The sequence below is a fragment of the Vespula pensylvanica genome, chromosome 8 (assembly GCF_014466175.1).
Source record: "Vespula pensylvanica isolate Volc-1 chromosome 8, ASM1446617v1, whole genome shotgun sequence".
NCBI classification, from domain to species: Eukaryota; Metazoa; Arthropoda; class Insecta; order Hymenoptera; family Vespidae; genus Vespula; species Vespula pensylvanica.
The window spans coordinates 6,955,809-7,224,470 of NC_057692.1; the positions used below are offsets into that span (position 1 = coordinate 6,955,809).

The 268,662-nt window shown below is 33.8% G+C and overlaps 7 protein-coding genes across 9 annotated transcripts; 2 read left to right on the forward strand and 5 right to left on the reverse strand.

Moving 5' to 3' along the window:
• Positions 1-15,624: 15,624 nt before the first annotated feature.
• On the reverse strand, positions 15,625-17,373 carry LOC122630991 (trypsin-7-like). The gene is made up of 7 exons (XM_043816123.1): positions 17,285-17,373; positions 16,833-16,921; positions 16,654-16,763; positions 16,418-16,556; positions 16,222-16,335; positions 15,962-16,142; positions 15,625-15,865 (listed from the first exon to the last, which is right to left on the reverse strand). The coding sequence occupies exons 1-7, from the start codon at positions 17,349-17,351 to the stop codon at positions 15,762-15,764; spliced, it is 804 nt and encodes a 267-aa protein (XP_043672058.1). The 5' UTR covers positions 17,352-17,373; the 3' UTR covers positions 15,625-15,761.
• Positions 17,374-20,278: 2,905 nt separating this feature from the next.
• On the forward strand, positions 20,279-26,857 carry LOC122631158 (serine protease hepsin-like). Its single transcript, XM_043816481.1, has 12 exons — positions 20,279-20,442; positions 20,691-20,779; positions 21,016-21,157; positions 21,346-21,456; positions 21,857-22,009; positions 22,713-22,856; positions 24,807-24,918; positions 25,110-25,168; positions 25,635-25,723; positions 25,799-25,937; positions 26,213-26,476; positions 26,711-26,857. Exons 1-12 carry the CDS (start codon positions 20,335-20,337, stop codon positions 26,855-26,857), a joined length of 1,557 nt encoding a protein of 518 aa, XP_043672416.1. The 5' UTR covers positions 20,279-20,334.
• Positions 26,858-26,886: 29 nt separating this feature from the next.
• Positions 26,887-31,247, reverse strand: LOC122630993 (trypsin-3-like). 2 transcript variants are annotated; one of them, XM_043816126.1, is made up of 7 exons: positions 30,671-31,247; positions 30,509-30,561; positions 30,054-30,142; positions 29,760-29,898; positions 29,557-29,670; positions 29,223-29,369; positions 26,887-27,208 (listed from the first exon to the last, which is right to left on the reverse strand). In XM_043816126.1, the coding sequence occupies exons 1-7, from the start codon at positions 30,714-30,716 to the stop codon at positions 27,056-27,058; spliced, it is 741 nt and encodes a 246-aa protein (XP_043672061.1). In that variant the 5' UTR covers positions 30,717-31,247; the 3' UTR covers positions 26,887-27,055. The 2 variants fall into 2 exon arrangements, with proteins under 2 accessions (XP_043672061.1, XP_043672060.1); XM_043816125.1 differs by having other exon boundaries at positions 29,223-29,375.
• A 17-nt stretch (positions 31,248-31,264) lies between these two features.
• Positions 31,265-32,657, reverse strand: LOC122630992 (trypsin-2-like). The gene is made up of 5 exons (XM_043816124.1): positions 32,533-32,657; positions 32,205-32,373; positions 31,996-32,131; positions 31,805-31,909; positions 31,265-31,695 (listed from the first exon to the last, which is right to left on the reverse strand). The coding sequence occupies exons 1-5, from the start codon at positions 32,582-32,584 to the stop codon at positions 31,399-31,401; spliced, it is 759 nt and encodes a 252-aa protein (XP_043672059.1). The 5' UTR covers positions 32,585-32,657; the 3' UTR covers positions 31,265-31,398.
• Positions 32,658-45,368: 12,711 nt separating this feature from the next.
• Positions 45,369-47,555, reverse strand: LOC122631159 (UDP-glycosyltransferase UGT5-like). The gene is made up of 5 exons (XM_043816482.1): positions 47,017-47,555; positions 46,569-46,936; positions 46,109-46,343; positions 45,731-45,953; positions 45,369-45,654 (listed from the first exon to the last, which is right to left on the reverse strand). The coding sequence occupies exons 1-5, from the start codon at positions 47,489-47,491 to the stop codon at positions 45,369-45,371; spliced, it is 1,587 nt and encodes a 528-aa protein (XP_043672417.1). The 5' UTR covers positions 47,492-47,555.
• Positions 47,556-76,477: 28,922 nt separating this feature from the next.
• LOC122631200 (protein O-mannosyl-transferase TMTC1-like) lies at positions 76,478-223,581 on the forward strand. 2 transcript variants are annotated; one of them, XM_043816593.1, is made up of 15 exons: positions 76,478-79,047; positions 135,546-135,723; positions 153,554-153,627; positions 157,299-157,430; positions 158,272-158,344; positions 167,364-167,467; positions 189,693-189,882; positions 200,045-200,166; positions 200,425-200,589; positions 200,999-201,112; positions 211,939-212,079; positions 213,600-213,799; positions 214,194-214,329; positions 220,896-221,025; positions 222,674-223,581. In XM_043816593.1, exons 1-15 carry the CDS (start codon positions 78,692-78,694, stop codon positions 222,857-222,859), a joined length of 2,301 nt encoding a protein of 766 aa, XP_043672528.1. In that variant the 5' UTR covers positions 76,478-78,691; the 3' UTR covers positions 222,860-223,581. The 2 variants fall into 2 exon arrangements, with proteins under 2 accessions (XP_043672528.1, XP_043672529.1); XM_043816594.1 differs by lacking the exon at positions 76,478-79,047 and adding an exon at positions 110,685-110,717.
• LOC122631199 (extracellular matrix-binding protein ebh-like) lies at positions 191,455-199,660 on the reverse strand. The gene is made up of 4 exons (XM_043816592.1): positions 199,285-199,660; positions 198,951-199,182; positions 192,747-198,838; positions 191,455-192,485 (listed from the first exon to the last, which is right to left on the reverse strand). The coding sequence occupies exons 1-4, from the start codon at positions 199,609-199,611 to the stop codon at positions 192,267-192,269; spliced, it is 6,870 nt and encodes a 2,289-aa protein (XP_043672527.1). The 5' UTR covers positions 199,612-199,660; the 3' UTR covers positions 191,455-192,266.
• Positions 223,582-268,662: the final 45,081 nt, after the last annotated feature.

Here is a 268,662-nt window from a genome sequence, read left to right on the forward strand (position 1 = left end):
TTATCGTGTTCAAATTTTTCTATTAGAGCTTGAAAGTGTCTATTGAAAAGATTTACGAAAAAAGATTAGATCGAGCGAAAGTGAGAGTAACGTGAAGGAGAAAAAATGTTAAAACCTGATACGGTAAATAAGACTTTATGCGAGGTGAGAGTAATTTTGGAAAATTGACTCGTTCTTTTTTGGAAAGTAATCTGCATTACGTTTCACAGACCAAGAGTTTTTTAAGCATGTCGGTCCGTATTCAAGTTCATATATGTTACATAAAGCACTATTGTATATTCATTCATTCATTAAATTTTAAAAGGACGTAATAAAGAAATATGATATTTTTCATTATTCGATGAGTCAATCGTAATTCCTTTTATACTTAGAGCTTTCTAGTCTGGTTAACGATGAATTGAGGGTTGGCAAGCACAGTAGCTGATGCCCTATTTCGTATCGCCTAATACGAAGACTAGACTAATCCTGTCTAATCTTGAATAATCTGAATTAATCTCGTGCAATCTAACGACAGCTTTCTCAACATCCACGGGACATCCACTGTAATAGATTTGCTTTCAATTAGAATCAGTATTTCGCTGATAGTGTTCTCTTCCTTCTCGACTGGATATCGCGAAACTTTGTCTTTTCATATCCCTTACAGATTTCTCCGTCAATCTCTAAAATAATTCTGTCTTAAGTTATTCATTTCGTAATGTCATATTTAAGACTCTCATTAATTCATTTTATAATTACCTACATCGATTTATTAACCAGCTTCATTGATCTATCATTGAATTATTCGAAATGAATAGATGAGTTAGGAACGTCAAACTCGAACAATCATTTTGATTTACATTTGTTAAACTTTGTTAAAATAATATTGGAAAAAGAATTAAAGTAGAAAAGAGTAAAGTGATCTAATTTATAGAGGACTTTGAACTATTAGACAAATGTATGGAGGTCTCGCAAAGGTCATTACTCGGTAATGCTATCATAACGTTGTCCTTCGCCCTCTGGATTTCAATCGTTAAACCTCTAGAGAAGATGTGGTAGTAATGACGAACTCGTAGTATAATACTACGTTCTGTCATTCGAAGTTGATTCAATAGTGGTTCACTTTAGCTAGGCTATCATACTAGATCAAATCGTGTCTTTTCCGACGTAATACGGGTATGCTTATATTCATGAATAACATTTAAACATGTATAACGAAAGATGTTACTTTTAAAGTAAAATTTAGATCTTGAAATTAGAAATAATCTTTGATTAGTCTTCTAATGAAAATATTATAATATAGGTATATTTTGAACACGAACGAGTTAGCATTTAACATTTCTAATGCACTGAACAAAAGATTAGGGCAATAATAATATTTTTCTACGAAAAACGTTAGACAATTTGACAAAGAATATCTCGACGAAAGAAAAATATCTTACTGTTATAAGCTGTATTGATCTTTCGAAGAGACGAAAGAATTTCCCATTGGATATTTCTTACGAGAACATCGAGATTCTTTTCGTCTCGACGATTCCTTGGAAGGTATACATCCACCAGTCCATTTCCGCTTCGTGTAGGATCAGTGGATACTCAAAAGCCGTTTTTCCAACATTTAGTAAAACGTTAAGTCTTTGCACCTCGAGAGACCTCCAAAACCATACTACGAAAGGGATTGTAGGACTGCTTTTAAGCTATTTCCACATTCATGCCCTTATCCTTTGGGAAGGGGAAATTTCAAGAAATCCAGAACGAGCCTCCTTTTCCTTAGATTTCAAGTATCAAATATTTACCAAAGCACAGAGACTATACTTCACCATACGATCCTCCTAGAGATTACACAACGATGCGGGTAATCAAAAGTTTCTCTTCGTCTCGGTAAGGGAAACGAGTGGGCTTTGAAAAGGGGGTTGAATAGAAGGAGGTTGAGGGGTTAGGTGAACCCAAGGCAAGGACTGTCAGAGTCTCGACTTGCAGGCCTCGCAAAGGCGTCCAAGTACAAGGAGAATCGTTTTGTAATTGATAGGAGTGTTTGTTCGCGTTTGTAAATACCATTCCATTAGTGCGCCACCGAACACGAACTACTGCACGAACTTTGGCTACGCGTGCCAAAGTTTTGGAGTTCTAGCGAACCAACGTCGACGTGACTACGATCACTTTCAGAAGAACGACCGGGAGAAGGATGAGAAGCACTAGAAATCATTCCTTCTGTAGCTTCCATGGACCTTTTCAAACTACGAACAAATAATGTTCATACATATCTAGTAAGATGGCTTCTCGTAACATTATACCTTGCGGTATGTGGTGTATCTTTATCGGTTAAGGATCGTTAATTATAAGCGTTAAGAAGTGGATGCAAAAAATTCTGATATCCGTTGTTTTACTTTTTATTTATTTATCACTGGGTTATCTCTTCTCTTCTTGTCTTAGTTAAAGTATTATCGTTTTTATTTGTAATACAAAATCGATTCACAGTAAAGAAAAATTTTATTTCGATTGTGTAAATTAAGATCGGTTAAATAATCGTATAGGGTTAATTTTATTATCCTTGAGCTTTTGCTATAACGCAATATTGTTCTCTTTAAAAGATAATGGAATATTCTGGGGAATACATTTATTATCGAATGGAAAAAGGAAACTGTTTTATTTGTTTATTGATTTTACCAATTTTTGGGAGAAAGGAAATAACTTTCAATATGATTTTCTGGTAGGGTCAAATCATTGTTCTCAATGATGAAGATTACAACGAATCAGACGATGCAATTTGACAATTTATGTGCTCGTATTCTGGAAGACGTTTCATCGTTTAGTAGTTACGGTTTAGAGACATTTTGAGGAGGGACGGTACGGAAATATGGTCGGTTACGATCGCAATGAACTTCTTAACCGGCTTTCCTACGGACGAATGTTAGAAGGAAAATGTGATTGAACAGAGATTTCTGATCACTTAGCTTAATGATTCGAATAAATATATTCTGAGGATTGGAACAGAATATATTTAAACGAATTAATTTACACCGTGTATCCCTTTAAACTGTTATAGAATAATTTCTTTTTCTTTCGACAATAACTTCCACTTATCCTGAATTATTCTATAGTAGCGATATAATCTATTGTAGATATAATCGATGGTAGACGAGTTAGATGAGAAAAAATTTAAGATTGATCTCGTTGGAATGGGGATGATAGAAGTGAAGATTCGATTGCGAGATATTAGTGTGTTGCTTTAGATACAAAAAATGTATTAACAGATAAGCGGGTAAAGTAGTCATAAACAAGAGGAACACATTTTCGTTGACGTTCTTTCTACTCACGTATAAGACGTTGACTCTCATAGAACCCAAAATATGTGCAATTTTATTCACGCAATTTCGGACGAGCTCGACCGAGAAACGTTGCCGTCACTATAACGTTGTCGTCGCTCTCTCTCTTTCTTTCCCTTCTCCACTCTCTTTATATATCTTTCTCCCTCTCTCTTTCTTCTTTCCTTTTCCCTACCTACTCTTTTTATATCTCTATCTTTATCTCTCTTTTCCTGTCTCTCTCGTCTTCAAATTTTACGATCGCTCGTAGCTTCGCGAAAGAGTCGGCTTCACTCGCCACATTCCTTGTAGATATGTATGTGGTGGTTTTTCGCGAGTAGGGGCAACGAAACTTTTAGGTGAACATTTCACCAAGACGGAGATGAGAAGGAAATACCGTGCCATTCTTAGCCGATCTCGACAGATCCTTTTCGTTCTCGTCTCTTCGCGAACGGAGGAAAATGTTTCTCCTTTTCGTCGACTATTAAGTCGACTCTCGTAAGAACAATGAAAGTTACAACGAACTCGTAAAAATGGAAAATAACAAGGAAATCGAATGATTTTGTATCTATTGTCATCCCTCGATTTATTCATTTCTTTTTCTAATGATTTTCACAGATCGATATTAGATGGTACGTAATGAATAGATCGATTTTGATAGTTTATTGTAAAATGAAAGAATAACAGTTAGTGTAATGCTGTGAGAAACACAATGTAACACACAATATAAGTTGCACAACGAAATTCCTCAACTGAAACTTAAAAAAATTTATTAAATGAGTAAGCACAGTTATTATTCAAAGTACATTCAACAAATTATTAAGTTATTATTAAGTTCCACTTAACAAAGGATTTAATTTTTATTTAATAAAGTTTGCTGCAGGTATAAAAGAAACTGTAACGTCGAGTTTTAAAAAGTTCTAAGGTCTTTATGTCTACGATATTTCGCTGAACAATCTCATAGTAACTTGAATATTGTTTTTCCTATCTTTCTTTTCTTTTTTGTCAGCGTTTGTAGAGCAACTAAACAAACACTCATCAATGCACGTGTATACGCATGCCGACGATACGATTTATCGTTGATGCCAAAACTGTCTTACATTTGTTTAAAGATTTTTGCCGACGAACGATATTTCCATATACATATACACGATATATATGCAAGTATAATATTTTGCAAAAAAATTGTGTCGAAAATGGAATAAAAAATAAAGCTGAATTGAATGTAAATGCATTGAATATGCGCGTAGAATTAAATCGCTTGCGATTTCTTTCCATCGGTTCACACGAAATTTAAAGGTTTGAAATTCGAACAGAGAGATAGAGATAGAAAGAGATAGAAAGAGAGAGAGAGAAAGAGAGAGAGAGAGAGAGAGAGAGAGAGAGAGAAAGAAAGAGAGAAGAGAGAATTGGTAGAAAGATAAGTGTGCGACCGAGAAAAGAGTCGAAGCGTGGAAGGTCGATGGAGGATAGGATGGAGAATGGAAGAAGCGAGTAGAGGTAAGTAAATAGAAATTTGTTCTTTCGTTCTATCGTGTCCGGCTTTCTTGCTCGGTGGCAGGACTGTTAGACAGTAGGGGATTGCCTCTCTGCGTCACAATGTAAATCGTGTGGGATACGCGGAGGCTAGCTGAATTTACCAAATCGAAAGACTATCTTGTGGCTACCGTCTAACCTGAATACTGACTTGTAACTTTCTTTTCTACCTTTTTGCCTATTACGAAATAGACGTGACGGGATAGTAATTGTTTTCGATACGAATCGTCCTCGTGGAAAATTGAGAAATCGATACGAAAAACGTAAGATCTCTGAATGCAACGTATATTCATCCGATTCTCTGTTTGTCTTTCATTCAATTTAGAATCTGAGTAATGTTTTACGAAATTTACGATCGTTAAACAATGAAGTATTCAAATACGTACTTTGTGTATGAGTCGAGTATATATGTATGACATTCAAATTTTGAAAATTCATGAAAATTGTTTCATACGAGATAGACAAGTCGACTTATTCGTTTCTACGGAAAATGAAAGGAAAGTAAGGGCAAGTGTATATTTTGATTTAGCAATTATAAAGTAAGCACACGTTCGTTACCGAAATGTTAAGGAAACCTAAATGACAAGTCAACAAACAAAGAAGGAAAACGGTTCTATACTATGAGCATACTCGAAAGAGCAAATTGTACGAGTAGTACGGGGGTTATACACATTTCAGTGGAGGCTCGTCGCAGGAAAGCGACGCCAATTTCGCCAGAGGCCATGTCCTGACCACGTAACGAGGATTGCAATATTTGCACTGGCAATGAGTAATTAAAATGCAAATTGCGCGTCGTCGGTAAATATGTTCGTACGAGTCGTGCCAAATGCAGGCGCGATCATGGGGATTATCTCTCTAACGAGACTCGATAATGTTCACGCATGCGAGTGTCATGCGTCGTTTCTCGTCACGAAACTTTCTCCACTGGCCCGTAAAAATAAGTGGAGAAACATACGATCCTGAGAAGGTTGTAACAGAGAGAAAAATAATTCAAGAACGAATTGTTTCACTATTCACGATTATTTTAAAATGATCAAAGAAGAGTCAATCGATGAAAAAAAAGATCAAACGAAAAGAAAATTTATGAGGTATATGTTTGATCAAAGTTAATGTTAACAATGTAAGTGCTATAGAATTTATACTCTAAAATAGACTTTTTGAGTGGCGTATGATTTGAGAACAGTACCAGAGGGGTTGGTCGAAAAGCTCCGTAGGAAGTGAAAACATCATGACAGAGATTTACGTTCCAGTCAGTAGTTTCTATTCACTTTAGCGGACGTTTTCGTCGAGTGCCGCTGATGTGGCTATTTTAACCCTCCAGAGAGAATAGTATATGAGAATTCTTGCATTTTTGATTTATTACGAATATCGTAAGATCAATTTTCTACCGTACTCAAAGTTATCTAAATGGTTGAAAATTTTTTCTATTATTATTATAACTGTAGTTCATGTATGATAACGTATTAAATGATTAATAGAAAGAAAATGAATAAGATTTTACGATATTATTAATTAGCAGTCAATTTTATATTTCCTTTTTTTAATTTTTTTTCTCGACCTTTTCCTTAAGAGAAAGTACTAAGAAAGAACTTGTTATATGATCTTCAACCATTGGCACAACTCTCGGTATTACTTGGCATGGTAATTATGTACTATAGTTCTGATTACTCTGAAAGTCGAAGGTAGATAACTGTGTAGGATACATTTGCCGGTACGACATAGGAAACGCGTCTAAGTAAACCTCTTTCTCTCTATCTCGCTCTTTGCTCCGTTCTACACTCTTCTCTTTTCTTGGTCTTGATGTCTCTGTGATGATTTATGTTAGAACACCTTTAGGTGGCAACGCTAACGTCTGTAAACTCACCTAAAAGTTTATTCTCCTACGTATCTCTTATTTGATAACATCAGAGAAAAGCTAGACTTAAAGAAATTTCTTTGATATTATAATCTTAGGCTTACGATTTCATTCACACGATTTCATTCACACAGCCGACTACAGCCAAATAAACACAAATTCTTCGTTCATTTAATCTTTCTTTTCCATTATACTTCTTGTCTACTTGCTAGTTTGACTATAACATTATATCTTTCTTATACGAGGATAATTATAGAGATAAAAATTAATTAAACATCTATCTCACTGACGTGACAATCTTTCTAGCTCTTTTTCTTTTTCTTTCTATCTCTTTTTCTGGCAAATCTATGTTAAAATTCATTTGAATAGTAACTAATTAGAAAACGGGAAGTGGTAAGTTCGAAGTGTTAGCTTATCGTACAAAAGCCAGAGCTAGCTTGCGAGTCGAATGGAAAGATAGGGATGAGGGTTCGTAGGTACCGACCATCCGGTTTTGGAGGGTTAGCCTCGACCAAGCGGTCATCTCCCAAAGGCCTTGTACTAGGAAATGGAGTGAGATTATATAGGTCGTGCGCCATAAGTCTAACAGCGGAATATCCGGTTAGTATTGATAATGCACATTGCCATACCCTCTTTACATTTATGTCCTGGGACCAGTGACCCTTCCTTCGCTATTCTTTATAACTTGCTATTGATCGAAATTCTCATGATTTGGGAATTCGTTCGTATCGAATAAATTCGTTTCGAATAGGTATGTCTCGTACAAACATTTAAAACCTTTTTCTATCGAAATTATGAAAAAGATTTTTATTTCTTTCAGAATCGAATGTAGTATTATATTATAACATTTTAATAGAATAATTTTGAGGATAGATATATGTAGGTAAATAATTGTGCCGAATAATGGTCAAGTATATAAAATCTAAAGAAAAATATCGAGGATGTACGTAGGTGGCAATATTAATTATCACGTTACAATGAGCAACGAGGTTTGTACGAAGTACAGAAAAGTATAGGTCAATTTTACAAACATGATTAAAAATTGAAGTTGAGTTTGCTCGCACTAACGATCAATCAAAGATGGGAATTTTGTAGTTTAAACGTCGTTTAAATTTTCAACTCCTCTCGGCGAAGCGATCCGACTTAATTGGCTTAAATTCTACCGCGAACGTTCCGCATGTTCCAGAATAACGCACAGACTGGTATTATATATATATATATATTTTTTATTTCGAACTTTCCTCTTTCGCTTATTTAAATGCTTCAACGATCTCATACTTGATCTTTTACTAATATCGTACATGAATTTTATTTTAATTTTATTTTATAGCGATTTATTTCGAACGATTAAAGAAAATTTTCACAAATTATTACTAGATCGAAATTATTTTTATATTAATGTCTATGATCATGTATTTTCTTATATTCGAAACATCGAATGGAAAATCACAGAGAAACTTGAGCATGAGGGATTTACTTCTCTTATCCCTGTTGAATCATGCAATTAAACGGTACCTACGAGCTAATTTAAGGTTTATGTTTATTCCATCGTAGTAATTCCGGCGGTCAACCGCGTTGCGAGCAAAGTTAATTCCATGTCCATTTGCATCGAGGGTAAGAATTTCATTCACCTAGGTTCTTCCCTTACGTCCCTTCAACCAAACCTTCTCCAACGCGCCTTTTACGCTATCGGCAAACGATGTCGACGTCGCGTGAGGAATTCCGTATTAAAAGTTTACCTCCACGTTGGCACGCTTACGGGAAAGGGCTCGGAATTCCGCTACACGAGCACGGCCACTAGACATTCTCGTAGTTACCCACGTTGGCCTGACTCATGAGAGGAAAAAGAGTGAAAGAGAGAGAGAGGGAGAGAGAGAGAGAGAGAGAGAGAGAGAAAGCAGGAGAAAGAGCCTTGTTGTCACCGTAATATACATCGGACCTTTGCCTTCCATCTACTCTACTGAAAATCGAGAGAAAAGATCCTTTGTCATCCTCCGTTCTGGTAGGTGAACTATACTTCTTTTTTTTTCTTTTTTTTTCCTTCTCTTGTCCTCGTTTTTTTTTTTAAACGTTTCACTCGCGTTATTTTACACATTCTCGCTGAACTTTAGCTTTCTCTCTTTCTTTACCATGCTTGTCACGTACCTGGGTAACTACTGCACGAAATAATAGTCCATTTTAGATTCCTATTTTCTTTGCCGTTCGTTTCTTGTATTCGGAAGGAGGAAATGTTTTTTGTGAGATACATAGAATGTACAAAAGAGAATCGGAATGTTATTTTTTTCTTAGAGAATGAGAGAGAGAGAGAGAGATCTTTTAGAGGGATCAGGATCGACTTTGATAACATTTAACCGATGGGCAGATCGTATTCTATATTTTCTGTCGTCTCTGTTGTTGATTGCACTTATTTTTTCTTTATTTTCTTTCCTACTTTTTCTTTTTTTCATTCTCATTAAACTTCACAATCGTTCATTCGAGAAAAAAGTTTGAGAAAGAATCTCTGAATATTTCTATGATTCACTTTATATACTCTGAAATTTTTAATATGTTTCTAAGTATATAAAGTAACGGGAGAATCGATTGACAGAGGAGAAACGCATGGAAGAAAATACTTTACTAGGTGAGGCGCGTTCGTCGCGCGGAAAATTTGGGGTGAGATGGGGGTGGTAGAATCTAGTAGTTTACGGTTGGCGTGCAATGCTGGCACGAGAGAGCGAGAACGAGAGCGAGCAAGAGAAAGGGAGAGGGAGAGAGAAAGAGAGGGAGAGAGAGATAAAGATAGAGATAGAGATAGAGATAGAGATAGAGAGAAATGGGCGAAAACTTGGAGGAAAACAATGACGGGATAAAAGACCGTAACGTATACACGTTACATAGAGCCTCCAGCAGTCGTTCTTCGTCTCTACCCTCGTATAAAAATTTTCCGCTAGCTCGAGTATCCGGCCATCGTATAACGCATACGAGATGGTTATACCGGTAAAAGTATAACACCGAGATGTAACTCGAATATAGTCCGAGTATGTAACGTAATGGTAGATGTTTTAGGTATAGGGTTACGGACGTTGATGTGTTCGATGTGGAAGCAAACATTGACTTGCTGTGAGAATATACGTAAATAAGGCTCGCAAAATCGAGGCGACAGCCTCGCTATATTTTTCCCGAGACTCGGGTAGACGTATTTATCGTTCTTTTCATTCCTTTGATCTCACTTCTCTTATCCTCCTTTCTTTTTTTTTCTCCTTCCTACTCTCGAAGCTTCATCGTTCTTTTCCGTTGGTATACGGGAAAGGTAAACTTCGTATAAGGGAAAACAAATACGTGATCCGAACGAGAGGCTCACTATCGTAATAAACGGCATATCGAGTGGTTTACTCAGGGACGATAATTGACATTCGTCGAGAAAACGAATTCTAGTACTACTATACTTCGTTGTACCGAGGATCTATCAAGAACGGTGATAACATTATATTTAATTGTTGACACTGTTTCTTTACCTTCTCTTTATTTTCTTCTTTTCCTTTTTCCTTTTTTCTTTTCATTTCGATATATTAATAATTCGAAAATATATCGTTGTCCTATTAAAGATAATAGGAAATGATTATTAAGGTTTTCTGTCTCCATGGATATAATTTTATGATATATATCCATGAAATGAGCTTCGACGATAATTATAAACCACGAACGATCGATAATTAAATTCTATTAGCTCGTGTCGGTTTTCATATTGTTTCTGGGCTTCAATATCTATCGAATATATTTGACCAGTAAGAGCAATTCTTTGTTGAAGAATTTCTTTTTTTTTGTAGTATATAAATGTGTAACAGTGATAGTGTAGTTTACTGAATTTATTTTGGAAAACCAATAACAAACTTACAATGTGTCGTGATCCAACGTGTGTTTGTTTGTAATTCGTTATTCAAGTTCGTCAAAGATTGACACGGAGAGAATTTCGATCGACTTTCACGATGCGTCAATGAAATCTACGAAGTCCATCGTTGGTTAACTTCGTTTGGACGAGACTTTATATTTTCGCGAATGAGTGCGAGCGCCGAGTGGCGTCATATATCCAGTAACGCACCAGGAAAAGCACGACAGGATGAAATGGAATCCTATCCCGTGGACTCGTCACGCCCGACAGGTACGAAACGATCGGATTTTGGAAAGAGCGATGAGGGATGGAGGGAGCAAAGGCTCTGGAATTATTTGCACGTCGCGCCGCTGGAAACCTTTGACAAGATTTGCACGAACGTATGTGTCGATCGTGAAATCATGGATTGCGCTCTTGGTTATTCTCGTTTTCAGTATTTGAATCTCTATTTCTGCCCTCTTTTTTGAAATATTTTTAACGATCTCTCTCTTTTTCTTTCTCTCTCTTTTTCTCATTTTAGTCGAGATCTTAATAATGAGAGTAAATATCATTGTATATATTATTTTAATGATGCTATATCCGGTGGCATATATTATTACAATAATTGACATATATTATTACAAATTTTTAGTTACTCTTGCAATTTTTTCTTTTTCTTTTTTCTTTTTCTTTTCAAGCGTAATGTTAAAGTATATATATATATATATCATATATATATAAATATATATATAAATATATATATGCAGTCATATATAATCTAAATATTTCACGTAAAGTATTTGAAAATGTGTTGGACGAAACCATCCGGTGGTTTCTTCGTTTTCATAAAATATCGGAATAGGAATTTTTTGTGATTTTTTCGCATAACGTACGGGTAAAACCGACTGACGTTACGCGGCATATGCTACGTCGTTTTAATACCGCACTTATGATTTATGTATTAAGATACATATTCCATCGGTAGCCAAAGGTTCTTTTTCCGCATTAATGCTGACGTTGATTTTAGAATTGAAGTGTTTCTGGTATTCTCGATATCGTAATTCTCTCAATATCGAACAAATTCTGATATTACGTGTTCCGAAGGTGCATTGAAAATAACCGGAGAAATCCGTCAAGTTAAGTTTTACTTACCCATATAACTTAACGTAATACGTATTATTTTTTGTGAAAATTTTCCCCTTCATAACTTTATTTTAACGTTATATTTTTATATTCGTCGACGATTTTCATTTTCTTTTTTCTTTTTTTCTTTCTTTTCTGTTTTTTTTTCTATTTTACATAAAAAAGCATACAGAAAGCGGTAACGAGCGGACGAATTTGAAATTTTCGTTCGCGTCCATCCGCTGTAACAGAAATCGATGGGTGATACGAATAGAGTTCGATGCGATAACAGCAACTAAACCACGCGAACAACGCGAGGTCATAAAGGAACGTTCTAACGATGAAAGCTTTTAAAATAGGTTCTGATAGGCAGAGGTTCACGAATACAAAACGAGTCTTCGATAAAAGCCATAATCTTAACCAATGCCAAGGATTATTATTCGTTGTTCATTAAACTCTCTCGTATTGATAAGCGAAATGAATGACGCTGGACCATCAAGTTGTGAATTTCGAATTTTTTTTCTTTTTCTTTTTTTTTTCTTTTTTTAAAGAAGCGTTCCCACTCGCTCCTCTTTCGCGAAAATCGTTGTAATGCCTTTAAATTTTCGTTAATGTTCAAGAATGAAGTGTAGTCAGGCCAGTCCCTGTCTGAACGCCACCTTGTAAACGACTTAAATTAAGAAAAACGTTCATACCAAGAAGTACTCTCGGAAAGATGGTTTGCCGTTGCGTTTCCAACTTAGTGCTTCTTTCACATCGTACTTCCTTATCCTCATGGAAGCTACGACTTCATTCTTTACCTTTCTGACTTTAAAAAGGGTTTCTTTCCTTGATTACTCTATATCTTTTCTTTTTTTCTGAACGTCTACATTGAGCAACGTTTAGAAAGAGAACATTGAGAAGAATTTATAATCGACATGCGTGAATAAAAAGTCTATATCTAAAAAAGATGTGCTTCACTTTATTCGATTTTTCTCTTCAGTTTTTTCTATTCAAACTTGTAGTTTTAGTCTATATATATATGTGTGTGTGTGTGTATGTGTGTCTCTCGAGTAGTATAAAAAAGAAATTAAGAGAAGATATGAATTTAATGAAAGAAAAATCCGTATTATTTTCACGCAGATAAATTTATATGTGGTGTGTGTATGAATATGTGTGTATATATATATATATATATATATATATATATATATATACATAAGTATATATACGCACATAGTAATTGGACTCAAGTATTTAAATTGGTACTTGAGAAAATAGTAATACACTCGAAAAAAAGAAGAGGAAGAAGAAGAATAAGCGATAGATAGGATAGAAGGGAAGGGAAAGAAATTCTCGTAGGACCGAGATTCTTTTATTTTTTAGTCCAGTGAGAAAAAATATGGTATATAACACGAGTAATGACACTGCGTCTACCAAAGGGCGTTGCGTATTTGTCGGTTTTATGTTATTAAGTTTCTAACGTACTGAAAAAAAACGAAGGTAAAAAGTGAGAACTAGAGGGAGAGAGAGGGAGGAGGAGAAAGTGGTATGGAGAGAGAGAAGGGTGCGTTTCATGTAGGGGATAACTGTGGTTTCGTAGCGGTGCTAATATCGTCGAGGATCTTGCCAAATTGTCGCAATAAGCGCCTCGACTATGGCATTTTCCGTACATACTAAGCTTTTGCTTTTCTGCAGAGCGATTCTACAGAAAATGCCATCTCTCTTTTTTCTATCTCTCTCTTACTTTGAAACCACATTTTCCGTTATCCCCTCTCTCGTCCATCGTTTTCTACACGTTACCACTCTCCCATTCTCTCCCACCTAGCGGGTTATTAACGTTTCCATTTACTCCACTCATTGCGGGGTTAATTGACGGTGTACAAGAAGATATTTTTCGTGGAATCGTTATGGGACATTCGTTTGAAAAAAATGTTCACTATTCTCTCACGAAATTTCTTGTTCGTTAGTGACAACGTCAATAACAATGTTACGTCGTTTATTCTTTATCGCGCTTCTTTATTTACAAATTTTTGTTTATTTTCGTTCGTCCCTCGTTTTGTTTTCATTAATTTCCTTGTTGTAAGGCGAAAATACGCTTTTATTTTTTTTAAAGGATAATATTTACATTTGATTTACGTATTTTCGCTTGGAACGCTTCGCTGAAAACAGCTTCGGATGATATTAAACGTTATATCACTGGCCTCTTTGTAATATTCGTATAGTATAATGTATATTTCGAAGGATACGATACCCGTCATGTAATGGCTCTACGTGTAGTTAGTATTCACTGTATTTTACCGTCCAGTCTGACGCAAATTACTGAATTATGATTCATAGTCGCTTGATATAGTATAGAGAGCGTCATATAATCCACCAAAGAATCCCTTTTATCACGATTATGGATATCAAAGCGTTATAACTATATTGTTTTATATCTTCATCCTGTCCTCTTTTATCTTTCTACATACATATTTCCTATCTCGTTAATAATAATCATTGCTCGTTCGATTATGTCGTTAACAGTTACGCATATTAATGAAGAGGACGAGGATTCTTGTATGAGAATTATAGCGAAAAGCTTTCAGAACGATCGTAATAATATCCTAACGAAAACAATTTTTTCTCATCGAGTGACTGTGATTCGCAACTTTTATTTACCTTGAACTTTTATTTTTGTACATATTGTCTAACAGCTATTTAGTTTTTAAGTAAAATTTCTATATAATATTGTTTTTCTAAAAATATCTATCTAATATTTTATGTAATATTGTTGTTTTAAAAAGTATTTTAAATAATGTATCTCAACTGTTTTGTATTTTATGTTTTTGAAAAGTAAATACTTTTTAAATCATATATCTCTTCATTGAAAAGTTTAATAGATTATAGAACGTTTCAACAATACTTTATTATTTAGTAATCATGGAACATGTTTTATTAGTTTGGACGTATTATTACTAATAAACAAGTAAAATGGATAGCCATCGTAGAAGTGAAATTAGCGAGGAAATGCGAGACGCCGCATAATCACATTAATAATAATTGCTGTGGTTAATGACGTAATATCTTGTCGTGTTATTAACGATGCTTTGAGTTTAGTAAGCTATAAGCGATAATGAGAACACCTGAATCGCTTTGAATCCCGAGAAACGATTTAAAGCAAAAGGAATTACTTCTCCTTTGAAGATTGAGAAGTAATCGCTTAGCAATCGATGGATTATTAAGATTCAGTCACAAAGAATTAATTCTATCAATAATATCGAAGCACTATGATTGAAACATTTTACTGAATACTTTTAAATTATTTTTAGTTGTAACGAATGATAGCCTTTGTTAAAAGATAATAATATCGCAAAAACATTTATATAATTTTCTAGTTTAAAGTCGCTCATAATTTTTTCAATTGAACGATACGATAACATTTCAAAAGCATCAAATAAGTATAATACTTTCTAAGTAAAAATGATGTTTTTTCGTATGATTTATCGATTGACCTCAAAACCTCGAATCAAGACTAATACATTTCGTAGAGTAAGATGTCATTTTTAGTCTATCAATGATATTTTTCTTTTTTTATTTTCTTTCTTTTTTTTCTCATGTCACAGAAAGTAGTTTTCTCAACAGCATGAAGAAGTAGCGTCACGACGCGGAAAATAAGAGTGAAAGATGAACCAATGAGTGGACTCGACGAACACGGATCGATGTTGTGAACCATCGATGGATATCGGCGTAGCTTGCGGATCTTGTGTCCGACTTAATGGGATCATCGCATTACCTCAGACCTATTAGATCTTAGCATTGCTGTTTCGATAAGACTAGACACCTACTACTTGGAAAGCATATTCTTTGCTCATCTTTCATATTGACATTCTTTCCATTTATAAGTACAATAGAAATTTTATTTCATTTTGCCTTAATCTTTAAACTTCATTATTTTAATATTAATAATGTTTCGTTTCTTTCAGGAAGTACAATAATATGGAAAATACATTGATAATCTGATAGACTTTGCATTTCTTTTCCTTTTAATTTTATTAAAAAATGAAGTACATATATGTGTAATTTAAAAACTACAATTAATCGCGAGTATGAATATCATACAAATTTTAAATAAATTTCAGAGAAATCGAATATTTATCATCGATTAAGATATTGCAGTTTCTTCTTTAATCCAATCTATCACATAAGATAGGCTCGCATAGGCAGTTGGGTATGAAAATCCACAAGCTTCGCTCCACGATGCCACACCTATATTAAAGAATATTTTAGATTATTGTTTTTAAATTGTTTATTAATACTTAGTCAATGGTTTATACTCAAATGGAATAAAAAGTCTTAGTTTACCAATTAGTGTATTGTTTATTATAGCCGGAGCACCGGAATCACCGACGCATGGTTTATGATTGTTGGCGATAACGCAAAACATTCGATTAGTTAATTGATATCCGTACGTCGATGTACATTCTTCGTTACTAATTTTTTGTAGATCAGTTTTTTTCAAGTTCTCGGAAAATGGACCAACATTCTGAAAGGAGATATTCAACCGGAAAAAGTATTTTAACTTAGTCGTTAAAAAAATATTCATTATCTTTTATTTCTCTTACCCGTGTTGCTCCCCAACCAACGACAATAATTTCAATATCATTTTTGATTATCTGATCTTTTTCAGATAATTTAATTGGTTGCTTAAATTTATCAAACACTATCTTCTTCTTTAGCTGAAATATAAAGAATTTTTTTGTAAGACATTTTAGTCAAATAGCTAAGATAGTTGATTGGTCGCTGTTAAAATATCGTTACCTTTACAAGTCCAATGTCGAAATCATTATTTTGATAATTGAAAGCAGGGTGGATAACGATCTTTTCAACATTGTATATTGTACCGTCTTTATAATAATACGTGCTACCCGCTCTAATATGAAATTCCCTAACGTTTATACTGCAAGAAGAGAAATATTCGAATTTATAGGAGAGAACTTGTCAATAGATATAACTATACGAGTATACTATGTCGAATGAGTTCGAACTGGTCTTGCCTGAGAGCACACTGAGCCGATGTTATTATCCACGTATCACTGATAATACTACCGCCGCAAAAATGTACGACATCGTGGCCAAAAATCGTGACATTGTTCTGTAGGGAAACCTGCAAGAAAAGAATAATTTTCTAAATGTCAAATGGCCCGTAAAGTTCGATTGCACGACGTATACTAACTGCAAATGGATATTCTTCTATAACGGCATTCTCTCCTCCGATAATTCTTTGTCCCACTGACTTCAGGCTTATTCTTTTCCGATAATAGTCTGTATGACATTCAAATAAGACGGTGATATCAGCGTATCATTTACAATTATCTTTACATCGAAATATTTCAACTCAATCCTACGTTATAATTCTTTCGTTTTATTTTTATCGTTTTTCTTTTCTCGATTATATCGTCGTAATAATTGAATCTTTAATAAGTATTATCGATTGTTTCTTTACATTCTGTTGGATTATTTTTATATCTAACGCGTTTAAATATTATTATTTTATTGATGGTTCTAATATTTTGTAACATATTGTACGAATTATATGTGAAATTTTGTTTGTTGTGAAAAAGAAAGGAATTGTTTTATATTGTTTTTATGATTGATTGAATAGATGTATGAAAATATTAGGTATACCTGAACCAAAAATGTCAGACATCACCGAAGAACTAAGAAAGGAAATCAGTACTAACAGCTTGATCATTTTAGTATTGTTTGAAGGAATAATGGCTCTCATCGTACTATATAAAGCTTTTGAAATTCATATATATATATATACGATTATATTCTTGCGTATATCATAAAATTGCTAATTCTTGTAATAATATGATTGGGACAGTTTACTCATCGTCACGATGGGAAATTTTTAAATATTCGCACGCAAGATGACTCAAACAGTTATGTAGATAATTTTGAGCTGCATCGTTGTTGCGCCATCAATTCAAAACATCCTGTTTACATTCCAGTCTTCGTCTTTAAGGGAATTAAACTTGGCTGCAGTCATAGAATTTCTAATATAAATATTCAAGTATTTTCATGTTTTGTAATTAACAATCTTGCTTTGTTAATTTTCATGGAATATATATAAAATCTAATTTTGTTCTAGATTGCGTATACTTTGTCCAATCTGTTTATGCATTTTTTCTCTCTATTTAACGAGTAATTTGCTTGATTAGATGAAATTTATTTTCAAACGAGTGAAAACTATTTTATTTCTCTTTGCGTAACATTTTTGAACGCGTACTTACAGGCAGAATGAAAAGGCATCGTCAGTGACGTAAAAAAATATGTTGATTACTTAATTATAACGGCAGGGTTTTATCTAGGATGTTACTAGCGAGTAATTAGTAAGAATTCTAAATTAAAGTAAAAATGCACTTGTACATAGGTGCACCATATGGCGAAGCTTGAATGATAATGTACATAAGCTCGGAGTAGTCCGAATTTCGTAATAAAAACTGAAGAGAAAACACGTTGTAATTGCAATTACGTATGCAGACTTTTGTTGATTTTATGTAGAAACGAGTACGTAGATTTTCTCTGCCTGACAAAGTAGATACTGTACATATATATGTGCGTACGCAATGATGAAATATTTTTCTTGAAAATGTGACAAAGTTCTTCCGAATTGTTGTTTATTTTTCTTTTATTTCTTTATTTTTTCCTCACATAATACATATGTAATTTTTCTTATTATCTTCTGCTGTATGATATCGTAGAATAAACAAATTTTTTCTTGCATACGAAACATTTACGAAACGGAAAAAAGCCGAACGTGAGCTTTACAAATTCGTAAGCATATCAGCATGGTTAAGCTGTTTTCCATTCGATCATTAGACTTTTAATATACGCCATTGCCATTGACCTGGCAATTTCTTATCGATATTGACGTTGTTGATGCATGCGCACCAATTAAAAAGCCATTTCGGACGATAAAGTCGAACTGTATTGGTTTTCACGCTCAACGTATAGCCGTGAGCGAGGTTTATTGATCTTTTGATAAATTTTATCGATGCTACGAATTCATAATACTTTCCTAACATTGGAATATCTATGACTTTGTGAAAAAAATAATAAAAAGATATTCCTTTTGTTTTTACGAATAAATCAAGGAAAAGTTCTTTTTTCTTTTTTCTTTTTTTTCAATAATAATAGTATCACTAAATTTTCATTACAATATATACTGTCGTTTAGCCGTAGAACTATTATAATTTCTATTTCGACTATATGGTACATTCATTATACGCCGTATCATTAATAATAATAGATGGCTTATTTCATGCGGGTTAGCCCATCTAATATTTACGTTGCACTCGAGTTCTCGCATTTCCGAAATAGTTTATTCAGCTACATAAATTATTACATAGCTTTAACGTTACGCTGATGTATATCCGTCCACGTAAAAACGAAATAGTTCTTTTAGAAATTATCGTCTAAGCAATAATGTTTGATAGTTAATGTAACCAAGTTCAATTAAGAGAGAGTTTTAATGAGATTTAATGAAAGTAAACGAAAAAGAAAAATTATTCGCGTTTCATTGAAATTAAAGTACGATATTAAAAAAAAAAAAAAGAGAAAATACAAAAAATATAAAAAAGTATCGCGCGTACGGACGAATATTTTACGGAACATTTATTAAACTCTTTCGTAACGCTTAACGGAATACGTTAGCTAATGGAAGAAGATAGACGAAGGTAGATTTAAAGGCGTATAATTCGATGTGCTATAACGATTAACTATAACTTTCCTGTTCGCTGAAAGTAAAATCGAAAAATAGCTATACGGACGACGGAAATGATAAAATCGTAAATTTCTTTAACGGTGCATTCGAATGAACTAAATATTCGTCAGGTGAAGTATATAGCGAAGCATTAACCGCTTCCCTTTTGGCGAACTATCGTAAAATTCATTTCCATATATTCTCATTGGATAATACATAGATACAAGATATATACACGTATACTATGTGCGCATCTAAGCATTAGAGCATGTGTATCGGTATGTAGGAAGTGAGAGTTTAGCTCGTTAAATACGATGTCTTCTAATCCGGTAGAGTCCTATCGTAAGATTAAGACGTTTTGGCTGGAAGCATTATCTACTTCCGTTAACGTTCAACATTAATTCAGCTCAACCCGTTAAACTCAGTACCGTTCTTCGTCTCACTGTCTTCCTTCTCTTATCGTTGATTTCCTCCCAAATTCGCCGTGACGTTAGCCGTTTCGCAAAATTTTCTAATCTCTCCGGTATTGCTTCGGTAATTCTAGCGAATCGAAAATGTAATTAAATACGGTTACTAATTGTTCATATTACGAGAACAATTTACGATTAGAAATTAATCGATATTTGAATAATCTGCCATTGGATTATTTTAATTAAACAAGACTTATATAAAATTAAAAGAATTAAATATTTTATTTAGAGTTAAAAGAATTAAACAACTTATTTTAGAAATATCTTCTTACTTATTTATATTAATTATATATTAGCAAATTAGTTTAAAAGGAATATTTGAAGATATTTTTAGACGAGATGTATCTTACTTGGAAACACTTCGAGTGAATCAATTCGCGCTATCGATATCGAAGAGTGCTGCCTGTTATCAGTATAGCGATTCGAATCGTACTGAGTTAATTTAACATTCTTAGCGATGTTAAATCAGTGTACGGATTATACTTTAATCAGAAAAGATGTTATACATTCTTTTCTTCATTTTTTTCGCTTCTTTCTCTGCAGCAGATATAAATTCTAGAATCATAGGAGGAAAGTCTACCACGATAACTGCACATCCATATCAAGTAAATATAATTTATTTTTTCTTTTTACTTTAATACTTGCTTCAAATATTTTTCGAAAGTAAGAATTATTATATTTATAAAAGGAATATTTATTTTAAAAATATTTATTAAATAGAAGGCATTTAATTAACAAATTATTATGCGTGAATATTATACTACAATAGCTTGGATATTCTCAAGTACTAGTAGATGTATTTAATTTATTCAAATATCAAAAATATTAATTTGGATTGTTTATTTCATTTAAGGTATCTCTCCTTTATAAAAATAAACTTCTCTGTGGCGGTTCGATAATAAGTAAATTATGGATACTAACCGCTGCACATTGCATTGATAGGTTCGTACAAATTTTATCTCTTTGATTAATTTTATTCATGTTATCATATTTTCCTTTTAATTGTATTTCGTAAATAATATCATTTATAGTCGCTCAATATTCGAAATGTTGTCGATTTGTTTGAATCTTTAGCAGACACGTAGTCGTTTAAATTTCGAAATTGTTCATTTCGAAGATCAGACAACTCGGAGATGTTGTTCTTTCTTTTTTTTTTATTTTCCTTTTTCTTTTTAAAGGATAACAGTCAAAGGACTTTCCGTTCGTGTTGGAAGTACTTATTATGCTAAAGATGGTACGCTCATCGAGAATATAGCTCAACTTATTCCGCACAATCTTTATGACGATCATACTCTTGATTATGACGTTGGCTTGATAAAGGTGAGCGGCAGAGAGCGAAGGCTTTTGAAAGTTTTTTTTTTTATTATTTTATTACGTTACTTTGCTCTGACCGTTCGTCGAAGTTCTAGCTTAAATTTTATCTTATGCGTTATCCATCATTCTTAGCAAGATGCAAAGAAACGTACCATTTCTACAAAAAAGTTCTTAAATTGTATATTCTTTGTTAGTTAGCTTCAGAACTGAAGTTTAGTTCGACAGTGAATATAGTGAAATTACCCTCGGTGAACTCAATCGTGCCAGGTGGACTCAATGCTGTCATCACGGGATGGGGAAAGACGGTAAGAATTTTTTTTTTCTCTGAGGGGATATATCATTCCGATGAACGCGTACACATTCCTCACGTGTTGAGTTAGTTTTGGACATTGACGCTCGTCGAGACTGATTACCGGCGATTTGTGCAAATAGCAGGGGTTTGTCGATCGGTCGACATTGTCCGGTTGTCACAACAAACATTCCTCCTGGCTGGTCGAACGTTTGCTGGATTTCGATTGGCAAACTGTGAGTCGTTGGAAAAGGGTTACTTCTCTCGTTGATGCCAGCTTCAAATTTCAATCGTATTTTCCTTCTCTTCGGCAAATCTCGGAACAAAAGCCAGAGGAAATCGAAATTATTCAACGAGAAAAGGGACATAAAAATAACAGCTGTTTAATTCATAAAACGTATATTTTGAAATTTCAGGCAACGACGGATACATCTAACATGTTGCAAGCTCTGACAGTACCCACCGTTGATCAACAAAAATGCATTGAAATCTTTCGTAAGAGCCCGTATCAAATCACGCAACGAATGATATGTGCCGGTTATCTCTCCGGTGATAAGGACGCCTGTCAGGTAAAGTAAATTGTTAAAGTGAGTGACAGAATTTTCTAGACATTTTTTTCAAAATGGATAACTGTTTTTAGATTTAAAAAGTTGCTTTAATATCTATGTGGTAGTAAATGCATAAAAAGAAATTGATACGCTTAAATAAAGTAGGTCAACGATTGAAAAAAGAACAATAGTACTTTATTCATTCTTATTCGCAAATTTAGAATTAGAATTAGATATTATTCTATTTAAAAATATATCAGAATATTTCTATAATCAAATAACAATATGACACGAATGTCATACTCGCAGATCTAGAATTAAATTTTGTTCAGCTTTTACTCGGTTTGTAAAAATATATGTGTAATTAAATAACGAAGAATCGCGCGTACGAAAGAAATGGCCAAAGTATCTATCCGATAAATTCTTCAAGCGAAATATTATTTTCTATTTTGGAAGGAATAAAGAGAAATGTAGTATATTTTAAAATTAGATCAACCAGTGAATATTTTCCATGTCGTATCAAATTTTACTCGCGATGGTTTATACATCAAGAAAATAGAGTTCTCAAATCATAAGATATTCTTGGCTATTTTACTTTTTATCGATCGATTTAATCGAGATATTTCGTTGTTTAGTTTTCATGTATTACTTTAATATAAAATAAGTATAATAATAATTTCTAATCAAGATATTTTTAATAAATTTTTCATTATTATGATCACAGAGAGATTCCGGTGGGCCTCTCGTGTATAATGGCAAACAGATAGGTATCGTATCTTGGGGTCTAAAGTGTGCAACCAAGGGTTATCCTGGAATATATACAAGAACGTCTGCCATACGTGCTTGGATAACAACTATGACGAAGATATAAAAAAATTCATTGTTTTGTTGAATTAAAATCGATAATTTCCAAATGCTAATTAAGTGAAATGCTATTTTGGAAAATGGGACGTTTATTTTTTAGTATCTTGAAATTCTCTTTTGATAAATTTTTTATCCTACTGCCGAAGTAAAAAACAAAAACTATAATTGCAGTTTTAAGTGTGCCTCTTATCATTAGTGGACTCTTTCGTAGAATGAACTTCAAATTAACAATGATTCGTAGTCGTTATACGGTAGGTACGAGGATGATTACATAATACATCCCCGATATCGTCGAAGCGTATCGAGAAATATCGGAGCCTGGCTTGCAGGCAGTTTAAATGGCTTTCGAGGAAACAATGAAAGTCGATTATCCTAAGAACGGATTTCCGGTTGGCATTCTTTCATCGAGAGAATGACATTACGTCGTCGACAATCGTTGAAATTCATTCGCGTTATTTGCCAGAACGAAACTAACAACGGTGTCGATGATGAATTCCTCGACTATAGTTTGGTAGTCGATAATTGTTCACGTTTTTTGAATCGGTTTTGTAAAAGCAAATGTTTCAATTTTGAATTTAAAAAAAAGAGGAATTAAATATGTGCATATATTATATAATGAATATACTCAATGATGCATCGAGGGTTATGATATTATTATATAAAAATAAATTCAAAAAATAATATTTGTTGAAGACATCGATGTTCAGTAAACTTGTCGAGCTTTTTCACATTTATAAAATTCTAAATGCGAAGTGTGACCTTTCCTACGATCGTCTTAAAAATATTATATATGGGTAAATCAGATATGTACGTATATCGATGACGTCGAATACGTGCTTTCATTCTTTGAATCAAATCGGGTTATCTTTACATAATAAAAGTATAGGGTTTCAACGTGTGCGCCCTTTAAGCAGGGACTCTCTAGCATCGAAATTTCGAGCGGGGAAAAGTACTCACGAAGTGGCAGTAAAATTTTCGAAGAAAAAAATCCGTTCGACCTTAAACGCTTATCCTTGTCGTCATTCGGAATTATTAATTCTCGAGCTGACGCGAACGTGCTCTGAATTTTGTCGCGGTGTGACCTTGCATAAACGGTTTTCTAAGTTCGCACAGATGGCTGACTCGTAAAGGGCAGCACGAAATGGCCATGCTTACCTTCGGTCCTAGAATGCTGGCACATAAAGAGCATTGCTATTGTACGTGATACGGTGATCGTCGTCTTCTTCCGAGGGTAATACACGGAAGGAAAGGCTAAGGTTCAACCACCTTCTCTGTTCTTGCTTTGGCTCACCTTGCGCCCTTCGAGTCGTTAAGAATCATACCGACCGTGGCATACTAATACAATGCGCATTATGGTTGGTAAGCAATCGATATTACCTGGATATCTAGCCAGTTTCCTACTAGTTCAGCAGCTTGCATGCACTACTTCCGTATATCCACTCTCACTGAGATAACAATGAGATATAACACGAGCACGGAAGCGTTTTGTTAGACTTTACGCTGTCCTCGCATCTAGGCGAGCACACGTGCACCGATTTCTAATTTTACCTTCACCTTTCCTCTTGTATAGCCCCACGATATTTCTCACCGAGAAGGAAGTTCCTAGATGTTAAATACCTTGGAACTTCGGCGGTCTATGGGAATATACGTATAATTACGTTATTGGATTTCTCAGATATTTGTACGATAGAGTTGCTGAGCACTCCACGTACGAGATTGGTATCATCGTTCGCGATGTCATTAGATGTCTCTAAGTAGAACAGCGCATGGTTGTTATTCGAGAATGAACTTTTCTTTAACTATCGTATAAATCGATTATCGACTATCATTAGGTATTCTGATACAAAGGTTGCGAGAAGACCGATTCATCGTTCAAAATTGATACAGACGTCTATTAACCTAGATTCCTAAATATCGAAATAAAAGAGAATCAAGCCGAACGACCGACAGGTAGTTCTTTCCTGGCTTTTGTCTCGACTCGTCTCTCATCATGCGTACTCGACTCTTCCTATCGTTTCTTTTTCTCTTCGCACAGCTGGTTCTCTCCCAGGATTTTAATTGGGATTGTACGTATCGTTACTTTACATTCTTTTTCTTTTATTCTTTGAACGTCTTCAAAACGATCAAGTAATGGACAAATGTCGTTACTTTGTTCGTCGAAACGAGATTGGAAGTCGAGCGATTCGTTGGTAATAGACGACAATTGCTCGGCAACAATTCCTGGCGAAATATTGATCTGGATAATTCGGCATTTTAGACGACGAGGGTCGCATTGTTGGTGGCCAACAGACCAGCATTCATCAGCACCCCTACCAAGTGAGTGTTTCGGACAATTATTAACTAGTTAAGCGACGATCGTCGAATCGAAGTCCTCGGGGCGTAACCAGTGAGACAAATATTGTACCTATGTTACTATGTAGTTTCTCTAAACCGGATTAGAAACGCGAATATACGTTATATATTACGTTGCGTTGTTTTATTGTATTCGATATATCTACACAGATCAATTGAATTATCATACTTGATTTATACGAAGATTTTTTTAATAATTCTTTTAGATTTGATCTTAGTTACAAGTAATTTAATTAAAAATAAAGTAATTTTAGTAAAAAGTATTTTGTTATTTTAGTTAAACAGTTTCGGTTGAATAACCAATGAAATTTGTACTTCGAAGAAGAGTTCTATGTTGACATATAATCGATTTTTGCTATGAGTATATTTATAAATTAGCATAATCAAATAGAATGAATAGAATGATATACTCATATGATCGAATTCATAGGTTTCTGTTCGATTTAATACTCGTCATATCTGCGGTGGTGCTATCATTAGTAAGGAATGGATTATCACTGCAGCTCACTGCGTAAAAGAGTGCGTAGAATATTTTATTTTTGAGAATAAATTATATGTACAAATTTGTATTCTAACTTATATCTTTTCTTTTAGCACATTTGTAAGATACGTTTCGATAAAGGCAGGAATATCGGATTTAAGAATGAGAGGTATAATGATTCGTGCTAAGGAAATTATTATTCATGAGAATTATAATCATCAGACTTCGGATTATGATATCGCGTTGATTCGAGTAAGTACTAATCCTATAAAATCTATTTCTACGAGGTTCATGATAATTTTTAATTGAAGCTTTCCTTTTATGAAAAATCTTCAAATATCCTTTCCTTCGAAATAAAAGCTATTAATAGAAATGAGGGTAATATTATTTACGATTAACAGTAAAATTTAAATCGATTCTTCAAATATTATATTTAATACGTAAAAATGATTCTTTTTTGATCTTTATTTCGTTTATGTGATATGAACATTTGATTTAATTATATTCTAATATAATTACAATTATAGTTAGAGAAGTCATTTCATTTTGGACAAAATATGAGACCCATCTCTTTAGCGAAAACTACGGATCAGTATACGACAGGTTCTAAGGCTGTTGTGACAGGTTGGGGCGTTTTAAGAAAGAACGGGGTGTTGTCCGATAAATTACGCGAAGTAAGAGTGCCGGTTCTCTCGAATAGAAATTGTTCATACTTGTATATGGGTCGTGAGATCACGTCAAGAATGCTGTGCGCTGGTTATTTAAATGTTGGTGGGAGAGATGCTTGTCAGGTAAATAACGATTGATTTCGATTCATCGAACAAGTATACAAGTTTATTAATCATTTATTTTTCCTTGTACATTATTTGATACAATTTTAATGCACTTCTGTAAATTCTTTTCGTTTTTTATATGTTATAATGTTTCTTGATGTATTTTCATAATAATTTTAATACTGATGTGTTTACGTAATAACTTACGAAAGAAACGAAAATAAGCGATTGCTTTTTAATTGCTTCTTTTAGGGTGATAGCGGAGGACCATTAGTACAACACGGAAAACTAATTGGCCTTGTATCTTGGGGTTATGGATGTGCAGAACCAGCATATCCTGGGGTTTATACGCGAGTAGCAGCTCTTAGATCTTGGATAACTGAACATGCTGGTGTATGAGAAGTAAAATAGGCAATTTTTAACAATAATGTTTCGGAACGTAAGAAAAGTATTTTTGTATATTTTTATTACTACATAAATATCCATTGATTACAATATTTTAGGTAGACATTGTTATCGAATATGGATGGCTGCGCGATCATTTCTGATATATACTTTCTAATTTTCTAAATTTTTCTAATTTTCTTAATTAATAGTTTAGTAGTGGATACCCGAATTCGATGCAATCCACTCAAGGTAATTACTGATACGGGTATAGACACCCGGATGTAGCATAGTTTCACATCCTAATCCATAGGATAGAATCCCAATCAGCATCTGGTCTACCGTGAGAGGTGCTCCTAGATCTCCCTACAAACATACGTGAGACGATTTCGGTAAATGATCAAGATCGTGTTCAGATTAATTCTCCTTGCTCGTCCATTGTTTGCAAATAACTCGAACGTCGCTCTTCAATTTTGGCCATAACTCTTGAGTAAATACTTGCAACGAGATCGAATCGATTTCAACGTTTACACTGACGTTCTCGTATTGACTTGGTATTATTGTTTAACAATAATAGAAAGATCAATAAAACGTGACGTTCGGTAGAATCGACATTGGAATTCCTTATCGCATATAGAGATAGAGAGAGAGAGAGAGAGAGGGAGAGAGAAAGGAAGAGAGAAGATTCACGAATGTATTCGTAAAATTTGAAGCGAAGAGAATGAATGCGAGTCTGTTGAGGCATTTGGGTGACGATTTTATTAAGAAAAGAAGTTTCGGCATTTTATCGGCAGACCGGCACCATTATATTCTTTCAATAATATTCAATTTCGATTCCGTAGTTCGTATTCTGTATTCAAGAAGGTTCTCTTAAGCATTCCCAAAGCTCTTCTCGTCGAAGAGTACTTTTCAAGAGGACGCTGGAGTATCGTTAGAGGTTCAACCTGCATGAATCGAGCACAAAGAGTCCATTTACGGATATATCGCCGAGATACTTTCGAAATTAACGTTATCACCGCGCCATTTCAAATGCCGGGGCTTTCGAATACAGAGGACTCGAAGAGGTCTCTCCACGACGATGCGAGTGGTGCTTGCGCGTGCTTTCGTTTAAATCCTTTGAAAACGTGTCGATCGAATAAAAACCGATTTTCATGGAATAAAAAGCGCGAGTCTCCCGGACAGACGTGCGACGCCTTTCATTTTTATCATAGCTATGCGTTGAAGTGCGATCACGGAGATGCGATATAGGAAGTGCTTTTTATTATTTTTTTATTCTCTTTTTTTTTTATTATCATTATTATTTTTATTTTTTATGATCAACAAATAGTGGAAAAGTAGTCGATAATAAATTTTTCGCGCCCCTTTTATCGGATTTCATCGTGATTTTATATTTGATTACATTTTTCCACGGTAGTTTTTTTTTTTCAAGTGCTTCAATAAAATCACCGTCGCTCGTGTTAACTTGTAAAATAGTAATTAAATTGCGAGTTTCTAGCGGGAATTCGCGGTGGTGCGTTAGGAACAATCGTATAAATCGTTTGCCGCTGACAAATGACAGTAGTTATCTAATACGTCACTGTAACAATCACAGAGAACAAAATCGTTGTATGTATTAGTTGATTCTGTAGTACATCGATCATGACCCAGAGATACGTGCATCCATTTTTGAGAGACATATTCGAGATAAAATGATAACATCTAAAGGAAATTACTTTTATCTGAGACTAGTCGTTGCTTCATTTTTTGATCGAACGGGTACTTTTCTATCTTTGATTTTTTTATCTATTTAGAAATAATACCTACTTATCGCGGTATATATAAATACTTGAGATATGTCTCTAGTAGATACAATGTTACATTTACCATAACATTTATAATCAGATAAGATATTCTGTCATAATTATTTTTCTGTTTAAATACGATCAGAAATAAAATAATATCAATGATGTGTAAGGCTTTTAAATATTTAGACAAAAATTATTAACCTCGATTTTATTCAAGCAATAAAGTGTAAAGCGTTGAAAAGGCTTTCTTATCAGACGAAGATAAAGAGAAAGAAAAAATGAGAAAGAAGAAAAGCAAAAGGCGTGCTTTCCATAGTAAGGTCTCCCATTGTTCCTTAACCTCTGCCTCTGACACCCGAACGTGCTTCGTAACGGAAAGTATATAGATATACATACATAAGTACTTATGTACGTGCCTTAGCTTATACATATGTATTATACGCCGTGATCATACATGCGTTTATCGTTCAGACATTTGGATGAGGTGAGAAAACTTTTTGAAAATGTTTACTTATGGATATTCCGCGATCATCAATTATTTTCATTTTTTTTTAAATCTCTTTTAATCATCTACATTCTTAAATAAATTTCCTTACCTGACACGTTTCCACTCCTTTAGTCATGTTACCAGCACAAAGCATTTTCTCGGAGAGTGGTTTGTAGCTTGGCATCAGGGATGCGCATCTCTTCTGATTTACGGTCATCACACTTATTACCGATAACTCAGGTTCAATAGATGTTTTCTGAAACTGAGAATCAATCCATTGTGTACTTGGATATTAAAGATAGAATCCAAAGTTTTAGGACTGATAGCTAGGAAAGAATTGACTCATCGAATTTTAATTATATTTGTCATGTAAATGATTGATTAATAATCGTTATTTAGATAATATGAAAAGTAGTTGAACATAATCAATGAGTTTTACATACCGATTTTCGTTGCCAGCCAGTAACGAAAGATATGGTATTATCTTTAATGATATCCGCATTTTCTGGCAAACCAATCGGTTGCAATTTTTGCCCAAACATTACTGGCATTTTCAACTAAATAGGAGATTTATCTCAAGTATATTTTTTTTTATTAACATCAAGAAAATTATCATTTAAAATGTTTTTGTATTGATAATACAAACCCTTATCAATGCTATGTCGTTGATATTAATATATTTGTCAAATTTATTGTGGATAACGATGTTACTCACATCCAAATTATCTCCTTTGCTTACTAAAGATTCAGAACGAACACGTATCTTAACATCGGATGTCTTCGAGCTAAGAATAATTTAGAATTATATGATACGAGATTTTTCTATTAAAATTGAATTAATTAGGAATTTTAGACATATTTTTCTCTGAGTATTAAATTGAATAAATAATAATATTCATTAGCGAAAAATGTAATATAGGAGAAAAGCATATGTATATACTTGAATACGCAGGATGCTGCGGTTAAAATCCAGGATTCGTATATCAAAGCACCACTGCATATGTGCTTTCCGAATTTTTGAACAGACACCTAAAAGAGGAAACAATACTTTCTAATTAATTAAAGAAAAATACAAATGATACAAATTTAATTTTGTTTTTAATTATTTATCATGCTTAATAAAATATATTTAATGTCCTGTTTTCGTATTTTTTAAAATTAGAATTACTTTACCTTTAAAGGTTTATTATCTTTAAAGCTAAGAAAAGAACCAAAATTATTTAATAACGATACCATGTAAATAAGTATTCTCTCTCTTCTTCTCTCTCTCTCTCCTTCTCTCTTTCTCTTCCTTTCTTTCTCATTATAGATTATATAGGTGTAGGTTATTTTACTCACGTTATCGAGAGTGATTTGCACGATATAAATCGGTAAAAAATTATTTCATAGACTTACGTGATAGGGATACTCTTTGATAGACACCTTTTTGGCCTCTCTAAGAACGAAAACTATATATACATAGACACGCCTCGATATACATAATCATATTTTGTAGAAATATTTTTTTGAAATTATCAGTATTGATTTGGGAAAAAGAGAAGAAAAAATAAGACTTACTCTCAATGAAGATAGCACAAATCAAGAGAATATTCTTTAACGCCATTTTGTTGATGATCGATCACACCTCGATGACAGTATACGTAGAAATATCTCGTGTCTCTTTAACGGAACTGAATATAACATCGTAGATAAAATTTATTTCGGGCATTATCGATTCTTAAGAATAACGAAAAACGTTTTACGTGTAAATCAGAAAGATTGTCGTTATTTCGATCTCCTCTTGTAACTTTTTCGACATTTTAACATCGTAATAATGTCTATAGATAAAATTTGATTTTTCTTATGTTATTTTATTTCATAGCTTCATAAACAAGTCGAACGTTCGAAGAGATATCGTATCATCTCGAAATGTAGCGATAATATATCGTAATAATCAATAGATTAGGTACTACGTATAGTCGTCGTCGACAAAGTATAATTATGACGAGACTTTATAGTTTTATTATAGTTGAGATTATAGTATCAATAGTAGTCCATAGTTAGTAATTAACAACGGCATTACAATTTTATTGTTACGTTAAACTATTATCATAATTTATTTGTCCTAAGACAATGAAATTTTTTATGTTTAAATGTGCGAGTCTTGTAGTATCGAATTTAATATATATAATATATTTCCATAATCTATGTTAAATTTTTTTACGTTAAATTTTTTTTTCATTAAAGTTTTTGTGATATTAGCATAGAGTCAATACATTCAATTACACTTTTTCATTTAAATCATATTAAACACCACTCATTTTCAAAATCCAGAAGCGTAAAGATGCAATGTTAGTATATACACCGGGATAATTTGGTTGGGCACATCCATGTCCCCATGAAACGATTCCATAAAGTGTACCATTTGCTGAAAGTGGTCCTCCGGAATCACCTTGACAGGCATCCCTACCACCTTTCTCCATACCAGCGCAAATCATATGTTCAGTTATATTAGCAATGTCTCTGTAAGTTGCTTGACAGTTTTCTCTGCTAATAATGGGCACATTTACTCCTTGCAAAGAGTATGGATCATCACCTGATTCCTATAATTAACGAATTATTCAGCTTTACATAGAAGAAATCAATAACGAAAAAGTCGTGATATATTATTTATACAAAATATTATGGTAAAGTCGAAGATTTATTGTATACCTTTAATTTTCCCCATCCAGTGACATTCATAAAACCATATGTTGGTTCTGAGAAAGTAAGTTTTATCGGCTTTACTTCGTTATTCAAAAATATTTTCCCTTCGACCTAAAATCAAACACACGGAAAATATAATAAGTCTAATACTTAAAATTACATCTACGATACAATTTTCATGTTTCATTCATACATACTTGAATAAGACTGACGTCGTAATCTAAAGTTGCAAAATCGAACATTGGATGGGATATAACTCTGCTGACCCCATATCTTATACCGCTTTTCGTAGCATTACTACCTACCGATACTAAATAAAAATACTGTGGAAACCTGAGATTAATATAATAGTATTAATATACTTGAAATTTAATTTCATTTCATTTCTGAAATATGAAAAAATTACCTCATGCAATGAGCAGCGGTTATAACCCATTTTTCGCTAATTACAGAAGCACCACAGTGGTGTTCATATTGAAATAATAAACTCGCTTGATGAGGATGATCCAGAATGTCAACTGATTTTCCACCTACGATACGATGATCCAAAAGCGGCGGATGCTTCAAATAAAAGCCTACAATGTTATTGATTTAATTAAAAAATTGAAAATACATATATTTTTAATAGTTATTTAAAAGATATCATTCGTACGAAGTTATCATGTTTTGGATGAATCAATTTTATAATATTTGATAATTCGTTTTCATTTTATTAATTTTGTTATAAAGCTCACCGAAACATCCCGTAAAGAGGGCTGCGAAAATAATAAGGAAATTCCGCGACATTTTGCAAGAATCAAATCAGTCGTTGCATTGAAGCTTTTATACGATCAACACCAACAATTAATGAAGTTGAATCTTATCTTATATACAATGGTTTGTTGACCTTCCACTTAATAGTTTTCATTTTTACGCGGAGTAATAACAATTAACGTTGCAAAAAAATTTTCTAAAAAGAAAAAAGAAAAGCTACGATTATAATCTTCGATAGTGATTCGTATTTTTACTCATTCAACTTCCTATACGGATCTTTCATGTTATCTTATCTTTTAATTATATCGTCATGTTTCGCAAAAATGAGACTTTTTTTTTCGAAAACTTCAATGTTTGTTATTGTTTCTTATTCTGTTTTTTTATTCAAGTAAATCGAGCATTAAATAAATTAATTTTGTTTATTGTAATTAATCAATTCATATCTATCGATTCATATCGAGTCGATTTCTTTCAATTTAAAGTTTTTCTATCCAATATCGTTTCATTATCATGATTACTTGTACGTCGTATTTGTCGGACAGTTACAACCAGATAAAGTTATGTCAGGGTAGTTTATATCAAGCAAGCAACCGAGCTCATGACCATGGTTTGGCCATTAACATATAAATCAAATCTTCGGGACGACAGGCTGTTTCCCGCTTTCCTTGTTTTCTTCTCTTCTCTTCCTCTCTCATCCAGACACTCGACTCTCCTCGTCCTTCTCAAAATTCTCTTCCTGTTACCGTGTAGGATACGTGTCCTTGGCAGCTGTCTTTGACTCGTACTTGAGAATATCATCGTTCAGTGTCAATGGAGGCGTGAAATTCATTTAAAGAGGAGTACCGTGACTCTGTGAAAATGATTTGAATTATGATCTTTTTGCTTTATGCGGTGTAGTTTTGAAGAGAAAATAATAAAAAAGAAAACACTTTGAATAAAGCAATATCTAATATGATTGAATCTAAAGTTTCAATTTTTCAAGATCATTCAAATTTAGTTTTAATTGGAATAATAATTTATATTTTAAAAAAGGACGGATAATCATTGGGAGATAAAATGATAAGAATTTGTTGACGTTAGAGATCTCTCTTTAGGGATTTCATTGGATAGTGAGAAAGAGAAACGGTTTTATTTCTTATTTCTCGACAGGAAGACGTTTCGAAATTTCTGGAGCAATGAAAAAGAAAGTCTGATCGGTGAAGACGCTGCTGATGCAATTTGAACGGAAGGAAGTGAAGATCCTTGCCGGAGTTTGGCTGGGACGGTGTAACTTCTGTGAACGGGAACGGTCTTGGGTGCCATAAGTCTGTCGTGAAAGGACTAACGAGTTCTATCCTAGGAGGATTCTCCGACTGGACATTCGAGCGACCACCTTGCATCCTTCCTGCATCCCTTCTATTCGTTTCTTTTTCTCTCTTTCTCTCTCTTTCTCTTCCGGTTACACAAAGGATTTCAAGAGTGATTACTGCACACCGGGGACACACGTTATCTAGCGTATGCAATTTTTATTCCATCTTTCTTTTTTATACAATTTATTGGAAAAAGAGATTTCACAAAATTATATTGATAACGTTAGAGAAATTTCTTGGGACGTTTTCAACTTATATTTATATTTATTTATTTTCCTTTTTCACGGAATACATTTCTCCTCCATTTTCGTTATATATCACGATGCTATTTTACATGTATATACGTATATAATATTTCTAAAGTATTGTTCAATTCATACTTTTTCGATCAACTTATCAAAGTGAAATATATCCTTCATAATTATTTTATTTCTTTTGCCGGTATATATCCTTTTCATTAAACGTTCCCTAAAGATTTCGATCTTAGTAAAATCTAACAATACGCTTTGCTTCGTCCCTTTCTTGCATCCTTCACCCTCTCGATTCTCTTTCTGTGATCTCGAATGTCCGCATCGCAGTAAAACGAAACACAAGTACATCGGTAGATTCTACAGGAAAACGACGAAGGGGTTGGACTGGTGTCGGGGGTCATGAATATTACATATTCGGCCGGTATTAATATTTTATCTCGGGCATTGTCCGTTGATGAGACGCAATGGGCCTCCAGAGTTCACGTTGGCTCTGAAGAGAAAAAGCTAGAAAGAGAGAGAGAAAGAGAGAAAGAGAGAGAGAGAGAGACAGAGACAGAGAGAGAGAGAGAGAGGGGGGGGGTGTAGAGAGAAAGGGACACGAAAACGTGAGAGAGAAGAATTAAAAAGAACCAGTGAAAGGTTTAAATTCGTGAGCATCTAACATTTTACTGAGAAAAGGGAATAAGGGCATTGTGAAAGATTCAAAGTTCCGTAATTAAACTGCGTACGCACTGTTTTTGTTGTATTATACAAGATGATGAATTAGAAATATATTAACAGAGGGTAAAGGGAGAGAAAAATGTAGAAAGAAAGAAAGTGAGTTAAATTTTATAGAAATTATAATGTCAATGTTTTGTAACTACGCAACTAGCAATGTTCAAAAAATGAAGAAGAAAATTTTTTTTACTCTGTCATGGACTGCATTATTTTTTAATGGATACTAGTTTTTTCAAGATGGCTTCTTGTCTCTCTCTCTCTCTCTCTCTCTCTCTCTCTCTCTCTCTCTCTCTCTCTCACCGTGCGTCTATTCCTAAAGTTATTTCGTAAATTCTTTTTCTCTTCTTTTTCTGTACGACTTCGTTGCGAGCACGTTTAACATCGAGAAGCCAAAATCACTCGGAAGAATAGATATGGTATTCGTTTCGTTACATGAATTTCATCCTTCGTGGAAAATTGCCAGCTTAAATTTACAATGAGATGAATAACAAGCGATCTCTTCCGGCGAACGCATTCAGTTTTCATTATCCATTGAAATATTTCGAAATATTCGCAATGCGTTCGAGTATCAAAACCTATCGAAATGATTTATACTTCAGAGATCTATTCAACGATCTATTCAGAGATCAGATTCAGCATCTAATTGTTATCGTGGTAATTGATATGAATACGATCTTAAAATATATATAAAAATTAAGGCAATCGTAATCCAATTTACCAGTAACTATCGTGAAGGCTTTCATAAAATAATTATTTCTCCTTCAATAGACATTTTTTTTCAGAAGGATCGTTCCTATCTATTAGCAATACATATATTGATTGTCGATAATAAAAGTATACGATAACGATCGCGTCGAAAGGAACGAAGGTATATCGTAAAAAAAAAGAAAAAGCTGAAAAAATAAAAAAGAGGAAGAATTCATCTTCTTTTTTTCTTTTTCCAAGAGAAGCATCGATGATAAAATCCCAACGTGCGCGAGCGTTAACGTGGAATGTCACGTAACGCAAAGAACTCGTGTCAACGTCGTTACAAGGTAACATCGAGGATTTGCAAGAGTTAACGGACCTCTGTTATGTCGTCGAAATATTTTTTGTATGGAAAATTTTGCATCTTCGACGTTGTGACATCGCATCGAGCGTTAAAACAAATTGACGATCTCGTCCGATAAAGTGGCGAATTTTTTTTACGATGAAATTCAAGAGAACTTAAAAGAAATATAAAAGTTCATCCATTTGAAATGAAATATCCGTAGATAGACACGTGAGAATCATTCTCCGAGAAGTCTCGTATAGCTACTCATTGAAATACATATATCTTCGTTAATACTATCATAATATTATTTGGAATAAAATTAATTAATCTCGCTCATGCGACGACCATTAGTGCCATGGAGCTTGCATAATACAAGAGGAAACCATATTACGCTTGGTGCACTCGACAAGAACCTACCGCAGCTCGATTTTCGCGCATCGTAAAGGTTATGAGAATGAATGTAGTGAAAATCGACGAATCGATGCTTTGCATCGATATTATCTCCTCTATCCTCTCCCTTTCTATTTCTCCCTTCCTAACTCTCAATCCGTATGTGGCTCGTATTTTTCGAAAATTTTTCTACCGAATTCGAAACTCCAATTCGATTACATACACGCACGTGGACGAGCATTTCACCAAAATCGAGCCGGCTCTGTGCCGCCACATACCGCATAGGTTTTGGATCGGTTGTGCTAACAAGAGCAACGCTTCGCCCGAATTGCGAAGCGCCAAATGCTGCTTGTTATTATCCTTCGAATTAATTTGTACGTACGTTTGGCGCATGAAACAAGAGAAATTAAAAGAGAGGGAAAGAGAGGAAGAAAGGGAGAGAGAATAATGTTGGAAAAAGCTCGTTTATGAATGTACGTCATCAGGGTATATATGCTATTTAGAAAAAAGGATGATTTCGAAGGGACACGACACGGCGATGAATAATGAGCATAAAACGATATAAACGATCTCGGTCGATGTAAACGTCGTAACTTTATCCTCCTTCCACCTCTCCCTTTCTCTCTCTCTCTCTCTCTCTCTCACCCTGTCTCTCTCTCTCCATCTCGGTGTTACTCTGTCATCGACGTAATTAACGTTTACACTCGTTCGACCGTGTATCTCGTGGGACGCGAATTTTGCACCTATATTACGTTAAATTACTAGACCAGACGATAACGCGTATCCGACAAACTGATAACTGCATCGATACGTCGACATACATTATTTTCAGTTGATTTTACTAACGATGACTATCACTTTTTGATCACGATGATCCAACAAACTCGGAAAACATTGATCGTATGGTAAGTTAAATATTTTAATCGGTAAATAATTTCTTTCTTTTTTTCTTTTAATATTTAAGGCTCCGAGTTTTAGAAGAAAATATGTATTTACGATGTTTTCATGGGAATTCTTTATGAAAAATTTAAAGTCGAAATAGGACGATTATAGTGTAAAAAAATAAAGTCAATTCTGTTTTCTCCCCATAATGAAAGAGAACGTACGCGTGATAGCTTATGATCGGATATAAATTTGTCACTGAAAGAATTTCCAATTGTTTTTAATTTGGCGTTATGCGAGGCGTATCGTTCTGTGGTTCACGCTCCTATTTGTTTCGCATGAGTGCGCGTAATTTATGGAAAATCACGTGGTAATTTGGAGAGAATCGATCGATTCGCTTTGCAATGGTATGGATGGTAGTTTCTAGATATATATGTATGACCAAATGGTGACGAAATGGTGCCTCTCGGAACACGACTCGAGAGTATACGACGTTTAATTGGGGTTCGTGATAATTGACCGAACGATCGTTCACTGACCAACGATTAATCAAAGATTTATTACACTCATTTACGTATGTATTTACTTACTTAACGTTAGAAAATACATGAATAGATATTTACAAGAGAAATTTTCAGAAAAACTCATCAATGTATAATTGATTAAAATTAAATATATAATCTTATAGAATAAGATTTATTGATCGAGATCGTAAAGTGAAAATTGATTGGGGTTGAATTTAAAAGTATTAAATTCGTTCGATTGTTTCAGAAATTTGACGATTCTCTTTGAATATATAGAAATGATTGAGAAAACGCATTCGGTTGTGAAGTAATACATCAGAATAGAGAACGTGACCGGTTACTCGGCTGGCCATAAAGCAGAATGCATAATTGAGCTTTACGAATGATTAGAAAGCACGAGCGAGGACCACCGGAATAATTAGCATTCGCGTTTCGAGGATCGATCACTGCGGTCGATTCGGTGTAACGTATCAGCTGTGGATAGAAAACAAGGGGTCGAGAGCGCATTGTTGGCTAGGAAATTCCACGGGGTTATACGTTCGTGAGAATACGTGTGAGTGAATCGGTAGCAAACTCCGGAACATCAGGTGCCGTACTGACCTCACGATAGCTTCCGCAGCACGAATTGTCTTGTTCCTTCGTCTTGTCCTGTTCATTGTTCGAGCTGAGAATTAATTGAGCGTTCCGCCATCTTGGAGATTGAACTTGTAGGATGTAGGATCGTTTTTGAGCGATCCACTTTGAAGTGTTTCGCAAGAAGTGGTTGAAAAAACGAGTTAAATTATTATCACGATGGAAAACTATTTAAATACATTATAGACTTTTATGAAGATTTTAATACGAAATGAAAGTTAAAAAAGAAACGAAGAAAAGTAAAATGTACACAATATAATTACGATGCATGAAGTTTCAAGGATATTCCGCTTACATTTCGAAAAGCCTTTGTGCCAAGTACGAATCGTATTTCATCCTGCGAGTTTAAACGCATTAAACGTCGCATTTTTCTTTTATAACTCTCTCTTTCTCTTTCTTGTTCTCTTTATCTTTTTCTCTCTTTCTATCTCTCTATCTCTATCTCCCCTTCTCTCTTTTCTATCCTGAATCACTTAACGCTACACAAAAGATAATCCTTCGACTGTTTTCTTATTACCAGTTTTACATTGTATATATGTACTACATAATACAGGTAGGTTCCGAATAATCCATCGTTTTGTTTACCGTCTAAAGTCTCAAGCAGGGATCTCGTATTCGAAGAAATTGTTCTGGAGAAGTGTAATCCTCTGTTTCTGTTTTTGCAATATTCTAACTTGCGGATTATATTGTTTCACGAAAGAGATAGAATTTTAGAAAACAGAAGTAGAAATGCTTCTTGCCTAGAAAATTTTAACGGATCAAAAATATTTTCTCTTACGTCTGTAAGAAAGAAAGAAAGGAAGAAAGGAAGAAAGGAAAAAAGAAAGAAAGAAAGAAGGAAAGAAAGAGAAAGAAAGGGAAATGGCATGTAAGGGGTTTCTTCCTTACGTATACCTATATTTTTGAATACTTATCCTGTCTAGTGTTATTCAGGATCTTTCAAAATGTAAAAGTAATGGCAAAGAGAGAACGAAAATCGAAACGGGGGAAAGACGAGTGTCATTCGGTAAATATTTATAGTTCTGCGATGCGAAGCCTTGTCGAAATGTTTTTTTTTCTTTTCCTTTTTTCTTATTTTTGACAGCATTTATTACTTTTCGAGTTCTTCGATTTATTACTCGTATATTTTTGCAATACGCGAAAACAGCTTTTTTAAGGAAAGATATCGTTTTATTGAATTCAACTTGAAAAATGGAATTTAAAAGATTCGTGAATTTCACTTTTATAGTAATACGATAAAAGGGGGAATACAATTTTGATCTTCTAGTTTTATTGCAGTCATGAATTTGTTTTATTTATATTTATAACAATTTTTCGAACGAATTGGGTATTCCGTAAGAAAAGAAACGTAACAAGTTAATTAAAATATTTATTTATAAAATGAATCGTAATATGACGTAATATTCGGTCTCGCATAAAAAAAAAAATGTATTAAATATACTCGTCGCCATGAAAACTTATGTTCTGTGTACGGTCATATACGTCACGAGAGATACGTGGTACGTTTAAGTGAGACCGCCACTGAATAATGAACGTCGCAAAACGTCCCAAATTCCAGAAGCAAGACGAACGCTATTTCCGTCAAGGGAGCAACAATTTCGTGCGGTTTTATATTTTCCTCGTGGCATCACGTGCGTGTACTTACCATCTTCAACGTGTGGAACATGTTAAAAGTACGAAAGGAACGAAGGAACGTTTTCTTCGTCGTATGAAGTAACACGTACGATTTACGTGACACCTGCTAGTTGGTCCTACGCCTTTTATCATTCTGCTTCACCCGCGAATCCTTCCTTTCGATCTTCAATTCAAGTTCTCTTGTTATTTTGCAATGGTTGTCCCTTTCGTAGGATGTCCATATGAAAAACAAATGATATTTTTATATGTTTTTCTAGGGAATGTTTTCGAATATGATATCACACATGAGAAATAAGATGTTCATTTTTGTTTAATCATTTTGAAGGCATTACATCGAAGATCTACATATTTTGTGTGCATAGATATACCTGTTATCGATTTTAATAACGTGAAATTATTTCTTATTGCTGTATTACTTTCTTTTTCCCATGTAATATATTTATTCGATCGTTTCGAAATATTTCATTTGATTTTCTCTTTCACATATTGTATAGAGTAACGCAAATCGTCCGAATAAAGAAACGTTAATAAAGGACATCGAAATTCGGAACTTCATTCACGTATTTTGAGTATTGTTAGATGATATGGGATAGTCGAGTTTTCGAAGGCAAGTTTGCTTCGCTCTTGATTTTGAGGATCGTTTGAAAATTTTATTTTCCACGGGAAGTGTGTTTTCCTCGGTTCGTTTCAATGACAAGAAAAGCAGAGTACGTAGAAATTAAAAGCATTACGCGGATCGTGCGAAGCATAGCCGCGAACAAACTGTTTGCTCTGGTCATGCACCGAAACATTTGCTTCCTCATGAACAAACTCGGCCGATCCAATTTCGAGGAAAATACATTCGGCTCTCGTTCGAACGTGCTGCTGGCTATGAGGATAATTCGATCGAAAGATAAAAGAAAAAAATAGGCAGAGATGGAAAAAAACAGATAGAGGAAAAAATGAGAAAGAGAGCAAGAGAGAGAGAGAGAGAGAGAGAGAGAGAGAGAGAGAGAGAGAGAGAGAGAGAGAGAGATGTAATACATAGTTATATAACTATAAATATACAATTATATATAAATTATCAATGATTTTATGTGAATATATTAGCGATATTAACGAATCATTAAAGATGTTGGAAAATTTTAATAACGTAAAACACATGGCACGATCGAACAGTTATCAAGATAACAGGAGAATTATTATCAGGAAAAATTTGTTTGATATTTTTTTTTTTCACAACGAACAGACAGAATTTCTCGATAAATTTTTTTATAAAAGATCTCTCATCGAAGTGAACCGAGAAGATATAATAAAAGAGTATCATAAAATTGTGAAATATGTATCCGGTAACAAACATTTTATCCAAGCACATAAAAATTACCGAAGAGAGTTTTATGCGATACGCGAGGCGACGATTATGTTAGGATCGTGCTTTCACCAGATTACACTGAAAAAACCTTTCCGTTTATTTTTAGAGGATATCGTTGGCGTCGTTAAATATACGCTTAGGAGATGGCTTTTGATTGTTCACAAAACGTTTTCATTTGCTAGTTCTCTTGTAGATGATGTAGTTTTTTGGAATTTTATTTTATTTTCAGATGAATTTTTACCACAAAGTACGTAAATATTTTTCCTTTCGTTGTTGTAAGATGCAAATTATATAAAAGAAAGAACAAAAATCGGTAGTATAATAAACGATAAAAATCAGAAAAAGTTATGCTAGTATCTGAAGTATTATTAAATTGAAAGTGTATAAAGATGCCGTTCATTCTTCTTACGATTGAAGAGTACTTATTTGATTGGATTTGATTGTATTGGATTTGCTTCTAGGGTACTATCGTGAGAATCCAACCGTAAGATGTCTGGCATGGATTCTGTAAAAAATATACATTGGCATGGTACACCAAGTCGAAGGTTTGTCGAGCCAGTTGCAAGTTATACAATAGACCATACTGTATCGAATGCCTGCATAACATACACCTAGAGTGTTATGAAACACGTCTTGCACGTGTGGAAGCTCGCACTAAGGTGCTTCATCGGCACGCCGATCGGCTCGAACAGAAGCGTGCTGATCGCTCCGTAGACTCCATCTCTTCATGTTTGACATGTCTATCTTAGATGTTATGAAATTTGGAAGGAGTTGTAAATAAATAAAAATGTTTATTCCTATAATGATATTTTTACTTTGTACTTACTAACTTTATTTACAACATTCATAAAGTTTTTTGAATATATTATTATATTATATTAAATAAAATTAATTAGCTAATAAGAGCGTTTAATTTTTTATTTTACATTGGACTAAAATTCATTGAATCAATGAGATAAATTTATTTGTATTTCTAACAGGATAATTATCGATTTTTTAGATAGAATAACACAATTATAGAGCAAGTATCAATCTAGAGAATTTTCATTAAATTTCAATGTAATTCGAGAAAAAGAGAAAAACTTTACTGTAACTAGTTACCAAAGCAGTCGATAAATAGATGCTATGTTACAAGCAATTTTCCATGGTGTTACGTTTCCAATTTCTCCGTTTGGTTGTGCGTTTTACATATTATATGTGGTATACGTACATTGCGTATACAATTTTCGATATTTGTCGAATTAATTTGCAAATTAAATAAATTTAATTTAGTTAATTAAACTTTTGAAATATCAAGGGAATTTATTATATAATAAAAGGAAGAAGGGAAGAAAACATGAGAAAACTGAATACGATAAAATAGCCGAATATTACATTTGGGACGAAACATTCGTCGTATTGCCATGAGACGACGCTATATGGTTTAGTCATCAAGATGAGAACGTGTCGTGACGCTACATCGGACAAACAGAGAGACAGCTAGGCGCCAACCTTCCCTTCAAATCTTACATAATGCATTACGCATCGCATGCTAAGGCAAAGGAGAAACTTTGCCGACATAGAATGCCACGAACACGCCTTTCCTTTCTATATGTATAACCGATATCTCCTGTTAATTCTCTCCCTATTATTTTCACTCTTTGATTAGCTCTTCATAAATTTGATCTTTATTATTTTCCCTTATCGAACTTCCTTCGAATACTTCGTAGGATCTTCGATCCTTATTGCTTGCCATATGATTTCAATTTATATGCGTGATCCGACTTTTAGACACGACCCAAGAGAGTTTATTATGATCACGATATCGTGAAAAGTGAAATATAAAATTCTCATGAAATATGAAACTTTTCGTGAGGTTAGATGTTTCGCATTTACATTTTATGTATTTTAAAGAAAAGGAAAATATTATAAAAATTATTATTCCTAGAATCATGTATGAGATTATTTCGTTAGTTTCCACTTCATAGATTGTACACGCGTATACATATATACGTGCATAGAAATATTGCAATTTGAATAACGATCTCTATCTAGAAATGGAACGAAAGAGACAGAGGTAAAGGAGATAGGAGAAAGAGGAGGAGGAAGAGGAGTTGTACGTCGGTAGATTTGAAGACAGGCTCTGCTAGAGTACGTGCACCTTGGATAGGTATCGCGGGTAATCTACTTCGTGAAAGTTTCCTCGAGATTCTAGAGAAGCTCGGGTTAAGTCAGGCGCTACGTGTAAGCTGGGTGTTACCCTAGCTGATGAGTCCAGAACACTTTGAGAGTACGGTTACCGAAAGACGACGCGTTTTCACGTTGCAATATAGACCTGTTCACTCTCACTATCTCTATTTCCTTTACACATAGACACACACAACAATCATCTTCTTTCCTCGCTATCTCTCTTCTTCAGCATCTCTATCTCCCACACTCTCGTTGCTTGGGTGAACGTGATCGAAGGATGATGTTTTTCCTTGGAACTATCGATGTTTTCTCTACACTGTCGATAGCAAATTCTCTTTCCACCAGTCATTGTTATTTTTATCCTCCTATCACACCGCGTAGATGAAATCTCTCGTCTCGTGACCACCTGCTTCGAAAATTTCTATTTCAAGATCCCTCATCGAATTTCAATTGGATCAATCGGTTATCGATTTTTCTGCGTTAAAATTTATCTTTCACTTCGTAAAATTAATTTGGTTAGATCGTGGTTGAATCTATACTATCGAGTAAAATGGATTCATTCGTAGTTTTTATATCTCATTTGTAACATTTAATAATGTTGGTGGTAACTACATACGTATCTATGAAAAGATATATGTTTGCTCGCGTTATTTGGGATGAAGAAAAGAAGCGAAACGTTACCGCTAAGCACGAAAAGGAAAGGAATCTGCTTTCTGACTAGTAGCGGTTAAAGGATACCACGTTGCGGAAGTAACGTTTCGCATCCTCCTGGATAGTATTACCGCAAAGCTCTAAAGAATTCGTAGAATTTCCTCAAAGCTCCCGTCTACATTCTTTCCTATGGGAATGACTAAGTCGAAACTCGAAGTCTAACAAAAATTGCCCAAGGAGTAAACCTGTTAGAATTTATCTTTTGTTTTCCCCTTCGGTAGAGATTTTGGAGAAAAATGTTTTTTTTTTCTTTCTCATATATATATATATATATATTATTTTTATTTATATAGGATTATTTTTATTTCGTATAGAAAGTTCGTGGAAGATTGTAATCGCAGTAAAATTTATCGAACAATTGCATTTAATGCCATACACGTTGAGATAAAATTAAATTAAGGATAATGACTTTTTAATTGCACCATAGTTTTATGTCATTTTATCATTATCGTCACGTACGAAATTCTCATCGTGGATAGCTTCGAGATAGGAAATAGACCATGCATTTGCAGGTAGAATAGTAATAACGATATAACGTAGACTGGCAAGGGGATAGACAGAAGCCCAATCATGAATTGAATTCCTCGTGAGATACATCGAATAAAGTTCTCTGTATTACCGTATCTACGATGTAATTTTCCTTCGATTGTTTAGAATAATCTACCACATCACAGGGCATTTGTATGTGCTTGGTAGAGGTAAATTCAAGAACCTGTTATTAACTTCACGATTACAACGTCGAATTCTCTCTATGGTCTTTCAATTTTAGATATCCGATGATATTCTGTTTCGCCAATTTTGCTCGTCATAAATCGTAGTGCATTAAAAAATCGATATATAAGATATCTTCAAAATTATCGTTCGCTGTTGTTTCGATAAAAAATAACTTTTTTATTTTCATTTTTATCGACTTAAAGGAAAGATTTTTTTAATTTTCAATTAGAACTGGAAAATCTAAATTAAATAATTATCTGGTCAGTAATTTGCATTAATTAGTAATTTGCAAAGACTTAGTCAAGTAAAAATAAAAACATTAACAGAAAAATTAATAATATTTCAAGATGAGTAAGAATCTATTAAAATATACATATTAATACAAAATTAAGTCATAATATAATATAACGTTTATATTGATTATAGATTATATTTTTTAAATTATATTAGTTGTTACATTAAGAAAGTTTCTCTTTTATGAATGTATTGTGCTTTATTATATACGAGAAGATTTTTAATGTAATATATAATAAAAGAATGATTAAAAGAGTAATGAATATTGATAAGAATATGATAATATCTATATCATATCGTTGGTAGTACGATATATATTTTTCGTTAAGTTGTAAATATGGAGTTCCTTTATTACGTATAACATATTCGATCCACCACACAGCATTTTCCACTGAATTGTAAGGAACGTCCTTGACGATGCGCTGAAGCTCCAACATTTTTTCTTTGTATCTAAAATAACAATTTTTTTGTTTAAGTTTCTCTATAAAAATATTTACATATGAGTTTAAATGATATTAATAGTTACTTTTCGATATTATTAAACATATCATAAATTGAATCGTGAAATATTTCTTCGGTCATATTAGCCAGATGAAGATATTTCGCAACACCGAAAGTTACTATTTTTTTTACGTTATAATGTTGGTCGAATACTATTGGTATTCCTATTAGTGGGACACCATAGTGTATAGCTTCTTCGGTACTTTGAAGGCCACCTTGATATATAAATAATTTAATATTGGGGTGAGCTACAAGAGAAGGAAAAATGAATTATTACATACTTTTTTTACCATTTACTATGTAGAGAATCCACATAAAAATTCTTGTGATATTATTGTTTTATTTTTTATTATTCTCGTGTCTCTACAATATTTTTTCTTATTGTATACCACGTTTATTTTACCCAAAATGCCTTGCTGAGGAACCCACTTTGAAATGAATATTTTACCGAGGTGATACGAGAAATTTTTAATGCTATCTGCATCACTTCGCGACCATACTATTGGCCAAGGTAACTTAGAAAGTACATTCGTAAGTAGTGTTTTTGTATTTTCTTTTAAATAGTTATATTTTATTGTTGAACCAAAGCTTATGTATATAAATCCGTTTGTAGCATTGTCAAGAAATTCACGTAAATCCTAAAAGCAAATATGCATTTTCAATTAGTAAATAAAAAGTAATTGAGTAGTATTAAATAGTAATAGTAATATTAATATTAATGCTAATAAAACGTACAAAATAAATTCACCAGACAAAGTGAAAAGTCTTGATCGATCTATTTGTTTCGAATTTCTTTAATTGTAAATAATATATTTTCAAATAATGCAAAGATATTTTTTATAAATTTTATATCAGATTCGTACCGTGGGCAAACTTGGCGGTATTTTGGAAATATGACCACCATTATAATAAACAACATTGGGTATCTCTGGTCGGGAATATAAATTTATCATGTGAGAACTGGCGAGGACAAGGCTCATATTTTGTCCAGCCTCGATGATACTGGGTACATTATCTCCTAAATATTTGCGCGCTATCATTTGTTGAATAGGAACGAAGGTATAAAACCAATAATACATGTAATAATAGGTGTCTATGAAATTTTTCAGTCTTTGCAAGAACTGTGCATTAGTTGAGATATTCTCTATTTCCCAATTCGAAAGATGCGATGGCAATATTGGACTTCCCAACAAATATCGTTCAAGATTACGTAACTGTGTTGACGTAATACCTATGAAAATTATGATTATATAATTATTTTATAAATTAATTAAAACAATTCATTGGCCGATATTATATTCAACGTCTTACCTATCAAAGGAGCACTGAATTTTTGAGCAAGTAAATAGAAAATCGGAGATGATATAGTCTCCACAATAACTGCATCGAATTTCTCATTGCTCGTAGATACAAATAATTGTTGAATATTTGGAAGCTTTAATAGTTCTTCTGTAATATTATGACGGATATTATCTAGAAGCTCACTCAATTCCATTTCTGTAAATCTTCTGTTTAGTTTCATATCTAATATTTTCTCTAACTGTCCATAATTAACATTATAATTGATTTCTGTGTAATTCGTCAAGTTTGGATCTTTAATCGCATTTAGAGTTAGAATCACAAGCTCGTGTCCACGTTCGTGAAGTTTCCTCCATAAAGATTGATATGCAATTTGATGACTATAAAGTGGTGAAGGCACAATGATAAGTAATTTTTTACTATTTACCAAGGTGCGTTGCGTTGTCCAAACGATGAAGAATAACGTCAAACCAATGATCAAATTCATTCTTACAGCTATCGAACTTCTTTTCCGTTTAGTCACAATATACTTAATAAAATATTTCCGCAAGTCTGTGTCATAGTCTTTTCTAACGAATATTATCTAATGTACTTATATATATATATATATATATATATATATATATATATATATATCAGGTGTTGAATATTTCATTATTTAGTTTCATATTCATTAGCCTATACTTTTATTTTAACTTTTTGATAACTCTTATCCATTAATTCTTGATAGATATACAATGCAAATGAGAACTACAAATATTTTATGTAATTCTACTGTATAATGCAATGTTGTACTATAATGTTGAAATATCTTTATTGGCTATCGCAAGTATTTATCAATAGATATTGTTTTTCATTCAATAAAATATGATAATAAAACATTAATCTAATTGAATTTATAATCTGAAAGAAAAACAATCGAGATTCATTGAATGGAACAAGAAAGAAGTAGAAATGTTATCGTTGATATAGATGAAGTTCAGAGTCTAGCTGAGTTACATTGTCGAAAGAAGCGAAGAAATAAATTCTCTATTTTTAGAATTCATTCGTCTTGCCATCTCTTATTTTCGTATCAACTAAGAATAGGCAGTGCATCTTCATCAATCGCACGTTAGTTTTCGGCGTCCTTCTTTTTCTTTCCCACTTAAATCCTGTCTTTCTCTTAACGTCAGTATACGGCGATGTCGTAATTTGAAAAGTTTCTCCGCTTTTCTGAACGTTATTTATGCGTGTTGGATACGTGTAGCCTGGTCAAAACTTATCGAAAGTTTACTAGATAAAGTCTGTATCCAGGTTATTTGTCAATTATCTATGTCCAACGTCAGAATTACGTCATGGTAATACTTTTGGCACGAATAAAATCTTCGATGGTTGCGTTTTTCAAATTTTCCAAACGTTCTGAAAATAAGAAATATGATTCCAGCCATTTAATATTATGTATAAGAACGTATTTTTCTGATGTCATTCCGAAATCATTTATTCAATATATTTTTAATATTCTTTAGATCAAAATATATTATTTGCGTTATATGTAAATATTTATTTTTACATTCATCGAAATTGATTATAAAGTATGATTACGAATAAAGAAAATATTAATTATCAATTATTGATAATTGTATCGCTTAGATTTATATGATTTAATTTATCAATAGTTTATTATTATATTTAATTATATTTAATTACTATCATAATCTCTAAGTCAGAAATTTCGTAATGCCAGAATATTAATTAACAATACTATTTTGTTCTGATTTTTATTTTATATAAACTGTTGTTTCATCCGCTGTTAAAGTGAGACTGTAATACATTTCAATAGGATATACAGTTTCTATCAGGAACTACGTAATTATGTGTACGTGAGAAACGACAATTAAATATGTACAATTTAAGTGTATAATTGTTAATCGAACTTGCTTCGAAATCCCATTGTGCATTGTATTATCATAATTTTATCGGGAACATGGACGGATGGCCTTGTGTCGCGTGAGAATAACTGCGAAATGTATGTGAAGAAATTACATTGGTGCAAAAAGCATGAAATACCCGATCGAGAAATTGCTGCCATTCGTCTGGCAGAGTGGATTACTACCGATGTTGGGTTGAAATGGACCGATGTCATAACTCATGGAACCCGTTAATGTTCGTATCTGGTTCGTGAAAATGTGAATTAATAAACCGTTGGTACATATAAAATGGTATTACTCTATATTTTTACATGGAGAGATTTGTGAATTTTATATTTTTTTTCCAGCGCATTTTGTTAACGAAAAAAGAAAAAAATATTGAGAATAATACAAGGACTTCGTTCTTTTTATGTTACGTTAATGCTTTGACTATGTTTATACGATGAAAATATTGTTGAATATCAGTAATGATTAATGTTTCGCTTGGGAAATTTTATTTTTCTTTAAAATTGGCAGCTGCTTTGCAGTTTCGCACTTTCTCTCTCTCTCTCTCTCTCTCTCTCTCTCTCTCTCTCCCTCTCTCTTTCCTTCATACCTTTCTTTCTCTTAAATTCAAAGCATAGGAGTAAACGTGAGGTAAAATGCAGTTTAGAGGAGGCAATCGGTCGGGCAGATCCGTCGTAAGCGTGTATTGCCTGTATACTGCTCGGCTAGAAACTTTGCAGTAATATTAAACATCTGTCAAACGCGAGGAAGTGAGCGAGAAAGAGAGAGAGAGAGAAAGAGAGTGAGTGAATGAGAGAGAGAGGGAGAGAGAGAGAGAGAGAGAGAGAATGAAAGGGTGAGAGAGGTGGTGCAAAACATCCACGGTGGATTATGTACGAGCTACACTCGTGGCGCACCCACGAAATGGAGTTACGAGTGCTTTTCAGGATATTATGTTTGAGTTCGCCGCGTAATATACGAGGGCATTGCAAGTCTACTGTTAGCGGTGCTGCCCCGACAGACACAGAACTCGTGCAAACTCTTTTTACTCGACGAACAGACGATTGTTTGATATCGCCGTCATTGTTCTCCATCCCTTATCGGTTTTCCTTTTCGATCATTTCGCCATCGTTTAACAGTCCTTTTAATAATTAACAACAGGTTCTTTTGTGTAAAAAAATCTTTATGTCCATCTAACGTTTCTCTTTCTTTAGACATGAACTTTTTTGATAGACGATTATATTTTTTCTTCGGGATAGAACGATAATATTTATGATAAACTGTTAATACACGACAAATTATTTGTCCTCAATACATAGATAAACATTTTACTTAAAAAATTGTTTTTTAGATATGCTTTTAAAGATTATTTTGTAAAAAATTGTTTGATAATTATTATAAATATTGTAAAAAGATAAATAAAAATCTGTCCTTTACAACAAGATTTACTTAAAGTTTTTATTCTTTTTAGTTTCAGGAATATTTGTATTTAAATATGAAACGTTTATGTGTCAAACTTTTTTCAAGAAATATTGATACAAATTTCAGTGATTTGCATTTGTTCGTGAATGCAACATAGTTTTCTTTTACAACTACTATAAATATATGATAATGCATTATGAATAACGATATTTCAAAAATAATATATTCGAAAGATAAAAATGTAGAAACGTTCTTGAAAAAACCATTTTCATTGAAAAATTATTCTCTTTTTATCTACAAACTTTTGTATAAACTTTAATACTATCTATATAATAAAAATAATTTCATCGATATATCGTAGATATAACCACGTGTTCTATGAATTTTCAAAATCGATTATCTTGAAAAAGACGTTTCATAGACGCTTTAACTATAATAGTGTAATCTCGAAAGTCCTGGCAATTCACTCAACGTAATTTAACAATCAGAGGAACTTTCTTTTTTCAACTATTAAAGAAATCTAACGTAACATATAAAGATAGTCTCGGTACGGATCATCGAGCTTAGGTGGGTAATGGCTTTCCGATCGCACGAAATCCTTTCCAGGACTTATTTTTATAGTACATCGAGTCGGTCCGAATGGAATCACGCTTTAACGGTGCGTTACATAAGGGTGCTTTGCGTTTAGATTCCTCATGGTAACATGCTCGAAGAGCTAGGGCAATTTATCTTTGTCAACCGATGTCGAGCAACGTCAGTGATTCAAGTGTGGGGACGGAGGACCGTTTGTACCTTCGATTCCGTCATTAAGGCAGCACTCATGGTTTATTCAGATGACCACACCGTGAATAGGGATGGAAAGAGAGGGAGAGAGAGAGAGAGAGAGAGAGAGAGAAAGAGAGAGAGAGGATAAGGAAAGGGAAAGGACAGGTCAAACCGTAGTTACTGCCGCGGGGTTTGTACCTACCTACCGTTCTCCGGAGTCACTTGCTCATTCCGTTGATTACATACATTGGATCGCAGATCCTCTATATCTCGAAATCCTCTAATCTCGTGATCTAAGGTTAAAATATTCTTAACCTGTTTGCATCGCCACATCCTCCTTTTTGGGTATTGATATTTGTATACTTGATAATTCATTGAAATATCTCCTATGTAGTATTCTATGTAGCATTCGTGGTATAATGAAGAAGGAAGTTATTATAATTGGATTGAATGGATCGAAAGCCAATTGTGATTTTCCACCTTTCAATATGTTTTTGTTGAGTGTATTCACACATATTGTATCAATACACACACATACTTTTACTTTTAAAATCCATCAAATTGTATTTCATTAAAACAAACAAGAATAATAGAGAGAGAGAGAGAGAGAGAGAGAGAGAGAGAGAGAGAGAGAGAGAGAGAGAGAGAGAGAGAGAGAGAGAGAGAGAGAGAGAGAGAGAGAGAGAAATAAAATAGAATGATTTCGATAAATGTCGTAATACATTACAAATGGGGTAATACGTTAATAATCACATGATCATTTGCTATGTTTTAATTAGATTATCGAATCTGCCAATAATCGCATAAAACAGGTTTAACGTCGGAATTCACGGTAATGCTTTACGTACGTTATTCATATACATATACATATACATATATATATATATATATATATATATATATATATATATATATAGATATAAATACACACACACACACACACGTATATGTCTTCGTGTATGTTTGTATGCGATATGATTTTGTGAAGCGCAAGGGATTGGAGATCGAGGGAGACAAGGGAAAAATAAAAATTGGTACGCGTGCATTCGATTGAGAATATTATGCTGCCAATTACTAGAAAGCCAGGTGGTACGCTTCGTTAGTCATCGAAATAATTGATTCTCACTCCCGCAATTCCACTATCGTACACGTCGATTCCCTCCGATATCCTTACCGACCCTCTGCTTCACAGTTCTGTCAGCGTTTAATTATCATTGCATTTTCGATGTAACGGTAATTGCGAAACAATCGGCCAGTAATATTGATCGGTGCATCGATGAGTTCACATCAACTCCTCGATATTTTGTTTCAATCCATCGACATACGTTTTATGTCATACAACGTAAAGCAAAATATTCTCTCTAACGAAGTTTTAACATTTCATTATTTTTTCGATCCAGATCAATATCTGTAATACGTGATTACGAGAAAATATGAAGTATCATTTTTTTTTCCATTATCCATTGTTAACATTATTCGTTGTTATTTTGAACATTGATGATATTTTCTTTCTACGTATCTACGTTTCTCCTGACGAAATAAAAAGTATTTCAAAACTTATATTTCTTCTTTGTTATCTTCTTCTGTGCAATTAGTTGGAATTACTATAGAGTTTGTTCTTTTCTTCTCCAGAATTTATTTCTAGCTTTTTTAGATCTATATTTTATATACGTAATAATTATTTATTTAAATAAATTTATTATCTGTGTAATGTTCATGTCCAATAGATTTTTAGAGACATAACAAAGTAGAATTTGACACTCTTAAATTCAAGGAATACTCGTACCTTTAAATAAATACTTTCGATTTAAAAGCCACCTTAAAGAAGGCTTTCTTCTGCAGTTCTACGGCGAATAATGCGCTAAAAAATCAGTCCGTAGATGGAATACTTTTTCTCTTTGTGTTTAAAAGTTGAAACGGAATTTTTACAGTGGACATTGAAAGTTTTGCTTTCGTAGGTTGAAATGTCGCTTGTCCGCCGCGAGCAACGTCTGTGTTTTTCTTTCATATGAATTTTCGATGACGTTGTGCCATGGTTTTAGAACAATGTTTATGTGGCACGATCTTCCGATATGAACAATTGTGTATGTGAAATGCCATTTCTGTCCCTCCAACGAACTTTTAATACACTCTACAGTAAGATCAATATCTACCATTCTTCGATACATATACATAAGTTTATAATACATAAAAGAAATGAAGTGAAAACAACGATTTCCGGTTTATCTTCATTATCTTACTGTGTATTTATATAACTTAATCGATTTTACGACGTACTCATCATTATATAATAGGGTTTAAACATAATATTAAATTATATATACATTTAGGATGATGATTGCAATAACTGCATTAATCACTCATCGAAAACCACCTTGTTTCTATCCTCCAAATATATTTCAATATGTAAAATAAAGAAAACATTCCAATCACTATCTTGACCGTTATATTCTTACACATTCAAGAATTTATATTGTCCAAATTCTATATATATATATATATATATATATATATATATATATATATATATTATAATTTTATAATAAAATTGATCCGTTGAATAATGATGTTATTTTAGTGCATAGTTAATTGTATAATATTGGCGTTTAGTTAAGTAAATATATGACTTATGATTTGAACTTTATCAATTCCATGTTATTAAAAGCTTTAAATTGGTTTTTTCTTTCTTTTCTATAAAACAGATCATATTAATTTGTCATTAATATTTTCTTAGCTAGATATATTTTTATATTCGAGAAAAAGAATCAAATATTGAACGGATAAATAATGTCTAAAAAGGGAAAGAATAGCATTGTAGATTTCATTGAAGAAATTATTTCTTGTTTCGGAGCTCGCAGCACGATGAAAAGAAAAGGATAAGAAAGGAGTTAGTTCGAGAATACAATGAGAATGGCGTTTTTCGATTCATCGCGTGAAACCGATGCCGTAGCATCTGCTCGATAAAGAAGAGAAAAGAGAAAAAAAGAAAAAGAAAGATAATCTTTATCCCACGACGAGATCCGCAGATTACGAAGATTATGCCGTCCTAGTATGGGTAACCGTTCGACGGGAATAATTTTTATCATCCCCACAGACATTTGAATATTCAGAGTGGACCGATTTGATTCATCTGCCGCGTGAATATTCAGCGATTTCGTTCATTCTCTTCAGAGCATGACCCTTCTCTTCTTCACCCTTCGTCATGCCTTATCACGTCCCCAGCGTTTCTTTCTTTCCGAGTTTATTCGCATCTACGAGTTCATGGATCTTCAACATTTATAAGTACCGTTTTAACTGAGGTTTTAATTTTTTTATTATTCTCCATTTTCTCTGAACTTTTGCTCTTTCCAATAAAAAACGTGGAGTTTTTTTCCAATAAATTTGTAAAATCCTTTAAAATCCTTCAATGATAATTTTTAGCATAATTTTATTAATCGTACTCAAATACATATATGTATTTGCAAATGATAATAAAAAAGAAGCAATGGATATAAATAGTATCGTTCGATTACGATTTTATTATTTCCAATTACGTGGCGAAATGTAAAATCTCCAGCAGATTGCGATTGACATTAGGCACTTCCATGTTCTGTGGTCTCGTAATTTCACGCCTGGTCAAGCGAAACATTTCTGGTAAGTGCGAATAGGTGACACCATCGAATCGGTTCAACGGAATCAAACCGCATAGACTATTAGATCTTACCGACGATTCACTGAACCCAAATAATTATTTTCTATCGACTATTGTCCATAATAAAGTAAAGAATTTAACGATGATAATGATTATATTTCATACGATTCTTATTCACAATTAATTATAAAATAAAATAATTATATTAAGCTGTTTTGTAATATTTATCATTGCATCGAAAGAGTATGTGTTATACAACTTGAAATTAGTATTTTTTTAAATTATTAACGAGCCCGTTATAGATATCTAGAATTTTATTTATTTATTCATGAAATATCGATTATAACAGATGAAAAAATATTTTAACGAATGGTCGATCACGCTTAAAAGTACATACAAGGCGATCAATCGAATTTTCTGCGTGATCGTTACTTTAGTAATTTCAAAATGTAACATTTCACATTATATATAGCTATAAACGTTTACTTTACTTAGATTCATATAATGATAATATATTGTTGTGTAATTATATATATATACACTATGTACTATATTATGTGTAATGATACGAATCATGGATTTATGTGTTCGTGTACGTATGAAAACACGAATCGAACTTTTACTATCTGTTTCTCTCTTTATTTTGCAGTCAGAATTTTATGGTGACACGCACGGAACAAATAAGCGTTTGAATCTGGCAGGTTTGTTGGCCGTCGAGGGAAAAAGAGAAAGAGAAAGAGAGAGAAGTACAAACAAAATACCTCGTGCTATCGTTGACGTTTATGAACGTGAAACAATCAGTACCACAAAAGGTATTTTGAGAGAACATCTTCCATTCGGGCGATTCTCACTCTCACTTTCTCTCGTTTTCTTTCTTTTTCTCTTGATTTCACTTCCATTTGTTTATGTGACCCTCACACACACTGTTTATAGGGTTATACTAACGCGTACATGGACAAAAAGGGTGAGAGATTCGAACAAAAGAGGTAGAAACGCGAAATGTCGCGACATGTAGCCCTCGAGTTCAAACGTTTCTGACTCGGAAACCGTTTCACACCCCAGCATAGTAGCCACTGCGGTCTCTTTGATTTCTTGAGTACCGAAATTGCGCGACAAGAGAGACTATTTTTTACGGATTTTTAAATTCCTTCGAATGATTTGAATGACCTTTCTTTTTTCCTTGTATTTTTCTGCCTTTTCTTATCATTCACGAGAGTTTTCGTTTTTTTCAAATGTTTTTAAAATATTTTCATTGCGAGGGAGTTAAGAAAGCTGTATATACACATACACACACACATATATATATAAGTGAGTCGTGTAAAATAGCTTTAATATATCGCCAGAGTGTTCGGGTGGTCGACGTAAATGGGGATCAAAATAGGATCTTAGGATATCAGCGGTCCTTTTAAAGTAAATTGCCTTGCGGTTTAATGAGAAACCATAGTTCGGTTAACGTATTTGAGGTATATTGGGCTATGAATAAGCACCATTAGTCTTGTTACCGATAGTGCTTCAGTCTCGTTGAGCTTCATCGAAGTCTCATATGTCAAGCAGTCAGTAATCTAGGCTTATGCAGATAGGAGGATCAGTTGAGATTAATTACTCGTTCGGTTCATAGCTAGGCCTATTGACTAAGGGTCAAGGTTCTATACACTGTGTTTATTCTAAACATTATTTACTCTTGTCAACCCAGAGGTCGAACGTTTCCCAAGAAACGTCACTTTCGCCAGCTTCTCTCTGAAAGCTTTAAAGTGCAATATCTTTCATTAATTTACTTTTATTGTGGAATTAAAAGTATAATAAAAACACAAAAATGTAATAGATATGAGTAATATATTATTGAAATTATCAGAATATATTTAAGTATAGATCTTTTACAACTTCCTGTGCAAGCTTATATGGATACTATGCAAACATATGGTGGGATAAGAAAATGTTCTTATAAGTGAGAGTAATGTTCATATAGCCGCTATGTAAATTTATTTGCCCGATGTATAATGGGAGTGCGATCTAGTAAAAACAAGTACGATACTTATATAGTACGAAAAGAGCGTCGAAGAAAGGAAAACTCTGTCGCATCGTTGATATTAAAGAAATATTTTAAAAGCCATTCACACACAAAGGGATCGATATCGTCCTTCGTATGATAGATATACATGTGAGAATAAACTGGTTTCATTCAAAATGGTCATAGAATATTTCAAATGGTCATACAAATTTTTCTATGTTTTTATAAAAAAATTAGTAATATGTAGTAGTGCCAATTCAAGATAACCAATTCGTTGTTACGTGTTTGCTTCAATGAAATGAATCATCTTCCTGTCAATGAAAATTCAATAAGTTATACTTCTCTTATTTCAGACAAGTCCGATTTTATAAAAATATACTAGATTCTTTAGCTTAGTGGATATTTGAAAGGAAAAACATGCAAATGGAAAGATATACGTATAGGAAATAGTATAGGACGGATTTCGGAATAAATCATATCGCCTTTTGAATGGCGCAACGAATACGTAGTTACGATATATCATTGAAACGACGTGTTGTATAGAATATACAACTTTTGTTCGATGGATCTACAAGGTATTTTCGTTACTATACCCTATAAAAGAAATCAAATTTCTCATAGCATAATAACGTCGAAGATATTCGTTGCCAAATATTTTACGTTCAACTTTAGACGATTTATATTTAAATCAATTTTTCTTTTATCGAAGAAAACTTACGCGATATTTTCAAATCCTTTTAAGCTTCCAATCACGAGCATGATCATGCATTGTGATTATTAAGATGTTCATTTCGTGCGTGTTAGCTATTTTACTTATTAAAACAAAATATGCTTCGCTAAACAACATACTTTAATTGAAAATATTGTTTCAAAAGTTAAAATGATTAAAAGAAACCATAGCTAAGTTATACTTCTTGATTAAAAAGAATGGTATTATCGAAAGGCATCTAGAAAAGTCCGATCTACTACTTTTCAAGAAAAACTTGACGATATCACTTTGTAGATACTTTTTATCAACTTGGATGTTAACGTACCTAATTAAACTCTGCTAGTAACTTTATCCTGCTATCGCTTTACGCGCGCCTTGCTTATCGAGTTCTCATCCTATGCGCCATATTCACAAAGCTCTTATCATTGAGCGTGGAAACTCCCAACAACTATAATTAACTATAATTAACTATTAATAATTATAATTAACTATAGACATGATATCTTTTTATAATCCGACAAGTATCTACGAAACTCTTTTACGTATCGAATAAAAATCTCTTTTGAGAAGTTATCACGATGATTCCCTTTTACTCCGTTCGAAATGAATTATTTTTCATCTGCCTGATGAAAATTTCATAAAGCGGATAACCATCATTCAGATATTCTACTCTCTGAACAGTTTCCATTTTATTTCAAAAGTATTAATATTAATAATTTTCTTAAAGAAGATTTATAAATTATAAATATATTACGATTTACGATTCTTGAGTGTCTATTTTCATTTTTAAATATTGGACCGGATTAGATAATTTGGACATAAGAAAGAAATAGAATTTTAAGTAGGCAATATCGATTCTTTCATATAACGGATATTAAAAAAAATACAATTATAACTTATAAAATCAAATAATTTGCAGTATTTTTTCGTTTCGAAGTTTTGAAAATTCCTTGAAGAATGTCGAGATAATGGAAAAGTAAAGAGAGGAAGAGAGGAAGAGGAAGGATCGTTAATAATAATTTTTTAGTAATATGTGTCTCTATTAATTCGAAATTCTCCTTTCTCTTAGGTGTTCCAAATTGTTGGTAAAGCCTAGCACATAACGTTCCTTTATCCTTCGTACCAGAATCTTGCTAACCACTGTTACTACCACTGCTACCTTTCATCCCGGATTACTCATACGCATATATTTTCCTTATATCGTGTCTGTTTTCGTAGACCCGCGTACCGGCACTAAATTATCCACTGTAATAAGTGTTGCTTTAACAATAAAAGGAAAGATAAAAAGAGAAATTTAAAAATAATAGATATCAAAATTATATAATTGGAACAAGGAATACTTTTATGGAATTATAATTCCATTTTGTCATCTTATTATTACATAATGATACCTACAGTTATCGGATATAGATCTAACTTATATTATAGTAGTAAAAGTCAAGTATATATATATATATATATATATATATATATATTCAAGTATGACCATTTTAAAATTGAATTAGCCTTCACAATAATTGAGCTTCCGTTTAAGTGCTTGATGTACTTTCTCAACGGTGAAGGCTTTGCATTAATTAAGGTGAGTTGCTCATCAATCTTATTTTCTCTCACACCGTTCGCGGTAGAAGGGAAGATTAATGTAGGTAAGTCAGAAAAATCGCAGAGAGAGAGAGAGAGAGAGAGAGAGAGAGAGAGAGAGTAAAAGAAAGAGATAGAAAAAGAGAGGGAGAGAGAGAAAAAGAAAGGAAAGGAGTAAGAAAGTAAAGAAGAAGATAAAAAGAGAAAGAGAACGAAGAAAGTAAAAGGGATGAGTGACGCATCCGTTCGTAATTTACAACGTTTGAAAGGTCGTCGAAATTTTTCTGTTTCTTCTTCAATGAGAGAAAAAGTTTCGGCCTTGTTTCAAGAATTTCAGAAGAATAATGAAGCTCGCAGAGATTTTATCAAACTTATGAATCTTTAACGATTCGTCTCGTTCGCTAGTATTTAGTATTTATAGTAGTGATTTTATATTCGTTAGATAATTGTTCTTTATCTTTTTTTATTCAAATATTTCCCGAGGGTATATTTCGGATGAGATAGAAATCGCATCACTTTCTGTATCCGACGCTCAACTATCGATACCCGAACGAACGAGACCAAAATTCAGTACTTTAAAAGTGGTCTTTTTATCACGACCATATACTTCTTTTTTTTTATCGATATGGACATTCATCAAGCAAGAGCGTATTATGACACGATACAAAAGAAAAAAATGAACACTATCGCTGTCCAACATTATTTTAGTCAAAAGGCTGTAGTATTAACTTAATACATGTATTAAAATGTGTAATATAAAGATAATCCATTATCTTTCAGAAAGGTTTAGGGAAGGGAAGATGCACAGAGAATGAAAGTTAAGTCAGAGCGTTAGGGATAAAAGTATGGAATAGTAATTTTATTTAAGCATTTTCTAGATTAAAACTATGTTTTCTCTTGTCTCTTTAATGTTTATTATGTTTTATGTTTAAAATTGAATTTTTAAAAGAATATGTAATAAAATGATTGTACCAAGTAGATTTAAATCACTTTTTTAAATCATTTTTTTGTTAATTTATTTTTACATATAGACATAACAATATACATTTCATCAAGTTAGTGTTTCAAGCATGGTCAAGCTTGGCATCAATTAGCTTTCCTTATATGTACATACATATATAAATATACATATACATAGTATCCTAAAGTACCTTGCATATGAAATATAATAGCTTAAATAATTGTAAACGCGTCGAGAGTTCATGTCGGAAAAATAGATATAGATTTGACATATGATAAAATAACATTCGTAAAAGGAATAGTGGTAAATACGTTTATTGTTTAAAATCGTAGAAAATAAATTTTTTAGGTCTTTAATAGAATGGTTTTACTTTACTTAGATCATTTTATCATTATTTTTATCGATTAAACGAAATTCGATTTGTATGAATCGAAATATTTTCAATGTACTGTGCCTTAAATATAGTTTTATTTTATTTTTTCGTACGCCTTTTAACTCATAAGAATCAATTTATAGGAGTGTTTAAGTTTAAATCCATAATATGTTCGTAACATCGCTAGAAGGTCCAGACGTTAGATCGATCCATATTAGGCAGTTGTTGTTACAGCTATTGGATAACTACCATTACCGAGTTGATTCTCCAGTGTTAAGCACGATACAGATTCATAATTCATACGCGATATTAGCTGGATTTGATCCTTGCTGTACCTCGTATGTACAACGTAGATACGTAATCCTGTCACGGCACTGACCGGTCAATCCGGTGAGAATGAGCTTTTGCTGGCTGGTAATTAACGCATGTATCATTGATCAGTTTCAAATCAACAAACGGAGGATCTCTCATCAAATTTTCGACTTGTATCCTTCATTGACTGGATTTAACATTACTCCACGTCATCGTAATTCGAATCTTCATGAGGTAGGTAATACTTGAACGTGACATGTCATAAATGAGTTCCGTTATTGATTCTACGTGACGTTAGTTGATTATATAACAATATTGAATATAGACGTATCCACTATTTTGTCGTAATATTATTTTATTTCTTCTTCGAGATAGATTACACTCAGTCAACGTTCACATAGATGGGTTTCTAAGTAGTTATTAACATTGTTTCTATTTCTATCTTTGTACTTAGTATTCCTCGATCGATTCTTATAAGTATTAAATCCTATTTCTTTTCCTATGTCGTTCTCATCTTGTATGTATAGCATAGTATAGTGTAATATTTTATTTATGCATCAAATTCAAATATCTGCGAATATTTCTTGCATATACAAAATATTATTCTGATTTGAATTACTCGAGATGAAAATCGTGCTGAAAATGGCAGGCGATAAAATGACTTTGACCTCCCCTTTAAAACCGTTCTTCCATCAAGGACAAGGCAGTCGGACGTTCCCGTCCACTTCTTCCGGTTTTTGAATCGGACAAATGTAAATAAAACTGTCATCTCTCGCTAGGTGTGAGTAAAAGTAACGTTACGCAATGACGTATGTACATGTATACACACACACACACACAAATGTATATATATACATATACATATATGTATATGTATTTAGATATCTATGTATATATCGCAAAGTCATGTTGCGCCGACGTGAGTAAAATATATTTTTGCTCCGAGCTGGACCTTCACGTCAGTTACAGACGTACTCCGTTAGTATTGTAGCGCTTTTATACTGCACTTTTTACAAGGTAACCCGCTCTTCTTCTTATCTTGTGCGCAGCTGCTTTTTCATCGTAAAAATCTTAGCTTAGCTCGCCTTTATTTCTTTATTTCATCAACTACACTTAACAATGCCCAAGTAAAGATGAATCATTAAACGTATGAAAATAGAAACGCAAAAGATGTTTGGTTAATCATTGACAATTAAACTTTAAAGTTCTACTTCATGAATACTTTGTAAATAGATAAGTAAATAACTCGAAGAATTTTTTGCGAGTATAAACACAATGTTTTTGATTTGTCGAACGTCACCAATCTCGAATTTATGGAATCCTGAAAAAGACATACGTATGATGACGTAAACGAAAGAGTAAAACGGAAATAGAGAAACTTTGACGACTGCAGATACGTATGTACTTACATATATCGAGATTGGGTAAGGTATAGGAGAAAATGGGCACAAGGTCGTTCGGTTAGCCATTTCAACGAAAGCAACATCCCTATCCAAAGGGACATCGAAATGCGTTTCGACGTTAGAGCGGACGAAAACCGCGAGAAACTACTGTGCGAACGTCGTTTCCCTGGGCTTACGATCATCCGCATCGTGTACGTATGTATGAGAATACATATTCGAGGAGAACCGCGTTCAAAACATATATCCGGTGTAGCAAAACGCGTAAGAGGCAGATACACGTGCGCGTAACCACGTACCGGCGTTATGTTTATGTGTAGGAGAGAAATGGAGCGAGGGAAAGAGAAATTTGGTCCTTTCTATCTCTCTCTTTCTCTCTCTCTCTCTCTCTCTCTCTCTCTCTCTCTCTCTTTCTCTCTCGCTCTCTCTTTCTCTCTCTCGATTTCTCTACATTGTTGTTGTAAGGTTGTGTAACACATCCTGACTCTTGCGGTACGACCTACGTCATATTGGAGAGTTACGAGATCGCGACGGTACTTGTAAGGGTGACATTTCGTGTATATCAGCGGATTGTTGGCTTGGCGCACGTGCGTGCTAACGTAGTGCATACGTAGTAGGTGCAAAGTTAGGTAGAAGAGTAGTGAAAGGTTACGTTTGCCTTGTCTATCTTTTATTACCGCGATGAAAGCGTCAAGTTTAATGGCTACGAATAACATTGAATGAGGAGAGAGAGGAAGAGAGAAAGGGAGAGAAAGAAAGAGAGAGAGAGAGAGAGAGAGAATCTTTTATATAGATAAAGGGATAGAGAAAAGGATTCAACATGAATGCACGTTCACGTTACATCAATTCCAGGATAATAAAATAGCGACAAACTGATTTCAATCAAACCATGGACACGGCTTTAAACCTTTAAAATCCTCTCAAGCGAGCCTGACCGATTCCAATCCCGTTGCGTACTTTCCTAGATAAAAATGTCGTAGGAAGAGAACGATACGCTTGTATACATGTACGAACGAACAATTTCCTTCACTTTCTAGTGTATCTATGCGTTTGTGATCGAAGAAAGAAACTCCCTTCGAGTTTTACCTAGCCCGTTTCAAATTGAGGGATTTAGTGAGTTTTCTTCTTAGATCGGATGGTTTTTCTTGGTTCGCGCATTAGTCTCGAATGTATTGAATGTGCTTGCCTTACGAACGTTACGCGTAATCCCGGTATCTTTTAAAAAAATTGATAACTGAAAGGAATATGAAATATTGGAAAAATAAATCGAAGTCTATTTGTAATATGATTTAAATAAATTTAAAAAGTATCAAAATATGAATATGAAAATATGAAATATGAAAATATGAATCCCACGTTCATCGAATTTACGACGATTAAGAAACTATTAAAAAAAAGTATAGAATAATCTCAATGACTATATAACAATGATAATATAATAACGACGAGAAGAAAACTTTGACGATCTTTTACATTATTATACGGTGCCAAAACGTGTAGAATTTTTATTTTAGACGTAATAAAAAGTTTTCACGTTACGCTAGGAGAATATAGGTGTAACGATATGAGATTGGTTGCCAAAAACGTCTTCTCTAATTGCTAACCTTGCATGAGATTATAGTTACTGTCGTTGAAACGTTCGAAATGATATAATAACCATAAGTGCCTGCTCCATTAGCTGCTCGAGTTGCTCATTGAACTTGCTCCCGCTTCATATCCCGATCCAGTTAAATTCTGCCTTAAGAAACGTCCTATTAGTTTCACCACCTGCCGAGTGCACCTTCCTTTCCCTTCCCTCCTTTCATCCATTTCTCCTTCCTTGTTTCCTACTGCTTCCTACTGCTTTCTACCCTCGCATCATTGTGTCGGACGCGTCTGGCTTACGTCAGTCTCGAAGGATATGCCGTATTGCGAGCATCTTAAGTGAGTTATGTCGACAACTCGACTACTAGCGAATTAAATGGCATCTGTTTGGTACAAATTAATAGACAAATCGATTTTCTGTCTTACTGTAATATATTAAGATACGATCGATACAATTACTCGATTATAATCTTTGTCCGTTGAAAAATGAAATCATATATACGTAATTCATTTAATAGATTATTATTGTAGTTAAATTTAAAACATAAGTGAAGTTTAAAAGTTTAAGATACTAAATTATTTCTTGGGCTGTATACATACACTTATATATTTATCTTTTATCTTTATATATATATATACATATATATATCTTTTATCTTTTGTATATATATATATATATATATATATATATATATATATATATATACACATACACATAAAGAAAGAAGAAATTTAATTTCAATACGTCATCAATGACTTCAACAGCACTATTCATTTATATCATTATTACAGAAATGGAGAATATTTAAATAATAACAAGAGATTTTTCATCTATCGAAGAATACTTTGCCAGATAGAAAATCTGATTTTAATTTTCCGATCAGTAATTTCACGTGTTGAGTATCGGTGATGTTCGATATACACGCTGTACTTAATTAAAACGCTTCCCTACGGCTCTCATTTTCGCGACCGCGTGGAATTAATAACTCATACAGCAACGTGTTGCAATTTGTTTTCCATTGTGCACTCGATCGCATGATGCGATCCTAAAGTAATCGTCGCTTGTTTAGAACGATGTTATATTTTTCTGAAGGATTGTAATTAGTTTATGTGGAAAATAGGAGTACAAATTTTTCGAAAGAGTCTGAAATTACCCTCTTTATTTATTTCTATAGTTCACAATCAATCATGTTTATGAAAAGTTTATATATACGCCTATATAAACATATTTTAAAAATAAATAAGAGGATTTTGATGCGAATCCTCATTTGTCGCAGATTTAATCGCTTTCGAATGAGTTTTAGCGCTTCACTGACGAGCGAAATAGATATTCCTGTAATCTTTGGTAATCCTGTACGTTAAAACGAATAATGCCATGGATTAAGATAATTATTACGCGTTAGATGACGAGAGAAAGGGAGTTTATATATTATTATTTAATCGCTAATGATATCGCTGATGAAGTATTTACTTCTCTTGAAATAATTTATGCGTACTTTTGATATTACTCATTATATCACTTAGCCATTTCTTAACATACTACGTTTTGTTGTAGCATTTTGAAAAACTATTAATGTTTACATATTACTTTCGACATTATTCCATTACTGTATGAGTCACGAGCCACAAACTGTTTACGTTCTTCTATTTTCTTTTTATAGATCGTTTATCAATAGGTCTATTAGAGGACGTGTGTGTAGGTCGTTATCGATATCAGTACGAGCGAAGACATCACGCAGTTCAGTTCGCCTTCGATTATTCGACAAATTTATATACTTTTAAATGCGAAATTTATATTCACAACGTAATTTAATTATTACTCGTATATTTTCTACCGCGATCGTCTATCGAATAATACACACATAAAAATTCATTTTTCCGAATTCTTAGAATACATTGTCGTATTAATTTGGAGGATAGAGGTGATTCTATTGTATTACGATAAAACGAGGGAATGTAGATTTGTAGACAACCACGTATCACGCGATGACTGATATATGAACATCCAGTGTGCAGAAGGTAAAGAACGAAAAAGTGTGTGTGTGAAAGAGAGAGATAAAAGGAGAGAGATATAGGTAGATAGATAGATAGATAGAGAGAAAGAGAGAGAGAGAGAGAGACAGAGACGACAACAACGACGAGGAATGCACGGCCATTTCCCACGCGCGGAATTAATTTCGAATAATGTCCTGCAAGCCGCGTAACACGCGGGTCGTAGAAAATAAAATAGCACCGCGAGGCGCGTCGGTGAATCGGATGGTCTCTCTTTGTACGCGCACGTCCCGGATATTTTTATGGGGTGTACACTGAGTTTTATGGCTCGTGCACCGCGAATCACTGATTTCCAACCATCCAAATGTCCGAAAGCATCGCGTCCTTTCTCTCTCTCTCTTTCTTTCTCTCTCGATCTTTCTATCTTTCTTTCTCTATTTCTCTTTCTCTTTCTCTTTCTCTTTCTCTTTCTCTTTCTCTTTCTCGCACAATTCTACCATAGAAACGAACGAACCGTTAACCCGATAGTATCCCCTTAAACGCTATTCCCTCGAGGCTTTCTAATGAATTCTCGCTTACAAGCGAGAGAAAGACTCGGGGAATTGCGCAGATGGAAGCGAAAATCATCGTGCGCGTTCGTTAAAATTCCACGGATTTGGATTTTGCTCGGTCATTAAAAGAGTTATCCAATGAAAATCGGATAGTCTCTGGTACTTTCGTTGAATTTGTTTTATTTCGAGAAGATTAACTCGACTAACTAAAAGAATGAATTATGTAAGTAAATTCGTGCATTTTTAAGAATTTCTATTTCTGTTTTATCTACGCTCACAGTAAGCATCTCCGTATCTCAAATTATTATTTATTTTTTTATTATTACAATAATTACAACGGCGACGTGTACATTTTACATCGTTATTATACATCATCATCATATAATATGTACGTAATAAGAGAACTCGTAATATTTTTATATATTTTTGGTGATGTGTATTTTCTTCCATAAACTTTTTTTAACAAACATTTCTAAGATTTACGTTTCTTGTTATATATATATTTTTTTTTAATTTTTAATGGCAATGCAAAAATAAGATTAGAAACTTTGCAACAGTCGTGATAGCTACGCCGCTATCACCGTTAGCTTGACACATGGGTAAATCTATTACGAAGATATGTTTGCTGGTGTTACGAAGCAAGTTAGCGAACTGGGTCATCAGATATACGTATGTTGAAAGAGAGAGAGAGAAAGAGAGAGAGAGAGAGAGAGAGAGAGAGAGAGAAGAGAGAAGAGGACGAAGAGCATCACGAAGAGAAGCTTAGGTTTATAATAAGATAAGTTAGATCATTGTTTTCCTTTATTCATTGAATACATATTCAATCGATGTTCGACTAATTGGAAATATAAGTGCTTTTCACGAATCAAATATCATGTTTTCGTTGGAGAAATCGATGTTTCTTGTATTTATACGGAAAGTACATACCAGTGTAGTTGTGTTAAAGGATAAAGTATACCTCGCTGAAGAGACCGTTGTCACTCTATACCTTATACGAGTAAATGAATAGAGTCGTAAGACAAAGAGAGACTACGCGATACGTTCTCGTTGCCGTGATTAATGCCGATCGCAATCTTAACGCTCGCTGTTACTCGATATACGACTTCTTCCTTTCTCTTCTTACTTTTTTTCGAATTACGATACTTTGTTTAAAATCTTGATACCATCATTAAATAGATCAAGTATATCGAGGTTACTGCTAAGGTGGAATTCCGATATATATAGACAATCTTACTTTTAGATCGTAGATCAGTTCATTCGAAAAATCGATTATAACGAGAAGAATTATCCTTTAAAGGAAGAAAGATTAAATTCCATTCTGAATGTAATTTATATTGTAAGATTTAAGGTATAAAATACCAGGAAATTTTTGTTTTTATTATGATATATCGTAAGATGATAAATTTCTTGGACATATAAAAAGAAGTCATCATATTTCAATTTAGAGAAAAACGAACGACAAAGTAGAAAGGCAAAGGAACATATTTTAACTATTGCAGGATTAGGGACATAGCGTCATAATTCCAAATAACGTGGGAGTGGTTGTGCTTCGAAAATGCAGAGACACGGTATATTCGTGCAATTTGGTGTCTCGCGTAACTTAGAAGATAAACATCCGAGATGTTTTTAGCCCTTTTCGCTAGTCGACTCGTCGCTTCGTTGCATCCGTTACGGTGAAATCTCCTGCGCTCATTGCCTCCTTCCTTAACGTTCTCGTGACTCGAGGGAAGAGATAAAAGAGCGAAGGAAATGTTGGAGGAGGAAGGACAGTAGAAGACAGTACGCTCCTCTTTGAGGACTTCTTTTTATTCTTTTGCAATGTAAATTACGCGATTACGCGATGCAGTTCGTAGTCAGCACGTTTACAGATTTGCGACCAAGGATTTCGACACAGCTTTTTCTTGAAACAGCTTTTACTTGCCAAACGCAAAGTTAAGTTGTTCTCTCTCTCTCTCTCTCTCTCTCTCTCTCTCTCTCTCTCTCTCTCTCTCTCTTTTCCTCTCTGTCCCTTTGCTATCTTCAAAACTCTCTCATTCTTCGCATCGAGATCGTTTGGATGGTCCTTCTCTTCTTCTTTTTCTTCTTTTTTTCTTCCTCCTTCTTTTCCTTTTCTCCGTCATAGTTGCACGATTAAAAATTCAATATAGTACGTCTGTAAGACAGCGTAATGAGTGTCTTGGCGTGGCTCGCGACCGTCCATGGTATTCGCTTTATTTACCAGCGGCTCTCTCTTGACTTATTCATGCGACCTTTCGAGTATATCGCTCGTCCTCGTCCTATCTAAGCGACAAAAAGCTCGAAGAGAAGTCTCCGGAATTTCTTGGAATTCTCTTACATTCCGCGACAACGAGGAGGCCGAACGATGACGACGTTATTTCGTATCTATTCCATCACTTTTGCGGACTCATCGGACAGCTTAGATTTAAATGATTTGTTAAATCTCTTTTCTCGATTATTTTCTCTAGATCGCTCGAAATTTTTTAGAATAAGATTTTGGAATGAGTTTCCTTCTATTTTCTCATTCTTCGGGAATTTATTTCTTGGATTTTTATAAAAAAAGAAAAAGAAAAACAATGTAATTTTTGTGATAATATTTTTGAAAACGTTTCTTTCGATGTTATTTACGATCTGTTGTCCTTTATTCGAAATGAAAGTTAAGGAGATTTATAACTAGTATTTGTTTTGGTATTCATAAAAAATAAAAATAGGAGAAAAAAGGAAGATATAAGATGAAGAAAAAAAAAGAAAAAAAGGCCGCATAGTTTAAATTCTCCCGTACGATCGTAAATTCTGGTTTTCCGAGAGAGAAGTTAAGAGGATTTGTATTTCACGTTTGTTAGTTTGTAAAGGATAGACTTAACAAGACCGTTTCGTAAGTAGGTACCAGTAAACGAACTCGTTAGATCGAAAAGGACATTAGTAATTTTCCGTTCGTGTTACAATTTTCATAGATTCTTTTATTATTTACAGGTATAAATTATATAATATAATATTTAGAACAACGTATATATGATATTAATTATAAAAAATAGATAATTAAAGAATCGTTAGATATATTTCACAATATAAAACAATGTAGGCAGGTATTTTATAAGTTTTCTGAGCGATTTGACACCTAACTATAAAAAAAACAACAATGTTCATCTCTAGTATCAATTGATATTAACGTATAGAATAGCAAACCGATCTGATTTGAAGTAAATGAAAAAAATGTAGAGTGAAAGAGGAGTACAAATAAAAATACGAGATAATATAAAAGAGAAATCTGGCGTTACTTGATATGTAACAATGCGCTTTGTGGAAAATCCTTTGTAGTTTATCATTACATACGTATGCGTTACATCGTACATTCCAGCTTTTTTACATTCGGTTGATTTCGCAGCTGACAGAAAAGAGACAAGGGTCGAAGGAGAAACAGAAGAGCAAGAGTAAAGGTTGGAAATAGGGATGAGAGGTTGAGAGTGAGAAAGTGGAGGGTGGAGCTCGGTGCTAGGCATCCATGGCACTTATTCAACTTTTCAAGGATACCGAACATTCAGTAATTGCGAAAGTTTTACGCCTTAAATTCTCTCTACCGCAGCTCGCCGCCTCTTCTACATATCCCCACTATCATCGCCATAGTCATCACGGCTTTCGACGCGCGCGAGTAATAGGAAAAGGGTGAATTCCTGACGATAACTACGAAGTCAAGTCGTACGAATTCTACGATCTATATTTTCAATAAGTCAATAAATATTATATTATACTATTCATAATGATATTGAATTAATGAAACACAGAAGCAGTTTCATATTCCAGATTATTCCTTTGTAACGTGGTCACTTTTTTCAACGATCACTTTTATCTTTATTATAAATTCATCTCGATAGAATTTATAATGTGTTATAGCTACATTCTGTGAAATTATTAACACTCTGTACGAAGCTTTTAACTCGATTTTATCGAACGTTCCTTTGTTCGAGAATTATTGTACTCTTCTATTCTATCACTCCCACTATTGCCACTATCACCATCACATACCGCACTGTTAGGACGTTCGTTACAATCGATTGAATTGATTTCGATCTCGTCGCGAGATTTGAAGCGATAGCCCGTGACAGGTGTAGGCGTCGAATCGGGACTACAATGGACGTATTTATGGATAAATTATAGGAATATTTTATATATATGTATATTTCTACGTACATACACGCAATAATCTACCTAGAAAACCACGGTGATCGCAAACTGTCGGTCTTTGTCCGAATCACGAAAACGATTTTCTCTGATGCCGAATAACGATAGTAATCATCGTTGTGAGATATTTTATTATGTATGATTATTCGAGTAGGCACGCCAATACGTAGCACGATGGAAATGAATTCTCGCTTTGTTTTCGTGATAATTATTTATGTATGAACGTACATAGGTATGTACGTAATTGTGAATACATATTCCACATTCTTCAGATGTTAAATGAAAATTAAAAAAGAATAGTACAAATTGAGAACACCCAATGAAATTCGAAATATAGATAATATAGTATTTACGTTATGTAAGGAATATTTTCGAATTCGACGTCTAGTTCGAAAATGAAATGGTATATAGGCCGTGTAAAATTCATGAATCAAACGTAATGCATTTAATCTGTAGAAAATTCGACGAAGTTCAACAATTCGAGGCGAATGGTGCTCACAATCAATAGAATTTAACCACATTATTTAATTAAGGAAAATGATACTCGTAACAATTCGCGAAGATTGTAAAGGCTTTTCAAAAATTACAAATTGTTGAATGAAAATAATGTTTGTTTAGAATAAGTAATTAATCAAAATGTTTTGAATTATGATCAGATTAGGGAAGATTAAATATTGTCTATTTATCTGAGTTATTATTTTATTCAAAATCATGATCATGAACGATCTCTATTAGTTATAGTAATTATGTGTCTACAGTTTTACCGTAATATAAGAAAATTATTTTACCTTCTACAATGATTAGATCATCCGAGTTGATAGTACACTTTATTCAGCCATTCGACACCAATACCGAATGCTGAAGAAATCGAAATGCTCGAACTCGAGAGTTTCTGCCTGTTTAGAGGTTTACGAGTATTTGCTTGCATCAAAATCATTCTTCGCATACTGGCCGATGTAAATTAATTTCTCTGGATTCGCCATCGTGCAGAAATCAATTGATACGGTATTTCGAGATTCGATAGAAGATACGATATACGAATGCATAAATTAGTCCTAATCTATTTACTCTAAGTGTCGAATGCATTATATTTTTTGCTAAGATTATTATTGTTTTCAAAATATTTTTATCAAGTTCGATAGCAATTTCGTCCTCGTAAATATGGGTTTTAACAGAAAATATACTTCTTTTATAAAAGAGAAATCATGTCGAAGTTTGCAGCACATTCATTGAGTATTGATCGATAAAATTTCATTTGTGGTATGTTGAGTGTAAATGCCGTAAAATGGCACTTTACAAAATTCCGGCCCGAGATGATTCCCGTTTCCGTTCAATTTTAGTTTCAACGCGCGTAATTGTGAATTAACAAGATTGATTCTGACTCGAGCTTATCTTCGTAACGAATAAACCATTATATTTTCTGATTGAGGCAGTATTAAGAACTTTTACGAACATTCTCTAAGACTTTTTAAAATCCTGAAATCCTCTTAGTACTTACGCCAGATCGATAATGACCATTGGATCAGAGTTTTAGTTCGCAATCGACGAAACGCTTCTTCGTATGAAGCTAAATTCGCTACTTTTTCCTTAAGATCGTAAAGAAACATCGATGGAAAGAGTCGGGGTTAGCTTCTCGGGATACATTTTTAGCGTTCGAAAGTCTGCTTTGGAACTTGTGTTACTACGAGGAATCGTACATCAAGCGCGCGAAAGTACGACTATGACTAGGGTGGGGGGTGAGTAGTAGACTAAGAGTACGAGAATCTGCGAAAAAGAAAGGAAGGGCATGCGAACTTATAAATACGAAGTCCTGGAAATTGGAAAAGTTTCGATTTAGACCTGGCGCATCGACGGTTTTCCTTGGATATCGTTCATTTTTTCCGATACTTGGCATTTACTGGTATCACATTAAGCACTAGTCGTTGCAAAACAAATTCTTTTTCCTTTTTTTTTCTATCATACCGTATATATCTCACTATCAATAGTTTTTAATGAATATTTTTTTCATCTTTCTCGCTAGTGTCGTAGCTACGAACGAACGGGGCTGTAAACTCATGCAAATTTTTGCGTATCTTGAAACTGTAATAATATTCGATAGAAATTGTTTCCCTATAAATAATTGCGATGAGTTAGATGGACGCAAAAGAAAGGAATAAGAGGGTGAAAATGGAAGAAGCATGAGAATGATCCCACCGGAAGATGCTATAATGCGTACTGCCAGTATAAATGTCGATTCTTGTTTCCTCTGTTTTACCATTCAATTTATTGAAATGTTTATTTACAGAGCGAGTCTACGTATACGCGATATATGTATTTTCACTCTCTCTGTCTTTCGGCATTGATGCGTATATCAATAATGGAAATAACGCGCTTTGGACAAAATGTTTATAGTAAACGAATAGGAATTTACAAAATACGGTTCGCATATCGCTTTGTATTTTTTATCAATCATGTTCGAAGCTAACGAAAGTTTATAACGAAAGTTTAATAATGAAAAATAGAGGAATTTATTGGTTTATAATCATGTTATAATTTATTGTGTTATAATTTTTGTTGATTTCATATAAAAAGGAAATAAATAATAATTATAAAGTAAAAGTTTCTAACGTTTAATAAAATTCGTGTAATAATTCAATTCGGTTATGTTATTTTTTTTTCATTTTTATCATGCTCTGGGTTTCGAACGATATGAGATTTAAGTTATTGGGAAATTGCAACGGTTGCTCCAACATTGAGTCAATCGCAAGGAAAGCGTGAATTTATTATATTGGAATCCACGTATCGCTGTTTGGTCAGCTCTCGAGAAGTCGAGATCATTCGCCGTCTCGTTCCATCTTGTATGATCACGTAAACTTTCGAGTCGAAAGTTGCTTTCTGCTGAACGTCGGTCAGTATTAGCGTCTAAACGAACTTTGAAATTGATCGAACTGAAAGAACTCGTCGCCAGGTGAAAAACAATTTTGAAATAAAACGAAACGAGTAATTGCAGTGGAAATCGAGTAATTTTTTCTTATTTCTTTGACTTCGATTATCTTCCATTAGTTATCGACGAACGATTTTCCTTTTGAATTCATTGTATTTTTCTTTCCCTTTTTATTTGTTATTTCATCGAAAGTATTTGATATACTTGAAAAATATTTCATTTTTTTTAGATTTATCCTATTCGAAGAAGTGTCAGCGTTTTAGTTGAGAAGCAATAACACTCTTGGACGATTTCTTTTCTGTCGAACAAAATCATTTGGTATCCTTGGCGACATGGTCTAAGTCGGTCTTGTTACGTCGTGACAGATCTCTTAAGAAATTTCTTCTTTCTCCTATCACAATGTCTACGCCCTTCGCTTGTACGCTGCAAAGCGAAAGTGTGGGAAACCTATTTGTTCGCACCATTCAAGGATTTCCGAGTGCCTGTGGTGTACAAGCTCTACGGTACTGGTTTATTGCCCGAGGGGAATCAGCAACTTAGAAACGTGTCATAAGGAAATACTTGCCATTGGATAAGACAGTCAGGAAACAGAACTAATAGCTGATTCATCGTACTGAACCGCGATACAAGTAAAGATTTCTGCTATTACCATGATTTCTCATAGTTAAGGTCAGACTAAAAGTATTGATTCCTCTCTCGAAATATCAATACGAGTTTTATAACGTCAGAAATATCGTAAATATTTCTAAAATATGACTTTTTAAAGAGAGGGAAAGAGAGAGAGGGGGGGAGAGAAAAGGATGTAAGTAAATATATTTATGTCGGAACATTGAAATGATTTTATTCGGCTACAGTACGATCGTCATCGATTTTACGTTCAATTGGAATAATTTGGAAACATTTGAACGTAAAGGAAGCATTAACGATTCGAAAATTTCCTAGAAAAATCCAACTAAATTTCTTTCTCTCTTTCTCGAGAAAAGGAAAGTACAATGAACGATCTAACATGAAGCAATCAGAAATGTCACGGACGATGATGAAAGATAATCAGGTGGATCTCGATTACGTCGGTGATCTTAGGAACAAGGAATTCTCGATTTTCTCTTATCCGCACGAACGTTTACGCCCTTCTCTCGTAAGCCTAGAACTCCGCCTACGGTGGTCGACAAAGGGGTGGAAGCTACTTCCTAGAGAAACTCTGGAGATGTAGATAGAAAGAGATAGGTAGTTTGAGAGTAGAAGAGCATAGAAACAGTAGATGGGTAGCGAATTTTCATTGGATTTCGTGAACACGAGTTTCGATGTTGGCCGCGGCCGCGTCAAAGCGTTCTCGTGCGACATTACCGGAAATTGCGGCTGGTGTCTTTCCTGAATTCTCTTTCTCTGTCTCTCTCTCTCTCTCTTTCTCTCTTTATCTATCTTTCTATCTCTCTCTCTGTCTTTTCGAGGTGTAGTCCCACCACGAAATGCATGAGTTTTGCGGTAAATTCGATGGTTTGTATATGTACACACACATTCAGATGAACGACGTAGGTACACACATAGATAGGCGTTTATATACATACGCCCACACAAAATGAGGAAGTCCAGAGTGGATAGCTTGGTTGGTAGGACCTGTGTACTCTGTGCTCACTGCTGTTCGGGTACATTAATTAAATACATTCTGTCTTCTGTCGCTCACTCTCTTTCTCTCTCTCTCCCTCTTTCTCTCTCCCTCTTTCTCTTTCCCTCTCTATCTATCTATCTATCTATCTATCTTTACCTTTACTATCCTTCTCTCCACATTCTCCGTGTGCACACCGCACCTTTAACCAGCCGAATGTCCCGCACCTTTGATTATCCATGGAGCTCCTATTGTGGTGATGCTTCAGTTCTAGTTTCGGAAGCTGTTACAGAGCTACGGCGTTTTGATGAAATCCCTCTCCACCTATCTATCTAAAGCCAAGCTAGCCACGCTTCGTTTAACCGAAATTTATTAGAAAGCTTAACTCATTTTCGACTGAGTTACGTATTACTATATCTAGAGTGTTGATGAAGTTGCGTGTTAACGCTTGATTAGATGAATCGAGCGCATCGAGCGACGAAATTGATTCTTTTGATCAGTCATTCGTTTCACAGGTCATTTTTGACTTAGTTTCATGTGTGTTTTGCTCTCATCAAGTTATTCCGGTTCGAATGTTCGTTTACATTAGGTTAATTTTTTAGGTTTTTTATCGAATCATTAATGCTCGATGTATTTTCTTTGGTTTGTTTAACATCTTTAATTGGTATTAGATTGGTATTAGGTTGCTATTAGATCCTCGCATTTAAGTATATTAACAGTCGATTCTTTTTTTACTAATGAAAAATACTTGACGATTGATAATTTTTTTATATATTTGTTAATTAGTATCATTGATCGTAAGATTTTCTGTTCCTATAGAATTCAAATATATTCGTTTTATATTTTAGGAGAAAATTTTTAAAGCAGCTATCGGAATTATAGTCATTTTTTACGTTATTTATACTTTTTCACAATCGTTAGAACAGCTTCGTTTCTACGTGAAAATGTGAAAACACATCGCCGCGAGTTAGATACATTATTAAATAAGTGTTCTTGGACACCGTTTGCCACGAGTAGGTACGTGTAACAAAGGAGGCGGTAAGAACGACAACCGAACTCGTTTATCTTTTAAATCATAGATAATCTTTTCTCTTTTTCCACTATATTCCTTTCCATGGTTTACGAGTACATTCACGATTAAACGGCATTGCAAATGGGAGAGGTATGTTTTATCGGGTATCTTATATACTCATAGCACGTTTGTATTGCAAGCCATAACGTTTACTTTAAATCATCGATGAGCCACGTGACACGAAACGCATTAGAACTATCGATCGTGAAAAAGAGTATAAAAAAGAACTTTAGTACAAACGAACAATTTATTTTCGAAACGAAGTCTTTAGTAGTGTAAACAAATACAGATATCGGACGTAGGTGCGCGACTCTTCTTGCACTTTGAACCGATGGTGTACTTGCGAGGTTGGATAAGTGAGAAGGAAAGAGAGAGAGAGAGAGAGAGAGAGAGAGAGAGAGAGTGAGAGGGATCGCACGAGGACACGCACGCAGAAGGAAAGCCCTGGGGGTGGCTGGTGCGCGGGCGCGGCTTTGCGGGTCAGAGTGCGCCGGGTATATAACCGGGCGGATGCCGTCGTCCTTTAGTCTCGCGTTTATCGTCGTCGCGTCGATGTCGATATCGTCATTATCATCATCGCGTTCGTTACCGTCGTCTTCGCCGTTACGATTCGCGCGATCTTACCTCACATGCGACGTACGATGACAAAAATGCGCGCGTTTCTTTTTCTATCGGATGTTTTGTGACGTTCGACAAGTGGATTAAAAGTCAAGAAAAAAAAATTTTTTCTTTCACATTCATATGCCAGTTCTATTTTGATAAATGGATTTCTTTTCCGTATTATTAAAATTCTAATGACAGTTTTAAACTGTTGAATTTCAAAGTTTGATATCAATGATAATTACAGTCATTGATCGATGATCGTGCATGATCAATCCAGTTATAATAATAATGGTAATAATGATAATAATAACAACATCAACAACCTATGTTTCCATTAATATGGATCGATCATAGTTGGGTTTTAATAAAACGTCGGTGTCCGTGTAAATCTGTGACATGTATTTTCTGTGTGTATGTATCTTTGAATAGTAGGTCAAAGAGCTATCGTGGAATAAGAACAATCAATCGAAGATATCGATCATCGATCAAGTTCGAGGTGCAAACAAGGTTACGATATCATCGATATCGAAGCATTCTTCTTTTCATTTTGATCCGAAGACGTGATCGTCTTTTTAAAGTGCAGAGTAGAAGAGGAGTCGCTGGAGGTGCCTCGAGCAGTGTTCCGGGATCAAAAAGGGTCCGTTCGAGAGAAGATGCAATCCTCGTCGATAAGCGAAACCGGAAAAGTTATTGCGATACTCCGCTAGAAATTCGATTCGTTCGGTGGTGCAAGGGTGGTGAAAGGGTGAGAGAGAAAGAGAGGGAGATGAGAGAGTGGAAGGGTTAGGTAGCGCGCAAGAGTAGCCGCGAGATAAAAAGATAGAAAAGAAAAGAAGGGAAGGAAAGAGAGATAATATAACGAAGGAAACGAGGAAAAGGAAAGAGGTGAGAGTTGACGAGAAAGGAGAAAGAGAATTCTTGGTTACAGTGTTTCGAGTTAAATATGAATAATTGTCGATAGATCTATATACATAGAAAATTTGTGATCAATGGGGTTTTATAAGTTATAACGTTCTCGTTTATCTTACAATAATTTCACGATTTTCACGAACGTTTACGAAAATTCATGGAATAAGATTAGTGTAATTGAAGGATTCGTGTTCACCGAAGTTCTGCTTTAAATTTCTCTCTTCTGGTGGACATTAGAGAATGGTTGAATCGGGATCTACGAGGTAGTGTTAGATAGAATTGTAATTAAAACGACGTCATCGTGCGGAGTGAACGATTCCATTTCATTCTTCTCGAAAGGTTGGAATCTTCCAACCGAATCGATCGTAGCGGATTTCTGTAAGGTGCTTTAGGAAGATACGCAGCTGATGCTATTTGGATTAAAGCGATCGAATAACAGGTATCCAATTGCAGGAGAGAGAACAATGAATCGATCCTAATAGTCGATCGCGCAAAGAGAAAAGGGATCAAAGAAGCATTGCATTTATTGCGGTGCTTGCCTGTCGAAAGCACGCGAGTGCAATCGATTCGGTCATTGCTTTTCGATTGGAAAGCATCCGCAAATCGACTCGTATGGTGAATCGTAAAGACAAAAAGTCAAGCGATATACGTTCGCTTTAACGAGTTGCTATGATGACTAAATTCTAGAAAGAACGATCCATTCCGATTTGCAAGATATTATACGCCTAAAAGGAGGCTACCGTAAAGGAGGATAAAGTGATTTGCTGGTGGACATCGGTTTGGCTGTTAAATAATGAACTCTTGTAATCGTTCATCGAGCTCGCTTCAAAGGAGAACGAACGTTGCCGTCGGCGATGCATTGAAAGGTTAAAATGCTCGACTATTTTTCAAGAGACAAACAAAGAGCTAACGAATGAGCTCGTCGTCGTTAAGAAAGCATTGTCTTCGCGACGATGAGACGTCCGATGGGAAGAGTTCGCGAGAAAAGATCGACGACGGAGATCACGATAGCAGCGATAATCTCTACGTAGTTTCATTAAAATTTCTCGAACGTATTAAGTAGGAGGTGAAAGATGTATCCAATTTTCTATTGCTGATACCGGGTAAACTAAAATCATCGAGCCTCATGAGATCCATCGTTTTCGTGAGTCACGCGAAAGAAGAAGCGTGCTGGTCAAATTCAACGATCGCGAGTTGGATCGTTTGGGCGGTCCGGTGAAGTTATGAGGCGGCGTAACAACGGCTTTACGGCTGGCGGCAATAATGTCGCTTTTTGCTGCCAGAACGCGAGAAAAGCTGGAAATCGCTCTTTTGCCGGTGGTAGTTGCAACGAATCGGAGGGCAACGAGCCACCAGAATGGTGCATCTATGCGGCCGTTACCCTTGTCGCGATTGGTTGTTATCTGAACGCTCTTGGTGGGGATTTTGTGCACGATGATATCCCAGCTATTGTAAGAAATAAGGATGTGATCGCTCAAACCCCAATCGCTAACGTTTTAAAAGACGATTTTTGGGGTACGCCGATGCAGGATGTCAATAGCCACAAGAGTTATCGTCCACTTACAACACTTACATTTCGGTGAGTATACGATGATTTTTACGAACTTAGAGTGTAATTTTCATTCGATACGGTTCGAATCTTAAGACATTTTTAATCTTAAGTTGGTAGCTGAGAAGCACATATACTATACAAAACCAATTAACGTTACGATACAATTCAGTCGATTGTTCTGTGATTTTGTGACATTCTCTTGGTTCTGTGATAAAAAAAGTACTATCGATTTTCTGTCAGTGTTTCAGAATTAAGTTCCTTGGAGTTTCTTTATTCATTCGTATTTCAACGGTTGTAAGATTATTCTATTTATTGTCTTCCTATTGTTTTCATGACTCCTATTTGAGATTATCGACACGTCACAAAAAGATCAGACTTTGATAGCATGTTGTATCTATTAAAACTTCTATTAAGCAATAGGTATATTTCTGATTTTCGTTGTGTCGCGATATAATGGCAAGTACTTATCCTCTCGTGTTATTTTCTTATTGAAAGTGAGGATTATGAATCCGATTAGTGTGACGTATGTGGTCGATAGTGACAGTTCACCATAGATGTTGTAGTAAGAAAATCCTTGACAAAGGATTAGGTGAATCGGTAAAACATGTTACAACGATACCAATCGTATGCCATATAACCCCTACCCTCTGTTGTCTTTCTCTTTCTTTTTATCCTTCAACCCCATACCACTTCCGATTTGATGCATGGATACCAGTTTGCCACTCCACGTGCAATACTGCATATTGGCTGGTATTGGACGATCCATCACGCCACAAGACACCGGCACATCGCTCATCCGCCTTAACGCTCCAGATGCTCTTGCCAACTTCGTGGTGTAGCACAAGAAGGAGAAGGGGTCTTGCTAGAGCAGCACTACTCACCTACTTGCTCGTACATAGATACATACACACACACTCACATAGGTTCTACTATACATTCGCTACGAAAGGAAAGGGCTATACGAAGGATAGGATCCCACGTTTCACACACTACCGGAAGTGGATCGTATCTATAATAGTTCACGTCGAAGTAGGCAAGGAGAAAGAAAGAGTGTTCAGTGGATATGTCGAGTCACGTTTATCTCCGTACTACGAGATATTAACGATTCGGATGGCGCCACGTCGAAGTAGTTTACGTAAGCACCTCGTAACCTTCGTCACGTCTTAATCCTTACGTCGACGCGCCGTTCGTCGTGTCCGTTCAAAGCAAACGACGAGCTTTCGTCGTGAAACGAGAATGAAATCAAATTCTTTGTTTTTCTTTTTATTCCTCTCGTTAAAATTCCGTTCTGTTATTTTATAACAAGAATAGCTTCACAAACGAACTAGTACTTGTCACGAAATTGTCATGACTTTCTTCTTTTTATTATTTCAAATAACGGAGATTCTGGAAGCAATGAATTTACAAATTAATTTTGCTCTTTTCAAATCCTTTCTAACTTCTTTTTATTTCATATCATGCGTATCATCGAAAGGATTCAATTGAATTGGTTTCTTTCTTTTCTTTTCTTAAATTCTAAAAATATTAAACTGCATCCGGAAGGAGCAGCTGAATTTTATTTTAAGGAGACAAAGGTAAAGATGTTCTAATAAAAAAAAATGTATTGCAAATTGTGAGTATAGTTCGTCCTTTTCGTGATTCTACTGACTTTTCTTTTGACGCTAATACTTAAATCCTTTTGCCCGTTGCAATCGCAAAAATTTCTCCAGTTGGTCATTAGCCTTTGAATAAAACTATCTATCCTTTTCTTTTTCTCAACAGTGCACATTTCATTCTCCATCTCTGTTTCTGGTGATTATCTCTTCCCTCTCTCTCTCTCTCTTTTTTCTCTCTGTCTCTCTATCTTTCTCTCTCTTTTTACATTCCTACCTCTTTATTGCCACGAAACTCGGACATTGCTCACGTTAGTCCGCTTTGAAGGCTCGAGTGCCCGAATGAAACTGCGTGGTCGACCCCAAAAGTCCAGGGTTGCATTCGTGCCGGTTGACCCAGCGCCTTCCGTATCGTTCCAAACTTTCCGCTGTATTTCCGGTTGCTTTACCAAACTACGTATTATACTTTATTTTTATGTGCGTCCAGCATATACAACATATCTGTGATCTCTATTCCTATAATAATACTTTTAGTTTTTTTTTTTTTTTTTTTTATAATCTTTCAACGTCACGTTTACTCTTTGTTAAGTTTTTAATTCTTGCGATTAGTTTCAAGGTTTCCATTATCGTTGCCTGTTGTTTTAGTCGAATCGAGGATTAAAGGACTAAAGGACTCAGCGTGGGGTAAAAGCCGTTTCAATGCCGGCTAATTCGTAATTAGGTAGCATTATTGGAAAAGTAGAAAACTACCGAAAGTCGTTTATTTGTATAAATTCCCACACTTATGTTAAATAAAAAAACCAATTTGCCACGATAATTATACAATATCATATCCAGAGAAAATTTGGTTTGTTCCTATATATATTATTTATATCGGTGTCATTATTTTTAATTTTAAAGATTTACGGCTTGAAAATATTTTTGAGATTTGATATTCTCGGTATAACTACTCGAGCAAATTTTTGTTTCTTCTCTTTTCATTTATAATTAGGATCTCGTTAACTGACGACAAAGGTATTCACAAATGTTTAATAGGTATTAAAAATGATTAGCATGCTCGTTATTTTGTTCGTTTGTCATTTATGTATACAACAAACGAAATTAAAAGAATTAAAAGAAATTCGAGAAATAAAGTTATTAAGGTTTAAAATATCATATAATTCTTTATTTGAAAATTAATATTTTTTTTACGTCTTAAAAATAATTAAAAATTCCTGGGCAATGAAAATTTATACGCGACGTATCGTACTTACGTATTTTTTACTTATTTCTTTTTTGTTTTCTTCCATGTTCTTTTCTTTCGGATGAAACAAATGTGCAGTTGTAAGCTTCAGTACATGGACAGTTCTAAGAAAAGAAAACAACCATATATATACATATTCACATAAATATACTCACGAAATATAAAATAAAATATAAAATGTCGACATCAACAATGAACCAAATGTTATTTGCGAGCTTTAACATTCTCGTTATAACGAATGCTGTAATATTAAAATGAAACAGAGAATTTATATTAGTCACGATTGGAAAACTGGAATATACATATTTTATGAATAATTGCAACAGCAGAATCTAACAGAACTATAATTAACCTGTTAATTAAAAAAATTGTAAAATAACGCAAGGCGTTTTTAGATTATTTGAACATTAAAATTTATAGCTCGCGAACAAGGCGAAAATATCATTTTATTAAACAACGCTGTCTCATTTTTTACATTATTCAGAATTAAATACATTTTCCAATAATTGAAAAAAGAAATCAATAGATGTAGATACGTATTTCTTTTCAGTAAATTACTCGATGTTATTTCAAGAACATTTAAGTGTTCACGCGCGCATACGTATACGAAAGAAAATAGAAAAGAAAATGAAAGAACCGATAGACATCTTTGTAGTTGCACGATAATGATCGTTATAATCGCGCTTGTTCTAAGTTCTCTTTTACTCCCACGAGTGATCAGTTTCCGTTTCAACGATCCATCATCGAAAAAGCTAGTTATGTTACGTATCGTTAACGAACTAGCTTTTTATTCTTTCAACGATGATAACAACATTTCTCTTACTTCGTCGTTTCCTCCCCGTTTCTCTTGTTTCTGTTAAGAAAGAAAGGATAAAAGAAAAAGAATAGAATGAAAAAGAAAGAACGTAATAGAAACTTTACAAAAGGGAGCGTTTCGACTTTAGCGAGTATGGCGTGCTCTGTCGAGAGGCCGAGTAGTTGGAAACTCACTATCCTTTTTTTCTTTCTTTTTTTTCTTTTTTTAATTTTTAGAATGCACACATCGTAACCAAGAAATCTCAGCTTCACTTCAGGACGTTAACAATGGAGGAAGCGGTTGGTTCGACACCTCTCTCTCTTTCTCTCTCTTTCTCTCTCTCACACACACACTTTTCTTCGCCGTACCTTCCGCTTGAGTCACTTTCAACGAGCGGAGATCGCGGTTGTACGGAACGATGTAGCGGGCACGTTCGTGATCATCGTACCGACGAGACTCGAAGCTGCTAGCCGAAGAAAGTGGTAGTCGTCGAGTTAGTCGGTACTACCTGCTGATGTTGGTAGCGATGGTAGTAGTGTTGGTTCTGATAGAGGGTCGGGCGAGGCTAAATTCAGGAAAACGCGAAGGCAAAGACCTCCTCGTCGTTCTCGTCGTCGACTACAGCAGCTTTATCTCGTTATCGCCAGTAGAGGCCGAGGCAAACAGAAACGTAACGAGTCGGAGCTTTGCTATGGCGGTTTTCTCTTAGTGTGTGTATGGCTACGGAAGAAAGAAGAGTGTGAGTGGCAAAGGATAGAAAGAGAGAGAGAGAGAGAGAGAGAGAGAGAGAGAGAGAGAGAGAGAAAGAGAGAGAAAGAGAAAGAGAATGATAAAGAGGAAAAAGGAAGAGAGAAAGAGAGAAAGGGAGAAAAAGAGAGATAGAGAGACAGAAAGGTAGAAAGGGTAGTCGATGCGATCTCTGAGAAAGCTGAAAGGGTCGTTGTGCATCATCAAAGTCCTGCAGCTTTCCAATACTCTAGCAGAGTTCATCGAAAGTTGCTTCGAAAAGAAGGCAGAGAAGAGAGCGATTACCTGAATTGGACTTTCAGACGAATACGAAATGCGCTTTCCTGGATAAACCAGTAGGCGAAAGATATTCGTACGGTCGATGTGATGGAATTAATCGTTATAGCTGTTTAAATGGGATCGTGTTAATGCTCGAAAGTCCGAAAAAGAATTTAAAATGTTACAAAGAGTAAGACAGAGAAAGAGAGAGAAAGAAACAGAGAGAAAGAAAGAGAGAGAGAGAGAGGGATAGAGAGATAGATAGATAGATAGAAGAAGGTAACAACCTCTTCTCCTCGTTTGCCTGTGAAGGGAGATTAGGAGACCTTTAATAGATTTAAGATAGTGTACACTTTGCAAGAAAGTATTTTGAAAGCACGACGATGGCGATCGGCCAAGCTGGGTCGATGTAATGCTAGATAATGAATAGGAAGCTATCAGGATTCGGCTTTCTCGCGTGTAAGACTCGTTTCGCGTGAAGTAGTATTTCGCTGGTCGAGCATTTTGCAAAAGGGAATACTCAGGAAGCCGTTTATGGTAGTTATCCGTTGGAATATCGTGCCTGGAGATCGAGCGATCTTCCTGCTCGACGTTTTACGCGATCGTGTCGGTTAAATCGCGATCAACGAGTCAAGTTCACATAGAACGAGTTCGACGATGATTTATGAGAAAAGTACGAGAGCGTTGAAGATTTTACGCTTCATTTTAAGCGTCCCGGACTATCGTCGTTAAGTTTTCTTGAGGTGACGATAGTCGGGAGTTGTAATTTTGATCAGAATTGAAAGTTTTTTTTCTGTTTTTATTCTTTAACGATCAGCTAGAATTTAAAGGCGTGATAAAATCTTAATTTTTTCTTTTTTTTTCTTTCTCCATTTTGAATCCATATAAAATCGATCATAATTACAATGAAATAAATCAATGTACTTTATTACAACAGCGTGATCTTTAATCACGAACTTTTTATTGATATTTAATCTTATAAAGATCTTCGTTAGAAATAATTAAGATTAAGAATCGATTCGTCCTGAGCGCTCGTTCGAAGATCTATTTCGTCGCACGATTCCAACTGCAATTCATTCCTTCATCTCGATTATATTTCTCACGATAGGTAGGTCTCTGTCGTCGTTGTGTCTTTAAAGTAAATGAGTGGTAAAGAGAAATTCTCGATATGGTCGGTGTTACAGGAGCACTTCTGTGTTGGTGTGTTATTTCAACTTGATCGTGACGAGGAATCGTAAGCGCGCATTTGTCTTCTCCGACGTAGCCGCACGTTTATCGGATCTATGAACTTTGCTTCGAGGTATGTAATAACCGACGATGAAACGAGATGAAGTAAATTCGTGAAAGCGAAAATCGAGAAAACGGGAGAAAAGACGTCACAGAATGTTATGAAATAATATTTCTCTAATATCGAAAAATATATTTAAGAAATAATTTTCTTATTCGTTTTTATTTGGAATATTAACTAAAACGTATGTAATTATTATCTATAATAATAAGACATATTTATTATTATTTATCATTATCGAACATATTGTTACAATAGATATATGTACTAATGTCATGTAAATATATCCAAGGTGAAATTGAATTTCTCATTAACGAGAATGTATTTTATGTTTTGTTTTCATTCGAGCTCGTACGTACGCAATTGCTCTTAGTGTTTATCCAGTAGGTTACCTTCACGAAGGTCCTTTGGGAGTTAGTCGTCTTTGAGAAGTCTTACGTTGTAGACGTGATTTGTTCTCTACGGAGGGATATAGAAGGTAATTAAATTATATTTTAATCTTAATATACTGTATTTTATCAAATATTTTATCACGATATCTTTGTAAAAAGTTCGCTATTTTATTACAAAACATTCTTGCGTAATATATGCTAATAACAAAAGAGAAATTGGTACAATGAATTTTCTTATTTCTTAGCTCTACAATTCACGATATAGGAATACGTACGTACACGTATATGTATGTACATACATACATTGAATCGACGAAGCAGCGAATATGAGAAATTGCGAGTTTATTATTCAAACGCATTTCTTTCAAATATTTGCCGGTAAATCTTTGTATATGGAGTTCTATAAAATCGTTGCCCCTGGTTGCTCAACTTTCGTCGATATCGTCGTTGTGCTAAAATTTATAGTTCTATCTCATATATATATGTATATGTGTGTGTGTGTGTGTGTGTGTGTGTGTATAAATATGTATGTATGTATGTACGTATGTATATATATGAATGTGTGTGTGTATGTTCATCTATATAGATATCCGAAAATGAAAATCGTGTACGCGTGAGCGCCCTCGTTTTACAGTCCTCGGTTCTTTCGATTCGTCGTAGGAACTGCGATTTCAATAGATTTAATATCTTGCATGCTTCGAACACATTCATAGCGATGCTTTTCCGATGTTCACGAGACACTGTGAGCGTTTCATTTCGAAGCGTGGCTAGGTTCGGATTTCAATGCGTTTCGACGCATGTTCTACGCGCATTAAGCGAACGAACGGATTCATCGATTCTCGCGTGTTGTATGGTGATCCCACCTACGATCGAACGAAGAACGGAGAGAGTTTTCGGGAGGCATTTAAACCGTAATCACACGATCGACACGGATTCGCTCGAGCAAGTTTCACGTTATAATTCCAATCAATGGATGCGATTGTTTTCTTCATCCTCTTGCTGGAAAATGATAGTATATTCATAAATATATCGTATAATCAATCGATTACTGATTATGAAATAAGAGATTATTTATTTCTAACTTAAATTTTTCATTATTGTACTATTCTAAGATAAACTAAATTATTTTTTGATATATTATCAAAAGGTATTTCTCATATGCTATCGTATCAAAAAAGATATATAACCGTAAGTGACTTAAATATCACAGCATTTCGGATGTACGAATATATATATATATATATATATATATATATATATATATATATACGTAATATAATATATACATACTCCGATCGAAATAGTATTGGAATTCTAAAATTTATAATATTTGATTTATATGAAGGTACCTATTTTCGATTATCATTAATCGATATCGGTAAGGAGGAAATTATCGTACGAACAGATATTATTTATAGCAAGTTTGGAGTTTACAGCGAGCTATATTCATTAAAAGCGTGGTAATGGTGTACTAGTAGGAAAATTCATTGGCGTTTGAAACATGCGGATATAGAGGAGCGATAATTTCGTCATCGCACGGTGTTGGCATAGCGAAGGTATCGCCGTTCGATTTTACATAAACTATGAAGCCAGAGATAGATAGATAGATAGATAGATAGATAGAGAGAGAGAGAGAGAGAGAGAGAGAGAGAGAGAAACAGAGAGAAATAGAGGTCATTTTCGCGCTTATCGTTGGAGCTTAATATCGTACTGCGATTCTTCCCCGAACAAAAAGGCATAACAGATAAAACGCACATTTCGTGACCTTTCTTTCTCCTTGGTAGAAAAGATGCCGTGAAAAAATATAGTAAACTCAGTCGTTCAATTGATCGTATGCGTGCGTCTACAAACATATATAAATATATTATACATCCATATACCTCTACGTACATACGTATATGAAATAGACAACGCTTTTTCGTGCGATCGATGCAGAATATTTCCTGTAAATTTCATCGTGTTGGAACATTTTATTAAATGTATATACGTATAATTCCGATTTTTTCGTCTTCCAAGAACGAGCTTAGTCGTGGAATTTAGTTTCGTGGAGTCTTTCACTTTATGGGAAAAAATCTAGAATTTCCATCAACTAGTAGTGTAAATATAAGGTTTCCTACGAACTACTATCGATATAATTTTTTTCCAATAATTAAATCGATTCGTTTGACTATGAATTCGATATTTTCTATAATATCGTTTAACAAAGTGAAAAACACAAGAGGATTGATTTTATAAAATCACGAAGAGTCATGGAAAAGGTCGAATCTATGATCGATTTGAGAATATATATATATATATATTTATATATATGTATATATATATATATATATATATATATATATATATATTGTACACTATCTATTATAGAATATGGATTGTTCAAACTAATTGGGTATGGATTGTCCAAACTAATTGGAAGACACGATGTTTGAATGATTCGAGATATTTCGTCGACGTCGACCTCTCGACTTAACAAGAATAAATGTATTGAATGTTTCCAATTTAGATTTTATAGTACAAAATACTTGGTATCATCTTTGAAACTAAATTATGATTTCATTCAATTTTGTAAGCAATTGAAGAAATTCATTCGAGACTCGTTACCTTTAACAAATGAGTCGTGCAAATCTCGTGTCGCGGTTTAACAAAATTGGACGATTTAATGGTACGACTGGAGGATAAATTCTGGAAATTGCAAGGACCCATGCATGCACGTACACGTTTGCTGACGAAGTTAAGGGAAGACCACGTTACTGCGAGCTTTCCGGCAGATAGTTAATTACTTAATTACGTTGCCGTAATTAGTTCACGGCTACGAGGTTGGTACATGAAGGCTCTTGATTGACGTATCGTCGCGACAGTAAGGCACTCCTTTACAACGGCCACGTTATATACTTACTTACTGTTATCTTGGTAATAAAGCAACGCATGTACTTCTATTCGTATGTATGGAATAATTATCTATGTTAATTTTGTCCTAGGAATCTAATTACTTCCTCTATGAATAGTTTAGAAAATTTAAATTATTGAACTTTATTTAGTAGTTCATCGAATTGAAGAGTTTGAGTTTTGTAAAATGCTATCACAATATTATGCCGATTAATTTAATCAATGAATTTTGCATAAAACTGCACAAACAAAATTGTGCATACACTGTGTGTGTGTGTGTGTGTGTGTATTGAAAGAAAGAATTATTTAACAGCAAAAATACTTGAACGCATTGATGCGGCAAAATGTAGTTTCGTTTTCTTATTTATTTCCGTCGAACAAGGAAATAGTTGAATTAGCCCAAGCGAAATAGTATTCAGTAATATAATTTAATGTTTATATATTATGTATATAATTATTATGTAATGTTATTATGTAATAATTCAATTTTCTACTATTTTAAAGCAATGTTTGTAATCACAAAGCGTATCTTTCACATATTCTTAAAATATCGTACTTACCATTAGTTCTTAAGTAATTCGTTTTGAAGAATTAGTAGGATCGATAACAACATGGTATAAACGTATGATTAGATAAATTTTCTTCGTTAGATTATTGTCGATTTTATGATTAGTTCTAGGAACGATCAAAGTTATCGCGTATCTTCGAAATGTATACATGAATGTGTATTGAATAACGTTCTTTAGCTTTGACTCGCTTTTACAGAAGTATCAAATGTTCGTTCGGTGAGTATGTATAGACTCGTGACTCATCTCCGCTTTTGTTCATTTCCTCGTGTAACGAGAAATCGACGTTATTCGTAAATACGTCTGATATTTCTTTCAAACTAACATCCGACTGTCAAACAGCTACCGTGTATACGTACGTATTTATATGGAATGGACTTCGACGAATAAGATGATTGAAATTGTATCTAAAGGTATTTCCGTTTGACCCAAGTTGAAGCTATAATGTTTTTTTTTTTTTTTCATTCACTGTTAGGATAATGAAAAATATAGCAGGATCAAGTTAGAGTATTTTTAAGTGCTAATTTTTATTAGATTCGTATCAACATACACTTTTTTTTTATTGATTGTTATCCTATAACATTTATTTTCAAAAGACACATTTTGCCATTTTTAATTTTGTATTAAGTTCGTAAAATTGTGATAATATTTTTTAAATAATAATTATTTTCAACGGTAGCCTTGAAACATTAAAACTAAATCGACATTGTTTCATCCATATTCACTTAAAAATTTGTTCACACTTTAAAATTGTTAAGCTCAAAAATTTTGACTATTTTTCGACGTAATTTATGATGCGAATGCAATTCCGAAAGTGCACTTATTGTTTTTTTTTTTTCTTCTCTCTTCGATACGAAAACTCGTCTTTTGTATCTTGCATTTTCATCATGTAAAAAGCCGTTTCGTTATCGTCTTATGTATGCTTTTTTTTCCTACCTTTCACTCTTTTTCCGTTATTTTCCTAGCAACCCAGATGCTGGCCGTTTTCTACCAGCTTCCATACTTGCACCTTTAACGTAACTTTCCCGTTAACTTTTCCGAGCGCAAGTACGCGCAAAACTTCGACCGCATCTTAACAAATCCCTCGATAGCATATTCCCTTGGGCTGCAACCTTTGGAATCGCCGCTTTCTGCTCGCTTACTTCGGCTTACCTTTATTGTGTTTCGTAATTCTGTTCTTAGATATTGAAGAATTTGAGATATTCAAGAATATCGTTATAATCATTGTTACGAAACAATTGCTCTTTCTTTAATTTTTTCGTGGTCATAAAAAGATCGTAAAAAGTATTTATTCATTTTTTGTATATGTATAAACAGTTAGTTCGGAAATGTGAACGTCAAAATGAAAATTATTAATAATAATAATAATCATCATAATTTACTTTCAATCATATCCAATTACAGTCTATTTTGGAACGTTAAGGCATTATATTTGCATAATAAAGTTTTCTAGTTTATTTAAATTCAATCCATTCTCGTGGAACACGTCTATTGAATTTTTCGTAAAAAAGTTTCGAAGTATGTGTAAAAGCATTTTCTTCGTGGAAAAATAACCAGTGCATAGTAAATTCTAATATCCTAAACGAAAGAAATTTTTTTCCCTGTCTTCGTTTTTGTATCTCGGGAAAAAACTATCTCGTTGTTTTTATAATTCAATGTTATAAAATTATTTGCGATAATCATTGCATGGATAGAAACAAGCTTTTGTTACAATGACGTAAGCAGATTATATTCAAAAATATCTGTTCTCAATACTCTTTTTTTAATTTTACATTCATTTTTCGTTTCACGAATAAAGTTTCTTGGTTGCATTATCTTTTTTCTTTCTTTTTCTCTAAAACGTGTATCAAGTAGTAGAAAGAATATACGAAAACGAACTTAACATTTCCTACGTAGCTTATATACGACAAAAGAAAGGATGGACGAAGGAGGAAGAATAAAGTCATAATAATCTTTATCTTTCTTTCAAGACCATCCTGCGTGACAATGAATCGCCATGACGTTTTCATTTTCTCACTCTTACTCTCTCCCCCTCTCTCTCTCTCTCTCTCTTTTTCTCTCTGTATCTCTATCTCTCAAGCTTTCATTATATTCGTTTTCTTCTCCTTTTATTCTTTTAGTTCCATTAAACTGAAACAGTTTTAGAAAAAAGAAGCAAAATGAAAAAAAAACGACAGAAGAACTTCGAGACAACATAAGGATTTTATTTATACACAGCAATAAAGCGTTTCGTTATAAGCAGGGCACCGTAACATTAATCTTGTGCAATCGTAAACCGAGTAATATAAAATATATGGCCTCTTGTCGCTGTAATCCGCACCAGCTACGCTTCCATTGCTTCCGTCGCACCGTAGATATTGAGTCGTTGCGAGCCGAGCTTCATTAAGTATTACAATACAACGAACTCCAGGTTTTCCTGCGCCATTACACTGCATTTTCCAAGAGGACGAAGGCAGCCAAGGCTGCTTCTTGGATCCGAGCCTTGTCTTTTTCTTTTTTTCTTCTCTCTGTTTCTACCTTTCTTTTCTCTCTGTCTTCTTCTCTGTCTCTTTTTTACCTTTGCTTCTTCTATTTTATGCTTTATTTCTTCTGTAAGTAGTCGGCAGGTCGTTGTTAAAGAACTCGCTGGGTGAAAAAGAATGATTTTAGACCGACGATGAATTCCATCGTTTGCAGGATTTAGTAGAACAGGGAATACACATCCTTTCTTCCCTTGTAGATTCTCATCCTAATTACTCTGTAATTATCGATTTTGTTGTAACAATGTTTTCAAGAAATCGTGTCATTTACTTGCGTGAGCTTTGTTTCAATCGAAATTCATGTGACTATTGGATGGAAAAAATTTTTCATTATACTTACTTATTTCGATACTATTATTTTAAGATAATAACTTTAAAGTCTTTTAAAAAATCAGTTAATGTCACCAAACTTTCTTTAAACTCATTAAACTCTAACTGATGACGTTAATCGCGTTTTTATTTTTATTTTCATTAATATAATCTTGTTTCAATAAATGCTTTCACGTCTTTCACATAAAATTCTATGTTGTAGACCGTGAACGAAAAACTATTAGTAGTTAGTCGGATAATTTATTTGAGTTACTACAAGCTGTTCGACTCTCCACGTGGCTTCACTAATGGGAAGGTTCTTCGATAGAACGGTTCATTGTCGGTTAATGTCCACCGCCAATCACTTCACTATCCCATTCACTCAGACCTGTCCGGATTGTCTTCCAGCTACCGCAGATAAATTATTTATACTCGTCCATTTTATTTGTTAACGCTATAGCTTTGTAGGTATCTACATAACTACATTTTGAACGAAGGAAAATGAATCATCATCATCATCGTCATCATTATTATTATATTATTATTATATTATTATTATTATTATTATTATTATTATTATTATTACTGTTATTATTATTATTATTAAAATATTATTCTTGATTGTTTAATTTTCGTGTAGGACGTTTAACTCTTAAAATAGACTGCACGGTTTTATTCGTTCATTCTTCTACGTCAGTTTTTATCCCAGGAAAATCTCATGGTAAAGACGATGTCAGGTGCGGTCCTTCGACGAAAGACCAGTTAGAGCAGCAATTTACGTTTAAACAGCACCGCGCATAATCTGTTTAAAGTCCTGAAACAACGTGGAAGGAGGACGCTGGCGTTATCTGCGAAGCTTAGCGAAGCTCAACGTTTTCGCGGAGATGGTAAAACACGAGCGAAGAGAAGAGAAGTAGAATAGTCATGATTGCAAATGCTTTCTCTCCTAGGACTTACGTTTCATGCTATTTTATTTTATTCAAATATTTGTAATCGTCGTAACAGTGAATGTGTCTTCATTAGATAATATAACAAGAAAAGATAACTTTGTATACAAAGAAAAAGCTATTTGTTCAGTAGATATCGATTTTGTACGATTATAATTGGAGATTAGAAAAGTAGAATTATAAAGAAAATTTTATTTTAGTAGATAATTTAGATGGGAAATAACAGAATTCTAAACGAAATATAAAATGAAGTAAAAGTAAAAAAGATTCAAAATCTAAATTTTACATTTATAACAGATCATTTGTATACGATATTTCTTTTGAAAACTTTCATTTTTATTCATTTAAATTACTAAATTAAAATACATGCATTCTATACTTCGATCGAAGTTGCGAGAGTACTAAGGTAGTCGAGTATTGCGGAACTTGAAAGTTCGATTTGCCAGTGGTAAGAGGGTGAAATTGTTGCGGTCAGCTGGATTAGGTTCGATTCGATTCTGCCGCAGCCTCTTGCCAAGATCCATTTCCTTCCAAAGGGTCGGCCGTTTCCGAATTGGGCCAATATCGTCGTCTTGGCGATTCCACTAACGGGAGGGAAGTGTCATTGAGAGCTCTCTTTAGATCCTCCTCTCGTTTATTTGATAGTGAAATGATGGGTGCGCTAAGGAGAAAAAGTAAAGCCTTCCCTTTACCATTGTCGTTCGTCAAGAAAATATAACTTTTTAAACGTGGATATACGTTTCGATGTATAGGTTGCAATTATTTTTTCAACGGATTGAGATAAATCTTGGAAATGTAATTTTATTTTTAAATATTATCGTCGCAATTATTCTTCATAGTTATTATATCAGCGAAGAAACGATATTAGAATATTCATTGAAAACTTTTTATTCATCCTTTATCGATATTAATTGATATCATTTATTTATTCAGTGAATTGTGAATTTCGTTATCTTCTTTGGATCAATCGATCAACGACACATAGCGAATAGTCGGAGAATACTTACTATCCCGAAGCACGCCATCGCTGTTCATTGTAGAACTCTCACAGTGACACTCCAAGTTCTAATTCGAGTCGGTAATTGTTTTCCTACCTAGTGTCAGGCAATTATCTAGCAACCCTCTAAAAACGTACGCGATTTAATCTTTTATGTGTGTAAGTCTGATGAGTAAATCTGATTAGATTGTATGTGTAGATGTGATACTTACATATCATAATGAAAATGAAATTTTACAAATATGATTAAAAATCTAGGGAATTTATAATAACAAGTTAAATTCTTGATACGATTAGCCTCATGTCAGAATATTTTTTCGAGCGTAACGACAAAGGAATATTTCATCGTACGATAACGCAGTGTTTACGTAAGTAAATTTCTTAGTTCTCATTGGAAGAGCGTTCTAAGAAGAATTTGCATTTATTTAGGGAGAAGCTTATAGGTATTCTAGTTACTCGAAGGTCCGTCTCCTTTTTCATGCAAATGCAAAGGACGTCTCGTACCAAGAAGAGAGAGGATTTCTAGAACTTTTATGTTACAAAGTTGTAGTAAACTTTCCTTTCTCTTATATTTACTCTTTAATTTGCAGAATTTAGACGGTTAAAAAAGAATTTTCATTTCATTTTTATGTACAACGATTATACACAAAACAAGTTGGCGAATCATTTCATGCGAAATCGATAGATTTTTGGAATAATATTTTTATTTCCCTGAAAAATGGAATATCTAACAAGCTTTATAAACATGCAGATTTTTAAAACTATTAAAAATTATCGTAGTTACAACAAACGTACTTCTTTGATTATAGTTTTTTTTTTTAGTTTGATTGTAGTTTACTTGTACTTTACCTTTGATTATAGTTTACTTTTTGTAAACAATAGTACATCGTGCATATAGAAAATTCTGAAAAAACTTGATATAATTGGATTTTCCTCTTTCATCACAAAATTTATAATATGTGAGATTTTTATAATCAAAAGCAGGATCAACAATTGATGCAACATATTCACCCGCGTGTTTTCCTATATATATATATGTATTGGTTGTATAGATCGTTCGTAACAACTTCTATTAACCAATATTCACGTCTCTCTTTTACATTATCTCTAAATTTATTAATTGATAATAAATGTTAATTGATAATAAATTCAGCTTGTGTATTTTACGTATTAACTAACGAAATCTTTGATCTAATTTTTCGCATAAATTGATATTGATTCTCATTCGTATGATCTTTCCATAAAAAATACAAGTATCATTGAAAAAGTATTCTTTGATACATAAAGTAAACACATTCAGTAAAATATATAGGTACCTATAGGTAGGTTCGGTTATCTGGACAACTTCGCTTTTCATAAAGGGGTCATAAATTTATAGACGTTTGTATATACGCCAATCAGTGCCGCAAAAAGTAGCTATGTCGGGAATACGACTAAGGAGTAAAGGGGGTTGTCATATGAAATTGAAATGCCGAGTTCGAAACGCAATCGAGTACGTCGTGGAATTCACGCTCGAATCCGTCGTTACTACCTACGGTTCGCGCTCTACACGAGAGTCACAATGAAACCGGCAATGACGTATGACATCGTTTCCGGGGAACAGCAAAGAGGGTGTGAGAGGATGCTGTTTCGGAGGATAGCTTGTGTGATGCTGGTTGAATGTATAGAGCAAGAGAGTGAAAGAGAGAGAGAGAGAGAGAGAGAGAGAGAGAGAGAGAGAGAGAGAGAGAAGAGGGTCAGAGGGTAGAAGGGTAGAGAATGAAAAGCACGCACCGGCAACGGCGATATCTGAAACGTGTTTCGATTGTATGTACGTGAGTATAACGCGAACGGTACAGCTTCGATTCCGTGGCCATGGTGCGACGATAATTGGATTCTCGTAATTGGCTGAAATTGGGGAGAAACGGTATTCATCGAAGAGGTGTGGGCTTATTCGCATTTCTCGACCGATGTATCAATATACAGAGTATCTCGTCTTAAGATAGTCATCTCAATATTTTCTTTGATTGTAATATACACGATATAAAAAATATTTCATATGCAATTCGAAAAATATCGAACTATGGATATCCTGTAAAAAATACTTTTTTGTTAAGATTATTTTTTTTCGGGGTTTTCGAAATATCACCTAGGTACTTTTTTACATATAAATGTAAATGCATATTTTTTGGTATATCACAGCTAATATTAATATGCATTTAGACATATTCTTGAAAGAAGACCTTTGATTTCTAATATTAAAGATTTATCTCTATTCGGATCACAAATCTTAATAATGATAGTGTATATATAATATGTATTTATAATATGATTATGAATTGACGCTTATCAGTTAAATTTGTTTTACTTAAAATTCTGTATTCTGTAATTGGTGTTCGTTGAATAGTTTTGACAAATCGAGGAAATATCTCTAATTTATTTGTCGATACCAATTTATTTTGAGAATAAAGGTTTTTTCTCGGAAATGAAGTTTCTCAAAGAATATTCCAAAAATTTTCTAATTGAATCAATCGATTGAAATAAATAAATTCACAATTAATGAAATATTACCTTGAAATAATAGTTTTTTGGATATTCTCCATTGAACTTGGAGTTCTCTTTAAAATGTACGCTCGACTAAACGTCAAGAAACGAACAATATAATTATTGCGAGCGTTTAAGGAAGATAAGGTGGGTGTTGTGCTCCTTCGTTCTTGCATTCTTGTATTTATTTGTAGAGAAATTCAAAACACTTCAACTTCGAAGATTATGCTAACGAGAGATCGTTTAGATGTCCAGAGCGTCTTAACGAGTTCTTTCATATTATAAGTTTTGCTAAAGTTGCTAACCATCCGTGCTTCTTTACCGGTCTTTTTGCATTCGATAAAGAGAAGAAAAAGAATCAGTGTAGCTTCAAATATCACACTCATATCGACAGTTTATCGTCTTATCGTAGTATTAATAGATGTACTACTTCTCATCTCGTTATTAAAAGAAAAAAGAAAAAGAAATCGATACGAAACATCGTTATATTCTGTCATGTCTGAATCTGCTCGTGTTGTTAAATGGGCCAGTTCAGTTCGCCGGGACTCCGAAGTTCCTTGTCAAAACTTGTTACAAGTTACGTCAGGATAGGAACAATGAATCTATGAAACAACGTACACGTAAATGGCAAATTGGACAAACTCCATTGAAAAAGTAAACTTGCCAAAGGTGTCGACATTGAGAAGATCTCGTTTTACAGAAGGAAAGAAGAAAAGAAGAAAACAAATAAAAAAAAAAGAAATATAAAGAAAAAAAGGAAGAGTGAGTGCAAGTAATGGGTGATGGTGTAGCAAAGAGGTGAATGTCGTGACGTGGGAGTAATGAATTTTGCGAAGACAGTCTGACCTCTTCGCTCTTAAAGCGAGTCGAGGAAGCGACGATAAATCGTGGAGGATCGGCTCGGCATACATCCAACAAATCTCGGCGCCTAGTACTAGCATCCCCTAGCTTTTCCCTGCCGAGTAATTCGGAAAGAGGCGCCACGAAAAGGCTGCCAAGGTCCCTGAGGGCTACGCTCGATAAACCCGATTTGCACGGCGTCTCTACCGACCACACTGTTCACTTGCTCCATTCCCCTTCTCTTTAGCCTTTTCTCCCAAAACGTATCTTTTTGCCCTCGTAATTCCTTTCGTTCTTTTCGCTACCACGTAAGGTAGATTGTGGTCAAACGAACATGCCAGGGAGTTTACATTGTAGTTTTATTCAAAGATATACTTAAAAATTAATATATCTAAACTTTATTTGATTTACAGTAATGAGCCTCCTTTTTTAATTAATATAAAAATATTGTCACGAATAAAATAAAAAAAGAATACTTTCTTTAAGATAAAAGTTTTACTTTTATTATTTCAAAGAAATTTAAAAATATTTTACCTTTATATTAAACGAAATTTAATGTCATTATATAAAATAATTTCTCCATTTTTGCAATAAAATTGAATATCTTGGATCATTTCGATCCTTTTCTTGACTACCAATCATAAAATCGTCGCTTCAGGATCGCTATAATTTCCAATGGAGAAATGGCGGAACGATTACTTTTTTTTGAGTCTAGTGGCAGCAGGTGTACAGCTCGTCCATTCTTTCGAATAGAAGATTTCGAAGGATTTCACGTAAGAACGTGCTAGGTACTATATTCGGGCTTTACGAGGAAGGAAAGGGGATCCATGATCTTGGTAGAGAACTTGCACGTGTCTACGAAGTGTAGAATGGTAGACACGTCGTCGTGGACGCAGTCAAAGTTTCAGTGGCGTTCACGAACTTGCACAGTTCGTTGCTATAGAAGGAAGTAACTAATCCGATACGAACGATATCGAGGAAGCTAAATTCGATCGCGAAAATTTACTCGTTTAGGTTGTTTGATGTTGGCTTTAAACATGCAATTCTAAGGAATATGAATAAATTATGAGGTTGGAAGAACGAACAGATGAAAAAAACCCAAAAATAGAATGTAATCGCAATCCGAGGACAATATTTTAAGTTTTATCGAGAAAATCGTAATCCGTTAAGTCAGCATTTTCCATCCTTCTCTCTCTCTTTCTCATCTTTTCTATACTTGTGTATTTTCTTCGATTTTCTCTATCTGATCCTATCTTGTATCTCTAATTAACACAAAATTATTCGCATTGCGGTCAATGCCGTTTCGTGCTCCACGCTAGGACATCGTCGTGTGCAGTTCCACCTTGTCAGTTAAGATCTTAATTGACGTGATTATTAATTGCGTCCTGATATTTAACCCAATCCTTGCTAACCTTTCTCTCTTTCTCTTTTTCTTTCTCTTTCTTTACCATAGGAACACGAACACGAACACAAACTTTGTCTCCAAATAAATGTTCATACGTCAACGATATGGACTGTGTACGATTGTGTATATGGGTGTGTGTGCGGGTACGTATAAGTCTAGACAGACTTGCTTCCGTCAGGATGGTACGTGACTTAACACGCATTTCCGAGCGACGTGCGAGGATCCCGTATTGTCTTATCCTACTGACAACGCCATTTTCCACTAAGGTTCCATGCCTAGGATCGTTCGTGACAATGAGGATGGCCGATAAGCTCGTTCGGGTGCCAAGGACATCCAGGATAAGATACGATGCATCAGATAGATGCCAAGACGAATGGACCGTTCTTGGCCTGCTCCTGATTTATTTCATCGATGCTCGAGATAGGAAAGCGTATCGTTCTTCTTATCGATTTTCTACTCGTTGAAAGAAACGTTATTCGGTCAAGACGAAGCTTGCTGTTTGGATCCATGATGAATTTTTACAGCAAGGATGTTAATATTTTAATATTGCATTAAATCCGTTTAATTGCTGATGAAAGTCAATTTTTTGTTGCTTTAATACAGTTAGAAAAATGCAACGTTTTTTGAAAAAAAAAAAAAACAGGAATATCGCAGTTTTTTTGTTAGCGGACTTCTAATAGTGGTCTTACAATGGTTTCGCCTATTTTTTTTCTTCCGGTTCGATAATTATGAAAATTAGCTTTGTTTCCTGCATTCATTAACAGAAACAAGCATGATCGAGGCCACTGGTTTCTCTTTTTTGCGTTGGCGTGGTATGAGCTTGATTAAAGTCTTGCATGGAATACCTACTTCTCTCGGAATGTAGGAGAAACGCATTTGGACCGTTTATCTCGACGTGTCGTTTAAAGCGTAAAACCAGCTTAGGCATCGTGTCGCTTTACGATAGAAGATAAAGGGTGCACGTGCGTGTTTTGTGTTCTGCGCGGCGTCGAGTAATCATGTCGCGTTCCTACCCATCCTAAATCCCTTTCTCTATCGTCCTATTCCTCTTTATCCTCGTTTTTCTCATCCAATTTCTTTTTCTCTATTTCACTATTTTTCTTCATCTATTTTATACGAAACGATCTCGAATAACCAACGAAATTAGAATATCATGTTGGATTATTATTTAGTCATATTGTTGTTTTCACAAACGAATCGTTTAAATGTTTTCATGTTTTAAATTTTATATGAGAAAATTATTCTTAATTGATTATGCTAATATGCAATTGGTTACGTAGTTCTTAACGCGAATAAAAAAACAACTTGATCAGTGAGTCGTAATCTCAGCGAAAGAGTTTTTCTTTTTTGAGATGATTATCACAAATCACAAGTCCCAAATTACAAATTATAATAACAATACCATTAATAATAACTATAACAATCAAAATTACAATAACGATTACAAATCACACATTTCATGTCGTAGTATAACTATTATTATCATAACTCGATGAAATAGTTACTAAAAAAGTAAACTGTAAGTGCTTGTTAGATTCCTAATAATATTCTTTACAACTTTAAGTAAACTTAAAATATTGATTTACATTAAAACAAAATTGTTATAACGTTTGCATTTTAAGAAGCTTCCTTCAGGAAATAACGGAAATAAATATTATATTTTCTCCTTAATATCTAATAATTTTTATTTGAAATATTTGCTTATAAAACCAATAGAATCGGAGATATTAGGACACATCATTTAAAATAAGACACCGCATATATATATATATATATATATATATATATATATATATATATATACTTATACTTAAATACAATGCGTTACGTACTTCTACTTAAAGCTCAATGAGCTTAGTGAAATATGCGAGCGAAATACTAGCAAGTTTTCATCAATGTTAGTTCGCTGCATCCACATCGTTACGCGGAAACGATTCCTGTTTCCGTGTATCAAGATCCTGCAATTTTAGTGCATTTTCTCTGGTTCCGTTGCAGAACTGGAGAAAATAAAAATGCTTAAATACGCATTTTATATGAAGGATTGTCTGTTGACGAGATTGCATTTGCAATTGAATACCCTATTTCGAATAATCATCCGACGAATTGTGTAGTGCATTAAGTATAATTTAATATTGATTTATTCCAAATTCTGAGAAAGAATTCGTCCCTTTAAAAATTTGAAATATTTATAAAATTTTTTTTAAATAGGAAAAGAAAGAAAACAAAGGAATGTGTATATTAAAATTATTTTCTTATTTTTATTTCACCATAACAGTCAGTCATTATGAAGACCGTCTAATTACGATAGATGAAATAAAATGGGACGAATAAAAACGTCATAGTCTACCATTTTAATGATTTCGAAATTGTTAAGGATACTTTTAAATCCTTACCCTCGAATGGTTACGTATAACATGTCCTTTAATTATATTCGCATGCATTGTTCATCCCCTATTTTTTTTAATGCCAAGTTCAACCCTTATATACATTAATACTGGTACGAAATAAGTAGGAGGGGTACAGAAGCAGTCCGTTATTTGCAAAAAAAATAAAAAAAAAACCCTTGACATAGGGTCGTGCTCGTATCGTGAATAATTTCAAGCTCGTTTGTATGCAACGAGTGAGATTTCATAAATTACATCAGCGCATTTTTCTCTCTTTACGCGTCGCGATGGGGAAACGTGTTTGCGTTTATATGCATCATTCCGTGTGTTCCACGTGTCCTCGTGTCTACTACGTCGTGCAAATAAAACCTATGCCTATTAAAACGGACGTAGTAGTTAAAAGGGTTGTGCAGGAGGGCAAGAGTTCGCTCCTTTCTTTCTTTGCTTCCGTTCTCCGTTTTATTCCATACTTTGCTTTTCTCTTTCTTTTCTTATCTCTTTTTCGTTTTCATTTTCTCTCATTCTTTCTCTCTCATCCTTTCTCTCTCTCTCTCTCTCTCTCTCTCTCTCTCTCTCTCTCTCTCTCTCGCTCTCTTTCTAGTCAGGCCGAAGATAAAAGCAGAATGTGTTGTGTCTCCTCCTGAAATATGCAATTTCACTTATTGAGACACGTCCGACGATAGCAAATACGCACGTGTATTCGTAACTGTTCGTGAATACGCTTTCCCGTCAGATTCTATTGAATTTTTCCGTGAATACTCTCCGACATAAAAATTCCGAAAATCTTTCCTCACATTGGATATTTCTTACTTCTCCTTCTACCATCTCCGCTTTCACAAAAGATGTACGTGACAGTCTATAAAACATTGGGATTATGATCTTTTATTGCTTTTAGATTTTTTATCTTTTTCAATTTCTTTTATATTATCGTAATTTACAATTGAAAATTGTATAGGATTTTCTGTTCTATACACGAGAATGTAAAGACAAAAAATATATTCATTACCCCTTTTCATATACATACACTAATATCGTTACCATCATTACCACCATAATCGTCATCATAATAATTTCAGTAATCAAATTTATTGGTTACTTTCAGAAATTCATTACTTGCCCGTTCGTAAATATCGCGTTTAATCATTTTTAATGCTTCATATATTCATATTATTTTAAACAATTATTTAAGTGCATGATTTTTATGATATTTTCTGTAATAATCATTATGATACTACAGAAAATGCGAAAATTACTTTTTCATTTGTAAACATTAAATTATTCGTTTGAAGAATAAAGCTAATTTATTATATTTAAACTCAACGAGAAGTGAATACACTAAAATAATTAATTCTGTTATTTTCAACAATTCCTTTCAGTTTTTATTTCTATATTGAATGAAGTTGAACATTGATGGAAGAGAAAATTATTGCAGCTCGTTGCAAGCACACTGGTTAATTCGAATCCTTCATATCCAGGTGAGCGTGATGGTAACCGCGCTTGTTTATTATTTCATTAGAAAGCTAATGCGACGCAACCCGTTGAGATAGATTAATGGGTATTTTAATTATTAATCCATGGTAATGTAAGGCTGCTTTTGGAAGCTCTTTATTATTTATTAAATTGTTCATATATACATAAGTATTTCATCTTTCTTATTATCTGATGATAATGTATATAGGATCCTCGGAATTGTTATATGTCATAAATGATTTCTTGATGGATTCTTTTATCTATATTATCTATATGTAAAAAATAAAGAAATGATTTTCTGTATTTAATATCTATTTATAAAATAATTAGATTTATTTACTTACACAAATGAAGAATTTCTCTGCCTCTTTCTAATGTTTTCTCGTTTCCTTTTTTTTTATTTTTTATCCACCAATCTGTATCTTTTTGCATTTAAAACTCATCTTTTGTTTATATGATTTTCGGATTGAGAATGCTATATCACTCTAACCGGAATAAGAGATCGAATCGTTGGTAAAAATATTAGATTTCATCATTTCACGAGTTTCGTTTCGATCGAGAAATATGAAACTTCAGTTTGTTTCAAAGTACATACATAAATAACTTTTTACTTTATGTATATTGTAGATCCGATAACAATCGATTCAATATAGTTTCATAGTTTTATTTTAGATTGAGAAATAGATAATTTCTGCAAAAAAGAAATCTCATCTTGCATTTGATATATTTAATTATAGGAATATTAAATCCAACATTAAATAGAAATTCCTTTCAAATTTATTATTTAAATAAATATTTACTATATTAATTAATAATAATATATATATTATATATTGTGTCATGTAATGAAAATTCGCGACGGACTTATAAATTTAAAGATAATGTTTCTATGAAAACGACGTCACAGAGACGAAGAAGAAGCCTGGACGGAAATATAAAAACAGAAGAGTGAAAAATATTGCTTTTTAATCTCTAGTTTAAACACTGTCGGGACTGTAGTGTACGTTTACGTATTCACCAGACTGGATGGATGTTTGCCATAAGCATGATCCAAGTTATACCAGAGAGAATGGTGTATATCGTTGTGGTTGTTCCGTTTCTTCTTTCTCCTTTTTCTTTCCTAGAAGCGTTACGATATTATTAACCATATAAACTTCCAGCTTCATCTTTCGCAATTATCCGTAAGCGAGGATTCACATTTATTTTATCAGAGACATGTTTGAGAATATTTTTGAAGTTAATGAGTCCCCAGACGGCGAGAATTTATCAACGAGAGTGGTCTATTTTGATCTATGAAAATCATTTGAAAATATGTGTTTCGTTAATTATCCCATGTATATGTACATATATAGACGAAAACGGTATACTTTTTTATATTATTAAGTTATTGAGTTATATATTTATTAATGTTATTACGTTATTAGATATATGACGCCTGAAAAATTATATTATGCTCACATTGCAATGAACCAATTTCTTTCAAATATCACTAGAATATATATTATATATTTATAAATCATTCAGTAAACATAAAACTTATTCCTCTAACTTCAAGTATATAATTGAAATAGAAAAACTTAGCTAATCACTGGCAACATTAGAAATTCTAAAAAAGATAGAAATCACAAAGATATTTATCTTTAATTATTATTAGATAGTACGGTCGTTAAAAACTATTGATGTTGAAATTAGCAGGAATAATTAAAAGGAAAAAGAGATCAAATGAATACCGTCACATAACTATTCATCAAATAAGCGAGGAAAAACCATGTTCTCGGTGCAATAATAACATTGCAACAATGCACAATATTCGAGGTTAGTATGAAACATGTTTTATTGTAATAAAAACGTAGATGAAATACGAATGTTCACGCTTCGTCAAAGAATGTTTGATTAGAGGATTATATCCGCTAACAAATTGTGCATTTCACTGGCCGAAAATTTTCGGTCATGCCTTTGCGGTTTTCGCTGTGATCTTTCATTAAGCCGCACCCCGCTGAACGAAATTTACGAATATCAAACGAAAAGGGTTAAATCGTTCGAAAGAAATTATTTCTGCGCTTCGGAAAATCCTATTGAACGCACCGACGCGGTCCGTCACCATCACGTTTATTTCGAACGTCTCGATGCCTCGCGTTCGTAATAATCGCGGTCCTCTAATAACAATTATTTCGTCAACCGTAAAGAAACGTTTCAGCCGTTCACCAAATCTACCGGCGATATGTGCGTTCTCTCGTTATTTCGTTCATATGACATTTCGTTTCAATGCTTTCCTTTCTCTTCCATATTTTAGCTTCCAACTCAAATTATTCATGATGTGCATTTAATTGCAAAAATTACTAATGTAATTTCTCTCTCACGATTTTGTCTTTTTCGATTTTTTAATATCATTAGTATGTACATTTTATATAAGTAGATTTTCGAAATAAAATATATTTGCACCGTACCTTTTTTTTTAGGATTTGTATGATTATGATATTATGTATTATTGATTTACATGAAACGATGTCTTAAATGGTTTGAAAAATTGATTCTTTTATTAAACTTTCCCTTGCTGGTCTTATTTTTTTTTTTTTTTCATTTGTTCGTCAAGTAAGGTCGATTTATAAGAAACGAATCGAAGCGTAAGAAGCGTTATGGAATGTCGACAATTCGTTCAGTCTGTGGATAACATAGCATAGTCTTCGTGGGCAACTAATAGAAAAGGAAAAAGGAGACTCCAAGTGAAGTAAGACGAGAATTGGTTCCCCGTCTCATTTTTCACGCGGACGTATTCCGTAAAATAAACTACCGTCGTGGTCGAATCCGCCTCGTCTGGGCTGACAATGCTTGCTACACGATTCACAATGCTCGCAATTTTGGCAAGTCACCCGTTTCAATCAAGCTTGAGCTGTAGAAGCCATGAAGGGAAGGAATACTCCTTTCTCTCTCTCTTCCACTATTTCTTTCTATCTTTTATATCCCTTTCTCATGGGAAGACAGGAAACAGTGCAATGAAAATCCTGTAGCTAGGACATACATATACCGGAAATCCTGCCGTTGCTTTTTCTCCGGACAAACGTATCAACGTTATCAATCTAAAAGAAAAGGAAAAAGGAAAAATATATAATTTCCTTCGTATAATGTTGTTCTAGATTTATTCGAAAATTAAATATACGTAAGTGAATAAATCAATTAAATTGATCTTGTAAATATACAAAATAGATTGATTCAGAGATATGTACTATTATTTTCTGTTTAATAAGTATTACGTTCGCTTCGAACATTTTTATTTTGTTTTATTAACAATATGCCAATTTAATTATTTTCATACGAGTTTTAGTAAAGAATTTTTCTAAAATAGTATAGAAGGAAAATAGAAAGAACAGAGAGAAAGGGAGAGAGAGAGAGAGAAATATAGCAAGAAATAGAGAAAGAAAGGAAAGAAAAGTAGCTTTTCGGTGGCTTCCAGCGTGAGGAATAATGCGACTCTCGTGGAATCGTATACCTAGACGGAATTGTTTCAGCGGCCGTTGGGGGCCTCGGCCCCACCCACCGTGATTCTTGGCAAGCATTGTTGATGAGGATGAACGATGAAATGGCTCGCCGCGGTCTGCTGGTCTGCTCAGTAGTATGGAGTCGTATGCTTGATGAATTGGCGCTGCGCAAATCGTTCTGCTCTCGCTTCTCTACCGGCACTACCTTCTTTCATCCTTATTCGACCCTTTTTCTCTGTTCCCTTCTCCCTTCTTCTTTTTCTCTTTCGTTTTCTCCTCCTTCGCATTCTCCTTCGACTACGCTTTCTTTCTCTCTTTCCTTCTCCACTTCTCTTTTTCCTTTTCAGAACGACGCTATTATATCTATTCTTTTCCTCCATTATAATTCTTCCGGGTATGTCTGCGGCTTCTACCGAACTCTTCTCTCTTTTTCTTCTCGCTTCTCTCTTATCCCAGCTGCTGCTGTTGTCGTTGCTGCCGCTGCTGCTGCCGCTGCTGCTGTCCCTGTTGCTGTTGTTCTTTTTCTCCCTTCCTTCGTCAGATATCTCCTTCTTATAATTGTTTCCTGCGCTATCATTCGATCCTTTTTATTGCACGTCACATTGTCCTTACGAGACTACCGTATCCCACCTGCTACTTCATCCTTCGCTCGTAAATTCTAGCCTGGACTTGAAGTAGTACGCAAATTATTCCTCCTTCTCTATTCAAAGCCCAGGATCGATCGTTAATTAATAAAAAAAAAAAAAAGGAGAGAACGAGAAAATTAGCTCTGCATGTCATTAAGCTTTCCATTGTAACTCGTTAAAGGATACAAAACAATGGATGGACGTTTCCTTCGATTAAAATATTTTTTATTAACTAAAGTCGAGACTGGAAGGGCGATCTTTATTCAAAATTTCCAACGATATACATGACCAACATCCTCGATGTTTTACCTTCCAAGTTTTCTGTCGGATTAATAGGCGGAGGGAAGAAAAAGTTACTTCAATCTGCAGATACTTTAACATCCTCGCCGACCCTTCGTAACCCCAAGGGAATATGCCTTTTCAGTGGTCCACGTGAAGAAAAAAAAAAGAAAGAAAAAGAAACGAAGGAAACGGCAGAATCTCGTTAATATTAAATCCTTGATGGATAAGATGAAGACGCAGGAGAGGAAGGAGGAGAGAAAAGAAAAGAGAAAAGGGTGAACTAGAAACAGAAAAAAGAGAAAGAGAGAGAGAGAGAGAGAAAGAGAAATAGAGAGAAATAGGGAATGGCATAGCTTTTCAGCATCGTTCGATCTTCTTTTCTTTTTGATCCTACATGTTTTATATCGATAGAAATCTTTCGATAAAAGAACAAACTTTTCGAAGATCATATATGTTATTGTGGATGAATCTCGATGTTTTTATTTCGTAATTTTTATTACTTTCCTTTGTCAATATTGATTCTTAATATTATGAGAAAGAACGCTTCAAATATTCAATATTTTTAAATGTTAGATATATCAATTTTATTTCACAGATATTTTCGTTTATTAATATTTTTTTTTTAAATATTATGATTTTGGCGAATAGCGTGCAGTGTTGTTGATCTTTTTCGATTCCATTTTATAGTCGGAATGTCTCGTTTTAAATATATAATAAAAGAAGGGAAGATAGAGAGAGAGAAATAGAGAGATAGGCAGATAGAGAAAAATAAAAAGATAGAGAGATAGAGAGGGAACTTTCACAAGCATGAAATATAAGCGTGTATAGAAAGTTTTATTAATAATTTTGCTAAAGAAGCTTTCGTGTGGATTGTAATGACACCATTGAAAGATAGAAACATCAGTATTAATGTGAATAAATATTCTTCCTTATTCGACTGTCACTTTGTGAAGGTATACGTATATATCTATCTAGTTCGTTATAAAGTTTAGGAGAATATCGAAATTAGACAGGTAGACTAATGAGAATTATATTCAGTTTTTTATTTTCACTAATGAAGTCGTGAACGAGCTTGATATTGTATTGTAGGAAACAGAATTACGAGGGTTAAGTGCTATAATTTTAGATATGAAAATCTCCGAAACTTTATTTATTCAACAGTAGCTCTTTCTTTTTTCTTTTAATTAAAATTGTTGCTTTTTCCGAACGAAGTACCAATTTTTTCAACAAATTCTCGTTAGCTTCTATAAGAGAGAAGCACTTTTATCCGTTCTTTTTTTCTTTCATTTCTTGGACATTTCGTTATAACATTTTATCGAGATTTAGAATATATTTTTGAATATCTTTTGATTATTTAAAAAAGAGTCCCATACATGAGCGTGTGCATCAATTCGATTGTTGTTTCATGTTCATCTAGATGGTTCTTTTTAAAATTCTCTGAACGTTGTATCGGGCTTTTATAGAGAGGTGACTCGGAGGAAAATCCGAGGCGAAAGCAGTAAACTCGTAATTCACGCTGGATAGATTTTCGTGAATCGGTCAGAGAATTTGGTTTACCATGACTTCGACATAGCATGGCAATAGTTCGACATATGTTTCGCGTTTGATATATACGTGAGTATGTACGTGTGTGTATGTGTGTCTGTATACGTATGTGTGCAACCTTCATTACAAGCTACCTTCTCTTTTCCATCCCTTTCTAGCGGCCATCAGTGGCATCGACAAAACCAACTGGTAGTCAGAGTTGGTGCGATGACACGTTGTGATAACTTCTGACAAATATTCACGCGTTCTACCACCATCACCTACCTCCATCGTCGGCATATGCATAAACGAGGCTACGTTCGAAATATCCACCGAACGTACGGCAAAGTTGTCGAGCGTTCATTAACGTTCCGGCTGTCGTGTTGGTGATTAAAACGTTCTCTCCTTCTGTCTCTCTCTCTCTCTCTCTCCCTCTTTTTTTCTCTTTTATTTATATTCCTATTCGCTCTTTTTTATAAAGTATATAATGCATACGATATTTTCGGTAAAGTGGTTTGTGGTAATCTCCACTATGTCTGAATGTAAACAAATTGTCCTTTGGAGATTAACAATGAATCAGAGAATGACACTCGTGTGTTTTTATAGTTAATTTTATTTGAAAGCTATTTTCGGTGTAATTTGTTTAAGCTTTCGATCGATCTTTTCGTTTTATTTATAGAATACCCGTTGACTGTGTTGACTTTAATTCCGCATATAACAGACAGGTAAAAGAGAATGTTCGAGTTTGATGAATCCTGCCAATCATGTTTTGACGGGGAAACTCTATTATAAATATAGAATAGTTTGTTTTATTCGAATTTTTTTTTTATACTTATTTGGCCTTACTACTACTTTTGATGTCCGTCAAGATAGATAAATGCAAAATATGTCATACGATTTTTTATATATATTTAACAAATAAAAAGCATCGATTTTTTGAATTTCATGTTTTTGTTTATGAAAGCGATTTAATGACATTTGGAGCTTTTCAGTCTCGAATGAAACATTATTAACTATCATCGTTAACTAAATATTCATTCAGCTGCGATATATCGAATTATTTACAGCTATTGGAAAGCGTGGAAAAAAATTGAAATTTTTTTCGCATCAATGAAGTGAAAGAAGAGAAGACGAGCCTTTGATTTTTACGTTGATCAACGCATATACATAGACTTGTTCGTTCTTGTCGGCTATGGCTCTCTTTTCTTCTTCTTCTTTAACATTTTCTCCCTTTCTTTCTCTCTCTTTTTTTCTCTCTCGCTCTCTCTCTCTCTCTCCCTCTCTTTCCCTACGTTTTTCTCACTGTAATACTCTTTTCTTGTTTTTATTCTCATGAATTAACCAGCATGCACACTTACATTATCGTATCGAATTTTGCCATAGGTAGTTCCAACCCAGTAGCTTATACAACATTCAGATTTTTACCTCGTCTTGGAACACCTGCGTAACACATTGTTGTCTCTTTTGTCTCGTAGCAAATAGATCGATAATACTTTATGATTGAATAGCTTCGATAACAATGTGACTAAGAGGCTTATCGATAATAAGAGTTTTAGAAACGTATTCGCATGCGTTCATATTTCTTTGTCTCTTTCGAAATTTCCGTTTTTATATATTTTAAAGTATATTTTATAGTGGAATAATTGATAAAGGTTCGTGATTGGGAAGTAGCATCTGTTGGAGAAATAAAAAAAATTGTTTCCTCTACAAAGCTGTTTTTATTTACAATAGAAAGTTCTCTACTAACAACTACAATTATCCAATACTCTATTGTCTGGCGTTTCGTTCGTGTTTTTTCTAAAATTTATACGCTTGTATTTTCTGTCTTTCTCTTTCACTGTCAAAATGATGGAAGAGACACGCCATGCTTGGTCCAGCTTTCTCCTTCATTCCCTTTCCTCGACATAGAAGCAAAAAGTACAAGCAATTCGGTTAATTGAAAACTCCGTCTTTCATAATGAAGATTAATGATCGTTCGTGGGTACATCACGGTCGATTGATTGACGAGCTAAGAAAGCAATCGTATTCTTTAATAGTATTTTATCTCGTTTTAATGACTACGACGTGCTCCCTCTCCGATCATCCCTCTTTCTTTTTCACCTGTTCACATATTCAGTTCTTACAAATATTCATCCTGATTTTTTAATGTCTTGAAATTTTTATTCATTTTATTTCTATGTACGATCGACGAATATTAACGTGTTTGTTAAAAATTAACTAGAGAAACTTCTCTTTTTATTTCGATTATAAACGTTCTGACTTCTTTTTTTCGTAGAAAAAAAAATGAAGAAAACGACGTTTTCGAATTTCGATTTCATTCTCAAATATTTGTGAGCCGAATAAGATAGGTTTTTCCACGAAGACCTCGCCTATCTCATTCTCGAAGAAGAGCGTTTAGTAGGAGCCGACGTAAAGTCATCGTCTTCAATTAAGGGTAATCGGTAAATTGCTCCGTAGTATTCACAGAGTTTGCCTCTGCCTTCCATCGAGTGGAGCTTGGATTTTAGTGAAAGCGAGCTTCTCATACGAGTCGCGGACCAAGTTAGATAGATAGATAGATAGATAGAGAGAGAGAGAGAGAGAGAGAAAGAGAGTTAGGGGTGGAGTTGAGGGTGGCGGAAGGGGTGAGTGGGACGACGAAGCGACGAAAGGAGGAGATACGGCACGAATTCAGCTTCTGCTTTCCGCCGACATTTGCATGCATTAAGCCTATCTCCGCATCTGTCGGGCAGCCGCTTTCGTTGAGCGTGAATGAATTAGGAGGGATGATACTCCCGAAGAGGGACAATTCCGAGAATTCGTTGGTAATTTTCTTAAAGGAGACCTTTTTCTTTGCCTATTCACGTTTACGCAAATAGGCAATAATTTAATAAAAAATAGAGTCCTATGGATCATAGTTGTATTACATATTGTATATTTGTTCGTTGCTTTTCTAATCATCGTAATATTGCACGTCAGTTTACTTAGCATGATCATATTTCGTACTAATTGCACTGGAAAGTTCGGTCTGGCTGTCAGTTGAACGAGATTACGAAATGAGCATTGGAAAAGTAATCGGCTCGTCGGTATTTCTCATTTTCGTTGCTATTAAATTCAACGATAATTTGTGGTAAGAGATGCACAGGAAAAGGAGATAGATAGATAGATAGATAGATAGATAGATAACTAGCTAGAGAGATAGATAGATAGATAGATACAGAGAGAGAGAGAGAGAAAGTAGCGCAATCGCTTTCTATTCCACTTGGAAAATTCGAAGGAATATTTCTTGAAGCACTTTGGAAAATCTATGCCGAGTTTCACGCATATTTACAAATGCATACGTCTTATGGAGAACTTTTTGCTTTTTTACGATTCGTGAAATTCGACTATGTATTTCATCTTTTGATATTCGAAGGAATTGATCGAGAAAATATTCGTGTCTTCGTATTTTATGCTATAAATAAGTTTGAAAGAGAGATACCTCAAGGATTTCTTTTGATAAGTTCATTATTCATTATTCGTTCTTGCTTTTCTCGTTTCTTCATTGTACATTCTGTCCGCTATTTTTAATACTTTCGGAGTTTTCTATATAATAAAAAATCGTTAATGAAAGAAAGATGGTATAGCAAAAAAAGAAAAATAAATTCGAGAAATAAATTATTCATTATAATTATAATAGGTACGTTATAACGTTTTAAATTGTTCTCTTTCATTTTGTGACGATATAATTTATAACTATACGTAGCAGAAAGATTAACAGAGAGAGAGAGAGAGAGAGAGAGAGAGAGAGAGAGAGAGAGAGAGAGAGAGAGAGAGAGAGAGAGAGAGAGAGAGAGAGAGAGAGAAAGAGAGAGTTCTCAGTGACGTTAACTTCTTTTGGACGACTACTTTTAACTAGGTTATACTTACTTATATAGATACTACATAATATATGTAAGTAACATCTAGGACGACAACTAGTGCAAGGTTTGATCTCGTTTCCCTCGAAGAGGGAGAATTTGGTTTATTAATATGATGAATGGTAACGAGAAGACGAAGTTTCTGAGAACAAGACTCTCGGGACGGTAATATAAGAGAGAAAGAGAAAGGAGATAGAGAGATGGAAAGGAGAGCCTTTCGTATTCCTCTGACGAATACAAATCGTTACTCGTCCGCTGCTCTACCCCTTCCATCTACATTCAGCTCCCCCGCAAAGCTGGCTCTCGTGTTCCTTCTACGTATAACGGAAGATGAAACCAGATCCGTATACCTCCTACCCTGTCGTACGGAACCTACAAGATTTATCGAAAGTTCCTCCTTCCCTTTCGGAGGTAGGACCGAGCGAATACTCGTCTTTCCGCTTTGAAACGCTGCACCTTTTCCAGAATGATATTGCTTCTAGAACGTGATTTCCGAAATTCGTTAAGTACGACCCTTCTTTTATCTTTTTCTTTCGTCTTAAGAACGGAAATTTATCTTCTTTTATCGGAATATACAGTAATTCCTTTCGAATAACAGCTATATCCTCTTACAGCTTTTTAAAAAGCTCGTTCGATTATTTACCTTTTTGTAATGTCAGTCTTTATTTGATAGTTTTTCTTTTTTCATTATTTTATTTTAACTTTGAATTATCACTTTTTTCTATGAAGAAAAATAATAAAAATTTTTTCTCCTGCAAAAGATTAAATGCATTGTACAATATGCTGTTCGTATAATCGAATGCAAACATGAAAAATGGAAAGGTATGGAAACATCCAATCGTTTTATTTGTTATTGATATTTGCTCTGAGCGATCCTACGTGCGATCGTAGGATTTATTCGATACAGATAGAACGAAATAATTAGAAATACAAAATGTCATATGACGTTTTAGTAAAGTTTGAACAGGAATGTGTAAACATTGATACGTGTTCAAATGTCAAGATGGGAATATCAAAGATATGAAAGAAAAGAAATGGGAATACGTAAAAGAAGTTTAAATCACATTTCGTCGCAAAATGTCAACTCGTTCGAAAAGAATAAACGAGAACTTGCAATCTTCTTTCGAAATTTTCTTTTTACGAGTATTCGTGTTAAAAGAAAAAAAAAAGAAAAGCAAAAAAGGGCATCGTGATTTTAGGAGAGGCAGGTTCATCGATACTCGAATAGTAAAGTTGGTAGCGTCGAAGCGAGATTCGGATTATAACGAACAACACGAGCCCTCGAAAGATTGATATTTATTCTCGAAAAATAGCGTTACACAGTGGTAGCCAGCAATGTCGACGGACAATAAAAGTGGTTTTGCCGTTGACTCGCTGTGACGAACGAGCTTTCGTTTTAGTAACCGACATCTGCAACTAACATTTTGGGTAACCCTTTCTGCGTTCCCATACACAACCGATTCATAATCTCTCCATCTCTCTCTCTCTCTCTCTCTCTCTCTCTCTCTCTCTCTCTCTCTCTCTCTCTCTCTTTCTTTTTTCGTTTGAGCAACGTTAGATCGATCGATCTTAAATCAATTATTCGAAAGTTTTGCTCACGTATCGTTTGTAGATAACATCTTTTTCGACAAATGAAAACATTTGATCAACGAATATTTTAAAAATGATATTTATAAATTCGAAAAATGCTGCAAATTTTTCAAATTGCTCTCCTACGTATATATACATAGCGTATTTGCATCTCTAATCTCAAGAGAAAAAAAGAAATAAAGAAAGAAAAGGCATAAAATCGAAGACATTTCGTAGAATTCGTCAATGAAAGGGCAAGACAGGAAATTGATAAAATGGAAAAATTTATCGAAATGTGTAGCTATATTTTTAGAATAGCACTTACTTCCTTTTTCTACGGAACTTATGTACTTACTTTACTTGTACTTACTTTTTTCGAAGATGGGGATTTCAGTGAAATGATTTAGCTGCGAAATTGAATATAGTATATTCAGATATTTCCCTGCTTTAGCTTGTTATATGGTCGAACGATCATGAATAAAAAATTTAATGGCAAATGAATCTCGAGAAATGTTCAATAGAAATCTTTTTTGACGAGAATTTTTGTGATAAAGAAATCGAAAGAAAATTAACGAAGAGATATGAGAGTTATATACAGAATGGGCCAAAAAATCCTAAGTGACTGTAAAAATTAATTACTCTTTTTCAAAACTTTTCTGACTAGTAGTGAGGCTTATAATTTTACAAGCTGGACTTGTGGCTTTAAAATCTGCAGAAATTAGTCACGTATTTTCTTTTATCACAAAACTTATCTAAAAGTTAAGTTATACTACTGTATTTGTATTAACTATAAGTTATACTAGTAAGTTTGATATTATATAATTTCTTTTTAGAGACAAAGAAAAATTGAGTTATAGAGAGAGAGAGAGAGAGAGATAACGAAATAGTATAGCCTTAATTGTATTTCTATAAATGCAATTATCGCAAAACTATGTTTCGCTTTCAAGATAATTTAATTTCGAAGTTTATCGAACCTTCGATAAAAATGTCTTGATCTTTGCAATGAGTCCCTTTCTCTGATTTTCTCATTCTATCTTTTTTCTTTTCTTTGCCTCTGCGTGAAATTGTACTCTTACGATACAATAGAGACGCGTTTGCGGAAAGCCAAAAAAAGAAAAAGTTCTTCTACGGCTTCGGAGAAGATAAAAGGAAAGAGTCAAGAGAAGAGAAGTCGACCTTGTTTCTGCGACTTTCACGTTCTCGAGGATCGACCAACGACAAAGTGATTTCTATTGTCAGCCAAAAGACGATTTCCTTCGGATAATCCTCCTTTTTCTAACACCACTTTGTAGTAACCTTTCTTAGACTTTAACGAACTAAAAAAATCGTCATTAAAATCGACTAATGAGATCATTACATATCCTTTATAGATATATCTTTAAAGAAAGAAAGACAGAAAGAAAGAAAGAAAACAAGAATCTTATCGTCGAATACAATGAAATGTTACATATAGGATACGATAATTTTCAATAAATCGTGCTCTTTTATTTGATTTTCGATATCGAAATTCTTTGATGGTAAATACTTTGATCGGCACCCTTATGCGCGATAGATAACCTTTTCGCTCTTGTAATACTAGAGGGAAGAAGGAAGCGATGGATAAAGCTAGGTTGGTACTTCCTGCTTTCGACTATAAAAAGAGGAAAAGAAAAATGAGTGAGAGAGAGAGAGAGAGAGAGAGAGAGAGAGAGAGAGAGAGAGAGAAAGAGAGACAGAGGGAAAGACAGAGGGAGGGAAACGAGATAGAAGCACTCGTGTAACGCAATAAAGCCGCAGGCACTCTACACCTTAGTTGGCAACGCGAGATCGTTTGATCGATTACTTCCGATCGATATAGCCTCGGCTACGTCACGCTCGACTAATACTCTAATCCACCGTCTCTCTTTTCTGAGAAGGATCGATGAAAGTTGCTCAAATGAGAAAGAGACGAGCCTAAGGGAGTGACCGCCATGATATTCTGCGTTTAAGAACGCTCGACACGTGCAATCCTCCTCTACTTCAGAAAGGATGATCTCTGTTTGTTGGAAGTCCATCCGAATGTCTAGTTCGTACTATCTCAGCTTTCGTATCATTCGAAATAGATTTTATCCGTATCCTTCGTAATCATTTTCAATCGAATACGTTGAATCACTAGATTCGAAGTGCTTTTATATACCAATTTGAATAGACGGTTGCTCGATTCAATCATAGACTGCTTCGACCATTCGTCGTTTCGTTGCTTCTATATATGACGTATTTATACAAAAAATAGTAGAGTATACAAATCGGACTGTGTAATAGAAATGATATCTCTTTGAAATAGTTCTATTCATTGATTTATTTATTTGTAGAAATACTCGATATATATATAATGCTTCAGAAAAAGATAACAAAGGGAGGATAATATGATTATTTCATTTCATAATTACTTCCTCGGAGAAAATAAAAACTGTTAATCTCGTGATTAATAATAATGGTTCATTTCAATTAGACGTTGATTAAATCTACATGATATTATTCTTATGATCGTGTACTTCGTCAGTGTAACATGCATTCATCGGTTTTCTTCATTACATGGTAATACAGTGAATAATATGGGTAGAAACAAAAGAATTCTTTCATTTCAATCGGAATAATAACCTACATCCAAATCAATTTTCCATCCAAGTTTGGTCTCGGTAGTATTAATTATCAATGGGAGATAGAAGCTTTTAGAAATTGATATAAAGGAAGACAAACCAGAGTAACGCGATCAGCAAACTATCGAGTTCGAATGATCACCGTTTAGCTTCCCAGATGTATAAACTGTAATAGGAAGTGATAGTGATCGATATTGCGGTTGAGTACGAAATCTCGAGGTTTGAGGTATATCGTTTTCTAAATTGACCAATTTCGTAATCGGTTACTTGAAGTTTACCACAATTTCAGCATGCTTCTAGATTTTCTCTCTTTCTCTCTATTGGTGACAAGTATATCTGGACGAGAGATATTTTAACATACTATTACTTTATATCATTTCTTTATATATATTTAACTCATTTAACAAAGTAGAAGAATGATTCTCCAAACTTTTGAAAATATATTTATATTTCAAAATTTATATTATTTATATATGCTTGAATTTATATATAAAAAATATATATATATAAACATAAACTATAATTAACTTATTAATTTATTGCCATTAAGAAACAACAATGGAGAAATAAATTCATTCTAATTCAAAGAATTTGATCGAACGCAAATAAAGAAATGCCGATAAGAATAAAAGGAATGATAAGTACTTGATCGAAAGTAAGGCCAATGTACTGTTGGTCCGTTTTATTAAGGGAGGATTAGTAGCTGTGGTACTAGAGCATCGAGGGGTTCGAGCTTAAACGAAAGACGCGCGGAATAACTGGGAGGAATGATTGATCGTGTCACGCCCACCTTCATCGCTAACCTTCTCTTCGCAGATCCCTTTTCTTCTTCTTTTTTTTCCCTCGTACCCCACAAGTTACCATCCTCGAACCCCGTCGAGAAATATTTCTTGACCGTTAGATAAACCCGCGATTAGAAACTTTCTCAATCTTCTTACTTCGATTTTTCGCTAACTTTTCGAGAAACCCCTGTTCTTTTCTTCTACAACATTTCTTCTTTTATTTCTTTCTCATTGTCATTGTCAGTCGAGAAGATTTCTAATCGTACATATGTCATCGAGATTTTATTACACACATATCCAACATTCTTATTTTTTTCTCGTCATTTTTGATTTCCCATCGTTCGGAATATTATCGATTCTCTTTAAATATTTCCATGGTACGAACGTTGGGGATTACAAATAAAAGAAGAGAAAGTGGAAGGAGATTATGGAATTGTCCGACATGCCTCATGATCTATTACTTTTCTCCTTTCTCTCTCTCTCTCTTTTTCTTTCTCTTTTTTTCTTTTTTCGCGAACCACAGAATTTTCTTCTTTCCGAGTGAAACAGCGTCATTAGTCACGTACTCTTGCGATTTTTCGAAGGAACGAAGGAAGGAACGAAAGAACGAAGAAACGGAAGAGATATTTGTGAAAAGGGTGGGTCCGTGGAAACGTTTAATTTCTCGCTACCTACGGTAGACGACGAAGCAACACGGCATTGAACGAAAATTCTTTTATCGAAGAATGAATCAGTAAATCGTTCTCGAGATTGAAATTTTTCGAAGAGTACATTTTTATAGGAAACGGATAAGACGAGACAAAATTTTCGGAGAACTGTCTCTTTTATCGATCAATCGAATTTTGTTTCGAATATCTATTCTATCTTTTCAAGAAACATTTAGAAAGAAGAATGAATATGTATCAATTTCTTTTTTTTTTTAATAATTCTTATTCATTGGCCAAACTAATTCTCTCGACGTTAAGAAATATCAAATTAAAATACAAATTGTCACTTTTTCATTTTTTAATAAAAAATAACAGCGTCGCTTTTTAACAAAATTATAAACGAAAACCTTTTTAATTATTCGAAACAGAGATAGAGCCAAAGATGATTTATTAGAATCTATGTTAAGATATTTATTAGGTAATAATACTTTAACGTCCTTAACAAATTTAAAGCTCTTTTCTTGTTAATTTAAAAATCATCTCGATAAATAGGTCACATCTTTGGTTTTAACTCTCTCGATGTTTCTCCATTTTTTGTATCGCGATTAATTTCCTTAAGTTTTTACTTTTATTTCGCAATTTATGAATTTTTTCATTAACCGCTTTTAGTAGTATTACATACATTTATTCAAATCTTTCAGTATTTCTGAGCGTTTCAACGTTTCAACTTTATTTTCAATATATCGACTTTTTCATCTGTCACATTCTATTTCTCAACATCGAAATCTCCAAGGAATTACAACTGAAAGATCTGTAATTATATTTTCTTTCCATTGTATCGAGGTCTTTCTTTTTTTTCCTTCTATTTTCTTTTTTCTTCTTACGTAGACGAGCTCAGACGAGACAGAATTCTCGTTGAAATTCAAATCGTTTCACGTAATTTTTGAGCATAGATGTTATCTGCAAGATTATGGTTTAAATATTTTCGTTTCTTCTCGTAGAGATCGTCATATAACGATGGTAGATGATTCAAAAATTTTAAATATCATCGAAACGAAATAATTGATGTTTCATTAATAATTAACAAATTTTAATGGAAATAATAATCATACAAAAATTACAATATAATGAGAAAGGAAAAGCTCGAATAAATTAATCTTCGTACTATCGACGTATTTTTTTTTCTTTGGGATCGAATAAAAACATTTGTTTTACAGTGAAAGGTCGTACTTGATATTTATTATGGTCAAGGTTTCTCTCTTTCTATTTTGTGAAAAACCCAAAAGCCTAACTCTTGCTTAGAAAGAAAAAAAATTACCTTGGCTCTTGAAAATATTGCTGTAATTTCCGGTACCCTTGTCCTCTTACAAACAAGATGTAGGTAAATTAAGCTGAAGTGTAAGGTAAGGGTAAAGGAGGAGAAGGAGGAGAAGCAGGAGGAGATGTTGCAAATGAACCATGACTTTATCTTCGGAATTGGCGTGAAGTTCCCTGAAACACCAAGGCATTTTTTCTCACTTTTCCGATAGAAAATTTCTTCTTCGTAAAATCATTGAAGATCATTACATCATTAATTATTCATCGATTCTTCTTCGTTGACGAAAGCAGAAATACTTGAAAATATTTACATTTTGTACGATTTATTAAATCTTTTTTCAGCATTTTTTGTAATTTTTACTATATCGTTTAATCAAACTTTAATAGGCTATTTAATAAGCTTTAAAAGACTATTTAATGTTTGCTTTATTGTCGGAAACTAGTATGAAAATTATTAAAAAATTCTGGAATATCAGAGTATAGTTATTCGTTTTTTATATTTTCTTTCCTTTTTTTCTTTAGTTACAATAGATAAACCCATATTTATCATTTACACGACTTTTCGTTCGATCACTCTTTATCTCTGTTCGCTTCACATAAACACAGACTTACATATAAATTTTACGAGAAAGTTGACGGAAAGGTTCCTTTGATGGACGTCAAAGGTGACATCATTTGGTCGATTTTCAGGTAAGATAACAACTCGGTAGGGGTTCCTCATGGATTACTATCGATTTATGAAGGTCGACCTAGTTTCCTTGCTGTACGAAATACAGATACTTGAACGTCTGTCACCACGTGCACGAATACATGCACAAGACACACTCTTATATTTACGATCTAACGGATGGAACTAGAAGTTATTCTTCGAAAACCTCATAGGAGTCTTGGAGATGACGAAAATGAGGGGATCGAAGGAAAAGTAGAGAAAAAAGCAGAGAAAAAGAAATATAGAACAGATAAGACTCGTCTACTATTCTCTCGACACGAGACAAAGCTTGCAATTTCGTTCTTCTTTCCCGTCATCCACGTTCTTTCTTTTCCGTCTCTATTTTCTCTTCTCATCGTATTATTTTTCATCTCTTCCTTCTCTGTTTTACACGTATCTACTATCTCGCTTTTCTCTTCTCTAATGTTTCCTTTTTGCTCCTTTAACATCAACGACATAGATATTATACGATAAACTGTGGCTCCGATAAAAATTACATAACAAAAAGTTCTTCTGCTTTTTATAATCTACCGATATGACGGAAATTGTTTAGAATTAGAATATTTTATGACCAAGCCGTATGATATAAAATAAAATTGTTTTAGTAAGATTTTTGATAGATAAGAATCTTTATTTCTACTTTTTTTTATCTTCTTTTTTCTATCGTAGATCTTTTATTCGTAAAAGAAAATAATTATATAAGATTACTATGACATATGAATATAGACAAATGTATTTCATAGATATGACGATTGCAAAGTAAGTATAATTTCCGACCACCTATAGGGACGAAGGTTTCATTTTATCATGCACGAAATCTATGAAGATAGAAGCGGGAAGAATAAAACAAATGACAGAAATACATAAACCTGATACAATGTTAACTTCAAAGGTGATAACAATCAAAACTCTTGACGCGTTCGTACATTAGTACAGCCATTATATGTTTTAGTTATCAGACCATGAAAAAAACCGACACTGCGTATATTATTTCTTTCTCCATATTTGTGCAAACAGGTATTTTCCTAGAATTATCCTGATGCTAGTGTGAATCGTAATTACGATTTGCAGAAAGAAATGAATGTAATGCTTTTGCTTTGACCGTGTTATAGGGAGACATAATATTGTGCGTTCAGTCTCTGAATGTGCGTTATTAAGTGAAAATATTTCTATGAAAAATATATATAAAGAAGCACGAATGGAAATGAGATTTTCTTTGACGTTTGTACATCGTTCCTATGCTTCTCTATGTTTATGCATATATAATTACGTAAATAATAATCTGTCTCGATTTTAATTTATACAAATTTATTTAAAAGCTGTAGAAGCTATAGAATATATTATATCTTTTTCTTTTTCCTTGTTTTATAGAATTTCAATAAGAATTTTCAATATCTCTGAAAAAAAGGAAAGAAAATCATTTCATAAGAAAATTTCAAATCGATGAAATAATTGTTAAGGATTTACAAAATTAAAGAGTACATCTCTACTAGAATTGTATGCACGGATAATAATCGATAATTGGTCTGTCTCTACTTCCCAATCTAACGCCCCCGCCTGTCGAAGGAAATTCAGTCGTGAAATGCGATATCCCGAACGGGCCAACTATTATCAATGCTAATCCCTAGATAACACCAGACATCGGTAATCGTATACGAGCGTAATTCGAATTTCTGCATATCACCGGACATTCCTCTACGCGATCACGCATTTCCGTCAAACTGGAAGGATATCCCGTTATCCTTTGCATGTTATACATGATGTTTTTTCTAAAAAAAAATTATTAAAGTCGAATGATAAAAATGACAAAATTTACATCGATATTTTGTGTTTACAAATCGAAGAATAAACAACGATCTGATGTAAATTGAAATATATTAGATTAAAATATACGCAAATATATGCATTAAACAATTCTGCTCATTAAACTTTTCGCAATAGGAATTCCATTTTACAAGAATATCTGAAATTGTTTAAATATCGATCAAAAATTTCTTGTAAATTTATGCGCGTGTGTGAATTTAATTTAATTTTTATAAAACTCGTTTAATACGGATAAGGTTTTGTGATGTTCATTATAACAATTAAATAATTTAAAACTAATAGATTGATTTTGAAAAAGTGAAACACTTCAACAATTTAAAACTTCTCCTGAATCGCATTTACGAGTAACTGCACGAGTAGCGCGTGAGAAAGAGAAAGAGAAAAAGAGAGAGAGAGAGAGAGAGAGAGAGAGAGAGAGAGAGAGAGAGAGAGAGAGAGAGAAGAACGAAGTAATGGGAATAAAAAGCATAATTTATATTAGTTCTAATTCGTATTCTATTGTTTCTAACTAACTTCATTAGTACTAATTCGTACCAACTTAGCACCCGGCAAGGTATTATCGTAATAAAGAAACGCTTTATTAATTTTCATTATTTTACGAGGACTCTATGGAGTTCATTCAAATAAGAATTCTTATTCGTAGAAGAAAATTAGGACAAACTCGATCGAAAATTTCGATATTCTTGAAAATAAACTAGAAAGAATGATTTTATTCTCCATATTACTTCATTTTCCGTAATTTAACTATCTAGAATATTTATCAAGTAGCTCGTTTATAGACTTCGTGAGGTAAACTCAACGTTTTCTGTCTTCCTCAAAACAAATTTTAAAGAGCTGTGCGAAAACGATAGGAGAAGTTCATAAAATTTCCATCTCGCTTTATCCATCGTTTCTTGCATAAATGCACGCGGCAACAAGTGAAGATGAAAGGAGAAGGTGATAACGATGATTCATATGACCTTTGGAGGAAGAGAAAGAAGAAAGTGAAGAAGAAGAAGAAGAAGAAGAAGCGAGAAGAGTAATAGAAGAAGATAAAGAGGAATAGGAATAAGTTGGATAGGATTTTGTAAGAAGAATTAGCGTCGGGGGAAATGGAAGAAGACGGATGGAGAAGGAGAATGTAGTGAAATTATTTAAGTTAAGACCAATGAGTCGTCGTCGGTTGGTTCGCAGAAATGGAAATTCGCTGTGAGCTCGTCCGTGAAATGCGGTCAACCGTCCGCGAGGAAGGCAGAAATTAGCCACGAAAAGTTTTAATCGCTAATTTTACAGCACGCCTGTGGGCTGCGGCGGCTTCGTCCGTTAGAGGCAAGTACATGAGTAGTGTGTGCGTGCGTGCGTGCGTGCTTGTATTTCACGTTTATATAGGTATATATGTGTATACGCGTGTATTTAAAATCTGCCTAGGTATACACTTATATAGATACATATGTATATAGCGTGTAGTCGAGTATATACAAGTTTGGACCATCCTAGAAAGTCTTGTTGAATGTATGTGTCTACTTAGGTGGAAAGGAACCCAAGAAATTCTCTTATTTCGTAACTCGGCCGACCTGGAAAACGAGGCGGAAAACGTTGCTACGTTGGACGGACGTTAAAGGCGAGCTTAAAAACTTCCCAGACACGTAGAAACGATGTATCCGTTTCAGTTTTCTACTTACTTTTTTCTACCTTCTCACTCTACATAGAACGACGACTCGTCGGGAGGATAGTTGAAGAGACGGCTAAAGCATTATCACGCGTGAACTTAGACGTCGAGAGCTGAAAGGAAAAACGGGAAGGAGCATTCTTTCTTGTCTCGACTTGATCGTATCTTTGAAATCGGTCATGGAATTTCTAAAAAACTATGTTACAAGTAACATACTTTCATTCTCGTTTTAAAGATTAAAGTTTAAGGACTTTTGACAAGAAGAATAATAGTTACTTGTTACTTGTTAAATAAGTGTAATTTATTTTGATTGATATGTTTTATTATTATTTATCATTTATTTTTGTTTCTTAAACTTTTATCTTGTCTATCAAAACGGGCATCTTTATCTATCTTCGAAAAGCGTTTTACATACTACAGATACATATATGCTTCATCGAACGGTAAGTGTTTTTCCAGTTCCCTTAAGAATGGACTCAGTATTCTCGTAGAAACGTCTTTCCAAGACAATACACACCATCCTCGAGATGAGAGGCTCAGTCTGCGCTTCTCGTTATAATGAGGCTGGCCTTGTTTCGTTCTTCCGCTCTGGAGGACGCTGATAAGGGCGTTTCCAGGTGTCCGGCTGGACGAACTGCTCTTACGAAGGGTTGAAGCATCACAATACATACATCTCATGTATGATAGAAATCCTTCACTTTTCTTTCTCTTTCTTTCTTCTTCTGTTGCTTCTACTCTTCGTTTCTCTACCTCCTTCAGTTTTCAACGTTAATTAGAAGGTAACACCAAGTAGTTCGCATGTATTTCGAGTGTTTCTATTGTCGTTCATCTGCATCCTTATTTTTATTTTCCAAAAATATGATTATTACAACTGATAAGTTAAACTTTGATTTTTAACTATTAATAGTCTCTTAAAAATATTGAACTCTATGATAAATCCTGATATAACTTTCTTTTTTTGGTAAAAAAATTCATTACAAATGGAGGAACAAATATTTAACAGTTCAAATAAATATAAATATTTAACAAATGTAAATTTTTTAGCATCGACGATTCTTTCTCGAAAAATAAGAAAATTCTTCGGCCAGAATGTTTAAAATTTAGCTCTTGGATCTATTTTCTCGTTCGAGAGCATTTCTAGAAATAATATCCCTTTTTTCCAGGAAGTAAACTCCCGGTTTTTCTTTTAGAATTATTTTAAATTAACCATGCGTTCAATATAAATGCGATCGATACCAGGAAAGTCAACTTTTTAAGAGTAATCTCGGAGAATTGAGACAGAGTTTCGTTTTAAAGTGTATTAGATTTAGTTCGGTTGATTCGTACAAAAGATTTCCATTACTTTGTTTCTTTCGTAGTTACTCGTGAATAGATAAAAAGCGACGAGAGAATTTTATAGATTTTCTATAGATATAAACGATACATGCAATTTTCAAACATTAAAAGTGTAAAGGCAAAGAAATATGTATATATTTGTTCTTGTAACTTTCCGTATGTACAATTTTTTCTTTCGAGATTTTACGTGACCTTCCACAGCACTTTGCTTTTTCTTAGGACAAACATAAAATGAGGTTGCGACGACACGTTCCCATCTTGGACTGACACAGCACGCTTCTTTGAAAGTTCGAGTTGGAATTTAAAATATATAATACTTGGGCCGAGCGCCGTTGGCTTCACGACCGAGTCGACAGCGCGTGGAAGCGTAGAAAAAACTTCAGGAAAAATTGAAAATCCCCTAACGAACACCGGCCTCGTTATACCGAACTTACTTTTCCGCTATGTTTTACGGGAATGAGAGCACGAACAGCGAGCAAATTTCTTCAGAACGATGACAACAGGGATGACAACGAATCGTTCTGTTAAATCGTTGTCGTTAATTTTTTTTTTCCTTTTCCTTTTTTCTTTTTTTAAGGTAAAACTTCGTATTACTCAATATTCTCTGAGATTGTAAAATGATTGCAAAGCGAGGGAAATGCTGAATAAGAAATTTGATTACTTATAAAATTGTTATTATGCTTTCTTTTTTCTTTAATGATTAATCGTATATTTTATATTCGGTTCAATAGGCAATTGAAATAATTAAACGTAAGTCAGGGAATTATCTTTTGCGTGCAGAATTATTACTCGACAAACTGTGAGCATGTTATATTTTCTGAATTTATCGTCATTCAACATAGCACGAGCAGTCTGAAAATATTGCAGTTGCACCAACCAGACTATGGCGTGGTACGGCTCACGAATGTCGACTTCGATCGAGCAACGATATAATCGTCATGGTAATAAATTTAATGTATGATAATAATCTAATATACGAATGGTGTCGTTACGCTGACGCATAATTATTGAGGACAATCTCGTAAAGTCGGGAAACGTTCCCGCGTGACCCATTGCGACGCTAATTCGTTGAAATATACGGAAAATTTATAGCCGACTGTCCGCGGTCTATGATAAATCGCGAATAAATTTCTGCGAATTCCAACTGAAAATTTGTCGGTACTTCCTCGGATTCTTAGATTTTTTTCTTTTTTTCGAACGATCCATATGAGAAATAAAAGAAATTTATTATGGAACGGAACAGGCGTTCACTTCAGAGTAAGCCTATTTTTTTTTCTTACGTGCAAAATAATTTATTTTATTTCTTCGTCACCATTTTCTTCATTTCGATATTAGCGGAGATCTATTAATATTTGTTCGAAAAGTAAACGTGGTTTCACGTCAAATATTCAGAATTCAAAATTCAATACGATATGTTTATCTGTTATTTTTACAATTATCGTACGATCTAATCACATATACGATTGATCGAGCATCAAGCCAAATCAGATCGAGCCAAATCAAGAATACCATGAATTAGACCCTCTCTAATAACTTTATGATATACGATATTTCTCTCAAATCCAATTAAATACTCTTCGAATCCAGCTGGTGCTCTTACAATTATTCGACGATATTTATAACATTTGTTTCTCGATATCATTAGTATCCAGCAATCAGCGTTGTTGTTTAAAGTTACTCATTAACTAAATCGTTTCTGAATATTCCATCGTTACGAATCATATTCGCTTTAAACGAATGAATATTCGAATGTCGTTCATATTCGAGGATTAAACGGATAAATATGAAATGTCATTATTTCAAATCAGTTTTATCCCATTCATAATTATTATTCATAATTATTACGTATGTATGTATATAGTTACCGTTGCCACATGATTCTATAAATGCATAACTAAACTTGTAACCGCGAAATTGGATTATTATTTATTTATTATTGAATAAATGAAAATAAATAGGTTAGTATTCGTGTAATAGTATATGATGTGATATCCAGTAATGTATGCAAGAAATATCAAGAGAAAGAGAACGAGAGAGCAAGGATAGGATACGTGAGAAATGTACTTCAGAGAGATAATAGAGAAGGAACAAGATAGACGAAGAAGTAAAATGGAGAAGAAGGGGAAGAGAACTGCGATCGTTGCAAGCGATCTACAGTCACTTCCTAGTGTGATCGTTAAGACAGACTCTACAATCTTAGAATGGTACAGCTGTCTAGATCTCCGACCTCTGACTGCTACAATCTTGATCTCTCTCTCTCTCTCTCTCTCTCTATATATATATATATATATATATATATATATATATATATATAATATTTATACATACATACATACATATACACACACATACACATACACATATGTGCATATAAAGGAAACTCTGCTTAATAAAAATGAGATATCCTACTTCCTTTATAATGTAAATTATGAAATATAATGTAAAATATGCTGAATATATTTTTGGAGTATTTAAATCGTTACATTTTTCTAGCGTTGTCGACTATAGAAAGGACGGAGAGAACGTTTAAACAACTCTTTTACGAGTTAGTGCGAAGATTTCAAAAGGATAATCCTTGGCGAATCCGTTGGATAGAGTTGTTGCGGCTTTTGCGTCGAGTGAGATTACTTTCGAGGAAGGAGGAAACTCAGATGTATATCCTCGCGTTTTCATTGTCATTGTCGTTGTGATCATACTTGATACTAGATGTAAGTCTCGATCGAGCCACGTCTTTCTATTTTCGAAGCGTCGTTATATCCGGCATGGGAAACGTATTTCAAATCGGTTAGAAAAGATATTGTCTCTTCCTATTTCATATGTATATAAATACGGCTATATATATATATATATATATATATATATATATATATAGGCATATAGATACATTTATATGTAGGTACATCTTTTTCATGTGTCTCTTGTGAGGCTTAGCTTTCATACGCTTTTGGTACGCCGCACTACTACTGAGTTGCAGCGGTAGGTGGTAGAGATAACCGAAATAGATATAAGGAGATTGAGCATACACGGGGTGCAGGGAGACGTTTAGTTTGGCGTGGCACTTTATCCCTTAAATACCCAGAGGTATTCTTCCCGCGGAATTGTAGGTCTCGTTCTTTCCTTGGCTGGCAACTGAATAGCCCTGAATATCCTGGGAGGATAGAGAAGTTACCTTCCTTTTCTTTCTTTCCTTGTCTTCCTTTTGTTCTACTTTTTCTCTCTTATTCGTTTTCTTTTTCTCTTTTTCATCCGAGTCTCTTTCGTTTCTTTTTCCCCAGTCGTACCTTCTTGCGAGGCAATTTATACGCGCCTCCACCTCGCAAACAGCCACCCATTACCGGAGAAGGATATAGTTCAGATAGCTTGAGGACTGCGTGCACGTTGTAGTACCTACATATATACAAACGAAGAAAGTTGAGAATTTATTTCATAAGAGAATTATCCAGAAATCAATCGATATCTCAGGACAAACGAAGATTATACTGTTTACATCTAAATATTGTACATTGTCTTCTTTATAAAAACCGATCGATCGGACATGATGGATAAACGAAGAAAATTCTTTGAGAGGTAGAAAATTACGTCATACCGTCGACTCGACTCCGCCCTTTCGCGTGATTTTGCTCATTCGAGTTGCGATAGAGTCAGAAGTCGCCTTATCGTGCGATTGAAAAATCCACTCTAGCGTAATGTACGTTTTGCTCGATCACGCTTCTCGGTTGGCTGTCTCATTCTTCTAAGACTTTTCTTCTTTGATATACGACGTTTTATCATTCAAAGACACGCGACTAAAATCGCGAAACGTAACGTTGGCTGACGATGAAAATTGCCATTTTCGTTTCTTCGCTGTTTCAATCCATTTTGGCGTATTTATCCTATTCCGCGAAGTCTATAAAATCGTTTCGTTTAAAATAACGTAATTTAGTTTTACATGAATAATAATTTCAAGAAAATAGTAGATGCTTTTAAATTGGACGTTGATCGTGTTTGCTTGAATTGGTTAACGATGTCGAAGGAAATAGTTTCGGAGCATGCACGCATGCTGTTAGCTCGAACGCAATGCGTTGGCGTATATTTACGAGCTACTATGGTGAGGCCGTAAATTAAAACAAAAATCTGGTACGTCGTTGTGCATGAGCAGAATCGTAAACGGGAGTTTTACAGCTGCTTGTAAATCCGATTTCTACGTCTTTTCATTTGTGCAAATACTACTGAAAATTGAATACTCGCGAGATCAATTCGTTAGTAGCAGGTTTTTATTTATCTCGTTACGTGTGGGATATTGTAGTCACATGTTAAAACTTTTTTGCTCTTTGTTCGTTTTCTATATTATTTAATAAATTATAAAAATAAGGAATGAACAATGAATATTTTTCATTAGAAAAATTTTATTATTTTAATGGATTTTAATCGACTATCGAAAACTAAAAGTAAATAATAAATTAATTCAACTACCGATTGAATTTCCTTAAAGGTACAAAATATGTTTTACCAGATAGAGAAATGCCAATCACGTTAAAATTTCGTTAAAAAATCTCCAAGAAAATAAAATATAAAAGTCTTGAAAACTACAGAGCAAAATTGATAAGGTGAGTCCATTTTATACCTCCTCCCCACAACTCGTTCGTATGAATCTAAATTAGGACGTGATTAAAATGAAAATTTTCATTCATTCGAGGCTTGATTAAATTTAATACGTGGTCCTTCAGCCATTTTTCTTCGTGACGATGCATCACTTGGTCCACTCACAAACGTACAAATTTCATTACGGTAGTACAGGACCTGGACGTTAATAAGCTTCGTCCTACATTGTTCGCTTCCCCACTATTTCTTCTTCCTTTTATCTCTCTTTCTCTCGTTCCTATGTCTTTCTATTACCTTTACGCGTACTATCTCTTTCTCACTGCTGCGAATCGTTCAGACCTCATAGTTAATGCTGATTGTAAGAGACAAGAGAAAGCTTGAACACAATTAGTTTCGTGGCAGAGAAGAGAACTTTACCTTTACAGTTTCCTAGATAGCTCTTTGAGTGAAAGAGAAGAAGAAGAAAAGGAAAAGAGAGAAAGAGAAGACGAACATACTAGGGAAAATGAAATTATGTTGCTCCGTCGTCTCTGCGTTATTATCTTTATGTCGTCTTTATTTGACGACTGAAAAAGAGAGTAGGCTCGTCGTAAATGCTTTAAACGAGCTGATCGTGCGTTGACGATAAAAGGAGACGATTAAGGAGGGTCGTAAAGGTGTGGATGTCGTGCTCGATGGGATTTCGTGATGGATGGAGTCATTCGAAAGTTTAATACCTATCTTTTTCTTTTCCTCTGAATTCCGATAGTTAGCGACATTAATGGCTGGTATTCTACTTAATTTCCTAATGATTTATTACGTTACATAAGACGTGTTTCCGAGTTCTTTATTTTTTCTACAATTATTATTACCAACTCGGTATGTATTAATTTTTTTAGAAAAATGTAAATAACAAATTAAGATCTTTAATATTTATCATCAAAATATTTATGGTAATAGCATTACAAATATATTATTATTGTTTTAATATATAATTCCAAAAGCATCAATTACTAAAGATTCACAGTGAATTCCAAATTTTATTCACATTAACCTACTCTAAAAGCTCACAATCAGAAGCATTTCTTAACGATTCCTGGCACGACGACACGGTCGATCGTGGAACTAATCTGCCCGCAATGAAACCAACCCCGAGTGTTTCCAAGCGAAACCCAATGCAGAGGATTGAGAACAATCTGTAAGTCGGATTCTCGCTTAGAGGCATCAACGATGTCCGATATCATTGATTTGTGGCAGCATTCCAAATTACACTTTTAAAAGAACCTCTTTTTTTGTTTTTTGTTTTTTTTCTACAATTGTACGAACATTTAATCTTGTAGTTTTACTTATATATTTTATAGCAACATTTTCATAGTATACCCGAATTCGAATTAATTTGAAGATTAGTAGGTTCTCTTTTTTTTAAATCGAGCGTATAAAATTTTAGTGGAAATATCTTCTGAATTAATCGGACTTATTATAAGTCTATAAATTACTTTCCAGCAATATAAAAATCTGAAATTGTACTAACTATAGAATGTCATACGCAGTTGAGTTAAATAAAGATGTGCTTTGATCTATTCTTAAAATAAATTCAAATACGCAGCATCATCGCTATTAATAAAGATCAAGGTATAATCTGGTTGTACGTTACAATGGAAAAGAGTCATTAAAATAAGAACGTATTTCTTTTTCTCTTCAGAAAGTACAACGGTTCGTAATGTCGGCACCGTTCGACTAGTGTGAGCTTTACACGCAAGGACGTTGATAACTTGATGAAAATAAGTGAGAGAAAGAGAGAGGGAGAGAGTAGTGTGTAATTTCAAAGTATATGTCCAGATATGACGCGGTGTAATGCATAATCATTATAAGGTATTATTTCAAGTCTGTTGCTTGTATGAGTGTAAATGTGTGTTTAAATACGCTTACATGCGTGCATACAAATGTATGTGCGTACCTTTTCCAAAAGCAGAAAGAGAGTCCTTCATCACGTTCGGCGTGGACATGCCATATTTTCCAATACAGAATCTGTGAAAGGAATGAGTTTCGTCCGTTGATATATGGTACCACTCAAGGCACATAAGCGCTCGTAATTCATGGTATTATCAGATCTAGATACGTGGTTGTGTAAAATGAGGAGGAGACAGCGTCGGTGTAAGCTTTGGAAAGGTTCGAAAGATATGAGAGTTGTGGTACTGAAACGGAGAACAGAGTAAATGGAAGACCTTGACGTAGAAAGAAAGAGAGACGATGTTTGGTTAGAGGAAAAATTTGTCTACGATAGTGTTGAATTCCTGCTAGTGTAAACGTATTATCCATGTTTGCACAAATGTCTTTGTCTTGAAGTCAAATTTATTGCCCAGATAAGAAGCTGTTTGACAAAAAATAAAGAATTCTAACAAAAGTTATGGTTCAGTAATGCTTTTTGTCTCTTCAGTTTTGTATTGTCAAGATAATCGTTAGCAAGATTTTTAACACGATAGACCCACAATATAGAAATAAATACAAATAACGTTTAATTTATTTAATAAAGATGACGTAACCCACGTTGTGAGCTCATTAGTAAAAAAAAGTTCCTAATTTTACTTATAATTAGAGCGACAAAATAATTAGGAGACAAATATATGTATTCGAACGTTGGGGCTAAACCGAGGAAAGAATTTAGATTCGATCCTGCCCGTTTCGAAGATGTAACCTCGAATTTGCGGACCACAAAAGAACGACGGTGTACGTGCCTTGTATCTGAAACTTCGGACTCGGTTACGTTTTTCTTGCACCCATACGCTCACCGCATCTTTTATCGGTCTTCCTTCTCTTTTATCACTCCGTAATGCTCTAAATCCAAGAGAGAAATTTTCTACTGGAAAAGATCGAGACTTTGCTTCGTTGCTATTTTCTTAGTTAAAGGTAGAGCAATCCGATAAATCGAACATTGCCGAGCTGTTCAAGGTTTTTAGGATTCGATCGAACAACGTTTCTTTTCAATTTCAATTTATTTTCTGTAATTAAAATATACGTATACAAAAATAGAATTTGTTAATTATTGTTTCCGATTATGTTCATTTCCTTTTTCTATTTTCTATTTATTTTATTACGATTAAAACCTTACAAAGGAAAACTTAAAGAAAGATTAAAAATTCTTTCTTTTTAAAATCCTTAAAACAAGTGGATACCTAGCTTACAGAATTACCGGTACAAGAAGAAACGGGTCTCAGAAAATTTCTATTATATCCAAGAGACACACGTATCCTGCTCGCGTGAGCTAATGGAATTTCTATAGATAATATTTCGAAAAGAGAAAATCCAACGCGCGAGGAAGTTTCTCTGGGAACGGAAATAAAAGTTCTCCTTTGTCTTGGCGTTGTAGATCCGTAGCTTTCCGTAGTCTCTCTGTAGCCTGTAGAACCGATTATCGTTCCGGAAGAGTAGACAAACCCAGGAGAGCCAGGTAAGACGTTATCGAAATTCTTTCGTGTAGCGAATATACTAACGTTGGTTGGATACCGATTTCGATACATCGATAGGAACTCAATGATTTAGGAGACTTGCTTTCGACTTTTCGAAACTCCTGATCACGTATCTTCTGGCAAGAGAATCAATCAAATAAATCATTGAATATTTTAAAGCTACCATCCTCTTTGTATACATCTAAGTTCTTTCATCAAAAAAGACTAATAAATATTTTTCAAATACGATCTTTTGATAAAATCTTGCAGACTTTTGTCTCTTTTTTTATCTTTTAGATAAGTCTGACTGTACCTACTTAGATAAAACTGAATCTACAAAAATCAGTATAAAATTTTTTATCCATCCGATTGATTGAAATTTTGCAAAAATTTCCTTCGATCTTTCTAACGTTCTTACCGTGTTTAAAGAAAAAGTAAAGAAAACACTATACGAAATTCATGTTTATTCGGGTATTAATAAACGAGTTAATGATTTTTCACGAATATGAAATATGTAAATTGCATCGTGTTTAAAAAGATGTCGATTTTAAGATTAAAAGGCTGAGGACTTCGAGGAGGACTATTACTTCGAATCGTATTTCGAGAAGTTTCATTGAAGGAAAAGGTAGTGAAAAAAGTACGAAAGGGCGAAAGAGAGTCGTCTTTGGTGAAAACGTAGTCGAGAATAAACTGAGCCAGTCAGATTTAACGACATCCTTCAACGCTTTAATGTCTCGTTATGATAAGGTTCGCTGCCTTTTTTCGTCCTTTTCAGTATATTCCGTTTTCAAAAAGGACTCTTAGCTAAAAAGAAAAGTAGACGGGAAATAGGAAAAGAAAAGAGCATTTTCTTAAGAAGCTTACAAGACAATTTATCTCTTCGTTACATATAACGTCGTTAATTAATTAAACCCTTTGATTAGGTGTCTTCTCGACAACGTTACGCGAGCTTACTTAAACTTTGCTTTTTGAAGATTCTTATCGTTGTTAGCGCAAACTTTCGTAAATATTTATTATCACAAAACACTACGCTTGAAAAGGATCTTTTTAAACATTAAGTGTACATTGAGTTCTGTAACAAGTACTCTACATTGTTATGAATCTAGCAAATTGTGTAATTAGATGATTACGTTTGATTTTGTTATAAGAAATTAATTTTCTAATAATCTTATATAAAATTAATTATTAAGAAATTTCATCATGACACGAATCATTGTATTATGGAACAAAGATTTTGTCATTATCGAAGAATCGGTTGGATAACTATTAAAAGTATATCTTCTCCAAAGGCTGCAATATTCTTTTCGATAGAAATGTAGGACGATGGCGATCGATAACAACGACGGAGTGCGAATAAGCATCGTTCGGCGAATGTGGTCATCCAGTAGTTACAAGCTGGTGTGGTCGAACAGTAGTAATAGAGCCGGTCGTGGTTGGTCAGTAGTAAGAGAGCACCTGTGGTCGGATGGTTAGTATCAGCTCTTGCTATGGTCAGATGCGAGTAACGATTCACTTGATCGCCATCTTATTTTTTTATATATATTTTTATTTTACAATTTGAAAATCATAAATAAACGAATAATTCTTATTAAAGTGTCACACAGTAAACTTATTTCTTATTTCTTAAAATCTTATTTCGCAGCATTCTTTTTATCATATTATTTCAAGAAGTTCTGATTTCTTAATAATATTATTCATAATCGAGCAAGATACGTTGGTTGACATTAAACATCTCTTTCTTCTGTAAATATCAATATTGCTGTCAAATTTGAACGGCGAAAGCGAACTTTATTAGTTGAAGTGAGCCATTTAAATGTTGAAAATATTAATCCTTTGCCTGCAAAGCGATGCTTGTACCTAGACTTTGTTTGCACGCGTACAGGATAGTAGCACTCTGTCAACATTTGACCGACGTTCAAGAGCGATAATATACTTGCCGGTCCAATATACTTCATTTCACGACAGACAGCTCGAGTCTCGAAGCGGCTCGAGTGGTTCATGTGAGCAAACACGTAGATAATTTTCAGCTCTTTTTGATCTTCATTTGGATACGTTAAATATCTTTAAGCAATATAACGTGTGGTCTGAATATTGGAAAATTAGAAAATTCAGATACGAATATCTCAACGTTCCGTTATCTTTATAATATCAGATACATTGAAAATAAGAAAAGTTATCAATAAACATGAAGAAATAATAGGTGAATTTTAGTAGAATATAAGGATGGATTTGATCGTGGTGCTTGATTCAGGGCCAACGAGGCGACAGGATACGTTTCCACCTTGACACCTGGAACAGTTCCAAACTTAGCTCCACGGATAGAAACTTCAAACTTATGCTGTCTGCAGACTCCAAAAATTATTGTTCAGCCATGTCAGCAACTACGATGTTTGTTTTCATCTCTCCATCCAGGCGCACGAATCTTTGTGCACTGCCTATTCTTTCTGTTATTTCACCCCATGCTCTTTCTTTCTTTACTTCTATTTCTTTCTTTCTCTCTCTTCTCTTTCCCCCCCCCCCTCTCTCTTTCTCTTTGCGTATATATGTGTAGGTATGTGTATGTATGTGTGTTCGACATACATACCTCCGACCTGATTTGCCTTCCAGGGACAAGAGCCAGAAGCGAAGCTGCTTATCACGACGAGCGTTCTATTCAAAGCAGGGTTGTTCCATGAAACGTTTGCTCTCACCATGAGTACATGTACACGTACGTGTATATACAAGGGTGTTGGGAGTATAAAGTGATTTGGCAAAGATCGGACGAAATGCGATTATCCACCCAGAATGAAGATTAGATTTTTGAAATGGATTTGGCAAAGATCATGCAGTCTCAGTTCAGATGTGTCCAAAGTGTCCATTTATTTCTTTTTTTTCTCTTCGATTTGCTATATTATTTAGGCACTTTCTTCCGGAAAATCTGTATTTAAAAATCACAGCTGGAAGATAATAACTTAAAAATATTTTATGAAATTGATAATAATATTGAATTATGATATAGTTTATTAAATTATGATATTGAAATCATACTTTGATAATTTTTTTACGTTGAACAAAAAAGGAAGGAATAATAAAATACACGATATGCGCATGAATTAACGTCTTTTTCTTTTCCCTTTTAGATTGAACTATCTGATGTCAGGCCTGACGCCAACGTGGTATCACGCAACGAATGTCGCGTTACACGCCGCGGCATGCGTTTTAGTAACCAGAGTGAGCTTAACCGTGGCGTCACTTCGTCCTGGATTCGCGGCATTGACCGGCTTGTTATTTGCCGCTCATCCTATTCATACCGAGGCTGTAAGTAGAAATTTAATGATCTTATAAAACGCATTTTTCTTTTAAACCACTCCTTCCGTTTTATTTAAAAATATTTTTTAATTAAAACATGCTATTTAATTTAAAAATAATTCTTCAATACTTAAAATTTAAATATTTTCTCTCTCTCTCTCTCTCTCTCTCTCTCTCTCTCTCTCTCTCTTTCTCTCCCCCTTTCTCTTTCACATCTTTTGAAGTGTATTTTGTATGATACAAATGTTGTGTATCGTTAGCTATAAAAAGATAATAAGTAGAAAAATTCAAGATATAGAGAGTTACATTATATTTTTCACCATTCTACAGTAATCGAACGATTTCGTAAGCTCGTTAGCGATTATCTACGGATATTTAGATACTGTTAAAGAATATCGAGCCGGACTAAATCATTTTCACCAGATCAAGAACAACTTGAATTCAAGTAAATGGCTATGGCAAACGATTAGCATCCTACTGGGAGTTCTGTAGTAGGATGAGGGTTCTTGTTAATAGTTAATAATCCGCCTTAATGGATACTTCGTTTAAAGTGTCTGCTTACGTGCAGTGTTGGTATTAAGTGCAGGTAACATCGGATTTTCGTTAAGCCGATCGAAGCGTCAGGAAGATCAGTAGGAGAAGCAGTCAGTGAACATAGAAGGGGATGAAAGGGTAGGAGTGAACAATGAAATTCGTCGACGGTGATAACGACGTTGGTCTACTTAACCTGCTTCGGTTAAGCGCATAACGCTTGGTCCGTTGTGTTCATTGGCCCTGTCGGAGCTATCTGCTATTTCAGACGATGAGACTTTTGGTCGAGAATAGGAGAGTGAAAAGGGATGACCGGACAGGGATTGGGGCTTGGTAGGGTGAGCAACCGCTGGATCGATGTGACGGTGATTACAAAGGATTATGACATATTCGTCTGATATCAAAATCGCCCTGAACGTAGCTTATTCTCTGATTTGGTGTCACATCCCATATATTCTCTCAAATCTTTCCTATTCATAGACAAAGTTAGCGAGAAAACTTGCGAAACGATAACGGTTCATAGTATGTTTGCCGTGGATATATAAGTACACCTATCTCAAGAATAGAATCATCTTCTTGAAAATGATCTTTTATTTCTTCATTTGTACAGAATTTTTAAAAGCTTAGGTATGCATGAGATCTGATCTCAGATAAATTATAGGAAATGGTTAAAATAAATTTGTTAGGTCATATGTATACACTTATAACAGATTTGTCAACATAGTATCTATTTCACATAAATTATAATAAATTTAGATTATATAGAAATTTTCTATAGTACATTTTGATAATACTTTGACTTATTCGTTTTTCCATTGTTAATACATTTTTCTTTTCAATTTTAATTTTATAATTATTTTGAAAATAGTTCCAAGAAAAATAAAATAATTTCGTGAAATAAAATTACGTATTCTCCTTTGAGCATCAAATTATTAGACCGTTCACTGATCTCTATCAAAGAGAATTACCAATGGCACACGACATCGATTCGCGCGTTCTAACCACTCATTACGAGAGCAGCCAACTCGGCCGGTCACGCACCGCATCCGTTTACATCAGGTGCGTGCATTATCGCTATTGCGTGTGTGTCTGTCTTTCGCTGACCGCGTTCACTCGGTTATCACGTTGTATGTCGGATGAAGAAGTCAGATATTATTTGCTACCCGTTAAATCTGGATAATGATCAGTTCGTTTAAATCACCACTGGCGCAACTTTTTCTACTTTGCATAGTTTAAAATATATCTTAAACATTCTTTGCATTTTTCCTGTGTATTTCTTTAAAATATGGCATAACATTGTTGAGAATAACAGCTCCGTCATTCAGATAAATTAAGATTTTCAAAGTACTATTACTTATTCATATAATTCCATTCATGATTAATTTTCCTTTTTCTTTCAGCAATGATGAAAGGTTTCGAAATATATAATTATGCGATATCCTCTTTCAAACTAAAGAACTTTCAAACATAATTAATGTTTCCAGAAAACAATGTCATTCGTTATATCGTGTCGAAAGTATTTTCAATTTCGCTTTCGTACATAAGACGAACATAGAGTTTAATCCGTTACAGTTTACTGGCATGACCTATGGATTGTACGAATCAAGTGGATAGACATTTACGAATGGTACGGTATTACTCCTCGATCGATTAGCATCGCTTAGTTGGTGTCTGTTAAAATGATCAAGCCGTGAAAGCGCAGTCCGCTTCCGGTTGTCGGATTAAGCCTTTGGTCAGGTGCTGAAAGGAAACTCGGTAATTAAGTGCGACGCCGTCGAAGCGCTCGATCCTAATGTAAACGGATGCGGACAAAGGACTCCGGCTGATTTGGAATAGGAAAGTGAACTGCTCTATCAAGAGAATAAGAGATGGAGAGAGAGAGAGAGAGAGAGAGAGAGAGAGTGTGTGTGTGTGTGTGAGTGAGAAAAAGAAAGAAAGAGGGAAATGGAAAGCCTTTGGGATTCGTTGCTCGACGACGATTCGGAAAATACTGATGATCGATCGATCAACAAGGCTTCAGCATTTCTTGTTCGTTTTGTAGGGTGAGATTTCATCTGGTATATAGTCCTTAACTCGCGTTAATGATCGAAAGTCGGTCGTGCGTTAGTGATTGATCGGTTCTTGTAAAACTTCACCCTTTCGCAATTCCTTATTTTCTCTTTCGATTTGAAAAAAGTTTAATAGGCTGAGAATTCAATTAAATCGTTAATCGGATCAATAGTCTTTCTACCAATCAAATTTCTTGTTTCTCTCCTTAATAGTATAAGTAATATGGTAACATTGGGCAATCGAATAGAAATGTAAAATAGGACAAGAGTTATTGCGTGCTTTTTAATAATAATTATCGGTGTCGATATTTCTCAATTCATTTGCTCATCCGACATCTTTTTTTCGTTTTTTCTTTTTAATTGGATGCTCAATGAATGCTTTCTCATTTCACTAAAATTCCAGCATCGTGAATTAGAGAAAAAGAAAAAGTGAAATTTATTAGAGAATATTGATTTACACGTAGGCACGGAAGTAAAAGAAGTTGAAAGTTAAAATCATGTTAGTTCCGGATGCAGGAACGACAATGTAGTCACATAATAAATGTAATAAAAGTAATTTTCGTGCAATTAGCTTCAAGAGAAATATATGTATATATTTGTTAAGGGCAAAGGTTGTTTGTCACAAAAGATGCTTTTCCGTCTCGCTAAAGATGAAGAGTCTGTAATTTAACCCCTTAGTCATTCGTGTTATGTTGGAAGAAAGGGCTTCGAAAGTTTCGAAACGACGATAAACACCCTCTATTAAAGGTGCACCGATCGATATGCTTCCTTCAACTCTCTCTCTCTCTCTCTCTCTCTCTCTCTCTCTCTCTCTGCCTACCCTCCCTCTCTCTCACTCATTCTCTTTCTCTCTCTCTTTCTTTCTCTCTGTTTCCTTACCTTACCCTCTCCTCCCATTTCTTCATCGTTTTCTTCCCTGTTCGTTTAAAGGAACATCGGGTCGCTGCCTTTGAATTAGTTCATTTCCTACTCCACTAACTCCGGTGGTATCGAAAATGGTGATAAACGCCAGCCATTTATATCGAAGAATTTCAAAAGCCTCGAAGAGTTCATCCGTCTACATAATTGAGAGTCGATGGACTTCGAAACCTTTTTCTCAAGACTTTTTCACTTTGTCCTTTCTCTTCTTCCATTTTTCTCACAAGAATTGACCGTGTCATTTCGAGCATATTTCATTAAAAATTTCTGCACGTAATAGATATTATACATATATACTGGTATAATAGATACATGCGGATTTTTAATTTCTGAGGGTTAATGGCATTAATGTACATTCTATAGTTTTACTTGGTTATTTTATCTTTCCCGATAATTTTCTTTCTACCTTTCATTTTTATCCGATATTACGTAAGAAGATTTTCAGGAAAATGCAAACTTAGCCGATAACATTTTATGAGAGTATCGTATCTTCTTTCGATATTCTCTTATCCCTTCTAGCTATCGACGATGTTCGATATTATAAATAAAACGTAAGATTAGATCCACTGATTTTTTCCTAAGTATACGAAACTATGTAATTTACATATTTCGTAGCGCATAGCGTAAAGGAAGAGTAATGGAACGTGTAATGAATGAAAGTAATGTTAAATCATATTCGACAAATTTTAAGAAGATTTTAGCGATTTTTAGCGGATCTGTCAGTGCTCACAATTTTATTTCTTATAATATCGTTGAATATAGAGGTTGAAGTAAAGCTCAACGGAAGTTACGACAGCCGGCGTTGGAGGGTAGAAATTCAAAGCTCCGAGTAACAAGTGCGGAAAAGTTAGTGCTTAATTCCGGTAGGTACGATTCTCGCATAATTTTCTGAGTTACACGCGCCGTTAAACCACGTCGTTGCTAATGTAGGCTGTCTATAGTACATCTATATAGTACGTCGTCACTTTGTAGAGACGACAGTGCCGTTAGCACTTCGCGATGAAATACTTAATTTTCGAAGTAAGCACGTGATAGACGTGTTCTACGGCGTGTCCCAACATACGAACGTTGTAACGTAAACGTGACGTGTCAGAATGCGATCGTTCGCCGTGTTGCTTTTCGTGTGGCAACGCTATTCAGTCTGAAATGTCACGAGTAATCGATATTTCGTTTTAACGACTCCCTCATGTTCTGCATTTTTATCGGGAATAAGAGAGGAGTATTAAAATCGAAATTGTTGCGTACATTAACGCGAACGTCAGAGATACGTTTAAGTGATAGGTACAACGTAGTGGAAAAAAGAAAAAGAAAAAAGAAGAAGATGAAAGATGAAAAATAAAACAAGATAAAGTAGAATAAGTTGGAAAAAGGAGAAATAAAATTTTTGGATACTTCTATAGAAAGGGATATTCATATTTAAATAAGGAAAAACGGGAGATAAAGTAAAAGCAAGAAAGTGATAAAGAAGAAAAGAAGAAAGGAGGAAAAATGAGAGAAAAAGAGAACAAAGAAAGCCTAGAGAAAAAGTATGCAAATAATGAGGAAAGGAGTATCGGCTTAGGAAAAAAGAAGGGAGATGATGAAGGTGTTCGTTGTGAAGCCTTAGCAGAAGCCGAACGTTTTAGCGGGAAAGGAGATAAGTCGAGCGCTATGAACATGTCCTGTATTTATTCTTGGAGTAGGTAAAGGATGATCATCGCGAGCAGAACATTTTCCACGTATTGTTCGATCCGTCCATTTCCGTGAAATCATTCATAAAATCGTAGGCGCTTCCATTGCTTTGAAAAGAGTCTTTCTCGACTATTTTCCAGTCCCTGGTCATGCGAATATCTCCGTATCTATTTGACAAAGATATAATCCATTCCGGATAAAATACGTGATTCTCCCCTTCATAATTGGATTCATTAAGAGGAATAAAATAACGAACGAGTAATTACAGAGACCTTTTATATTTAAAGTTATCGACGTATAGGTATTTATTTAATTCTACATTCTACTAATACGTTGTTTTACACGTGTATTTTTTTTCTTTAATTAATTCCCAGCTTTTTTTTTAAAGAAAACTTTTTGTTTCCTACATATTGAATTTTTCGCTTCAAATAATTTCAAAAGTAACCTCAATTCGGTAAAAGCAAGATACTCAGCATGAAATAAAACTTCGATACGTTCATATAGATAAGCGGAACTTGCGTTTAGATTCTACATGAACACTTTATACTTACAATATCCATGGCTGTAAGAATAATGAAATTTATCTACAGCAGAGTTTCACAATGCGTACGACTTTAAAGAATTTCGATATCGATTCGTGCATAACTCTCGAAACTTTATCGATGTGAATTCGCTAAAAATATTGGCGGTTTTCAAAAAGTTTTTATACCGTCCCTATTAGTGAGCCTTGAAAGAAACATTTCCGAGAAAACGGTCAAAGTATTTTATCTAAAATTCGAGCGAACAAACAACGATACTATAGGGCCAGCCACAAGCAGTAACATTTCGTAGAGCATATGTCTACTCTAAGGTCGATCTGTGAAAGCAGAAAGTACGGGTCGTCTAGAAAGGAAACTAAGGATATCGAGAGGGCGGGAAAACTCAGAAGAAAACGACACTGGGAGTCATTTCGGACGTCTCGTAAATAACGAGGAAATTGGAGGTAAAGAGAAGTGGATGTCTTTGAAAACGAGAGCTTTATCTTCTAGTGGTTTTAAAAAGAAAAGGGAATAGTTTTTTTTTTCGATATTCTCGATCCGTTTTCAACGGCCTATATAACTCAGCGAATATATAAGATACTTGATAGCGTGTCATAGGATCATTATCGCTTTAGCAAGGTATTTTATTGCAATGTTTAATACGAAGAACTTTAATAAGAACAAATTCAATCGTTAGAATGGTTATTACAAAACTTGTCATTAACGAAATTAATGGTGTTAATTATGTAACTTAGATAATTAGAAGTAGTCTCTATGATCTATTATGATTACTATTCCATTATTCATTAAACGATCCAATAGATCTACATTAATTTGTATGTTCGGTAAGGTGCCGAGTTTCAGAACTGTAATGTATTTTACATCAAATACGCGCGCGCGATTATTACGTAATAGAGGGATTACTTATCGATTATTTGCAAAGCGTTCCTAGTACGTGATGTTACTATGTGAGATATAATCATAATAACTGAGAATAGTATAATCAGGTATTAGATATCGATAGATAAGCTTGTTGAAATAAGTAGAATTCCAAAGACATTGATCGTATTTCAAAGTGCATAGATTTATTGAAGGAATTTTCTATTATCGACGATTCGTCGATAGGACACAAAAATGTAGAATATCCGTCCGCAAGAAGTTGTCTAACGACAATTCGTGGGAAAGCATCAGGGAAAGGTAGATAAAGTGGGTAATAGAAATTTCCGCGAGAGAGACTCCGTTAATATATAAAGGAAGGAAGAAACGACGAAGGGACTTTCAAGCGTTTCTTCGATTCGATTATGTTAATCGTGGACGTTCAGTCCTTTTCCCCTTAGCCAATTCTTTCTCCCGAGAAAATTTTCTTTTTTTTGCGTGAAACTTTAAAAGACTTTAGGAGACATATTCATTATCTCGTGGCTCATCGATTCCAACGATCCTTCTCTTCCCAAAGGGAATTCAAGGATGGCGATTCTGGTGGCTCTCGCTACCGATAGCACCATGACGGTGCTGGTAGTACTGGAAATGGTACTGGTCTATCCAAGTCCACGACGACCTGGAGTTAACAGAGCCAGTTTAAAAGTGATTTATCTCTGATTTATGAAGGAAAAGAATCCGGGTCCGGAAGCCGAAAGTTTCCCGACTTTTCGGCGACGAGGCGGAAAGAATTATCGGTCGGCCACAATGGACAGTCAGTGATATCGTTTACACGTCGAATCCCATCGGGGTCGTTCGTTTCGAGCAAGAAAAGATAAAGAGAAAAGAAGTGGGCATAGGATATACCTACTTACTTTCTTTCTTTTTCTTTTCTTTTCTTTTCTTTTTTTTTTCTTTTTTTTTTTATCGGAGAAAGAAATTTCCTCGTGAGTTCGAATATTTTGTGAATAGAACGAGGAGAATTGTGCACGTCTATCGAACCATCAATCGAACAGGTCTTAAGAAACGAATTTTAGGATTCTTTTCAATATTTCCGGCCACCTGTTGTCAGGGGTTACGCTTTCCCCTTTCATTTACGCGTCGATCATTTTTATTTCCAGTTTTGGTTCTTTACACTCTATATGATATCACACTCAAGAATATTGGCACAAAATCAGATTGGCATCATATCAGAATTATTTCAGTGTTTTTATCCAAATCAATACGCGTGTAATAGAAATATACAAAATGTGATCCGATATTAATAATTTATGACTGATTGACAAAATTCAGTTTAGAACGAAATTCCTAATATAATCTAATATTCGTGTAATTTTCGATACCACGAATATTACTACTCATTATAAATAGTTTATTAGTCTTCTCATTTAATAATCATATCTTTTTCGTTAATTCAAATTATAAACAACACGTGTTGATAATCATATATTTTATTAATTACAATTCACAGTGACTTAATATTTCACATTATTTCGATAAATAGATTAAATATCGTTTAATTTTCGATGAATAAATCAGATATCGTTTTATTTCCTTTGAACTTTAACGTTTTATGACATTCTATTGTGAAACATCGATGACATATGAAATTCGATCATATAGGTTTAATTCGAGCACGATCTATTTGCTCAAAGCGAAAGAACTAACTTCGTTTTTCTCGCTCGAACGGGAAACTTTTCTCTTTCATCTTTTCTAAACTTCGCTTCTTTCTTGGATCCTAATGTTGAGACACCGTTGAAAATGCATCGTAAGATTCTTCCAAAGGATGTTGGCTAAACTTTAAAACGGACAGAAAAAACTTTTTTCGGAAAATATTTTGCAATTTAGTGAGTTCGTAAGTGGAAAGCATTGTCGATGCTGATCGATCTCAAAGTCGTATTTCTCTTAGCAATCAATTTCGATTGATCGTACGTTTTCATTTTACAATTTTTCATGGACGTCAAGTAGATCGATTTCTTGAACTTATCTTCGTTATAATCTTACTTTTTTCGTATTCTGAGAAAAGTCATATCGATTTTTTACATTTTCCTAACTTTTCTATTCGCATTATTGATAATGAATATATGTAACTTACATTTGTTAACGAACTTAATTAGCTACGCAATTATTTGATCATCGATAGAGTCACATATTAGGATTATCTAAATGGAAATCGTGAAGAAGAATATTCGCGCGTTACAAAACTTTACTTCTATCTCTTTTGAAAGTAGTGATTATCGATAAAGTTGATCGTCATTAGAAACGGTAAGAGAGATCATAAGAACTTCCGAATCTGATTCGCTTTAGATATTGTAAAGGAATTGGAGCAATTGAAAGAGAGTAAATTCGTCTCGACGGAAAGTTAATTCTCGAATCGAGTTAAAACCTCTATCGTTGAGTCTAACATTTTCTGGAGGAACCGGAAGTAAAAGGGCATCAGCTGTCTGGGATCTTGACTTCAAAACGATTTCAGTTCTGATTGCGCGATTCATAACGGTGAGATTCTAAAATCTCCTTCTCTTTTAGTTTCTTCTTCTTCTTATTTTTCTTTTTTCTTTGATCTTTCTTCGTTTGGAAATCTATTCGACGACGTGTTCGGGAAGAAGTTCAAACTTATTCGTTAAGACTGAGAACGTGCTTCCTATGAAAAACAGCAAAGGAAAAAAATTAAAGTTATCGTATTTACGATCTATAATATATATAATTAAACGATCACTTAAACGTCAACTTCGATATTAATAAAAATGCGTAAACAGAAAGTAAATAGGCAAGAAATATAATCAAGTAATATGAAAGAGTTCGTAAGTATTTGAATATTCGATGTACTATAAAATCGAATATTTTACATTGACGTAAAAGAAAAGAGGTGGAAAGTGTAGAATAAAAGGGAGAGTTATACGGAACGCAGGTGTGCACGATAATTGAAAAAGAGAAAAGTATTCTCAAACAAACTTTTTTTTTTAGCAATGACGGCTGAAAAGAACCTCAAATTGTAGTAACCGAACGTTATTTGGATTCAAATGTATACGGTGCTACGGAACGACAGAATTCGTTTCCACATTGAAATTGTCGATTACTGTTGAAGAACGATCTCGTTTTTCTTTTTCTTTTTAAATTGTCTTGCAAAATATTATAGTTCACTATAATACATTCCAATTACCTGATAAGTATTTTAATAATTATTCGCTATCAAAATGTAATCATTTATGTTATTTCGACTTCTTTTATTTCTTCGAAACAGGTATATCATATTACTCAGGCTAGATCTTTTGAAATATGAAAATCAAATATAAAAGCAAATTGCCTAGAACACAAAAAAAAATCTATTTTTTACTTATGGAAAGATAAAATGTGTAAGCGAATTTTGTGGAATACAAATAATAATGTAACTCCAAAAAGAGAAAGAGAGAGAAAAAGATAAAAAGGGAGAAAGGAGATAGATAAATGAATAGAGGGAGAGAGAGAGAAAGAGAACAACATATGATGGTGCTGCGAAATGGGAGAAAGCTTTGAAAAGCGTCGAAAACGGAGGGAAAAGTAACGTAACTCAGTCGACTATCTCGATAGTGCGCAAACGTTTGAGCTGTTGGAATGCGTCACTTGCTCGTCTCATGAATTCAGTATTTGGACTTGAAACGAGTAGGAAAGAGAAATAAAAAGAGAAAGATAATCTCTTCTCTTTTTTCCATAAGAATTCTTGATGTTATGTTATCGATCCTGAAAGCAGGCCCTTTAGCAATACCGTGGAAAGATGGTCCTAACTTTCGTAATCTTGTCTATTCTATATCGCTGCTCGAAAGAGACGTTTCTATGAGTGTTGGAAATCGATTTTTCTTTTCTTCTTTCAATACTCATCAAGATACTTTTAAAGGAAGAAACTCGAAACGTTTTCACAGCACATACATTTTTAATTTCCTTCGTATTAAGGTTTAGTGAAATCAATGAAGTATTCAGTGAAAATAATCTTATTGTATTACGAGTTTTGTAATTTATCGTTTCCGATATCGAACGTACGAGTGGTTAGAAGTGAAATTGGCAAATTTATCTCGGGTTCTCGCTATAAAAGTATTTGCAATTTTGGCGAAGTAACAACAAATCCAATGTAATTCGATAAGAGGCCGTTGTGAAACTGTAGTGTACATATACGGTATAATTTAAAACGCGAACTCGAGTTTTCAGACCACGACATTAGTTGTTTGTAAAAGGAAAGTCCATCGAATTCGGCCTGGCTGAAACTGGAAAACGGTTTTATGCAAGTTGCAAGAAAAGAGGCTTGCCAGCTCCCCTAGGAAAAGGGCTTTGGCTCAAGGAGTGTTTACTTCGTTCGACCTTTCTCTCCCACATCTTCCATTCCTCGTTCCATCCTATTCTACTATCCATGCTTCTATATTTTTCTTTCTTTTTTTCTCAGAGCTCCTTCCGACGTTTCTTCTTTTAAAGGCGGCTTGCAGGCAACCGAACTTTCCTTCTTCGTTTCTTATCGAAAGCCTTACTTTTTCGTATATGTGTACTTATATACGTACGTATGTATATACGTATATACATCCTAGCTATCGCTATATCATATATTTATGTAGCAATGTTTATTCTTTTCTTCGGCGTTTTCTAAGAGCAGAGTCTTTAAATGTTACGAAACTTTTTCAGAGATGTGATATGGTCCAGATATTCGAATAGAATGATAATGCTTATGGTATAGATTGTCGTATAACAATCGCTAGTATTTTGCTATTGATGATTTCTTTGAAAACAATTCATATTTTATTCGTGAAGTGAATAATTCGTGATGATCATAAAGAACAAATGAGTGATAAACAGAAAATATAATATTTATATATCTTTCTTAATATTTAAAAGAAAAATGAAATATAGTCGCATCAGATTGACGAAACACATTATTCATTAATTAAATAAGTAATTAACAAATGATTGATGTATTACATTCGTATCTCCAAAAGTAACGTTAGTATAATATTGCTTTAATAACGATCGTTCCTTTCTCGCCACATCGACAACTTATTCTTAATATATAAATAAATCTTTGAACGTCGATAGAAAGGAAGAATAGTGAGAAAAAGGGGAAATAAAACGGTAATTGTGGACAAACGGAGAAAAATCTTTTGATAGTATTGGGAATGATGGTGATGTGGTTGTCTCGTACGGCCGATTAGACATTTCATTAAAGGATATTGCCGCTCTACGGAACGAGAAACTTTCAAGAGAAAAGAGAGAGAGAGAGAGAGAGAGAGAGAGAGAGAGAAGGAGATGAAAGGGTCGAGGGTGTAGAAACTCGCGATCGGATTGGCTGTTGGCTTGAGACGTGGACTTGGACCTTCTTCCTAGGAGAAAGGAAAGGAACTTCGAACACGACGTTCTCTGGTTATTAGGTTCTCCTTCGAGAAACCAGAACCGTCCGTGCGTGCTCGAACCGCTTTGTGGATGCCGTCGATGATAGCGTGGTAACGCCGTCTATGAACGTACATTGCGAATTCTCTCCTTTACCTTCTTCCTGTAATAGTATTAGTAACAGATCGAAGGCTATCGCGAAGAGATTCCCTTCCCGTTCACCTCGGCTACAATTCGATCGGTAGACATAGTACATAATAAATATTTGCAATCACGGATAATCGATATCGTACGTCCAAATCTTCACAGTTTGTGTTCTTAACGTTAATACGAAAAATAATCTTAACGTCAAGGTTCAATATATACGTTTTATCGCGAGTCCTACGATATTTAAAAAGAAAGAAGTGATTGAATAGAGAGTAATTATTTTTATAATTATAGGATAACATTAAATAGTTAGAGAAAATAAAATCGAACTTTGGCGAAAAGAGATTATGTACTTACTCTTAATGAAAACTTATTAAGTGTAGCCAAGTGCACGATACCGACCGCTATTGAAGAGAATTCAATTTAACACTTTGAGGTTGCGATATCGAGAAGTAAATTCGATAATTAAAGAGAATACTTTCGGTAAGAACGTTGCATGCGAGCTGTATTTAGAAATGTAAGATTTTCTTCGTTCGACTAATAGTCGTATTTTCTCTTTCGAGAATTTAAAGAAAAAGTTATCAGACTTTTATGAACTTCATCGTAATAAGAAAAGAGAAAATGAATAGCAAAAATGAGAAGCAAAAGAAACGAGAAGAGAAACAAAATACCTAGTCGTTCTTTTCGTTTCCAGCGTTTACACTCCGTTACCCTTTCCTGTTGCCAACCACCGAGACGAGTTTTAGACGAGGTTAACGACGTCGTTGTCAGGATACAGTTGGAAACGAAAGTAAATAAGAAATCAAGAATAGGAAATAGTAGCATTTTCCAAATTGTGACAGTCTTATGCGAGATTTAATGTTCTTAAATAAGCCGCCTGTAACATTAAAGATTTTTGGCAAGATACTTTATCGCCCATTTCTTGTGCTTTTCCTTTCTTATTATCTCTTTTTATTCTTTTCTTTCTTCATACATTTTTCCATCGGTTCTAGTGACTGTCATTACTTTCTCGTAAAACAAATACAAAGAAAGGTTAACGATATCGTTTTCTAATGCTTCTTATCTAAAATGTACTATAATAAAGTCTCTTGTAATATTAAAGTTCCAAAACATTGAATTTCTTTACAAAAAAAACCAATTTCATGAAACGAATGTAAGATATTTGAATGGAATATATTTTGCCAAATTAATCGATTAATAACAAAGATCAGTTACATCATGATTTACATAATCAGATTTTTTTCTGACTATATTAATATAATTTTAATTTCTACGAATAATTCAGTTTCAGGTCTAAAGTTAGCGATATCTCAAACTAGTACTGTACTAAAATATAATGACAGTGTGATTGATATCTTATCAATGGAACTAACATTCTCTTTATATTCATTATTTTATAATCATACATTTAATGTTCTCTTATCTTTACGCAAAGGATGCGATCACGTACACTCGTTGTACATTAATTAAATCAAATGAGTCCACTGTCCCACTCTATTCGGATTACGCCTTTAAACCTTTTAAGCCCTACAACGTAAAAGAGATCTATACTGAAGACTCGCTGAAAGCATCGTGCTATCCGATATAAATTTTAATTCTTGAATATAGCTTTTATTTTCTTTGTTATCGTAACTATTTTTTTATTTCCATTCTTCCCCTTTGATTTTCGTATGATTATAATCGAAATTCTTAACGTTACAGAAAGAATTTATATTCTTATAAACGAGTATTACTCGTCATCAATTTATTTTTATACGTGAAAGATAATTCAAGCCCTAGAGCTGATATATTTCATCCTCATGATCTATCCTCTATTTTATGTACTTGATCGTTATACTCTCGCTTTAATGCATACAAAAGAATGAAAAGGAAGATCTGGAAGTACCTTGCGAAACGATATACGCGTCGATCTTTTATCCGTGTGAAAGATTTCTTATCTACGATTATAAAGAAACACATAGACGAGATATATGTTCTATTTTCCAATAGTATACTGACGTATCTGTATTACGAACACAAAGGAGAAAGATAAAATTTAACAACAAACGCTTTTTTCAATTTTAAACATTTTTCATTTCTAACATTATTTATATTCTGTCACCCACTGTAATTACAAGCTATTGTGTTCCGTTATTTAAAAATCTCGTTTATATTATAATATATTTGTTTGTAGATAAAGAGAAGAAAATATGTGCAAACGAAAATATATAATAATTCTTGGGTATTAATCCGTGGAGGTTGATCACCATTATTGGATTTTTATAATATTAAAGAATTTTTCTCGCGACTTCTTGATGTAATCCGAAACATGTATTGCATACGTATATGATAGAGGTTCATTGATCGATGAGGGTTACCGAGGTGAATAATAGCTCTTTAATCATACGAAATGTCGTTGTCAGATATTGTTAGAGCAAAAACAGAAGAAAGAATGACAGCTCGCGATGATAAGGCTTGTTCGATTTCCTATTTCGAATTTTTCCTCTCTCGTTTTGTTTCCTCCCAATAAATTTTTCATCTCTATATTCTATTTTATCAACGTGATCCCTTCTTTTTCTTTGTATTATATTTGTACAGATAAAATATATTTATTTACTCCGAGATATTACAAGAGATCTTTAACACATATTCATCCTTGAATACTTGATTCTTGATTACTTTAATACAAGAAGGAACAAGTTTATCAATGGAAAATCAGTCACCGTTGGACGCAACCCCAGTTACCGAGTAAAAATATTAGAATTAAACGTTGGAAGGCAATTAAACGGTGCACTCGCTGTAAAAAAGAGATGAAATTATACCAAAACTTTTAGGAACCATGTGCGTGTGAATACGTGAAATGTGTGTTTCCAACCGAAAAGGGCATTTTATCCACAGTAGATTTTGTATCTACATTTTTGTATATTTTTAATTGTAAATACGAATATAAAAAGGTAGCTGTATTTGACGATTACAAAATATTCAAGTAATTTTTATTTATACCAGAAAAATAGATCTTTAATGGGTGTAAATTGAAAAAGTTATTTATTTGATTCTAAAAAGGAGCAAAAAAAGGAAAAGAAAGAAAGAAACGTTCGTAAAGAAAAAGTTAGTCGATTACTCTCGAGCTATTATACTTATTTAGGCTCCAAGTATCTTTTCTATACTATCGTCGTTTATTCGTAACGTAACTCGTAAATATAACTCCTCCAAGTAAAAGATACGATGGTCGGCGTAGAAAGAGAAGAAGGGAGAAGAAGTCGAGGGTAAGAAGAGATAAAATAAGAAGGGTGGATGAGCAGCCTCCAAGTAACGAGCGAACTCTAAGGGAACTACCGCTCCATATAATCAATTAGAACTCTCGAACGAGTGAGATGGTAATGGAGTTAGAGCTAAGTACAGTAACTGGAGCAAACTAGCAACGAGTTGGCCGAACGCACGCTTCTCTCGATGGTTATCCTTCCAACCTTTCTTACGAGGTAAAGAAAAGCGAGGACCTTTTATATCGACGAACATGAATCTTCGTCGGAAAACGTGATCTAGTTTCATACAATTTAGTAAAAAGTTCGGCTTGATTTATCGAGTTAATGGTATACTTCTCGGGGAATAATTTCGATATACAATTAAATATTTCAAAGAATTTTATGAAATATTTTTTCCTTTTTCAACAAATATATTTTTTCTATTTATTTTATAGAAACAAAAATTTAATATTTCATTTTAAAGATTCAGAAATGTATTACGTTTGGTACACTAAAATGATATTATTATATAATAGGTATTATTCCATTTTACTCTAGTTACCGTCTCTTTTATCGTCTCTTTTATCGTCGTAAATATACGTGCAATCAATATTGTAAATACGTAAAATACATAAAATATACGATTGTAATAATAGGTAAACAATTTATATGGTATTTTATAAAAAATAGATAGAGCGATTAAACTGTTAGTATTTGAGACTATTCCATGCACTTTATAAACAAGTTTCGATATAAATCTTTCCCACATTATGGTCGGTTGGAATAATCTTTGATATTTTGGGAAATTGTCAGTTATCCTTCCCAATATATCTGAGGGTACATAAGAAATTTATCACAAGGTAGTAAGGATAATCTCTGTTATCTTAAGTAGGACCCTCGATCATGGCTCTTGGACCTTCGATAAAATACTCCGTGATCTGTTTTTATCCATCTTGACATTGATAAAATATTATCTTTCGTGCGTGATTTCTACCAACTTTTTATAACCCACGAGATTAGATAAATCAATTGATAATATAAATAATTTGTTTCATTTCATTGTTCATTTTATTTTGGGAAATAATTCCGTGCGGAACTTTAAATGGAACATCCTGCAAATATATATGAATTGTAGATATATTAATAAGATCTAAACTTGCAAATAATAGGAACGTGAGTTATGATTCGACGTCTTCGTCTTTTCTTCGAGTGCGTAAATACATGACTCACTTTTGTCGTCACGTCGTTGTAACTCTTTGATTAATTACTTCTCGACGTGCCCCTTGCCCGATTGAAAGTGAATATTCATCACTGTCTCTCGTATCAGTAATTACAGTTTCCAATTTAACGATAATGTTAATATCTATCCGTAATGGATTATGTTTATAGATGAACTAATTATTAAAATATAAACGAATTCGTAGAAGAAATTTAAAAACGATTACCTGATAATATGAAATAAAACGACATTGTATTACGTTCAAAAGTATAAATCAGTTTTCGTTTTCAAGTACATCGTGCATTTAAAGAGTTTCTTTTTCAAATGCTATTTTTCAACTAGGGAGAAGAGAAAAGAACTGTTGAAAATTTATTCGATGTATCTGTTTAGGAAGGTAATAAAGGAAAGACTATAATTTCGCACCGTGATAAGGTAGATTCGAGTAAATCCCTTGATTTCTCACCTTTTTTACACATTCTCTAATTCTTTTTTTTTTAACTCGATCCTTTCTATCTTAGTTTCTTTGACTCCGTCTTTTTCCCTCTTTCAGCTTCGTTTTCTCGCGTTATATAGGAACCAACCCGCGGAATTAATTCGTTAGGAATGGCAAGTCGGGATACTCTATCGTGATAGACGGGCTCCGTAAATTTTCGAAGTGCACCTGGTACTTCAATTGGATAGGAGTAAAAGAGGGAGTAAAAGAAAAGGAAGAATGGAAGGAAGGAAGGAAGGAAGGAAGGAAGGAAGGAAGGAAGGAAGGAAAGAAGAAAGAAAGGAAGGAAGGAAGTCCAACTTCCGGCGGTAGTTCTCCGAAATCCTTCGGAATCACGATTATTCACTGACGATGCTTTCGCTGATAAGCTTTGTACTAAGGAAACTCTTTTATTTTCTTTCTCTTTCTGATTTTTCTCTTTCGTTTTTAATATCCTCCTTATTTTTCATTTCTTTTCTTTTCGGAAAAGGCTTAATTTCTGACGTGTAATATAAATTTTCTCGTTGTCGTCATAATTGATACAATGGCAAGATTAAAATTAACGTATTTAAATTTCTATGATTATAATAAATATCTAAGTGTATTCCTGTTAAACATGAATTATTTAAAAATTTCGAAATAAAAAGCAATCGAAATAATATTTATGATATTAATGCCTTGTTCACAAATATTTAATATATAATCATTTATAGATTATTAAGAAAGATGTAAAAAACATCATTGATAGTAGAAAGAAATGATGTAAGAAAAATTGATAAATCGGATGCCATTTACGATATTACGTTTCAAGATTTTTGCTTTTCTTTTTATTTTAGGTGACTGGCATCGTCGGAAGAGCGGATGTTCTCGCCTGCATCTTTTTCCTACTCTCCTTCCTGGCTTATCATGGGTGAGTCTAACTTATTTTGACATCAATTTTTTCGGGTCATCGATCTTCCATTTTATAGATAATGCGTAACATCGATGGACTTTTTGAAATATCGATGTAACAAGTGTTTCGATGTAATTACATATTTAATGTCGTATATTGATCAAAAATAAGACAATTATTTATTAAAAATAAATCGTACAGAAATGAAAGAAATATTTTAAATGTATTTGTTTTCTACATTATATAAATCTACGATAAATTTTTAGTATTCTATTCAGTGTAAGAAATTATATAATAAGAATGAAAAAATAAGTAATGCGGCTTGTAAATGTCAAGACTGCATCTGTATTTCGCCAATATTCGATACATTTGGGACGTCTTTTGAATATTGCGCGACCTGAAACAGTAAATCCATCATATCTGACTGTTAAGAGAAACTAGGTTTTTCGTCTGAGAAATCATTATGGCAGAAAACTAAAACGAGACATCTTTTGGAATTTTACTCACATTTTGTCTGCTTCATATTGTATGCAAGACGACCCACTTTTTTCCTAAGCTTTTGCGTTAAAAAATTCTATGCATTTCTTTGTAAACCTTCGCAATATTCCCAAAGAGAGAAAGAGAAGGAGAGAGAGAGAGAGAGAGAGAGAGAGAGAGAGAGAGAGAGAGAAACAAAGATATCAGTTTGTTGGTAAATGCTTTATAGAAAGCATCGCGTGCGCGCGCACATTTGTCGTCGACCTTACGAATAACGAAGTGACATTGAAAAACGTTAAATGGAATAAAAAAAATTACACAAAAATAGCAGTCCGAGTTTTTATTTGTTTCTTTATACTACATGAGAGATGAAAAATTAAAGCGATTGTATCGTTTCATCATCGAAGTGAATAAATAAATTTCTTTTAAACTATTTGTTTTAAACTATTGTTCTACTTTAATTCTTCTATTCTTGGCATACTTTTCTAAAAATTCAAGCAAACATCGGATACAATACTAATTTAAAATTTGCAAACGATAATAATGAATGGAGAATGGAACTATGACAGAAATTACCTAGTTTGTTCATTATTTAATGAAAGATTAATTAATTTTTAAATGACGCTAAATACCACAATATTTTGTAGGTTCGATCTTGAGATACTACTTTGTAAAATATTTTTCGTAAATGAAGATGCAGAACAAACGAGTTAATATTTACATTTATTTTCGATCTCGTCCTATGCACGTATATCGAATTTAATTAATTGATTTCATTTAATCATTCGTTATAGTACTGAATATCGTAATGACCACTTGCAATTATTATTGATAGTTTAACTCGAAGAAATATATACATTTAGAAATTAACATGTCAAGAGGGAAATGAAATAAAGTATGATCGAATAGAAAATAAAAGAAAGAATGATGAAGGAATCAAAGAGTGCGACAAAAACAAAACAAAAAGAAGGTTAATAGGTCAACCGTCATCATTTTAAGTAATGAATCACGGGTATATATATGAAAGAGCAAACGAGGAACACGACTACGTGCAGTGTTCTACTTTTTTCATTGTTCCTGTTTATTCTTGTATTCAACGATGGAATGTATGTATAGTTTCTATCTGTCTACGTTATTAAACCTATGTTTTCATAGTGTCATATATTTTCACCTTATTCCATTTCCTCCTTTTTTTCCATTTCTTTCTTTTTTTATTCTTGCCACAACAAATAACCCTCATATTGTTCCTTTTCATTTTCTTTTTTTTTCTATTTGATAAGTGCCACAATTTTATATGAATTAATTGTAAGATATATAATTACATTTTTTGTCTAGTGAAAGAAATATAAGTATGGATTTAATTAAAAAATATAAAATGGACATAGATCGAAAAAGTCTCTATTATAAAATTGAACATCTACATCTTTTAAATTTCTTATAAAGATTTCTACTTTCGTTCAATTAATATTGAAAAGTTCATTATACAACGAATAAAAGTCTGACAGTGAACGTGAGAATCAACGTTTTGAAGCAAGCTCTCGATGTCGTTACTTCTTAATAATTGTATTGAAAGTTGGTTCGATCTCATTACAAGTCCGAAAAAGGAACTCCCTCGAACGCGTTAAAGGGGCATTGTTAAGTAAATTGCAAGTGCATCATTAATTTGTAGCTTCATTGAATCTATCAACTAAACGAAGTTTATGCGAAGGTAGCAACGTTCACAGCGAAGGGTTTATTACGATTAAATTTCTGTTATTAAAAGACAACTCTCTTGTTCTATAAGTAGTCCATGAATGTCTTTGAGAAACGATATTCCTAAATAAATGATAGTGTGATTTAACATTTTTTAATCAAAATGAAGATTAATTCTTGTGAAAATTTTAAATGAAATTTTTATGAAAGTTTTTTGATAATTAAAAAAATTTATTTTTATATTGTCATATTACAAAAATTTGTACTTTTTTTTCAACAGAAGAGAACAAAAACGAGTTATTTGTAATCGAAACTTTGTTGAGATTAATTTTTTAGTTCATATCGAGGAAGCATCTTATTATAAAGCTTAGTAAGTATAATATGCTCTTTTCGTCCTGAACTCGTATATATATTCAAGTCTATTCGGTCAAGTACTCTTGTTTCACGTCATTCTACTATTCAACCTTTTACCCATGCCTCCTGAACCCTCTATCTCTCACCACCGAAATCCCGAATGACATCTTGTAACGGATCTACCTCTCGGCGTTGATTTATGTACGTAGAGTGCTCGAGGAGCATGTATACCAACACATCTATCGAATTCTGAGAAAAGAAGATCGGTGAAGATTATTTATCAACATCGGTATTTTTATTTTCTCGTAAGCGGTCTTATCTTAAAGAAATTTAAGGAGAAACAAAAAAAAAGAGAAAATAATCATTAGCGCATTTTTCACTTGAGGAAAAGTTTCAATGGAAACATATGTACGGCTTAATACTGAAATAAAAATATTTTAACGGTACTTGAAATAAATTGAAGCGTAAGTTTCGTAGTAGGTCATTCACTCCTCGACAACTTCTGAAGACTGGCATTCCTCTTCCTCTAGTTTCTTTCTTCGACTTTCTCGCTCTCTTTCTCTTTTTTCAACAGGAAAAAATCGTTCGAAACTATTTTAACGGAATGTCAAGTTTCTACCAACTTCTTTAATAATAATTCATTCGTTGTGGAAACTTGTTCGAAGTAAGGATGAAGCATACAAAAGATATTAACGAGCATCTAAATATAGATCTATAGAGCTCAGCATTTAATTGGACTATTCGAAATATTTAATTATAAGTTCTTGTGAGAAAATGTATGATTGTTCTTTATCTTACTTTTCGAAGCTATTCGGAACGAAGCGGTAGTCTACTCGAATGCAAAATGTTCAAAAAAAGAAAATAGGAGAATATAAAAAGAGAATTCATAATTGAATAGTTTTGTAGATGTTTCTGTTCGTTGAAATATTTATTCACATGAAATAAGTGCCATCTCTTGTTCTATTAGAAAATACTATACCATATTACACTTTAGGAAAGCAATGTAATCTTGTTCTCAATCGAGAATACAATCATTTCAAAGGAAATCATAAATATAACGTGTTTGACATTTTACGACAAAATTGTTGACATTTCTTCTTTAGCAGTGATTCGGCTCATAAAATGTACCTATTTAATTAAACCTCAGGAAATTGCTTTTGTTATAGTCAGCAAACAGCCTACGTGTGGAGCAGTGTGTGTCTCGGTACCCTGTCAATGTTGGCTAAGGAAACCGGTGTTACGGTTCTACTCCTAAACCTTCTTTACGACCTTTGTCGTTCCTGGCACTCAATCAGGAGGTGAGTTTAACTGCGGAAGCACATTCATAGTCATACAAAATTAACGATAACGATAGTGGTTCTTCATTTTTAGAAATAGAATTTATGCTTCGTTAATAAGAACTTAACTTCTTACAAACAACGCTATACATAAATGGTTATTTATTTAAATCCATAAGAAAATGTGCATATACTTTTAAAAATTATTAAACAATAAGAATTACATTTTTTGCGAATAATATTTTTGTGATCAATTTTTTGAAAGAAAAAATCTTGTTTGAGCGATAATGCACCAAGTATTTTAATTAATAATAATAATAAAATAAAAATAAATTAAGCGTTCTACAAATGCATTTGAATTATCAAAGGGTACAAACGATAGTAGTTCTGCTTAAACGTACAGATGATAAATTTTAATTAACGCTTAATTTGTAGTCTAGTTAAATAACGAACTTAATGTTTGCGTATAATCTCGTGAAATTTTCATACAAAAACGCTTGCGTTTTTACATAATTGTCATATAGAGTTTAAAAGTAACTGGTTTGCATAATGAATTTCTAAAAAGTTTCTATTCATACGTATTTTTGTAATTTATTCAAAAAAAAAAACTATTCTTCTGAATAAATTATTAAGATCCATGTAAATTTTCGTATTTGATATGAGTGATAAAAAGTAACAGATTGAAGAGCGATATTAAAGATTCAGCATTAAATTAAATCAAATATTTAAGTTAACAAGATCAAACTAGTTAATAAGCGCGTGCGATGACTAGGACTAATTAAAATTTCATCTTTTAAATAAAATTAGTACTGCACTGAGTATTAAAATATTTTTCGGACAATTTCTACATTTTTTATTTCAGATCTATTTCCGAAGCTCGATGGAATGAAGATTCACGACACTTTTCCAGACGTGCGGCTGCTTTACTAGTTTCCGTAAGTTATTTCCTCCTTTTCGATATATTTATGTATATCTCTATCGATAACTACTATAAATCAGATATTAACAAATTCAATATACTATCCGGAATTCGATTTACATATATACTCATAATCGTCTCGTGTCACTTTAATATTGAACTATCAAATATCAATCTTTCCAAAATAATCAAAAAGGACGTAGTAAGATAAGATACTCGTACGATTCAATTTCGGTTCTTTTAATATTCTGACCCAAGCTATTAGTCCATTAATTATCAATGAACGTAGAAGAAGATCGGATGGAATTGTTCATTAAATCGAACATCGCTTTCACAAACCCATCGAACCAATCGTATTATCAAAGGACAACGGGAAAGGAATCGTTGTGTTTTCGAGAGAAGTAGATACAGAAATAGATGTGGAAAAAAGGTACAGTGTATGTATATGTGTATGAGAAACGAACGTGTATGAGAAAGTGAAAAAGAAAGAGAGAAGGAGAAAGAAACTGAGTGATACCTATATAGCAATGGATAAAAGAAGAAAGAGAGAAAGAGGGTGGTTTGACTGTTGTGGTTGAATAGGGGTGAGTCAAAAATCCTCTTAGCCGACCACGCAGAATCAGTCGTGCGTAGAAGCCCTACAGGACTTTCAGACGTCCAGCTATCGCCCACTCACACTCATGGCACCCTTACGTAACATTCTCGTATCTATATATATATATGTACATATATAAATGGTATTGTTACTATTGTATTACCGACAATGTCTACATCGACAGTAGGTACGATGAATAGAACAGTAGAAAAAAAGTCGTCAGATCCGTTTACCCCTAATGTATACTGTGGACCCTTTCTACTACCATGTGCTTATGTATTCCATGTGTGAGACTTTTCTTTCTATTTCTTTTTCTCTTTTATAATCCAACTACAAAAGGCACATGTACAAGATTGACAGTCTGAATTATAACGACGAATTGAAAAAATGTTTGGCTTGCGATTTAATTTTCATTTGCAATAACGGCCAATGAAATTCACGTAGATGATTTTCAACGCGAAGAGGTATAAATAATGTGCTTAATCTCGTGCATTTAATTCATTTTCCAGTGATACAAATTACGATAGTAGTAGGTAAGCGTCACGATAAAGGAAGGTATCGGTAATCAAATATAAAAACGAGAGAGAGAGAGAGAGAAAGAGAGAAAGGGGAAGAGAGGGAAAGAGAAAGAGAAGTGAACGAAAGAGAATGAAAATCGATAAACGATTCGATGAGTTGCGAGCACCCTATCGAGTTTGTGAAAAATACGTGTCATCGACAGCCTCGGTGGTCTCAAAATTACGATGGTTGGCCGCGATAAAAATATAATTCCGCCGATAAGCACTACGTTCACCGCTGATAAATAAGTACCATTATATTCGGCTTTGCGCAACTTGTTAATGACGATTGCTTTTGGAAATACAGTATTGCATACGGAAAATCAACGTGAAATTTTAATCGAGCAACCACTTTGACGATAACCACCGACGTTCAATTTTCATTGAGTTCACTTTGAAACCTAGACTATCGAGATAGATGGATATACAATGTATATAGTTATTTTGTTCACAATCGTTTCGTTATCAAGAAGAATTGTTTATATTGTTGGAAAAAAAATGGGAGCACATTTACAAGAAAGCAACGAGGGTATCTCGATAACGTGCTAATTCAGTTAACGACACGATAATGTTACTTTTCTATCTATCTTGTACATCCCGTAGTTGAAATTAAAATTTAGCACGGACAAAAACGTAAAAGGCGCTTTAAAATTTTTACAATGCGAAGCTTTTACAATTTTTACGATTTATTTCCGAGCGACGTTATTGCATGAAGTAACTCGGTGGTTTCGATATCTACATATAAAGATAATGGAACGTTAATTGAAAATGGTAAATCGAATGGCATGTCATTGTTCAGTAACTCAATTGATATGTTAAAGATTAATATTTCTTTTTTTCATAAAATTTATCAGAGTACAAAAGAAAATTATGATCAATTATCAAAAATTAAAGTTTTCACTGATCTTTTAATTATTAATTCTCTGTCTGTATTTTGGGGATTTAAACTGGAAGTATTAAAATATTTTGAAGCTCTAGAAAAAGTATTTAATAAAAACTGTGATTCGAGAGGTACGAGATGTTTGGCTTGTAAAACCAAACGATCAAATACAATGATTAGAGAAACTTTAAAAATATATTAAATATTTAGTCAGGATACTATATAGGATGATTGCTTAATTTATTTATTTTTAATAAATTACGATGAGAAGAAGTGCGAACTTGCCCATATGATGTAAGTATTGTAATTCAAAAGAACTTTTGTTCTCTTAGGTTTTACAAATTCTTACGTGATGAATTAGATTGGACGGTGTATTCCAAATTTTTGTTTACATAAAATCATTTCTTACATAAAATCAATTTTTTAAACATAAAAGTTTAATGTTTACATAACAAAGACATAGAACAGATCAGAATATTTTTTATATCTGTGCTATAACAATGAGTTACGAGCACTGTATATCCATTAATACTTTGTCATGCCAATTAAACTAGCGACACATTTGATTTCTCTTTTTCTCCGAGAAAACAGCAGATCTTTCTTAGTTAATCCTACGCATTAGCGGACGATCTCAGTGTTCGCATCGTTAATTCTTAACGACCGATATCTTTCGTTTTTATCGTTTAACCCACCAGTCGACCGCCGATGTTTACAGCCTCTCGTGCTTCGAGTAAGTTTAACGATCGTTAACACAGATACAACTGGTCCAGAGAATTTCCCTTTACGATCACGGGAAATAAACGGCATGGCCCGAATTACGAAGCGGCTAAGATAAATTGGTATAGGTCAGGGTGACCAAAGAACGAGGTAAACCTAATTAAGAGTGGTCAACGGAAGATGTATCGTTAGATAGAAAAAATAACGAACCTTGGGTGTAATTAAGAAAAAACAGAAAGGACTTTCTTAACCCGTATCTAATTTCTTCTTAAATATATCAATTGAAAAATAGTTTATCTGCACAAAATGTATTAAAAAGAAAGAAAAAAAAGGAAAGAGAACAAGTAAATACATTCCGTCATTTATATATTCTATTTCACTGAAAAATAACTGAAAATACGTCAGTCGAAGGGAACTCGTTCTCTATGTAGGTGGATTTTCATAGACGACCGTTTGGCGAATATTTAAGAATTTTTAAACGAGTGCATTTCGAGATTCGAACTTCTATCGATAACTGGATCTATCCGATGGAGCGAATTCCGTCGGTTTTGCGAGGGGTTCTCGAGTGGTGTTGAAAATTCCGTTTGATGAAGCGAGAAGAGGGAAAGGAAAGGAAAGGGGGAGAGAGAGAGAGAGAGAGAGAGAGAGAGAGAGAGAGAGAGAGAGAGAAAGCAAAAGGAGAAGGGACGAGGAAAATCGTAATACTAGTGGTGGTAGTTAGGTAAAAGGGGCGACTTTGAATGTGTAGTTCGGAAGGTAGGAAAGTGCCGAGGTCACGAGGACCAATCACGCGTTACATCGCCGCGGCGTAATCCCTCGGGGAAGTTTACGAGGTGCTATTAAATCCTCGTGCTTTACGTATACTCGATGTTCATAGTTAAGAAACGGGCGGACTTGCGGCGTAAACCCTCATCGTAGCTCCATTGTGAATTAATTTAAACGGCTTTGTCATGCTGTATCTATGGAATAATGGATCTTTGCCAATATAAACGTTTGTTACGATGCAACATCTTCTGTTTCGCCTTTGGTTAATGCGGATTTAACTAGTGGATAATAGTATCAAGATTTGAAGTGAACGTCGTTATAAATTGTCCAAGATACTAATCTGCCCGTTTATTTTATAATAATTTAATTTTGTTCCATACCAGACGTATAATACATGAGTTATATCTATCTATATCGTATATTTAATATGAACGCGTGTAAATTATATTATCATCGCTTTGTAGTCAACTATAAATCATTTTATCGCTTGAAGGAAGTGAACGTTAATGAAGTAAAACTAAACGAAGTCGTGTCATGGCAACGTAGTAGTAGTTGAAATCCGTCGTAAGTCGATACAAAGTCCTTTCGTCGTTCAAGACGTTTCTCGTAGTACCTACTTAGGAAAGTTCCTTTCGCGTTTAACACGGACAGGACTAGAGACATGGACGTCGTGTTGTATCGAAGAAAATCATGGAAGCGTGCAAGCCAGCGTTTACTAATACACCAGACCACTGATGTAAGGGATTCGTGCGCATACACATCGTCCCTTGGTCGAACGCGATACTGAATTATGCTAATTTATGCCAGAAACGAAGAAGGTGTGCAAGCACAGACTACCCTTCATGTAGTTATCTACTACTTTATAATCTCCCTTTCTCGGTATACTCCTTTACTTTTCCCATATTTCCGTCTTTCATTTCTTAGAGTTAGATCCCATAGAAAGAACTTCTTTCTTCTTTACTTTCCTTGTAAAAATCCTTTTCCTTTCTTGTTACATTGTAATAATGGTAATGATGGAATTTCAAAAAATCTTTCATTCCTTTGATTTTTCTTATTTTTTCAGTAAGTTCTTAGTTTCTTCAGTAAGTCGTAATAAAATGGGAATTTCATTAACTGTTATTTTACGATTATTTTACTTTCATTTAACTACATCGAAGCTACGTTAAAGTTCGATAATAGTTTCTTTCTTTCGTCAAAAAATAATTTATATCAATCTATAGTTAATTAAATCGGAATCTTTTGTCGTCTTATGCACTTGTTTTTTATTAGTTTTATTAACGTTAGTAACTTTGTTAACATAGATTTTACACAATTAGTGAACGTAATCAATTGACAAATCCATTAGAGTAACACATTGTTCATCGATTGTTTGGTATGTTTATTGTTTCTCGATTGACTTACCTCTTAGCTGTTATGTGTTTACCTAGCATTACCATAAGGTACTTCAATTTACCCTTGCAGATTGTTCAACATTCTCGTGTGCGCTAATATTAGTATTACGTACGATTTGTAGCCTATTTGTTTTAATCGATTATACTCGGAAAGATTAGAAGTAGCTTCATAACTATTAATTATGAATCTATATAATAGGGTCTCAAATATCATGATATCGACAAATAAAATTTGTATATCTTTTAAATATCAATAAATAAATCGATGGTATCGTTCATCGATTCTTATTAAATATCATATATTTTTTATTTTATGACATATTTTATTTCGATAAAGGATAATCTTAAAAAGAAATTTTTCCGTACCGTGCTATGCAGATTTTCGCTTAAATTCCATTCGTTCCTTCTTATTTGCAAAGCGCATTCTAAGAAACTGGAGCAGAAAGCGTAAAAGAAATTCATGTCGCAGGCATAGAAAGAAATATACTCGGTCGATAAGCCTGAAAAAAAAAGAAGTAACTCAGTACGGATTGGCTTCAAGGAAGCCGTATGTGTCTTTTCGGAAAGGAGTGAAAAAGAGAAAGAGAAAAGCAGAAAGGTGTACGTTTCTCACTTCTACGAACATGTATATAGTGCTAGGAAACATTTTACCTCTCCAACGATTCGAAGCCGTACAACGAGAAAAGAGAAGAGAGGGTAGAAAAGGGAGAAATAGTTCCGGAATGCACCGCAAACGGCACAAAATCACCCTTCTGATATATCCAGTGCATGCACGAGAAAATAAGAACGCGAGTGTGTAATCACCGAATGATTTTCTGTCGCTTTTTAACATTTTCGCGAGCAAAAAACGAAGAGAAAAAAGAATAGAAGAAATTGAAGAACGAAGATGCGTTCTAAGAAAAAGAGAAAAGGATGTCAAAAAGAAGGGAAATTAAATGAAGTTCAAAATTTCGTTTCAGAAAAATAAAATTTGAACTAGATGAATATAATACCTTGATATAATCTAATCTTGACACAATTCGATCGTGAAATTACTAGACAATCCTCGAAACCCTAAAATTTGTTGTGAAAAAGACGTAACGTCGTTTAGTGTGTCACTGAACGTTCGTCGAAATTGAATTTTTATTCGATTCGATGCATTTTGCAGGGTCAGTCGACGTCTTGCGGCAATGTAATATGATATTCTATAAGAGTCTGTCGATAGACCAAGAAGACAACCGTGTTATAGGAAGTGTCTCACGTCCTCTCGTGTAAATGGTATAACGTGTTTTGTAAGTGTAAATGTTCAAATATGATTTTAAAACTACGTTATTAAAAGGATAATAAAAATATAAAATTCACATAAAGGATAAAACGATTTTCCCGATATCTGTTTTATCTTTTTATTTTACTATTTATGAATCATTATTATTTTTATTTATTCAACGATTGTCAATGTTTATTTTGGAATAATCTGAATACTTTGTACATGCATACTCATACACCTACATATTTAGATATACATAGATAGATAAAATGGCAAGTATATAAAAATACATACACGTCTTTTAGAAACAAATGGCTAGCAATGTCGGATAACTAAAAGGAACGAGATGTTTCACGATATATCAATATCGGTGTATATTGAAGACGATATGAATACGATTCAAGAAAACGTCGACTTTCTCCCACTTCTACGTTAGTTTTTTTTTTTTATCATTTCACTCTTCCTTGTCTTTTATTAGAATTCTCTCAAGCAATATATTTTCTCGTTATATCATTTCTTTCTTTTTCTCCAACGCTATCTCTTTATTCTTCTTTGAGATTCTCTCTTTCTTTTTACCTTTTCCTCCTTCTTTTTTCATGTTATTTTCCTCTTAGATTCTTCCCCTTCTTTCTTTTCTTTATTTTCTTTCTTTGTCCTTTACCAGTGTGTTTTCGACAGTACGTGAAAAGAGAGAGAAAGGGGGAGAGTTAGAAAGAGGGAGAGATAGTGGACAGAAAGCGAAGAAGACGAAAGAGCTGCTAACATTCGTTCCGAATTCTCAGAGTTGAAAACGGAGAGTGGTTTGCTCGAGGACGAGTCAGCCGGCTATTGGGTTAGCGAGCTACCGTGGAACGTGACGGAAATGTGACGACGAATTCTGCTGTGCCTTTGCAAGAACGTGACGACGTTTCAACGTTAGCAACGAGTCCTACGGACGAAGAAACTTGCTTGTGTTCTTTGACGTTCTCATGAAAAAATTCAGTACAGATCTTTTTTTTAAAAAGTATTTCGAGCGGCACTTTAGTATCATATATTGATATATCGATGAAGTTTAAAAAACGGAAAGATACTATCGTTCGCATTTCTTTTTTAAACATGTGAAATTTTACAATTGAAAGGATTTTTATATAAATATTAGAATTCGTTTTATAAAATATGAAAATAATGTAGAACAAAAGAAATCGTGGTTTAATTATTTATAATTAGGTATTCAATTATTTTCATATTTAGGATATGATTGTTTTCTACTTTTATTGCAAAACAAATAGAAATCGTTCTGAGAGAAATCTTGTCACTGATATTCGATATACAAGTCAACGTATGTACTTTTGCAATTCGAGCATTCGTTCAGGGATTTACAGAAAAGAGAATATCGCGATCGTGAAATACGACACTCGATTTAGATTCGTTCGATATCGCATGAATATATGTTTAGAGAGATATTATTTTTTCCCTGTTTACTGATTCACACAATTTAAATATTTTAAATATACACTAATAATTTCTTAATTTACGTATTTCCATATGATTTTTTTTTAGAATGTTAAAAATTTCAAAAGTGGTATAAAGATAATCGATCAAAATCCGCGTATGTTATAAAAATATTTATTATACGTATTCATACGAAAACAATAAAAATAAAAGTAGAGAAACGGCAATTAAAAAATCCATTGCTATTGTCCATGTGCAATATTTCTCTTGTTTCTTCCCATTTGATTTTGTTTTTTTTTTATTTCTGATATTTTTGTTATCATAACATCAGTTTTAATTTCTAGCACCTTTATTAACTTATTATTAGTATAACTAAAAATGAAGATAAAAACAAAAACCATTTCAAAAAGCAAATTTTTCTCTACATTTTCATTTATAATTTTCGTTTTATAATTTTATATTTCAAATAAATATATAAAAACACATAAAACCTTTATAAAATTCATCCGTATTAATAAAAAATAATCTTTATTATTACTATTATTGCTATCGAACAAAACTGAAGGCATATAATTTATGATGTAGTTAAAGGATCATTTTGAAGATATACGATTCGAAAAAATATTAATTCGTGATTATGGTCTATTAAACTCTTCATTTTTTTCTTCGTCCTTATAGTATTATACCGTTACATTATTCATGGAACAGATATTTTTGTTCGACTGTAACGATCGAAATTCTCTTGTATTAATTACCAGCAGGCAACGTGCGAGCTTGTTCACAGGCGAGACACACATTACGTTAAACGAATTTAAGTCACGCGAAAAGAGTTACGTGAATTGCCGTTATTTGTGAAAATATTTAGGGGTAGCCGTTAAATTGCAACGCATAAATATTACCGTTATACTGTAGTAACGTTTCACATTCGCAATTCGCATTTAACGTTAAACGAAGTAGTCTCGTTTCGAGTAGTTGTTTACGATTGGACAGACATGTACAGCGACGATACAAAAAGATAGGAAATATGCATACTCATGTGAAAACTTTGTAATCCGAGTAGAGTAAAAATATAATAATTCAAAGCATTTTATACGCAACATCTACGATGACGATATCTAAATACGTGTGTTCTGATCAGTTTAATCAAATTCGGACACTGTCAAATATTTTACAGACAAATTCAACATTTATTGTACTAACCTGACTGAGATTATTTGTCTTAAAATGTAATTATATTATTATTAATATTTATATAGTATTTATTCAATATACTTAGTTATCGAATTTTCAGTTGTATAAATTATATCAAAATTAGAAAATAATATCATTTATTTTGTTTATCAAATCTAATCATATTTTTCAGCGGAAGGCAACACATTTTTTTTCTTTTTTTTATAATAGAATGAATAAAAGGACGAAATTGAAACTGATCAACTTTTCTTTTTCTTCGCAGCTCGGGATACTTTTGGTAGTAAGGCTCGCCCTTCTTCACGGTGCTTTGCCGAAATTTTCACCACAGGATAATCCTGCAGCTTTTCATCCCTGTTTCCACGTTAGGTGAGTTATATAAAGACATATTTATATGATAATCATCAGAGATCAAAAGTTTAACGGCGGTTTTCTTCAATCTTCTCAAGCATCAAGATGTAAAATGAAAATGAAATTTCTATTTCGGGATCACAAATATTTTAAGAGGATAAAAAATATGTAGAAAATAATTTTATCTCACTGTATCATCGAATTGATAAAAATCTATGGTTGGATAGTGCATGAATTTAAATATTCGTTGCTATGCGTGTTAAAAAGCATGGACTGTAAAACGAACGATATTTGAAAGTTTTACTAGATTCTTTTTTTTCTCTTTGATTGCTCGCTCAAAAAGCCCTTTTGGATCAGTACTACTTCGTGAGGTTTAAACCGAAAAAGCGTTCTTTGCCAACTTCTCCACTTCTGATGCCCGTTTCTGACCGACTTAGAAGAGGAAGAATCAAACTCTTTTCCACTCGAGGCGTCGCCTTCACTTCTCAAAGAGAGCCTAGAATTTCTTCTACAACTTTTACGAAAATATCTTAGTAAACCACTCGAAACGCAAGTGGCCGGGAGTATACGATATCCGTACAATTTTACGAACTTCGATCAGTTTTTTCTGATTTCGAACGAAACTTTTATCTTTCTTTCGCTTTAAGGATGCTCCAAGAAGAGGAGTAACGTTTGCATGAAGTCTAGGATATTCATTAGAGCATGGATAATAAAAAATTAAAGCAATATGAATTAGTCTTGGGAAAATTTCCATCAAAGATTTTGTTAGTTACGAAAAAGTATAATTTTTATTTGAAAGACGGATAGAAAGTCGTATTTCAAACTTTCTTGATTTTTCTTACAATCTTTTATCACGATCATCCTTTCCGTCGTCAGTTCTTTTTCCTTGATTTTACAACTCGACCGGTCAGGTAGAAAATAAATTCCATTCGTCTTCCGATCGATCTAATGGCGAAGCGAGAGTACGATTCTCGCCATCTACCGGGAATAGCATCTCTTTTCGACTTATTCTGTATATTATAGCTTCAACTTTTCGACTCACACGAACGAGCATGGGAAAAGATTCAAAAATACGATTAGATTTTACGCATCGACGAACGTGTCCGAGGAATCCGATTTCGATTTATTCCAGTCGTCCAGCTATACCCACTCTCTTATTTCCCATATATATTGCCTCCTGTTTTGGGAATCTTAAAAGAATGCTATTCGTGAGTTATTACAATTCGTTGAGCGGATTAGTTTTTGTATTACGTTTTATAGTGAGATTCATTCAGTCTGATAATATTGATCAGTGAGACGATCGAGAATCTCATAGCGAATTATTTTTAATAATAAAATAAATAAATCTTGCAAGTAGATAATAATAAAAAGAACAATACTATAATCTAAAAAATATATTTATTAAACGATAGACCACCTAATTATAAATAATATCTGATAAAAAGCGTATTTAACTTTGTATTGATGATTTTAATTGCACGATAAAATGAAAGATCGGATCGTTCGTTTATAAAGCAATACGCAACCCCGTATCGTTTTCCGATCGCCCACGATCAGTTCATAGCGATTTACGAAAACATGTGGCTACTTTGTCCGAAAGATGAATTGCAGTTACGTGAGGAGAAACTTTCTCGTCGACCGCTTTGAGGAATCTGCAATATTCGGAAATCGAAGCTCGACAAAATATCGAGGTCTTTAGTAATGTATAACGGATACTTGAAGGATCAAGAATTTCTTGTCTTTTTATATATTTTTTATCTTTTTCTTTATTTTGGCAGAATTTTTCCCGCAGTAGAATTATTTTATTAAATCCCATCAAGATAAATGTGAATTGTTCGCAATCTTATTGTCAAACATAAGATTGTAATTAATCATTCAACGTCTCACGATCAACAATCAAATTTTTTAATATATTCCATTTTTTTTTATAATTTATTCAAGGTATTCAATGCAAAGATCAATGCTCCCTGGGACAAAAGGATCAATCAGAAAAATAAAACGAGAATTTCGAATTTCAAGATTACATATAACGAGTAGAGGGGTGAATTCGTTCGATATTTTTAGCATATTGAAATATTATTTCGTTCCCTCCTAACCGTTTCGTCCTATCAGCGTCGTATCGATACTCCTCCCAGCGCATTGTTCGCTCTTATTATTCTTCTTTCTACCCTTCAATCGATTCTCTTTACCAAATCTCGTCGAAACCCTCCACCTTCCAACTCCTCTCTTCTTTCCTTTCGTCAGATCCACTAGAATATTATACGAAATACTTTCCCTCTACTTTCTAGAAACTGGTTCGGAATACTTTATGAGATGTATAATTCGGTCGCATGTAGCAACCTTTTTGCAGAATTTATGATTGCTCTAGTCTACGACATGTTGCTTTCAAAGTGTTGGATATTTGACCTTGCAAAAAGATCACAAATGTTACATGTCTTCTTAGGATACCCTAGCGAGTCACTACATTCTCAGCCATGTTCTTCTATCTCTTTTATATATGTATGTACACCTATGTTCGTTTGGTCTTACATTTCGTTAGAAGAAGAATGTAACGTCTATCTAGCTCTTCTAAAAAGTAGATATACATTATTTTTTCACAATCAATAGATAACTTAAAGTTGGATTAAATCCTTTGTCTTTGCGTTTATATATCATTTTGTGTGTCATTGAATCATAACTATATTTTCGTGTAATTTGTAATATCGTGAGTAAGATCGAATTAAAATAATATATAAGACTAGTATTATTCGTAAAAGTAAATAAGATCGCGAATAAGATATAGAGATGTTAGATTAAAGCGTTATAAATAACTTTAATTTCAATATTTTAAAGAGATATCTACTGTCAACCAAAATGACTAGTTAAAGTTAAAAAAGTCTTTAATATAAGACATTAAACATTTTTTTTATTATTCCGTCTCAAATTTCTATCTATTTTTATGACGTTTTTTTGAATTTTCATAAACTTTGTTGAAAATAAACTTTAATAGATCTTAATATACCTATGTTTTCGTTGAAAATAAACTTAGAAGAGACGTAATTACTGCTATTGGTCGATATATGCAGTTAAAATACTTAGCAATTTTTAGACAATTCTCGTTTATTTTAAACTCCTGTTGTTTAGAAGTAATAAAAATTGAAAACGTCGTATTTGAAAACAACGAAACTAGCATTTATGACGACTAGCTATTACTAACATAAAAGCTAACGTCTGCGATTTTTCCGGAAGATGTATATCTTTTTTTATATATATCATGTTTAAATTTTCTATAATCTTGAACGACATTTATATGACATTTACATTATATTTACTTTTCTTTGACAACATAACAGATATCCGATTGAATACATTCTTACATATATGTAGATATCATAAATAGTATCGATAGATAAAATGAATTTTGGAGGTTCGTATACAAGGAACATTCCCTTGAGAGGATCGTTATTAGAATAAAGTATTACCTCGTTGTGATACCCGAACGAATACCCCTGACTTACCATGAATACTAACCAACGAGGACTTGAAGCGTTCTCGCTTTAGAGACTACATGGAGAGAAATGAAGGGGGAGAAAATAGTGGATACATGAAGTATTATATGTGGTGTATTGGGTTGATCCCTTGAGCTTGTTAAAGGGCTACGTTAAGGTGATCCTACACACTAACGCAGTTTTTACATAATGATTAATTCTAGAGCATTTATCCTGTTTTTTTCTTTTTCTCTTTCCCTATTCTTCTTTCTCATACTCTATTCTTTATCGTGTTCATAGCCGTATATAATGATATCACTAATACCCTTTGCATTACTATACACGCATCGTTTTTACGTATTCCGCAGTAGCTTTGCGTAAAATATTAATGATGATAAGCGCATCGTCTACTAGGAAATATGCTCGACGCGCTACATTTCTCTCCCTTTCTCTCCTTCTCTTTCATCTCTTGGTGTTTCGAGTTTGCTGTTTCATCTAGCAGGTCGTCTTTATGGAGGTACGTTTCCTATTAGGTATTTCCAACTTCTACGATTCTCCATCTTTAGTCAACTTCATTGTGGTACATGATGTATTATACATGGGAATATGAATGATTAGGTGCAATGGTATAACTAAAGTTAAAGCACTTTCAGATTTATTGTATAAGTCGTTGAGATCGTTGATAATCGTTGATAATTAAACGATGGTTTTCCTTTAATCGTTTTGATAATATTTATGTTATAAAATGAGAATGCCAATGTACCTGAAAAGCGTTAAATAAAAATGTCACTTTATTTTCCAAGAATAGAAAGTTATAGTTATAGTATAGTAACAATTTAAATCTTTCCGTTACAACATACCAAAACTCATTACATTGGCCAAAACTTATTTCCTCTTTTAAACTCGATGAGTCTCATAGGAAATAACTATAAGAAGTTAATTTTCTCAGCTAAAAAATCGAGTTTTACATCTAACTTGGTAACGGTGAAAAACTTAAAAATGTACAATCATGCTATATCATTATAGTCGATTAATCATATAGATTCACTTTGAAAATTCAACAATTTTTGTGAACAGCGATTAAAATAAAACTTAAACGAAAAACAGACGTTTAAAATACTATTTATTATTTTTGCAATATTAACGTATAAGCTTTAATAGTAACATTAAATATTAAGTAAAACCCTTCATATTTCGCAAGACGTATAAAGTTTATTTTTTTCTTTAACTGACCGAGAACATTCATTGGAATTTATATCGCATTGTAACTCGAAAATTCCTCTCTACGTTTGCTCGTCCGAAGATTTATAACTTTGGGAAGGTTTAGCTCGGAGACACTGTAAAATATATTGCAGAGCGAAAGAAGTAATGCGATAAACGATTTACATAACTTTTCTCGTAAAAAGTTGCTGAACTTTTTACTCAGGTTACGTATTTAATATCTGCTTTTTTAAAGACATATGCGGCAAACGAAAGTCTCTCTGCCTTGTGTATTGCTGTTACTATGAATAAATTCGTTCTCATAGTAAATTTATACGTATATAAATCAATTGGTTGGTAATGCAGCTTAATCCACCGCATTTTATCCACATAAATAATTTTAATGGTTTAACCGTAAGTACGTATTGTTATTTTAATAATCGAAAAAAATATTTTTGAATAATTAAATTTCGAGAAAGAATATAACATCGATTTTATTTTAAACAATACGCCTCTTGATTTTGCAATATATTGTTTTATTGATAAGTAATAATTTTACCAATCAAGTTGAATATATTGCGTTCGACATGAGATTTTCAATGATATAGAGTATTTCGTCGATAAAGAGCATTTCGGATTTCGAGAGATACATTAATTTTTCTGACAGTATTGATAAAGTACCCCTCGTAGCCTAGATTGAAACACTACGCAATTTTGTCGACACTTTATCTTACCATTAATGATTTTAACAATTGATGTAAAATAATTATATAATTATTTTATACCATATAAATTTATTTTTCACATAATACGTTCACCATCAATTGCGTATATAATTCTTATTATATATTACGCATCACGATGAAATATGATTTTGGATGTGTCATAAACTTAATAAGATATCAAAACGTCTGAACAAAGCTTTTACAAACTTCTGTACTTTCACGTCGTATTTGTAGTTAGAAAGCAATTAATAAGAAATAATTGCTTTCCATGACGTTAATCGGTTCTATACGTATAAACGATAAAAGCATTTCAATCTTAAAAATAATTTACCACGATTTTCTTAATGATTCTAACCAGTTAAGAAGACAGTTTTGTTCTGGCAAAGAGCGAAACAGAAACATTATGATTTCTAAGGATTAGAATCAGCTTGGATACTCATTTTTCGTATGTATAAATGTTGGATCGTGGCGACGTGGTGTCGTAGGATAGACATGACATAGGTATTTCAGTCCCTAGCTCAAAGCAGGTTCCATTAGAAAGACAGAGCGTCAATAGGTGAAGAGAAAAGGGGATTTACTTTGAGAACAGACCGAAGTTTTCTCGTAAATTACGTGCCATCGGGAGCAGAGCTTCGAGCTTCGGATTCCAATCGTCAACGTGATCCTGTCGGAAGAAGAAGAAGGAGGAGTAAGAGAAAGGAGAAAGAAGAAAGGAACCTCGCGTCGTACTAGCGTTGTCCTTACCAATCGATCGGTTGATACCACAACAGCAGCCTTTTCTCGATCATCCGAAGTTAACTCTTGAGGACGTTCAAACCGCGGATCCATTTTCGTTGGCTCGCCTCATCGTCGAACAATTAATTCTCGTTGCCCTTCGAAAGTTTCACGATAAAACGAACGGCCCACGATCTTCTCGCAAGCTTGAAATCGAAGAAAGTTCCTTCTCAAACCATTTATCAGTTTAAGGTGTCTTGTAAGTGTATCGTGTTAACCCGACTCTGCTTATCCCACTATCCACAAAGAACAGAGTGAAAGAAGAGAAGAAAAGCTTTCGAAACCATTACTGAATCGATCTCCGTAAATTCGTTCTTAGTAACATCGTAAAAAAAAGTTATCTCGCAAGATCGTAGTACATCTGTAGTTTTAAAAAGAACTCGTTAAACCTATACCAGACGGATAGATGTTCTGATCTTTTTTTTATAGATTTTCAGAAAATATTATTACTTTCAAGATCGTCAATAGAGTGAATATAGTTTTTTTGTTATCTATCCTCATCTTGTCTTATCGCATTGAAGCTGTTTAACTTGGAAACGTGTTTCAAAATTGGTGTATAGTAAAAAGATTCTCCTATTATTTTCCTCTTAAATGTTTATATCCAAGTGATATCTACAGATAAGTATTTCTTACACTCGAATGTCTCTGTATGTGTTTTTTCTCTTTTCTTTTTTTAAACGTCAAAAGCATAAAGCAGTGGATATTTCAGATTTTCGTTTTAGTGTCTTTTTTCTCAACTGGTGGAAACGTTACTTTGTTATTTCAAAAATGTACATAAAATGCTAAACGAATGGTAAATAAAAAGAAGAAAAAAAGGATTAAAGATAGACAAGGAAAAAAAAAGAAGTGGAAAAAGAGTCAAGCACGTAAAAAAGTAGAAGGGACATTAAAATCATAAGAGACTGTAAAACCGTTTTTCACGTTAACTCAAGGACCCGACGGATTTACGATTTCAACTATATTTTTACGCCTATGCAACTACCAAAGCCGACACCGTCACGCTCAGTTAATACCACTAGTCAACTACGGATATACTGAGCTTCTTTTTTGCTATAAGCACGTTCAACCCTCCTTCCTTACGGATAAGGATGAACTTTGTGTACTTCCCCACTCGCAATTTATGCTTCATTCAAGCACCTGCTTACAGAACTGGTAGGAATGCCAGGCGTCGGGGAAACTTCGTCTACGAGTTTATCGTAAAGATTCATGGATAATATACATCTAGATGCCTATAATTAGCATTGTTCACGGATTGTCTAGACAAGTTTCAGTTGAACGATATGTTCTAAATCTTATCTAATTCTAAAAATTAATAGATAAAATATAGATTTATAAAATATAGATCATATTTAATGAACGGGTTAATCTCAAATTTTATTAAACTATAAGTACGAATTAATTTATGAAAAAATAGTTTTACGCGTTGATGACATAGTAAACATCGTACTGTTTGTAAACACATACGTTATTGCCATTGACGTAGTTAGCCTGAAAATTATATATTGTTCCCAAGATCATCAAACTCTTGAATGGAAATTAATTTAAACGAGAGTTACTTTTTGTATATTGCGAAATATACTTGCGAAGTATAATAACATAATAATATATGCTTAAGATTGTTATGATACACTGAGTTTACTAACGAGTCATGCTATGTGATATGTTAGAGTTCTGCTTTGATAGATACTCTAACTTGCGTCTTACGATGTTATTTTGCGACTTTAGATGCGACTTGTGTTGCGACTTGAGAAGATTCATTATCTGCCAAGATGGATGAAATAATTAAATGAAAAAAGGGAAAGGCCTATCCGGATAGTTTGTTTAGAATGTCTAAATAATCCCGTGCGATTTCTCGTTCGAATTGACAACAGGGGTAAACGTAAATTAGTTTATTTTTGGTTAAATAAAAGTTTTATCTTTGATATACTATTTTAGAAGTGAATATGTAAGTAATAATCACTTCCAATAATCTTATTATCTTAAACTAATAGATTAGAGATTAATAAATTAGAATAAGTAGAAAAGTTCTTTGAATACAATGTAATAACGTTGTAAATTAAAGCTGTGTCTTCATTTAAACAATTAAGCGAAGTATTTCTTGCCAACCCTTGTTGTTTAGTGTTCTAAAACATTTCCAACAAATATCAACTTATAGAAACATTTTGTTCAAACTGAAGCAATATAATGTGAAACATTTGTGTTTCGTTTTGGTTTTAAGACTACATTTGCGCACACACGAGGTGTATTTGTTTCTGTTGCCGCGTGTTTCCTATTTTTCTTTGATCTTTACCGCTCCGAATGGAAATAGGAAACAAGCAGCGACATTTGTTATCGGCAACGAAAACACCAAAGAAACCTGGAAAAACATTCGACAACAGGCGGTGATTTTTCAAAATACATGAAATATCAACAAAAAGTATGTCTTTGTCGCTTTAGAAAGAATGTAGCTTAACGATATGTCTTTCTCGACGCAAGAGTTGAGTTCGGGATTTACTTACCAATAGAACGCATAGATATATGCGTTATCTGGTAGAATTTTTAATGAGAATAAAGATCTTAAATCAACGATGAAAGATATCATTAAAAAAATTTATTTCAATTTTTTGTATTCAGATGTTTTACTTTGAACGTTTTTTATTATTTGTTTCTTTTCTATTCCTAAATTTCTTGCACATTCTACTATCGAAGGTGATAATTTTTCGTTCGTTATAGAACATGATATACAGGATGAGGCAATAATATTAATCGAATGTCTCAGTTTTTTTTAGAGATATGGAGAAATTTTGTTTAGAAAAGTTATACAGTACGAAGGGGGCCGTAATATGACAGTAATCATTTTTGCGTTAAAGAATATATGGAGGTCAATCATATATGGAGGTTTTTTTTAAATAGAATTATATGTTTTTAATTGTATTGGTTAATGCAGCTCTATATTCTCCATAAAAAAGTATTAACCCATATATGTCGAAAAAGTATTACTTTAGGAGATATTTTAATTAAATATTGGTCCATTCAAGAAACCATGTAGAAGCGCCGACTAAGATATAAAAAAAGTAGTAGTGTTTAAATAGTTAAACAATAATTAGTATTTTTTTGCTTACTGTGCACTTATTTTGCATATTTGTTTGAAGTCTCTACGACGTTTAGTTCGGGAGATATTCCCGTTAAACGGAAGCTATGACTATAATAATGCAATAAAAATTGTTTTTTTTTTGTTAAACAAACAATTTGTTTAGTAACTTTTTATTAATTTATGTGATTTTATGAATCAATCACTATTTTCTGTGATTCTATTTTAAGAAAATAAGTTGAATTCAATTCGTAAGAATTTGTTTATAAAAATTATTTATAACAAATTGTTAATTAATTATTAGTAATACGTAAAAAAATAGAGAAAATTTTGCTCTTTAAAATGATAGTTCATTCAAGTCTGTACGATGTTTAGATCCGGAGATATTCCCATTTAAGTCAAATGCATTTATTTGACCTACTAACCCATATAATTTCATTCATTTGTTTCAATGACACACTGACCTATATAAATTCCGAGAATTTACTCCGTCTTACTACTACTACTACTATTACTACGTACAGCTGTACTATGCAAATTATGAATGGAAATCTTTCGAAGACATTATCTCGGGAACGGAAAATCGTAGAGACTTGAATAAAATACCGTTTTAAAGCGTTTTTAAATCTCTATTTATTTAAATATTGCAATAATATTGTTATAATAAAATCGATTTTGTTAATTATTTTTTAAATTAAATATTTTCTTTTTTTTTCGTAATAAGCACATAACTATAATGAAATCATTAAAATTTTTATTATAATTGTTTTTGGAAATTATTAAATATTAAAATTAAATGTTTATGTAAATTTTATATTGTTTTTTCTTGAAGACTTATTAACAATCGCCAATGTACGACGTTTGTAAACAAAGTTTCTCCATATCTCTAAACGAAGAAATCGAGGGTGATTAAAGTTATTTGCTCATCTTGTATATAGAGGTTTCAATTTTTATAAAGGGTGTCTTAAATTAATTGCTGGCGAACTGGAATTCTCATATGGCTTTATCTAACATATTTTTTCCTTTCTTTCTTTTTCTTTCTTTTTTCTTCGTAAAATATGAGAAGTTTTGATTTTCCGTATTCATTTTGTTCGAATCACCGGAGATCCTGATGTGGGAATAAAACGTCTCCGACAAAAGCTGCGGCGTAGGTGCTGTCGACTGCACGTAATTAGTTATATCCGGAGGGTCTAGGAAAGCACTCTCTGACAAGTTTCCAGGCTGTAGAAAATTTTATACTTCGCGGTGAAACAAAGGCACCTAGATGATATCAAACAGCTTTTGTGGCTTTTTCAACGGCTTTTCCGGCCGACATCAAAGAATTAGTGACCGTGATGTTATTGGGTCTTCTTTATCACTGCGACCGTAGAACATCTTAACTTTCTTTCCTACCAGTATACGCTGGAAACTTCAGAATAGCGAACGTCATGGTAAAACTTTTCTCTAGAGCCTTTTTTGCACCCATTTTCTTTCAAATTCAAGGATATAATAAATCTTCTCATTAGGATTGGATTTAAGCAAACCAAAGAAGGAACAGACGGATACATTTTATTCCATGTTCGAAAATAATTTACCAAGTAATTACGCTGCTCCTATTACGTCGAAGGAGAGATAGGACTTTCACAAGTTTCACGACGTATTTGGTGAAAACGATTTGAGTTTATCCAGACTATTTCGTTCGTAGAGATAGTGTTAAAGTATAAGCTCAAAGAGAAAATAGATAGGAGGCGCTAGAGAGTATAGATAGAGAACAAAAAAAAGAGAGATAGGGAGTAGTAGAGAGATTGGTAGGAAAAATAAAGCATCATCGGATACGCCAGCTACAGAGTATCCAATTAGTCGGCACTCAAGGGAGGACAGTACACGGTTGTAGAGTGAAGAACGCCTGGAGGTAGCTCCGCCTAGAATCAACCGACTACAGTAGTACATCCCCGTGGTTTGTAGTTTTGTGCATCTGCCACTCCACCCGCTTTAGCCCATTTCCACGAGGCGCTATAGCTTGCGGTATACAAGAAGGACTACTTAACTTCGCTTCGTTGCTTTCCAACGCGTATCGTCCCAAACCCCTCTCTACCTTGTGGCATGCTTCTCCTTCCACACGAAGTCCTTCATTCACTCTTATACTCGAAGAAGGAGACCGTCTACCGTTGCTACAAATGGATTGTAGCATCATAATGAAGAGACTTTATTCTCTCATATCTTCTTATAAGCGTTATATCTTTATAAAGTGCTTTTCACCATTCTGTTAGCTTCACAACGCGATTGTATTCAAAGTAATTTCAAAGAAGTAAAGGATTCCAAATATTTCGAATCAAAAATTTCAATGATTCCCTACTTCCCATTAAAAATTCAAATTTCAAATAGAATCAGACAAATACAAAACATCGCGATATCATCGTTCCATTTTCTCAAGTAAAACGAGACAATCAAAATCATTTTAATAATCAATCCATTATGGGTATGTATAAGTTATATGAAATTTTGAAGTTTCGTCGAGTAACTGAGATGAGGAATAGGAGCTTGAACATCTTAAAGTTGCATGGCAGGCATTTACAACGAGCTTCTCAGCTCTGCAATAGTGGGTCGTGACAGCGTCGGCGCATAAATTTTGTACGTTCTATGGTTTTGCATGCGGTCAAGCTGTTTCTAGACTTCGTCGTTGGTGTATAGATTTCCATATAAAATATAGTAACTGGTAAATGTTAATATAGTATCAGAAATAAGATATTAGTATTTATTGCTTGCATTAATAAAGATGCATTAAAAATTTATAAAAAACAGATTTCTGCAAATAATGCATTTCATGATTTCAACATCTTCAAATATAGAATCTTTGAAGTATAAGTCTTGAAAGTAAACCTAGAATACGAATATGTAATATCAATCGGAGTATCATACGTACTTTCCAGTTCTCGCACATATATCATTATTCTGTGGCCGCTACATCCATGGTTCACGATGTTGAGACCGCAAGGGATGTCGTTGACATCTCTCAGCGATGTATTTCCGTACACGTGGTTGCGCAACGAGCTCTGATGTTTCAGCATGTCCTGCAAGCTCCGCATACCGTTATCTCTATCAACATCTTCCGTTGATTACAACTTGACAGAAAGTACAGTTGAATAAATGAAAAGAAAAGTTACTCCCAACCAATGCAATTCTAATGAAATAAGATTATTATGCAAAAATTTGTTCTAAAATCTTCGATTAATGAGCTCGAGATTAAAGACAATATTTTATATTGCTTATAAGCGTCATCGAACATCAACGTTTTGGATCATAAACCGTTACACGAATCATTGAACTGGGCTCAACAGGTAGGTGATTACGAATTATAGGTAGCAACGTAGTACCCAACTGATTTAAAGTTACAACTGTATTAATGCTTCTCGAAAATTGATCTTTTTCATATAACTCGTTTATTTACTTTAATTGAACATTATGTATATTTCATGAGATATTATCTCATTTCCTATAACTTATATCCGTAACTTATTAATTTTCATATCTTATATTGTTAACAAGAAAATATTTTCTCAAACGAGAAAGTACATACTTCCATCTTTTCTTTTTCTCGAAATGAAATATAATAGAGATGGAATCATTTTATTGTTCTTTTTTCTGAAAGAGGTAAGATAGAAAATAAATTGATCTACTTTGTTATTTTCTTCCCTCTTATTCGGAAAAGAAAAGTACGAATTACTTTCGTTAATCTCATGTATTGAGCGAGTCTTACCGCGGATGTCTCTACCAGCACGAACATAATCGTTGAAATAGAGTTTACGTCCTATCTATCTAAATGCACGGTCGGGCCGGGATTGCATACCACAAATTATCTAGCACAAGGGGTTCCACCTACTAATTTTCTCTCTTCGCCCCGTACCGCTACCGTCACTGTCACCATCACTAGCTTCTAGCATGTACTTTTCCACCCATTTCCTCATCCTTTCTCTTCTCTTCTCTCTCCTTCTCTTTCTCTCTCTTTCTCTTAGCTTTTCTCTAACACACGCGTGCATCGTAACGAAGGAGGAATTCGGCGAAAACTCTCAAAGAACTTTATTCATCGAGATTTCTTTATCACAGACGTCTTAATATCCTACTTCTTATCCTTTTCTATCAATCTTCCTTGGATAAGTTAAATTGAAGTCATTTCTGTATTCAGATTTCCTACAGATATCTTTCCGAATAAAAAACAATGGCGATAGTTTTTATTTATAAAATTAGTGCAAACTCTTATTGTTATTGATTTTTATAAAATAAATCTATTACATATCGGCACTCTATTATTGCTGTAATCAATTTTGTAGGACTTTAAAAGTTAATATTTTAATAATGTCATTACCATTACGCCAGTATTAATGATAAATCTTCAACAATATTATTATGATTAACAGAATACAAAGAGCAAGGTACATTTATCATATTAAAATAAATCGTATTTCGAAATAATAATCAACGTATCGACAATGGAATTAGCATTGTACACGTCAGTGCTACTGCACACGATATAGGTAATTGTTCTTTTCTTAGTGGGATAGATACTCTAGAGAAGAATTGATGTTTGTGTGAGCATTTAATTATACTGGATGCAAGGGACCAATTAATACGAGCTAGGTCATTAATGAACGGAGAAAGGTCGATTCTCGAAGAGGAGTAAAGGGCTGAGTTTGTCTGTACACCCGAGTGTACTATACTACCTAAGTTTGTATATACATGTGTGTACACATTCATTCCAAAAAAAGAGAGAAAGAAACAACACCACGATGCAGAAAAGGCGTTGAATAAAAAGAGAAAATAGGATAACGTTTCTGCAAATATTTTCATCACTGCAAGATTTTATTGAATTCTTTTCTCTCAATAACCTAGTTCTCTAATTTTAATTTCTATATGATATTATTTTATCGTATAAAAATTATTATATAAATAGACATTACCGTTACGTGATATAAATATCTATCTATTCCCAATCTCTGACTCATTCTTTAGCTAGATATAGAAAAGAACATAAAAAAATTTTTCGATTCAAGAGGAATATCAAGTAACTTTTTTCACACGTAAAGCTAATCCTTACTATCATCATGGTCACCTATCATTCCAGATGAGATTTCGAAATGTAATAACCGTTAATTTGATTTTGTAAAATAATATTCTGAGCCGTGGCGATAAGCGTTAGCGATTGTCATAAAAATAATTACTGGAGTCTCACGAAACACTCAAACATTTTATTCCGTGTAAATATATACAGGAATATATTGAATGTATACCTTCGTGTTTCTTTGTGTGTGTTATCCATGTGTATATGTGTTTAGCGTTTTCTCCGATAACGGATATCGATTTGTACGTGGCCGATACTCTCTTCCACTACCTCGCACCCCTTCCATCATTCTCCATCCTCTCCTTCAACCCCTTTCTCTCTCTCTCTCTTTCACACACTCTCTCTCTCTCTCTCTATCTCTCTCTCTCTCTCTCTTTGCGTACAAATCACCCGTATACGATACCCCCACTATCTCTTCTGTTTTCTGAACATTATACGGCTCGCTGAATAATCGAAAATAAACCCTCCGATGTATTTTTGTGTACTACCTGTAAAATAATCCACCGGCCAATACTCGTCGCGGAACCTCGCCAAATGATCGTATCGTACGGGCACGCTATATCCTGGCAAAAGGAACGAAACACGCTCGTACGCTCGCTACCGTTCGTTCTGGTTTTCACGCTTTATCCGCGACCCCTCTCTCATCGATCTCGTCGCCTCTTGTTTTTTTCTTCCATTTTTGGTTTCTTCCTACATCGAACGGCTACAGTGGTGTTAATACCGTGAAAGTAATTAAATTATTCGCACTCTGACATGCACGATTTGCTAAATGTTGAAATGCTATACTCGTCTTAATTATTATATGACATCATACAAACATGTTATAGTTAGGATATGTAGATAAGAAATTATTCGTGTAGCATAATTAAAAAAGGATTAAATGGAAAAACATAAAAATCGATTGATTTGACACTTTTTTATTGTTCGCAAAAAGAGATTGATACAAAATTTCTGGATATTTTCTTGGAAATAACACGTCAATAGTTGTATTTTCTGTATATTCGAATAATCAATGCCTGTTTAGTTATCTTTTATAATAACTTATTTGTCTCTTTTTCTGTTTTTTTTATTGTTGGTCAAATACATATTATAAAGATAGTAAAGCGAAAACTTTTCTTCCATTCTACTATCAAAGCAACGTACATATAATATAACCGGAAAGACTCGATGAAAAGGATTCACAAAGTGCGGATTAGTCGATCAGTTAAAGTAAGAGGCAGAGAAAAAGAGAGAGAGAGAACGAAAAGGACACATTTGATTTCGTGCTAGAACGCAATACATCTCTCCTCGGTTTACCAACGATCCGGTGAGACGGAAGTGTATCGTGCCCAGCGAAGCGGGCCCATCCGGCCTGCAAGATTAACTGCCAACAAAGTTCCATTACAGAGCCCTCTTCCGATACCGTCACTCTTCTCGTGGTTTCGCGATCGTCCCAAGCCGGCTATCGATTTATACAACGATCCGCGATTAATGTACGATTGCTTCCGTGTGAGAATTTATTATCGTTAACGAAGATCCAACTCGGTTAGCCGATGATGGGCCAGTTACTAAAAATACCAAACGTTTTGAATGAAGTTTATACTGTTCGTTAGTGTTAGGTTCGTAGTGCAGTTCAATGCTTTATTCGATTCGAGGATTTATGAGTTTTATTTTGGTGTTTTTTTTTTTTTCATCGCTGGAGTTTTTATATAAACTAGGAAGACTCAAAACAATTGTTTTGGTCCATAGACATTGATATGTAGAACACATTAATGAATAACAACGAATAAAACAGAATATAGTAAAATAGAATACAGTAAAACAGAATACAGTTAAAGATGTCTGTGTCGTTGCCGGATAGAAGAGTCAATTCTATGAACCTGATTGATTTATAGGAACTTCAATCCGAAGTGTTTCATTGGTCTGTAGACGATTCTTCACGGGTGTACCACGATACACCTCGGGTCAGGACTTTGTCAGGTACCAGTCAGCGACGTCGCTCGTTTTAAGTCAACCGTAATAGATCGTCGCGTGTGTTCTATCAACTCCTTTCACGAAGGAGAGAGAGTTGTCATGATCTATGGGAATTGTCGGCGAAAACTTTGGTCATTTTTAAACTCTACCTTTGCGAATAGTAAATGATGTATATTATCGTTCTTAACTAATTGCCACGTTTAATTGCAAACCAAAACAAAAGTGCGATGAATTAATTTTGCATTCCAATCGATCGTTAGGAAGATGTTCGAAAAAAGAAAATTTCTTTCGTATAAATTTAAAAGCTTCCGCAAAAGGTCAAAGTTCCTACGTACCACGATAGAGAAGGGAAGTGAGTGAAAAAGCCGATGAGAGTAGATACTTAGTGTGGTAGTGTCAATTAAAGTTTTCAATTTGTACCTCTCTCTCTCTCTCTCTCTCTCTCTCTCTCTCTCTCTCTCTCTCTCTCTCTCTCTCTCTCTCTCTCTCTACAAATTAACTCATCCTGATTGAGTTTCTGTCGCGCGATCCAGAAATGTCACTTTTGTTTTTAGGTAACATTACTTGGATGTGACTGAATGTATTAATATTATTATCTTCATAAATCGATCAAAAATAATAACTGTTGTCACGTAACAAAAACGATAACCTACTTTTGATGTGAATTTCCTTTACAAAGCTATACGTCATTCTAGATAATTTTAATCTGATAAAATATATCTATTTTGCTTTTACAATATCACTTTTAAAAGTTTTATCATTTCTCTCGATATAAAAACTTTAGAAAGGATAAATAATGGCTCTGTTGTAATGCATACGATTGTGCCGATAATTATGCCAATGTCAATGATCATAAAACGATAAATTTAAGGAAGATTTAACGTCTATAAATTCAAGCACGGTTATAAACGCGTATATATACAAATAGATATACATATAATGCATATAGATATGTACAATATAAGTGTATATACATATAGACAGAAAAGGTGTTCAAATAGGTGAATGGAGAGGGATGAGAAGAGTAGGAAGGTACGAGGAGGATGAGAATCGATCGATGAAATGGCGTGATTAGAGGCTAACGACACCGCGCTTCGCCATGAATCAGTACGATGCTTCGAAAGAAAATTATTGCGGAGTACTTCCAACCGACCGTGACATACTATCGAATTACAGTTAACGAGGATTCGCACGGAACAAACGTCCTCTCAGGAAGACCTTCGAAATCGGCGTTTTCGAGCGACAGAGATTGGTGAATAAGGTAGAGAGAGAAAGGGGGAGAGGGGTTAATAAAGGCCAGTTCTGTGGTTAAATGTGAACCCGCTTCGAATTCGCCGAGCGGATTGATGCGTCGATATTAAAGAACAGATTGCGCTCTTCGTACTGTCGAAAACCCATCCTCTATCCGTCTCTGATTTCCATAAGTTTCGCTTGCATGGCTATCAACGTTTTCCCGCTTCGATTGGACCGAACCAATATACCCGGTTTTTCATATTTTTTGTTTTATAGTTGTTTGAATGGTACACCGAAAATCGTTTGATTTTAAATTACTCATTTATTGTATATTATCATATTCAATTGCATATCAAGAAAGAAGTTTCGAAAGTTAATTCAATGTGGTATTTACCAACGTATTCGTAATTTGTCGTCCTGATTTTTAACATCTTTAACATTGATTTATTAGAATAAAAAAGAAAGAAAGGAAAAATGACACTTCGGTTAGCTGTGGCATTTAGATTGTGGTGGAGTGAGGATTTGCGAACATAAATTCGATCGTATAGCCGGCAAACGCGTAAAAAGTAAGGACAGGGCAAGCCGACGGAATACTAATACAACGTAATAACGCTTCATAACGTATGGTTATTACGTTTCAGAATAGCATGCTCTAGTCGTTGTTCAAATTTCATGACCATAAAACTCCAAGTGCGTTACTCTCATAATACGAATACGTGTGGGATGTATTACCGTTCTCGCATACCAAGTTATATACCAATTTGAAACAAATCCAGTAAAGAGCGACCTGTTACAATAGTCTTACAATCTTTTCCCACCATAATCGCAATGAACTGCAATGGAGTAACAACGATGAAAAGCTTTATATAAAACTTATGACAATCCCACAAGAGGATATTGGATATCCATTTAACGAGAAAGCTTTCGGATTCACCGATAAATCTTTCATAAGATTTAAGAATTAACGAACCATTGAAAAACTCAATATTTATGAAATTTAGATAACATTATTGTTTCAATTGTGACTTTTCAATTGTGAGTTTTATCATATAGTAACGAAACTACGTATATTGGTAATATTATTTGTAATAAAGAGAATTTCACATAGAACTTCGAGACTGATCGAGATGGCAGAAGGATATTCCCAAATAAACGAAGATTTAAGAGAAACTTACTGATAATAAATAAATGAGAATAATAATAAAAATAATAATAAAACGAGAAATAGGAAGATAATATATAATTTTCAACGTACGCGTTTATTCACGGCAATAATCGCTCGAAATAATCATGAAGATCGTTCATTCATTCATGACTTTGCAGAGAAATGATTAATGATTTTGGAGTAACGTTATAAACTTATATATAGATATATATTTTATAATATAAAAGCAGACCCGTTGATCGATCGTAGAAATCCATGAAAAAAATACGGATCTTATCAAGAGTTGAAGGTCTCACGGATCTTTCGAACCAGATATATAAGATTTATCTCAATCTCTACCCATTTTCTACCACATTCGAGAAGGATAAAGTTCATATATGAATGCCTCATCCTTTGTAAAGCGTGCGCGCGCGTCCTCTCAAGACCATCTTCGAAGGAAATCCTATCCTTTTACGTTACGGTACGTGCATTGCGCTTGATGTATGCCGAGAATTATTATTTTGACGTTTCGGGTCGACCGTGGTTCTTTCTCCGCCTTTACTCGAGTCTCCGTTTCTTTCCGACTGGCCCATTAATCATGTCGGCGAAATAAAAATATGACCGGCTCAAAAAAAAAAGAAAAAATTATGCTGAGAAAAAGGATCAATGGTGACGGGCAACTGAAATACATTATTGTCATTGTTTTTCCAAGCACCGGTATACCTGGCCGATTTTGTTTCATCGTTATTGGGAACACCGAGGACTGATATTAATCGATGCAGCGATGATACAGGATATTTGACGTTAGTGGGAATATAATAAGAATTAAAAAGAAAAAAAGAAGAACGAATCGATGGTGGATTTTTGGTGCAAAAAGTAAACTCTCACAGTCATCTGACACCAACTAAGTTTCTAAAGAACATTTTCCTACGGATATTATTTTTTAATTACCTTTGTTATATATTAGAGTTTTAACGTCAAAATATAACGAGTAAAAACTGCACGTTTATTGACGAGGCACTTAAAGAGCATCTAACTGATTATTATACATAATGATAAATGGAGTTTGGTATAACCTAAAGAGAAGAAAAAGTGTTAGAGTCTATGAAACGTAGAGCAATGTTTTATGCTACGGATGAAAAGTATTACTGGAAAATGTTTATAAGCGCGTGCGCTACATTGCCGTCTCAGAAAGTGAAGCAGAAGGTCATCTTTACTCAAGGGGAAGTCGAGTATGCCGCAATGCAGTTCGGGATGCCATGTATCCCGTATCCTCCATCCGAGTCACCATTCCTGCCACACAGGTAATGGTCCCGTAGTGCATTCGCTGCCACTTTTGTCAAATAATTTGGGTTTTAAAGTGGATGTTCGGTACAGTGTAAACTTTCATGTAAAATATAATGATTTGCGTGTTATAGGATAAAGTAAAAAATCTATTGGGTTGATAAGAACTTTACGAGAGAAAAAGCAGAAGAAAATTATACTCTTTATAACGTATTTCGTTTAAGCAAGTTAGAAATTTGTGTGAAACATCAAAACGAAGGTGCAATTAAAATTTAATCATTTTTTACTCTTTTTGCTAATTTTTTCGCTCTTCGTGAGAGGCACGTGTGAGCGTGTTAAAAGAATCATTAGTAAATTAAAAAGATACGAACTCGACATTCACTTCGATAAAAATTCAAAAAGCAAATTGTAGAGAAACGTGTCATTTCTATGCGATCGATTGTAAACTCGGAGAGCTCTTCGCAGTTCATCAGCATGCGCGTCGCTTCGTGCTCCATTCGATGGTTTTATGTCACTTTGCACCATTCGGGTTGACTCGCGCGAAAACATTTGAACTAATGCGAATCGACTATGTTCGTTTCTTTGACGGTCTAATCCTTCGTGATCTTAAAATGTGAGTTATGTTACTTTCATCTTTTAAAAATGTCGAAAAATAGGAATTCAGGTACTTTCGTTTCGTTAAAGAAATATTTTTACGCTATTTCGATGTGTTTATTAACATTTATGAACTCCTTGTTATAGAAACTTCGAATTAATACTTGTTTTCAATTACGTCATTAACACAAAAAGGATACTTACAATTAGAAAATTATGACGTGCTAGGAAAAATCTTAATCTTCGCTATGTAATTTACCTTTCCGACTGTTCGGCACTCAACAATGTCGGCAGGTGAATTAAAGCAGGCAACTAAGCTACTTTACTTGTTTTACGTCGAGTGTATGCGGGTTTCAATGGAAAGCGATGTTAAGAATACTCTTCCAAAACGTTAATAATGCGGAATAAAGCAAAGTAAAGATAAGTAAGGACGGTAAACAGATAAAAATCAGGATAGGAACAGAAAATCTTGAACAGTGTTGAATAGACTTTTATATCCAAGTCAGAAATACGTATTTGGGCATTAACGTAATTTACATTTGAGCTTATAAGAGTAACGCAATATTTCTTAAATATGTTAATATTATTTTAAACCAGAATTCAACGTGTATTGTCAAATAATTTTCCCAGACACAAAGTTGAAATACACACTGATTTCCATGTCAATCTCAACACCGGTATTATTATATTTTTACCTTGTGATATAATTTTCGATCGGCGTGAGAATTTGTTCGACGAATCTCCTTGCAACGACTCGATTTTCAAGAAATTTGAGTGGAAGTGCGTCGCCGCGGCGCTTTTGGCATTCTCCTCGTATTCCTTCGGTCTAGTAGTCGGTCTCTCATAAACAAGCACGTTTCTCGGTAAATCCGCAGCTGGTGCGGAGGACAATTAGAGGGGATCACGCTCCGTCGGTATTAACACTCAGGGTGGCGTAGTGACGAGAATATTTGCCGGCATGTTATGCGACTCGTCGTTATACGACGGGGCTTGTTCGCGAAACAATAGACCCGCCGAGTAAGCCACCCTGAGGGCGTCGAGCCGATACAACGCCGAGTGGGTGAAGGAGAGAAACGAAGAAGGTAAAGGATGAAGAGAAAAAGCGAAAGAGAGAGAGAGAGAGAGAGAGAGAGAGAGAGAGAGAGAGAGAGAGAACATCGGCTTCATCGAAGACGATGTCGAGGATACGCAGTCTCGATGATGGAGCATCGTGGGTATTATATCGGTGATTATATCGGTGAATGCTGATAGTGAGAAAACGAAAGATTCAACGTCAGCACTAGACGCGACGATCCTCTTCTTCTTCTTCCTAATGGTTTTCTCTCGCGCTTCGCCACGAACGCGTGAGAACAATACCGTACGTTGAAGCTCGTCTACTTTACGAGCCATGATCCTCGATCGCTTCCATTTTTTCTCGAGTGACTCGCAGAAAAGAACCATTGACATCTTTTGGCACTTTGCATCAAGCTATCGCGAATAACGATGGATTAGGGGTTTGGTTTCTATGTAGTGCTTACGATGTAGATTCATCGATCAGAGAAGCACTGTCGACGAAATTCTCTATTCGTCAAAGTCGTTATTATATAATAGAATACATATATATAGAATACATATATAAAATAGAACTCGCTTTCATATGATAAAGTATATATCATATAGTAAATTATTTCTTTCTAATTGAACGTTCATACTTTATTGTTACAGATTACTAACGTTTTGCTATTTGGCTGCGCTGAATTGTTGGCTACTTCTATGTCCTGTGACACTTTCTCATGATTGGCAAATGGGTTCCGTTCCTCTGGTTACATCTTTAGCTGATACTAGGAACCTGGCGACGTGTCTCTTTTTCGGCGGCTGCTTAGTTCTCACGTACAAAGCTTTCACGGATTTTGAGGTAAGTTTTATATATACATATTTTATGTATGCGATCATAAATATCCTACATGCATTTTCGTTGCATTATATTTCTATGTCATAAAAGCTCTTTTGTGGAAAGTTCGATCTTTACCTGAATTTTTACAAAATCTCGATGAACACTGTAATCCAGAGTATATAGACACTTAACAAAGTTGCTGGATTTTCGACGTCAGATGCGACTGCATTCGAACGACATCGAGCGAAGTGGTTGCTAGTTACGGCCTCTAAAAGTTGTTTCACATCGAAATGTTTCCTTCGAAACGATCTTGCGGCCCTGTCGCTCGTATTTCAGCCAACGACGGACCGTATAGCGGTCGATGATGAAGTCGCACCAATTTCGAAAGTCGTAACACAAGAATCTATAGCTTACCGGATTATATGTTCGCGTCGTATACTCGAAAATTTATTTAAATCTTCGAAACTTATATTTTCCTCTCAAACTTAACTCTTTCATTTATGCATTATTTTTTAACCATCGCATCGTTCGTTATCGATCTTAGAATACGTTTGATGATAAAAATATAATCACGTAATCGTCCATTATGGTTTGTCATTCTCGTAAAGATCATGAATCTTGGAGAAACAAACTTAAATGGAGTCAAGTGTTCGACGTGATGAACTCTTTAAAGAGTACGACTCTGTGATGGCCACTTTTCTTGAAGAAGAGCATAGTTGCGGCTTTAATGTCCATCTTTCTACGAAGCACGAATGAGATCCGCGGTTGAAGTCACGGTAAGAACTCCAGGCGAGCTATCTTTTTTCTTTTTTTTTTTTTGAAAGAGGTCATATTTTTACTTTACTCCGCGTTGAGAGTTAGAAACTTGTGTAGGCAGGTGCTTGTAGAAGATAGATATTTTTACGAGAATAGCTTCTTATCATTTTTACGAAACAAGTCGATCATGAATTTATAATGATTTTAAAGCTAAAGCTTCTATATCGTTTTGAACAGTTTACGTAGATGTTTTAATGAAAGAAAATATATGGATTTTGTTTTCTTTGATGCGATATATTTTGAATGATGTAAAGAGTTATGTGGTCGGTTTAGCAAGCTTTGCTATGTATTGATTTTTCAAACCGCGATAAATTACAGGAATGGCTAACAAGCCAAGCGTTACCAGCTCCAATGTACATATCTATAGTTCATACCGTATTCAGAGAAGCGATCATTCCGAAGGTAGAATCATGCTTCGACGAATCAGCGTTTTAATGTAAACCACAGGCTAAACTTCCGGCTACGCTTGTGTTATCGACAAGGTTAAAGTCAAACATGAATTAACATTAATGGGTTAACATGTGTGGTTATTGGGTTAATCACGATATCATACAAGGATGCTTGATCGATATTAGTTTGGTATCTAACGGATGAATTACTTAAAGGCTCTCTTATATCTTCTTCCTTTTGCAAGGTATTGTAGACCGTATTTATGATTAATATTTTCTCTATTTTAACAAGGTCCTTTAAACATTTCAATGTATCAAATAGTTGTATTTTTATCTATTTTCATATTTGTCCTTTTATTCATTAAAATACACAAATCATGTAATGATTAAATCTATGCCGCTTTGTTTTCACTCAAATTTTACATTGCGATATTTCGACCTAATAAGTTCTCGTGGAAATAAATATGTAGGTTTATAAATGATAACAGATTATTTTTTTATTTTATATTTTTTTTTACGTTTTTAAGATTTTATATTTTTTACGTTTTGTTGCAAAATTCGTATGAATAGCTCGTTTATTTCTCTCATTTATTTTATTGTCTTCATTCACTCTTTTACTTTCTTTGATAAATAATCATAATTGGATATATATATAATTGTATTTAATAATATTATAATTAGTAACAAACGTTATAAAAATAACAGATTTTTAAATAATTAAACTGTTAATTTATTACGACGACTAGCTTTGTGTTCGTTATAATCGTATAATCACAAAGGATTCAGTAAAAAAGTTCACATATCTAAACATATTTACTGTGATAACGTTAACGGGTACGATTTTTAATTTACATTTTTTAATTTATATTTATTCGTTGATACTATATGTGTTATATCGTTTACTTAAGTATTCTCTATAAATTATATGGAAAGTACATACATTAATTGATTGTTTTGCATATTTTCACAAGTTATAGTGAATAATTAATGCTCATTTATTACATTACATAAAAATGTTTTGATTCGAACAAATGATTCATTTGCAAATAAAATTACTGGTAGAATACTATATTAAAACGAAATGATAATTTTTTTATTATTTGCGAAATGAAATGACATTTCTTTATGAAATGAAAAATCTGTCTTTGTAAAAAATAATTGTAAAAAGTTACTAACATTGCATAGGATGTCTCATAGTTTTTATACTTGTGGTTTGGCATACTTTGTGTAAATTATTTCCCATTGTTTAATTAACTTATTTACTTGTTCAAACACACTTACGGGAATCACTCTATATGTAACTATAGGAGTTAGCGAATCTTTAATGTACGTAACACCAATCGTATTTTGTTGATCGTATGGTTTTTTTAGTACAATAAGGTCAACATCGTCCATTTCTTCTATTTTTTCCTTAGAATCCTATAATATAATAAACTTCTTATATTTGATGAATAAATTTTAAAGACTTAAAAAGATCTATCTTATATACAATGAATAAAAAAATCATGAAATTAATTAACATCGTACCAACATGTCATACATAATATACATATCACATTATTAACACATCATACAGAAAAATATTAATAACTATTATTTCGTATATGTATATCTATGTATAACAAAATATAAAATTATATTTTCATTTTACTATATATAACATAAACTCATAAAACATACCTTCGTTTTATCGTCAGTAGTAATGGGAATATCTAATTTATCAATTGTATATTTTCTATCATTAGAATTTCCAAGTTTCCAATAATTCAACTCTGTATTATTGTGTCGCTCATTCTTATTACTTTCAAGAGCATTAACATTTATCGATCTCCATCTTATAAGCCAATTTATAAGATTATTGGATGTTTTATTCAGATTGCTAATTATATCTTCTTCTTTCGAAGAAATGATTGCAAAATTGTCACTTTCATTGTCAATTGTATCATCGTTATCTGTCATTGAATCATTTGCGTTAATATTGTCTTCGTTCTTATATTTCCACTTTATTTGTTTATCTATGTCATTACTCGTTGAAACAGAATTTGATTCAGCATCAATTGATTTAGTTGCCTCAATAGCAGCTTTCAAATTAGTATTATCCATTAGATTCTTATTATCAGTTTTTCGATTGAATTGTTTATTTTCATCTTCACTCACCGAATCCATTTCTGCTTCTGTAATAGCTAATGTTGACGTTTTTGTATTTTCCAATGATTTTTTACTTATTTCTGTATCTTTTAAAATGTCATTGTATTTAGTCTGACTATCTTTAATTCTTATCGAAGGATCAACTTTAGCTTCTGTAGCGGTTGGTATATTTGCAATCGCAAGTTCATTATTATACGAGTTATTGTCTCCAACTTTTTTATTTAGTGATTTATTCTGATCTTCTATTACAGAGTCAGCTTTTGTTTGAGCTGTAGTCGATACTGTTATTTTCTCATGAGATACTAAATCTTGATGACTTTGTACGTTTGTCTCTTTGATTTTCCATTCGGAGGGCTTAGTGTCTTCTTTACTAAAAGCATCGACATCTCCTTTATTGATGGTATATGCAATTGCCTTAGTAAATGCCATCGCATCGATATTATCTTTGGCATTGTTGTCTTTACTATTCCGATCGGATGGTTTGTCTCGTTCTTCTTTCAAAGTACTGTTTTTTAATTCTAAGCTTTGAAGCTTTTCCTTGTTTTCATTTATAGAATCAGTTTCAATTTTGGTGACACTTGATATAGATCTGTCTGCAATTCCATCAGATGATTTTTCCTTATTTTCACGAACAGAAGTAGCTTTCGTTGCAACTGTGGCTAATGCAGCTATCCTCGAATTAGATCTGAAATCTTTACGAACCAATGCTCCCTTGTCATTGATGTTATATTCGGCTAATGTATTCTCATCTTTGTTTTCTAAATCAATTTTTGCGGTATTAATAGTTGACGGGAATGTTTCAGAAATTGATTCAAAAGTTTTCTGGCCAAATATTTTTCTATTATCATTATTTGTCATTAGAGTAATTCCAGTTTCAGTTTCTTCATCAGTTCTAGCAGATGTAGCTTTTTCAGTAGTTGATGTAATACCAACTCTAAGTCTTAAATTCTTGTTTCTATTATCCAATATCCTTGGATTCTCATAACTTGCAGTAACATCAGCAGTTTCACCATTAGTTCGAGCAAACGCAGCACTTTCTAAATTTAAGATATCATCGTTTTCACTATTTGAAGTATCGTCTTCATCGTTAAACGTTAATAGTTGTTTGCTATTTGCAGTAGCTGCTGCAGCATCAGCAGTAGCTCTAGTAGATTGAGTTGCTTCATTTGGTAATAAAACATCATCTTTGATACTCGGATCTTTGTTTTCATTGGCCGACCACCATTGCTGCTGGTCATCTGTCATAATTGTTACGGCATCTGTCTTAGCTCCTGCAGAAACAGTTGTTTTATTATTCACGGAAATATTGTTTTTAATATTCAAATTTTTATTTTTGTCTTCGAACTTCTTCTGCTTTATTTCACTTTCAGTAGTTACTACAGCTATGCCATGAGCTTCTGCAGATTCTGTTGCTTTATTATTTGATGTAACATCGTTTTTAACACTTGGATCGTTACTTTCGTTGTCCAATTTTGATTGTAACTTATTACGTGCAATAATTAATGTGGCATTGGCATTGCTTACGGCAGATGTAGCTGATTGATTATTTATGATAAGATTATCTTTTACAATTAGAGATTTGCTATTGATATCCCATTGGTTATTATTATTTTTCAAAACGGCTGCGATATCAGTAATAGTCTGAGCAGACGTTATTGCTTTATTATTTGTTGTAATATTTTCTTTTTCATTAACATTTTTATTTTTGTCGTTTAATAACTTTTTGTTATCATCGGTAGTTGCATTAGCTGTAACATTTATTCTAGAAGGCGGATCCCTTTCATTAGCTGCTAAATAGTCGTATTTATCACTCGAAATTTCATCAGCGCGGTCCAACTCCCATATCTTTTTGTTACTTACAGTAGATTCTGCGGCATTAGCATTAGTTTTCGTAGACGAAATTGTTACACCGTTTGAAGAACCATCTTCTTTTATTTGAGCGTTTTGTTTATTGTCCCATACTGATTGCACATTTTCATCTTTAATAATCGTCTGAGAATTGGCATTAGCCTCAGTAGACGCAGTTGCTGTACTATTTGATATAATACTTTCTTTTTCATTTAGATTTTCATTTTTGTTGTTCAATTTTAATAAGTTTGTATTACTACCGGTAGAATTAGCTTTAACATCAGCTCCTAAAGACGAATCTGTTTTATTTGTTGTTAAATAGCCGTATTTATCACTCGAAACTTCATCTGCACGTTCCCATTCCCGTGATTGGTTGTTACTTGTACTAACTTCTGCAGCATTAACATTAGCTTTCGTAGATAAAAGTGTTTCATCCCTCGATGCATCATCGTTTCTTACGATTTGGGCACTTTTTTTATTGTCCCATTTCCATTTCTGATTTTTGTTTTCAATAGTTGCTTGAAAATTAGTACCAGTCTCAGCAGTTGCAGTTGCTTCACTATTTGATGTAACATTTCTTTTTTCACTCGAATTTTCATTCTTATCATTTAACTTTAATAACTTTTTGTTAGTATCGGTAGCTACATCAATTATAACATCTGTTCCTGAAGTCAGTTCCGTTTCATTAGCTATTAAATTATCATATTTATCACTCGAAACTTCATCAGCGCTGTCCCACTTCCATATTTTTTTGTTACTTACAGTAGATTCTGCAGCATTAGCATTAGCTTTCGCAGACGAAATTGTTACATTCTTTGAAGAACCATTTTCCTTTACAGTTTGAGTATTTTCTTTATTATACCATTGCCTTTGTTGCTTGTCATCTTCTATAACTGATTGAAAATTACCACTAACTCCAACAGTCGCAATTGCTTCATTATTTGATGCAACAACTTTTTGACCATCTAAAATTTTGTTTTCATTGTTCCATATTCTGCGTTGTATTTCATTTTCCGAAACAGCCGTAGCTATATTATCAGTCGCGGTAAGTGCTGCTGTTTCATTATTTAATAAAACATTATTTTTTACACTTAGATCTTTGAGTACATTATCCCATTTCCATTTCTGCTTGTCTTCTTCGATAATTGTGCCATTAGTCGTAGTTACTTTATTATTTGACGTTAAATTGTGTTTTTCTTTTTCGTTAGACGTCCATGAAAGCTTTTTATCGGTTGTACCTTCTTCAGCATTATAAGTATCTTCGACAATTGCAGTTCTTTCATTATTTGATATATCATAATTTTTCATATTCGCGACCCTGCTGTTTTCTATCCAATTCCATTGTTTTCCTTCACTTTGAGTAGCTGTCATAAATTTATTATTACTTGTAGCAGATGCAGCTGCTTTGCTATTACCTGCTGCAAATGCGGCTGTTTTAGTATTTAATATAACATCATCTTTCGTACTTTTAATTTTCTCGTCACTGTTCCAATCCCATTGCCTGTTTTTATTATGAGTAGCTCCTGCGACATTAGTATTAATTTCAGCAGACGTAGTTGCTTTATTTTCTGATTTAACGTTGTTTTTAATTATCAGATCTTTATCCGTGTCGTTCCATTTCCACTGCTCTTTTTCCCTTTTAGTAGTGATCGCAACTTCAACATTACCAGCAACAGATGCAGCTGATTGACTATTTAAACTTTGAACTTTTTCATTGTTGTTCCATTGCTCTTTATCATTGTTATTAACTGTTGCAGCTTCAGCATCTGTTTTAATAGACTCTAACACTTTATTAATTTGTACGTTATCCTTGACTCTCTTGTTCGGTAGTTTTTCTGTTTTCTCTGTTAAAACGGCAGCTGGTTGTACAGCTGAGGTCTTTGCATTTGATTCCAAATTAGACCATTTGTCGTCTCGTTCTCTTGTAACTTTTGGTTCGTTTGCCCAGTTTGATGCATCTTCTGTAGCTGCATTATTTCTAGCATTAAGATTGACAGACGTTACTTTAGCGAATTTTAAAGAATCGTCTTTATCATCAAGACTTTCATATTTGACGATCCATTCCGACGGTACTTGAATTTCATAAATATTTGAATTTTCCACCGGATAAGTTACACCAACACCGGAATTAACTGTTTCAGATAATATTCCTTTTTCAACTATTGCAGGATTATTTTTATTATTTAATACATTTTTTTGAGTCACTGTTTTTCTTAGTTGTTCATTCTTGTCTCCTCTTGAAACTCTGGTTTCTTTATTGACGGTAGTATCAGCTTTTATTTCATTTTTCGGCAAACCATCGGTTTGATTACTGGACACATTATTTTTCATGCTGTTTTGAGATGATTCATGCTTGCTTTCACTAGATGCACCTGATACAGGATATACAGTGACAGGTGCAGCTACTTTACCATTTGATATAGTAGTATTTTCATCGTTGATGATTGCATTTTTGATATTCCACTTTGTCAACTTTTGGTTGTCTTCATTAATTGTGACATTTCCAGCATGAGCTTTAGTAAATGCAGTTGACTTAGCAGCAATTGCTATATTATTATTGTCACTCACAATGGTGTCATCGAGAGCCCAGGTTGATAGTTTTCGTTTTTCTCCACTGACGAAAGGTTTTACTTCAGTTGCAGTAGATATTACTTGTTTAGATTTAAAAGTAGCATCATCTGTAGTACTTCTGCTTATACCATCGTTGTTCATCTGTACTATCGTCTGTATACTCTTTAATGGCTTATATTCATCTTCACGAACTATTCCAGTTCTAGAATTAGCTTCAGCATGATTTTCAGTAGATGAAGCTATCTTAGAAAATAATATGTCATCATTTTTATCACTCATCATTTTATATTTAACAATCCAGTCTGATGGTATATAAATGTCTTTACTATCAGAAACAACGTCTAGATTAGCTGCCCTAGACGTAGTTGTCTTAGAAATTGAGTTAGCATTGGATATAGCATTATTATTATCCTTCGTCGTCTTGTCAATTGAATCCAATTCTGGTGGTATAAGAATAGCTTCACCAACAACACTATCATCCTGCCACATTCTAGAAGATTTCTTAAGATCTTTACTAAATTCATATTCTTCGTCATTTAGCCATTTCAAATTTAAGTTTTTATAATCAGATTCGATGTATGTTTTAATAGGTACTGAATTATCAGGTTTTTTGTCTAATGGTGTTTCAGTCGATGTTGTTTTTATGGTTGCAATTGGTCCATATTTTGGTGAAGTATTAGAAGATTCCGAATAATGAAAATAAGATCCTGCACTATTATCAAGCCATTTGCTAAATTCACCATCCGGAACGTTTATTTGAAATTCATTGAATTTCTCTGCTTCTGCGTTTGCTTTTTGAATGATTTTTGTAAAAGCAAGATCAGTATTTAAAGATTCAATCGATGGTTGTTCATTTTTTATTCTGATAGCATTTATTCTATTAGAATTTACCAGACAATCCTTACTATCTTTATTAAGAGTGTTACATAATGGAATGTGTGTTTCTCTTTTATTTCGTAGCACGTTATCTGGTATTTCAGTGTATAATTGTCTTCGTTTAGCTTCAAATTCATCGTTATCACTTTTATCAGAATATTCATTATTTTCTGATTTACTATTCCGTCGATTTTCATTCGCTGTAATTTGCGGAATTATTGAATGAAGCATTTCTTCGTCGATTTTTCTTATCTTCTTTTCATTTTTGAAATTGAATGTACTTTTTAAGCTTTTATCTAATTTAGTTGTATCTTCTTCTTCGTTGTCAACTGTAAAATGGATTTATATTTTTACATTCTATAATAATTGACTTTATCAATTAATTATATCATTTTTAATATGTTATCGTGCGTGCTTGAACTTTATTTATTAAATTCTTACCCTTTTCTTGTCTCTGATAGAATTTGTCTTTAAATACATCATCAACTTGATTCGATTTGAATTGATCCAATTCTCCAAATTTCAATAAACCTTTCTTACTAGTGAATAGCTGAATGACTTTAAAAAATGACTGTATTATGTCATCTATAAGTTTGTTTCCAAATCCATTTAAGAATATATTATTAAGATTTACATCTTTGTTGTTTCTTTTATCTAAGAAGAAGTCGAAACCCTAACGATAAATTGAATCTTAATTACATAACTTGGCAAGTAATATACAAGAGTTTTATTAAAGCATAGAATTGTTGTATATTTCGATACTTTTGAAAGATACCTTTCGAAATTGAGGAAATAGAGATCTTTTGTGAAGCTCGCTTCTTGTAGCATCGGGTTCAAGTTCGTCTTCATCGGGAATGACCGTTTCTATATCAGGAATTTTTCTCTGCCTTTCCTGGTTATTGAAATTACTTATTTCATTCTTTATCAAATTAACTTCTCTGAACGATGGAGTAGCGGAAACGATTCCCCAGGGAATCAATAATATCGCCAGAATCTTCATTCTGAGTGAAACTTCTAAAATGCTGTGTGTTTTCACTAAATCGTCGATTATATACCGTTTCAAGCAATTGTAAAAACAATGCGCTGTTCGACTATATATCATGAGTAAATCATTAAATATTATTTTAATCACAAAGAGCTTCGTTTCATCATTTGATTTTTATTTATTTCCAAGAAATACTTTTAAATCGGATACAATGCCCTCTTTAAAAAAAAAAAAAACAATATTATAATAAATGCTCAAAGTAAATAAATCGTACATATATAAAAATGATTGAAATAAAATAGGACTTACATTTTCTTTTGGAAAATATAATCCAAAAAAATCAAGCTTACATAAATGTTAATAATAATGTTTATTCTTTACATTTGTGATCTGATCTTGTATTAATAATTTAGAATACTTAACGCTAATAAAATTTATTTACGCAAAATTGTTACAATTGTATATTATAAAAGTTGATATTATTTTATTAATACATACATATTATTTTTCAATAAATAGTAATGTATAGCAATACATCTTTGATTTTCAGCAACAAAGGCACCCGCCCCTTATTCTTGGTTGGATGTTCCTGGTGCTACCGTTCCTACCTGCGTCTAATCTTTTCTTAACTGTCGGATTCGTCGTTGCGGAGCGCGTACTGTACATGCCAAGGTAATACTGAAGCTTTAATATCAATTGGAACCAGACATTTGTATATAAAGGTGTCTGCCATTCGTTTATATAAAATCGTAAAGTTATTACACTTGTTGTTCCATTTGTACATGTTATTAAATAATAATTACACAGTATTAATTGTATTATGTTAATAATTAATATAAAATTTTTTAATTATGAAAAAATAAATGTTATATACTATAAAATTATATGTCTAATTCAACCCTTGATCGATATTTGTTTGATATTTTCTAGCGTTGGATGGACCTTATTAGTTGTGTATGGTATTCAAGTGACTTGGACAGCTCTACCACGACGAAGAAGTTTTATTACAGCTGGAGTGGTCTTACTTCTCATTTTAGGGTGCTACAGAACCTTTCTTCGAAACAATGATTGGACGTCTCGAGAGACTTTACTTAGGTACGCTTTATACCGTTATGTAAAGTCAATTTATATATCATACATTCATCTCTTATGATAATCTGTATGATCATTCATTTAATTTTTGGAAAGAACACTTCAGAATAAAAAGTAAATTTTGATTTCTGACTCTGTTGCATTTTATGATAATACAAAAATATCTAAACTTAAGGGTAAAGGTAATCGTATAGTTCGAGACAAGAATGCTGGCTGAGAGCCAGGTTACACACGTTTACACACAACATGTAGACTATATGTGAGATGACTTCGTGGCATCGCTTAGTAGTGATTGGGTCATGCAAGGCGAACGCAAAACATAACTAACATAGATACGGAATGACGAGGGTGGTTAGGTTGTGTCGAGGTCGAGAGGTTGTGTCTTGTCTGACCTCGGATCGTCTTGTTGCAGAGCTGGTTTGCGGTCTCTGCCTCACAATGCCAAGATGCATTACAACTTCGCCAACTTCCTAAGAGATACGTCACAACCGAACCGTGCAATTCTCCATTACCAGTTGGCCCTCTGGTAAGTAAGAAAACGTCATCTCACTTTTATGAAGGAACTCAGGAACAAAAAGTAAACGTTCTTGTGATTTCAGCTATTTTCAACAATAAGATTCTTTATCCTTCTTTTCGAAATATTCGACGAGTCTTTTCCACAGTTCAATAACATATTTATGTATAAAAATCGATTTAATTTACATAACTAATCTTCTGACTATTTAAAAAATAAAAGAGAATGCATAAAAAGTATTTAATTTCTAATGATCATTTTTTTACTTTTTCTTTCGCACATAGTCGGACTCATTATCAATGAAATATTTATACAATAACAAGTTCGTTTTAATTGTTAAAAGTACAAGATATAAATAATATTATAATAATAAAACATTAATCTGGCGACATACATATTTACGTAGAACATATAAATCTTAATTATCCGACAGTAAGAACATACTTCTTTGTTTTTTTGTTTGTTCTTTGTATCGATAACCAGTAAAATAACTCCTATAGATGATACAGCTGCAGAAAAGTACAGCTATTTTTTCAAGAACATTTTACGCATCGTATTAGGTGAAACGTCGATAATTGTATAAATCCATTTCATCGCATGTCAGATTTAAAAGAATTTAGTCATTTTGTTGATTTTATTAGAAATTACAAGATATATTATATGTGTAATTATCATTTTATATACATCTCTTGACAGAAAAGTATCACATGTGAAATACTCCAAATATGACGAATAGCATATAAATATTACTTTATGGTAATATAATATATAATTATAAATTAAAGTCTGTCCTTTCTTTAATTTAACTCCTTTCTCAATGTCAAGTCTTTCTTCAGTATCAAAAAAGTCGTAAAATAAGTGCCGAAATGTTAGAGTATTTCTCTTAATATTTTAAAAAATTCGGCAAAGCTCCGAAGTTTGTTCCGAAACATTGTCGACAGTATATTTTAAAAAATAAAATGTATATTTCACAAAAATGAAACGAATTGAAACAAATATAACATTATTAGTAATGCGTGGATCCTCCTTTATTTTCAATCATTTGTTTTCTTTTAATGAATTAAACAATCGACGAATATACTCTTGTGGTAATTTATTTTGGATGTATCACTAAGAAACTAATGATAGCACACATGTATTATCTTTTTGTCCAAGCGTGTATCCTCGTCGTAATGTGAAAACAAGTATTATAAATTATATACTAGAATGATCGCCGGTAATATGTCATTTATATTTTAATTGGGGCAAATGAAGCAGATTGTAAATTGTACATCGAGAATAAACAATTATTTTCATTCGTTGTTCTAAGGCCCTAGGGTCCGAGAGTCTGAGTAGAAAGTAATATGATTTTTCCTTAACAAGTTCGAGAAACGGAAAAATAAAAAAGTGAAACGATGTGCAGTAACATTTGCATTATTATTCGTTTTCTCATTGTCTCTTCGTTTGGCTTCTTTCCAGACAACGTGTCGTTGAAAAGGGTAACTCTGGAAAACTATTTCTCCTTTGCAATTCCATTCGTTCGAGCTCGCGAGAAGATATTGTATATTAATTCGACCGTGAATTTACCGTTTACAGACATATTAAAAGCACCATCCAATTAAATAATTCGTGCATGGCGACGCAACAAGGGTTTCACGTTCGAATCGTGCACCCTTTTTTTTCAACTCTGCGCACCCTTTTCCTTCGTCTTGCACGCGTCTACACATACAAACTCATACCATAGATTTTGGTATTACGTGCCAGCTGAAGCGAAACGAAAACCTTTACAAAAACACTCAATGCATTATCGGTCCGTAAAATCGAGTGTTTTGCCGTCTGCTTCGTACGGAAAGCATTCGGTATTATGCGTTCCCTCGGAGAAAAAATCTCACGAAAAGGTTGTATTGACACGACGATAATAACGAAAGAGGGTGCGTCATCAGATGAGATTTTTTTTTCTCACTTCACTTCTTCCGCTAATTGAGACGAACAAAAGTATCATTGTTTATACTACTAAAGTAAAAAAAGGATAGGAACAGCGATGTAATATTAATTTACGAACGTATAAAATAATGTAAACCTGCTTGACTTAATATATTCTTTTAATAGTAAGTCTGGAATATAACACAAGAAAATAAAAAAAAATTGTTTAATTGGAATGATAGATTTCGCTAAATATTTTAAGAGGCTTCGATGAAAATACTTTAAATTAGAATAGAATTTCACTAGAGAGAATATTAGATTTTAATTCTACAATGTTATTTCCTTAACGTGAAAATCGATTTAAAACCATTCGAATCTTATTCTAAGAGTTCTCTAGTTAATGGACTAACGCATTCATGGTATAATTACCATTATTCGAAAGAACTAATTTGCGAATTTTTTGCAATTATATAATACCTTATTTCGGGAAAGTAAAAAAGGAAAAGAAATTGTTTACGTAACACAGTATAATGATACCTATAGATCATCGTATATTTTGTTTTACTTATCCATTTTCTCGACGTCAAGAGATCGGAACTAGCTCGAAGATCCTTGAGTGACTATTAATAAGAGGTTTCAGAGGGTAGAAAGCTATAACGACTCATGGATATCGCATTCTCATCATCACCAGTTAATTATTTTGGATGAGCTTTCGCAGCCCATCGTTTGTGTTACCTACTACCCCCACGGTGGACCATGTCAGTGTATGTGTATGTATAGGTATGTAATGAGAAAGGATAGACGAATATATATAGAGAGGGAAAAGGAGGGTAAAAGGAGAAAAGGGGGTGCAACTGCGAAGGGAACTTGACGCTTTTGTACGAGCTACCGTTGGTAGCTTAAAGTGGAGGGAGGGTATACGATCTACCGTTGGTTCGACCTCTCCGCACTCGCAACCACTCTTACCACTACTCACCATCACCACTTCAGCAGACCCCTAGTGCATAGTCAGACCAGGGTGGTAGTAAACAAACAAAAGTGCATTAATTAGCCGCAGCTCGGTTGCGTACGAGGAGGTGTGGGAAGCACTCGTTCTCTGTTTCGGTTTTCAAATCCACCCATCTCTCTCTTTACCTTCCCACCCTTTTCCAATCTCTCTATTTCACACCCCCACTACTGTCTCTTCTCTTTTTCTATCACTTCGAGGCCAACGTGTATCTGTGTACTATACAAATCCTTTTCTTTTCTTTACATTTCAATTATTCTCTGAATTAAGTAATTTTCGATAATAAGTTTTTCGATTCGAATAAGTTATTGTAAAATGATCTTAGAAAGTTGTTTAACAAATCTTCGACGATTGACATTAAAGCGAACCATTCACAAAAGTGATCAATTGTCAAGAAAAAACAAATATATATGTATATGATTGTAATTAAATTCTATTTTCAAAAGAGATATGATAAGACGGTGCGTGATCGAAGAATGAAGAAAGCGCTTAAATCCAATTAATGGCTCGAAGTACGATGCAATCGACTGTGCAGAGTTAGCCGTCGCGAATGACACGAGAGATGGCGCGAGTCCCCGTGGCCTTTCGCCAATCAGCTTTGTCATAATACCACAATATTTGTCCACGAAAATGCAATCAGTCTGGCAAACACATCGGGAAAGTGGACAAGCGTTGGAAAAAAGGGAGATTAATAGATAGAGATAGATCGAGAACGAAAATGAAAAAGAGAGAGAGTGTGTGTGTGAGAAAGAAAGATAGATAGAGAAAGAGGGAGAAAGAGGGAGAAAGAGGGAGGGAGAGGAATGGGGAAGAACGAAAGGTTTGCCAGTAGTAGAATCGATGGAGATGGAAGGATAGAGAAGGAAGAAGAGGGGAGAGAAACGGAAGGGGATGGTAAACGAGGAGAGTAGCGGCAGCTGCAGCTGCAGTCGATGCAACCGACGATGGGCGTCGGCAGGCAGATGAAAATTGCATTTCGTCGTCACACAAACGAGTATGTGCGCACACACAGACGCAATCTCTCTCTCTCTCTCTCTCTCTCTCTCTCTCTCTCTCTCTCTCTCTCTCTCTCTTCCACGTACACTTTAACCCAATCCACTTCCTCTCACTCGTAGGTTTCATTTCCTAGGCTGAACTCACTAGCCACTGCACGCTAGTATTGCTTTTGTTCTTTTTTGGAGTCTTTTCTTCGTTCCTAGCTAACCACATCACCATCAATGTGGGTTCGTCAACACAGTCTTGTCTCGTCGACGAGTATCGACTTTGAAAAATCGGACTACCCAACTAACTAGCAATTTCCTTCTAATTGTAAGCACTTTTTATACGTTTTTTCAACGTATGGCATTCTTCTACCATAGAATTTTGTTGGAATTAGCATTCATGTAGGCAACTTGATATCGTTGATTATTCTTTAACGTGTTGTAATCACGATTCAAACTTTTTTAAGATTATCGCGTTTTTCGTACCGGTAATTATCTCATCGTGAAATTCTTTCTTAGAAAAACGCAGATGTTAGAAAGCTTTTTCTTGAGTCTTCAGTTCTCTACCAAGAAAATTATTTGTAACATGGACGTTGGTCTATTTAGTAGATACAAGAAATTTGGAAATGATACTCTATGCAGACGAGTAGTAATTGAGCATTGCTAAAAGATTATGGAGTTTTCTATTTCTTTTTCTCTTTAAGATAATTCATTTTTGTAAAGTTTTCATTGTACTATCGTAAAGTACTTATTGCTTTAATGCTTGGGAGAAATAGCTGAAGGTGTCCTAAGTATAGTAAAGAGATGGATGAAAAAAGCACGAAGGAGTCGGCGTGTAATGGGCAAAAAGACCGAATGAGAAAGAAAGAGAAATGAGATGAAAGAAACGTAGTTTCTAGCAGTAGAAATCAGGAAAAGGCGAGACTTTTCTGTTTACTTTTCATTCACCAGGAAAAGCGGTGCGTTTCTTCGAAGCACATTCTGCCTGTCAGTATTTTCTTCCATTTTTCTGCTCTTCCTTTCTCTCCTATTTCTCTCTTTTTCTCTTTCTCTATATATATCTTTTTCTCTGTTTCTTTATCTATCTGTTTATATATCTTGTACATTGAATTACGTCACAGTTAGTTCCACCTATTTCTTTCATCATGTTCTTGTTTCTCATTTTTTTCCGACGTCGGAATGTTAAAGCTTGTCTGATATCTTGTACTTTTATCGCATTTTTTACGTCATCTTATTGCACTTTAAACTTGTCCAGGTTTCTATCCTTTGTTCTTTCCCTTCCTACAGTGTTTAATATTTAAATATTTAAAACACAATCTTTTTTTCTTTTACGCTACGTTACTGTCGATATGAAGAAGAAGAATATAGATCAACCATCGGAGTTTTATAGATTACCTATTATATAGGTGTGTTTACGATAATGCATCATGTCAGCATGGTTTCACGTCACTGTGCTTTTATTATTATTCCATGTTTCACACAAGATCGCAAGCTGTATAAAGTCAATACCTATCAATCGTAATGACAGACCTTGTATATCGAACGTGAGTACATTACCATCTTTTATCTGATTCATAAAACGGATTTGCGAAAGAAGGATTATTATCAACATGCAAAACAATTGAACTACGCATTCAAAATCGTTCCATTGATAAAATTATTACATCGCACTTTCCCAGGATATCCTTTGATCACGTAATTGCTTTGGACGCACATAAATTTCACGAATGAATCATCTGAATGCATTCTTGCGCGATGGTAACACCGTGGCACCATTATTTCATTATTTATCGACAATTCTATAAACGCTATGATTCTGAGTTATTTTCGTAATTCGATAACGTAATCGCATATGTTGAATATATGATGTAATGTAACATGATTCGAAATGCCAAACAACAGAAATGAATAATATAGTCATACGTTGATCTAAATTGAATTGCTTAGCTATTATATATTGTTGTCTTAAATAATATTCTAATACTGTATTATGCTTAATGAACTTCTAGATATCTGATGTCTAACCGTATAAGTTAGTATAAATATTCTATAGCACATATGGCTAATACCGATATTAAGTATACTAATTTGAACTCGAACATTACTTTTCATTTTAATCTCACAACGTAGTAAGTATTTATATTTATTAAAATTGTTATTATATACGAAAGTTCAACAAATTTTTTTTAATAAATTCTATTTTGAAATATAAGATGGAATAAGATTTGTGCGTTATGAAATATACGTTTTATGCACATATACATCGAATCAGTATGCAAATGCTTTTTACATAAAATAATATTGAATAGATATCGTCCTAATAAGAAGGGTAAGTCGAAAGAGTAGGTATCCACAAAATAGCTGGTATTTTGAAATTGCGAAGAATGACGAGATACGGATGAAGGGAAAAGCCAAAGGTAGGGATCTATCTAGGGAGCACATGCTTCTACGCTTTATCTCCTTCTTATAAATGAAACACGTTATTTATTATCCAATAAAGAGACACTCCTGGCACGCAGCACCCCGGCGAGTACTTTAGAGGGTAGCATCGGCTGACGTGTAAATATCGAGGTTTCTATGTGGTTCTCTCTCTTGAGACCGGCCTGGACTGGCTTGTTCTCGGTTCATCTTTCACTCTTGGTTTCAACGAACGCATGTAGAACCAATTCTTTCAAAGTATGTATCTTAAAACAAATGAAAAATGAGTCCTTTTCAACGAATCGAACAAAATGAAATTGTAATTAACGTTAAGTACACGAAGAAAATTAAACTAATCTCCTTCAAACCTTTGCAAGATCTCTAATATCATTTTCCAACGAGTAACAGTATTTATACTTAAAAAGAAAAAAACTAGCAATTAACCGCAGGTATTATTAACATTTCTTTGGCGAGTAAAAAAAGCAAGAAAGAAATCTGATAGGTTTTATGATTCAGCGTAGAAAATTTCATGGCTGGAATGTTTAACACAATAGCTTTAATTAAAAGTTCGTTGTCCTTTATGCGTTTGAATAATCCATGAATATTTGGAGAACAGCAACTCTAAAAATATTCAACGTTTAGGGAGTAATCCGAAAAACAGCACACCGTGAGCTAGCAAGAAATTAGGAAAACAAGGAATGATAATCGTTAACAATAGCTTACCTTATATCCAGCTAAATAAAACCATATGAAAATTTTAGCTTTTCAAAGTATGTCTTTCAGAGAGACCGAGCAAATAATTCGCGTATTCTCTACCCTCGGCCAATTCTCCTCTCTTCTCTCACCCTTTCTGAAGCAGTACAACTTCACGGTACAAGCTTGAAGTACGTCTCGAAAGACCTCAACCTTCTCGTCTTTCGGCCAAGCGTTTTCATCGCGAAACGCTCACCTTACTCCTAACCATCTTTTCTTCCCTTATTCACTTCTCTTGACTTTCTCTTTCTCATACATACACGCATACACACACACACACATTCGAACATATTTGCACGCTCGTTCACTCTCTTGCTACCCGAAAACTTTTAACTGAGTTTCGAGACCTGCAGCCGATAGATTTTTCTCCTAACTCGATCTCGAGTTTGGTCTCACAAGCGTGAGACGCATCGCGTAGTTCTACTCCTTCTTTTCTCACTTCTTTTTTCCTACTCTCTTTAGCGTTCTTCTTCTCGAGGGAGATGCCTGTCGGAACTCTCCTTGCTATCGCTTTCGAGAGACTTTTGATAGCGTCGCTGATATAAGAGAGGAAGTAGATATAGATACATACGTACGTGAATGTATTTTTAAGACCCGTTGAACTTCTAGAAAAGGGACGATGAAGAAGATATTTGACAAACAATCATTTGAAAGAGTCCGAGTTCTATCTCGTTTTCGTTGCTTTTTATCTGACAAATTTTCAAGTACTATTTATTCTTGGTAGTTCGTATGTGTTATATCAAAGGTCTGTAATTTACGAACAACATATAAATATTTAATGCCTTTGCAATAAGATTAATTCGCAAAAACTTTGCTTTTACATTTCCTCATCCTAATTAGTTTTTGTACCATTCTAGATCTCTAAATCTACAAATGTGTCATTTCTTTTTTCCCTTTTTCCTTTACTCTTTCTTTCTTGTTTTAACACCACTTGCGCTTGTTTTTAACGCTTCAAACGAATGTGACTTATCCTCGTCGAAAGAATTGCATTCTTCGCGAAGAACCCTTCTTTCAAGGAACGCTGGCTTGAGAGAAAAGGAACGAATGAAAAATCGTTCGAGGAGTTTCAGGACAAAAGGAGTTGAATGCTGTCACGACGCAAAGAGTATTTGCTTTTTAAGACACCGTAAGGGTTCTCAAGGAATTCGATAAGCTTCCCTCACCACACCGATCTTCGCATCTTTCACGCATTGCGATTTTCCCGTCAGGACTTTGGAATTTTGCAGCTCTGCGGAATGTAATCTGTAGTTACAAAAGCCTTAGAGAAATACCTTGATCTTGCTTATAACATTGAAGAAAGATTGCCTTTTTCGATTTTAAAGTATTGAATACCAGACAAAATTTGTAAGTATTGTCATCATATAAAATTTTTAATTGTCTCTTATTACCAATTTACGATTATTTTAATAAATATTGACATTGTCAGTGTATGAAATATGTTATTTAAACGTTCCAATTATCAGGTAATAATAATATGTTAAATATTTTTTTAATCAATGACTAGCATGTATTCGAACGACGTCGATTCTCGTTTAGAAACAACACGTTCTAATACGTTATCATTGATATCATCGATCATGATTCTAACACGTTTTGATTTTCATCGAAAAAATATGCCGATGTATCGGAACCGTAGTGTACATCATAACGAAGGATTACATATTCATCGCACATAGTCCCCATGTAAACTCACGCTCGCAATCAAGCGAACTCAGCGAGTGCGAATCGTTGTAACGTAAATACAAAGCATTCGTTATACATAATTAATGAACGCACATCGTCACTATCGTTTCGCGAGTTCGATACCCGACGATTTTCATCGATGAACAAGAGAAAAAGAGAAAGACAGACAGAGAGAGAGAGAGAGAGAGAGAGAGAGAGAGAGAGAGAGAGAGAGAGAGAGAGAGAGAGAGAGAGAGTCAGAGAGATAGATAAAAGATTAACATTGATCAACGTCTAACAAAGGACATATGTGGCAATTTGTCATTGTACAAAATTTTCACATATTTTATCATCTATCAACGAAGCAGACATTCAACGTTCGCATAGCCAATAACTTTTCGCGCTTGCAATAATGTCAATTTGTCCCTCGTGGCGATACGTCACGAACGAAATGGGATCGCCCCTTTCACACTCTGGAGATATGAACGGTATAGCCGCACGATGCTCTCAAAAAAAGATATTTTAACAAAAATGCAATGAAAAGAGCTGATAGATAAAGTCGGCACCTCTTTCTCTTTTCCCATCGTTGATTCTGCACTTTTGGCTGGAATTCCTTGATGGAATTCATTATTGCAGTTAAAGCGATAGCATAAGGTTTTATAAGAACGTAATTTCATTGGAATGCTTCTAAGTGTTCTTAGTGAAGTATTCCTATTAGTCTACTTTATTTGTAGATTATGTTTACAAACGGATGTTTAAACACGCAATATTACGATAAAATAACGAATGACCATTTCATACTTTCATATTTTATTCTTCTTCTCATGTTGTAATATTATATTTGTACGAATCGATTTTTCGTATTATTTGGAGTCTAAAGTGAGATTAAATTACGGAAACTCCATGTCCTGAATTCTTTATTTATAAAATAAATGCCGGAACGTTCTATCAGATTCTTTAATATTTTAATTTCTTTTCCACCAATTCTCGAATTTTTTGCATTGTTATTTCAAACTCATTTTAGTAGTATTTTTGCATAAAGAATAAATTTGTAATCTGTGAACTAGTTTCTCTATATCCAATTATTCCGTGTGTTTCGTCTCGTTATCGATCCCATTCATCTCACAATTGAGAATTCTCGTTCAATTGAAATACCATAGTGAACATCCGGCAGCTTATCACAAATAGACGGACGTTGTTCTGTCGAGGATAGTTTCGCTATCTCCTATCGCTTCCTAGTATTAACAAAGGACGATCGGGTTTCGATCGTTACGATAAGAAAATCCTGTATTCGCGGATTACACGAATTTGCAAGCGTGTCTATCACCAAATTCTACTGCTTTAGTAACATGGACAAATCTATCATCCGTTTTAAAAATATATCGAACGCAGCTCTTTCGGGCTTACATATTATAAGATTACAAAAACGATCACTCCTCATCATCAGAAATATAATTTCTATTGGACAACAATAATCATTGAAAGTTAATAGATTTGATAGAGACTAATTCATTCATATGATTTTTATCTTTGTTAATTATCTTCACCAAAACATAATGTACAAATAATCAAACTTTAATAAAAGAAGATTTCTTTATCGGATCATAAAATTTTTGCTCATTAAAATCAACTTTTCGCATCGATCATCACTAAAGCAGAATGTAACATTGCTATTGTCCCATAATTGCGACATAAAAGTAGTTCAATTGTTTGTTTAGCGCCGCGGTTTAGTGGTCTACTGTAATGCGATTAGTAATCGGATTACAAGCTAGCTCGTTGGTGTTACTACAGTCATTACGAGCTGACGCTACTGCAATGGCGGCCATTCTAGTCTCGTTGTCGCGCGTTTTGGCATTCGAGAGAGTGGCTAATATTTGCATATAATTAAGTTTACAATCGAAACTTTCCTAACAAGGGCAGTTTCAAAGTTCCAAGAGAACGAAGCGAACGAGATGTCGACGGCTTCTAGCATCAAAATCTTCCTTTGTACTTATTTCTCGTAATAAAATTTGATTTTCTTCATTTGAATTTCACGTTTTTTCCGATTAATTAAGATTGTCATGAAAGCTGCATATTAATTTGATAATATAAACAAATTTAATTTTTCATGTTCGTAGGTTGTGGCCAACTTACGCGAGCGCTCACAATAATCTTGGGACGTTGACGGTAGGCGATCAAGCGGAGCAGCATTTTCTGGCCGCAATCCACGCCCAACCTGGTCACGTCAATGCGCACTACAATTTAGGGCAATTGTACAGGTCAGTGATGGGTAAATAAAACGTTTCTCTCTCTCTCTCTTTCTTTCTCTCTCTCTTTCTATCTTTCTCTCTTGCACTTTGTGTCGCTCTCATTTTTTCTGACATTTCAATTTCGAATATTGTCTGCCGCGGAAGAGCAAATCATAAATCGTATAACAGATTTCATTCTCGATTGCGTATAATCTCAACTACGTAAATCAACAAGATACAAAATGTTTCTACGAGGTATACCGTAACGAACTGTTCATTAAGGAATATATAGCACTTATTTTTAACGGTAAATTTGCACAAGGCGATAACTCCAAAGCTACGGCCAGAATTAAAGTTTAATTAACGCTCTCTGCTAGATAAATTAAAGTTTAATTAATGGAGCTAGGAGAACACCCCCGCGAGTGTAAATCAGTAACCCCATGCATCGCAAAATTATCTTCTAGTACCCGTATGCCGTGGAAAAATATTTTGCATGGGATATTGCTCTTTACCTATATTTCTTTATTCTCTTCTTTCTTTTTTTTCTTTGCATTATTTTTTTGTAAATAAGATTTTCATTAGAAGAATCGTACTATGTATTATCGCACCGATCATATTTCCTTGCGGCTTAGTTTAACTCGTGCAAGTAAAGAAAATTTTAAATAAAACCATTACTATTAGAAAAATATGCATTCTCTTGGAATTCGTTCGATATATCTGTTTTATGTGTAGGTCAATGTAGAAATACAAGGAAAAGTATTAACAAGGAGATTCTTTCTCGTAATTTCTTTTTTGTATCAACTTGTTTATAATTTATGAAAGCATTTGTTCAGAAATGAAGTTTCTGAACCTTTATATTCTTCAACGACTCATCGATTTCCTCTTTCACTATATTGACGCTTGTGCAATGAGTGTAAACGGAAAAGAATGCAATTATCGATTGTCACTCCTGCTGTTGTCATTCACGACCATTACGAAGCCTTTTACGAAGCGTCAAGTCAATTACTGCGAAGCGCACGACTATAATTCGTTCGAACGTATGTTGCGAAATTGCCTGCAACCTATACTAAAACACATAAAGCTTACAAGCCCAATCAATCCATTGACTGTTTTAATGTCCACCACTCTCTTTTAATCTGTGTATTTCGGAATTCATGATATTGTTACGATCTAATTTTATCGTGAGTCAATTTTTAAGTATATAATTTTATATAACCTATCATAAAGATTACTTGCTAGAAACTAAATGATCAACAAATTTTCAAAAATTTGATGATATTTAATTATCTCTGTAAGTGTTATACGTTGAGTTGCTTTTATAATTTTGCTTAAGCGTAACATGTAAAAACAACTTTCTTAGTAAAAATGCAACAGAGTGAACTAAAAATACGTGTAGTATAAAGTAACATATAAAAATGAATGTAAATCTTAATACATCATTTACGGTGTACTAATCAATAAGATTTATATATTCTCAATTATCGAATTTAAATGATTTTTATAAGAGATTATTATAAAATATAAACAATGTTATCATTATGTAAATATAGGAAGACGAACAGGACGGAGGAGTGCATCAAGATGTTGCAGAAGTGCGTATCATTAGATCCAGCTTATATTCCAGCATACCTGGTTCTCGCGAGATTAGCAAGTGGTTCCGCAACGGGAGTCCTTCTACGGCACGTCGTTCGTTTGCAACCTCGAAGTCCGGATCATCTCGCGGAATATGCTACATGGTTATATCAAAACGGTGAGTAATCTGTCTTGCACATTACATAAGTGAGTAACGAAAAGTAATAATGAAAATTAGAGAAATAGGAATGAGAAAAGAAAGAGAAATAGGAAGATAGATAGATAGATAGAGAGAGAGAGAGAGAGAGAGAGAGACAGAGCGAAAGAGAAATAGGTAGATATATAGAGATATATAGACAAAGAGGAGTGAGAAAGGACGTGAAAGAGTCTTTGTTACCATCCCTAGAGCCGAAAGTTCACCGCGTAAGTGAGTCGACGATATTACAGCTCGACGTTAGTAGTCCAAGAGTAGTAATAGTAGCAGCATTGAGAACCGAGCAGTGAGTTTTCCCGACGAGTTTAGTATGGCACGAAACTTCATGCCAAATCGTCTCTTCGCGTCTCTTTTCCAGGAAAATGGCTACCCTCTCTGAAGTACTATCTCAAGGGCATGGAGGTCTCACCATCGCATAGATCGTCGCTCGTAGGTACAGCGAGGATTCTCAGGTCGAGAGGTCAATGGCCGAGAGTGCATCAACTTATAACCAGGTGAGTCTTATTTTTTCTTTTATATTTTTGAAGCCACGTTTACAAGCACGGCGTTCGTTCGATTCGGCTATGCTCGTTATATTAGTCACTTGTTGAAAAAGTTGTAAAAGAACGGAAAAGGAGAGAGAGGAAGAGAGAGAAAGAGAGAGATGGGATTAATGGCCAAGCGATGAATTCGAATTTTTTGCACTGACTGAAAGTCAGGAGTGTGCAATTTTGATATAAGTCCGATGAAATGGTCGTAATAAAAGAGATAATGAATTTTTAACTAATACTAGCTTACTGATCTCTATCAATACGTATACGAATTATATTTTTTTCAAATATTATCCCTAGAATTAGAGCATTGAAAGCGTAGAAAAATTCTCGGAATACTTATGATATATATATTTTTCTCTTAATCGATAATTAATATAATTAATTCTTTCAAATAGGGAATATTAAATGGGAGAAGGAAAAATGTCGATTCAGTTTTGATGCAAAATACTTTCAGTCTTCTAATGGAATATAAGAGTGATGCATTTTTCGTTGAAAACTAAACGTAAACTTTTCGGGCACGCATTTCCATATGGCTTTCGTCGTCCACCGCACTTAACTCGAGCGTTTGCTGGCTGGAATGGCTTTCCAGTGTTTTTTCTCGATCTCGCGATTACGACTTTCTCTCTCGCACTCGTACGCAGCATTGTAATCCTGTCCTCTTGGCCAAAGTTCTGCAAATAGCGTCTATAAAATGCGGACGGTAAATTTACCGGCGGCAATTCGCGTTGTTTTTGCAGTCGACGTTCTCTCGTCCGAGTATATACGAATTTCGCGAGAAAGATCACTCGAGAACCAAGGAAAAGTAGATATACATAGGCGTGGTTGAAACTTGAGGAAAGAGCTCCAAAAAACTCGGTCAAAATGTTAGTGATGTCACTGATAAAACCAGTGACAATGGGAGGGGATTCGACGAATCTTTCAATGTACGTCGTTTGATAGATGTTTCGATGCCTTTCGTATTTCCAATATAAATACGAATCAAACCATTTGACGGCGTAACTTCGATCTTGGGAAACGGAGAAGATGCGAAAAACCCGTTGAATGGATCTGATTTTTCTCAAGATTTTATTTTTTCTATATTCTCTTTTCCAAAATGGTTACGTTAAGCGATCATAAAATATTTCGCATATGTGTATATATATATGTACATAGGTGCGCAATAACTTGATGTAAATATTTCAAATCTCCCTACATATTTCCAAACATTTCATTATGGTAGTTCCATACCATTTCTCCAGTCCGAATCCGTGAATTATTCATCGTACGAATTGTTCCGTAAAAGAAATGTAGAACTCACGGAGAACGTTTAGCTCATAACTCACCATTCTGCGAGATACAAATCATATTCCAACGTAACGCCATAGTGAATTATATTCGTAGGCGATATGACACGTGCTACGATCGATAGGGTGCGTGCCTATGCTTGCGTTTACATGCGCGCAGACACGACAAGAAAATGACACGATAATCGTAATCGCATTACAAGGATTTCTCCTTTTCTTGTTCTACAATTTAAGTATATTCTATAGTCAAAAAAGAAAAGACAATCCTATCATTGTATCTCTATCTCCGTTACTCTGTCATAAATCTTTTTTCCCACGTGTCCACTTTTCTTGATTAATTTGTAAAATATCGAAAATCGATCTCGTATCGTTGTTTTTTCTTCTCCCAATCGAGAGGATCGAGAGGATTTGAAACAAGCCATTTATTTGAAACGAATATTAAAGATGAACTATTTGACCGGCATTGACAAATGCAATCTTGTTTTTGGCATAGATCTTTTCAAATTTACATATTGTATATTTAAAGATGATTTTACTATTATAAATTTTCAATGCGAAATAATGCTTGAATTAATTTCATATATTGTATTTAAATTTTGACAAACAACTTTACGTTGACTATTATTTAATAAAATATTAACAAAGATTTGAAAATGTATGATATTGTAATTAAACGTTTCCATCTTTAATTTAACGTAAAATTTTATATAGGATATTGGATTTATTCATATCGATATTATCATTTGTAAAAAGTAATGTTTGCCTAAATTAAAACGAAAATTTATATTACTTATATTATTTCTTATCAAATTCAAATAAGACATTTCCTGTAGTCCACTGGAGAAGTATTTTTATAAAACATATTTAACATCGTTCGTAGTAGTAGTATTTGAAAAGAGGAAAAAGGTGCAAAGATTGGATCGGTGGTTTTCGTAAAAGAAGGTATGATAAGTGTTCAGAGAAGTAATTTTTCCACCCATTGATGAAGTTCTTTCTATTACAACGTTGTTAATAATGGGTTTTCATCTCGACGATAGAGGAAAAAAGAGAAAAAAGGATCTGTTTAATATTAAGCATGAAAAAAGGATGAGAAACGACTTGAATAAACGAGGAATTATTTTTTCATTAGAACTTTTAGCACTTATCGTATTATGTACATTTACAAATACATATACATCTCCATCAAAATATGCCAACGTAACGTAATAAACAAACAGATATCTATAGTTACATATACGTATCGTTAGAATACTACTGTTATATAACATATCATGGGATAGTTGACAAATTCCAATACCTCGTATATATGCAACGATTTAATAAAAACCAATAACATATAAAAATTTTCCGACTAGATATATTGACTATACAAAAAAATTCTCTGGAATGTAGAATAGTTGAAAAACTCGTTTCCCTTGTCTCTTGTTTAAAAAGGCAATGGTTCGAGGCTGTCCCTCGACCTCAATCATTTCCATTGAGATATTCGAGTACTAAAAAAAAAATACAAAAAGGAAAAAAAAAACAAAAAATGATAAAGCTTTTTGGTTCATGTCCAACGAATATCGCAGAATCTATATCGGTCAAACATTAAGCACGTTACTGCGTTATCACGGTGGTCCGGAAGTAATACGCTCATACGTTATTTCCTCTCTCATCTTTCAAAGAGATGACGGTGAACAGAGGCAACTGATTGATGAAGGTTGAAAGCTAGCAGACCTTTTGATCGCTACAGGTAAATCGTACATTCTATGTATTTACAAAACCATTCGTACATATGTGTATCTATCATTATTTCTCTCTCTTTCCGTCTGTCACTATCATTTATAATTTTCAGTTCAATGTAGTCTACATTTCTTATCGAAATAGTACTTAAGTGATATATTTACCGCAAAAGAATAATTGACAAATATGTGAGAAAAAAATTTTTCGTCGGTCATTTAACTCGCATCTATCGCGCTAAAATGGTCAGCTTTATCGATATCACTGTTGAATTCACATTTTTCTCTTTGTTTTTTTCTTCGCGGGCGCACGTGTGTGTGTGTGTGTGTGTGTGTCATTCTCTTTGATCGTGCTGGGTCACGAGAGAAAAAATAGAATACTTCGTTGAAATGAATTTTTGGCGAAAGTATTTTTCCAGCTCTTGCCTCATATTTACAGATTAAAAACACATACGCACATACCCTGATTCATACACGTCATGGTAACTCGAAATTTTACCATATTCGATACGAAGTGTCGATCGAGAAATGGTAAATATTCGCAAGTTAGCTGCGTTCCATGCATTTCATTTTGGAACGGACAACATAAATCCGAAAAAAGATCCAACATCCGTGAAATAATGTCACGATACGGCGATAACGTTGTCGTTGTTGCATTAAGCGCTCGGCGCAGCGATAAATCGAAAATTTACCGCCGGCCGTCGAATGCGTATCTATTTTCAACGGAACACTATCGCGTTCGCGTTTGTGACACTGCCAATGCCAATACTATTTTTAAGCTCTATAGCAGTAGCTAGTTGTCAGGTGGAAAAATGTCAACGATAGTCTTGTACTATTATTAGAGAGTGAGAATCGTTCGAGATCGATGATATCGATCGTGATACCTATCGATAACGATATCGACCCTTGTGTCGAGAGATTCGAGTGTTTTGGGAGCAGGTGATATCTCCTGCGGGGAATACAAAAAGAACATACCGCAGTTGGCCATACTTTTAAATCAAGTTCGTCGCTATCGTTTTCACGCGTTCGATGCGATATTACGACGAGAGGCGTTTCCACTCTCATGCTCTCTACCTTTCTCTCTTTCTCCCTTTCTATCGGCTAAAGTGGTCTTTATCTTCCAGCGTAAATGGCGATTTTATAATTCATGGAGTACCGTGTTTCATTCGGTCTATCGGTGAGCTACCATATGGCCGATATCACTGGTTGAAGCTATGCGTGTTACCACTTCGTTATAACCACTCTTGCGTCGAGACTGGACTTTGTTTCACTGCGAAATTCATTGCAACGAACGTCAAAACGCGATCGAAAGTAAGACTATCGCAATCACAGTCTAAACCAGTTTCCTGGACCATATTGCGAATAAGATTGTCAGTCGTTTGAACTTTTATACAATAATCCAATTGGATTATCGTTCCAAGAATGTTTAAGTCTCTTTTCTTGCTTCATCTTTTCCCTTGTGAGCTAGGTTTATCCATGAACAACGACATTAAAAATCATTACAGTTATCAACGCTATTTTTATTATCTATATATAATTATTATATTGATCATTGTAATTCCAAGAAGTTTGATAGACCTATTCACTTCTTTTATTAACAACGGTCTTTCCTTCTTCAGAATTTCTTGAAGCTTTTTTAACGAGCAAGGAAATAGTAAAATCGAAGTTGCAGGCGAGAAATGGCAGATAAAAACGTATACGTGTTACATCGTCGAACGGTTGATTGCAAGACTTGAAATCGTTCTATTATCAATGTTGCAAGACGATCTTAAACGTGTTTGTGTAAATGAAATGGCCCTGATAACGATCTAAATTATACGACTGGCTAAACTTTTCGGAGAGGTTGCTTTGCTCCCCTACTTTTTATACATTCTCTTACGTATTCAACTATCATCGAATAACGGAATAGTTAAGAATTGACAAATTATAAAGATTATCTGTTTATAACAAATCATACTTATAAACGTTTACTAAACTAAAAAGTAACGTGGAAAAGAAAATATTTTCAATGAATCATAATCATTTAATACTTCCGTTGCAATGAATCATTCGAATGATATGAAAACGCATTTATGACAGTTACATACGATAGAATAAATGGCACTTATGAAAATTACGTGCAAAAGGTACGCGGGAAACTAAACGTTTTTTGATGAGAATTGAATGCCCGGGAAAGAAGATGGTTGAATAGAAAGAGGTAAATTCTGCGCACGTGGAAGCACGTCGATTTTCTCGCGAATAAAAAAACAAATGAGAGGGGAGAAAAAGAAGAAAACGAGATATGTACATACGTACTTTTCGTTAAGTGGAAAACTTAAGCTTGCACGAAAGTTAAGTTCTAAAATTACGAGTAAATATCTCTTTGATATTAACATCATTAAAATCAAAATCGTGATAATAATTCTAAATTTTATAATTCTTGATAGTATACACTCGCTTTCTCGATCTGATATCAGTATAAACGCGGAGAGAATCGTGCATCGATTAACGTAAATGTATTTCAATGCATTCGTATCACATATATTGGATAATATGTAATTTAAATTCAAAGCTAATCATGAACATTATTGACCACTGAACGCTCTGTCAACAGTGATGAGATGATTCATAAACGACTAAAGTTAGTTTATAATCGAGCGTTTAATCGTTCTTTCATCTTCTCCTTCGAAACAAACTAATAGAATGTAATGCTTTTCATGTCAAAGCGATGACTTTGTCGCACTATTATACTACAATTCGTGTTTAATAAAGGCGATATAATCGATAATCATTTGACGAACTCTCTGTCGAAAGTTTAATCCCAGAAAAGGACGTACGTGAAAGGTGTTATGAAGAGAAACAGAGAGAAAGAGAGAAGAGGGATGATTGGACCGGGAATTAATGAGCTATGAATTCTTCTTTCGGTGAACGATCATACTAGGGAGGGTAGGAAAATCGATCGATCCGTATAAAGGACGAACAAAGAGAAGATGGTAAGCATCATCGGAAAGTCACGGGTCAAACATATCGAAGGGGTGAAGAATCGTGTGCCTTTGCCTTCTCAGCAACCCCGACAACCCCTATGACGACCTACTCTTCAGACGTAAACACCCCGTTCACCCTCTTCTTCCTCACATAAATACGATACTCTTGGTGCGCGTGTGCGAGAGAAAGAGAGACAACCTATGGTAGGGATTCATGAATAAATTTGCGCGTAAAACAATACGTAAAAAGGGCATAATTCTTACGAATTTGTTTTGTACAAGTACATTCGGATAGATGATTAGTGATGAACTTATTCCAAGTCAGATAAAAAGAAATTTTCTTTTTTTTTTTTAAACGTAAATTTTGACTGGAAAAATGATGGCTCGGTTTAATGGGCCAATGGATCGACTTTTTCACTTTCTTTTTGCTGTTGGTTCCTTTTTTTCTTGAAACAATGAAATATTATCATGTGATAGATATTTCTGGACAAAATAATTATAGTCGATACACTTGTTACATGATACATTTGTTCATCGTCGAATCGATAATATAATTGTTTCAGATGGCACCTGATGTTAAGAGCGAAAAGGGGTGGCTTAATATATCGTGGTGATCTTTATATTCGAGCGTGGCAACTTCAGAGTGAATCTCGTCAAAGGGCTCATCAACATCAACGAAATCTTTGTCTATCGGTAAGTTCAATCTTTTATAACTCTATACTTTATAGCTCTAAGTTTAATATTAATAAGGTGAAATATAAAATTATTATCAATCTTCGACTTACTTGATATGAATAATAAAAAACGAGAATAAGAGATATATAGTTTCAATATAAAAAATGCAAGAAGAGAGAGGGAGTATTTCTCGCTGTAAGATATGTAGATGAATTGCGTGTGATTATGTGCGTATGGGCACTCAAAAGCACGGCAAATAATAAATTTTAATAATATATCGATAACGATAGCCACGATAATGTAACAGGCACGAAGGTCGTGCCAATGTGAATTGAAAAACGAAGAAAATCAGGTTGTACGAGCATAATAAATATATAGACATATAATATAATAGATATCGACTTTATTATGAGACATTTTAATAAAATTTTGTCATTGATATTGTTCCTTTTCTCGATCTATTTCTACTAATTTATCATTACCCGGAAATCCTTTATTGGAATATCGTTCCAAGTAAATAAATCGGATTATTAACCGCAAAGAAATGAATTTCGAAAGATTTTTTGTCGTTTTAATTTGTTTTAATTTCTACATTTAAGATTTCTATAGTATTTCCGTTTCTGATTAGCGATCTCGTAATTAATTAACCAATAATAATATATTTAGAAGTATGTCACGTCGATATTATTAAAGTAAACTTTTCTTAAATAATATGTACATATGTACACCGCCATAGAAGCTTTATTGAATTCAACAAATTTTTTCTCTTTAAAAATTCCTCAATCGCCATTAATCATTTATCTCTCACGAAAAACTACTAAAATACGATTAATTTGAGAGGATTTTCTTTTTTCTCCATTGAAAAGCTTTGGTATGTATCGACATAGTGGTATCTTTGGCCTTATCCCTAGCGCGTTTCCCCTTTAAAAGATTAATTAAACTTCCCCGGTCACGTAGTATCGCTATAATTTCGATCGAATGAATTCAGCTTTCTATCGAGTCGTTTGCTCTCTTTTTTTCACTTTTTCTGTCTTCCTCTCTCTCTCTCCCTTCTCTCTCTGTCCTCTCTCTTTCTCTCTCTTCTCCCTCTTCCCCCTCTCTTTCTTTCTCTTTCCTTCTTTCACTAGTTTCCTTCTCACTAGATGGAGAAAAAACCCGAGCACGATTCGTTCCAGTCATTAAAGATTCAACTCGTAAAAACTTACGCAATTCAGATCGTCGCGTTTCTTCCTTCCTTCCTTCGTTCCTTTTTACAAGCTCTATTTTCTCTTTTCCTCAATTTTCTTTTTCGTCTTCGACAAAGTTAGCCCTTATAATTATTGCAAATTCGTTCGACTTGTGTCAAGTAAAACGAGTTTGGAAAATAGGCCAAGAGAGACTACGGCGATGACTGTTACAAGAAAAACTTATTAAGAGTTCTATTTTTCCTTGAACTCGCAATCGTATCCTACATTTATTATTTCTATATAGTTAGATTTGTAGAAATAATTTTCATATACTGATTATCTATCGTTTGCAATAATTAGTTTGCTTAATTATAATAGAAGAATCCTTTAAATAACGTTCGTACAAGTTTCAATTAGAGTCCAAACATTCTATGAAACTTAAAATTAGAGGATCAATTCGGGATGCTGATATGTTTAAGTCAAGTTATCCTCTGTCACAGGAGGAGAATTGTTCGACGCCTCGTGTCGCAAGCGTATCGGTCCAGTTGGAACAAGACAGCAACAAGTCCGAACAATTGGAAAGGGCACCTCGTTGCAGTGTACGGACCTGTCGCCAAGCGAGAAAGGGAAAGTCTCGTGTGACAGCACCAGCACTTTTGGTTCAAAATCTTCTCGAGACACTTTAGTCACGGTTTTTATTGTCGAACGAATGTCTCACGATTGAACGTGATGCTTCTACGATACTCGGAGAAAGAAGAAATGAAAGAAGAAGCGGAAAAGGAAAAGGAAAAAGAAAAGAAGGACCTTCAGCGCGAGTGTTTATCCGCTCTCGGTGAACGTTGCGACCCGTGAATTCGTGAGTGGTATGAAACTGTTTTATAGTTGTACGTTAAGAAAAAAGATAGGAAGAAAGAAAGAAAAAAAAAAAGAAATATAGCAAAGAAAACGCGTTTCAACGTCTCTTATCGTTTTTACGTCTTCTACGTGTTTTATCTGTGGTGTTTTTTATCTGTCGATCAAGAGAGAACACTGGCCCAGACTCTTCGAATGGAACTTTGTGAGCTTAAACCAAAGGGCGGGAGATAGGTAAAAAAAAAGTTAAAAAAAAAAATAGAGAGAGGAGGAGGGAGAGCGTGTGAAAGAAAGGAACAGAGAGGAAGAAAGAAAGAAGGAAGTTTTTCTTTTTGTGTGATTATTTAACATAACTACGCTATACAAGATTCTTACAAGGTACGGAACTTTAAAATGAATTTTTATCAACGATGCAGAGAGACCGAGTTGCTACGACGAAAATTGATCCTTCTCGTGTAAACGCGAAAAACTTCATAAGTTTGCATTTGCGTGAAACGAGTTTAATAATTATAATTTATTTTTTTTATTATATATAATAAATTGTTATATATTTTAATATTTTACTTTCTTCGTTTATTTTAATTTATGAATTACCATATGCAGTATGAATTTTTTATAAAATGTTCGAAGTCGATCGATCGTAATATATCAAATTAATCACACTGTAATCACACTTTTTATATAGCGATCGACTTTGAGGATGAGATGAAGTATAGAGAAAGAAAAGATAAAAAGAAAAAACAAATAGCAATTAAATATACTCGTATTTGATTTCTTTTCTCAACAAAATCTTATCAATTCAGTGAGGACAGGAGAAACTTAGCCATTCTTTCCTAAATCGAAACTCGTTTCTACGAACAATAAAGTCGATCTCCCTCGACGAGAAACGCGAAAAAGGATCTGCCAAGAGATATCACGTAATTGTAAATATCATTATCTTCTTTCTTCTTTTTTCTTCTTTTCTCTCTCTCCCTCTCTCTCTCTCTCTCTCTTTTTTCTTCTTTCTCAGTAAGAAGAACTCGAAAAGTATCGGTACGAGAGATTTATTTTTCACACGAAAAGTAACGCGATGCGAGATGCTTACAAGTCACGCAAAGTAACATAGTTTGTTTTATTTCTCTCTCTCTCTCTCTCTCTCTCTCTCTCTCTCTCTCTCTCTTTCTCTGCTTCGCTCCGAATCTTTCTCCGTTTCTTTTTCTTTTCTCTTTGACCTGATCGTTCTTTTTTCTCTTCTCTCTCTCTTTCTCTCTCTCTCTCTCTCTCTCTCTCTATCTCTATCTCTCTCCCTCTCTCTCTCTCTCTCTCTCTCTCTCTCTCTCTCTCTCTCTCTCTCTTACACACACAACTCCCATTCTTTCTTCACTAACACAACATACAAAAATTATAACTTTGTGCACGTATACTATACATACACGGTGCCAATCTTAGGATATAAGGAATGGTATCATTGATTCAGGGCGTTTCGTACAGCTTTTGTATGAAAACTAGATGAAAGACTTGATAAAAAAAAAAAAAAGATAGAAAATAAAGAAGAAGAAACGGAAGAAATACACGAAAAAAATCTTTTGAGCTTTACACGAAAGCGTTTCACTTCGAACATTTCGTAAAAAAATACTATTATATATACATATGATATACCGCAGAGGCTTTGTAAATTTTCTTCTTTCGTTTCGTTTTTCGTAGTTCGAAATATACACATCATACATTGTTGATGTGTATTCACTTTATTTATTAGCTATCATCAGAAACATTTGATTTACGAGAACAATTCGTATTTTGCAGAAGACAATTATTGATTTACAAAATCTATTTTTTCTATAGTTCACGCATTTCAATCTTCGAAAAGATGATTTCTTTCTTCTCGAGAAAGGCTCGTCGTATTCGATTTTTGAAGATTGCAATGATGTTGTTAAAGAGAACGTTAAAATGTATACATCGAACATGTTATTTTAAAAGATAAAAATTTTGTTCTTTGTATAATTTGTAAATAAATCTTTCGAAAATGATATTAAACGTAGGAAGACAGTATACGCCTCGTACGAGGAACAGGAACTCGTTTTACAGTGCGATCAGAATTTCACATACATATTTTTATAATATGTTACACATAGGAAGCTGAAATGGAGAAAAGAAATATACATATATATATTATATATATATTATATAGGAAAAAAATACATTTACACATACACATGCACACATCCATACACACAAACATACTACGTAATTAATAAAATAATAGGATAGGACAGGATTATTTTACGATACTTTTAATCTACATATTTAAATGGCTCTTGGCTTCGGCGGATAAAAATAATACGCGAAAGGTGCAATGTAAAAATTCATCGTATGATATTAAAAAACAATACAATTAATACAACCTAATTCCTTGAATACCCCATGTGAAACGATAAGACTAATATATGTATAGTCTTGCATTACTTTATGAAATATTTGACGCAGCTCCTCTCCCTTTCAAAAATGTTAATCAGCGCTATTGATACGTTTCAACGAAAACTCATTTATTCGTGATTCCTGATAATAAAGGTTAACGAGGTGAGATAATCGATTTAATTAAATTACAAGCTGGCAACTAGATTTCTTTTTTTAAAGTGGACAAAAAGGCGGGCAAGAGGATCGTATATCTATGCAATGTAAAAGAAGGAGAAAAAAATAGACAAATAAATACAAAGAGAAAGATAAAAATAACATAAACAAAAGATAAGAAAAATCGGAGAAGAATCACAAAATCGTCTAATCTTTACTTTGATCAAATCGATTCTATGTGTATGCATTCACATGAGCTAATATAAAAGTGTATATTATGTTAAAAACGATATTTAGCATATAATTTAAAATATCGAATAATGGTATATAATTATTTTCAAGATATTTTATTATACAGTATTATGAAACTATATTTATATAAACTTATAAATATGAAATATTAATTTCATAAAACAGAAAATATCTTGGTAAAATCATGGAATATTTTTCCGATAAATTATCTCAATTTTTATTTATTTACAATCTCTATACGTGATTTAGATAAGAAACATATCGTATTAACATTTTGCGAGAAACAACCTCGAACGATTTAGATAATTAAAAAGAAATCAGATAGAAAGAATTTGCTGTCTTATAATCATGATAATCTTTTGATTATTTCACTGATTTTATCAAAAATGTAGACTTTTAAATGAATTGTTTGAGTCACCGTCAATCTTAAAAATCAAAAAATAATCAAAACTGAATGTAAATTTGTTTTTATACAAATAAAAATATAAAAAATATTCGTTTAGAAATCAAATATATTTCTATTTTTTTCTCAAAAAACAGCAATAAGTTGTTTTTATATTCGATTATAATGCATTAGACAATCATTTTAATTACGGCAAGTATATTTTACATTCCGCGTTTTAATGATCAATCGATAATACATCCGTCATATTTGGTCACTGATATGCTGATAGTATAGTTTGTTATCCTTTTCGCCCGAGTTGATAAACATAAAAAATACAAATAAATTATACTTTCACAGGTGCACCGTTCCACATATTTAACATGTCTTTCTTGCTTATTACGAAGAGTTTCCATCAGTAATTATATCCTCTCTTTTTCTCTCTTTCTCTCTTTCTCTCTCTTTTTCTCTCTTTCTCTCTCTTTCTCCCTTTCTCTCTCCCTTCATTAGCAAAAGATATTCTATTAATAAATAACGATCAATACCAAAATAAACTGAATTAAATATTTTTCTCTTAACGAACTGATTTTTATTTGTCATTTTTTAGTTCACATATCATATAAATTCATTTACATCATGAAATTCTCTTGATTAAGAATACTTACTAGTTCTTTCTTAATGATTTGATTTTTATCCTTTTATATCAATATATATTTATTCTACCATGTTTAAAATTGAATTAGTATAATTCAAATTGAAAAAAACGAAAAAATGTGAAAAGTACATAGAATCGAGTTTTCAAAACGTTATGAATTCTTTTTTTAAATCAATCTTTGTCAGTCATCTTTTTCTCTTTACATTTCGACATCTGAAAATATTTGTTCTTTCTCCTTGTATTTTTCTTTTTCTCTTTTCGACCTATGAGAATATAAAAATTTAGCACGAGAAGAATAGGAATATCGAAGGATAAAGAAGAATAGAAAATCTATCGATATTGAAAGGTATAATCGATCGATTTTCTCTCGAAGAAACGCCAAACGAAATCGCTTACTTGTTCTTAAGTAAAATCGAATCGTGCTTTTGTTCTATTAAAACGAAATCTTTCTCTGAAAGATTTAAGATAATCGTTTACTTACTATTTCCAGTTAAATTAAATCCTTTTTCTCATTATCATTCTCTTTTGTTTCTTGTTTTCTCTTTGACATATCTAATCTCATTTTATAGTAAATGGAATCGAACAAGGAAAAGACAAAATTTATTCTATGATTAATGTGATAAATTAGAAACATCAATACGTTGAATAATTCGATAGAATACGGTACAGTTCGAAATGCACGATACTGAGTTTAATTTTATAAATAAAACAATAATATTTCATTCATACATTTACACTATGCCAAACATATTACAGAACTGAAAATAAATACTGTTTTACACAACGAATGTTCACTCGAAGGAATCCGACCAGTATTGCAGATTCAATAAAATTTTACTGTTTTGAGAATCGAAAGAATGATCAATTATCATTTGATCATGTTAAATTTTTTGATTAAAAGAATGAAAAAAAAAAACAGAGAAAGAATGAGAGAGGGAGAGAGACAGAGAGAGAAAGAGAGAGAGCATAAATTAAAACATTTTGCTCACTTTCATCAAAAAAGAAGATAAAAGAAATAACGAAATTACAGTAACTTGTCATCACGCCGATCAATGAGAAGAGATCGCCGCGGAAACGCTGAAACGTTGGCCGTGTGCAATAATTAGTCGCAATTCGATTAGTCTCTCTAGGTTATTATTCCATAGACCAGTTTGTACATCTAATTACAGTACGTTAACCACGCATACTCACTGTGAATAACAACAATTATAAATTATCATAATAAAGTGTATGTTTATATACATATAGAGCCTGTTGGATGGATGCTTTATTAAACCACCTACCTCTATTAGATATCCTTTCCTTTTACCACTTCCACTTCCATTGCGTATTTTATTCGATACCAATATTGACGACAACGTCACCGTTGTTCGCACTCAATCAATTACCCTCGCGGTTCGTTGTTTAATTATCGTCGTACCAGCTATTGTCATCGTGGCTTATAAACGAGCTCGAATTTTCGCACCACAAATTTCTATTACTCCAGGCACCACCAAGATATCGAACAAACCATGACAAGAATTTCTAGAACGCAAGTCTCCTCATCGATCTCCCGAACGTTCTCGAATTAGGGTCGTTCTTGCGAAAGACGTTTTATTTGCGAAACCATAGCGGTATTTTAGACATTCGGAAAGTTAATTGTTTTATAAGCAATTCGGATTAAATAAAAAACATGCACAAGAGTATTTAATATAAGATATGAATATTTCTTCGAATCTGTTGACAAGTGATGTAAATCAACGACCAATTAATTATTTTAAATCATCTGTCGTACTGAGAAACTTTAGTTTTTCGGCAAGCACCTAAAAATCCAAAATTGATTAGTTTTAAATCTAATTTTTAATCTTAAACATTACTTTTAAATGTTTATATAAATTCTTTTCTTACTTAAAGAAGAATACTAAAAGAATATTTTCATTTTCAATCCGAAGTTAGAATCAAAAAGGTTTGATATCTCCGAAAAAAATGATTTAAAAAGAAAACTTAAATGTCGTCTTTTGGAAAAGTTGACAAATCAACGACTCTTTCATTCACTGTACACACCTGAGCATATTCAGACAAAAAGTGCACGCAGGTGGTTTTGAAGAGTCGTTAACATTATGCTCGATTCACAATGAATGCGTACAAACGCCCTCTCTCTTACTCTCTTTCTCTTTCTATCTCTATACTACCACCACGCCCTTCGTGCTCTCTGCTGCCTCACCCTATACTTCCTATGCCACAGTACCATAGAAATAATGGAGCCCGCCGCAATGCAGAATTTCGGTGCGCCAGTAAGTATCGTGTAATTTTAACGGTAATTGCCGGCGGTTTAGCGCGCCACAATTGAAATAGCCCTTATTTTGTCGCCCGGGTTTGGAACACCGTAGGGCGCAAGGTACAGGATGCTGTAAAGTAAAAAGAGAGAGAGAGAGAGAGAGAGGGAGGGAGGGAGGAAGCAAAGACAAAAGATCGTCGAAAAAGGACAAAGAAGAACGGAAAGATGTAGACACGTTAAATTTTATCATGGCTATCGTTAAAAAAGCTCGCCGTTTTCTTTTTCATTCAATACACACCTCTCCAATCCGAAAGCTTTCCCAACAGAATAAGCTCTTGCTAATGTTCTGTCTCTGTACAAAGACAAAGACGATTTATATGAAACAGAGTTTGTTATCTTGGGTTTCTATTTTCACAATTTTATTTATTCCTGATACGTTCGCTGTCACGCATATCATTATACTACAGCCTCTTTTAATTTTGTCGATTATGATGTTCTTTCTTCTTCTATCAAAGATTATAAAGCGTTTTCTTTTTATATAAAAAGTTTTTAGGATTAAAGTAACATTTGATAAAAGAGATCGTTTTCGTTATCAAGAGTCCAACAATAGAACTTTCCTTTTTTTGTAAAGCAATATGAAAACGTTCAAAAAATCCCTTTCATCCGAGATTCGATGTCCATACATAGACGTGAGAATATAGAAACCGATGATATTTCCATCGGGCCGTTACAGAGGCTCTATCTAAAAATCCCGTGACGAAACACGAAATACTAAGAATAAAATAAATTCCTTTCTCAAATGGAATCACGGAGAATGGTGAAAAGTACAACACCGAGTACTTCTCATATTGCGTTTCCAATAAAGCTATGATTCATCTATACTCGTAATTTCATGGCCTCGATTCAAAAATAAAGAGAGAAGAAAACAAAATCCGACGAGGATATATCCGATGGAATGTCGAATATAATTGAGGGCGAAGAGAAAAAAGGAAAGAAATAGAAGAGAAATGAAAAAGAAGTTTCTATCATCTCTTTCATAAAGCAATTTTAAGAATTATATAAAGAATATTCCAAACAAAACAATATACATGAATAAAAGGATTTAAAAGATACTTTATCAATTAACGATCGAATTAAAATAATCCTACGACGAATCCTAGTTCTGATTCGAAGTTGCTAGAGAACAATGGAATTACTTTCGATTAGGCTTAAATTAAAATTCTAATAAATCCAATTCTTAAATTGATATCATTCTGTAAACAGCAATAACCACAACTTTTGTCTCACATCGTAAATATATCATAAATAGGAATTACTATTGAACATGACAAGTGCGAATAAGCAGATTACATATTTGTACAACATATCTATGCTGCATGCATGATAAAAATTGAAAAGGAAGGGAAAGATTTCTTTAAAAAAAAAAAAAAAAAAAAATAGAAAGGAAAAAGAAATAAAAAAATAAAATCGTATCTCTGAAATCCTGTTTACAAAGAGCATTACAAACAAGTATTTTCTCTGTCAATGCGATCGAAAGCTCACACGTAGAAGCAAATAACCTGCCGTTAAATCCGATGAACTCTCACTCTTTCTATTTCTTTCTCTCTCTCTCTCCAATCGTCGATGTGTGTACTAAAAACGTGATATGCGTTGGCTCCGATACCGATGGGACGAATTATTCAGAAGATAGAGAGAAGAAAAGTGAGAATACTCTCGAATACTCTTCGGAGCAGCCTAGAAAGATCACGGTCAGAGCAAAGCGTTTGGGAATATCTCGCGCTGGCTGACGATGCGGTTTGATTTACGTGGCGCGAAAGGTGGGTATCACGTTTTCGATGGGCGGATTTCCCGATAATGGCAGCCGGATCTACATGATCCTGGCACCACGTGGGAATACGAATCCGGACATTATCCTGGCGAGGACCCCACGAACGGTTGAACGAACGAACGAGAGCGTGCGTGGGAGATAGCTAGCTAGCAACGACAGCAGCTACCTAGACGGTAAACGTGAAATGGATCTACCTGGCCCTGCATCGACTCTACCTACGTGATCAGGATTCGACGAACGCTCTCGTAGAATACGCCTTTACGTGCCTAATGACCCTTAACCTCCCATACCACAGCATAGCACAGCACAGCACAGCATACAATCCTATCTCGCTCAACGTTACCAAGCGCCAGATCCAAAATGTTTTAAACGACGGAAGCCGAAAGGCCGATCGACAGGAAAGCGACACGAGGACTCACCATGCGTAATTGAAACGAAACGATACGTTCGTTCGACCGGGAAGAATCGGTTCCGAGATTTTAGTACGATTACTCGAGTTTTCCCTCGGGTTTCCACGTTCGTTCCGGCAGCAAACAAAATGCGAGAAATTCAATTCGAACTGGTATTCTGACTGTCTTTAATTTTGTTGTAATTTAGCGATGAAAGTTTCGATATGTACATCATTCTGTAGAATTTTGCAAAATTGATTGGAAATATTTGTTTGTAAAATTTATCAACGTGATATAAAAATGAAGAAGTAGTAGGTACATTTAATCAATAAATAAAGAAATAAGAATAATAATTAAATTCATAAAACGATCGTATAACATGCGGCGCTCGATATCTTTTTTATATTTAGACTACCTTGGAAAAAGTAATTTTACAGAATGGTCGGAAGAGAAAGATAACGGATCGGAAAAACTTTATCGGCTATGTAGCATTGTTCCGAAGAATTTCGTGGCGAACCGAAACGAGCATGAAGCATCAAGATATAAAATCGTGGTATCGTTTCGCTGTGCATTTTTATGTACCGTAAACCACTGTGGATTGCACCCCATTGGAATTGCGCAGAAACACGTTACGCGTACTGTCTCCAAGTAAAAGAATGAACGAACATTGTAAAGGACATTTTCATGATGTATGTAAACGTATATATATATATATATATATATATATATATATATATGTATATACATATACATAGTGTTATGGAACAACGAATCTTCTTTACATTTCCATGAATAGAGAAAAACCTTACAATAGTATAAAAGAAAATTCCAAAACTTTAAGAAGAGTATTTTTATTATCGAACATATATTATGTTGACATTATTTTTATAGTACTCATCGAAACCTACAAATGAGAAAATCTGTTTCATTGCTTCGATTTCTTTTTCATCAGAAAACAATTGTTTTTATCGTCATGTTATATTAATACCTTAAATGTGCTCTATCCTTTATCGCTGAAAGTTGTGGATTTTACGTAACAAAAAATCCATATTAACAGCCATATCATTTCGAGAAACTAATAAAGCTATGTCAAAGAGTTTAGTAAAAAGAACGATAGCATGGGTACGTTTAATATGCTCGTATAAACGACGTTACGTAATTGTCTTCAATTTCTCTTTCTCTTTTCCTCTTCGTTGAAGAAAGCCGAAAGGAATGGCTATTTTTGACGACGAAGAAAAAATAAAGAAAGAAATAAAAGAAGTTGGAGACACGAGACACCCCGTAGATCTCGCCTGAAGCAAGTTATTACCTCTTTTTATTACCATAACGTTGCTACGTGTATCGAATACACTCGTTATTTGTTAGACCACATACCCTAGAGATTTTATATCCCTTCTTTCTTATTTATCTCTCTGTCTTTCTTTTACTCAATCTTTCTACTATATAGAAGTTATTCCACTTCTATTTCTTCAGTAAGAATCCATCTCTTTCTCTCTCTCTCTCTCTCTCTCTCTCTCTCTCTCTCTCTCTCTTCCTCCTTCTTTCTTGCTTTTTCTCTTAGTCGACGTTATACTTACTACTAAAGAATTTTCAACGAAACAGGACTACTATATGAATGGACCGATCTCCCTTTCTTCGTATATGCATTCGTATATGCACCCATTGCAAGTTGAAATTTCATCCTACGATTTCACGGCACTGAACATTGAATACAACTTGCCGATGTAAAAATTGTTCCAACGTTTACGGTCTTTCGCAGTATTACGTTTATCGTTCCTTATGCTACGCGTCCGTATACTACACGTAACGATACGTTACGGCTTTTTATATGACTTTTTTGTTATACTAGTATTTGAAATATCATTTAAGCGCGACAATTAAAATATTTACGCTCACGGTGTACTGCGACAGAGTTTGCAAATGGAATGTGGAAAGGAGGGAAAAATTTTGCAACAGAGAAAAAAGAAAGAAAAATGAATAATACTTCGCAAAGTCACGATTCTTTCCAAGTATTCGAGAATACTAATAAGAACGCATTCGTAACGTTACAAAGATCGTGCCATGCAGAATGATTTGCAAAATGCTTCTCTGCACTCTTGAAAGCCTTTCCTTGTACTCTCTCCTGTTAAAGAATTCGAAAAAAGAGGAACACTCAGGAAGGAACGATGCATCAGCAGAATCGATACTCCCACCACTCGACTAGACGATAAACGATAGCACGCTTGCAATCGTGGACTAGATCGCTTCTCTCGTTTCTTATAAAATTCATTTCGACATATTAGTTTTTATTTTCCTGTTGCAGCATACATTTCCTCCTATATGTCGAACTCAATCGCAACGTTTTTAAATTCGCATATTGCGTAATAACACAAATTCTTAAAAACGATAAACGAAATTATTTATAAAAGATAACGAAAAGTTATATCCAAACGTAACATTATCCCAGTAGACATTTTTTTAGATTATTTTTAATTAATATTTTCTTTTCTTCTTCCATGCCAATGTAATTATAAACGTATCAATGATGAATTCTATCTGAAATTCTGCTGAATTCTGATGAATGTACGAACAACGAACAATCGTCGTGAACAGCAACGATGATGGCAAAGGGTATACCATCCAGCCGCTAAAATGCTCATCGACGATATAGGCGGTATTTTGAAAACCGTAGGCCGATACTCGTTCGCAAGCTGAAAGAGTATCATCGTTTGTGAACGAGCAACCACATCGGCTCGCTTGCTTGCTCGTAACCAAGCTAGCAACCAAGCTAGCAAGCAAGCAAGCACGCACGTTCGTTCGCAAGAGATCGACAGGCGAGAGTACCGTTGCACTAATGAGCCGTTAATGGTAAATAAATGGACCGGCAAGCTCGTCTGTGTTGCACCGGGCTCGTGGGACGTGACGTCAACCGTACGTCACCGTTGATTAATGAGTAAGCTTTGTTCCTGCCGAGGTCAATTACATACAATCCCCCACTTTCAACTCTCTTTCCATATCTGCTATGCTGCTTTACGAGTCTTTCGTACAGGATGATCTACCTAAAAAAGAATATTTGAATTATGAATATTTTTATCATTATGCTAACAGGAAAATAAATAATTACTGTGTTTTTACAGATGTTATACTTTCTTCATATTTTTGCAATTGCTACAGATAATTATTTTCGATTATTGTATTATAACGCATGATAGAACACATGATATTCGTATACTCTTACTTATTTTAAATTTGAGAAATTAGAATTATACAGTTATCAAAATATAATTTCCCTTCTCTGATATAATGTAAATTTAAAATCATCTTAAAAAATTCTATCTTATTCTTATTCCTTTTGTCGACAATCAAGATCTTTTTATACTGATTACCATACTATACCTATACTATACTATCTCTTTTACAAGATTTCTTCTAGTTCTTGGGGGAGGAACAACGTTTTGCATAATTCTATGAGCTACTTCGACGTATAACCGTGCAAGCCCTTTTTTCGAAGTACGAAAGATGAAGGAAGGGCGCGAGAAGAGAGTACGTGAAATTATACGTTGAAGCTGTGAGAGCACAGTATGTCACAGTTTCGTTGTCGACACGAGCTTGATCGATAGTTTCGTTAATAGAATGCTTTTTCTAAAGAGGCAAGCGTTTAATGGTCGCGATATAAAAAAAGAAGTACGAGAGGATGAAATTACTTGTGGTGTTCATTTATCTTTGAAGGTATTTAAAATTTACCCAAAAATTTTATCCGCTGATTATAACTCGATTAATATCTTATCTTTCTATTATACTGAATTCACTATCATATGGAAATATTTTATTGATTTTTAATAGCAATACAGGGATCATATTTTCGTGTATCGTCAAACTTTTAGATTATAACGAACTATCTACATATATATGTATATATATATATATATATATATATATATATATATATATATATATAGCCGTCTGTAATTTCACGATTCATCGAACATGTTCGTTGGCAGTGGACACGATTATCGATTCAACGTTCGCAACGAGGTGTCACTCGGTAACAGAAATATTGAGATCCCAGCGGAAAATTTATTGCTATTCTGAAATCATATCGCTACGTTTCAGAATATATACATATGTATTAAGATTTTCTTGTGATATATGAAATAATAAAAAATACATTCAAAATAAGTTTAAAACATGTGTGCTCTTATAAAACTTCGACACCTTTTTTTTATGTTGTCAAATTTCAGTCAAATTTGCATGCATATTCAATGCTATTAATTTGACGTTCTCTGAAAGGATGAAAATTAAAAAAGATAAAAATCGACCGACCGAATTGTAAGCGAATCTCGTTGTCCGTTGTTAAAACAGATTAATTAATGCTCAACAATTTCAAAACACGAAAATAATATTATATAAACATCAAGCACGAGGTACAAAATACAATAAAAATACAATGATTCCATATCTAATGTATTTATGTTCCTTACCCATAACGCGTTCGAAATCTCAGCTGTTTAGTGATAAAAGAAAATTCTGCTTCTCTTTCAGATAAGTAGCTTATTTTAACCCCTTCATATTTACACATAGATATGTATATGAGCTTATATTGCAATATTATAACTAAAAATCATTTCTATATATGCACATATATAGATGTTGTTTTATATTACCAATCTCGTTTTTTAACTATTATTCTTCTTTGCCTTACGTACGACGTACGTATACAGATACGTCCACTTTTTTAACGGTCCAATAAGAAAAAAATAGAAAAACGTATTCGAAAAACGATTTAAGGTATTCGATGCCAAAGTTTAACGTCGTTGCAACGCTTTTAAAAGGTGTCTCGTCTAGCAATTCGATGAACTTCTACGCAAAAAGTCGCAGACGCGACGAAACAGACGGTATTCTCGCATCGATTTTTCAACTTCTTTTATATACTTTCCAAGAAACTACCTTCTGTGCTTGCCATGCTATCAACTACAATAAGTTCTAGTGATCAAGTTAGTAACAGTGAAACTGTCTTATATACTATTCAAGTTAGATCTGCATGATAAAATAAAAGTTTGTTACATTAACTTATTCGTATTAAAAAGTTATTAAAACTAATCGAAATTGTTTTTTTTCATTACAATATTTTGCTTTATAGATTGATTAAATAGATATTATTATCCCTTTTAAAAAATCTTCTTGACTTTTAATTTAATAGATATCGCTATTAAGTTTATCTATCTAGTTGGAACAAAATATTTATTTATTATGTTTTAATTTTCTTCTATTTTGAAAACAGAGACATTATATATTATATTGCAGAAGCATTCTTATTAGCGTGTAAAAAATATAAAAAAGAAACTTGGGAACTCCGTCTGCAGTACTTTGTCAAGCGACTAATTTCAAGCGCAGTAGGTACCTGCAGTACTACATCGATATGACAGTGATATATTCATAACGTCGGGAGTCTTACGAGCGCGCGTAAATCAACTTCCGAGTAAGCTCGGCACGTTCCTTGTCGATTCTTATCCCGAAAGCTCAAAAGCTCCGCTATTTGTTTTCGCAAGACGAGCTTTCTTCTTTGAAATCGATCCACTAAATAATCGATTCGCGAAGCAAAAGTCTTATATAATCATGTCATTATTGATGTAACGATGTCTTTATGACAACGACATGTATGTATTTTATATTAAATATAATTGGAAAAAGAAAATATCTACATCTGTAGACTCTGATATCACGACGGTATATAAAAATATTGAAAGTACATGGGAATTTTGCAAAATTTCACAAAGAATATTTTTATAAAATAATTTTGTCAAACGTGAACTATTTTTTTCGATAAGTCTTCAGCTGTGTATCTTTCGAGGGTTTATGAATATTTAGCTGGTTTTTCAGAAGGACTTTGCAAATTTTTCTCTCTTTTTCCTTCTGTGAACCTTCAGACATTTCAAAGCCGTCTCACCTTGATCAAAGAGTTGAAACGCTTTTTATGATTATTCGGCTTAGGTGCTGACACCCTTCCCCCTCCCTCCTCCCTTCTTTTACATGAATTATTTATTCCATGAATAACGAACCTGTCAAGAGCTATGTCGATGAAGTGCTGTTTTAAAGTTATAAATTAGTTCTCTGTCAACGCGCACGTAAGCTGGACATGAATATTTATTTCCTTATTAACGAGTTTTCTATCTTCGTGTATTCTTGTGGCAATGCCAGAGAATCCCGCTGTGCATTGATAAACAATTAGTTTTATACGTTACAACGTTAGGTATCCTGAGAACTGACCCGTAAATTACCATATTACTTTCATAAAGGAAACTACTTTCTTGCTCCGAATTTAAAGGACAATACAAGTATTTTCTTTCTTACTTCAATCTACAGATCGAATTATATTTGACAGTATCGCAGTAAACTGTAACTAACTTTAATAGTGTCGTAATAAAAAATTTAATTCGTAATATCCATTTTTTACAAGTTCACCTTGAAATCCTATTTGTCATTTTCCGATTAAAGTTCCATGCGTTAAAGAATTAAAAGATAAAGTTGAATCGAAAAAACAGAGATGGAACTCGATAAATACAACTCACGATTAATTGCTTCGAATTTGTATACGTAACACGAACAAATAGTACCTATATATCTATATGACTATTCGTCTAGACCTCAAAGTTCTTTCACTCACATACGAAAAATAAAGATTGCACAAATTTTACCCATATAAATATTTCCGAACATGCGTATTTTCTTTCTCTTTAATTCTCTAAAAACGTTTTGATTCAGATACTTTAATAAATCCACTGCTCCAATCGTGATTACACGAATATGCTACATGAATTATTTCTATTAGAAAAGAGGATAATTATTGATACTCATATACCTCGACCGCTACTGATCTATAATATTCCATAAATTTATAATCATTATATATCGTGAGAAAATATGATAATATACTGATCAAGAAAATATAATTACAATTATTATTACAGATTGTCGCAATACATGGATGCATGATCGATATGAAGCATGATCGAAAAGTCAAAAGATCTTTCGGAATCGATAAAATGCGATTAGAATTATGAAAAGATGATAAGATGAAAAGATAAAGCTTTTTGATATGAATTTGTTTTAACTATACCAAAGCAGATATAGAATAGGCCGAGGTCGTAGCCAATATCTGCGCAAAGACATATATTATACATATGACTGCGTTCTTGTCACATTCTATTTCATTTCTTGTTTACTGATTTCCTCGAGCAAAAATATGTGTTCTAAGCAAATACTATTTACTTTTTACTCTTAACCACAGCTAGATTGACGTGAAAACATTCCTCGATCGACACTTTTTCCTGATTCCCGTGGTAAAGAATTCAAGGATATTTCTATTCAACATTTTCCAAATGCTGCTTGCCAAAAGTGAAATTTTCTTGCGACTGCGTGACCGGACTCATTCAAAAGGCTCCTCACTTCTCTCTTGAATAATGCGAAAGAAGTAAGTTTGAAGGAATACCTTTGATCCTTTTCCGATGCGTGACTTTGAAAGTGAGGCTATGATAAAAGAAAAGAGATCGAAACTTTGTCGAGTCCTATGAACAAATTCCAATATCATTGTAGTTTGAAACTTTTTTCAATCAATATATTTACCAATCATAAAAAAACATTTCTGGTTTCCTACCTATTTAAAAATTTAACGGGTATGTAAACTGACGTAAAAAAAAAGGTAAAATAAAACATAACAACATGACAAAACAAAAACATTCCATTAAAATGTATTGTGAATTGTGACACCATGCGCAACATTCTAAACGACACTGACTTGTAAACAATATCGACTATGGCATATATTATTTTCCTGAATGCTTTCCATTAAAAATATCGAACTGGTGTTTACAATACTTTATTTATTATTTATCTTTCTTGATTTTTATGGATTACTATAGATGGAATGTCATACGTCTAAATCAAAAACGAATCATTATAGTTCATGAGTGATGAAGATGAGAATACATGATAAAGGAAAGCAAGATAGAGAGATAGATATAATATTCTCCTGAGTATGATCTACCAGTACAAGCATTGAATACTAACTCGTATATGGTGATGAAAAGTGGAACCGTAGGAAGAGGAATAGAAGGCGAATAGAAGAGAGACAAATATACAAAGAGAGGAAGATGAACATATCAGAAAGAGAGAGAGAGAAAGAGAGAGAGAGAGAGAGAGAGAGAGAGAGAGAGAGAGAGAGAGGTACTAGCTTTCTAAGCCGCCCGATGAACAATAACGAAGCAATGCATATTTCATCCATATTCATTCGCTGTCCTCCGCGTTGCCCTCGTTAACCTCCTCGCGCGGAAAAGTTATCTGAAACGAGAAACACACGTGCATATATGCACGAAATATCCGGGACACAAATACATGCGTGGACGAATAGATGAGCGGCCAGAGAGGAGACGGAGATACGATACGAACGATCGAATGCAGAAACACGTGTGTACGTATTTATCTTTGTATATGTGTGTTTTATACGATGTCCTTCTCTCTCTCTCTCTCTCTCTCTCTCTCTCTCTCTCTCTCTCTCTCTCTCTCTGATTCTCTTCTCGTTCCTGATAGAGCACGCATCGATTTCCAGTACCATCCCGCATACACGTACAAATAATCGCAGAATTACTCGACATTTTTTTATTTATTACATTTTTTTGACGTCAAAACATGAATCAACGAACATTCGGATGTTTAACTTTTCGTTCTTGAGTCATTATATATTCGAAAATTTGTTTCCAATTGATTTCAACATTTCTTCAATAAAAGCAATAATTTTAGTGAATAACGTGTGTTAAAGAGAGCTTGAAAACGAAGCTCGAAGTACCAAGCACGAAGGCGAATACAAATAAATCGATCTCCCTTCGAAATACGCTATCTCGCTAGACAATCCGAAAAGCGCTCAAGAGAAAAAAAAATAGTTGTAAATCAGTAGAGATATTGCACTACCGGGTGACGTCGATTTGTCTCCAGTGTCAGTCTGAAAGCGAAAAGGAAGAAGTAAAGTAGAAACAGGGAGTAACAGAGAGCTTTGAAAACGGATGAACGTAGAAAGTCTTGTGAAAAACTTACGAACGACTTCCAGTCTCCATTCCGTATTTCTATCTAGAGCTAAAAATTCCGAAAGATGTTTGGTAGATATTTTTGCCTTGTCACGATACCTATTCTTGATAGAAATAAATACCACGACTAATTATGAAATGCTAAAAGCTTCCGAGACACCATGACGATTGCTAAAGGGAAAGAAAAAGAAAAGAAAAGAAAAGAAAAGAAAAGAAAAGAGAAAAAAAGAATGAAAGTTGAAAAGAAAAGAGTCCCATTATTCTTTTGGCTTCTATCGTTCTTCCAAATCAGCCGACCATAAAAAACTAATTTTCTCTTCGGAGACGATGTAGCACACTCGCTTGCTCTTTCTGAATGGTCCCCTTCGTTTTTCTTCTTCAACGTGTGGTTTTTCTTTTTGTAGGCCGTTCCATGGCAACCCTTATCGTTTATCCTTACGAGAAGGAAAGGATGTATGTATATCATTTTAAAGGCGTGCTGTGCGAGATAAGTTTATAAGTAGTCGGCAAAGAGTTTCGTCAGAGTTGCGTAGCTCGTCTTACAAAGTTAGCAAGTAGTTTGCGCTGCCAGAATCAAGCCCTCCTCGATATATTATGCGGATGCTGCCGTTGCTGTATTCCACTTTTCTTCTCCATCTTTACCGTTTTCTTTTTCTTTTTCTTTTTCTTCTCTTTCCTTGACAATTCTGTCGTCTTTGTACTTCTTCATTATTTATCTCCTTCTCTTTCTCTTTTGTTTTTATTAATTTTTTATCACTGTTTACCCTCGAGGTAACCATAAACCTTTGCTAAACTTGGCTCCCTGTGACTGATAAGTAATAATTCAGAGTAACTTCTACAGCACAGTATTTTTCATGTCTTCTTATAATATGTACATATTGTTAATACGTGCAAGTATAATAAAAATTATTAAATATATACACATCGAATTTTATAATTTCCTTCGTATATATTTTTATTCTATTGTTCTATCTTCTTTTGATGTACGCGAAATCGACCATAAGGCAGTGTAATTTTCATGAAAAATACGATTTGAGATTCAAAACGTAGGTATCGATGACGTATTGCTTATCGTTTACCAAATAAACATCTTTAAACATATCTACGCTTCACAAGGTAAGGGATACAAGAAATAAATCGAGTGAATAGTAAGCCGCGCACGTTGTGATTGTGCGATTTGTCGTTCCCTTCATGTACACGATACGGAAAACGCAGTATGCGCACGCTTTAAAGTGTCAGAAGTTTCCAACGGATATGCACCCGGATACCTTATTTCTGAGTGTATTTTGAACTTTAACATATGGCCCACATTCACCTCTGGTACACCGATATCAGATCGTGCAATTTATCACAAAAACTGCAGTCGACTGTTCACTGTTTTCTTCCTTCCAACTTATCCTTTTGTTCGATGTAGGTAGTAGGTATTCCTCTTCTGCGTTATTTCACGATCGCACATTCCCATGCGATCACGGATAAACACGATCAGGATATATGTTTTATCTACGTAAAATGATCCATACGAATTCGTCAGCTCATATCATCCATTTTAAGGATCAACTCTCCTTTTCTCTCTCTCTCTCCTTTCCTCACACACAGATAAAAACACACATATATTGTCTATCATATAAATATTAATATACTATTAAAAAATGGAAATGCTTTTATCAGATTCTTGAAAACAATACTTAATCGTTTTATTAAATAAAATACTTGCAAAAGTGCTTTACACCGCATTGCATTTTAATAAACATAAAAGTAATTTTTATTGCAGATTAATCATAATGCATTTTACCTTTATTGAGAAGGATACGAACCATGCAGCATTGATGTATCTGCCCTTTTTTCTCTCAAAGTCGATAAGAAGTTACGCTCGATCGAAAAGAAAAACAACTATATTACTTACTTCTGAAGAAAGTTTCGGGACCATTATCATTATCGTGCTAGATTATTCACGAAGGAGCTACCTTGAGACGATATTTTTTGTTCGATCTTTTTATCGTTAATTGAGAAAATTAAAAAAATAAGTAAGAGGAGAATTTAAGCTACAATGCAAAATATTTTCAAAAATTTTGCATTTGTTTAAATGACAAAAATCTCTGCTCAGATTTCTTGGTAAATCAATGACAAAGAAACATAAAAATAATAAAAATAATGCACGAACTGGTGTTCCATTATTACTATGTGAAAATTGCGTTATTTTGCTTATATTCCATCTCTTTCACGATAAGTAATATGAGATGAAATAAAATCCTCCGATTATTTTTCTTCGCACGTAGCGTGATTGGTTTTCTTTTTTTAAAAGAAAGGGGGTCAGAAGAGAAACAGAGAAAAATGTGAAGCGCCTGGAATATGTATGTATGTATATAACAGAGTAAACAATAATTTTAATCCAAACGAGAAACATCGGACTCTTGATTTTATTCGTACATACTCGCAATAAACGAATCAAGAATCAACGTAATGGTTCATTCAAATGAAATTCATAAGAGAAATATTTGGTTATACAAATTTTGTACCTTTTTTCAATTACTGTACTTTGTTGAAATAAAAAATTACAAAGTACTTATTACAAAGATCGATACGTTTTATCGCAATGAATAAAAAAATATATTTTTTCCTTGTTTAATTTCCGATACTGAATTCCTTACTTTTATTGCGAAAAAAAGGGACGAGGGCATGTGGTGACGAAAATTAAAAATTAATTAAACCTATTAAAAGAATTTTATAAATATTATCTCGATGATGATATTAAATATAACGCAACTGCGATGGCGTTGTAAGGAGAAATAAAAAAAGAAATAGGATCATTCTTTTTTTCAAATACTCTGAATTGCGTGAATAAGCGCAAGATGTATAATGTTTTCGATGAGAATATTCCTTAGGTGGCTTTGAACCTCTCGTCTCGATTGGTGAAATCGAAATCGCTTGGAGACAGTCACGTGGCACGCGAGCAACGTCAACATCAAAACCTTTGCAAGGAACCAGCATGTTCCACGATAGCTAAGTTAATCTGTTCAAAGCTCAGCTCGCATACTAAATACTCTCTTAGTGGGAACAAGGTGTTTTACCAAAGTGCTATGGCTCTGAGAGCTACTTAGGTATGTAACACTGTACCTACAGTTCCAGTACGTGTCTGACACCAAGCAGCCGGAAATATTTTCCAGGACCTTCCTTCCCTCCTTCCTTCCTTCCTTCCTTACTTCGCTCCTACCTTCCTTACTTTCTTTTTCTGTTCTTATTTCCTTTCTTGCAAAGGAAATTTTCTTTCGATATGATAAAAAAAAAAAATGCGTATGAATATGTCAGTAATTTGGTACGTTCGATGAACTCAATCCCTAAACAGAAGAAATGAGAGAAAAGTCCTCGTCTTTTAATTTATCAGACGAATCGATGTGAACAATTACCAATCGTCGTTCAATTCGTACGAGGAACGACAGACGATGGAGAACGATCTTTTTTCGACGTTACTAGGATTAATGAATAATAGAGAACACGAGTCGAGGATGGTTGAAAAACAGAATTTACGAGTTTAGTCGAGACAGGGAGCGCCCTGATTAATCTCGCCTGTGATTGATCAAAAGAAACCTTCGAATCTGGAGACAGCAGCGCCAATGAGCCGTGTTATCAAGCATAGTTTTGCAAGTAACACACGTAAGACCGATCATGATGGATAGTATCGCTGAAAAGTTCTCTCTTCGGGTGATTGCTGAGACTTTAAACTACGTACGTCGCTTAAAAACTTTCTATTGATAATGCTCTTTTCTTATTTATTTATTTTTTTATTTTATAAGAGCACGATTTTTTTTAATATTGTATTCTTTACTATATTTGATGTCATTAGATTGCAAAATAAAATAAAACATGTACATATTATTCGCCTAAGAAAAAATATCATTTTCGTAAGATAGTAATTAAATTAAGGATTAAATGAGTTCATCTTTTTTCTCATCGAAAGTGGAAAAGTCGAAAGAAGTTATCAAGAAACTTTAAATTTGCTCGCTTCTAAGCACGTAGGTAGATATCTTTTGAAAGCAGCAAGGAATTCGATAAAGTGATTTATCTACGAGATATCTTAAAGAATTTATCAAAGGAATAGTCAAGACTTTGAGCTGTCTTCGATGCAAGATTAGATATTTCAGACGTGATTCAGTAAAATTGGAGTAACAGTAAAATGGTTAAACTTTAATTACAACACAGATTTGGTAAGTTATATCCATGAAAAAAATTTTTAATGAAGTACTTATGTTGCGTTAAGTCTTAAACTTCGTTTTAATTTTAACAAAACTTATTAAATTTTATCTATTGCTTCTGAAAATAAAAAATAAGGAGAAACGTATTAGAAACTAATTTACCATAATTTTAATCTTACACTTTAAAACGTATTACTGGTGATACATAATTCTTTTGTTATAATAATCAATTCTAATTCCGTTCTAACTTTCGCTAAATATTCACTCATATACATTTTATAGACCTTATTATCATATATATGTATATATATATGTATATATATATATATATTATATAATATATATGATAATAAAAAAAAAGGCTTGCTAAAATGATTAACTTACTTTTGTATTGTGAGCTAAATTTTTAAATTTCGTTTTGATGAAACTGTTATGAAGGCTAGATCAAAATTAGTTGTAACTTTTACATTTTCTAAAGAAAAAGAAAAGTAAAATTTAAGTTCAGCAATATTTATAAATAAATAACATTCGATTATATAACTCATTCGTATATTTACTTCGTAAATAAATTTAAACATATGGTAATATATATGTGAAAATTTCTTGTTATAATTTTTCTTCCTGATTTTTCTCTTTTTTATTTTTTTCTTTTTGTTTTTACTATTTCTTCGATAGTAATTTTTATTATTTTTAAAAAATAATTTCTCTACTGATAGTATATTCTTCAATAAAATATAAAAATTCATGCAGTGCAGAGTTAATGATTCAAATATGTGCAAATATTACACAAAAAGATTCTTTTGAAATTTGGCTTATCTCTATATAAAATCTGTCTACCTTTACCCAGCTGGTTTATTTATATCGAAATTAATATTTACTTAGTAAAATATGATAGCCCAATCAACGTCGATATCGGGACTGCACTTTTGTTCGCTAAAATACGCTCGCGTTTTCCGTTTCATCGCTCGGATATTTCATCACAATAAAGTCGTCATACCTGATGACAGATTCATGCGAGGAAACAAGGCGTATGCGCACACACGAAAGAGAGAAAGAGCGAGAGGGAAATAGAGGGTGAAATGCCTATAATTCATGGCTTATAACCGAATAAAATATTCCATCCATCAATGTCAGTCAGATTACAACGATCGCCAATTTAGGTATTCGAACGAAGTTCGAACGGAAATGATCGAACTTCTCGATAATCAATCAGGTACCCTTATGGCGAGCATTAAAATCCCGTCAGGTTGTTTGTCTCTCTGTTGGTAGTATTCGTACGAACCTACGATTTCACCAATAAAATGTCGAGCGTAATCGTAACACCCATTATATATATTTTTTTCTTTTTCCGCGATCACTTAAATCTTTTAATCAGTTCAGTATCTTCTTTAATTGTTTCCTTCAATTTATCTATTTTAATTTATTAAGGTATTGTCTGAAATGTCTGATGAATTTATATGAATCAAATCTGAAAGTTGTTGTGAAAAATAAGTAACTTTAATAATCGTATGCATTACTTATCGTTTTAGTGTTAATGTCGAACGATTTGCAAGTAAAACTTAAAATGAAATTCTTCTCTTTATAACTATATTTATACAGAAATAGTATTTACGTATATTTTTTATAACGAATATGAGACAATTCCTTTTCTTTAAGTGTTTTTCCTATGACGCAATGTCAATAATGTTTATTGGATCTACCTATTCCTATTCCCTGAAATATATATCAACCACAATCCCACTTAAGCTGCATCGTTCGACTAGTCGGATTTTTTGTTACGGAAATGGTAAGCGGTCTACCTTCGTTTCTCCCTCTTTCTCCCTCCCTTCTCTCTCTCTCTCTCTTTCTCTCTTCCTCTCTCTCTCCTCCTCTCTTTCCCTCTTTCCCTTTCTGTTGGAAAATTTCCCTTCGCGCAAGTGATATTTTCTCTCTTCATGGACGATGCAATATTTTAGAGAGGAGTGATGTAAGCATCATTTGTTTATTGCATATTAAATAAATTCTTTCATTACTTTTAGATAGGTATTTTCTATTAAATTTAAATTATACTAACGTATAATTAAAGTTTTTGAAGAATTTTTAATATGAGAGAGCGAAAGAGACAATTGAAAGCAAATACTCCTTTAATTTACTATACGATTGTTGTTAAATTTTAAAAGCAATGACTGCAACTATGTTAAATAGAATTTCAATCGTATTGGAAAAAACAGAAGAAACAAAAATGAAAAACAAACTCGTGGGCCTGAATGGAAATTGTAGATACGAATTAGTAAAGTGATTTCCTCAGGGAACAAGCCAGCATAACGCTTTTTGCGTTTCATTTACGGTTTGTGTTGGAATTTTTTAAATTCTACGAGCAAATGCGTTTTAACCGTCCGAACTGGCAAAATAACTCCCATATCGAGGGGGAAAAAATGGAGTCGTGCTACCAGACGCCAAATTCGATCCTATCTATACTGGTAACAGCGCCAGCAAAAGTCCGCCAGATCGTCGCTCGTGTTAACCGACTAGTTTACGTGCAAAAGCTTCGTTAAGTCGACACGTTCGAGTGTCACGAGCGATATAAAGCTGAGTAGTGATCGTACTCCATGTTAGCTGCCTATGTACTCCAACACACATACATTCACATAATCGATAGAAAGATTTCAGTTAAACGAATATAATTTAGTTGTTCTTTCAAAAGAGTCTTTCGTAAAAAAAAAGAAGATAAACAGAAGAAACCTACATTAACAAATAAAAGTTAATTCTCCTCGATGTTAACAAAGTGTAATCAAAACATATCAAAACATATTGAAACTCGTTGTTTTTCTTTTTTCTTGTTATAACAGAATCAATCTATTACACAAAAATTTACTTGTAATTATTTAACTGAATAATTCGTGAACTAAAACTTAGTGATTTACTAGGAAGTAAAACGAAAATTGCGAGTTTCGGTATTAGATCTAACAATTCTAGATCCTACTCGAATTATAAAGTGATTCACAGCTAAATAAATGGAAACTAAAAAGTAAATGTCTCCATGCATGACTTGTTCTAATGGGTAGTAAGCTCATAAACCAAATATATATTTGTATTCTCTCTTTCTCTTTCGTGTTTCACTTCATGCTTCTAACTTCTCCATTTGACGAGTTAACGAAATAGGATGAGAGAGAAAGAGAGAGAGGTAGGGAGAAAGAGAAAAAGAGAGAAAGAGAGAAATAATGTTTCTACCTAGTGTAAATGACAAATTCTGTGTATATTTGCAAGCATGTAAATACGTAATTAATGTTTGTTATAAGAGACGTTTAATCCACATATTCTAAACTCTTTCTTGTTCTTTTTTTGAGTTACCAACGTATCATCCTTCTAGTTTTCCCTTCGTTACAATACGAGTACCAGTCGATATCAATTTACCGTGGCCTGTACAAACACAATAAATATATTGACTGCCGAATATTATTTGCTATCGTCCGATCTACTGTCAATACAGTCGGTACACTTGAACGTGTCTCTCTAATCTCGAGCATCTGAACTTTTCACGTATCGCTCCGAATCGTCGACATTTTTATTAACCCCGAACGACTAGTAGACATCAAACGTATTCGATTCCTGTCGATTGTAAAATATTTTTGAGAATAAAGATTCTAAATTTAATAGAGAAAGAAAAAAGATTAACATATATCAGAAGAAATTAAGATTCATTTGACTAATTATGAAAAATGTTCTTTAAAATATAATATTAGTATTGAAAAATTATTGATCTTATTAAATGATAATTGTTTAAACAAAAACAATAAAGAAATTATTAATACGATTGTGCTGATGTCGTATAAATAAACGACATACGTATATTAAAACGTTTCTTTAAATATATATACAATCGGCGCAATACATTTTTAAATAAATTATTTTTCAAGCTAGTAATATAGGAATATTTATTCGTGTCGACTCGTTTGATTAGCTGTTCGATTAGTTGCGAAAAAAACTTATCTCGACGGATTCCCATTTTCTCTGAATCCTTTCGTTCACCGAGGATAGATCACTGAAGTACGGAAACCTATAAGAAGGGGGAACGCGATTAACGTCACAATCATTAAAGTTCTTCTCCTAAATTAACAAAACTCGTGTATGTACGTGTGTACAAGAAAAAACCGTCCTTTCTCTGTTGCTCTACCAGCAGCTGTTCCTCTTACGTTCGGATGCGATTCCTTGGCAAAAGGTTTAAGACAATGTCCGCAGAGAAATGCGCTTAGAGTTAGTACAGTTTACATTTGGATGCAGTATAAGATAGTATAACGTTGTCCAGAGCTTTAGCCATTGCGTAAACGCGTTGACAGTTTGTTCAATCTGATTTTCATCTCTTCCTAAGAAAATACGAAGCAAGACATTAATCCTTTCCTCTCTCTCTCTCTCTCTCTCTCTCTCTCTCTCTCTCTCTCTCTCTCTCTCTCTCTCTCTCTGCAAATATAAAAAGTTCGTTTCTTCTTTTCTCGGTTCGAAAATTATTTTCTTTCTCTCTAATATTTCAAAAAATCGTTTCTTCATTTTTTAGTTACAAAATCGTTTGTCAACATAGAAGAGTCAACATAAAGAGTAAAAAAAAAGCTGAAAGCTCGTAAAATAGCGAATACTTGGAGAAATTACGGTACCAAGTGAAATTAATATGGCGATTCGTTCTATTAAAACTTTACATCGCAAAAGAGAAAGGTGGTTATTACTTTAAGTGAGAAAAAGCAGGAACACAAATCGTTATGCGAACAATGGAACAAAGAGCTACACCTCGGAAAAGAATCTCCGGATAAAGAAGAGAGAGGGAGGTGAAGGAGAGGTGAGCCTGCGTCATAACGAAAACGACAAACAATAAAAGATAATCCGTTGATTTCGTTTATGAACGTTAATACCTTCGTGATACGAAGGTGAGAGCTAAAAAGAACTCTTTCTCTCTCTCTCTCTCCTTCTCTTTCTACTTTCTTCTGTTTCCTGTTTTTCGTGCAGTCCTAAGCCGAGGGCGATTATCGCGCTTATACTCTCAGATAAAGTGGGTCGTTATCTTTCGAGAGAAACAACGCTTTAGAAACAACAGGACGCTTTCCAATGCAGTTTTCCTCCAGTTCAATTAGACTGTCTTTCTCACTCTCTTTCTCTCAGCCCTTCCTTTTCGTCGTTCGCAGCTGCCGATAAAGCCGGACTACATGGACTCCAGTCTAGCAGTAACGAGTATCCACACAGATGTGGCCAATTTCCGGGTGGATGAGCAAGGTGGATCCTTGTCGTCCAGAAAGACACGTAACCCCTTCTAGTTCTCTTACTCCTTTTTCGGTATGTCGGAAAGCATTCTGATGTTGCTACATACATAAATGGAATTGCTCTATGACTTTCGTTTTTTTTTTATTTTTTCTCTTTCCCTCTCTTATTTTCTTTCTTTCTTTCTTTTGCCATCCTCAACGTAGCTTGAAATTTAAGTGTCTTTTAAATTCACCCAGGACATAATATTGGATTTTAAGCAACCTTATTCTCTTAACCTGACCCGAGATTCAACCGTTTCGTAGATAAGAAATTTAATATCTTTCTTGCAACGTAGTCTTTTTCATAAATTTCTGTTAAATGAAAGTAATATTTGCTGTAGATAGAAAATTACGGATATAAGCAAATATATAAAGATTTACTCTTCTCTCTACGATGGACTTCGTTTCTATCTCGATATTTAATATTATGCTAAACAGAGTTTAATCCGTCGATATTATTATTAAATCAATGGAGATATTAAAGCTGTTTACTATCTTTTCCTCGAAGAGTGCGTGATTTCAACAATAGGTATGGATAAAAAATGAAGCATCATAGGAAAGTACTATCATAAGCTTATCGTATTGCTGCATAACCTTGTGTAAGTATTTTTTATATGCGCTTTGTGTACGTATAAGAAGCTTTGCTCAGAAAAATATATTACCTATCTGCCTATAACTTATATTTAAAAAATAACAAATTATTCATTCGAGTAGATATTTTACAATTATTTCACATATCTTCTCACGCTCCTTCTTGTAAGCGATTCTAATTGCATAAGAGAATCATACAGTTTTACTTTAATCCAAAAACTGTTCTTTGCGAACCTCTTCTTGCTTATTCTTTATTAGACCTTGTGAATAACCTTGAATTATTATATACGATGCTAAATTAATTTACTCCGAATTACGATCACATTGATGAATTCGCGTGAATAACAAATATATCGAATTATTTATTACTTTCTTAAGATAAAAATATAAGACAACGCAATGAATTATTGAAAATGTAAACAATTATAAACGTGTATGAAACCAAAAAACTTTATCTGATAAATATATACACATAGGATAAATCAAAAAATAAAGAATTAATCATGAATAAGTCTCCGAAGAAATATTACTCATATTCATTCTATGTTTTTTCTGTAGAAATTAATTACGTTCAATCTTTAATATAACTGAGTGATCAGAGCAACTTAAAAATCTTAGAAGAAACTTAAAAATTCACTTACTACTTAGAGAAGTTCTGCAATGGCTTCAAAATACATTTACTTTACAGCAATTACAATAGTTATACGATCTGGGAGTTCTTTCGTTTTCTTTATAAGAATTCCCGTCGAAGAATTCACTTTTCTTTTTCTTTGGAAGAAAGAAAAACTGTTATCACATTTAAAATAGAAAAAAGAACATGAGAATAAGTTATCTGCAATGCTGCTCCAAAATCAAATAGAATAAAATAAAATACATATGTGAAGCAGAATAAGTATTTACGTTTCTTTCGAATAGAATAAAACCCAATACCGTCATGTTGGTGTGTCTTACGATACGTGTGAATTTAATAATGCGTTGACGAAAAACTACACGTGAGTTTCTTATCATTATCGAAATATTCGTATACGGTGAACGACATTGAACGTCATTGAAAAAACTGACGGTTTTTGCTTTTTTATTTTAGCGATATAACATTTGGTTTCTTTGTTGTATCGTACACGATTGCAATAATGTTATAAAAATAAACCACAAATAAAATTATTAATATGATTATTATAATGAAAAATTATCCAAATTATTGAGAAAATGTATATACAAAAATTTACTTACTTTAAGTCTTTGTTGATACTTGCACGATAGATATTCTGTTCCAAGATGTGGTGAAGAACGCAGATGAAAATAAAAAATTGTAGATGAGTTTCTTATCGCCGTAGACACTGACTCTACTTCAAAATTATATTCAAAAATATATTGTTTAAATATTAATTAATTGTACTCTATGTATATTATAAATGGTTTAAATAAATGTAAAATAATCGAAAGTATAAATTATTTAAGCTTAACTATATTGGAAGAGAGATTTTCGATGTTCACTTGTCGAAATGTAAAATAATACTGACTCGATAACTGTTAGGGTCGGTCGAGCGTTTGTTTTTGTTTACCTTACAGACAAGGAACAACTCAGAATTCAAGGTTTAAGTGTATCGAATATTCAATTAATATTATTTTCTATTTAACGTATGTTACGAAGTATGTTATGTTTAAACAAATATACATACTATTGTAAATAGATCAGACAATTCTAGGAACTGTTTATGTACATAACAAGCAGGCTAATTCTCGGAAACAAACCACATATCGCTCAGGCATGTTTGTATATGAAAATCTGTAGTGGGGACAGAACCTTTATCTCTTTTATAACAGATTTTAAAAGGCACCATTATTCAAAATTTATTTTTCACAAAAAATATCAAAAACAACAATGAAACCAGATGTAATTCTTGATCAGCTTTTACGAGCAAGATATCATTTAAAAGATAATAATTTATGCAAGGATATAGCTTTTTCGAATTTTTGACATCAAGTATTATAGATTTATTTGTGGCATTAAAAGAAGCATTATAATAATCATTAAAGAACCATTATATTATAAGAACAGTATTAACGAACAGCCTTAATTACCAAAAACCTGAGACAAATGTGAATTTTATATTAAATTAACTTTTGTCCATCGAACTTTTAAATAATCGATTATAAATTACTTTAACGTTAGATTACAGAAACAAAGAGAGAAGTGGAAGAAAGAACGAGACTGAAACAAAGGATGAGAGAGCAAGATTGAAACAAAAGATGAAACAGGAAGAGAGAGAATAAAGAAAGAGGAAACAAGAAATTAAATTCCAGGATGCAGGATAAGAGGGAACAGACAGAGAGGACTTTTCATTTATGGTGTCGATGCAGTTATAGCTTATTCCTTCATTCGATTCCTCCTCCACACCCGTAGCCAGACCTCACGTAATGCTATCCGGTGTAAATGGCAGGCGAAGGCAATCAATGGGCAATTCAACAACTCGTTTCCCAGTATACGTCGGATTCATGGTGTCATTGCCGCTACCATTCCATGATCTACCAATTCCATCACACTCGGATTCGTATCAGGATGGTTACCATCACCACCGCCAATACCGCGAAACGCCGATTTATTCGATAGGAAACAGAGTAAGAGTGAAAGAGAGATAAATAGAGAAAGAGAGAGAGAGAGAGAGAGAGAGAGAGAAAGAGAGAGAGATCCATCTAATTACTAGTAAATTCCGCGTAAACCCTAGTTCTCTGTACGCACAACTTCTCCGCGTATTACAATGTTGCTTAACTGAATAATTAATTGAGTTAGTTTTTTAATTAATCATCGACCACATTCGAATCTAACTCATCTTTCAACTTTCACTATTCATTTCCACGTTTATTAGAATAGAATGATAAATTAGCTGATTTATCGAAGTATTACATGTTTAGTACGTAAGAATGTTGCATAAATATCGATTTTTAATATTCGTATTATAATAATAGTCAAAGAAAATGTTATTGGAGTTAGTTTATATATTTTTTCACAGCAAAAAAAAATGTCTATACAAAACGTCTAACAGATTATACGCGAAGAAAGTCCACAGTACATTCTTTTGATCGAGTTCCAAAGAGACTTTCCAGTCCCAATGGATTCTGTTCGACCTTTCGGAACCTCTTTGACGATCGATGCAAAGGTCAATCGAGAGTCAACCTCTCGATCTTAGAAAGAAATCGCTCTTGACAAGAACGAACCGAGAAGCGGTTAACGGTTCATGCCGGCCGATATAAATCCATCGTAAAACGACTCGAATCTTTCCAAGTAGTCTTCGCAAACTCGATGCATTTACTGTCGTCCTCTTTTATCTTTTTCTAGTACATACATATTTTTAGTTTTCCATCAGTATCCAGTATCACAATCTTGACAATAATGAGCTATAGATAAAACCACAACATCTTTCGATTTCGTAATTACGTAATATTAAAAAGAAACAAGATCAATTCCTTTCTTCTTTGGATAAACCATTTTAAGATTATTTTCTCACAAAACTTATTCTTTCTTTGCTATCTTTTTATATCTCTTTTGCTATCCTTTCCTTTACTTACATCTACTAGAATATGCTAACGCTTGATCATACAGATATTCAGAATTGGTTATTATAGCAATTGAAAAATCGCCTCAGCTTCAAGTAGTCACAGTCTTATTTAAATATCTATTGAAAAGTATCGACAAAATGGTAATGCAGAATAATGGTTTGAATTGCACCACTAGAGTTTTGCGTATATAGAGGTAACATTGAACACACGTTCTCGTCTTTTCTTCTTTATCCTCTTCTTTTCTTGTTTATTCTTTTTTTCTTGTTTATTTTCTTCTTTTCTTCAATCTTTTTATTTCTACTTTGATTATCTTTCTCTTTTCTTCTCTCTTGTACGATACATTCAACCTAATACGATCGTTTACATCGTACCGAACATGGGACATGTTCGGGCGTGTAAAATTCAAAGCTCGGTTTCTCCACCTCATCTTTTCTTCTTTCGCAAGTTCGAAAGCTTTGGTTGAATTCGTTCGATGGTGAATTCGAAGCTTCGGTCAGGTCGAATTATCGCACACTTCGGCTCGAATGGTTTTCCAATCTAAAAAGCGGTTCTAGCTCAGATTTCCTGCACGATCTTAACCCCGAGCAAATGAATTCGAAGAAGCATCGTTTCCATCGAGTGTATACACTTTTATACATGTGTATACGTATATACACTACACTGTGGACGGTGCGATTTCGTCGTAACGATTTCTCTACCTTCCTTTCCAATTCCCCTTTCACACCTCCGCTTTTGAACGAGAAAAGCTTTCATGTTTGTATTGGAATTCTTATTCGTGTTCGATCGTTTTACTGGTCAAAACACTTCGAAATATTGAATATGATTATATACGATACTGTTTAGCAAATAAAGATATTTTTATAAACGATTACAATGAAACAAGGAGTATGATACATGTGTTTATGATATATCGATAATAACGAAAAATTAACAATCATTAGAGTGGTTTAACATGCAGTCTTTTCCTTCAAGAAAGCATGATAAAGAGTTATTATCGTTACTAATATCAGTGTAAGCTTCGTAGTCAAAGTTTGTAGCAACGCTAGAATGACGTTGAGCTACTCTCTTCGTAGCGGTCACGTAATCGAGTTATGATGTGGCCGTACACGGAATACCCTGTTTCAGAAAAGATTTTCTCTCGAAACGAGCTGCGTGATAGCTTAGGAATATTTACGATACTTCAAAGATAGAACTTAAACTCAATAAAATAGCATATTGCTTTATAAAGTCCACTTTCGAATTCTAGCCGTATTATGTTCTCTTTCTTTCTTATTTATCAAGAATACAATCAATAAAATAAGTATTTTATGAAATAATCCGAGCATAAATTCTGATCGTATTGCTCAGAACTTTCTTTTTTCTTATATTGTTTGTTGAATTGTACTTTTTCAGTTTTGTAAATTCATATAGTTTTTATTAAAAAAGAGTCAGTATTTCCAATCTAGGATTTATAATATAAACGTCAGGATAATACGTTCTTTTTCGTAATTATGTTATTATAGATCGAAGAGAATAGTATTGGAAAGATTCGATAACAGATAACAAACTGAAATCAGAAAATAAAGTTCAAAAGTTCAACCCAACTCTCATCCTATCGGATCATTATCCTATCTCCACCGAGCGTGTCCCTAACATACTATCGATAATACATCGGTTCTTGGCCAAGACCTTCCATAAATACTCGTGGGATCTGGACGAAGAGGATATTCTGCACAGGATAAAGGATATCGATATTCACGATCTAAGTAAATCGCGTACGCTAGACGATTATCCAGTTTGCATGAAAAGCTTTGAAAGAGAAAACGTGCTACTACTATTTTTATAAAGATAAAAGTGATTTTACATAAACATTGCGTTATCAAAACAAGAGACACATTAAATTCATCGATATAAATTATTTCATTTTTGAAACTTATATCGATCAAATAAACAAAACTGGTCTTAATTTTCTCAATGTTTGTTATGCCTTATAATCGATTGAAAATGTTAAAGTGTAACGGTATAATATAAAAGCACTTATGTCAGTAATACATACTTATCGTAACGAGGACGTCGATGGCGATTCGTAGTATCCCTTAGTTAGTTTCCTAGTAAATAAAGTAGTCCATGATTCCTATTCACGAATCAACGTCATAGCTGTTTCCTGGTAGAAGATAAACCATATAACTAGCCTGTCGTGTACATATATAGAAAGAAAACGCAACTGATGTTGGAAACAGTTCAAACGAATAATTAATAATACATTCGACCACATTCTACCTGTCCTATATCTATATACTTCTCTAATTAAATCGAAATTTACGTAATTTATTAAAAAACAAGTTAATGTTCTTAATCCTGTTTCAAGACGATTGCAAGTTGTTTTGTATAATTAAAAAAAAAAAAAAGCGAGAGAGAAACATAAAAAAGAAAAGATCGTCGTCAAGAGAGAACAAAGTAGTTTATAAGATAATTTCGTGCATAATCCTTTCGCAAGCTTTCTCCTTGTATTCTCCCCGCAGGACAACTATTACTCGTAACTCTTTTATACGTGCCATACGGTAAAACTGTTGCGAAGGAAAGAACTAACGCTTGTTTCATTTCCAGTTACGAAGCCATGATATTCTAAGCTGGTAGATATGATCAAACTAGCAGCAAGCCCTTTCGTGAGCAACACGTAGCTGGCTAGGTATATATATACACACATAGATTTAGTGTAGTGATGAAAGCCTTGCAGGCGCGCGCAATCTCGTCGATAAAAGCTGAAAGAGGAGCGAAGAGGATACATGGAAGACGAAGAATGTGCTGCAGGGTAGAAATAGGTAGATGGATAGAAAGAGAAAGATAGAAAAAGAAAGATGAAAGAAGTAGACAGAAGAGAACGGCGTAACGTAAGAAAAGGGAAGGCAGATAGAAAGCGGAGGAAGAAAGATTACAGAGATTATTTTAGAGCTTCCAATTTGCAGCTACGTTCAATATGCTTTCCCTTGTCGCAGGCAGACGCAGTGCCCGTTGCGATAGCCCATTTATTTCCAAGCACTTCAATTTTACCTCATTTGCGCAAAAGATTGCACTTTAAAAGAATCTGAGAGAAAGTAGCAAGGTAGAATATATTCCCTTTTTTTCTTTCTCTCTTTCCCTCTCCCTCTCCCTCTCTCTATCACTCTCTCTCTCTCTCTCTCTCTCTCTCTCTGTCTGTCTCTTACAGAAAAACTGCTGATAAGATTCTTTCTTGAGAATGCGACGTCTGACGTTTAGCAAATCGAGGTCGCGCCAAAGAGATCACCCTAGCCTTTCCTTTTCCAATGCACTCTTCTCTTTGTCTTTCCCAGATTGATCCGATTTCGAGCAGAGATTCATTACTGAGATTAGAGATCAGAACGCTTTACGATCCTTAACGATCTTACAAATGTTTTAAGTGGATTTGTGATACCGACAATTGTAAATCGTATAATTCTTATTAAGAAATTACAATTAAATATATTATATTGTTTGTATTAAATTTTCATTATCAATAAGTAAACTATCAAATGAGGTGATATTAAATTTCGATAGCTTCTATTTTCTATCTTGATTATAGGAACACCGATTTATTCCTTTTAAGAATTGTCCACTGTCAGTTGACAGAACGAATGCGAAATTCATGTTCATGATTTTGAATTTAACATTTAGAGGAAGTCGAGTTAAAAGCCGTCGACTTCGTTAAAGCTCGAGTGAGCGTTCCCCGCGCTTTTGTACTCGGTAATAGAGTATTAAGCAGACCGGGATCTGATAAGACCGTTCTCTCTCGTAGCCAATGTTTCTGTCGAGGGAGTAGCCTGTTACAGAAGAGGGTCTCCGATTTCAGAAGACGTGCCGGCAGGCTACCCGAACGAGAAAGAAGGAGTTTTCCCGGAGGTTCGAAGGTAAAAGGTGAGAAAAAGGCCCGAAAGAAACTTAATTTAAATGAGATCTTATCTTCGATGCTATCGATCAAATACGGATTCTCAACGATTCTCTTTTTCTGAGAAACTCCTCCTTCTTCCTTCGAACTTCAAACTCGACTTTCTCTTTTTCTTTTCCATGTTTAACTACTTTCACGATTTTCGAAGACGTTCTAGTGATTCTCCGAAAGGAACGGGAGAATCTTTCAAATGATTCGACGAAGTTGAAATCCTCGTTACGTAGAACGAGAAATTTCTATGAATCGTTATAGATTGAGTTCTGCGAGAAAATATATATCATTTAAATGTATCGACAAAGATTTTCTTTTTCTAAAAACTCTTAAAAAGTATATAAATGCTTTTTACTTTCCAATCGATTTTTTTCTACATTATAAATCAAACTAAGTTATAGTTCGATCGTACTTGATAAATTTAATTTTGGTACTTTTTTAATTATAGGAAATAAAAGATTGGTGGATAATATAGTTAAACGATATAAAGAAATATTATATATATATAACAAAATATAGTTTTTATAGCAATATAGATGATTTTATACGAACACTGTTCTTACCATACTGTTCCGTATTGTACTATATAACACGATATGTTGTCACATACTTTTGAGTAATTCATATAATTGTTAGTTATCGTATCTAAGTATAATCTTAATTTTTGTTCGTTTAAGTTCTGACGAAATAAAAAAGTTACAACGTGTACTTAGATTTTATAATATCATATTGTTAAAGTATCTTGCCATAAGTACAGGCGGTACGTAAGACAAGAACGGTATTTTCTTTATACTAAAGTGTTTTATAAGCTGTGATAAGAAAGAATAAATGTTATGTGAGGGGAAATGTTTTCTGAAAAATATTACGTAGAAAGTGTAAGATGCGATTTACATCGCATCAAAGGAAGCGTACCGTTCCTACCGCGTGAATGTTTAAGGTACAATGAAACCTATATTATAGTACTATTATACTATTTTTAAAAGATTAATAACTTAAGTTCAATTTAAACTCTAAAAAATAATCTATATAAGACTCGTAATATTGAAACATTTATAGACAGTTTTTTGTCTGCTAGAGAAAAAGAAGATTTGAAAGTATATCCTTACAAAGACAACCGATTTTTATCGTATAGTAGAAGAGATAAAAATATAGACGGATACTTAAAGAAAGAAGGATAAATGGAGAAGGAAAAGAAGAAAATGCAAACACTTTTAAGTCGTCGATATAAAGCAAGCCATCTAAGAATGTTGGTACAGGAATCTGGAAATAGTCATTCTTACGGTTCGTCGAGCATATCCGGATTTGTAGAGACCAAAGAAAGTAGAAAAGAAAAAGAATTTTGAAACGTGCAGGTGAAAAGAAGGTTCGGATAGGTGGTGTGGGTTTGAAGGATCGCTTGGTTTGGTTCGCGGAGGAAATACTTGGTCAAGGCAGGAAAGGAGTCGAACGAAAGAGGTTATTGGGGCGGAGATGAAGGATCGTAGATGCTAGAAATCGGTAAGCGAACGAGAAGAAAGTGGATGAAGAATGAAATAGCGAGAAAGAAGAAGAAGCAGAAGAAGAGGAAGAAGAGGATGAGGAAGAAGAAAAGGTAAAGGAAGAGAGAAAGGGTCGAAAATAAAAAGAAAAAGGATGAGTTAGTAGCGTTTCGAGCGTTTCGAGGAAGGAGAGGCGAAACACAGCGATAACCTTTTGCGAGTTGGTTCGTGGCCACCCGAATCAAGCCGAGGAAAAGTATTTAGGTTCGTTAGACGCGCCCGAATGCACCAGCAAATGAGATTGAGTAAAAAACTCTTAGAGAGAAGGAGCGAACAACTCGGAATCCGGCGGTAACATCTACTATTGCTCGACCTACCTCAATGGATTGTATCACTTCGTCCGTAGACGCGCGATTAATGGCTTGCTCATGGAAAAGGATCTTGTTTATTTGAAAGAAACGCACGGGCTTAGAGATACCGATGGCAGCTCCGACTTTAGCTCAAGTTATTCGCTCTGGAAAATGAAAAACGACAGACCTTTTCTTTTATTTCCTTTTTTTCTGTGTTTCAAGGAAACAACAAATGTCCGATAAAGAGAAAAGAATTAGGAAGCGAAATAAATTTATCTAAATCACCCAGAGTTTTTTCTTCGTACGATTTAATCCCCAATTATTGTCTCTACTCTATCGGTTGATGTTTTATAATAGATGAGGGGCAAATTCTTTGGGATGAAAAAAATAAACGTAGATAGAATGAAAGATTATGTTCATTCGATTAATACGCCGTTTTAGTCTTTTTAGAAGAAACGACGATGTAAATGATATTACATTTCATGATAGTAGACATTGTTAAGTGAAACGTTAATAATTGTCGAATTAGTAAGATGAACTCGAACGTTTCGTGGGAATAGAGAACCATGGAAACACAAGATGAATCCAAATGCTCGAATATCCTTTAACGTATCTTATCGGCTATACAGTAGAATGCTCGTGAAATATGCCCGCTAAACGTGATTATCTTATTAAGTCTTCTGACCTGGATAGAATTTGGATTGAATGATTACAAAATACTTTCTTATAATTGTCCATATGCCAATAATGAACTTCGACTAGCGTACGCGCGTTACCGTGTTTATTTTGTAAGAGATGCACTAGTAGCAACACTTTATTCTTTGGTAACTCAATGTCGAAAATACGATCTCAAAGTTTCTAGGTAGTAAATTAGTTTATCATAGAGGAATATTATAATTTATCTTAGACGACAAGAAGTTTTACAATCGAATTTGGACCCTACTCACTGTTTAGATTTTTGATGAATCTTAGATTATGGTGATTTTAGTTGTCACGATTGTTGATGGATGCTTATACGATTGATCCTTGATGGATCAAAGAGAGTTTCCAATGAATGATATGCGTCAGTCTTAGATGCTACTTCGTTCGTAGCGGTGATTGGACTGTGTATATTTTCTCAGCTTACAATCCCGCAAGACCATTCAACTATTTTTGAGAAAAGAGGAAAAAGGGATAAATACAGGCAAAGTTTGCGTGTAAACAGAAAGAAGGAAAAGATTTATCCTTGATCGTTTGAAGATTCTTCCCATATATTACAAACAATTTATCTGATTTACAAAAATATTTGAACGAGCAAATAATGCTAATTGGTTTTCGTCTTAGAAATAGAACATACCTTCTAAAACTCTAATAAATGTAATAAAAAATAGAACATACCTAATAAAACTCTAATAAGTAGAACAACTCTACTACGTAGAAATTTTTTTAAGCCTATAAATGCACTTCGATACTAATATGGTTTGCACATATTCAATATTCTTTTCCATTTTCTCTTTTTCAAGTATCTATATCAATAGAGAAAATATGTAAAACAAAAGAGAGAGAGAGAGAGAGAGAGAGAGAGAAAGAGAGAGAGAAAATTGTAGGTAAACTAAAGCTGTTATTTTTCCTTCGAGGCATCATTAGTCGAGTCGAGATTTTAGACTCGGAAAATGGTTAGAGATAAGGAACAGACGGTGAACAAGAAGCGGATCGTTGAGAAAAGCACAAGAAGAAAACCGGAAAAAGGAGATACAAGAAGGTCCATATATACGCGTATGTACGTGTGTACCTAGGAGAAGAGGGAGAAGAAGATGAGAGTATCGGTGAACATGATGGAAGAGTATGCTTCGAGCCGGTCTGAAGACCAACACTTGGTCCGTTACTTGAACCGTTGCTCGACCAAAGGACGAAGATGGATTGCAGTTTCTCGAATCCGGGCAGAATCCTACCCACGTTCGACCTATCGACCCTTCACTACTTGCCGTTTCCTTTAGCTTTCGCTTCGATGCCAAACCTTACCAGAGAATCTTTAAATCCTCATTCGATAACGTTGTTTAACTTTTAACAGAAACGTATCACTGCTCATGATACCAGGTAATGGACAAACCAAAAAATTACTTCGATAAAATCGACATCTCCAAGATATCTACTTGATTAATAAGTTCTTGCTAAATCTTTATTGATGAGATCTATAAACTGAAGATATAAGAGATCGTATTAGGTTGTTCAAGTAACAAAATCCAATGATTTCTTTGATTCATTGAACAATATGCTCAACGGATATGTCCCTAAGAAACTAGGATATAATCGATTAATTAGGAATTTCTTAAAAATTTTCACCTTCCATTGAAACGTTCCGTCCAGGCGGGCTACCTCGATCAGTAAAATTAGCGCGGAAGCCTGAATTGTTTTAACGTTAAAAAGAAAGCAAAGGAATCGGTAAAGGGGAATGGAACGGAGGAGGCCAAGTTTGGTTCATCGAAGAATGCAAATCTCGGAGGCGTTTTAATTAGCTGCCTTCCGTTCGGTAGAAAGGGCAGGATCTGCGATTCAAGTAGAAATTGAATTTCGCCAAAGAATGAGAGTTCTTCGAGGGAATCGAATTGAGAACTGGGAGAGGAGGAAAGGGTAGAAGGTGGTACCCCCTGACGTCTCGTTAGATGGAAAATTCCATCGAATATTAACGATGAAAAAAGCGATCCGACGGACGTCATCGTCGTATATTGGTGATTATTCCGAAGTAATGTCTTTTAATTTGATATAATTCCAATTTCGCTACGCATAAACAACTTCGCAACGCATAAACAGCTTGAGCAGCTTTCTCTCTGTAATTTAATAATTTGTACACTATTCGAAATATCTTTGAAATAAATGAAATTCTTCAATACATTTACTTTTTCTAAATTTCCTATGCGAGTTCTGCAAATGGACAATAGTAGAGGGAAAATGGTTCTTTGTTTGAGTATTCTTTGGAATAGATAGCATCAAATGGAAATCGCCGTGCTCGTGAGCGTTCATAATTTGAACGTTGTCCTCTTTTGGATTATGCATTATTCTCTGAAGTAATCGTATGGTGTATCAAAGAAGTCTTTCTCTCAGCCCGGTCTTTTTTTTCTTCTTTTTTCCTCTTCATGTCCAAGGTCTGTCTTCGAAAGGTAATAAATAATTTACCTTTATCCTTCGGCTCGACCTCGGATGCGCACGATAACAAGCGACCGATAAGTTATTCAGGAGACTCCATCTCTTTCCCTTGTTCCATCTTTTCTCTCTCTCTCTAGCTCTTTCTCCTTCTATCTTACCCTACAATTTCTATCACATATTGGAATTATGCATGAAGCGGTGGAAGTGGCGTGAGAAGAGGAAAGCCCGTCGACCTTATCCACCCCCTCACCCTCGTGAATACCGTTTCACCCCCTCATTTTCTCCTGTATCTTAGGGTCTACGATGTTCGATGGATGGAAGAATTTGAGAGGACCATGGATCTACGTTACCTCAAAAAAAAAATCTTATTACGTTAGGTGCTTTTAGAGATAGCTATGATGTCTCCCATCTACCTTTTTTTGTGAGATAGAATGATGAAACGGTGATAAGAAGGAGGATATGTTTTACGAATATGAAGGTCGATTTAGTAGAATAAGAACAAATCGTTGCATCAACTGAAAAACTGATAGACGAAACCCAATGATCGTATTTGCTCGAATTTCATAGGTCGAATTTTTTTTAGAATTTAATATATTTATAGATTAATTGAATTTTTTTCATCATAAAACATTGGATGTGAACTTTTACGTTTTGTTAGGTATTCACTTTTATATTCGATTTTTTTTTGTTTACTTTGTGAATAAGAATTCAGTTAATTCAATTAACTCGATCATTCCCGATTCTTTGCTATAACGAGATTGAAAAGTTGATGCTCCAAATTAGAAATTATCACGAATTTTCTGTAGTCACGTAACACCGGATTATAAAATAACAACGAAAGAAAACGTAAATGTAGGTGATAATAAAAACGTAAAAATTTATATAGAGAAAGAAATAGCTATGTTTCATGTTTGATGCGAACACAGATCGATATTTGTTATAAAAATATCCTCATGCGACTGATCTTAGTTGTTAGATCCAACTTAAATTAAGTCGTAAAAAGCTCCGATTTCTTCTAAACTTATAAATACGATACAATTTGCATGATGGCGTTATTAAGAAAGTTGAGGTAATAGTCTTATCTTTGTTATCGTTAAAGTTTTCTTACGAGAATGTGATTTCAATGACTTGTAATTACTTGGAAAGAGATGTTAATACGGTCGATTCTCAATACGGAGTTTCTAGAGCAGTGACTATTAGCGCAAACGTAAACGAACCAAGTCGCTTAAATAAGGGACTCTCGTTAATTACCACAATAGTGGGACAGTTTGACCGGAAGTGCCGTTATCTCACTTTGGAACCGAATCTCAGTAAGCGCTTCATTTCGGTTCGCCCAGCCACGCACCGAACCGTTCAACCAACGTCCCGTTAAACGTTCCTTTATACTTTGCCAAGAGAATCGTAACGCAGGAAACTCGCTTTCAAATCGGCCTCGAAGCTCGTTTACGACAGCGATAACGTTCAAACTGTGAGTGTCGGATCTTCCACTGGAAGAACAACGACGACCTAATCGTCTAGCATTGTCTCTCGGTAGCGCTAACCCCTCCTCCATTCTTGTGTTCATGCGTGCGAGCTGGCTTTCGTGTGGCGAAACAATTAAAATTACTCGTGCACCACTTAACGATGTCGTAAATCACGAAAGGAGAGTACCACGTAGATCGTCCTTAAAGCATAAACCCATCCTAGTCATAAATGTTGTACCTTACATTGAATCGCAGCATCCGGTCTGCTCCTGACGATGCTCTTTTTTCTCTTTTTTTATTTCTCTCTCTCTCTCTCTCTCTTTCTCTCTCGGAAATTACAACATGAATTAAATGTCTCTTGTACGACCAAGAACCCAAAAGTCTATAATAATCCTTAACTATAAATTGATACGTTGATTTTCTTTACCTTATTTATATACAAGTTCATTTGTTAAGTATATATTATACTTAATTTTGATTATGTGTTTTTAATAATGTACTTTCATCGATTATGATTTACGCGTTTTATCAACCTGTATGTATCTGTTTCTTGTAATTAATATATATTTTTTGATTTTTCTATCAACAAATTCTAATCCGTATACATGTCGTCTGATTCAAATGTACGTTTTGAAATCTGATGTGTTTTGCATGTTTTGATAACTACAATCCGATATATTGAACTTTCAATATCACGATTTTTCAAATCTCATCCTTGCATTCTCCATAGTCAAACGAATTCGAATAAAGTTAGCTATCAAAAACTTTCGTGCAATTGTATCATAATAATACTATGTATAAATTCGCGTAGCTAGATATGTATATATTTTCGTGAGCACGAACAAAACGCTATCCACGTATTCTCATATCGTTTGTATATCTGTTATCTCTTCTGAACGATTTGTTCGATGTAGAACACATAGAACTAGATGGTTCCCTTGGTGGCGTTGCACCAACCTGAAAGGAATTCGTTTATATAGTTTTCTAAAATTTAGTAAAGTTTTATGTTATAACTCTGTTTTTTATCGAATACAATATATTCTATAGATTTATTTAATATCTAATACATGTATGTAGATACATATATGCAGATCTAAAAATAAAGAAAGTAAAAATTTATGTGGATCTATTCCATTCATAATTTAAAGATATCCTTACACATTAAAACATCGTCTAAAATTCTCACTCAGATATTTCTCTTTATGAAATAAGAGTTTCTCTTTCTTGATTTATCTTTCAAGACGTTACACAGTAATCCCCGAAAATCCTTAACATCATAGTGTAAAGTTTACCTAAGCTTTAAGGAGAACAACGTATCGTATGATACTTGCTCGAAAGATTAGAGGTAGACAGAGATAAGCCTCGAAAATCGTGTTAACCTTTTAAAGATCGTTTTTCTGACGTGTGCATCTACAACGAGTAAAGATAAAACCGACTTTCTCGGAAAGGAAATTGTAAGTGGCACGAGAGATCGTTCCACTTGGTATCGCCAGAAAGGATCTATGTTGCGTGCGAGTTGTGTAAGCGGTACGAGCGAATCTACGCTGTAGTTTCGCACCTCCGATTTCGTACAATAAAATTGATTAGGTACTTCGAAATTCTTCATTAAAGAACAGTTTTCCTTCTTTCATGATAGTATACGACATTATCGTACTTTGCTTTCAAGCTTTACGATGGAACGAATTTCGTTTTTACTAACACAGAGATATTTATTGAACTGAATATTACGAAAATATTTAAAGAAAAGTTATTGCTACAGTTGTTCATAATTTTTTAAACATTAAATCTATTAAAGAATATGTCTTAATAAATATAGAATTAAATCTATCCATTTGCGGAGTCAAACTTATCTTCAGTACTTAATTCTTTATTAAATCTCTTCCCAAGAAGGATGCACTCGTATGGTACAGACGGGGTTAACGTCCTCTCATATCGCGTCTTGAGACGTTGGAAACATTCTCGAGAAAATCGAAAAAGTAAGTCACGAAGTCTGCTGTCAAATTCTTCATAAAGATTACAGTCCGTAGGGTATTTCGAATTTAGAATGATTTGAAAAACTTCTGTAAAATTGGAGTAAACAGAACGTTACACAGTTAAGACTTGTGTATGCATGTGGGCGTATGTATATGTATGTATATGTATGTGCTCTTGGAATTAGCATTGAATTAGCAAGAACGCTAATTCCTACCTGCTAGCTGTTCTCTGTGCCCAAACGACGATACTATAATACGATGGTTGTATCCAACGGCGAGACGATGTGTTTGTTTCCATTCGAGGGTGCAGTTACTGCGGCAAACGAACCTTGACAGAGCCGAAAGACACGGTAAGCCCAACTTCCACGTTACCAAGCTCTCCTTGAAACTACAACGAACATTGTTTGTCTCTTACTACCTTGCCTGAAAATACAAATAAAGATTACTTGATAATAAAAGCAAAATTTGCAAAAGATAAAAGATCCTCAAATACGTCCGTACATTTGTATCACGTATAGTTACAAAAGAAATAAATTCTCGTTAACTTGGCAAACCTTAAATAATCAATTTGTTTGGAAACCGTTTTGAAACTTTTTTGTCAGTTAGCCACTTATATCATATTCGATGTGCATTAACCTCTTGAACAGACAAAGGATTAAAAGCATTATTAGAAGCATGTCTGGTCTTTACGTTGTCGCTATTCATAAATTTTTCACATCAAGAACTTATGTGTCGCCTATGTGCATATGTTCGTGTATCTATATAATGATACTGTATATGTCGATATCTAAGGCGCCGAATACATTAGACTGTCTGCCATGCCGACTATGCCAAAGTACAACGTATATGACGAGCACGATGGGACGTAAGCGCATAGCTACATCCGCCGCCATGAGACTAGGGAACAAGAAGGGTGGTTGAATATTGCCTGGTATACCGCTCGGTAAATGGGAAAATAAATAATTAATCGTTTACTCCAGAATAAGGAATCGACAATGTCTCCAGGAATATACGCGGCGACGTGTTCTGTTACATTAAAAACGCTTATTCATCATTTTCAAAATTTGCAAAATTCAAAATATTTCTCTTTTACTCGATAACAATAATAATAAAATCTAATTTCTAATAAACTCTAGTGTAATCAAAATCTTACGATATTATTTGGAGTTTAATAATTGTTAAATAAATTCTTATTCATTTATCACTAATTTGATATTTCATTTTCTTATTATCATAATATTTGCTTTAATCGTTTATTCGGTTTTGATTATGTTTATAAAGCGAATGGTTTACGGCTATTTTGGTACCAACCATAGATCCATATAAATATTTCAAGAGGTTATAGCTGAAGTTTATATATGAATACCTGTAATTAGAGGAACTCGAAATATATTAATTTTTCAAAATCCAGTTGCTTTTATCACAAATCCCGCTTTTCAGCTTACTGAATAATTACACATGAAACAATCTGTGATTAATGATTTTGATAATTTTCCTACTCTATATCTGTTTAGAATACACTTGTCGAGGAAAGGAAATAGAGTTCTAATTGTAATTCTTTGACTATAAAATATATAAAATATCATTTTGTCGCCTGTTACAATTAAGGTTCAAGGTTAAAATAAACATAAAAGGATAAATGGACAAAAAGTTACTATGTTCGCAATAAAGAATATTTGATAAAATTATCTTTTGTTCAATATCATGGTCATTTTCGTATTGATTTAAGAAGTTGAAAATAAATGAAACTAAGGCATGAACTCGATACATTATATCTAACCACAGTAATATAACATTTGAACTATTCTTTCAGCTTTGTTTTTATCATAGTATTATTTAATAAATATCTCTATAATTGAACGACTTAGTGAACGATTTAGTGCTACTTGCTTCCAACCATGAATTTAATGGTTTTAATACGTGTAATTTTCGATTAATAAAATCTGATTACGGTATACTTTTAAAACATATACAAACGTTATTACAAATAAACCTTATATAAGTACTCAAAATTGAAATTATGTAAGAGGCAATAACTAAGTACTTCAAACCTACATAAACCAAAAGTTGTACCAATAGATTTAGCGTATACAACGAACAAATTTGCTTTAGAATTTTGAAAGAGTTTGGCGATCAATATTACGCACGCAAAGGATGCACATACACCTGTACGTGTATTTTACATAGTGTAAGTATGGTTTGCTAAAACTTTTTGATGTGAGATTGCCACTCGATTTTTCAGGGATTAATAACGGTCGATATCCATTGAAATAATATCCTGAAAGAGGCTGAGATACACTAAGGACTGGGAAAGAAAAATGAAAGCGAACGAGCAATGAGCAACGAACTGGAGGAGCCACTCGGAAAG

What these genes read in the sequence shown, in the direction of transcription:
- LOC122630991 (XM_043816123.1), bottom strand. Translation starts at nt 17,351, where the DNA reads ATGATCAAGCTGTTAGTACTGATTTCCTTTCTTAGTTCTTCGGTGATG. An exon ending in TAGAAGAATATCCATTTGCA is followed by an intron (nt 16,764 to 16,832) that starts GTTAGTATACGT and finishes CTTTTCTTGCAG; the next exon opens with GTTTCCCTACAGAACAATGT. An exon ending in TCGGCTCAGTGTGCTCTCAG is followed by an intron (nt 16,557 to 16,653) that starts GCAAGACCAGTT and finishes CTCTTCTTGCAG; the next exon opens with TATAAACGTTAGGGAATTTC.
- LOC122631158 (XM_043816481.1), top strand. Translation starts at nt 20,335, where the DNA reads ATGTTATACATTCTTTTCTTCATTTTTTTCGCTTCTTTCTCTGCAGCA. An exon ending in TAACTGCACATCCATATCAA is followed by an intron (nt 20,443 to 20,690) that starts GTAAATATAATT and finishes ATTTCATTTAAG; the next exon opens with GTATCTCTCCTTTATAAAAA. An exon ending in ATGATATCGCGTTGATTCGA is followed by an intron (nt 25,938 to 26,212) that starts GTAAGTACTAAT and finishes TTACAATTATAG; the next exon opens with TTAGAGAAGTCATTTCATTT.
- LOC122631159 (XM_043816482.1), bottom strand. Translation starts at nt 47,491, where the DNA reads ATGAATTTGATCATTGGTTTGACGTTATTCTTCATCGTTTGGACAACG. An exon ending in TACCGCCAAGTTTGCCCACG is followed by an intron (nt 46,344 to 46,568) that starts GTACGAATCTGA and finishes ATTTGCTTTTAG; the next exon opens with GATTTACGTGAATTTCTTGA. An exon ending in ATGTTTAATAATATCGAAAA is followed by an intron (nt 45,655 to 45,730) that starts GTAACTATTAAT and finishes TTGTTATTTTAG; the next exon opens with ATACAAAGAAAAAATGTTGG.
- LOC122630992 (XM_043816124.1), bottom strand. Translation starts at nt 32,584, where the DNA reads ATGTCGCGGAATTTCCTTATTATTTTCGCAGCCCTCTTTACGGGATGT. An exon ending in CCTCTTTACGGGATGTTTCG is followed by an intron (nt 32,374 to 32,532) that starts GTGAGCTTTATA and finishes ATAACATTGTAG; the next exon opens with GCTTTTATTTGAAGCATCCG. An exon ending in ACCGCTGCTCATTGCATGAG is followed by an intron (nt 32,132 to 32,204) that starts GTAATTTTTTCA and finishes TATTAATCTCAG; the next exon opens with GTTTCCACAGTATTTTTATT.
- LOC122631200 (XM_043816593.1), top strand. Translation starts at nt 78,692, where the DNA reads ATGAGGCGGCGTAACAACGGCTTTACGGCTGGCGGCAATAATGTCGCT. An exon ending in CGCGTACTGTACATGCCAAG is followed by an intron (nt 200,167 to 200,424) that starts GTAATACTGAAG and finishes GATATTTTCTAG; the next exon opens with CGTTGGATGGACCTTATTAG. An exon ending in CATTACCAGTTGGCCCTCTG is followed by an intron (nt 201,113 to 211,938) that starts GTAAGTAAGAAA and finishes TCATGTTCGTAG; the next exon opens with GTTGTGGCCAACTTACGCGA.
- LOC122631199 (XM_043816592.1), bottom strand. Translation starts at nt 199,611, where the DNA reads ATGATATATAGTCGAACAGCGCATTGTTTTTACAATTGCTTGAAACGG. An exon ending in TATTTCCTCAATTTCGAAAG is followed by an intron (nt 199,183 to 199,284) that starts GTATCTTTCAAA and finishes ATTTATCGTTAG; the next exon opens with GGTTTCGACTTCTTCTTAGA. An exon ending in CTACTGACGATAAAACGAAG is followed by an intron (nt 192,486 to 192,746) that starts GTATGTTTTATG and finishes ATTATATTATAG; the next exon opens with GATTCTAAGGAAAAAATAGA.
- LOC122630993 (XM_043816125.1), bottom strand. Translation starts at nt 30,716, where the DNA reads ATGGCGTTAAAGAATATTCTCTTGATTTGTGCTATCTTCATTGAGA. An exon ending in TTGTGCTATCTTCATTGAGA is followed by an intron (nt 30,562 to 30,670) that starts GTAAGTCTTATT and finishes ATGTATATATAG; the next exon opens with TTTTCGTTCTTAGAGAGGCC. An exon ending in ACGACATAGCATTGATAAGG is followed by an intron (nt 29,671 to 29,759) that starts GTTTGTATTATC and finishes TCTCCTATTTAG; the next exon opens with TTGAAAATGCCAGTAATGTT.